The sequence below is a fragment of the Psittacula echo genome (genome assembly GCF_963264785.1).
Source record: "Psittacula echo genome assembly, chromosome: Z".
Lineage (NCBI taxonomy): Eukaryota > Metazoa > Chordata > Aves > Psittaciformes > Psittacidae > Psittacula > Psittacula echo.
In genome coordinates, this window is record NC_137742.1 from 22,478,575 (window position 1) to 22,766,932 (window position 288,358).

The window sequence follows — 288,358 nt, forward strand, 5'->3', positions numbered from 1 at the left end:
AATCCTCAATGCTGGGGTAGCAGTAGAGAAGCTAGCACTCAACCCGATAGCAGTGCCTTCACGTGTCCCTGTGAATTTTGCATTTACTTCAGCTGAATGCTAGGTCTGTGAAAACTGGATTTATGTATGGTCATTGATGCATTGACCTTCATATAAGCATTTGCCAACAACTGCTGAAAAATCTGCACTCTGCTTTTTACCTTGTTTACCTGCACTCAGTTGTTTAGAGGTCTCAAGCCAGACAGGTCCAACATTCACATATCTTTAAAAAAAAAAATCATGCCTTAGAGAAAAAATATTGCAAGTTTTTTTCCCCTTCCTGATGTTTTGTCTTTCAGTTCAGTGAAGAGCAGGGATTCTACTAGCTGGTGGCAGTCATTACCTTCCCTTTGCCATCACTGACTGTTCACAGTCAGTCACCTTCTACACCGGTGTCAGTGCTTTGAGAGCTGAAGTGCTTTTTGATTAAAGGGGCTTTATAAATATATTTAATAACTTATTTATTTTAATACAGTGAGAAAGAGTGTATCTGATCACTTGTTTCACTACAGTGCAAGCCTCAGAACAAACTTAGTCAATGATACGGGATAAGAATATTAGCTTTAGTTTCTAATGAAACTGACAAATCAAGTCTAAATTAATGGGAACAAAAGAGATATTTATCTGATTTTCCTTCTGTACGATTACTTTCTGTAATTGCTGAGGCTTTGTTTCACTCACTTCCTCTGGTAGTGAATACTGTCAAGGATGTGATGATAAAGTGTGAGAACTCTTCCACAGCATGTACCACTGGTGCTTTTTTACATACACCAGGCATATCATTTATTGAATGTAGGTTTTTAGATTAAAATATAAATTCCAGTATTTAAGGCAATGTAAGTAAAAAGCCTTTCAAGGTAATAAAAAGACTCCTTTTTAATTACAGTTTTATTATCACAGGTTTATTAAAATAATTCTCAGCATAGTTCATTTCCTTCTGAGGAACAGAGCATTGAATTAAAGGAAAAGTAATTCTGAATCATGTGCTAAGATACCCAGTAGTAGTTAAATTTAATCAGTAAACATTGCATCTAAAGAGTCCAGTTGCAGATCTACCCAGTTAATACGTCCTTGTTATGGTGGAGTTAGTCTGAATCAAATGCATACTACCAAGAAGGAACTAGCTGTTTAATCAGCTCCATTAATACACTAGGGTTTTTAACCTATAACTACTTAATGCTATTAGGTAAAGATGAAATATATCTGTCAGTAAGGACAAGAACTTGATATCAAAGACAGACACATCTATTTTACTACAAGTATCCAAACAGCAGGTGATTTCTCTCAAATAATAGTAAGTTTTCTTCGGTATTGATTTATCCTAGCTATTTAAAAAAAAACCCCAAAACCAAAAGCATAGAGCAAATGCCTGAATGAGTGACTCTGACAAACTAACACTGAAAAAATCTTATTAATTTAACACTGTTGAATGGGTTGAGTGGCAAAGCAGGCTGGAAACTAGAGTGAGAGAAACAAAATTTGAAAATGCTGTAAGCTTTAAATGAAACATAAAAACATTTTGTGTTTATGTGTGTGTGGGGAGGACCATTATTTGTACGTTGGTGTTTGATATGTGGCACATAATTACAGGAAGTTTGTAGAAGGTGCCATAATACCTGTCAATTATCAGCAGGCAGAAAATGCAGATAACATACATAATTCATCAGCATACTGCCCTTTGTTGTTAAGCTGACTGATTTAGCTCCATAACATAACTGCTTATTCAAAACAAGACATTTAAATTCAAATGAAATACTGTTACCTCTTCAAAATGTGTTCAGTTATGATACTGATTCAGATGTATATATATGCATTGCTAAATGTTAGCAAGGAAGACTACAACTACGCAAATTTATCTTTGCACATAAATCTGTTGCACTATGAGAAAGAAAGGAGGTGTTATCAATATCACTTAGCCCTTATATTCTTGCATAAGCAAAACTATTTGACAATTCTGACTTCCAATAGAAAACACTTGACAATTAAAATTATTTTAATGTTCTTAATGTATTTGTTATTTATTTTGCCTGCCTTACACAAATTATTTTAATTGCAAATGTACTTTAAAATTGATTACAGAAGAAGTGTAGAGGTCAATTCAGCTTGATTTCTCCTGCTACAGCCTTTAACTGTGCCCGCTTGAAGTCAGATAGATCTTAATTAAAAAGTCATCTATCTAGATAAGGGATAGCGTTAAGTAAGCAGATATGATGTGGAGGGTTTTCATGCCTTTTTCTGAGTAGGAGTGCCATCACTTAAGATTTAAAAAAGTGAAAAACAAGATCTATGAAGATTAAAAAAGCCAAAGAGGAATATGGAGGTTCTGGAAATTATTACTATCCATTGCTTGAGTATGAAGTGACAGAGACTAGTTCAGTGTTTGGAGGGAGACAGAGCTGAGATACAATAAGCACTTGTGTAGAGTAGAAAAACCATAAAGAGTAAAGATATTAACTGCTTTTATTTACTATTTCATAATATGAGAAGAACACACATTGTGAAATCAAAATAATATCAAGTAGAAAACTCATCAAGGGAAATGCCTTCTACATAAAAGAAAGGCTTTTGCAGTTGGAGTTGACTCCCACAGGCTGAATGAGAGCAAAAACCTCTTTTATGTAAGTAGTGTTTCTACAAAGTTTGGAGTTTTATGAGTGATGAGTGCATTCACACCCATATATGAAGGAAGCTGTGAATGTTCTCATTGTGCACAAAAGTCCGTGCTACTGTACCAAAGCTGCCATTATCTGATGGATGCATTTCCCTTACGAGGAGGTTGTCTGCATTTGCCTGTGCTGGATCTTAGTCTGGATAGGTGCATGCACTGTGTACCTAGAGTACACTACATCCTGCCCTATGACTAAATAACCATCATAGTATGGTTTGGTTGGAAGGGACCTTAAAGATCATCAAAGATCGTCTAGTTCCACTCCCCTGCCACGGGTAGGGACACCTTCCACTAGATCAGAATAAAAACCTTCCAAGTGGAAAAATAATTTTTCTTAGAAAATTGTTTTCCTAGGAAGCACATCAAAATCTAGTAAATTAGATGACACGTAGAGACACATGGCATGGAAGCGATCTGAAAAGGAGAGAAAGGTGGAAAAATGAGCAAGTGATCTGTTCTCCTGGGCTGCAGTTAATCAAAGACCCTCACTGGCAGCTTGAATTTGGTCTGTAATCCTTTCCAAGCTTCTGTATTTCCAGAATGGGCTGAATGAGGCTTTGAACATGAACAAAATCTCTCACAGCTGAAGGGGAAATCCTACCAGCTCAACTTAATAAAACATTGTGGGTTAAGTTTTCAGAAGACCGTTGGTGGGAATAGCAAAACAAGAAGCAATTGACTACATCCCAGCCTACACAGTTCAAAAAAAGGCAGGACAGGCTGCAAAACTAGCTCTGCGGAGTGGTGCAGGCTGGCTCCCTTTCTGCCTCTGAAGATCCCCCTGGAGCAGAAGTACTTTCATCCCCCTCTGCCAAGGCATTTATCCTTGCTGTGTGGGTTCTGGAGCCAACTGATAACTCGGGACATCCTTTGGCTAGACCTGAGGAGAAGTTGCAAGTACTGCATCTCATTTATATGTTATCATCCAAACTCATCTCTGACATAAGATGCTACCTGTTGTTCTAGCAAATGCAAAATTGAATATTCATAATTAAGATGAGGTTTTGGATATGGTACTTTGGTTAGCTGCAAATAAATTAAAATAAATTTGTCAGCATGTAAAACAATACAATGCGTTGCCATGTTTGTGCCCAACACATAACATACACTATTTATATATCCATAGTAGCAATGCAAAAAGTAAGCAGCATATTTTGAAGCACATGAAGGATAAAGCGGCATTTCATGTAAGCAGGTAGAGCCATACTCAAACATATGTGCTGCATAAGCAAAATATTTATTGCACGCAAAAATTTTCTGTATACCCTGAATGTAAAAACGACTGTAATACTGATTATTTCCCATGAGTACACATAAAATAATGCCAAAGGGCAGAATATTACCAGACTAGTTCAACCACACTTCAGGCTTCCTGCAGGCTCACAGAGACAATGATCTCCATACATTTATTTGTCTTTGTTGCCCTTTCTCTCACCCTTGGTGATTACTCCAAAACACGCCCACTACGTGGGAGCAAGATGGCAGAAAGATGAAGAATGTAAGAGCTGGAAAGCAGCTGCTGTTTGCGATGGACAGAAGACGCTGTCCCTCTGTAGTAAGATGAAGTCATCCAAATATGTGGTCAGACAGCAGTGAGGGTAAAGACACTGAGAGGCTGAGAAAAGGAAGGAAAATGGAAGTCTGGAGAGGTCCTTGCTTAAGTTTTGCAGCCAACTTACAGACAAGGACACTTTGGCTATGCTTGATGATATTTTATTTACCTGGAGTCAGCTGGGTAATTTTTGTTGTGCTTCTGTTTGCACCTCCCAAAGCATTCTGAAGGGCGAATGTGTTCTTTTTGCACGTACTAGGCCCTGCTGGGTGATGCAGCTACAGGTATTGTCCACGGCAACTAACCCAGGATTCCCTTAACAAGTCCCACGACTGTAGTAGTACTCGACAAATAATACTAAAATACCTCTCCCACTTTGGGATTGTAAGCACCTAGTTTCTTTAGGTTTGTGGATCATAACTCATTCTTGTTTACACATTTTAAGAAAATTTGACAATGGAGAAAAAAGCAAAAATATTTCACTTGCCTGCCCCCAACACCACCACCATAATTGGAGGGTTTATGTCTTAGCAGTAGCTGAAATATGTAGTAGGGTATTAAACAAAGGGAGTGATGCAGAGGAAACATGAAATAACCAGCCCTAGATATGTAAAAGATGACCTTCAAGTAGCAGGAAAAAAAGTTTATCTCCAAAACCCAGCATTCTATTATGTATCAATACTTCTACTCATGCATACCAGGAAAAGTTACTCTTAGGTCTAAATGAATGTAAAGTCTTTGCAAGGTGTAAAGATAGTCAGATTATTCTTTTTCTTGCTGACCTATCAAGGATGGCTTTTGAGCATGGACAGAAACTTCTGTCAGGCATTAAAAGCGTCCTCACTGGGTAGCAGTCATGGAGTATACCTCAGCCAGAACTGAATGTGATTTATAGAAAAGGCAATGCTTATAGTTATGCCCTGTTGTTACCAAAAGAAAGAGCACAATTGCATATTAATTTTAAAGTAATAGGGGAAATCTGGTGCTTTATAGCACAAATAGATCTTCATGGGCAAAACTGTATAACATAATCTAGTCATATAAAAATGATGATTTGTTCTGTGTGGAGAGTTAAATCAAGAATTGTAACTAAAGAAGACACATTTTCTTCAAACATGTAGTGATAGGCACTTATTCTTACCACATTCGTGATATAAATAGTTGATATCCGCGTAATCTCGTATTCTTTACAAGTTCAAATTGATACCAAACATCAAGTAATGTTCATATGGCTTCAAGATGAATATAGAAATCAAAACTAAAACACATTAAAGTGACCAATCTATGTTAACTGCTCTAAAATATTACATGTGTATAACATATGTAATGTTCATGGTCCATGTAAAGATATGACTGTATTCTAGCAGAGCCAAGCTCACAGGCTTTGCCGAAGGAGTGCTGGCTTTTAGGTCTCCCAGCAAAGTAGCTGTCAAGGACTATGGCAATCTCTGTTCAGCTGTCATTTAAAAAAAAAATACAGGACACAACCCCAGTTACTCAGATGCAGGACAAAGGACTTTAATTCTCCAGCATACAGTGGTGTGCTGGCAGCTGTGTAACAGGTATTAAGATAGCTAAACTCAGATGCATACTAGGCACTTATCGTTTTCAGATTAGCAGCTGCTTTTTATTACAGAGTTTTCAGATACTTAACCTCAGATGGCATAAATTATCAAATCCATTGAAGTCGACTGGAACTATGATAATTTACACCAGATGAGAATCTAAGCTATCATTGGAAATACAGCCTCACTACAGGAATCTTAAATGAGAAATGCTGCCTATTTGATATAGCAAAAAGTCTGGAAAATGATTTGATCTGATTATGTCAGTCAGCCCATATGTTAAAAGCAAGGTGTGATAGTCTGGGGAATGCCTGCCAGTTTGTGGATATGATTTCATTGTAATTTAAAGCGCAGATTAGACTCACCATTTTGTACCAGAAACAAGATTATGTCTCTGGAGCTGAAAAAGCCTTCAAGAGTACCTCAGCCAGGAATGCTTTCAGCCTGGAAGAGCAATTAGATTGCCGCTACAAACAACTTACCGTTACCACAGCACTTCGACATAAGCCTGGTGTGAATCCCAGGAAAATCTCATCGGAAGTCTAAAACACTTGGGCTCTTCCAGAAGAGAATCTTCCTTCCACCCAAAGATAGAGAGCAAAACTGGGGAAAAGAGGATGGAGAACGTTTTGCCTTCCTCTCCCACAGCCACTGATTAAATGTTTCTTCAGATGCCCATGAGAAAGAGGTAAATGATGGCCAAGTATAGCTGTGCATAGACCAGAAAATGCTGCACTGCTTTGCAAGGTCTCTCCTGTGACTTTGGTACAACATAAACAATAGCATTTGAGACACAAGACTCTGTTAGGAGAAAGCAAAAAACAGTCGTGGAGGTGTGAAGGTACTAAGCCATTGTCTTATGACAGTTGTAGTTTGAAGCCTCCTGTCTCAGTGAGAGTTGCCAGGGAGAGTCTTTACTACAAAGTCTCTACACAAAGTTCCAAAGTTAAACATGATTTTTAAAAAGACTCAATCCAAAACTGGAGTTCCCGAGGCATGGAGACACAGGACCACCCACCCAAGAGTCTTAGGCCTATGACTTACTTTGAAATTTGATGTGTTGCTTACCTGTGGATTTCCAGAGTAGTTTAAATATGAGCAAGCACCTATCTGATGCAAAGACGGATGAGGAAGGAGTGACAGACACATTGTATGTACTCTTCAGTGAATGGTGACCAGTGAAATTACAAAGAACATGCAAGGCAGTCTGATGAAAACATAAAAGAGAATGAAGAACAACCTCACTAGTAAATACTGTTTGGGAGCTCAGTGAGAAAATGGCTTTGTGTGGATAACGGCTGAGCCTCGGAGCTACTGATACCAAGGTCAGCAATTCACACAGCTCTGTCTTAGTCAGTGCTACAATGATGAGGTAACCAGTGCTACCTACTACTACCATGACCCTATTGCGGTTCTTCCTTTTCTTGATTTCTTGTGATAATGCAATTTATTAACTTCTTCAGCAAGGGACAGGAAAGCAGAAGGTCCTTTGTGGCCTTATTTTTTCTTTTTTAAACACATCCCTTCCTTATCAGTATCAAAGTAATTGAAGAAGTTGGGAGACTACAATAGACTACCAAGACCAACTCTGCACCAAAAGCCTGTTAAGAAGGATTGGTATCAGGTATAAGGTTTCAGCTTGGAGAAAGCTTAACAGAAAAATTCAGATGATCAGTCATAAAGAGAAATAAGTGGCAACAGAGATACAAATATCCAATTCTTATTATGGACTGCTTGGAATGCTGATCTCATTGAAACATGCTCCCCAATTTATTTTAAATTTCTCACATAATTATACTTTGTTTTCAAGTTCTTGTCACTGCACAGAGGTCTCTTTTGTATAAGTTCATATTCAGGTCAAGTTCACAGGAGCTTCATAGCCATCAGAGACAAGAAATTATCCTTCTGCCAATGTGGTTTTGCCCCAAGCTGCAAAAAGACTGAAGTAGCCATTGTAACGGATATTTGCACTTTTTATCAATCACTTGCAGAAAGGAAGTTTTCAGCCAAGCAAGGATGTAATTTTAGTTTTCTATGCAGAAAGAGGGAACTGGTTTGCTGTAAATAATGATAAACTAATGTTACTAATTACTTCTGCATTTTTTATTTAAAGGACTAAATATCACTTTACAAAGAAAAGCCCAAAACTCAAGTTGCAAGTTTTGGACAAGCTAAAAAGCCAATTATCAATATGGTGCATTTAAAATCATACATGCAAACAAAAGTTAATAAATGAGCTAAAACTGCTAATCAAATAATATTCCACCTTCTGTATATGACCATAAGCACATATAGTGGCACAGAATCACCAGATACACTGTTAATTCACAACACCGTTGCTCAGAAACTGGAATAAACGTGACGAAGGAGTGATAAAATTCCATGTGTGACTGTACATTTTTAGAACAGGCTTTTATGCAGTCTAGATGCCCTGCCACACTATACCATTTACAGACGATTATGCCCTTCCTTAAACTGCTGCAGCTGCAGGTAAGTTCCAGCACAAATGTTAGCACCCACAGGCAAATAAATGGATAATGAGGTAAACCCATAGTGGAGCTGAAGTAAGAATGAAAACCACGTTAGTCCTCACCAAATATAAGGCTAGAGCATCCAATGTGGCCATCTGGGCTGATCCGTTTTGTTGTAAAAGTCCTTGAGATTTCCTGAACTACTGATGAGTTCAGCTAGAATACATCATTTAAGAAAGACATCTCTTGAGGTTAAAGCTGCTAGAGATGGAAAACCCATTGTAATTTTCATTAAACTGTTCCAGTGGTTAACTTCTCATTGTTTAGGGGAAATTGTGTTACTCAGTTCTAGTCTGATTTTGTTCAGCTTCAACATGCAGTAATCGGATCCTGTTATGTCTTTGTCAGCTAGATAGAAAAGCCAAGTATTAAGTTTCTATTTCATTGCAGATATTTTTGGACTGTACTCGATACACTTTTCTGTTTGATAAACCAAACTGAAAAACTTTCTTGTGTGATGCCACATGATTCAATGATTTTTCTGGCTCTTCTCTCAACCTTTTCTGTCTACCATCAGTCTTCCTGAATCCTAAACTGGACAAAGCAAATTCCAGCAAAAAATTGTTTCAGTGTCAAACATATAACAAGTACTGTCTTTATAGTCCTTAGAGATTTCTCTTTGTATAGCCAAGAATTACATGAGGCGTTTTAACCAAAGCACCATGTTGAAGAGTTCGTTCATTATTACCTTCCTTGACAAATCTCTGCACCTCTGCATTCATCCTCCAAATCCCCAAATAAAAACTCACTAGCAGAAGGAAAATCCCAACCAGCATCTTCTGTTCTTAGCTCCAGCAAAACATAAATTTCTGAAGATGAAAAAGACAACATCAGCATTAGCTTTTCCATAATGTGGCAAATGACCAGATTATGGGAATTATCTGCAAGCATGGGTTTATTCCCGTATTCATTACAGTCGTACCAATACATGTGAAAAGACCATAGAAGGTGGAGAAAGAGTAACAGAAGTAGTGACGCATTTGGGGTATAAGACATATTTAGAAAGGATGGTGCAAGGTTCAAAAGTAAAGTAATTCTATTGCATGAGGATGTTTTGGCATTACTCTCAGATGCCAAAATAAAGCTGTATAAGCTTGTAACATAAGTGAACACTTCAGTGATGGTCAGAGCCATAACATACAAGGAAACAAAGGAAAACAAACTGGAGGCCTAAACGCTCCTGAAACAAAAGGCTGTGTGTGCTAGGGAATTTTATTTTGAGAACACTTTGCTCAACTGCTGCCCCCAGAGGCTCCAAATTTGAGTGTCGTCTCTGTTCTTGAGCTCCAGTATTCGGTGGGCAGATGAAATGTACAGGTAGGAAGGACAGTCTGCTTTCACTGTTCACAGGTGATTTATTTTAATTGCTATCCACAAAACACTTGTCTGCTTGCTCCAACTTATAAAGTCATCTGCTTTGCAAAAATAATTTATTTTTGTTGCTTAATATATCCCAAATTTTTTTGGTCATCTATGAGCATCATTGATTATCTTGTACAATGTTTGATGTAATTTAAACCAAAGATCAAATAACACATATCTAAAAGCAAATCCTATAAAAACTCTGATATGAATATACTTGCTCAGAATTCTCCATTTACTGTTTTGTTTTTGTTTGCTAGTTAACTAATATTCTATTAATTAACAGGTCATTTTGATCAAATTAGCATGACATAAAAGATGTCTCACAGTGCTAAGTCAAAATGCTTGGAAGAAGTCCAAGGGATGTGAAAGATAACAGGGAAGGGATTCTATAGGCACATTGCGAATAAAAGACAGACTAGGGACAATGTGGGCCCTCTCCGGAAGCTCTCAGGAGAACTGGCTACCCGAGATCTGGAGAAGGCTGAGGTTCTTAATGACTTCTTTGCCTCAGTCTTCACTGACAAATGCCCTGACCACAGCACCCAAGTCTTGGAAAGCAGACGCAGGGACTGTGAGAATGAAGACCATAGGCCCACTGTAGGAGAGGATATGCTTTGAGACCATCTTAAGAACCTGAACATGCACAAGTCCATGGGACCTGATGAAATCCATCCGCAGGTCCTGAAGGAGCTGGCAAATGAAGTTGCTAAGCCACTGGCCATCATATTTGAAAAATCATGGCAGTCAGGTGAAGTTTCCGACAACTGGAAAAAGGGAAATATAACCCCCATTTTCAAGAAGGGGAAAATGGATGACCCGGGGAATTACAGACCAGTCAGTCTCACCTGTGTGCCTGGCAAACTCTTGGAGCACATTCTCCTGGAAGGCATGCTAAGGCACATGAAGAACATCAAAGTGCTTGGTGACAGCCAGCATGGCTTCACTAAGGGCAAATCCTGCCTGACCAATTTGGTGGCCTTCTATGATGGGGCTACGAAACTGATGGATGGCGTAGAGCAGTAGACGTCATCTACCTGGACTTGTGCAAAGCCTTTGACACTGTCCCACACAACATCCTTGTCTCTAAATTGGAGAGACATCAATTTGATGGGTGGACCACTCGGTGGATAAAGAACTGGCTGGATGGGCGCACGCAAAGAGTTGTGATCAATGGCTCGATGTCCGGCTGGAGACCAGTAATGAGTGGTGTCCCTCAGTGATCGGTATTGGGACCGGTCTTGTTCAACATCTTTGTCGGTGACACGGACAGTGGGATTGAGTGCGCCCTCAGCAAGTTTGCTGATAACACCAAGCTGTGTGGTTTGATTGATACACTGGAGGGAAGGGATGCCATCCAGAGGGACCTCGACACACTTGTGAGGTGGGCTGATGCCAACCTTGTGAAGTTTAACCATGCCAAGTGCAAGGTCCTACACCTGGGTCGGAGCAATCCCAGGCACAGCTACAGGTTGGGCAGAGAAGAGATTCAGAGCAGCCCTGCAGAGAAGGACCTGGGGGTGTTGGTCAATGAGAAAATGAACATGAGCCGGCTTCAGTGTGCGCTCGCAGCCCAGAAAGCCAACCGTGTGCTGGGCTGCATCAAGAGGAGCGTGACCAGCAGGTTGAAGGAGGTGATCCTGCCCCTCTGCTCTGCTCTTGTGAGACCTCACTTGGAGTATTGTGTGCAGTTCTGGTGTCCTCAAGATCAAAAAGACATGGAAGTGTTGGAACAAGTCCAGAGGAGGGCCACAGGGATGATCAGGGGACTGGAGCACCTCCCGTATGAAGACAGGCTGAGAAAGCAGGGGCTGTTCAGCCTGGAGAAGAGAAGGCTGCGTGGAGACCTCATAGCAGCCTTCCAGTATCTGAAGAGGGCTTATAAGGATGCTGGGAAGGGACTCTTCATCAGGGACTGTAGTGATAGGACAAGGAGTAAGGAGTTAAAACTTAAACAGGGGAAGTTCAGGTTATTTGTAAGGAAGTTCTTTACTGAGATGGTGGTGAGGCACTGGAAGGGGTTGCCCAAGGAAGTTGTGAATGCTTCATCCCTGGCAGTGTTCAAGGCCAGGTTGGACAGAGCCTTGGGTGACATGGTTGTCCCTGCCCATGGCAGGAGGGTTGGAACTGGATGATCTTAAGGTCCTTTCCAACCCTAACTATTCTATGATTCTACAATTCTAAGTATCACATAAACACTACTGTTACGTAAAACCGACACTTTTTTATCGTGTGTTTTTTAATAAAACTGTGGTCAGCTCTGTTGTATGCCCATATTGATCAACATTAGTTCTACTGATTTCCTTTAATATCAGTTATACATTTTTTGCCTACATGGATGCTAGCCAATAATCATCTGGATTGTCCTCTTTATCCTTTTTACTTCCAGTACTTTTAACTTTGTTAAATCCTTTGGGTTGTCTTTCTCAGTTTCAAATTTATTGAAAGCAATGGTAGCGATACAGATAGCTCTTTGGTCAGTTTGAATATTAACACTGAATTACCTGAATGTGTTATTTTAAACCTAGCTTTGATGGGTAACACGCACCTGAGTTACTGCTGGAACAGGATGTGTTTTCTTACCATGCAAAGTGACAGAAGTTTGGGGATTACCCATATGCTTCAAACATGGAAAAATATTTAATTATTCAGTCTTTTGTGTTTTACTAGCAGCATTTCTGTCATTTCTGTAGATCCAGATGATTCTCGGGACTAATATAATCCTCCCTGTATGTATGACCTCTAGCAATGAGGGCAGCAAGGGACATGAATGATGCTGTGTTCTTTGCAGATGTAATTGCCATTTACGGCACTGAGTTACAGGAAGAAGTAACTCTACATAAAATATGTCATCAGACTGGCTGATGTGTTATCCCAAAATGGTGTGTTGAGGCAATAAAGAGCAGTCACTGTTCTGAACATCTGTTGAAAGGGCAGAGTCAGCTTAAAATATAGCTGACTTTGAAAAGTAAGTTAAAAGCAGTTCTGTGTTTTCCTATACATCTAAACAACTTGTGAAGCTTATTTACAGAAACATGTCTTTCTTGCTACATTACAGATGCACATGAAAGAATAGAATGACTTAAGCAAAAACAGCGAAGTTAACCACCGATAAAAGTACAGGCACACTAACCAGGGAATTATTTTTGTTCAGCAGTACTCGTCACAGCTGGCATGACTCAATGAGAAAGGTGTAGTTATGTTGACTGTGCTTTTTTCAGGAAGAAGTGACCTGTAGAGAGATGAAGAAGCAAGCTATAATTCAATCTGCCTTCACTTCGCCAAACCACAAATTCTCGTATAAAAGATTTCTGCAATAACATCACAACATGCAACAACAAAAAGTATTTATTAGACGAAGTTTAGCAACAGTCTAGACCTGTGATAGAAGAGCACTAACTCGGATCTAGAACTTCCTTTTATATTCCCCTCCTTATTCCCATTCACCCCATATCTTTGTTTTATCTATATGCAGACAGTATTTATATTTATATATTTATATCTATCTATCTATCTATCTATCTATTTATTTATATGCAGACAGTAAAACCTTCATATTGTCTAGGAATTGTCATTTATTTGTTTTCCCAAGTAAACTTGGAAAAAAGATTTTAACCATATTTGCACTACAGTTGAGCATAAAAGGCTAGGTGTGTCTGTATTTTTACAGTATACTTCACACAAAATTATGGTTGTTATGGGGCTAGTCAGAATTATGACTGGCTATTAGTAATTACACCATTGCGCTTTCACTCATCAAGGTAAGATCTATATAGAAGACTCCACAAACACTCTTGCCGAGATCAGAGTAAGCCAAAGTAGTAAATTTTGTGTAATTTTCAATCTGCAAATGCTGAAGTGTATTCTCATCTGGACTGTAGCCTGAAACATTATTTTTCAGTTCTAAAGCTACTTTCAAACAGTTGTCTTCTGAATGCTAATTTCAGTGTTGTGTTGGCAGATCCATACAGAGCATGTCATGAATGTTGTCATGGTTATACTCTCAATTTGGAAAACAGCATGAAATAAACTCATATTCAATGGCAATAAGGCAATTTAGATCAATCCCTAGGTACTTTTAAAGTGATTCCTCTTTGTTTACACTTCTTAAAATTTGAGTAAGCGGAGATTGCAGTGTTGTTTCCAAGTTACTAGAATAGGGGACACCATCCCTTTTTAGAAGTGCTCAAACTTAGCAAGCAATTTTTCCCTTTTAGTACTATCACTGCGACAAGGCAAGAGATTCTGAGCAAAGGGAAAAAGTTGCCTTCTTCCTCTTAGCAGATGTGGTGACTGCAACTCATGAGTACCAGATGGAGGTTGTCACCACAGCATCAATTACTGGGAAAGGAAACTGCAACTTTGCAAGGCCCAGAGCTATTTTAGGAGGAGTTTCCTGACGCTAGAATCAGTCCAGGGTGGGTCCAATTTCCCTGGCAGTAAATGCCATTTCGAGGGTGGAGTTGGCAAGGATCTGGGTTTATACGTTCATCCTTCAAATCTTGCATTAGTTCTGCCCTTCTCTTCCTCAGTTCTTCCACTCTTAACTCATACCCTAATGATTTGTTTCATTTTCTTTTTAAAGAGAAGATCTCTAGCTTTTCCAGTGAACTTCAAAAGCTGCCATTCAACTGCATCCAGTTTTAAAAAACAAAAATCAAAGCTTTTATGTTTGCAGAGATAAATTGAAAGGTCAGAGTAGGGTACAAACCAACTTAGTACTGGTTATCCAAGTGTCCATACCCAAGCAGCTTTGATGCTTGTGCTGTTGCCCTGAGCACAGTGAAAATCGTGCCCAGGCTTTGCTGCTGCTGCTCAGAACCACTGAAACCCCAGAAGGAGGTGATTTTTGTGCTCTCTGTAACAAAGCTCTGATAAGCACATGTTAAAGTTATTGAGTGGGAGCATTTCTGAGTTAGGGAACCGGGGAGATTCTTCCATCTTCTTAATATTGGGGGAATGATAACATAGCGTTGGATCACCACTACAACTGGATGAATTCAGAGGCTCCACAGAGACCTGTCCCCTGCCCAGAGGCTCCAGTTTTTGGAAGCTCTAAAAAATGTATTCTACATGAACACACCAGAATAGATTTCTGCCCCTCCTGCACATGGATCACAACATCTGCAGGATGACTGATGGTGACGTCTGCCTAAACTTGTGATCACAGTATCTGACACTATCTCCTGGAGTGTTTGAACCACACCACACACAGTGCCTGTATCTATTCCCTTTGAAGAACCCCAGTACAGCCCAGCAGAGGACAGTGTCTAGCAATAAGACAGCTTTCCTGTGAGTCCTGCCTACTTTATTGAAACAAAGAAGCATGGATATGTATTAAATATCAAGAGGTCCCTTCCCTTTCAGCAGTAAAACTGACAAACTCCTGCAACTCCTAATACCTCCCTGGAAGAGGCTTAAAGCACTAACTTTCTGGAAATATAAGTGTATTGTGCCTCTACTACTTCAAGTGACGAAGTGCAGCAGAGGCGTATCTCCCAGCTCATCTTAATCCCTGGAGCACAAAAGAGGAAAAAGAAGAATGCTCTCCCTTTCTATTCACAGCAACATCAAAAGTTAGATGTTGTTATTCAGAGAAACTTCAAAAGTTGGATGTTATTTAGTGACAGACCACTAGAAAAAAATAGATCCCTGCTCCAAGAAAGGGATTCTAGTGAAACCTTTGAAGCTACTAAAGTAAAAGGAAGTGTTGGTTTCTCAGACAAAATTTTACTGCAGAGGTCTGTCTCTACCTTCTGAATTTGACATTAGCTCTGGTACAATTTCAAAGACTGCAGGATGGGAAGAATAGGAAGAAGGAAGTTAAGAAGATGGAAGGTTTACAGGGCATTAGGTGGGACTGAACAAAGTACAGCGTACAACGAACTGGCAGCATCAAAGTATGGTCAAAGGAAGATGGGAAAGAGAAAGAAGGGGTAGAAACAGGCAGATAGACAATGAAAATGGTTACAGTTGGGGTATAAAATAAAGGTGAAAGTGTATCATCACCTCAGATATAGCATTGGCAAGCTGTGTTTAACTTTGGAATTTGACTGCTCAAAAAAATGCAATTTTCCACAGCTCAGTCACTCAGTGTTGGGGGGGGGGGGGGGTAACTTGGTAAAACAAGCATACATTGGTCTAATTATCACTTGGGCTGCAAAATTTCAAATCCTTTCTAAAAGCCCTGGGTCAAATGCCCAAGTTTTACTTTGTTAAACCCATTCTGTAAAAGTACTTAAGTGGCACTTTGCTTAAAGTGACACAAAATACTGCTATACAGATACAAATAGAAGATTCCTCAGTGCATCTTCTCTTCAAGAAATGAAACTTGACCAGATGGCACAGCACAATTTTTCTATCACAAAGAGAAAAATCTCAGTCTCTCATTTCATAGGATGCCTGAATTATACAGAAGCCCTCGTATTTAGGGCACTATCTTGTAAGTTTGCCTCTGAGACATCTGTATATCCTGACTGGGTGGTTCAGTCCCAGCAAAGCTAGAGGCAGGTTTGCAATATTGGTCAAATACTTATAAACTAAGAATTTAAGTATCAGTAAGAAACGAATTTTAAATTGTCTCTTAAGAAAAAAAATACCTTAAACATCCAGCTCAGTTTCCGCAGCTTGCTAAATGCAATCACTGGTGACCGAGTTAGGGGAAGCTGACATTGTACCCAAGCTTTTTAAAAGAATGCCAGTTGTGTAAACAGGAACCATCTAAGCATTTGTTTGGCTATCTCAGCCTTTTCTCTGCCTCCATACTTTCCATGGGTCCTCACTTATAACAGCACAGAAGTTTGTAAAGACTGGCAAATATCCAAAGCAGTTGCTGGCCAGTCAGCTATACTTCCCTCTTCCTTGCACTGCTGTCTTGGCTGTGCTGGTGGAGACAAGGAGGCACCAGCACAGCAAGGGTCCTACTGATATGCACCACATCTCTATAGCGCATGGGCATGAGCTGCAGTTCTGGGCATTATTTAAACTGCTTCCTTGTAAGAACAGCTGTCTTGCTGTCACAGAAGAATCTGGACTCAGACTTCTTGAAATGGGAGAAAAAGGGGGTTTGGTTTTTATCCTTAAAGTAATTATTAAAGCCATTCTACCAGTACTTACCATGCTGGAAAATGCACTTTAGAGAATTTTAATGTATGTTTCTCTTTCTTTGCCAAAGGTGAAAATCTAGATAAGCAATGCCTTTTGTTCCTGACATTAGAGGACTCAGGTTTGCATGCCCTTCTTCATGATGAGTTTCTGCCCAAGAATTATTATGTTGCCTGCCAAGCAAGGTAGGTATTTGGTGTAATGCAAGGAAGTCTGAAGTAAAGTGCAGTTTAAAGGGAGGAAGTGTTAGTCTAGGACACGTATCCACAAGAAGGCAGTCCAATGATGTTTCCTTTAACCCATCAGTCTACTTTCTGTATATTATACATGCTGAGGTGTACCTACACATGCTGGTAGACTGATCAGAAGCACTTAGCACCTGGTTAACTTCTGAACTGGCCTACTGCATTTTTGGTGGAGGATGTCTGACCAGAACAGGATAAAGCTTTGAGGCATTTTTTAAACCACTTTGGTACAATTAATTGTACGTATTTGCAAGTAAAGAGAGAGAATAAGACAGTCATTCTAAAACCTGGTGTTTTCACCAAATTTGCTTTTATTTTTTTTTAAAACATTTTCTGGGTTTTTTTTGTTTGTTTGTTTTTATTTTTAATAATATTTTTTTAATCAGAAAAATATAATCCATTAAAAAGAAAGTTTACAAAAGTCTGTGAGAGGAATAACACCGTTTTTACTTTGAGCATTCATGAATTTTGCAACTCGAATCCACAGAAAGTCACAACAAACCCAGAGGGATGGTACATCTAGGGTCCTCCTAGAGACAGGATTTTCTGCTTTTGACTTTTTGTAAATAGGAACTTAAAACTCTGAATGAAGGTGAGACACTCTTATATCTCTATTCTAAGACTCTGAAATTCTGAACCCTCTAAATGAGTTCAACATGTTTAATTTTAGGAAGTCATTGCGCATTATCATTTTACTTGAAATAGTGATGCTTTTATCTCTAGTAACTTAGTAGTCAGCTAAACTGTCCCTGCAGATATCCCAACACAAGGCTCCTTATAAGGAAGAAATAATTCATTCCCAGGGTCTATTCTCAACAAATGTAAACTGAATGTGCTCATTCCTTGAGGAAATACAGAGCAGCATTAATTCACACAGCTCTGGGACTGTGGCACACACAATACTCTCCCCTTCAGTCCATCTCAGAATGATTTCATACTTCAAGTATCGAGCCACAAAAAGGCAGAGGACACAGAAACGAGTGTCAAGAGGATTTAGCTCAAATTAAGATGTTTGTCTCTTTTCATTATTCTAGAATACTGGTAAAGCAGGCTTAGTATTTTAAGTACATTTTCCTAAATGTTTTCAGATTCTACCCTCTGACTCCAGTTTTGGAATCATCATGGAATTTAATTAGAATAAAAAGCTGCACTTTGAAAGGGCCCATTCAGTGCTGCTGGGTTTTTTTTACTTTAACAGAGAGACTCTGAAGAGCTAGCAATCTTCATCCTAGAGTATTTAATTTAAAAGGTACTAAAACACAAACGTTTTTTAATCCTTAAATTAAAAGTAGTTTCTGAACATAATGAAGCAAACTATTTTAAGAACACACTACAAAACTGAAGGTATTGACCAACTACACTGTCTTTTTCAACGACCAATTTTAAGATGGTAACTTCATGGACACTCATCACCTACTGTCTGTTTTTCCTGTATTTGAATTTCCACAGTCACTACACTGCAAAGCGCACTGATACTTGCTACCTTGACCTACAGCAGTGTTTTTCAAGCTTTCAAATGATACATGTTAGGGTACATTTGATATCATAAACCTATAACTTTTTTGTAGGAACTGAAGTGACTATTTATCTAAAAATGCTTAAAGAAGCAGGATGAAAAATACTTGGTTTAGCATTGTAAACGCGGCTGTTTCAGAAGACCTGTCAGTCTTTCTTGCATCTGATTATTGTGGTGCTGTCACCACAAGTAATTTTTCTTACTCTTTTTTCTTTAAAGCTCCAGCTCTGAGAGCCCTCTCATCTCCCTTGCTAAGTTTCCATCTCTGACCCCCTACCTCCCAGCATTTAGAAATATTTTATGCAGCACAATAATCCAGATTCTTGTTCAGCTTTACTGCAGGAATGCTGAATTTCATCTCCACAGGTGAGTTTTAGCCACCAGGGTAACTTGTGTTGGCCAGCATTAGGTGCCATCATTTGCTTCATACAAAGACAGCTGTGCAGCTGCACGTGATCTTTCACTTAAACTAGCACAACTGCTAGAATGTTCAAGCCCTGCATGTTTTACTGGAACGAGCAAAAATGACTGCAAGCTGCCTAATGCTTTGAAAGATTACTGAGAAGGAATTTCACTGAGCGGTGGCCAAGGGTACTTTTCCAAGCAGTTCACAGAACAGCCTTTGATTACATACAGGAAGTTCACCAAGTTAAGGTTTCTATTTTGTAGCCATTCCCTCCTCTCTGCATAGCTCTGGAATACAGATCTCGCAAAACTGTGGGGCAGAAAAAGAGGAAATGAGTGCTCAGCTAAGCAAGGTCTTTCCATGAGAAAAACATCCACTGAAAGAAAAGGAAACTAGAAACTAAAATACAGTTCAGGTATGGCTTTAACACATTTTAACTTCTTCCCCGAGGTTAACACACCTTCTCACTTGCATTCAAAAAGTTGAAGGAACTCAAGAGGCAAAACTGGCAGGACAAAGGAACTTCAGCCTCAGATGATAATTTGCAAGCTGTTGTGGTACTGTACCAGTGCAGAGGGAGCTGAGGGAGAAGCATACTTGGTGCTTATGGCGGAATGTCAAAAGCAAAGATGCCATTACCTCTCCATCTGCCCCCTCGCCCAGAAATAAAAAAGCTTCACCAGCATCCTGTGTAGCTATTAATATTCATGGACTTAATGGGAAGTAGCTATTCCTGCTTGGTGGTAGACGGATGAAAGAGGTGCATCTATGGGCTTTTCCACCTGCTTTTCTCAGGGGTTTCTTAAGTGAATTCATTAATTTCTGCTCAGAGCTGAAAAGGCAGAAGAACGACCAAGTTGAGGTAACTGACGCATGGGCTACTTCTGCTTATTATGGATGCTTGGTTGTTCACTCTTTGTATTTCTCAATTTTTACTGTAAAGCTTCTTTACTATAATGGGAAGAATGGCATTAGCATGTTATTTTAATTTCAGCGGGTGGCTAAGACCTGGTAAAGAACAGCCAATACCTAATTTAGAAGAGTATTTTTACTGACTTGCTAGACACTTGTTTAAAACCAAAATAGTGCTAGAACAACAGAGAAGAAAACTGCTTTGAGATGTGAGCAATTATTAGCAATTAATGGGGCAAACAACAAGCAATGAGGCAAAATATAAATTTCTTCTGCCCTCATACACATGCAATCATGAAGTTGTTCTTTCTGTACTCCATTTCTCTGCTTTCAGAAATACTGAAATCAATACCATAGTTATAGTAAAAGAAAGTTCTACATCCTCATCTCTGGCCTGCAGCATCCAGGTTTCCTAATCCCTTCAAAATTTAGTTGTAGTTAAGTTTATAAATCCAATAGATCACTTGTAAAGTACATGCCTAAAATGAGGAAGAAGCCAGTTAATATTCCAGCAAGGTATGTGTGGATCCATGAAACTGGCACCTCGAGAGTAACTGTTTTGTGTCATCTACACTCAGAAACACAAGCATCACTTTAAACTCATTTCTTACCCAGAAGTTAGCTCTCACGATCCCAAAGAAAGAACAACTTGTAGTGTATATATATTAAAGAGCCCCGTAGTTCAAGCCTTCTAGTCTGCAGTTCAAACTGCGGTTAAAAAAAATCAGTCATTTTCTTACTATAAGCAACCGAAAAAAAATCGGACAAAAAAGAAAAAAAAAATCTATACCTAGAAAAATAAAACCCTATCTGTAAAATTTTAAATCACTGCTACAGTCTGAGAGTCTACAAGCACATAAAAAGGTCAATATTTGCATATTCTAGACCATCTTCAGCCTTCTACTGAAAACAGAAAATACAGTTGCTGCAAGGCTCCTTATTCCCCTGTTCAGAGAATAAGCGATTGTTCTAGTCTGGGGTTTTGCTGGAAACAAAAAGTAGATGTCAAGTTTTGAGTCAACGCGATGTTATTTGTACTTCCTAGATCTTACGGCTGGCACACTTGACATTCTTTGGCTGCATTCCCTGATGGAGCCAGCTCCCCACCGCGAACCTCCCAGCTGGAGACTAGTGTTGCATCATGGAAAATGTAGTGTAGCTGGGTGAACTAGACTATGTGAATGAAGCCACCGGGCACTCAAATTACAGCTCCTGCATCACGTACTAGCGAGGGCTGTTCGTTGTTAAACCCCAGCCAGAGGAGTAAGTGTTGTTTTCAACTGTGAGTTGGCAAAAATGCCGTTTCCAAGCTAAGGTGCCATTTATTAAATATTTATTTAATCAAGAATGCTGGTTGCTCTAAAATGATACATCATTGTCCCTCTCCATAAGAAAGACATTACCGGATATATTTGACTGCCCTGATCCTTATTGTATAGTATTTTCATAAAATGTTACATTGCCAGTGTGGCTGCAATTAGGACTGGAACTCCCCGTCACAAGCAAGGGCTGCATGTGGTATTTACTCAGTGCTGTGCAGCACATATATATATATGCTCAAGATATCTATGTATCTATTAATATAGATAGATACGCATCTATAAAACTGTATACCAATCCATACAGATAGGCATATAGATATGTATCTATATCGATATGTATATGGATATATATATGTATATGGATATTTAGGGGTATATATATGTATACAAATACATCACGGCCTGTCACTGTGCCCAGTTTTCTCACTCTTCACTTTCAGGAAGGCCACTTTCTTTGAGTCATTCTGTGCGATCCCGAATGAATGGCGTGTCTTCTGATGACCGCAGGCACCCACTACAGAACCCTTCCGACCGCACGCCCCGCTGCCGCCGCACCGTTCGCTGAGAGTCACCCCTTGCCGGCCGCCTTCCGGAGCTCCCCCGCCGCCGCAGTGACTCACCGCGGGCCGGCGGCGGCGAGCCTGTGCCCTCGGGCTCCAGCACGGACCATCTGGGAAGCGAACGGGCCGCCTGGGACTGGTACTCGGCACCCGCCGGCACCGCACGCGCCGGGTACCCAGCGGCCGGTGCCGTGTTCCATCTAATAGCGGGGAAATGCAGAAACAAAAAGGTCGGGGCGCAGCCCGCTGAGGCACCGCACAGGCTCGTTGAGGGCACGCGCTGGGGCTCACACCGCGGCTACCGCCCCAGAGGCGGGCCGGTACGGCAGGAGCAGAGGCATTTCCAGCATATGTGTTCCCTGCTACCTGCCCCGCCGCGACTCGCCCGCGTCAGCTCTTAGCAACCCGCGGAGCCGCGGCGGAAGGCTGGCGCCGCTCTGCCTCACTTCCCTGTCCCCACTCCCCGGGCAGGCCGCTGGAGCTGTGCCGGCCCCCCACGTCCACAACCGAGCGCGTCCGCGCTCAGCCGGTACCGTATTTTCCTGCGGCGCAGCGCAGCTCTACCCGCCCGCCGGCTTTCCCCGCAGAGGTGACCGGGTTGAGGCCGCGGCGGCCCCGCCCCCGCATTCCATTCCCTATATGGCGGTAGAGAGGGGCGCCGCCGGCCACGCCCCCTTTTCCCACCACGCGAGCGAGGCGCGCCCGGGCTTGCGCGCGTGACATCAGCTCGGGGCGGGTTGGGGTAACCGCGGCGCACCGCCCGCCGGCGCGCGGGGCCAGCCTCGCTCAGGCCGTTCTATTTACGTTCGTGCCGCTGATTTGCATAAGCCCCTCCCCTCCGCCGTTGGGATTTGCCCGGCACCGCCCCCGACACCACATAAGGGCAGAAGGAGGCGTGTCCCGGAGGGGCTCGCGGGTGTCCGCTGCCTTCCTGGAGTCGTTTATAGGGTACAGCCACTTCCGCTGTCTGCTTAGAAGCGGCGCGATCATGGCGGAGCGCGGCCAGCTCCCTCCCCCCGCCAAGCGCCTCTGCTGCAGACCCGGCTATGGCTCGGCGTGCAGGCCGGGACAGCGGGCGGGCGGCGCCGGACCAGGCAGCGGGGCGCTCTGTGCCGGACCTTCCTCTGCAGCTGCCGCCGCCGCCCTGGGGCTGCTGCCGCTCGGCAAGACCCAGAGCCCCGAGTCCCTGCTGGACATCGCGGCTCGTAAGGTGGCGGAGAAGTGGCCATTCCAGCGGGTGGAGGAGCGGTTCGAGCGGATCCCGGAGCCGGTGCAGCGCAGGATCGTCTACTGGTCCTTCCCCCGTAGTGAGAGGGAGATCTGCATGTACTCCTCCTTCAACACCGGCTCAGATGACCCCGCCGCCGCCGGTGGGGTCGCCACCGCGCCCGGCGGGGCCGCAGACTCCGCCGCTGCCGCCGACGAGAATCGCCTGCCCTTCCGCAGGGGCATCGCTCTGCTCGACGGCGGCTGCGTCGATAACGTCCTGCAAGTCGGTGAGTCACCGGCCGGGGCCGCGCTCCGGAGCTGGGCCGCCGCCACCCGGGTAGGGCTCCGCCGGCCTCCCCCGCCGAGGGTCTCCCGCTGCATGTCACTCGCCTGCAGTCCGGAAGCCGCCTCCCGCCTGCCTGCCTTACACGGTCCCGGCTGCGGAGCCTTTCCCCTGCCCCGGCAGACTCTGGCGGCGGGTCCGGCAGCGCGGGCGGGGAGCTGCCCCCTGCGGCCGGCACGTACTAGCCGTTTGCTCTCCGGCTGTAATGGGGACCGGCCACCTTCCTCCGCACCATGCCGGGGGTGGAGTTCTCCGCCTCGCATCCAGGACACCGAGTAACTCCCTCACTCTGTGACAGGGCCGCGGCCCCCGGGCGGGCCGCCCCCCGCCTGTCCCTTTAACTCGCCCCCCCACCCCGTCAGAGCGCCGTGTCCGCTCCCCGTAATCTAGCCCGTGTAATCCCGTTTGGTTCTGCCCTCTTCCAGCGCCCACCCCCGGTAATCCGGGTCATCTCTTTACCCCGAGCCACAATAGCGAGGAGATGCCACCCCCTCCATCCCGGGGGGGACCGCCGGTGGAAATGAATCAGCAGAAGGGCGGCCGGCGGGGGAAGGAGGGGGGGGGCGGGATGCGCCGCCGTCCAAAATAAAGACATAAAAGCGGAGTGAGACCCCAGCAGCGGGTGTGCGGAGGGGATCCGCGAACAAAGGCATTTCTAGGGCAGCCGCCGCGGCGGCGGCGAGCCGGAGGGAGGGGGCGCGATCCACCCCGCCTGGGGGTCTGTGGCGGGGGGGAGTTGCTTTGGGATGAGTGCTTCGTGACCGGGAGAGGGGGGGGAAGCGCCGCTCTTCCTCCTCCTGGAACAATATCCTCCCCTTATTTTCCTCCCCCCTAGCCCCACCGCCTGCCGCTGCTCTTCACCCGGTGCGGGCGCCCCGGGTTAACTCCTCCCTGCCTGTGTTTAGAAGGCTGCAGAGGTCGGTGCCCCCCACTTTTGGGGGTCTGTCTGCCTGGCGAGCCCCCCCATTCGCATCCGGGAGCCACCCCCGGCAGACAGCTCCCCCACCGCCGGTGGGTGATGCTCTTTGTGCGACCCGGCCACTTTGTTCTCATTTGCATGTTTATTTGTGTCTCTTTTCCCCCCTCCAGTTTTCTGTCGCTTCCCCTCCTCCTCCCCCGAAAAGGGGAAGCCAAACAAAAGAGCCTTGCTGCTCGTCTTTTGTTGGCGGCGGCGGCACGGGGTGTGTGTGTGTGTGTCTGTGTTTGTGGGGGACGTCGGGATCCCCCCCTCTGTTTTCCTCAAACCCTCTGTCCTGCCCGCTGCGGGTTGTACTTGGCGGGCAGCTCGCAAGCGTGCCATCAGTTTTTCCCGAAGGGCAGCCGTGTCCCTGCTCCCAGGCTCCGTGCCCTTCCCTTCTGCCTACGGGGACTTTTTTTTTTTTTTTTTTTTTTTTTTAATCTAATTAACTTTCTTAAGTTTCATCTTTTGGCTTTCTCTTTCCAAAGGTCTGAGGCACATCTCTGGTTCCTCAGGACTGGCAAAACCAGAAGTAGGGCTTTTTTAGTTGGGTTGGCAGTGCTGAGATTTTTTTTTTTTTTTTCCTTTGCCTTTAGCTTGCACTTGATTCTGTTTGCAAGCGATGAGGAATGACAGGAGTGCACATAGGGAGGGTTTCTTGGCTGATTGCATTTAAGCCAGGAATTCACTGTGAAAATAAAGCCAAGGAGCGATAAATAAAAGATGCAATCTTCTCTAGGAGACAGACACCCAGCGTGGGCTTTGCCTTGCTTGCTTTCAGTGGTGCAATAGGCCTCAGTGAGTAGTTGTGAAAGGAAAAAAGTAACTTTCTGTATGGTTTCAAAAGGGGGGGTGAGCACTATGAAATGTTGGCAAGGGTCAATGCGAAGGAAGAAAATATGCATAAATACAACTAAAGTGTTGACTGCTGCTTCTGGAGCCCTTAAGCACATTCCGAACAAATGCTATACCTACTGCTGAAAATACATCTGCTTTGATGTCTCCCCATCCTCCCCCCCAACCTTATGTGAGTCTCTTTTGGAAGGCTGCACAAAAATAGTAGTAGGAACTGGCGATATGAAACATGTCAGTTGTTCTGACTGAAGGCTTTGGCTTGCCTGGCGAGGGAGGCATGGAGCACTTGAGAGGCTGGGTCCTGCTATAGGAAAGTTCTTGTGTAATTTGGACAGGTAGCTGTATCATTAGGGCCCCCTCTTGCTGACAGTGTACTCCTTGTGCAGCGGAAAGGTGCAACTGTTAAAGCCAGTTCAACTTCAGTGAATTATATTGGACAGAGAATGGAACTGGTTCCATATAATATGGCTGAATATGTAGCATTGAGGAAAATGTAATGTTGAGTTTATGTGAGTGCATGTTTAGCGACCATATAAATGTGAACTCATGTTCTTTGCAGTATGAGTAATGGAAATTCTGTAAATGTTTACTCTTGTACTATGGAAAAGTGCAGTTATTGGACAAAGTACATTTTATTACATATCAGTTCTAACAGCTTTACTTGTAACTCTTAAGTATTACTATAAATGGGGAATACAGGGATTTGATTTCTGAGGGAAAAGCATGAATTTCAGTTCAGTTGTTGTTAAATGGAACCATTCTGAATTTAGTTTTTCTTTCTTCCAGCCTACCCCTAAATAAACATTCAGGCAATTTTATCATGTCCACTTATTGCAAGCAGGAAAACTTCAAAACCTTGTGTCCACAGCCTGATAAAAATCTTCGTGTGATACTGCCCCCCTCCAACTTCATCTCATGTGTGTGATGAAAAGAAAATCATACATAAAAGGAAGATGACACAGTAGTGATAGTCATAAACAACGTTCTCAGTAATCAAGTAGTAAAGTTGTCTGCTAGCTTATTTTGAAGTTGAATGATATTGTACTAGCATAATAATTAGCATCACTTAATTTTGAAATATTATTTTCTCCAAAGAGTTTGGCTTCAGATTTTCATTTGCATCTAATTTATTGATTTTTTTAATAGTTTTTGATATATTGCAATTAGATATGAAGGACTTTCTTTTTTAGTTAATTAAAAAATAAATAAATAAAAAAACCAAACAGAATGCAGTCTTCTAAAGCAGCCCTTTTTAACTGCATAAACCAGAGCTTTTATACCATACATGTTTTTCATTTATTTCAAACCAAGTATTTTTAGTAAAAATTACAGTCTAAACATGAAAGCACTTTGTGAGTAAATACAACAATCTGGGAGGAAAATTAGAAATTGGCTGTGTTTCATTTGGCCAAATTTGTGAAGATGCCAGGAAATAGCAGACGCTTTTAGATGTTGAAGTGTATATTTGGTTTCTGAGGTTAGTCCTGAATTAGTATACAGTACTGTATTGTCGTCACAGCTGTGGCTGTCAAGGTTAGGAAGAGGTGTGATCCCTCAGTAGCACATTTGACCTGGTGGGAGCCCTTAATGCAGCTATTCTAGGAGAAGAAAAAAGCACTGTGCCTCTGCTGGTGTGACCCTTCTTACTTGGGGAAAGACAGAGACTACCCTCGCTGTATGTAGTGCTGTGAAGCTCAGCTTTACTGATGTAGCTGCATCCACATTAGAAGTACTTGAAGTGTTTTTTAATATGACACAGAAGTACTCCTAGAGTATCCTTGTCTGTCCGTAATTTGAGGTTGGGTATTCTTTGTTGCCTAGACCCTGCTTGCTCACATGGGTCTTCCTTTAAAGCATTACAGTCCTTTCCATGGCAGCATGAGGCTTTATAATCATGGTAGTCATGCCTCTTAGGTATGAATGGCAAGGCAGTGAGTTAGAGGGAAGAGACTCTTAGGGAAGGAAAATAATGTAAAGGATTGGCTGGCACTTAGCACAGCTCTAGAATGTAATGTTGATATTGTGAGCTAGAAACCTGCCTTGCTGTGGGAGACGGTTCAGTCAAACAGCATCATTGGCATGCAGCTGCAGACCTCTTTTTCTAAAGCCCCTCAGTGATAGGTGGTTGGGGGATGTAACCAGAATACTTTTTAGAGAAAAAGTGTAGTTTCTCAAGTGTAGCATAATGGTTGGAGCTCCCTGGACATTACTTGACTTGTAAATGAAGTTAAAGACTTGTGATTTCATTTTTTTTTTTTCTGATTTTCTTTTAAAGAGAAGTATTTATCTTCTGACTCAGAGGTTCTTTTATCAGCTATTGTTACAGCTGATTATGCCCCCACTTTTGCTTTCTTTGTTTTAAAAAAGAGCTGAAAGTTGTTGATTACCTTCAAAACCAGAAGCCATATTTTCATGAGGAAGAAGAGAAAGCTTTACGAGACCATGTTGGTAATTGCTGCATGTAATTCTGGTGGAATGTGATTGTAGTCAGCAAATTTCAGATACTTTTAATAAATGATGATTCCAGTTAATAATTTTTGTTCTTTTTAGTCCTCTTTACTCAAAAGAATATGAAATAGGTGAGCAAGCAAAAGAAGTGTAATTTATCTTCGTGCAGGGTTGAGTGCCAACAGTATGTGAAACACCTTTCTGTTGATAAAACCACACCAAATATTTTATTAGCAAAGTTGGCACAAATGTTTTTATGCCATGAATTGAAATGCACCTTTTAGCAGAGATGATGATCTTTGCTGATCCATGCAATATGTATTTGTTGTTGACAACACCTGTAGGACACATGGATATAGTTACAAAAAAATAATAATGCAGGTAAAGTGGTGTGGCAAAATGAAGTCTCCCTAGGTGTAGGCACAGTGTTTTCCATTAACTTCTTGGTGTCCAGTGATACCAAATCATTCTGGTATGTGTAGTGATCTTTTTCCAAGGGTGAAAGGTTGTATTAAACTCTGCCTGTTTAAGGAGAAGTTGATCTGGTGACATGCTGAAGGAACAAGCATGGTTTCTTCCACAGTCAGCCTGATGTTGGGGTTTGGTTCGGAATGTATGACTAAAGCAAGAAATCCAGAATTTGTTAATACAATATTGTGCTAGGGGGGTAAACAAATGATGTCTGACTTTTTGCTGGACTTATTTTGACTTAGTTCCAAGGCTAGTAGAGTCTTGCAAAAATATCTTCATTGATTTCAGTTTCAGCTCGCTTTAAGAAATAACTACCAATGAATGTTCCCAAGTTCTCGAACAGAAAAAAGTAAACTAATTTTGAAATACTTCTTCCTGAAAGGGAGACATCTGAATGCATTCCAGTTTCCTTGTTAGATTTGGAATGCAATGCATTAATTAGGGGACTGCTCAAGCTATTTTCAGTTTGTGTGCTCTGATGTACTATCTTTGACCTTGAATAATTTCTGTGGATCCCCTGAAAAAAGGGGGAGGGAAAAAAGCTTTCTTTCAAGACTAGATTACTAAATGTGGAAGACTTTGTAAACTGGTTCCTGCCTTTTGCACTCTTTCTAAAAATACCTAATCTGGATTTTGAGAGAAAGTAAACGTTTTAGAGTGATTTCAAGGTACAAAAATAAAACCTTATACTGTCTTTAAATGTAATTATGAAGAGTAGGATAATTGTAATAGGACAGTGTCAATACTGTTCTAGAATTTTAGGTTTTAAGGAGAAAATGAGTTGTGAATCACTTCCCATCACAGTTCTTAAAACAAGGAATCCTCTATGGAATAGTTTTATCTTGTGTTTACATAACAAAATTTTTCATTGTTTAAGGTCAGTGTTCATGTTTCATTTCTCCCCCCCAAGTTCAAGGCTTTACTCACTTCCAAGAAAACAATTTTTGTTTTCAAAGCTTGCTTTCTGTGTTAGAAAGCGATTCCATCTCTGTAGATGATCAGATGTTTTGGTATGTAGCAGTTCTTGAATTTGAGCCAGTTGTCATGCCAGCAACTCACGCCTGTGTGTGCGCACTCTATCCCTGTACTCTGTCAGAGATGAACAATTAACTAAAAGCAAAATCTGTGCATGAAAGTAGGCTGGAACTATTTAAAAGTCAGTATTAGACAAACTAGTTTCCTTAAAATTCAGGAGCCAGTTGCTGCATTTTGCTGTGTCATTTGTTTGTGGGTTTTTTTGGTTTTTTTTTTTTTTTTTTTTTTTTTTTTTTTTTTTTTTGTTTTTTGTTTTTTGTTTTTGTTTTTGTTTTTGTTTTTTTTTTAACAAACTTGTTAAAATTGAACCCTTAGTTAAGACTCTGGTGAAGTTCTAATTTAAGAAATATAACCTGCTTTGAGTTAATAGTGTATTATTAGGTACAGCAGTTTTTACTGGTGGAGGGTAAAGTATATCTTACAGCAGACTGTAAGATATGTCTGCACGGGTTCAATTTTAATGTCACCTCCTGTCTGGGTAATCTAGTTATGTCAAGATTAAATTGTGAAGCTTCGTAGTAGTGTACCAAAATGAGAGCAAAATTATGGTAGTACAGGAATGCAGCTGACATCCCTTTACTTTCTTTCTCTTTAGCTGTTTTTTTTCTTTGGGGATTAGGTTTAATATTTACTCCATTTTTCCTTTTTTTGTTTTTTGAAGGCAAAGCCACAAACAAAAACAAAAGGAAAAAAGGGACCACACTATTTTAACTGACAAAAGCTATCCTAATTTATGAATATGCTATGTGTGACAGCAGCTAATTTGAAATTATAAAAAGCTTTCATGTGCAACAAGAGTATAGATTTAATGTGAATTCTGATTGCGTGGAATGCCATCAGCCTGACAGCACGTGAATACTTGAGTACTGTCCAACAACTGCACTTGTTGTTCTGGGAGATCTGTCCCCTTGAACTTCCAGTTTTTCCTCTCGGTTTGCTATCTAAGACTACCTAGGTAAAATGCTTCTCTCAGCTGGATACGTTTGCAGCCCTTGACTTGGCTTTGTAACCTTCTATGACCTGGATCACTAGGGATGTTGGCTGGTACTGTATGCTGGTTTGCATTCTCCTTCAAGCTACATGCCAATTACCATGATTTACGAGATGCCCTTGTGGTGCATTACCCCGCTGTCCTGCAGTGAAGCACGAATACACATCCAGTCTTTGTTGCCTTGGCCCTGCTACTGAAGACCAGGAAATCTAGAAAACTTGTGATGTAAGACCCTATCTTAAAATAGTTTTTTTTCCTGATTTAATTCTGCAAATCTGCAAACAGACCAGAGGAGCGTAGCCTTCTAATAGTAACTACAGTATAGGGAATTCCTCTGTGGTTAAGTTAGAACTGATAAAAGACCTGCTGTGGGAGCTGAGTGGCTGTACAAAAGACTTTCTGGTTTGACAGAATTCAGTATAGACTGAAGCATCTCCTAGTGTGGGCTTTTACCAATGCTTTATTAAACCCTTCTGAAAAATGGAAAACTCTGAAAGAGTTTTCTTCTTGAAAATCTCTGAAAGATTTTTTTTTTTCTTGAAAATCTCTGAAAGATTTTTCTGAAAGGGAATCTTTGACAGTGTTTAAAGTATATTTTAATGTAATTGAGATGCACACCATCATACACTTTGAAAAGGAACACTTAGTTGTTTTAAATTTTTTAGTTATTTTTTCACTCTAACCCCTATTCCTTGTTGCAAGTGAGTACCTTTGGCAGTCTTGAAATATCTAGAAATTGTTGCTTTGGAAATACATGGGCAATGATTGGGAAGATCTGATGTTAATTGGAAGGATAAAATAAAACCTGTCAGTAAGTTTGAATTCGCAGTAGTGAAGCTGGCTGATTGGGTAAATCGGAAGCTCATTTACTGAATTAATGTGATAAAAATTCAGGTGACTTACCTTTTGTCCTGCTTTATTTAACAGTCTGCCTGTTTACATAAGTCATCTTTCATTGTTAATTGGTGTCAGACCTTTAATACGTTATGGAATTGGAAAACTAGGTGGGGAAAAATGGCACAGTAGGAATAAATTTCACAGAAGTAGGCATTAATATTTACCTTTGTAATTTTTTTTGACAAAAGTTAATTGCATTCGAAGGATTGTTTTAAAAGCTGGGAAAAAACAATGTTGCATAGCTGTATGACTTCTAAGAAATGAGACGCTTTGTTGTACACATGCCAAGTTTAACTGCTAACTGGTTACTGACAGCCGGTAGTATTGGAAATATAGTGCATAAACTGTGCAAGAATTGTGCAGCTGACTACAGTGTTTAATTTATACTGACTATTGAAATAAAGGATATTCGACCATTGAGGCACTTAAAATTGGATAAACTGTTTTATGATGTGTGAGACAAATTTACAATCTGTAACAGAGTATTCTAATTATTTTGGGGTTTTTAAACTTGTGGTAAAAGTGAGGGTTTGGGTTAAAGACCTTTACCAGCACTGGCTCTCTCGGATTTGTTTCCATGTGCATGAAATTTGCCTCCTATTTTGTATTAGAGGCTTGCTTTCTCTCTGCTTAGCAGTATTCAGCTGTGTGTGCAAGGCATAGTGGCAACACAGACTCTTTTCAGCGCATCAGTTTCTAGCTTACCCTTGTCAAGAGCAGCTTCACAGTTATTGTTAGTTTACAATTGTTAGCAGCTTGGTAATTATTGTTAGTATTTAATTTCTACGTTCAGCTTTGATATTTTGACTGCCTAAAGTTCATAGAGCACCAATCCATATTCAGTGATGGGATTGATAGTACATTTATGGAAGATAGATATAAATAAACGAAGGTAATGTCCTCGTCAGAGTTTCATATGCTTAGTGGTTGGTCATTTTTTGCTATTTAGCTGCAGCTTTGGCTATGAAAGGACCATGGATAAAATGTTTGTTTTAAGAACTCATTAACAAATACAACTACAGATAATCTCCCTGGAATCTTCTAGAAAACATGGGCAATTCAGCAAAGTTGAGTGGAGAACCTTACAGTAACCCATCGATTACATACACAGCAGTTGCCTCAGTGAAGTACTTATTTTGCTTCTCCTGTTTGCGGAATACAATGTGCTGCTTTGGGAGGGTGAAAAGTACTCTTAGTTAAACACTCATCCGCATATTTACGAAGTTGGCCTCAGAGACCACATTAAACATGGCTTATGCTTCTTCAAGACAATTTTGCTGAGTCTGCTGATTTTAAAAGTTCAGTAACAGGGAAAAATCAATAGTCTAAATGAATTGTTTCATATATTAGCTAAAACCAGGAAACCTGGAATGCTTTTATTCTGAAATACTGCGTTATGACCATTGACAACTGGGACAGCTGGCTGTGCTACTGCTGTTGTACATGCAAAATGAGTCTCAGTTCCTCCATTGATTTAGGTTGTAAACTGAAACCTTGCAAACTGGCTACAATTAATGTCTTGGGGATGAAATATCAGGTGCATTATATTCTGTGTCTGTGCCTGGATTTAGCTGTATTACACAAAAGCATGAAACTTCAGTTTTGCTTCTTCTAGAGCAGAGGGATAAGGATGAGCTAAAATACGTAGCTGTTATTTAGCTTTGTTACTGCAAGCCATGATTTGTGTGAGAGCCATTGTGCAGCTTTACTGATGACATCTAAATGCATGAATTAAGAGCTGACTTCAGCTAAATTTGCTACTAACACATAAATGGAGGGCAGTGACTAGGAATGAGACTTGATGTAACAGATGCCGTGGCAGTTTGATGGGGTAAGGAAGCTGAGAATAACCGGATTAGTGCTACTTAAAAAATTAAGAAGCAGCATACCAGTTAGTTTTACTGACAAGTTTTCAGTAATCAAACTTTATATTGTCATGTATCCTGGAAATAATTTACAGGCTTGATTTCTGATTAGGTAGATAATAAATACAAGTGGCTACAAGCCCAGAGGAGGGCCACGAGGATGATCAGGGGACTGGAGCACCTCTCATATGAAGAGAGGCTGAGAAAGTTGGGGCTGTTCAGCCTGGAGGAGAGAAGGCTGCATGGAGATCTCGTAGCAGCCTTCTAGTATCTGAAGGGGGCCTACAAGGATGCTGGGGAGGGATTCTTCATCAGGGACTGTAGTGACAGGACAAGGGGTAACGGGTTCAAACTTAACCAGGGGAAGTTTAGATTGGATTTAAGGAAGAAATTCTTTACTGTTAGGGTGGTGAGGCACTAGAATGGGTTGGTGAGGCACTGGAATGGGTTGCCCAGGGAAGTTGTGAATGCGCCATCCCTGGTGGTGTTCAAGGCCAGGTTGGACGAGGCCTTGGGTGTCATGGTTTAGTGTGAGGTGTCCCTGCCCATGGCAGGGGGGTTGGAACATGGTGGTCTTAAGGTCCTTTCCACCCCTGACTATTCTATGATTCTGTGATTTGGTGGCAGGAGTGAAGAAGTGCTTAGGAGTAAACAAGAGTTTGGCTCATTGTATAAGATGTACTTGAAGAGAAGAGAGGTAGCAAATGCTTTGACCTTTATAGATGAGAGGCTAGGGAGGTAAGTGGGGGAGTGGTGGTTTCTGAGTTATGGTAAAGGTCAAAGACCTCAGTAAATCCTGAAGAAGTGTATTTTAGGGAGGATATAGTCTGAATGACTTCTTCCTCTACATGGTCTATCCTGTGAGGGTATTAGTAAAGTCAGGGAAGCTGATATATTCTGTCCTACAACACGAAACAGGTGGGCAAAACTACCTCAGCTGTCTTTTGGCTTTTGAAGTCATATAGTATGTTTAAAGTTACCAAGTGGGTGTTCTCTTGGCCTCTCTTTTCAACTTATGTCCCCATTTCAGCTTTATAAATAAGGTGTCTGACGCATAAAGGAAACACTCTGTTTTTCAGAAAGCGCTTTCTATTTGAAGGGTATTTGTCAGATGGTACTTTATCAGAAGCAGAAGCTCCTGTTCTGTTGAGTCATGGCGGCTCAGTCATTACAGTGGTAAAACAAAACCATTGACTTTGCTTTGTACAAATGTTTGAAATGGATTTATTCATAGTTAAATGTGCATTGATAAGATCATAGGATATAACTGAATTTCTTTTACTGTAAGCCATAGTGAAACCGTGGCTTAATTCTCCTCGACAGGCAATAAATGGCTTAATTTTAAGCACTATATATTGCAAAAAGAGGAGACATGTTTTCTTATATTTTTCTTTTTTTTTTTTTTCCCACAATAGTGAATATTTGTAGTACCCAACCTTGCAAACAACAGATTTTTTTTTTTTTTTTTTTTCCAGGGCTGTATATTGTGCTGACCTGGGAATAAGGATGGGGGGGGGTGCAGTGAGGAAAAACAGGAATCTGATGAAGAGTGATGCATAGCTTTATTAGACAAAGGTAGGAAGAGGAAGGAGGAAGAGATCTGTCTGAGTTGCTACAATGGTGATCAAAAGGACTGGAGAATTTTTTCCTGTGGCTAAGAAGAGGCGATGTGGAAGACAAACTTGTCATTGGTAGCGGTCAAAGATAAATGGTAAAGATTGGAAAGTAGAACAAATGTGAGCATTGTAATCTCAGTAACTAAGAGATCCAAAGTTTAGTTTGGTTCAAGAGGAAGTACTTGTGTATGCATGGGGGGACAAGGAAAAGTGCTGATGTGGTTAGGAATCTGATTATTCCTAGGATGTACAGTAAGCTGAAAAGTAGGAAGATGGGGGTAAGATCAAAGCTGCTACTTCCTGATTACTCAAAGTGTGAAATGGTAGCTAGTGAAAAGTTAGACAGGATGAATGGAAAGATGTGAATCATGGGCATGGACTTCAGTGAATTGTGCCTGTTATGAGGTCCAGCTTCCCCTCCCTCTTTGAATAACAAAAGGAAGTTAAGAAGTAGAGATAAAGTGTTGAGAAATGTCTATTGAAAGGAAGCAGAGGAGGATGACTGCACAATGAGACACTGAACTGTGATTTTTAGGAAGTAAAAGAAAACCACAAAAGCCAGTAAAAGTCTAAAGTTCTGGGAGAGGAATCATAGATTTATAAAAGTGCTGAAAGGTACAGGAATCCAAAACCTGAAACACATCCAGAAGAGATCTCCTCTGAAGACCTTGATGAGAGCTGTCCCAGTATGATACTGCACTGGAACCAGCAAAGGCCCAATGCAGAACCACATTCCAGGCAAGGGCCTTGGCGTGCTCAGTGACTTGACTGCGGGAGCGAGGTGGTGGTGATGTGGGACAGGTAGTGTGATACAACATAAACCCCTCAGGCAAAAGTTAATGGGTGAACAAGGTGGGAGAGTCAGCAGCATAAGAGCGCACAAAGAAGTCTACATATTAGCTTAGCACGCATGTAGCTTGATTGGTAGGCATGGGTGGCTACCTGTAGCTGTGTTTTGGGCCAGCAGCCTGGGAGGGATAGCACTGCGTTCAGCCTTGGTGGGGAAATGAATGTCCTGAGCATGGAGATGGGTGTGAGTGAATAAGGCAGAAAGAGCAGATCCATCACTGCAGTCAGTATTGTAGCTGATGCTGGTTTGAAATGCCAGCAGTGGAGTGGGAAGGGTATGTTTGCAGGGTGGTGTGGAGTGGGACTGCTGTGGAAGTAGCCTGCAATTTAATCTTCATCAGTAGTGCATACAAGTAGTGTTAAGTTGCCAGAAGCATGTTCAGCACAGGCTGGAGAGGCCTTTGATGTGCTTGTCCCCCACAGAGCCCTTGCACCCTGCTCTCAGCTCCGAGCAGCTCCTCCTCCTCAGGCGTAAGCACTGCTGGACCTTTGGTCAGTTTGCTTTCCAGGAGGAACGAATATGTGTTTGTGAGCAGGGGACTGCTCTGGGGTTTGTTAGTAATACGTGTTGTAGGTGTCTTAACAGTGTCTGGTGTGGTGGTTACAACTTACCAGCCTTGACATGGACATGCTGGTACAGTGGTACAGGGCCTCCACTGGCTTGAGCTGTGTGTGTCTTGCTGTTCAGAGGCTCTTGCACAGGCCTGCAAAACCTTGGCTTTGTTATAAAGGTAGTGGGGTGATCAGAGGCCAAGGCCAGTGTTCTGTGTTCTTTGGAAGCGCAGGTTTAAAGCTAAAATACAAGCCTCATGTCTGTCTTCTTTCTAAGGCTAGTAACCTTAGGTTGCCTGACAAAGATTATAAATTACAAAGGCCATAAACCTTTACTGTGAGAGAAGTTGAAACTGTATTTCCAGTTACAATTTAGCAGTGTTATCACTCTTGCCCATCCCTTCTTCTAGGGAGGGGGCACATTCCTGGTTGGCCAAGCCTGCTGCCCTGAGGAAACTCGCTGATAGAGCAGCACAGCAGGACTGTGAGCACAGGGGTCCTCCTCTAAGAGCCCATTCCAGCAGACTTGCTCTCTCTTGTCACTTGGTGAACTCTTTCAAGGACGGACTATGAAACAGGCCTATCAAAATAAATATTTTCCATTATGAAATATTTGTCATGAATATGGTAAATTAAATAACTGACTCATTTACTGTGCCGTGACTCATTTACTGCTCTGTGCCTCATTGTGTAACTCTTAGAAAAGAAAATGTGTGTGTGTGTGCTTACAAACTCGTATTTTGGAAAGGTTATTTTCTTGTGATTGTCATTTACGAACTTCACTCACTGTGAAGACCACTGTGTGTTATTCACCCTGAAGTTACATAGTTGCTTTAGGCTGATTTCAATGCAGGCTGCTGGCAAAGGGATGCTGCAGTTCTCAAGCTTGCAACTTGTGCCAGGGCTTGTGGAGCTGCATGGTGAGCCAGAAAACTGGCCTGGTTATGAAGTCAGATCTTGCTTGGTGAGTTTTACCTGGTTTATTGGCTGAGAAAATGCTAGTGTTGATTCAAGGGAAAGGAGATTGCAAGAGGGGCGCATTGAGAAGGGCAGGGCTTTTTTCTGTGTCAGTCGCACTTGGGCTGGTTTAAAGTGACCATGAAGACCTGACTGCTGCCTGGGGAAAGGAGATGGCTGCTTTATCTTGGAATTCACCTGTGGCAGAAGGTGGCCTATTTGTTCCAGAGGGATCGTCATGGGCCCTTCCTGAGCTCAGCCTGTGTGTAGTGGCCTCTAAGTGTGCAGTCTTTCACATCTCTTCATTCACAGTGTCTTACAAAACCTTGGCCAAGTGATGAGTACCTCTCACACTCTAGTGGTTAAAAGAAGCCAGACAAATCTTTAAGAGTACAGGAAAGGGGAAGTAAATACCTAACTGCTTACTCCAGATGTACATAATCATGTCTCCCTGTCTGCATAGGTGTTACAAAAGGTGCTTTTTGCCTTCAAATTTCATATCTTTGCCCTTCTTTTGAGATGGTGCTGAGCTTCAGCATATTTGTGTATAACACAGATTTTCCAGGCAATTTTTCTGTTTACTATGCAGCAGTCTGGTGACCAAATAATGCGTTTGATGTTTGTTTTCATTCATAGCTGTTGACTTCAGTTGCTAAGCTAAGTGTTCACAGCTTTTTGTCTGGTTATGCCTGCTGAGCCAACATAGCTAAGAACAAGCTGGAGTCTCCCCTTTGCTTCTTGGATCTGTTGCTACTCATCAGTCTCACTAGAGGCTGTAGGGTCGTGGTGATATAGCAGAGATTTCAGTTGCCTTGCATAGTCTTTATTACTGGTAGTAGTGCCTGAGAAGAAAATGATGTAGCATAACTCTGAGATCTCAAGCTAAGTTTGTAGGGCTGGCACATAAAAGGGAAGAACCCTTACTGCTTGTAAACCAACTACTTTTGATATGAACCTCACTAAGAGTCTAAAATAGCTTTGTGAGGTTCCAATATCATTATTGCTTCCCCAAGTAGAACAGCAGTTGAGCAGAATGTTGTTGCTTTTGTAGAACTTGCTTAGTGTGGAAGCTAAATGACAGACAGCTGCTCTGCTAAGTGAGGCGTATTTACTGAAATGATCAGTTTTCAGGAGTCAAAGCCAATGTGTGATCTATTCCAGATGGACCTAACTAATGCAGAACTAAGCTTGCCTATAACTGGTGGAGGGAAAAAGGGTATTGGAAGCACTGTTGCACACTTCACAGTGCAGATGAGTTCATTTTCAGGGCAGAAATGGCTTCACTTTACCATAAAGAGAGATTTCATGGGGCTTTATATGGGTCTGTCTGAGAGAGGATGCTTTGGCTTTCTCAACTGCTTGCTCTGGGGGAGATTAAAGTTTATGACTGGCTTGCTTTCAGCAGTAGCCCGCTTTCATGAAGAAGGACTGATCTGGGTTGCTTACTTGCTAAAGCCCTCCTATGGCTTTGCCTAAACATTGTCGCTGTCATGCATGAGGGAGAGGCCAGGTGCTTAAGTTGTACAGAGCTTAAAGTGAGGTACTCAACCTCTCCTGGTTGTTTCCTGCTGGAAGAGGGCTTGCGTGACCCTGATTCAAGTGTCTAGTTCCTGACCTCTGCCGGTGGTGCTTGCCATACATATTTATCCAGGCTCCTAAACGAAGTATTTCCGTTTGAGGAAGATGAAGTTACCTAGTCTGGTATCTTTCCTGCTGCACTGCTGCGCTGCTGACAGTCTTATGAAGTTAGATGCCTTCTTTCTGTCAAATCATGTGTTAGGCTGATCACAGGTGTTTGATGTGTATATACTCTCATAACCTGGCTATGATTTCTGCAAGCCAGGTTTGTTAAAGAAGTACCAGCTTGGACTCTTGTCCATTAAAGAGAATGATCAGTCTTTCCATTTTTGTGCCAGTTAGTGTGGTTTCATGGCTCTCTGTTTTTTAACCACTCCACTTCTACTCCTGCTTCCTCTTCGCTATTTTGAAGACAGATACAATCAGGGGAAACGGGCTGTTCGAAACAGGGTATTGAGCTATGCACAGTGCTGTTGCTCACATGAAGTGAACAAATAGGAGAGAGAGCGATCCCCATGAGTAATGCAAAAGGTTCTTTAAACACTGTCAAATAAAACAGAAGTGTTTAATTTTGAAGCTTGTGTAAGTTGTATTCAGTGTAATAAGTACTACCCCAGAAAGAATGAAGGCTTACGGGTCCTGAGTGGGGCAAGAGGAGAGGAGCAGTGCTTGTAGGCTTCGTTTTATCTTCATGAAATTCTTAAGTTCTGTCATTTGCTATGCTTGGACGTGTGTACTGTAATTACTATATTTGCACAAATCCAAGATTGTGACACAGTTTCAGGTTAGTCTAGAAAAAGTATTTTAAGTTATAACTGAGTATCATTTGTCTTCAATCTGGGGAAAATTTTTTATGCCTCAGTGAAAAAGCATTGTTTTCTTGGAAAGGCACTTAAGAGGGTGAAACTTGGGATTTTTGTGCACTGCAGTTGAGTGAGCCTCCTCAAACCTGCCAAACTTAAACCTTACTGGGATTGATGTTTGTTAAGTGAGCAGAGAGCTCAGAGTGGATGTTCTCATCAGAGCTCTGGGGTTGAGTGGAAAGGTCTACCACCAAACCCCAGAAGAACGTACTTAGGTGTTTGCACACGATTTGCTCACAGGTTCAGAACTCTGCAGAACTGGTTCAGGAATCCTGGCTTGCACTTGCCATCCTTGCCAAAGCCCTCCAGAGGCATTACGTAAATACCCTTGCACCAGCTGGAGGTGAGAATGCTGCCTGTGGGTGCGCAGCCAAGAGCTGCTGCGCCTCAGCTGCTCGCTGCTACTTCCTCTCTCAGACCTTCATCTCTCACCTCCTCGAGACAGCTGACTGCTTTCCACCGGGGGGGTGAAGTCTTGCGGATTACTTACAGTCACTGCTGGGGGACTGTCCACAGTGCAGTTTCTGCAGAGCAATGAATGTGCCACCAGCTGTGCATTTGCACAGTCTTTGTTGCTGCAGGAGGTGTGAAGTTATACAAGGTTGTTTGACGTAGTAGCGAAGTCTCCGACAACTCTTGGATTTTAGGTTTTGAAGATAGGAGGAAAAGGTCTTACTGGTTCAGATAGCTACTGCTACTGCTGAAATTGTTCATGTAGTTTTAGCCACTTCAGCGCTATCTGAATTCAGGCCAGAGTTCCCGTCAGCTACACTGTGCAGATGGCAGATTTAGTTCATGTGGTAGTCTCTTTAAATGTATCAGTCTTTAAAGATAGAATTGTGTGCAGACTAGGAGCTGGAACTCATGAAATTACTTTTACCACACAATTTCTGCTGAGTGCATCCCAGAAGAGCTTAAGAGTGTGTACAGTGATTTGATAGGTTTCCATCAAGTTGAATCTCTTACAGATTTGGGATGCAAGTACCGGGTCTGTTTTAGCTCACAATAATTGGGCAGAAACAGCAGGCTCAGAATTGGCTGGTCTGAATCTTTAAGAGGTGCTGCCTAATAGTGTTTTTGCAAGAATAGCACTACAGCAGGTAATAAAAAGATGATGTTCTGTGTGTAATGGTTGAAACCTTAGCTATTGGGAGGTCTCAGAAGAACATTGTTCACTGAAATCATGTGTATGAAACTTCGCTTTTAGATAGTAGTGGCTATTTCTCTGCCCATGGCAGGGGGGTTGGAACTAGATGATCTTAAGGTCCTTTCCAACCCTAACCATTCTGTGATTCTATGATTGTTGACTTAGACCAGTGTGAATGCTTAGTAAATTGGGAAATTAAATTTTAAAAAAACCCAACCAAAAACCAAACAACTAAAAGCAATGTGTCAGTTTTGGAAATACTGTCATCCTTAAGAAAAGGAAAAACCTAGATGATGAGTGATGGTGAATATAAAGGGCCATGCTGTGCTTCTCATTGAGCTTCATGATGGTTTCAGTTAATTTGTTTCTGTTCCTCCCTCCTCCTATGTAGTAGTGATGAGAAAGAAAGACAGAGGTAAACCTGACCACCATGCTGTTCATTTTGAAGAGACAGTTGAGATTCAAACTACTTATTTGTAAGCAGAATGCGATGTTGACCTCATTACAATGATTGTGAACTTTTTGAAATCCTTCAACTCTTAATTGCTAAAAACTTGCAGTCTTGATGATTGCAAACTTTTTAATACCTTTTTGTATTATGATTATTCTGAATGCAATTAGGCACATCTCGATTAAGCCTGCTTTAATTTGATGCATATGGAGAGAGTGAACACAACACAAAGGAGAAACCTCAGCGGGAAGTTGGAATAGCTTCACTTAACCTGGTCACTTAGCAAAACGTGTATTTCCTCAGCAGATGGAATAAAGCATGCATGTGCTGTATCTTGGTCGTCATTTGAAGTTTATACCTCGAATAAATTATCAAACCAGGAACTGTACCATAATTGGCAGGCTGTTTTAGGAAGAAAAACCAAAAAATATCACTGAAAGCTGTGAAATTCTTGAGCACACGAGAAAGGTACAGTAACTTTTTTCTTCTGTTGACAGTGTTCAGAGTTGATATACATCTGCCCTGTTAGATTTATATTGGCCCACTTGGTGTTTCACTTAAGAGTGGGAACAGGACCTGTAGAAAAATCTTCATTAGCCCTGTCTGATAGTGATGACTTTGCTGTTCCTCTTGCTAATGGTCTCACATTTCACATTGGCAGTTAGCAGGGGAATAGCCTGTTTTTGGCAATCTGAGGTTAATTACGTTTATTGTGCTGTTTACACAGACTAATTTTGAAGGCTCATACAAGATAGGTATGAAAAGGAGCAGGGGGGGAAAAGAATCCCTCAGAATATATTTAAATACTTGTTGAGACTTTCTTCCATCATAAACACAGAAACTGCTTGCCAGCTTTCATTTTCTGCCAGTGGTAATAGGTTTTGCGTACATCCACAGCTGTTTATTGTGTGAACAGCTGACTAAAGCTCAGTCTTCCAGGGGTAAGGTGAGCTGCCCTCTGGGTAGAATAAAGACCTTTAGTTGTGGGGGCAGGCTTTTTTCTGCAGTAGCACAAGTGTAAAGGCAGCTGACAGCATAAGTGCAAATCTGAAACATATCTGGAAACTTAATTCCCCCAATTGTGGTGTTGCTGAAGTGCACAGATTTATTTTTATCTTATTGTCTTTTAAGGATGTTAATATTGAGCAAATGAAACTGTATGCTTTTGTATGCAGTTTTTTGGATTGTAAGAAATACTGTAATACAGAGAAAATACAGGCAAGGAAGTGCTTGCACAAGTGGTGAGATTTGTCTTGTCGTGAGGAATGGGGGGTCAGTGGGGTTAAACTAGATTAAATAAATAAACCCTGTAGGTCTTGGAGCTCTTGGGTTTTCCTGAATTCTGTTGGGAGTGTTATGGAAATATTTATTCAAAATAAGCAACCCCTAATGTTTGTAAAACAGTATCTTGATGTGCTTGCTTTTTTAGTGCTCCTTCCACAGCCATGGTACCTCTTATTTTGCATATATGTTATTACTTAGATAACCTAAAAGGAATGGTAATAATCTGCTCCTTTTTTTTCCTTTGTATCTAAACCATTACATTAGCCTTGATCTAGCTTTTCTAAGATTTTGGAATGTCACCAGAGGAGGAGGTGATGCGTGCTGAAGAGGCCCCACCATATAATAAACTGTCAGAAAGTGAAAAGCAGTATGCCTTGTTTACTGATGGGTCCTGCCGTATTGTGGGAAAGCATCGGAGATGGAAGGCAGCTGTATGGAGTATGTATATCTTTGCTCGGATAGATCGTCTCTCAACTGTTTGAAATCCTGGGACAGTTTTTCCACAGCTGAAATGATGGAAGGGGTGAGATTGTCTTCAAACTCTCGGAGCTGACGAATCATTTCATCCCCTGTTGGTGGTACTACGTCATTCCAGGTTATTGATGCCAACGAGTGGGCATATGATGACAGTGCACTCCATGTAAATTTCCACCATGTGGGTGGCGTGCATTTGACTTCATCGAGATCTACGGGTGCATTCCCGGCATCCAGCCTGCGATAGATCATCTCTACAATGGCTGATTCCTTCAGAGACTGGATGCCTTTCTCTGTTGTGGTCCAGTTGGCCGAATGACTCATAACATCATCCTTGTATGGAATCCTTTTTTTCACAGCTGCCAAGCACCGCCTCCAAATGCTAAGGGACTGTTTCTCTTTTGCAATTCCTTTGTCAATTCCCCCTTCCCTAGCAAGTGATCCCAGCTGCTTAGCTTCACTACCTTCTAGTTCATGACCGTTGGCCCCATTGTCCCAGCATCGGAGCAACCAGCTGATGATGTGCTCCCCTGGTTGACGGGTAAAATCTTTTTGCATATTCTGTAGCTCGGTTGAGGTCCGGGATTGAGAAGTCACCTCTTCTTCTTCTTCTGCCTCTGATTCATGTAATAATAACTCTTGTTCAGATGCTGTCCTGTGTAGTAAGTGTATTGGTTCTTCGTCCTTCTTCACTGTACAGGTTGCTTTTTGTGCCTCTTGTTTGCTTTTCCCCTTGCGTACAGGGCATGCAATATTGGAACAAGTTGGTCCTCTGGTTTAGCTGCAGTGATTATCACTGTGGTTGGAGTGGCTGCGGTACCTGTTGTCAGTGTTATTGCAGCCGCTGTGCTTGAGGGTTGAGTAGCACCAGCAGCTGTGCTGTCTCTTGCTGTCAGGGTTTGGGTAGCTGCTGTACTTGTCACTGGGGTTGCTGTAGTTGCTGTGCTTGGAGTTGGATTAGCTGTGTTGTCTGTTCTAGTCAGAGTTTTACTTCCTGCTGTACTTTTCAGGGTTGGTACAGTTGCTGTACTTGGAGTTTGAGTAGCTGCATTATCTGTTGCTCTGCCATCAGATCCAGAGACACTTTTTTCCCTTTGAAGGTGGTGGATAGTGTTGAACAGGGCTCTGTAAGCATAGGCCAAGCCCCAGCACGTTGACATGATTTGTCCCTCTCTGGTATGACCAGAATGACAACACACCTCATTTAAGTGTTTTACTAATTTTTCTGGATGTTGCACTTATTCAGTGGTGAAGTTCCAAAGCACTGGAGGGGCCCACTGGCCTAGATACTTGTCCGTACTATCCCACACACCCTGCCACTCATGACTGTCCAGCCTCAAGGAAAATCTCTTGGTCTTCCTATATCGTTGTCTAACCCTAAACAAGGCCCAAACCCGACTCTGCTTAACTTTCAAGATGAGACAAAATGGTCATGGGTAAAACACACTCTGTATGCATGCCAACATGGTGATCCCCATCACAATAAGCAGGCAGGTCTCAAGGGTACTCAAAGGCCATTCAAAACCTTCAGAACTTTCAAATGATGCTGTAAACTGTCTGGTGGGGGGGCTGGGAGTGTAAGGGAAGGTTCACCACCCGAGGAGGGAAAAAAGATGTGTAATTGCTAAACACTTCCATTGTATACCTCCCAAAGTACAGAGGTGATGACCACACTGGGAATGCAAGCCAGATCAGTTTCACGATCAATGAGTCTATTGTATTACAAGTCATTTCCATAAAGTACAGCAAAACAAGAACCTTAGCCCATGCCCCCCAGCCGATAAACAGCAAACACCAGCTGTAAGTAAGGTACGACATGCTGAAATTCTGAGATCAAGAGCAACAACTTTGAGAGCCAATAACTCAGCATTGTGACGAGTGACTATTAATGCAAAACAGTGAATGCTTATCGCAAATACAATTAGACACACTCTGGTCAGATCTGCTGTTATCTCAACCCTTCGTGCTCCATGTTGGGATCCACAAAGAACTGTCGTGGTTTAAGCCCAGCTGGTAGCTCAGAACCACATAGCTGCTCATTTGCTCCCCCCAGCCTTTCCTCCCACCGCTCCTGGAGAGATGAGGAGGAGAATCGAAAGAATGTAACTCCCACGGGTTGAGATAAGAACAGTCCAGTAACCAAGGTATAACACAAACCACTACTGCTACCACCAATAATAATAATGATAAGGAAATAACAAGGGAAGAGAATACAACCACTCAGCACCCGCTGACCGATACCCAGCCTGACCTGAGCAGTGATCTAACCCTTCCGGGTAACTGCCTCCTGTTTATATACTGGGCATGACGTGCTGTGGTATGGAATACCTCTTTGGTTAGTTTGGGTCGGGTGTCCTGTCTCTGTTTCCTCCTGGCTTCCCCTTCTCCCTGGTAGAGCATGAGACTCAGAAAGTCCTTGGTCAGAGTAAACATTACTGAGCAACAACTAAAAAGATCGGTGTTATCAGCGCTGTTCTGATATGAAATAACATTTCTGTCTTTTAACATTTCATTGGGATGTTTAATTGATAGTGAATATTAAAATGCAGATACTTAATTTCACTAATGAAAGTTTTTATACTACATTCATTAAAGTCCATTTTTTATCTTGTTCAGTTCTTTGCCATTCATAAAATCTTAAAAATACCGCTGTTCTAAGTGCCATATCTTTCATGTAACTAAGCTCACTGCCTACTAGCACAGACTTGAATACTTGGGCTGCTTTTGCAGAGGGTAAATCAAGATGCAGTGTGTTCACTGTATAATAAAAAATGATTTACAATTGGACACAGCCACCTTTTACCTAAGCCCTTTACGCTGTTTTAAAATCACTCTGCTTTGCAATTATTCAACTATATTGGCTGTAAAGAGGAAAAGATTGTCATATTTTAGAATTCTTTTCTTAAAGGGCATAGTGCGTATGTGAAAAGTGAAACAGTTCACTTATGAACTGTTAATAATGACTTACGACTTGTGTACAGGGTTATCAAAACACAGTGTTCTCAACACTAAATTATACAGTGAGTTATACTATTCAAAACGTTCTGTATTAGAGACAAAGCTCAGCTGAGTCAGACACAGAATGATCATGCATGGCAGTCACTCTGTTTGCTGCACCAAGCCAAAATGACCTATCTGTACTATATTCTTGACTTTTTTTTTTTTCTCCCTTATACTTGTTCTTTGTCAGCTTTTAAAAGCACCCTTTGGGTTATGTAAATCAGCCTTATGGGAGCTCAAGAAATCATTTTTGGTTCCCTTTGGCTAGACACTGGTATCAACATGTGCCCCTTCCTTCTCTTCTGGCCCCCTCTCCAAATTCTTGTTTTCTGCTGTGTTCTTCATCTGTTGTAAATGAATAGTGGGATGAAGTCTGTTGTCCATGACCCTCATTGCTGTAGTTTTTTTCTGTTGGAGTGAAGGTATGGCCCGGCACAAGCAATCCAGGAGGTTCCTCGATCGTGTGGAAGACAGCTTCCTTCTGCAAGTAATAGAAGAGCTGACAAGGAGAAGTGCCGAGCTTGACCTTGTGCTCATCAACAGGAAAGGGCTCGTTGGAAATGTGACGCTCCAGGACAGCCTTGGATGCAGCGATCACGAGATGGTCGAATTCGAGATCCTCAGGGCAGTGAGCAGAATGTGCAGCAAGCTCACTGCCCTGGACTTCAAGAGAGCAGGCAACGTAGGACCCCTCTGGAAGCTATCGGGAGAACTGGCTACCCGAGATTTGGAGAAGGCTGAGGTTCTTAATGACTTCTTTGCCTCGGTCTTCACTGGCAAAGGCTCTGACCACACCACTCAAGTCTTGGAAAGCAGACGCAGGGACTGTAAGAATGAAGACCATAGGCCCACTGTAGGAGAGGATATGCTTTGAGACCATCTTAAGAACCTGAACATGCACAAGTCCATGGGACCTGATGAAATCCATCCGCGGGTCCTGAAGGAGCTGGCGAATGAAGTTGCTAAGCCACTGGCCATCATATTTGAAAAATCATGGCAATCAGGTGAAGTTCCCAACGACTAGAAAAAGGGAAATATAACCCCCATTTTCAAGAAGGGGAAAATGGATGACCCGGGGAATTACAGACCAGTCAGTCTCACCTGTGTGCCTGGCAAACTCTTGGAGCAGATTCTCCTGGAAGGCATGCTAAGGCACATGAAGAACATCAAAGTGCTTGGTGACAGCCAGCATGGCTTCACTAAGGGCAAATCCTGCCTGACCAATTTGGTGACCTTCTATGATGGGGCTATGGAACTGATGGACAGGGGCAGAGCAGTTGACATCATCTACCTGGACTTGTGCAAAGTGTTCGAAACTGTCCCACACGACATCCTTGTCTCTAAATTGGAGAAACATCAATTTGATGGGTGGACCACTCGGTGGATAAAGAACTGGCTGGATGGGCGCACGCAAAGAGTTGTGGTCAATGGCTCGATGTCCGGCTGGAGACCAGTAACGAGTGGTGTCCTTCAGGGATCGGTGTTGGGACCGGTCTTGTTCAACATCTTTGTCGGTGACACGGACAGTGGGATTGAGTGCGCCCTCAGCAAGTTTGCTGATAACACCAAGCTGTGCGGTTCGGTTGATACACTGGAGGGAAGGGATGCCATCCAGAGGGATCTCAACACACTTGTGAGGTGGGCTGATGCCAACCTTATGAAGTTTAACCATGCCAAGTGCAAGGTCCTACACCTGGGTCGGCGCAATCCCAGGCACAGCTACTGGTTGGGCAGAGAAGAGATTCAGAGCAGCCCTGCAGAGAAGGACTTGGGGGTGTTGGTCAATGAGAAAATGAACATGAGCCAGCCTCAGTGTCTGCTCGCAGCCCAGAAAGCCAACCGTGTGCTGGGCTGCATCAAGAGGAGCGTGACCAGCAGGTTGAAGGAGGTGATCCTGCCACTCTGCTCTGCTCTTGTGAGACCTCACTTGGAGTATTGTGTGTAGTTCTGGTGTCCTCAAGATCAAAAAGACATGGAAGTGTTGGAACAAGTCCAGAGGAGGCCATGAGGATGATCAGGGGACTGGAGCACCTCCTGTATGAAGATAGGCTGAGAAAGTTGGGGCTGTTCATCCTGGAGAAGAGAAGGCTGCGTGGAGACCTCATAGCAGTATCTGAAGGGGGCCTACAAGGATGCAGGGGATGGACTATTCATCAGGGACTGTAGTGACAGGACAAGGGGTAACGGATTAAAACTTAACCAGGGGAAGTTTAGATTGGATCTAAGGAAGAAATTCTTTACTGTTAGGGGGATGAGGCAGTGGAATGGGTTGCCCATGGGGGTTGTGAATGCTCTATCCTTGGCGGTGTTCAAGGCCAGGTTGGATGAGGCCTTGGGTGACATGGTTTACTGTGAGGTGTCCCTGCCCGTGGCAGGGGGGTTGGAACTGGATGATCTTAAGGTCCTTTCCAACCCTAACTATTCTATGATTCTACGTTGGAAGCTTTTGTATTTTTGATACTTACGTAGTTCTTTTCTTTATTGTATTTGTTATGGGTTGTGTTTTTGAAATTTTTTCTAAGAAGTTTTAAGCCCTTTTTCAAGGGCTATCTGCTGTTCTTGAAATGTGGTTTTTCCTGTAAAGAGCTGTATGAAATAAAGCTAATTAAAAGGTATAGTTTAGATTTCCTTTGCTGTTCTAGAAGTTGTTTGCCTCTGTAGAAAGATGGGGCTGAGTTATATTAAGACATGTGCTTGCACCGTATATTGTTGGACATTCCTGGTGCTAACATAGTGTTGACTACATCTGCAGTTGAAGAACATGTACTCCTGCAGTGTTGATGGGCCTTAAATTGAGTTCATGGGAATTACATATCCTTTGAGGCAGGTAATAATAATGTGGAACCTAGTGAAAACTGATTAAGTGATTGCAGAACTTACTTAAACCTCATTTTCACTCAAACCAGAAAAGGTTGGAATTGGATTTTTAGAGTACTTTATGCCTAAATCTTTGCGCAAGTGCTCAACTAAGCTGCTAAGTGCTCAGCTAAGTGCTAAGTGCTAAGTCTGTGCTCAACAGCAGTTATGCAGCTAATCACTTTGGCGCTTTTTTGCGCTAAAATGTCTTAAAAATATCCACAACAAAATCACGTCCCCACTAGCTTATTTCAAGAAAGAACCACTCCATGAAGAATGAGCTTTAGCAAGAGGTTCTTAAACAAAAACAACACTGCCACTTCAGATTTCAGATTTTGTGGCATGCATTAATTGTGTGCTTGCTGGCAGCTGAATTCAAGCTGTAGAATTTTTGGACAGTTATCACTGTACTTGGGGCTGTTGTCTCCTTGGGTTGTGTGATGGTTGGTTTTGGTTGCATTTTTTTTCTTTTTTAAGTGACTGAGAATTGAATGTCTTCAGTCGATTTTTGGCAGAGTTAATCCAGGGAGAAAACTAGTTCTGTTTCTGGGATCTTGACTTCTCAGTCAAGGTCAAAGCATATTGGTGGGCATGCTTATCAAACAAATAGGGCAATAATTGCAGGCTCTTTAGGAATCAACTCTCATCCAACTCCTTCCCAAGGTTTCTGTCTAGCTTAAAGCCATGGCCTTGGAAGACTGGTAAGGAATCACTCACAGTGAAGTTTTTTCTTGTGTTCAGGAAGAATTGCCTGTGTTTTACTTTGTCCTGTTACAGGGCATCATTGGCAAGAGCCTGGGTCAATCATCTCTGTACACTCCCTTTTCAGATAGCAGTGCACATTGGCGAGATCTCCCTGAGCCCTCTCTTCTCCAGGCTGAGCAGTCCCATTTTTCTCAGCCTTTTCTATGTGAGGCGCTCCAGTCCCTGCATTACCTCTGTGGCCCTTTGCTGGACTCTTGCAGTACATCTGTATTTTTCTTATCCTTGAGAGCCCAGTGCTGGACACAGCACTCCAAGCGCGGCTTCAGGGAGAATGACCTCCCTCAACCTGCTGGCAACATTCCTGCAGCCTGGGATGCCACAACAGGGGCTCCTGTTGAACTTGGTGTCCAAAGACCTCCAGGTCCTTTTCTGCAAAGCTGCTTTCCAGTTAGTTGGCCCACAGCACAATACATGGCACAGAACCTGGCCACCAAAACAAAATTTATTTTCTAGGATTGATGGAAGAGAAGGCCACACTTTCCATGCAGCATTAGTGCAGAGCTGAACATCAGCGAGCAGGTAGTGCATCAGATCTTGATTTGTTCTTGGGCACAGGAGGCTTCAAGCAAGGAAGTTCTGACCAAGACAGTGAATTGTGGATCTGAGCCTGCAGTAGCTGTCTTTCTGCTGCTCACAGGATGTACTGGCACATTAGAGTTTGGGTCTCATTCAGTAAGTTCAGTGATATTGTGCAGGTGAAGTTTATCTTAGAGCAAATGACTGCTGGGGCTGAGAAATGTTGTCTTCACACCCAGTGTAACTTTAAGAAGCATTTTGGGTCTTTATTTCAATAACAGTGTGCATCACTTTGGTTGATGGGGGGGTGTGCGTTAAAAACCCTACATTTTGAATCCATTTTACTCAATCCCAGATTTACTCAGCTTTTGCTTGGCAGGGAGATAACTGTTGGAGCAGGAAGAAAAGCTGTGTAAAATGGCTAACCATGTTCTTAATCCAGGATACAGATACCATGGGGAGAGCTGTAAACAGTGGTCATGTGTTGAAGGTTTAAAAAAAATTCTGCTGTATTTAGAAGTGCAAGTTCCACTCACTTTATTCAAACTTGTTTCTCCTCATCAGGAACTGTAGCAATAGGACAAGGCGTAATGATTGTAAACTTAAACAGGGGAAGTTCAGGTTAGATGCAAGACGTTCTTTACTGTGGGGGTGGAAATTCAGAATAGTTAATTGTGATTATGGCTGAAAGTGCAATACACAGTACTTACGAGTATCCTTCTAAGCTTTTAATGAATGAGTGCTTGCACTTGTTTGTGAGATTTGGGTTTTCTTTGTTGTTTTATTGATTATTTTTTTTCCTAATGTAAGTGAAGAGCTTAAGCATTTTTCAACTATCAAAAGAGAGCAATTTAACTTCTTCTGGTTTGAGTTTCAAACTACCTTTACCCAAGTAGCAGTGAAATGAAAACACTTGCTTAAAAAGTAATCACATTTGCCCTGCCTGTGTAATTAGAACAATTTCATTCTTACCTCTAAGAAGGAACAGTTTGCAAGCTTTATTTTGTAACACCACATTAACACCAATCTGTTAGTGGATGAGAATTAGAATTGGTGCGTCTTTTATGTGGGAGGAGTTACAGAGCTACGTCATGAATTGTGGATTTTCTTCTCTGTTAGTATAATGCTTGCTAACCAGTGTTAGTTATGGTAGTTTCTATGACTGGCTTGGATTTCTGCCTAATAGGACTTGGTTGGAGGTGACCTGCAGCTGTTTTAGTACTCACAGAGGTCTCTTGGGGCATGAGGGTACTAATGTAAGGGTCACCTGGATTGCTCCTCTTTCCCCCTTTTCTAATGCCCCCAGATTATCTTGAATAGAACAAATCATGGATAAAGAGGGATTGAGGATATTTCTGAGAGAGATTTGGGTATTACAACATCTCTTCTGCATACAGTAGAAAACTGCTGCAGTTTTAAATAAATTATTTTAATAGGAGGTCATCAGAGAGCTCTACAGTAGATTAACCTTCTGTCTTTGTTACTAGCCTCAGTTGAAAGGGAAAGTGGTGTAGGTGCAGAAGGCTATCTGTCCAGATCTGTTCCTTGCCCTTTCTTTCCTCTCCTTTCCACCACCAAATGTCAAGATAGCTCTTTCTGACTCTTCCAGAATGTAAATAAATGCTACGATGCATTCCTACAACTAGATATTACTTAAACCCCCAAAATTATTGTTACAAAATATAACTGAATGGCTACTCTCTGGTCAAATGGCAAAGATTGTTTCAATGTAAAGCAGAGAATGCTGTGAAAGCGAAGTAATTTTCAAGAAAATGATTATGTCTCCTTAATAAGCATTCTATTTTTATAGGTTGTTTGTCACGGTTAGAGAATGTGACAGGCAAGAAAAATAGCTGCAGAATCACATCTGAGAAGTGAAATTACTTAATGTACTTTTAATAAATCTTTTCCCAAAAGTAGTCCAAGAGGCTCTCAGTTTTCACAGTTATGTGACTCTTCTGTGTACAGTAAGGCTTTCAAAATAAGCACTGTCATGCAAGTGAAGAGGTAACTAAATACAAAGTATGTACTGATGACTTCTTTCCCTTTACTACAGAAAAGTTGGAGTTGTGGTTCAACTCGGAAGATAGCTTTCAAATGGAGTGGTAGACAACTGATCCATGCTCCCCTCTGCCTTACCTTTCATGTTTGAGAGGTCGCTTGTATTTGCAGAAGATAAGTGCAGGAGGAATTTAAGAAAGCAAACAAACAAAAACCTCACAAAAAAACCTCAAACAAAACAATCAGAGAAGAATAACCACATTTTTAAATGTGTTTATTCCCTAAGGCATACAGATAGGGTCTGTTACTGGTTCTGCTGTCATTATAATAAATAATTGTAAGTTCTCTTTGGTTTTTTTATCACATTTGAGAAATATCGGCGGGCTGTGGGTTAGATAGAAGGCTGTGTATGGATGGAAGACTAGAAAGTAGGTAGTCAAATAGATACAGATACCACCTTGCAGTCAAAGATTTAGCCTTCAGTCTCACAGGAAAACTCAGTAATGATACAGCTTTACAGACAATTGCAGATAATTCCTCCGAAAAAGAAGGAAGCAAGAAAATGTTCTAGAAACAAGTAAGCCATACATCTCTGACTTTTAACTTTAGTTTATGTGTTTACCCCATCTCAGTAGACTTTTAGTACATTGTTTTCTTTGCAAATTCTTGTGTTCTAAGATGGTCGTCTTTTGGGGGAATTTAGGCAAACTTGCCTGCTTTTGCCCCTCCTCCCAACCACTTCCCCAGTGGTAAAGATATGCTTATGTCTTTGAACACTTGATGTAAAGCCTAAAGCATTCTCAGCCATTACCTCTGGATACGTAAGGATGAAGTCATAGCCACAGTTTGTCAAATACTTGCTTCTTGTTAGATGTATTCATTTAGGTGGACCTAAGCTGACTTGGAATCTGTAAAGCTGTAGCCTTTCACCATACTCTTGAGGGCATCTTGCAGCCGGTGGAGATAAACATGTGGGAAAAGGTCATGTCAGAGATTATATGGCTGACTCAAAGTGGTTTGTTCAGAATACATTGCAGAAATGCTGCTGCTGCTTTTAAGGAGATGTTAAATAAAAAAACTATAGAAGAAGACATGGAGTTAACTTTGAATGTAATACAGAAGATTTTGTGGTAATTAAAGATAAGTTCATATATTGGATAATGGATCACTGAAGACATGTGACTAATTAAAAATGTAAAATGCTTAGGATCATGCCAGGCACAGGAAAGTATCTCAAGTACAGCCAGAGGGCTTGTAATTATTACATCAGTGACAAGTGAGCTTTGTTCATTCACACATTCCCTCCATGCCATGAGCATGCTTATCAAAAGTATTCATTTCGCCAATCTCATCCCCACTAAAATTTTACCTTGCATCTTATTTAAAATTATTTTAATCCAGTCATTGAAATTGGTAAGAAAATGAGTACAAGGCAGCTAAAGTAAATTAGGTTCCTCCAAGTAAGGATTAATTAGGAAGAATTTGGAGTTTTACAAGTCCACAGTGAAGTGACACAGTAGTGGAATTTAGGGACTGAAGAGCATGTTAATGGATTTGAATTTAAATACTTGACCAAATGAGGCAAGTCCAAAAGGCAAAGTTATTTGGGTCTAAGCAATGTGGTTTGTCAGGGCTGTTGGTGCAGATATGTCGGTGGGGTTTTTGTTTTGGTTTGGGTTTTGTTGTTTTTTCCTGACAGGGAAATTGCTAACTAATATGGGTTGGTAATATTGATCCATATGGGTCCTCTGCCTGCCACTGTCACAGGAGTGAGTGTGACTGAAACAACCCTTGTGTCTTCTTTATAAGTTCTGCACACTTTATTCAGTTTTCTGGTCTGTTTTGTCAAGATGACATGATGAAGAGTCCTCGTCAGCAGAGGATGTATGCAGGCAAACCATGGTCTGTTTGCTCTAGCTGTTTGTCCTTCAGATCCTTTTCTCGGTAATTAAGAGTGGCAGGTTGGGCTAAACTCTGTATTTCCTAAAATTTTTGGAATACAAAATAGAGGTCTGTGAGGTTCAGGCTTTGATGAGCAGATATGCTTCCATTTTGGTAAAGCAGAGACAGTATCTTTAGATTAAGAAGTTATTCTTTGTCCAGAAATCAGATGACGTCTCATGAGGCAACTAGGATGAAGCCATGTATTTCCTTCCCAGTTATCTCATTCTGTGCACAGGCAGTGAAGCAACAGGAGAAACTGGCTTGCTTGCTTGCAAGATTCTACTTAGCCCATTAATCTGGTAGAATATTAATCTGACACTCTTGTGGCCAGTACCATCCTGGAGGAAAAAGATAATGTAATTTAGAGTGGTATTTTCTAGCTCGGAAGTTGACGTTGCTGCCACCAAATCTGTGACAGCAATAGCTTGAATACTTTGGTTTGACCTGTAAATCACCATTCATGTCTTCACCTTCCACAGTAATTACTAAGGTTGTCCCTTCCATCAAAAGAGCTTCCTTGGAACATGAGATGTGGAGCAAATTCTCACTAGGATTTTTGGCATAGCTTTGGCTTACATGTTACAATTTATGTAACATGCATGGTGACTAAGTATGATACCAGATTTGGAGATAAAATCTGAGGTCACCACCGGCACCTAATTAAAAGACTTGAAAGGGTGCTCTTACGATGCTTTTTAATGATGATTTTTAGAAGTTGCATTCCCTGAAATTACAGCAATGAAATAGAAGTGAGTAGAGAATAGAGAACTTTAGTTATGACTTAGTCCTTGAGAAATACAGTAGTTTACCCAAGTAAGGACCTGGCACTTTGCCTTGGTGAACCTCATACCATTGTCCACAGCCATTTATCCACCTGCCCAGCTCCCTCTGCAAAGCCTCCCTACCCTTCAGTGTACTAACACTCCCACACAACTTGGTGTCATTTGCAAATTTACTGAGGGTGCACTGGATCCCCTCATCCAGATCATCAATAAAGACATTAAACAACACTGGTCCTATCACCGAGCCCTGAGGGACACTACTAGGGACTGGTCACCAACAAAATGTGACACCATTTACCACCACCCTTTGGACTCAGCCATCCAGCCAGTTTCCAACTCAGTGAAAAATCCACATATCCAGGCCGTAAGCAGCCAGTTTCTCCACTGCTGTAGGAGGTGGTGTCAAATACTTTACTTAAGTCCAAGTAGACAATGTCCACCGCCTTTCACTCATCAGCCAGGTGGGTCACCTTATTGCAGAAGGAGATCAAGTTGGTTAAGCAGGACCTGCCCTTCATGAGCCTGTGCTGGTAGAGCCTGATCCCCCCGTTTTCCTGCATGTGCTTTATCACCTCACCTAGGATTATCTGCTCCATGACCTTCCCTGGTACCACAGTCAGGCTGACCTGTACTTTCCAGGGTCATCCTTCCAAATACAAAATGATAGATACCGGTGGAACACAGGTACCAACAGATACAAACAGAATGCAAAGCAACAGGTAAGCGTCCGAGATGGTTTTGCCTGGCACAATCAGATTTCTTCATAGTACCTGGTATGGGGCTGTGTCTTTTCTCCTTTTTTTTTTTTCCTTCCTTTTTTTTAATTCCCTCTGCATTTCATGCAATGGTAGCTCTTCTTGGCTACTGAACATGATATTACCTACTTTTTTTGTATTGTTAGGATAGCTTTGAGTCGCTAATGCCTCTGAATTCTGCCCTATAGCTGTTACACTGCAATATTTCAATGCACTTGGCAATCCTGTTTTTTAATTTTATTTTGTTTTGTCTCAGCAATACCACAGTGTTAACAACTGGGTTTTCTGTGTTGGTGCAACGCAGTAATATTTCCAATCTGTTCTTATGCATTAAAATGTCAATAAGAATGGGTGATTTCTCAGAATAGTCTGTTCTGAACAGGTAATTGGCTAGCAGCTTATGAGCTATGTTCACTTTAAGTAGCTGAAGTTCCTTCTTTGCATGACTATTTCTGGTTTTTTATACACAATTGTAAGGACAGTACTGCTGGAGTATCCTAATATACTGCCATTGTATTTTTATGTCTTGTTTTAATCCTGTGGTGATGCACTCCTTCGGTTGCTAGAGTTGCAGTTCTAATTAGCTGATGATGCTTTCTTGCAGATTATTGCTTTTTATCATAAACACTATAATAATGGTAGTAGGTAATATACTTACTATGCAAGAAAAAATGTTGTAGGCAGAAAAAACAAGGAAGTTTTGTAGTTTGAACTAGAACAGCGCTCTGTATGGAAGGTACCATAGTAAACCCCAGTGTGTTGTTTAAGCAGGGCTCATGCCTCTTCTTGTAGGGGCTTGACATTTCAATAAAACAGGTTTAACCCTTGCTAGAGGTTTGCAGAACTGTTCTGAAGTTGCTAGCAATATATCCCCTGAACCCATGAGGGGAGCACAGAGGTTGGAACTTAGTGTCTTATGCATGGGGTACAGTTTCGTGTGTTCAGGGTGCTTGTGAAAGTTTCAGACTGCTTCATGGGTTTACACTGTAGTAGCTTGTTAGCTAAAGTAGTGGTGAGAGTAAAAAAGGTTTGGGGACTGATGCTTTTGTGTCAGGTCAGCAACTTGACTGATGTGTAGATCTGGCTTTTTCTTACAGTTTAGAAGGCAGTGGGGACAGATGTTACTAGTGTGTGTGGCTTTACCTAATGTCTTTGTGTGGAAGCTGTGCATTTTTCGTTTAGCCAGTTTTACTTTGAAATTTACATTTTCAAATATTAAAAGCCTATTAAAATAATTCCTAAGATGGGCTAAATGTTCACAAGTTGATTTTACCATGTGCTGTGGCCAGTGGGGGAATTCAAAGCATACTTAAGTATGTTTTCACATAAATTTTGTGTTTTCACATAAATTTGTATTTTCACATAATTTTCTTTATTTTGGTGTGTTTTCACATAATTTTTTTGCATTGTTTGAGTTGCTCTCTGCTGCTGTTTTTTGTCTTTGCCCTACTCCTTTACTTGTGCCAGCGTAAGTGGGGGTTTTGTTCTGTGTGCGGCATGGTATGGGGAAGTGGGTCAGGGAACTTGACCAGTGAAAGATGATTTTGTGGTTTCCCTTCTAGCTGGGTGTATTCCCTAAATCACTTTGGGACCTAAAACCACAGAGAGGAGTTGTGGTAAAACTTGAGAGGACAGAATAGGGAGCAAAAATGAGTTTCAGTGGCTGGTGCCATCTTCTGCAGCTTCTGCTCCTTTCCTAATGCTGAAATTAACAGATGAGGTCCTGCCTGTAGGTATGTTAGCCTGAGGTGCTGTGGATTTCTCAATCATAAGCCATTAATGAAATACTTTATTACCTTCTTTCTTCTAATCAGCTTATGCTACGGCAGCAAATCTTTGTCCAAGGAGGACTGGAGAGTCCCCTTTGTATCTGGCTTATCTAGTTTCTCCTAGCCAGCTCTTAAATTATATTAGCCTGGCTGCTGAAGAAATGTCCAAAAACCAAGATGGAAGGAGGGAACAAAAACCATCCCTTGCTACCCAAAACTGAGGAGGAAGAAAAATACCTGACAGCAAAGTGCCCCTTTTCCCCAAGTGGCTCTGTCAAGGATTTGGTTTATCTGATGTAGTTCTGCATGTGAAAAAGACAATGTAACAGCTTTAGTGGCCAAACTTCTTTCTACTCCCATCTTTTCTGATTGAAAAAGAGGCATCTATGCTGCCTGGTTTCCTGAAATACATCCAGATTGGCTGAGAAAATGGAGGGAGAGTTCCCTTGCAGAACTGTCATTCCTTAGGTCTTTGCTGTAAAGTTCATGAAAAGCCTGATGCTTAAAGCTTCATGGATAGACCACAATGCAAGGTGGTAATGGCTGCTTGAAATCACTCAGCATCTGTGCACTTAGCTATTCATTGCAGTGCAAACTATAAAGGTAAGTAAGGGACAAGCTAAGGTCACGTGAAACTCCCTTTGTTTTAGGCTTCTTATGAATGAAATATGGGTTTGTAGAGATGACCAAGAACGAGATCTTTTGAAAGTGCAGAGCTCACAGGAGAAAACCATGTCTTGGTCTGCACAAATGAAATAAAAGAGTTTGAGCTTATTCTTAAGTAGAACTTCTGAAGATTTGCCAGCTTTAGAAAGGGTGCAGTTAGTCTTTAAAAAAGTTGCAAGGCTAGAAATTTATATTTAGCTGCAATAAAAATAAAGATGCTTCTTGGTTATAGGAGCCACCTTAGCTTTTCTCTTGAAATGGAGATTTTAACTGTATGATCTTTATGCTGAATTGTCCTTTTGCTTCCCTTTACTTACTCCTTCGTGTGTTAGAGAAATTTCTCCTCTCTGGATTTTTCTCTTCTGTACTATTTATTAATGTTTAGAAGTTTTTATAATCATCCTTATCCACTTTAGAAAGAATGAGTGATTTGTTGAGAGCTTATGAAGTCATCATCTTTGGTGGGTTTGATGAGTAGAGGCCTGTAGACGGATGAAGGATTCCTTCAAAGCTTGTATACACTGCCGCCCCATACTTTCCCATCACCTCTGCCTCTACAGCTCTATACTATACTGCAGAGTGTTCATCATTTGGTGCAAGATCCAGTGTAAACTCATGTTGCCAGTTAGTCGTAGCTCTGAAAAGTTTATTCTTAAATTATGATGCAAAAGGGTGCAGCAAAAAAAAGTGGGAAGAGTGAATGAGAAAAAAGATGTGAACGTGTGGTTTCACTGGCTAAATAGGTACATAATTACCCAGTGTTGTGTAATTGAAGTGTTCAAGATTCATGATTAACTACTTCTGAAGTCAAAAGGCTTAAAAAATAATAATAAAACCTCTAGAAGATAATTTTGAAATTCCATAGTTATTTGCATTTTGTAATGCTTTAGGGGTTTGCAGTTTTCAAGCTGTCTTCTGCATCTAAAAAGAGCAGCTTAGAAGCAATCCAAAAGCCAAAAAGCATACACAAATAAACCCTCACTTTTTTAAATGTGAGAAGCCCAATGACAAGTAGAAAACTCTGAGAAATGTAAGAATGGAATTGTTCTAGGAAGGCTTTTGAAGATAGTGACAGCTGCCCATGCTAGTACTGAGATGTTCAGCTTTTTCAAATGGTAATCTAGTACTGAAACACAAATCTGGTGATGCTGAATGTTGTTAGGATCTTAATGGCCTGTAGACCATCAGTCATTTTCCAGTTTTCAAATCCCTGAGAGGAGCCAGCACATGGTACGTTTGGCTTCTGTGCTGATGACCTCTTTTCTTTCAAGGACTACTGAGATAATTGTGATGGTGATATGGCAAAAACTATCTAAAAGCAATGAGGGTGCAACATGGGATAGCCCTGAAGAAGTGTTATAAACATGGCAGAAAGTTTACATTTAACTTAAAATCTCTGTCCACTTTACATCTGACAGTAATTTTGTAACACTAGTGTCTAAAAAGGAGATTGTACTAAATGTTTCTTAATTTGTCTTGTATCAGCAAAGGTGATTTAGGGGAATTACTGGAACAGGGGACGCAGGGAAGGCTGATGGGGAGCTATTGGAAATAGTCTATGCAAGTACTGCAAATGAAAACTTAAAACTAGGAAGGTGGAAGCTCAGTAACTGAAATCCCCTTACTGCTGTCAGTTACCAGTGAAACAGTTTAGTCAGTTTGTGGAATTGGCATTGTTAAGAGTGTTTCAGGAAGATTAATGTCTTCATATGTCTGTGAGTCGTACATTGCCATGATAGATCAGATGTAGCAGCAGATCCTTTCCAAGACAATTATCTATTAAATGTAAAAGAAATACAGAGCTTGCATGTTAAAGCAGAGACTGAATTTGTAAATGTCAAGAAAACTTAAAAGTTATGGCCCACACAGCAAGTATTAAACCGTCCCCTAGTGCACTTGAGTTTTTTGTGTTGCTGTATAGGCTGATAAAATCTTGCCTTAAATAATGTATGTTGTGGCTGTTATAGTAGCTATGGCGAACTTTTATTCAAATAAGTGCCCTGCTGCTTTAAAGGCATTGAACTGTTTCATTCCATGCATTTAGACGGTGGTGTCAGTTTTGCACTCAGATAAAATGCTTTTACTTTTAGCTAAATCTTCAACTTGTCCAGCTTGCCACCATATGCAATCCATGCAAGATTTGTAAAACTTAACATGAAAGGAGTTAACTATTTGTTAATATTTGAAATCCTTTATGCTGTCAGTTAAAAGTGTATATGCCACATGTGTTGCAGTCTTAGGACATTGTAAAGCTTATGCTCTGCAGAGTCTTGACAACTGGAGCTTCAGCACTTCATAATGGTAGTTAACATTCACGTAAAAGGGCAGAAACTATGTTGTAGAAAAGTATTTTTGTGTAGTGTATGCTCATAAAACTAGAGCTAAACTTCATGGTATAGAATAGGGATCTGTGATGAGAGAGCGTTACAAAATGGCAGACCGAGTATGCTTTGCCTGGGAATCTGTGGCATGCTATGCTGCTGGTGACACTTGCACTTGACAGCGTTAAACTAGTTTTGGGCTCTTGTTTTATCTTTACTCTTAAAACTTTCTTTTGACAAAGAGGTTCAGGGATAGTGAGGCTTTCTTTGACGCTTGTCGTTGTTCTTGGTGCTAGTTGCAAAGCAACTGGCACGTGTTTGGACAGGGAGCAGCAACAATTCTGTGGCTGTAATGGAGCTACAGTCTGGGTGCATAAGTCTAAAAATGGGTCATCTTGAGAGGCACACAACAGTGTGGGTGAGGTGGTGGGAAGGAATTTACTACACTAGTCTGTCCTCACAGCTTTAGAATAGGAAATGTGCAGTCTCAAAGGTCACTGGGCTGTGTGAATGAAATGTGGAAACTAAGGTTACGTGGCCTTCAGAAAGCTTCCTTCATTTTCTTAAGGTTTGTAGAGGTTATTGGAAATTATTTGCATAGCAGATGTAGTGGGCTGTCGCCACAGCTATTCTTAGCCTCCTCCCCATCTCTGGTTTTAGATCTGCTTGTTTTGAGTCTTTCCTTAACATAGCAGCCAGCTCGGCAGGAGGAGGGCTACATCCTCTGCAATCTCGCCAGCCTGAGCCCAGGCCTAGTCCCGTACTGGTGGCAGTCAGTGTGTTTCTCTGCTTGTATGAACCAGTCTGCGCGACCAGTGGCATTTCAAGTATTCACATGCAAGTATGATATAAAAGAACCTGGTTAAAATTGGAGCTGCTGTAAATACGGTCTGTGTGCCTGACTGTCAACATGTGGACTTAGGTAGAACCAGAGGGGATGAATCACAGAATGAACTAGGTTGGAGAAGACCTTTATGATCACCTAGTCCGACCTTGACCCCAGTACTGTCAAGACCACCACCAACCCATGTCATGGAACGCCTCATCTACGAGGTTTGTGAGCACTTCCAGGGTGTTCCACCAGGTGAATCCAGTTCCAGGTGACTCCACCCCTGCCCTGGGCAGCCTGTTCCAATGCCTGACCACCCTCTCTGTGAAGAAATTTTTCCTAATATCCGGGCTAACCTCCCCTGGCGCAGCTTGAGGCCATTTCCTCTTGTGCTGTCGCTTGTTACTTCGTGATCTTGAAGGTGATCTTGTGGCTGTGCGTATTACCGCCCGATGCGCGCCTGCTTTGAGGCACTTGGGGTGAGCTCCTTTTTTCCGATGCGCGGTGCTGGGTAAATGCGGCAGTAACTCCGTGGTGACCGCAGCCTCTGCGTTTGTGCGCTGAAGGAGCCGGTAGAGAAAGCCAGCGGTGCGCCCGATCTGGGGTCGCGGGCGCAGAAGGGGTTAAAGGCGCGCGGTGCGAGCAGTTCAGTGAAGAGGAAGCGCATGGCAGAGCGCTGAGCTCAGCGGCGTGGCGGCGGGCCAGCCCTGCTCTCGCCGCGCCACAGCTGAAGGCTTTTGTCAGTTCCCCACCAGCCGCGCGTGTGCGCTGCCGAGGAATGCTGCCGGCGCCGACGTCACCCTGCCGGGCGGTTCAGCTCAGGGGCAGGCGGCTGCCGCTGGCGGGGGGGCGCGCCGCGGAACGCCACCGCCCCTTCTTGTCCCGTTCCGTCACACAGGGCCTGCGGTGGAGAGGCGAGGTGGATGTTTGACTGGGGGTGATGGTGGCTTTTGTGCTTCGTTTTAGCGCTGCAGACGGGCCCGTTAAGGGGGTGCGACAAATAGCGTTCAGTGTCTTGGGTCTGGAGGTTTTTTGGGAGCTGCTGTGTGTGTTCCTCCATGGAGCTCGTTCACCTGCTCTGTCTCGTTGGGTAACGCAGTGCCATAGCGGTGAGGACACCGCGGCGTCTTAAATTAGGGGCAAACTTCTGTAGAAAAGTACTTTGAGGGTGGCAAGGTGTTCAGCTTTCAGTTAAAAATGAATACAGTTGGCCACGTTTTGGGTTTGATTGCCTTCTGGGTGCTTTTCCTTCAGCTGTGTAACCAAATCCAGTGCAGATCTATGGTTCTGGATTACTGTGAAGCAAATACACCAAATCATCGTATCTGGCCAATATGCAAGGTGAGGAAGAATGGCAGAAAGCCTGTTTCATTATGGAGCATTACCTATATTTCTTTTTTAAAGGATTTTGGGAGAACTGTTGATCGCAGAAGCTTCTGGGCTGCCTGGATAGTTGCTAAGCAGGTCCAGGCAGCTTCTTCGAAGCTGCTCCCTTGGCTTTTTTTATTCTCTTTTTTTCCAGGCTACCTTTCTGCCCATAACCAATCTTGTTGCTCACAGTCTTCACTAGTAAATCTGTAAAACTTCTTGGACAGTGTTTCTCATTACAGGTCTCTGGTCAGTGTGCACTTGTCACTGAGTCTTATGTAAAACAGTGTAATCCTGTTGTAAATTAGAGATACAGGCTTTAGGATTCCACTTGGAGTTTACATATAAATACGTGGTGGAACTGATTTACTAATAGTTCTGTGAAGGAAAGGGGAGATGGAAAAAATCCTCAAGAGAAGCCCATTTCTCTTTGCTCTCCCACTTCCTGTCGTGTGAATAATATTGGAGATGTAGGTGGCATGAGTACAATTACCTGTTCCTAACAATGAAGACCACAAATGAGAGGACAGTCAGCAGGCTGGAGATAACAAACTCTGAAACTGTTAAAAACTTGTTCGTGCAAGGCAGGTCTAGTGCATGGAGTTGTCAGCTGGTATTGAGGTCAAGTCTTAAATGGAGCCAAAAAATGACCAGACATACGAGTATGGAAAGCACCTTTTAAAACTTGTTTTGAGACACAACCTAGTCAGTGGTTGGGGTTTTGTTTAGGAGTCAGGAGTAAATTTATCCTGCACTATTGAGGTGCTGCATGACTCTGAGTGAGTCACCCTGCTTGTGTGTGTTGCTTTCTCCACTGTCCTTTTCCTGTCTTGTCTGTTGGAGATCATTATTAACTTTCATGAGTGCTGCTGGACAGTGCATACCACACCGGTGCCTCAAGTTCTGCCTGGGACAGCTCGTCCGTAGTGATACAATGGTGTGACTACAAGGAAGCCTCTGGGTTGCCTTCATGAATCAGACTAGTTTTACACCTCTCACTCCAGCAAGCACAATCGGGGATTTCCTCTTGAGCTATAAAGTGACTAAGTCTAGTTAAATGCAGCATAGAACAAATAAAACAGGAGTTGGAGCTTTCAAGCTTCCTAAATATTGCTGTGTATTGAGTAGACATTGCATATATTGGGTTTGAGCCATGAGAGACTCATTGAAGTTCTGCATTTCTCCAAAGAAGAGGCACCACATAAAGCTTACATACTGTTTGCTTCTGAAATTCACTGACAGGTTTAATTTGATGTATGGTTATGGATTAAACATCAAGGTTGAGGATTTTACTAATGTCGATGTAAGTATGCTTTTTTTTTTTTTGCTTTTTTTTCTTTTGATTAAATCTGTGAATTAACATGGAGAAGCAATCTTGGTTGTGTAGTGTTTTTTTTACTGGCATTATGATAGATAGTGTTCCTCGTATTTGCTGTTTCACTTCTCTTTGGAGCCTGTTTTTTTATGAGCAGTGCTCCTTGCTGTTGTATCTCAGAGTCCCTTATCCTCATGATTCGTAATGAAAGAAACCTAGAAGCAGTTCAGAGAGTGAGGCTCTTTCCCTGTATTGAGAAACATTCCCAATAATGGATCCACTAAGAAACCCTGTGCAGCATGGCACTTACTGTAGGGTTTTTTTTAATTGGGGGGTGGGAGGAACAACAACCAACCAAATGAAAGAACCCAAACTGGAACAGGAGTACAGAGTGGTGCTGCAGTACTGATACACAAATATCACATTGTTTTACCTTTGTGCTCTCCCACCTGATGGTCCTGTCTTGTCCATCTGAACTGGTGCAGTATTAGCAATTTAGTGTCAAGCAGTACAAGCATCAGTGTAAGTATGCAGGAGCAAAACACCAAAATGCTTCTAAAAAAAGGCAATTATAGGTGGTATTTCCCGCTGTTAATTGGTGGAGTGAGTAGTCAACCTCCTAATAAATGCTGAGTGCACTAGCTGCTTTCCTTGGGTGGTCCTCCTTTCTGTGTATTATGTTATTTGAGCAAAGGGGTACGTGGGCTAAATTGGCATCCTTGTCTTGAGTTTTAGTAACTTAAGAAATTTTGTCCTGGTTTAGCAATAGCAGTCATTTTTTCTCCTACTTAGTAGCTGGTGCAGTGCTGTGTTTTGACTTTCGGCCTGGGAATAATACTGATAAAGCCAATGTTTTCAGTTGCTGGTCAGAATGTTTACCCTGACCAAGGACTTTGTGAGTCTCATGCTCTGCCAGGGAGGAGGGGAAGCCGGGAGGAAGCAGGGATAGGACACCTGACCCAAACTAGCCAAAGAGGTATTCCATACCACAGCACATCATGCCCAGGAGGTAGAACTGAGAGTTCCTGGAAGGGCTAGAGCACTGCGGGGTGAGGGCGAGGTATTGGTTGGTGAGGTGTTGTATTCTCTTCCTTTTTTGTTTCCTTTATCATTATTATTATTGGTGGTAGCAGCAGTGATTTGTGTTATACCTTAGTTACTGGATTGTCCTTATCTCAACCCTTGGAGTTGCTTTCTTTCGATTCTCCTCCCTGTCTGTCCCTCCAGGAGCGGGGGGAAGAAAGAGTTGGGGGGGAAGTAGACTGTGTGGTTCTAATTTACGGCCTGGGCTTAAACCACGACAGTTCTTTTTGTCACCCAGTGTGGGGCATGAAGGGTTGAGATAACAAAAGATCTGACCGAGGCACAATGCTGATTTGTTGGCTCTCAAAGTTGTTTCTCTTGATGTCACAGTTTCAGTATGCTGTAGGTTACTTAGAGCCGGTATTCGCTGTGTTAATGTTTATCAAGTGTGGGCCTTGGGCTAAGGTTCTTGTTTCACTGTACTTTATGGTAATAGCTTGTAATACGGGCGGGCTCCAGCAGCAGGGCGGGATGGACGTGGCCGTGGACTTGTACCTGGCCGTCCCGCTGCTCTTCACTGTCCTGGCCCTTGTCCTCTGTTCCGTCCTCGTGAGGCTGCGGGGAGCCAAGGGGGAGCAGCCCCGGGAGAAGGCGGCGGCCGAAGCGGCCTGGGAGAGCGGCCCCGGGGACCAAGCGGCGGTGGGAGTGGGGCCAGAAGCCGGCAGGGAGCGGCTGCCGGTGGAGGAGGTGGAGGCGGTTGAGGAGGGGAAGGAGACGGCTGCTGAGCAGCGGGAGGAGACGGTGGAGGAGTCGAGCCCCACGGCCGAGCCCAGACCTGCAACGGCCGAGAGCATCCCTCAGCAGCAGCCCACCGAGCCCCGTGAGCCCGAGCCCAAGGAGGATGCGGAAAGCAAGATACCACCTGTGGGAGCCCTGGCTGGGTCCAGCCTCAGCCACCCGGGACAAGTGGAGGACGCAGGAGACCCCGCAGCATTTCCCAGCAAGGCAGAGGAGGAAGATCTGGACTCGGAAAAAGGGAAGCTGGTGGTGAGAGAGCTGGCAAGTACAGCAGCTACAGCCCCAGTGACAAGTACAGCAGCATCATTTGAGAGTTCTGAAGGTTTTGAATGGCCTTTGGGTACCCTTGGGACTTGCCTGCTGATTGTGATGAGGATCATCATGTTGGCACACACACAGAGTGTGTTTTGCCCACGGCCATTTTGTCTGATCCCGAGAGTTAAGCAGAGTCAGGTTTGGGCCTTGTCTAGGATTAAATGACAATATAGGGGGACCAAGAGGTTTTCCCCAAGGTTGGACAGTCATGAGTGGCAGGGTGTGTGGGACAGTATTGGCAAGTATCTGGTCCACTGGGCCCCTCCAGTGCTTTGGAAGCGTCGGAGATGGAAGGCAGCTGTGTGGAGTCCCCGACGACAAGTTGCAGAGACTGCTGCAGGGGAGGGTGAATTATTTTGAGCCTGGTGGGCCCGTGACACTTCAGGCCATCAGAGCAGAGATGCAACATAGAGATGGACTCATGATCGAGGGGTGGACTTGGCAATAGACACTATTGCCCAGGTTATTCACGAGTGTGAACACTGCCCACAGCCTCTTCTGCTCTGAAAGACTGTTACAAGAGATGGAGCCCAACATCATGGACCGAATGGACTCAGCAGCTGTATAGGAATTGGGCCATGCACTAAGATAAGAGTGCACTGAGATGAGAGTGAGGGTATATTGAAAATGTGGGATCTGAGCATGACGTGAATGGTATGGAATAAGGGGTGGATACTGTCCTGGTTCAGCAGTAGCAGTCAGGTTTTCTACTTCTTAGTAGCTGGTGCAGTGCTGTGTTTTTGACTTTTGGCCTGGGAATAATACTGATAAAACCAATGTTTTCAGTTGCTGGTCAGAATGTTTACCCTGACCAAGGACTTTGTGAGTCTCATGCTCTGCCAGAGAGGAGGGGAAGCCGGGAGGAAGCAGAGACAGGACACCTGACCCAGACTAGCCAAAGAGGTATTCCATACCACAGCACGTTATGCCTGGGGATGTAGAACTGAGAGTTCCTGGAAGGGCTAGAGCACTGCGGGGTGAGGGCGAGGTATTGGTTGGTGAGGTGTTGTATTCTCTTCCTTTCTTGTTTCCTTTATTATTATTGGTGGTAGCAGCAGTGATTTGTGTTATACCTTAGTTACTGGATTGTCCTTATCTCAACCCATGGGAGTTGCATTCTTTCGATTCTCCTCCCTGACCCTCCAGGAGCGGGGGGAAGAAAGAGTTGAGGGGGAAGTAGACTGTGTGGTTCTAATTTACGGCCTAGGCTTAAACCACGACAAATTTGAAACTCATGACCTTGCCTCACTTCTTTTCTGGAGGCATTAAATAAAAGGCAGCTTAATCACAGCCCTTGCAAAAGTAGTTTCTCTAGAAGCTGTATGTTAAGACACCTCTTTTTCTTCCCCTGCTTTTCTCCACTATCTTTGGGGATTGCCCATCTGGTGTACTCATGTAGCCAGAGAGCTGAGAGCAGAGCATTCTCACAGCTGGTAGATAAATCAGGAATAATAGATTAGGCAGCTATTTGATTAGGTAAGAAAATAAAGCACAACAGAACTAGTTTCCTGAGAATTATGAGTAGCCAAAAATAATTCTTTAAGTGCAGCAAAAGGTATTTTTAGTGATTCTGAGTAGAACTCCTTGCAGAAGGTGAATGTGACAGTTTACTGAGTGCTTCTCCTGCCCCTCCTTTTTTTTTGCAATGGCACAAAAATAGCTTTATTTTGCAGCTGTTTCTTATTTTTTTTTTTATGAGGTGGGGATGGAAGTGCCCCTCTAGCTTTAAAATGGAAGAGGGAGTTTTTTTGTTATTGTGTTCTCTTAACTCTGGTGAATCAGGAGAATGAAAATCTTGCTTGAAGCTTGCCTTATTTGGATTTGGACGTGGTAGGGGTGCCAGCAACCTTTCTGTCCTGTCTCATTTGCTGCATATCACTTGCTTTTGCCATCTCTCCTTCCCCAGACACTTAGCAGCTTTTCCTTCAGGTCTGTCTGCCCAGTATTCCATATTGTCCCTTCTGCAGGATGTGAGCCATAGTGACAGTGTAATGCGCTTTGCCAGGAGATCCTGAGTGGGCTGCAGGGCTCTCAGCTGAGCAGCAGCGAGGAGAACCTGGATGTTAATGTCTCTGGGAACCCCACACCAATGCAATGTGTGTCTCAGAGAGCTCTTCTGCACAGTGTAGACTTGACTGCTTGTTGCTGGCCTGACTGCTGTAACAGTTATTTAAATTTTTCTTTTAATGCTTCTATAGCAGTAAAATAACTGTATACACAGGGGATTGTAGCTAAATGAGCTAATGAAGCCTTTTCTTAAACTTCTGTTAAAACGTCTTTTCAGTCCCGATAGAAAGCTTTTTGTTAACTTTGAGCCTTGATTTAAATCTTGTATCTTTTTTATTTGAAATTTTATTTGACCATATTCCACTCTTTTACCTTATTCTACCAAATATAAACTGCATTTTATTAACTTTAGGATGTAAATGGCACAGCTCATTGTACTGAGTGTATCTTTTGTTGTCATACTGAAAGCAAGACACCAGTTGGCATGGTTTGGATGTGGCAGGCCTGTGGCAGTAGGAAGCTTAGATTTGGGAAAAGCTGGATCCTGCTTGGTTAGAATCTGGTTCAAGAGTTTGAGTCCTCCTTGTTGTTAACTGCTTCTGATGGATCCCATATGGATGGTTATTTACCATGAGCCATGGTATAGCGTTACTCTAGTCTTGAAATGTATTATAGAGCTCTTTTGTGCTAGCTAACAAATTCATGGAGCAGTGTGGTAGGAACAGACTGGAAGAGCATAGGCTTGGTTTTGGCCAACTTCATTACACTTTGGAAACATCTGAGGCTATTTCAGCGTATGCTCTTTGAAGTGAGAGTTGTTGCACAGGTCCTTACAATCGACATGTTGCTGTAAAGCTAACTGAAATAGAATCATAGAATAGTTGGGGTTGGAAAGGACCTTAAGATCATCCAGCTCCAACCCTCCTGCCTTGGGCGGGGACACATTGCATTAAACCATGTCACCTAAGGCTCCGTCCAACCTGGCCTTGAACACTGCCAGGGATGGAGCATTCACAATTTACCTGGGCAACCCATTCCAGTGCCTCACCACCCTCACAGTAAAGAACCTGAACTTCCCCTCCTGAAGTTTGAACCGGTAAAAAATAATAGGAAAAAGGATGTGTAAGTTCTGATGTAGTTGCTCTAGCCTGTCTGGAATTACATGGCAGTTTTAATAAGCTTATTTAAAACTTTATTATTATATCTAAATTTAGTAATGTTAAAGTACAGTATCTGGCTTTTCAAACTGATAATGACACACACTTTAAGAGCTATTCCTCTGTGTCCGGAAGTAACTTCTGTAGGCAACTCTGTAATAATACTCTTTCTTTTCTGTGCATTGGTGTTTCAACAAATAGCACAAATAACAGTTACAGGAAAATGACAAAGCAGTATTTTTACAAGCAGATTTATGCAGGTTGGGTTTTTTCTTTGCTCTTTTCCCTGTTTTGGCATGAGGCAGTGAGATACTTTTTACATTGACATGTGGAGACATGAAGGAAATTTTGACTTCACTTGCCTCTGTAAGGATCTGTTGTCTAATTTTTTTGCTGCTTTCAAAACAACAGCTGTCTTTGTAGTAGGAATTTACAATTGTATTTACTAAGAACATAGTGCCTAGCAACATCAAGGCAGTGCTTTTGCTGTGACACATTACTGTGTCACAGAGTGTATGCTGTCTAGTTGAGTTTTAGGTGAGTAGAGTCTGGTTAAGATACCATGAAGTGTCTGATTTTTTGCAAGTCTTACCCTGGCTGGAAGTGAATTGCTATATTTGGTAATAGGTATTTGAGCTACCAGTGATGCTGCGTCTGAAATGGTTCCGACTGTGAAAGAACACAGAGGAGATTCTTGAGCTTAAAGTTTTGGACAAGTTTCAAAAGTTTTTACAGTGAATGTGCCTTGTTCTGTATAAATACAAATTTCCCATTGAATGGAGCATTAAAATCCAATCCCTAGTGCATTCTGGGTGATACGTTTCGGCAAGCAGGGACAGTTCCCAGGGAGGTTGCCAACGTAAACATCTTGTGTGCACTACCTTGGGCTCCTCCTGCTGACCCACCTCTTTGAAACAACTTAGTTGGCAGTGGCTTTGCCAGCTGCTGTTGCACAGGCTGCTGGAGTTGAGCTGGTGGTGCTATTGTTTGGGGATCACTGCCGAAAATTAGAGTCTCTTTAGCCAGCAAGACCTCTGTGTGTCAGGGAACATTGTCTGTGGTTTGTCTTCGTGCTTCCGTCTGCTGGGAGGGGGAAACAAATGCAATGCAGCCAAATGGATTCTGGAGAGCTGGAGAAAGCGAATGACCAGGTATGAGCTTTTGCTCAAACTGTACTGGAATAGTTTGAGTTCAGCTTGATGGTTCCCGAAGAATATTTGCAGGTTTGCTAGTGCTTTGCAAGCTTGTGAGGCTTTCACGGAAATGCATTTCTTAGTTTAGCCAATGCTAGTTGTGAAGAGTTGATGAAAACCGCAGGTGCTTTCAGAGATGGGGAGTGGAAGGCTTACTGTTAGAGAACCTACTGTTATCTAGTTTAAAAGCACATGGCTTTGTTTATTTCTTTTGAAAACCCCAACACTTACAAAAGGTTGTATTTGTGTTATGAGTGGAGGTGTAGCCTATTAAAATCAGGACTAGCAAGATGAGCAGTATTTTGTTAATTTTTGCAAGTCAGCGCAAAGCATGCTTGGAAGATGTTGCTGTGGGGATTTCAGATTGTGAGTATTTGAGGTGTTCTGTGTGGAGGGGAGGAAGTTGTGTATGATATGCCAAAAAGTATTTCTTCAGTAATTAAGCAATATTTTTGACACCATCTGAACTACCTGCTTAATTTGTGAGGTTTAATTAAGATATAGTCAGCTTGTGCTGACATGGATATAAAATCAATGCCTAGTTTTGCCTGAGGAAAAGGCTCTTTATCCTTTTGGAGTCGGCTATGTCTTTTTTTTTTCCTTTTTTAAGAAAAAAGTTATTAGCAGCTTAGAGAGCAGAAGCAAATGGCCATTTTTAAAATTCATGTCCTCAAATGTTAATTTGATGCTTTGAGGCATAAATGACCTTTCTAACCAGCCCAAACTTTTCGAACAAAGAGACAATATAAACAAGCTGCTTTGTTCTAATACAACAGGCGGCTTTTCAGGGAGAATTTCAAAACAATTCTGCCTCTTTCTTCTCAACAACATGAAATTAAACTTTGGCCTGTGCTACGTGTGAATCTAGATGTGTATGCATCATTGGAGAGATGGTGATGGAATCAACCTGTGCAAATTCAACTGCAGACTTAAGCTCCTGAAGCCCAGGGCAAGTGCATAATGCTTTCATCCATAGCTGGTATTACTTAGCATTGGAAGAGCAATTAGGTGTGGGTCAGAAGCTGAGGGGGGGGGGAATAAAAGGGGATTTATTCCTGTCACAGAACTGAAGACTGGGTTAAAAAAGGGGGAAGGAGAGAAATAAAATCACCACCACTTCTTAAGCCTTTAATGTAAGTGTTCAGGTTGCTGTATGCACCTTGGAGGTCAGATTTAAAAACTAGATACAATCTTTCCTTTCTCTAGCTCCTAGGGGTTTCATTGAAACTAGAACTGTGTGCAAGTACATGCTATACAAACAGGAAAAACAGCACATCAGTGCCAACTCTGTCATTATCAGATTTACTAGATGAAAGAAACACATAAAAGGTCAGGGTGGAAGATATAAGACAGTATCAAAAATGAATATATCTTTACACTGTAATGCATTGTGTTTTTTCTACCTCTTTCAAAAAAAAAAAAAAAAAAAAAAAAGAAGAAAAGAAAAGTACTGGAATATCCATCTTCCCTGCCAGCAGTGCCTGTAGCATCTGAAATTCATCTCTTGAAAGAGTGACATGTTTCTGGAGCAAGCACTACAGCACTACAGTACTAGACTATTTCGCTAGGAGGTAGGCAGAGTTAGAGTAGTAATTTGGTGCTGCAGTTCTTGTATCTTGTCTACTTTTCTGTGTTTTTTGTCTTTGCTCACTCATTGATCTGCATCTAAAAAGGGAATATCTTAAGTCAGATTTGCTCAGACTTTAGAAAGTGAAAGCCATGCTTTACTTGTTCACTGTTTTTTTTTTTTTTTCATTACTTACCTGTTCAGAGATTGCCCTGGTATGTTCTGCCGTATAACTGGTATTGGCTCTATCTAAAGCACTATCCTGCCATAAGTTTCTCAGCTAGATGGGAGGAGGCAGCATGTTCATTTTCAAATACTCAGTAGCTGAGCAGTGTCAGGATCATGTTATTACTCCTCACTTATGTTTGGTTACTTGAATCTTTTGTGTTAGGGTTTATTTCATCTTAAGGATGAAAACCACAGTATGTTATGAAAAAAATTTGGGAACAATAATGTGGTTCTTTCGTTGCATTTTTCTTTTTATATTCTCAAAGCTGTTTTATATTAAATAGAAGATAAAATACTTACCTTCTTGTTTCCTTTCTTTGGCCTAGTAGATGGTTCATGCATAACTCCTAATGGTAACTTTCCTGACATTTCAGGTTCCATTCATGAAGGTATTTTTCTTTGATAAACTTGCTGAGTTCTGTGTGTATTGCATGATTTTCTGATGTAACTCTGTGGTGCTGGGGTTTTGTGTGTTTTGATTGCATCGGTATCTAATGTATACACATTTTGTTTTTTAAAATTTTGTTTTGATCAGTAGCAAGAGACCTGCTCTTACGGCCTGAAATCTTTCATAAAGCACTCAACTTGGCCAGATGCTGTACCTGTGTTGGTCATGGTGGACCATAACATACTGCTTTTTACAGGGACTGGGGTTATCTCTTTTGAGAGAGAGGAGAAACAAAAGTAAAAGCCTAATTATTGCTTTCAAAAACACAGAATTCTTTCTAAAACATTGATGTGAAAAAACCTGTAGGACACAAAATTCTGCTCTCTGGATGAAAACAAACAGGCCCTTCTTTTCAACTATAGTGCCTGCAAAATGAGCCTGCAGAGCTGTTCTGAACTGTAAATTGCTTTATCAGTCTGCAGCCTTCATTCAGATCTAGGAACGAGCTGTGACTGCTACGGGAAATGCATATGCATGTACCAAACTCAGAAGTTGCTGGTGGAAAACGTGAGCCAACAGCACATAGCTCAACATAGTGACATAAGTACAAACAATGCTTGTTAATTATTCCATAGCTTATGAAGTTTGCAGCTGATTCTGGTAGTTGATCCAAATTGCTGTCAGACTGTACTTTCTTGCACACAGACACGTGCTTTTGCTTAAAATTGGTACAACTTTTTCAAATCTAGTTGTGTTTTCAGCAACCCCTACGTTCTTTTATACTTGGTTATTTGAATACTGAAATGAGTAAGTATCTGGTTGGAGCTTTATGCAAGATTTTAAGAACAGCAGAACTTCAGTGGAAACTCTGCTGTAATTATAGTATTGCTGGCTTTTATCCAGACAAGGTTTATGTGCTCTGCAAGGCCACAGCCTTAAGGTAAAGATTGAAATTCCTCTATATGCTGTACACCTTCAAGATATCCACACAGTAAGCTGCTGAAAAAGCTTCTTCACCTGTTTTGGCTTTGAGTGTGTTTTGTGCTGCCATGACAACTTGGTCACAAAGAACCTTGGGTTTGTGGTTTCCAGGCCTGATTAATACAATGTACTCTAATTAGAAATAGGAAAAACCCCCACAGGCTCTTTTCCAATTTAAATATTCCCACTGCTCCCAGGACTTCCCCAGCTTTCATTGTGCATTGTTTCAGATTGGTCATAATTGAAATATTTGTTTTGTTTAGTGTGGCTGAGACACTGGTAAGAGCCCCTGGAACTTATTAAAGCTTTCAGCCTTTGAACAGCTTGGATGTGAGGTATCTTTGAGAGGGTTGAGTGATTTGCTGTGTACCCTAAGAATGACCTGAGCTACTAGTGTAACAGCATTTCTGAGTCGTACTTTTATAGCACCAGTGCTTATCCAGAAGGGAATTACAGATAATACAATCAAGAGTACTTATTTTGTTCTTGAGACATACTTCAGTTACTGTTACTTCTTCCTGTCTCAGTGTAGATGGGAAATGAGTTGAAAAACATCAAAGCACTGACAAAGAGAGCAAAATACAAGGCCACCTATATTTAATTATTTTAGGCACAATGGTAACTGGTTTGGTAAAAAGTTCCAGAATTTTCCATTTTTTGTTTTTGTGTGGTTTTTTTTTTTTTTTAATGTGAATTGTAGCTTAACCAAATGGCATTACTTAAATTTTTTGACTGCAGCTGCTGTAGAAATGTGTGCACAGCTACTGTTTTGGTAAACAAAGCCTAGTAGCCAGATGGCAGTACTATTCAAAAAGTTGAGTGATATGGGTTGGGAAGCATCCAACCAAATTTGCTATGCTTTGCCCAGGTACCTTAGATTTGATACACAGTGGAAGACTTTAAATGTGTTATCACTGCAGTGGCTTGAAAGCACAAATAGACTATTATGTAGAATACAAATAATGCTTATTAAACTTGTAGTTGATTCTTTCTGATAGATGATCCAAATTGCTGTCAGACTGTATTTACTTACACATAAACAGATGTGCTGCTGCTCTAAATCAGGATAACCATTCCAAACCTAGTTATGCATATTTTAGACAACTGTTAAATACTATGTTTCAAATAATTTCTGGTTTCACCAAGGCTCAGATTTGCTAATTAAGTCTTTTCCTCATCCCTACTCCTTTCCATCCTTCTACTTGAAAGATTAAAACTTGGTACATTTGGCTAGCTGCTGTAGGACTGTTGTTGAGGGGAAAGAAGAAAATAGTTTTCTTGCAGGGTATGGATGCCCAGGGTACGGATGCCCAGGGTACTCTGCTGTTCTTTTTTTACTCTGGAGGCTAGCTGTTTACCTTGCTGCATTAAGATAGTGGTTTTGCCTAGTTACTAAAATTAGGCTGTAGACTAGGCTGGAAGATGCTTAACATCAGCTGAGGCAGTCAAATTTATTGGAAGATAATGAATTGGATCCAGCTCATAATGTTACAGCTATGGCAAAATACGATTCTTGAACTATAAAGTGGCAAAATAACCTTTTGTAAGACTTGAAGTAAGTGTACCAATAAATGGTGGCAGACCTTTTATTTCTTTAAAAATGGGGTAGATATTAAAAATGGGGTAGAAGAGGCAGGCAGCCTCTTGGCTCTTGCCCCGTATGGGAAAAGTCTGCATTGTGAAACAGTTGAAGCAAAAAAAGCCGGACACTCCCCCCTTCCCCCCCATCCTGTCTAGACTGCCTCTTTCTCATGCACTGCTCTTCGTGGAGCAGACGTTAGTCACAGGTTGTGCTGCTTACTCCTCCATGTGCAGCACTGTGAGCTCTTTTCCTGCCTTTGTTTGGAATTCACCCTCAGCTGGTGTTAAGACAACCTTCTCGTCTGAAGGATGAGTTTACCCTGCAAGCTTTTACATGCAAACTTCTTCTTTTCAGAGTGCGGCAAATAGGAAGCATCTTTTGTGAACTGCAGCCTGACTCTTGTCTGGGGCTGGAAGAGGCTGCGTGTCACACAGGCATTCCTCCAGGGGAGCTGTCAGCCTTGCTGTGGCTTAGCCCACTCCCCTGTCATGCCGTGCCTTCACTGTCTTCCTCAACACGACCCTGTGCAATCCATAATAGAGGAAGCAGTAGATCTCCCACCACGCCAGTGTACAGATGATTTTTGAGGATTATGAATATAAATAATATATGATATAAATACAGTGCTGCAAGTACTAGCTAACTGCCTCTGGTGTGCTGGAAGATTTTCTCTCGCCTTTGAAGTGGTGGTGGAGTAGGTCAGTAGTGTGGAGATCCAGGTAGTGGGGTGACTGGCTTCCTTACAGCAAGGCCTTTGGAGTCTTGGGGTGAACAAAGCAAAACTAACTTTATTAGATCATTGGAGGCACAAGCACTTAGTGAGATTACAGTAATTTTCTGATCTTCATTACCCTTAAAGAACAAGAAAGGAGCAAAGTTTTCTCTGCTTTCAGGAAAGGGGTTTTCTTACTGGAAAACTCAAGCCTAAGAGTTCTGAATACAAACAAATGTCGCTCTCTCTAGTTTGTTGTTTTTTTTCTTGCTTAACAGATAGTCAAGTGTGGGGGGGAAATGTTTAAGTAGCTTGTTTGCAGTAAGTTTTACTCCTGATTTCAACTCTGAAAAAATAACTACAAATAATACTTGTTTTGGGCTGGTCAGATTGTAGAGCATCTTTAAAGTAATTATTCCGTCTCTTATTAAACCACGATGTCATTATAGGAATAGGTCCTACAAATGTCCTCAGAAACACTTTGACTATACAAACACGTTCATGTGAATTCCCTGTCCAAATGTAATAAACAATAAGGTTGCAGGGACAACTAGATTAAAAACAAAATCCCTGAAATTCACCTGAAATAGAAATAATGCCTGTGGCTTTTCCATTGTTCATTTATTTAGACGACAGACTGAAGAGAAGATACACCAGCTAATTCTTAATACCCTGGACAAGGTATTGTTTTCTCTTTAGGTATTTCCTGCCCTGAAAGGTAGTTTCTTCAGCTGTCTTTTGTTTTTTGTGGTGTAAAAGGTTTGGAATTTGCATTGCAGTCTCATGCAAAAACCAAACACCTCCTTTCAAAACAAAACGTATGTGTGGACTGTGACATACATTTAAAAAGAAAAGTTATTCTGACAAGTTTTATTTCTGTCAAGAATATTTTAAAAGCATACTAAAATTGCCGAACTAGAATATAGCAGTTCCATTTTCTAATTCATGAACTTCATATAGATGAAAAAAAAAGTAACCTTTTTTAGAAGAGTCTTGGTTCTGCATCATGATTTTGGTTTTCAGGTTGTTTCTCCTCATTTGGACTACAAGTGGGTTGTCTTTGTTAAATATGCCTGTGGTGGAAGAAGTAGATTTGCATGTTCATTCTGAATTTGGTATAATTCAACTCCGCTTGCCCTCATACGCTTCATAGATTCCAATAGTTGTGACAGTCCTTCCTCACTGATAAGGTCACCATTGCCTCATCGTGAGAGTTATTGATTCGTTGTTTGAATAGCTTGCTGCTTTTAAAAGGGAAACTTTGTTTATTCCCAGAACAGCACCAAAAAAAAAGAAAAAAAGAAAAAAAAGAAAAAAAAAATTGTTTCTTTATAGAGTATATTAAAAAGAGACAAACCAGAGAAGATTAGTGAAGAATTTGCCTGTTCTTCTGACTGCACACAAACTATATGTGTGCACCAATACATGTGTAAGATGCACAATGGTGCTATTTCCTTCTGCAGTTCCTCCCTAGTACAGTCTTCTTGGCATCTGCAGTCCATGCTCTCATCATCAGTGCACAGCAGGCAGCAGCCCACTTTAGCCTGCCACTTTCTCTACACTGTAGGGCAATGTGGTGATGCTCTGCTTTACAAAATTCTTAGTGCTGTGTTTAGGCTTCAGAATGGAGCACCTTATGTGTGTGTTAGGTGAGTGGAAAGGCCCAGTGCACTGAAGTCCTTTGGTCCTCAGGAATGAAGCTTGCCTACCGTGTTAATAAAGAAAAGGACAGCAAAGCCTTGGGCATCCTTTCATATTGAAACGATGGGCTACTTGACCATCACATGGTCATAGCAGATAAGAGAAGACAAGATTGAGGTGGCCAACAAGGGCTGTCTCTGATACTTTTAGCTCATCTGTAGATCTCTTTGTAGCTTGGAACATGGAGAACAGGGGACCAGTTAAGATTTTGTTCCTAACAGCCTAGGGGGCAGGGGTGTACTTGAGTGTTGTCACAGCCCTCAAATCTTCCTGTCATCAAAATTATCTGAAAACTAATTCTAGAGCAAATGTTTGATTGCATAATCCTTAGTGTATAGTTGAGATAAAGCTTGTTTTAGCCAAGTATATTGGAATTCCCTTGCACTACTTTCTCACTCCAACAGAGAGTAGATTCTCTCCAAATCAGGTTTAAAATAGTGTTTCCAGAGGGCGTCACTTCAGTAATGCAGAATTCAGTATTAATTCAGTAATGTGGGCTGCTTTGAAAGTATGTAATTCAAGTCAAAATCAGAGTTGGGAACTGTACTTGCTAGTGCTCACTGCCTTCTGCAGTACATGGCAAATCATTTTGCCACCCAGAATAAGGAAGTTTACAATCGGTTTTCTCTGAGGTATAGGGAGGATGGGTGACACTGTCCTAGGAAGACATCTGGCACAAAAGCATACTTGGGTCTTTCCTGAAGGACGTGTGCTTGTCCAGCATTTGTCCAACCAAAGCTCTTGTTTCTCTAGTTTAAAACTTAAATTTATTTCCTCTGAGGTAGTTTCCTATATGAACAAAATTATTAAAAACTGTTATTTTAAGAATCATATATTAAATAGTAAGAACTTAACATTTCTGCTTCGAGTGTCATTTAGCAGAAAGAAAAAAATCTGTTGCAAAGGCCACTGCTCTAATACAAGTATTAATATTTGCGGTGGCAAGAATCGCCTGGAGTAGTATCCCACTAGTTGTCGAGATAAGATTCTCTTTCCACTTCTGTTCATGTCAAAACAATGTAGAACTATAGACTGGGGAGTGAGGCCCAGGAAATAAATTATATTAGTAGTTGCAGGCCAAAAGCCTGTCACATTTTGTTATCTCTCCCTGAGTCCTGGGTTTCTTTGGTCTAGAATAGTCTATGAGCTGCTTGTTTGGGCCTCTGTTACAAAGAACACCAAGGAGAAGACCTTATAGGAATTAAAATGTTTTTCAAAGGGAATAATGCCTCTTAAAGAGTACATGAATATCTGAACAAACAGGCAACGAACAGCATATAATTCTGCACATTATGCTGCAGCATTAAATATATATATTAGTAAGGTAGCAGATGCTGTAGTTGTGAAATTGCCATGTAAAGTAGCAGTCTTTAGCAGCAGGGTGCTGCTCTATGTGAGACTCCTTCACATGTAATGAATAGCTAATTTCAGCTCTATAGTCCACAAGAGACCTGAGGGGATCAGAGAGGGGCAGAGCGTTCCAGCAACCAAAACCAGCAGGATGTGCCAAGATGTGCTTTTAATAGAGCAACATTTCTGAGCTCTTGGGGGTGAAATCATAAAGAGGGATGCTGCCGTGGTTTAACCCCAGCCAACAGCTAAGCCCTACAGAGCTGTTTGCTCACTCCTCCCTGGTGGGATGAGGGAAGAGAATTAGAAGGGTAGAAGTGAGAAGACTCGTGGGTTGAGATAAAGATAGTTTCATAGGGAAAGCAAAAGCTGTGCAAGCAAACAAAGCAAGGAATATATTCACCACTGCCCATGGGCAGGCAGGTGTTCAGCCATACGCTGGAAAGCAGGGCTCCATCACGTGTTATGGTTACCTGGGAAGACAAACCCCCTTATTCTGTCCTACCCTTCCTCCTCCTTCCACCCATTTTATAAGCTGAGCACGATGCCGTGTGGTCTGGAATATCCCTGTGGTCAGTTAGAATCAGCTATCCTGGGTGTGTCCCTCCTAACTAACTCCTTGTGCACCTGCAGCCCACTCACTGGTGTGGGAGTGTGAGAAACAGAAAAGGCCTTTGCTCTCTGTAAGCACTGCTCAGCAATAATGAAAACATCCTTGAATTATGCACAAGGTCTCCAACAGAAATCCAAAACGCAGCCATGTATCAGGTACTGTGAAGAAATTTGTGCCAGGCAAAACCATCTCGGACGCTTACCTGCTGCTTTGCATTCTGTTTGTATCTGTTGGTACCTGTGTTCCACCGGTATCTATCATTTTGTATTTGGAAGGATGACCCTGGAAAGTACAGGTCAGCCTGACTGTGGTACCAGGGAAGGTCATGGAGCAGATAATCCTAGGTGAGGTGATAAAGCACATGCAGGAAAACGGGGGGATCAGGCTCTACCAGCACAGGGTCATGAAGGGCAGGTCCTGCTTAACCAACCTGATCTCCTTCTGCAATAAGGTGACCCACCTGGCTGATGAGTGAAAGGCGGTGGACATTGTCTACTTGGACTTAAGTAAAGTATTTGACACCACCTCCTACAGCAGTGGAGAAACTGGCTGCTTACGGCCTGGATATGTGGATTTTTCACTGAGTTGGAAACTGGCTGGATGGCTGAGTCCAAAGGGTGGTGGTAAATGGTGTCACATTTTGTTGGTGACCAGTCCCTAGTGGTGTCCCTCAGGGCTTGTTGTTAGGGCCAGTGTTGTTTAATATCTTCATTGATAATCTGGATGAGGGGCTGCTATGAGGTCTCCATGCAGCCCTCTCTTCTCCAGGCTGAACAGCCCCAACTTTCTCAGCCTGTCTTCATACGGGAGGTGCTCCAGTCCCCTGATCATCCTCGTGGCCCTCCTCTGGACTTGTTCCAACAGCTCCATGTAATTTTTTATGCCAGGGACACCAGAACTGCACACAATACTCCAAGTGAGGTCTCACAAGAGCAGAGTAGAGGGGCAGGATCACCTCCTTCGACCTGCTGGTCACACTCCTCTTGATGCAGCCCAGGATACGGTTGGTTTCTGGGCTGCGAGCGCACACTGAAACCGGCTCATGTTCATTTTCTCATCAACCAACACCCCCAAGTCCTTCTCTACAGGGCTGCTCTGAATCTCTTCTCTGCCCAACATGTAGCTGTGCCTAGAATTGCCCTGACCCAAGTGTAGGACCTCGCACTTCGCGTTGTGGTTGGCATTGGCCAGCTCTCAATGTTCAGGTCCCTCTGGATGGCATTACTTCCCTCCAGTGTATCAACTGAATCAAAAGCACACATGAGAATTTACATTGAAAAGGTGAGCAGTGTTTTCCCTCATCCCTCTTTTATGTGAGGATACATGTTGATCAAATTAATGGATGTCACAGATGGGAAGAGTCAGCTAGCAGCTGAATCTGGCACCTGCACACCCCATGGGCATTGTCTTGTGAGAGGCTAGAACTAGGGATTTCCTTGCGGAGACAAGGTTTTCTTGCTGAGTAAGCATGGGCCAGCAATCTTTTGGTATTCCATGTTCGTTACCGATATGCGTATGCATTTTAAAAATATTTAGAAGCTAGTTAGTGCGCTATTCAAATATTTGCATAGCAAAGTGACCCTATTTAACCTTAAAACATCAGCATTGCTTATTAGGACCAAGCAGGGTCTGTGCATCTGAACTTAAAAGACTTGCTTGGTAAACTTAAGTGCCAGAGGTATCATATAGACATGTGCATTGAGGTTCAGACTGCAGAGAGGAAAGACAGATTTCTAAGGAAATGGCTGATAACATCTTGTCGTGGTTTAAGCCTAGCCAGTAACTCAGAACCACGCAGCCGCTCGCTGACTCCCCTCCCTCCTTCCCCCGGCTCCCGCAAAGACAGGGAGCAGAATGGAAAGAATATAACTCCCACAGGTTGAGATAACAACAGTCCAGTAACTAAGGTATAACACAAAGCCACTATTGCTACCACCAATAATAATAATGATAAGGGAAATAACAGGGGAAGAGAATACAGCCGTTCACCACCTGCCGACTGATACCCAGCCCGACCCGAGCAGCTCTCTGGGTCTTCTGGGTAACTGCCCCCAGTTTATATGCTGGGCATGAGGCCCTGTGGTATGGAATACCTCTTTGGCTAGTTTAGGTCAGGTGTCCTGTCTCTGCTTTCTCCCGGCTTCCCCTCCTCCCTGGCAGAGCATGAGACTCACAAAGTCCTTGGTCAGGGTAACCATTACTGAGCAACAACTGAAAATATCAGTGTTATCAGCGTCGTTCCCAGGCTGAAAGTCAAAACCACAGCACTGCAGCAGCTACTAAGAAGGAGAAAAATGACTGCTACTGCTGAACCCAGGACAGTATCCACCCTTATTCCATACCATTCATGTCATGCTCAAATCCCACATTTTTCAATATATCGTCACTCTTTGTCTCACACACATATATACACACGCACATCCACCCACAGAGAGAGAGAGAGAGATCATTCCTTAGTGCATGGACCAATCCCTGTAAAGCTGCTCAGTTCATCCAGTCCATGATGTCGGGCTCCATCTCTTGTAACAGTCTTTCAGAGCAGGAGAGATGGTGTGCAGTGTTGGATTGTTGCCTGCTGATGACACCGTGGAACTTGTCTGGTCACTGCTGAGCTCGTCTGGTTTCGTCAAAGTTCATTCTTCGGTGCGATGACGGTTGGAGGGAAGTCAGGGCCAGTAGCTGGTGACCTGAAGACATCTGATTGTTGGGCTATAAAAGTGCTACAATAGCAGGCAACAGCATACAATTGAGTTCATTGGCTAGTTTCCCCTAAAATCAAATCCCCTTGAGGTACACATCAGACTTCCCCATTTTCCTGCATTACCCACCAAGTATATCCGGGTGTCTGAGCAAAAGCAGTCCTACCAGTGGGTTTGCCTTTACCTGAAGCAGGAATAACCCAGACTGTCTTCCCCAGCAAATTCTTCATGTGCACCACAGGAACTTTGTCCCCCTCTACAATATGTAAAAGTTCTGACTGGGCTGGGCCAGCCCTGTTGGCAGATCCTCTGGTGTTGACCAACCAGGTGGCCTTTAGTAACTCTGTGTCCCAATGTTTGAAAGTCCCACCACGCATCGCTCCTCAGTGTAGTTTTTAACAGCCCATTGTACCGTTCGATTTTCCCAGAGGCTGGTGCATGGTAGGGGATGTGATATACCCACTCAATGCCATGCGCTTTGGCCCAAGTGTCTATAAGGTTGTTCCGGAAATGAGTCCCATTGTCTGATTCAATTCTTTCTGGGGTGCCATGTCGCCACAAAATCTGGTTCTCAAGGCCCAGGATAGTGTTCCGGGCAGTGGCGTGGGGCACAGTGAATGTTTCCAGCCATCCGGTGGTTGCTTCCACCATGGTAAGCACATGGTGCTTGCCCTGGTGGGTTGATGGGAGTGTGATATAATTAATGTGCCAGGCCTCCTCATATTTGTACTTCAGCCATCGTCCTCTATACCAAAGAGGCTTTAACCATTTGGCTTGTTTAATTGCAGCACATGTTTCACACTCATGAATAACCTGGGCAATAGTGTCCATTGTTAAATCCACCCCTCGATCACGGGCCCATCTGTATGTTCCATCTCTGCCCTGATGACCTGAAGTGTCATGGGCCCACCGGGCCAAAAATAATTCACCTTTATGTTGCCAATCTAAGTCCACCTGAGCCACTTCAATCTTAGCAGCTTTATCCACTTGTTGGTTGTTCTGGTGTTCCTCAGTGGCTCGACTCTTGGGTACATGGGCGTCTACATGGCGTACCTTCATCACCAGGTTCTGCACTCGGGCAGCGCTATCTTGCCACAGTGCAGCAGCCCAGATGGGTTTACCTCTGCGTTGCCAGTTGCTCTGCTTCCATTGCTGCAACCACCCCCACAGGGCATTTGCCACCATCCATGAGTCAGTATAGAGATAAAGTACTGGCCACTTTTCTCGTTCAGCAATGTCCAGGGCCAGCTGGATGGCTTTCACCTCGGCAAACTGACTCGATTCACCCTCTCCTTCAGCAGTTTCTGCAACTTGTCGTTGAGGACTCCATACAGCTGCCTTCCATCTCCGATGTTTTCCCACAATACGGCAGGACCCATCAGTAAACAAGGCATACTGCTGTTCACTTTCTGACAGTTTATTATATGGTGGGGCCTCTTCAGCACGCATCACCTCCTCCTCTGGTGACATTCCAAAATCTTTGCCCTCTGGCCAGTCCATGATGACTTCTAGAATGCCTGGACGACTGGGATTTCCTATTCGAGCTCGTTGTGTAATTAGTGCAGCCCATTTACTCCATGTAGCATCGGTTGCATGATGTGTAGAGGAGACCCTGCCTTTGAACATCCAGCCCAGAACGGGCAACCGGGGTGCCAGGAGGAGCTGTGCTTCAGTGCCAATCACTTCCGAAGCAGCTCGAACCCCTTCATAGGCTGCCAGTATCTCTTTCTCAGTTGGGGTATAGCCTTGACCTTTGTTCTCCTCTTCAGTTCATGCACCCGTTCCTCCAGAGATCAGGTAGGTTTTCCATTCCACTTCCTCATGCCTTCTTCGTGACCCCGCAGGTAAAACCGTAGGGTGGCCCGTGGCATATACCTCCTGTATCTTCTCTCTCGAGCAGTAGGACTCCTCTTGTTAATAGCTGAGGCGTGGGTTGTTACACGTGGGGACCTGGATAGATCGGATAGATCGTCTCTCAACTGTCTGAAATCCTGGGACAGTTTTTCCACTGCTGAAATGATGGAAGGGGTGAGATTGTCTTGGAACTCTCGGAGCTGACGAATCATTTCATCCCCTGTTGGTGGTACTACGTCATTCCAGGTTATTGATGCCAACGAGTGGGCATATGATGACGGTGCACTCCGTGTAAATTTCCACCATGTGGGTGGCGTGCATTTGACTTCATCGGGATCTACGGGTGCATTCCCGGCATCCAGCTTGCGATAGATCATCTCTACAATGGCTGATTCCTTCAGAGACTGGATGCCTTTCTCTGTTGTGGTCCAGTTGGCGGAACGACTCATCGTCCTTGTACTGAAACCTTTTTTTCACAGCTGCCAAGCACCGCCTCCAAAGGCTGAATGACTGCTTCTCTTTTGCAATTGCTTTGTCAGTTCCCCCTTCCCTAGCAAGTGATCCCAGCTGCTTGGCTTTATTGCCTTCTAGTTCGTGACCATGGGCCCCATTGTCCCAACATCAAAGCAACCAGGTGATGATGTGCTCCCTTGCATGACAGGTAAAAATCTTTTTGCATATTCTGTAGCTCGGTTGAGGTCTGGGGTCTAGAAGTCACCTCTTCTTCTTCTTCTTGTGATCCACATGACAATAACTCTTGTTCAGATGCTGTCCCGTGTAGTAAGTGCATTGGTTCTTCAGCTTTCTTCATTGTACAGGTTGCTTTTTGTGCCTCTTGTTTGCTCTTCCCCTTGCGTACAGGGGCAACCGATATTGGCAGGAATTGGTCCTCTTGGTTTAGCTGCAGTGATTATCACTGTGGTTGGAGTGGCTGCAGTGTCTGTTGTCAGGGTTGGTGCAGCTGCTGTGCTTGGGGGTTGAGTAGCACCAGCAGCTTCGCTGTTTGTTGCTTTGCCATCAGATCCAGAGACTTTTTTTTTCCCTTTGAAGGTGCTGGATAGTGCTGAACAAGGCTCTGTAAGCGTAGGCCAAGCCCAAGCACGTTGCCATGATTTGTCCCTCTCTGGTATGACCAGAATGACAACACACCTCATTTTAAGTGTTTTACTAGTTTTTTGGATGTTGCACTTGTTCAGTGGTGAAGTTCCAAAGCACTGGAGGGGCCCACTGGCCTAGATACTTGTCCGTACTATCCCACACACCCTGCCACTCATGACTGTCCAGCCTTGAGGAAAATCTATTGGTCTTCCTGTATCATCGTCTAACCCTAGACAAGGCCCAAACCCGACTCTGCTTAACTTTCGAGATGAGATGAAATGGTCGTGGGTAAAACACACTCTGTATGCATTCCACCATGGTGATCCCCATCACAATAAGCAGGCAGGTCTCAAGGGTACTCAAAGGCCGTTCAAAACCTTCAGAACTCTCAAAAGATGCTGTAAACCGTCTGGTGGGGGGGCTGGGAGTGTAAGGGAATGTCTCCTTCATAGGTTGACCACCCAAGGAGGGAAAAAGAGGTGTGTAATTGCTAAACACTTCCATTATATACCTCCCAAAGTATAGAGGTGATGACCACACTGGGAATGCAAGCCAGATCAGTTTCATGATCAATGAGTCTATTGTATTACAAGTCATTACCATAAAGTACAGCGAAACAAGAACCTTAGCCCATGCCCCCCAGCCGATAAACAGCAAACACCAGCTGTAAGTAAGGTACGACATGCTGAAACTCTGAGATCAAGAGCAACAACTTTGAGAGCCCATAAATAAGCATTGTGATGACTATTAATGCAAAACAGTGAATGCTTATCACAAATACGATTAGACACACTCTGGTCAGATCTGCTGTTATCTCAACCCTTTGTGCCTCACGTTGCACGCCTCAAAGTATTGGCATGGTTTAAGCCCAGCTGGTAACTCAGAACCACACAGCCATTTGCTTGCTCCCCTCTTTCTTCTTCCTCCCCCTGCTCCTGGAGAGATGGGGAGGAGAATCAAAAGAATGTAACTCCCACAGGCTGAGATAAGAACAGTTTAATAACTAAGGTATAACACAAACCCACTGCTGCTACCACCAAGAAAAATAACAATAAGAGAAATAACTAAGGAAGAGAATACAACCGCTCACCTCTCGCTGACTGATGCCCAGCCTGACCCGAGCAGCTCTCTGGGTCTTCCAGGTAACTGCCCCCAGTTTATATACTGGGCATGACGTGCTGTGGTATGGAATACCTCTTTGGCTAGTTTGGGTCAGGTGTCCTGTCTCTGTTTCCTCCCAGCTTCCCCTTCTCCTTGGTAGTAGAGCATGAGACTCAGAAAGTCCTTGGTCAGAGTAAACATGAGCAACAATTAAAAACATCGGTGTTATCAGCGTTGTTCCCAGGCTGAAAGTCTGCACACAGCACTGCACCAGCTACTAAGAAGGAGAAAAATGACTGCTACTGCTGATCTCAGGACACATTTGCATCTCTTGATGTTTGTCTCACTCCTTAACAGAGGAGGAAATCTGTTTGATTTAGTAAACAGGAAAAATCAGATGTGGATAATAGTAATCTTTGGTATATAGTCTGATCTAGCATGGTATCATGAAAGATCTACTTAAACTATTTCTCACTGTAAATAATAATATAAAAATATAAGGTATAATACAGTATAACATAATATCATAGTATTATATATAAGATGAAAATAAGAATTCATAGCCTTCTAGAAGCATGACATTTGCTAAACAGTTCTTTCCCTTCTCAGTGTACTGAAGGGGGTATGGATTGATATTTTGGGAGATAGGGTGGAGTAATTTTAATTTTAAAAAGCGGACAACTCTGGCTTAGTTAAAGTCCTCTGCTGAGAGATAGCAGGGATGGCTTGCAGAAGGAGGTGGTGATTTTGGAACAAGAGGGTAAGTCTGAGAGTGGTAAGATCTAGATCAGTCTCTCTAGATACTTCAAATTTCTTGTGAATCATTTGAAGTATAAAGAAAATAGCTTTATATAAGGGGCCTGACTTTGAAGCATTTCAGTTTATTTTGATGAGACCTGGGATATTAACAGCTTTTAAATTTTAGGGCTCAGTTTTCGTTTTATGGTTCTTCATTATACTGTGCAAACTAATTCATATGTAATCTTGTCTCTGTCTTGCTATTTAATTGCAGTGTGACAACACAGCCTCAGGCAGGTGACAGTGACATGATGTAATAGTCCAGTATGTCACTGAATTTAATCTTAATTTAATCTTAAAACAGCAAACAGTCTTTAACCATAAGTAATAATAACAACTGATGTTGGAGGCATGATTCCTTCTCAGCTTTTCTGTCAGCAAAGAGCACCCTCCATCTTTACCTGCATCTCTTCCAGAGTTTGTATAAACATCTGGGTTTTTATTTCAAGAACTTGGAATGTTCTTTTCCTTTTCCCACCCTTCAAATTATGTTTATGTAGGTTATGGTAGAATTTAAGAGCATAGACAGAGAACATTTCCTTATCGCTAAAGGTAGACCTGTAGGCATGAGACCGGCATCAAAAGGGCAGTTTAGTACCACAAGATCAGTGTTTAGTTGGAGATAAGTAAAATCACCAGACAACTTTGAGTCACGGAAGTCAGCAGTGGGCTTAGTCTTGTGGGTTGGGTTTCATGTTCATCAGCAAGCCTTGACTATTTCAGTAGGCAGCCAGAGCCTTACTTCATCATTGCTGGAAAGCAGCTTGTTGTTTGGCTCACTGGTAGATAGAGAAACTTGCCATCCTTGGGGTTTTTGTCTTCTGTCTTCCTGTTGTGTCTCCCCTCAGTGTGCTGTAAAAATGAAATATATGATAGTGGTTTTGTAGTTGTTTCCTTTTCCTCTGTTAAAAGGTAATTGTAAGGTGTTCCTTATCTTGACAGTGAAAGTTAGAAATGTATGTTACCAGATGTGTTTTTTGTTGAGGTCCTCAGTCTAATAACTTACGTACTGTAAAACCTGGTCTGGAGGCCAAACCACAGCATGATGAATTCCAGTAACTTGCTTAATAAATCTAAATGACCAATTGGGTTGTGTTTGGCTGTGTAATTTGTCCTCCTTCCTTAGACTGCTTGTTTTCTTTATCCTTGGAAGCTTTGCTTCTTTGATTACGCAGTTCTGTTCTTCCCTTCTTCTCCCTGCCTTTCCAAACCTTTCACTATCTCACTGTCTGGAAAGTTTGGGTTTGTGTGTGTGAGGCATGAATTTAAAGAAAAATCTCATGTTACATTTTAATGTTCAACCCTGTGCGTGTTAATAGAGGCTTGGATAACATGTTATGTGCTGATGTACTATCTAGAACCTGGTTAATAGTCAGTAGCTTGTTAAACTTCTGGGTGGTACAGGTTAGAGGTAAATACTCCTAAAAATTTCTTGGCTCTGGTCTTGCTCATTCAAGGAAAATTAGTGTATGGCTTTAGAGGAAGGAGTGGGCTCCTCAATAAAATCTTCAGGGAAATTGCATGTTAAACTTAACCTGCATTGTTTGAGGAGCAGCCATGCATGCTGAACATGCTAGCATTGGCTTTCTGTGTTTGGAAAGAGGTGGTGCATGTCTGTGTGGCAAGCCTTATCAGCCAGTTTTGACAATGGGGTGCACCAGCCATGACTACTGTGTATTGATTTCATTTCATCAAGTCATAATTGAACAGCAAGAGGTGAATTAGTGTAGCAACAGTATGGAAAAACTTGTGAACCACAAGAACCTAGTTTCATGCCATATGATCGCTTGTATGGGTTTAGGCTGTGTGCCAGTGTTATCAAGGATATCTTGCTGTGTAATGTAAGTGATCTTTGCATGACTTTTTATAACACTTTTATTGTTGTAACAGTAGTTTCTTGGAATTTCAGTCTGTGTTTGGAGCTCCACTGCAGTTGGTCCTGGACAGGTAGAAAAAAGGTACTTTCCCCAGTGCTGACTTCAGCCATGCAAGCGTGATTCAGTTGTGATGGTGTTTTTTTCGACTTTCATTCTGGAACTCTGTCAACAGTATGGTTTTGGTGGCTTTATCTCTCTTACTTTGTCAGGAAATACTGCGTCATACTTCATTATTTTTGCTGGAATCCCTTGTGCTCTGGTGACCAGAGGAAGTTGCTGAAAACATTTATCTTGTAAGATTTACTATGTAAAATGAACCGAACCCTTCCCAAAGTCCTGTGTGGTGCTAGTTTTTTCTGCAGTTAAAAGCCTCTTTTTCTCTTTTTAATTCCGCTTTGATTGCAAAGAAAACAGTTCAGTGAACATCCTGACTCTTGCAGTAATACAGAAACACTTGCAAAAAAAATAAAGCAATAAAACCATTTTATAAATGCTAAGAATTAAGTCTTTGTGAATATTTAGTATACAAGTGGAACAATAGAATCATGGCCATAAAGAAAGGTCTCTCTTACTTTCTGTGAAATGTAATGCCATTTTTCATTTGGCAGAAGTGCAGCATTGATCTCTTCTTCCTCTTCTCTCTCCCTCCCCCCCACCCCCACCCCCACCCCCCTGCCAAAGGAAAATTATTTATCCCGCAACTAGTAATGGAAATGGGAGTGGAAGTTTCCTCTTTTAGATCAAGTGTAGCATTTTCTGATGGAAGGGCAGTTTAGTTTCAAAATTATATTGGCTTGTGCTTTTGCATAGTTTAAACTTGAACTGTTTGAGTGCAATCTTAAATTGCCCAATCAGTTAAATGTTTTCTGTTGCTGGAATGACTTAAACACCTTTTACTATGAGATGTCTGATGTGTTGGGTTTTCTCAAACTGTAAGTATGGCTGTGGAAATACACACACACTCTTTCCAGGAAGTTGTCATTTTCTAATCTTTTTAAAATCTCGTCCTGAGTTTATATTGGTGATTGCCGTTGTCTTCCTTTTTAGGATTTTACCCATTTCCCATTAAAAAAACACAGTGGGATTTGATCAAGCCCTTATCATGACGATGAGAAAGCAGTTTTTTCCTGATGATAAAGCAGTGTTATGAGTCCAGCAGGATGTAATTTTGAAAGGTTTTTCCTTCTTGCTTTCAGACGTCTTCTGCTGTTCTGATGGCTATGTTAGTTCAATTCAGTTTGTCTTTGAAAAGCCATATAGACAACTGCTGTTAAATCATGCTTTATTTGTTAAAGAGGAACAATGTTGGAGTCTTACAAAGGCATTGTACTAATTAAATTGAAGATGAACCCTCACAGCGATAAAGTGATGCAGCCTGTGTAACATAAGCAAAGGACACATGGTAGCAGCAATAGAGGGTGTGAAAAGAGCAGAAATCTGGTTGGACTGGCAGAGGGAAATTTTGAAAGGAAAAAAAGGTTAAAATATGGTTAAAAAATATTCTTCTCTCCCTTAAGAATGAGCAGGTGTTGCTGGAGGTTTTTTTCAGCCTCGGATAATTTAATTTCTGTTACTTCCTTTTGGTAGGAACAGATGATTCTTAGTTGAAGGTAAGCTCTGTGTAATTGCATGTAGACATGCAATTTCTCGTCTTAGCAGTAAGTATGTAAATGGTAGCTCGAAGTTGACCATATTCTATCTGTTTGACAGTCAAGGCATTTTCTAAGTTGCTTAAAACAACTGCTAGTCTCTAAATATTTACTTTCATGACTATAAGAGGAGCCTGTTTCTTGTTGTATTGCTTTAAAGATATTTTAATGAAAGTAGAAGGTTTAATCTGAGTTTGGTTTTGTTGCTCTTCCTCATTTGCAGTCATTTTCCCAGTTGTGATATTTATACTTGTGCCACAGCAAGTAAGCATAGTGTGCGCTGCAAAAGTGATGTGAAAATGAAGTAACAGTAAAGGCTGAAATGGCATTGGCTTGGGAGATAGATACCCTGAGCTATGGGATGAATGTCTGCTGCCTGCTCTCTGCAGGAGGAAATGCCAGCTTCTGCTCACTGTAGTAGAGAGAATTCCTCCTGAAAAGCTAGCAACAAGTGTCTTTGCACTGATACCTGAAGACTGCTTGTAATCAGTCATTGTTCTTGAGCACCCTCAGCATGTTCATGGGATGCATGTTCATAGGATGCATGTTCATAGGATGCATGTTCATGGGATGCAGATCCTTGCAGGCAGTTTGCACATCCTGCTGTCTCAGTCTGTTCCCTTTGCAAAAAAACAAGAGCCTGTGAAGTTCACCAGCAGAGTGAAGGTTTGTTTATCAAAATTTAAATATGGATTAGTAATCTGTCTGAACCTTTTGGTTCCAGCCTCTGTTATGGTTCATTGTAAACTTGAGCCTGATGCACGCCTGCATTTGCATTCTATTACAACTCACTTAAACATTTCAGTTTATAGGTGAAATGGACAGTCTCAGCAGCATGGTTATTTAAAAGTTCAATTATTTTGGAGTGGCTCCACTTCTAGCAACACTCCTGGGTATTAATTACCCTTTTTAACTTACCCTTCACTTTGAATTTACTTAGAATTTCTCTTCAGCACCAGTGTAGATTTCATAGAATCACAGAATGGTTTGGGCTGGAAAAGACCTTAAGATCATCTGGTGTCAGCACCCTGCTATAGGTAGGGACATCTCAAACTACACCATGTTGCAAAGGCTCTGTGCTTCTTTCACCTTGAAGGTCAAATCATAAAGGGGGATGCCATAGTATTTTAACCCCAAACAGCAAGTAAGCCCCACAGATCTGCTTACTCATTCCTCCCTGGTGAGGAGAGGAGGAGAGAGAATCAGAAGAATAAAAGTGAGAAGATTTGTATGTTGAGATAATGATAGTTTAATAGGGCTCTATCACGTGTGATGGTGACCTGGGAAGGCAGACCCCCTCATTTTGTACAACCCTTCTTCCTCCTTCCACCTATTTTATAAGCTGAGCATGATGCCATATGGTCTGGAATATCCCTGTGGTCAGTTAGAATCGGCTGTCCAGGCTGTGTCCCTCCTAACTCCTTGTGCACCTGCAGCCCACTCGTTGATGGGGGAGTGTAAGAAGCGGAAAAGGCCTTGGCTCTGTGCTCAGCAATAATGAAAACATCCTTGAATTATGCACAAGGTCTCCAACAGAAATCCAAAACACAGCCCAGTATCAGGTACCCTGAAGAAATTTGACTATGCCAGGCAAAACCAGCTCAGACGTTTACCTGCTGCTTTGCATTCTGTTTGTATCTGTTGGTATCTGTGTTCCACTGTGTGTTGAGTTCGGCAGTAGCAGTCATTTTTCTCCTTCTTAGTAGCTGGTGCAGTGCTGTGTTTTTGACTTTCAGCCTGGGAACAACGCTGATAACACCGATGTTTTTAATTGTTGCTCAGTAATGTTTACTCTGACCAAGGACTTTGTGAGTCTCATGCTCTGCCAGGGAGGAGGGGAAGCTGGGAGGAAACAGAGACAGGACACCTGACCCAAACTAGCCAAAGAGGTATTCCATACCACAGCACGTCATGCCCAGTATATAAACTGGGGGCAGTTACCTGGAAGACCCAGAGAGCTGCACGGGTCAGGCTGGGCATCAGTCAGCGAGAGGTGAGCGGTTGTATTCTCTTCCTTAGTTATTTCTCTTATTGTTATTTTTCTTGGTGGTAGCAGCAGTGGTTTTGTGTTATACCTTAGTTATTAAACTGTTCTTATCTCAGCCTGTGGGAGTTACATTCTTTTGATTCTCCTCCCCATCTCTCCAGGAGCAGGGGGAGGAAGAAGAAAGAGGGGAGCAAGCAAATGCGTGGTTCTGAGTTACCAGCTGGGCTTAAACCATGCCAATACTTTGAGGCGTGCAACGTGAGGCACAAAGGGTTGAGATAACAGCAGATCTGACCAGAGTGTGTCTAATCGTATTTGTGATAAGCATTCACTGTTTTGCATTAATAGTCATCACAATGCTTATTTATGGGCTCTCAAAGTTGTTGCTCTTGATCTCAGAGTTTCAGCATGTCGTACCTTACTTACAGCTGGTGTTTGCTGTTTATCGGCTGGGGGGCATGGGCTAAGGTTCTTGTTTCGCTGTACTTTATGGTAATGACTTGTAATACAATAGACTCATTGATCATGAAACTGATCTGGCTTGCATTCCCAGTGTGGTCATCACCTCTATACTTTGGGAGGTATATAATGGAAGTGTTTAGCAATTACACACCTCTTTTTCCCTCCTTGGGTGGTCAACCTATGAAGGAGACATTCCCTTACACTCCCAGCCCCCCCACCAGACGGTTTACAGCATCTTTTGAGAGTTCTGAAGGTTTTGAACGGCCTTTGAGTACCCTTGAGACCTGCCTGCTTATTGTGATGGGGATCACCATGGTGGAATGCATACAGAGTGTGTTTTACCCACGACCATTTCATCTCATCTCGAAAGTTAAGCAGAGTCGGGTTTGGGCCTTGTCTAGGGTTAGACGATGATACAGGAAGACCAATAGATTTTCCTCAAGGCTGGACAGTCATGAGTGGCAGGGTGTGTGGGATAGTACGGACAAGTATCTAGGCCAGTGGGCCCCTCCAGTGCTTTGGAACTTCACCACTGAACAAGTGCAACATCCAAAAAACTAGTAAAACACTTAAAATGAGGTGTGTTGTCATTCTGGTCATACCAGAGAGGGACAAATCATGGCAACGTGCTTGGGCTTGGCCTACGCTTACAGAGCCTTGTTCAGCACTATCCAGCACCTTCAAAGGGAAAAAAAAAGTCTCTGGATCTGATGGCAAAGCAACAAACAGCGAAGCTGCTGGTGCTACTCAACCCCCAAGCACAGCAGCTGCACCAACCCTGACAACAGACACTGCAGCCACTCCAACCACAGTGATAATCACTGCAGCTAAACCAAGAGGACCAATTCCTGCCAATATCGGTTGCCCCTGTACGCAAGGGGAAGAGCAAACAAGAGGCACAAAAAGCAACCTGTACAATGAAGAAAGCTGAAGAACCAATGCACTTACTACACGGGACAGCATCTGAACAAGAGTTATTGTCATGTGGATCACAAGAAGAAGAAGAAGAAGAAGAGGTGACTTCTAGACCCCAGACCTCAACCGAGCTACAGAATATGCAAAAAGATTTTTACCTGTCATGCAAGGGAGCACATCATCACCTGGTTGCTTTGATGCTGGGACAATGGGGCCGATGGTCACGAACTAGAAGGCAATAAAGCCAAGCAGCTGGGATCACTTGCTAGGGAAGGGGGAACTGACAAAGCAATTGCAAAAGAGAAGCAGTCATTCAGCCTTTGGAGGCGGTGCTTGGCAGCTGTGAAAAAAAGGTTTCAGTACAAGGACGATGAGTCATTCGGCCAACTGGACCACAACAGAGAAAGGCATCCAGTCTCTGAAGGAATCAGCCATTGTAGAGATGATCTATCACAGGCTGGATGCCAGGAATGCACCCGTAGATCCCGATGAAGTCGAATGCACGCCACCCACATGGTGGAAATTTACACGGAGTGCACCGTCATCATATGCCCACTCGTTGGCATCAATAACCTGGAATGACGTAGTACCACCAACAGGGGATGAAATGATTCGTCAGCTCCGAGAGTTTGAAGACAATCTCACCCCTTCCATCATTTCAGCTGTGGAAAAACTGTCCCAGGATTTCAGACAGTTGAGAGACGATCTATCCGATCTATCCAGGTCCCCACGTGTAACAACCCACGTCTCAGCTGTTAACAACATATTTGTGGAGTGACAAGAGGACCCTAAGAGTTGACTGTACTGAAGGCTGAAACCAGCCTGACTCGGAGGAAATAGCAACAGCACCCCATTGTCACTGGTCCAGAGGCTCCATGCATCCTTGGCACATTGGAGTTAACATTCTTTCAATTCTCCTCCGTATTCCTGCAGGAGCAGGGGGAAGAAGGAGGGAGGGGAGTGAGAGAGCGGCTGCATGGTTCTGAGTTACCAGCTGTGTTTAAACCACGACACAACACTGGTATCTGTCATTTTGTATTTGGAAGGATGATTCTGGAATGTACTGGTCAGTCAGTCTGACTGTGGTGCCTTGAAGGTTATGGACCACATTATCCTAAATGAGATGATAATCAGAGATGATAAAGCACATGCAGGAAAACCAGGGGGGATTTGGCACATTGAGCAAAGTTTCATGAAGGGCAAGTCCTGCTTGACCAACCTGATCTCCTTCTACAATAAGGTGACCCGTCTGGTTAATGAGGAAGTGGCTGAATATAATCCTGCTTGTGCCCAGGCAGCCAGGAGGCCAACAGCATCCTGGCCTGTATCAGCAATAGTGTGGCCAGCAGGGCCAGGGGAGTGATCATCCACCTGTACTGGGCACTGGTGAGGCCACACCTTGAATTTCTGGGCCCCTGACTACAAGAGACATTGAGGTCTACTACTATCACCTGCTGCTTTTTCTTGGATTCACTAGTAGCAATCTTCTTAATTGGTGTGGCACTGGTTGTTCCTCTGATGTCGTGGGTTGTTCCTTGTTAGCCCCCGGCAGAGCTGTGCAGGGGTTCTGTGTGGGGATGCTGGGCTTTGGAGGAAGCACCTTGCTTTTATTTGTCCTGTTCCTCCTCTTTTTGTTGTTCACGATCTCCTGGATTAATGTCTTCCTTCCTTTTTCCTTGTGCTGGGGGAATGCCTGCGGCCCCTGCTCAGTTCAGGCTTGGAGCCAGCAGTCGAGGTACCTCTCAGCTTCCTTGATGTCTCTTAGTCTACTGATAGTGTCCGGCAGCTCAGACGCTTGCTGCAGGTGGTCTGGCACCGTGGTGCACTGTGTAGAATCTGGTCCACTGTTCACCCTTGCCTCGAGAGACATGTTGAGGCACTTTCTGCAATCTGAGATCTTGAGTTTTAACGACTCCCATTTTGTACTGTTGCTGCAGCAAGCTGCTGTATGACAGATCCAGCCAGCTTTCTTCAGCTGAGACAGCCTATTAAGTCTTTCTCCGAAGTCTGAGGCTTGCTATATTCCTTGTGTCATAAATCATAAAATGTTATTTTGCCCACATTCTGCAAAGCTTCAGATTTATGCAGCATGCTTGATTTTTGTTTTAAATAGCTGTCATGATCTCTGTAGGGTATATTATTTAAAAAATTGTCATATATAAAAATAGATCTCCTGTCTGCTGGTGTCTCACAGTAAATTTACTTTTCTACCCATGAGCATCAGGGTTTTCAGGCTCACACTGAGACTTCTGTTTTTTTGTTTACTGGTGCTCTTATGGTATTGAGCTCTTACAATATGTTGTAGTCTCTTATCATAGAAGAGCAAGGTTTGTTTTAAACTGATGCCCTTTAGTCCCACCTCCCTTAAATTCTCCCCCTCCCAAAACCACAAAGCAAACCAATCCAAAACTAAAAAAAATAAAAAATAAAAAATAAAAAATAAAAATAAAAAAGTACAAGACACAAGCCTAAACCTAAAACAAATAAGAGGACCAAGAAGGCTTGGAAGGGTTGTATACCTGGTAGAGGGTGGCTTGCAGACGTGGATTACTAGCCTTCTTGAACTGACAGGAGTCAGTCAGCATTCACATTTCTAGCAAATGTTTGGGATTATGCTGAACCTTTAATTGAAGAGACTTATCTGTTTCTGCTTTGTGAGACATAAGAATCCTTTACCATAGCACCCTAGATCACAATTGAGCATCACTGTGCTAGAGATAAGAGTTCTATGTTACTGCTGTCCAGAAGGTATTTTTTAAAACATACCTGTTACTTACACCTAGATTTTGCTGGTTTTGCATTGCCCACAAAGGCAGTAATACAAACAGCTAAGATCGTAGTGATTATACACAATTGAGTCGGAATGCTGATGACTTTCAGGTTTTATAGAGATGCGATTTGAAACTGAGCAGTGCTGGTGATAATGTCATTCTGTAGTACATATGGGGTTCTTGTGTGGTGGATTGCAGGTTCTTTAAGCACAGGAATAGCAGTGAAACACTGAGGGTCCCTTGAGGCTATGCTCATGGTGTGCATGTTTTGTTCAGTGCCTCCACCTCCAGACAGCATGAGCTCCTGCAGTCTGCATCTGTCTTAAAACAGTCTGGATCTTATATGGCTGTTTAGCAGGGGAACACATTTTGCTGTGGTGTTTAGTGTTTGAGCAGCCTTTCCTTCTCTTTAGGGAAGAGCAGTCTGGATATATCCCATCAATAGTCATCCATGACCCCTGCTTGGACGACAGTCATAAGTGGCTGCTTTTAAACAGCAGAGATGTGATCAAGCTTGGCTGGAGGGATCAGTGGAGGCCTTTGTCTAATTAATGTAATTAATTGAACAGTTCTCAGATTTGAAGGTTTGGGCTGCTGAAGGAAGTCCTGGAAGACTCTTGTTTTTAAAGGCAACTGTTGGATTCAGAGTGTTGGGACACATAAACCTTGCTGTTGAAGTCTCAAGTGCTGTCACTGTTACAGCATGCATGTTCTTGGACTTGCTCCAGCAGCAGTGAACTCTCTATTTGGCCGTGGAGTGTGTGTGTGGAGTTAGTTAATTCCACTTACACTCTGAGTCTGGCTTGCAGAAGTCCCAAAATATCAAATTCTGACTATTGTCTTTACGAAAGGGAGTCATGAAATCCAGGCAGTTGTTTGTGATGAGTTCTCTGCTAGTGTTTGTTTTGGTGCAATGGTAATGCCAATTTGCTTCTAGGTGGTACTGCTCTCAAAACAAGCTCTTCTATAACCTGTACATTCATTACATACAGTAAACATCTTACATGCTACTCTTGCTAATTTATTTTTTTTTTCCCCACTCCTCATTACCTTTGTACTGGCATGTTTAGGGTACTGTAGGTAAGTATTTTCCATTTTAAATCAGTGTTTTCTTTAGTTTATAAATAGGCTGTTAACATTAGCTTCAGGCTGAGTGGTGGCATGCAAAGTTTTGACTTCATAATAATTTCAAAGTGTGTTGTTGATCTGTTTTTAGAGTGTTCCAAAGTTCAGACAGAAATTAATGTAGGATACTACTTTGCCATCTTAAAGGAAAACCACTTCTTAGAAGGCAAAATTTGAATGTGGTAAACATGGTTTAGACTTTTGCTTGTCTTGGGAAAAAATGCAACCACTGATCTAAGTTATGAAAAAATAGCTAATGGGCATAGCTGAAAACTACTTTCTGTAAGCATTTCTTGTTCCTGTTTGGTAGGCAGGATGAAGCAGAGGTGTTTCTCATTGTACACAGTGATTAGGTGTTTGCCAAGTAGTATAGTAATCTGAATTGGCCTGATAGGCCTGCAAGTCAGTTTAAGTGACTGTTAAAGGCAGAGGGTATGATTCTGAGTTCCAGCATAAAGTTATGTAGTGAGAGGTTATCTACATAGGTCTTGCATGCTGAAGACTCTGCAGCTTCCACAACAAGCTCTTCCGTTTCTTTCTCTGTAAGTAACTTCATCTGCTGGTCTCTTTTGTAAATGTCAAACAGCTCATGCATTTTCCTGACTAGGGGTGTATTACTCTGTGTGCGTGTGTGTGTGTACATACAGATATATATACACATATATATTTACAATGTATACATAGTTCTTGCAAACTACTTGAAAGAAGGGTCAATGAATCAGTGAGAAGGAACACAGCCGTTTTCCAAATAGTTTTTAGGATATTTCCTAATTTTGGTATAATTTGTGCATAGTGGATGAGGCATGCATGGTGTTCTCAAAAGATACATGGCAGAAAGCTATCGAAAAGCACAGAGTTTCAAGCTTTAGGGTATTTCTGCAATCCAGTTCTGACATTTTTGTATTTGCTGTAAAGGATAAACAAGACCCAGTGGTGATGTATGGTGTATGGTTGCATTTTAATCAAAGCTTTCAATTTCAAGTCTGAACTTTTTTTTTTTTTTTTTTTTTTTTTTAACTTCTGGAATTCTTGACAACACAGATATATTTTAAATGTGTGCAATGCAGGTTTGCATTTTAAAATACATTTTATCAAATTATTGTATGTTCATAAGGATAGCCTGCTATTTAAGCTGGTGATGTGTTTATTTTGATGTCATGTTATTTTTGGTATTTTTGAATAGGCAGCTAAAAAGTTTGACAGGGGGTTGGTTTGGTTTGGTTTCTTATTATTACTCTTTTCAGGCAAAGTTCATTCCATACTAGCTTGCTGTGCTGTTGAATGAATCACAAATTAATGTGGATCCCCTTGAAGAGAGGCTTTTTTTAAATATTTTTTTTTCCTGTGTCTACAGGAATATTTTAGAATTTTGAATTCTAAATTAATGAGATAAAAGAAACCACCAGTCTAAAATTTTAGATTTAATTACTATTTATGGTTAATTTAAAAGTTGTATTGTACTCTTATTTCCTTGAACCACAACACTATGATCTTGGCATAATATCCCCATGGAGCCCCATCTCCCATACCCCCCAGCATTTTACATGGCTTGTTCTGATAGTTTTTGTTCATTTTGCTCTGTATCTTCTTAAAACGTGTCTTTGGGCTTGGATGCGCAGAAGATGCTTTCTAGCACCGACTGACAGTAGAAACGAAAAGCCTGTGAGGTTTCATTGGTAATGCTTATCCCATTGGATTAGTGGAATTTGCTCTTTTAAAATTTGTTTTTAACTTGAATAACTAAAAGCTGACCTGCTGTTTCTTCCTTGCATGCCAGTGTTATTTCTCCTTTTTAGTGCCTTAGTTTGAAGCCTTTGCTTTATTCTGAAGTTTTTTGGTTTTCTTCTGTAACAAGCACGTATACTTGTGCTGTCAAATACTACTTTGTAGTAATGTGAATTTTCATTTATCGGGCAGCTTTACAGTCCCAGACTGTTTTTAGTTAATAGATTGGATGCTGTCAAACAGATTTTGGCAAAAATCACTTTGTAAAATTCACTGACTTCTTAATGCTTTCCTCCTGATGGCAGCTTGGCACAGCTCTCTTCCAAGAGCCTAGTAGCTGAAAACACTTGTACTTTTCTTATGGCTATTAAATAATCTTTATGGTGTGTTTGAGGTGTCGAACAGAAGCACAATCACTTTGTGAAAGAGCTTCATCTGGTACATTGTCTTAATGCTCCAAACGCTTTTCCAAAGACATTTCTGCAGAACACAAAGCCTGTCCGCGTGCATTGGAAATGTCAGCAGAGCTTGAATTACTGGTCACGTGCTGGTTTGAAAACAGTAAAACATTTCGATCTGCAGCAGCTGAAGTGAAAAGGTGAAACATGCCTGCTCTATAAATAGCTTCCGTAGTGAACACACGCTTTTCTAACTGCAATTCTTTTGTTGTCTTTAGATAATGGTGAACGAGGTTTTTGTTGGAAAGTGAAGCATTAGTGTTCTTGGGGTCTTTTGGAATGGATAAATATTTCCAGCAAAGATTTATAATTGAGTAAAAGAGGAATTTTGCCTTTGAAGGGAAGGACCTATTTAGAGTGAGAGCTTGAAGGTTTTACCTGGAGACTTTTTGCTCCTTTGGATCTGTTAGTGAAATGTCATCATCTTTGAGACCCTTTGAGACTCTGGGCAGGTGATTCCTTTTGCCTTCTTCCAGAAGCATATAACATCACCCTTTTCAGGAGGCTATAAATTACCACTGGTGAAAGCTTTCTAACGAATCACAGTGTGTCAGTGTTTTTTCCTGCTACTAGTTTTGTTCTTTTATATGGAGAACATTAGGTGATTAGGTTAAAAAAGATTAAGACTATGTCTGCAAGAGGGCAATAGACCTCCCTGTGGAGTACTCTGCAGTGTTGGTGGCCATGGAGAAGGTGGCATTTGACATCCGGTAGGTTAAATTATGGGAACCCTGCCAGGCCTTCTGAATTGAAACTTCCTGGATTGTTTTCTCTGGTGTGGTAAAATCTTCTTAGAGGTCGTATGTACTAACAACAATTTCTTTATTTAAAAACACAAACAGAAAAGAGGAGGAAAATAGTGTTTCGTAATTACCAGGCATAGTACATCATTGCAGTTTAGTTAATACAGAGCTTCCACATGTTAGCCCGCAAGGGCAGCTGATGGTTTTTGTTTTAAATCTCTGTACATTAAGGATAGGTGAGGTACTTGTCTATATTTGTGCTGTCATTGTTTAGACCAGGATCTGTATTTATAAATGTTGCTGCTTATAGCATGAATTCTCAAGTCGTCTCAGTGGAGAAGGATGGGGAGCAGTGAGCTGTGTTTGTGTCTGAACAATGTCAGGACTCAAAGGCAGGCTTGCTGTAAACACTAAATATTTCTGGAGACATTTGTCTTCCCAGGAAGATTAGATCTTTTTTGAATGCTTGAATTATATGCTGGCAAATTAAAAAGTGAAGGTATTTTTTGAGTAGCAGGTTGTGGGGTTTTTTTGTTGATGTTTTTTTGGGTTTCTTAGTCATTTTAGTAAATAATTTTTACTGGGCCTTTTTCTGGTGGAATTAATAGGAGTTCAGGTACTTATTGACAGTTGGAAAGAGTGGGATCAGGCTCTTTCAGTGTTTGTGTTAGGCTTTTCCTCAGCTCATAGACGAGACAGTTTTACATGTGCTTCATAGGAAAGGGATATTAAAAAGAGAAATCTCCTATGCAGTTTCTCTGTGACCACCAATGCAGTTTTCACTTACTGGGAATTTACCTGACATAAATAGAGCTGGCTATGTTTTAACGAAGCCTATTGTTTCTGTAGAAGACACTTACAGGAGCATGCAGTGACTACTTAAAACCAAAGGGAAAGACAGAGAGAGAAGCTCATGATGTGTGGGGCAATTCTACTCTCCTCTGTGAAAGTGTTAAGTGGAAGCAAGAGCAAGAGTAGTGTATGCTCAGGCTTCTTCCTCCACCCCTTGTCCTCCCTGTGCACTTTGCAGCCTACTGCCTCTTCAGCCTTGACTCTTAGCTACTTTGTTTGGTAAACATCGTCTTGCAAAGTTGAGGTTAGTGTGTGCATATGACCTTCTTCAGGATAGAGTATCAGAGTACTGCAGCTGAATGTAATCCAAACAGTGATGCTGACTGGACAGCCTGCTCTGAAATGTAGTGTGAACAGATGGGAAAAAATGAGATTTTTCTCTTTGTTTCCTGCAACTTGAAAAGCTTTTTTAAAACAACTGGAGACAAGATTTTGGACTAGACTTAGGGCTTGGGGGTGAGGCTTTTTTTGGAGGGGTGCATTGGACCTCCCCCTCCCCCTGAATTTTCATGTGATACTGCTTCCTACTGTACACTTTTCTGGTATTTTAGGAATACTAAATCAGTTTTCTGCTCTGAGGGGCTGTGGTTTTGTATTATTTCCATTATAAATAGTTAATGTAACTCCTTACTTGTAGTGTCAATCCCTGATTGTATATGCAGTGTTTGTTTAATACTGATATTGCTTATGAAATTTGGTTGTATTGCCTTGCATATATGCCTCTGACTTAATGCTTGAGCCAAAATCAATGTCATGCTTACATAAAATTCAAAAGAAACCCCCAAATTCTGCCATTCAATGATGAAGTGCTGAGAACCAAACCTGGGCCTTCATGTTGTGCAAACGAATGCAAGTTTAGGTCTGATCTTCAGAGTCTGAGGCCTTGGTTCAACAGGATGCTGTGTCAACTAGTGGTATCTTGCTGAAACAAACATTTTTCTTATGATATACCATACATTCTTACAATGCAAGAAAACCTAGAGCTTCTGCCTTGTGCTTTATTATGCTGAATCGAAAACAGGACCGTAATGCAGACTTCTGAAACAGTGCATGCATATATCATTCAGTATTATAAATCTGATATCCTGTGTGTTGGCAACTGGCAACTGCAACACAAACATAGCTGTCCTACTGGGTTGCTTGGGTGGAGGTGAGCTTTAACATGAACTCAGTGGTGAGAGAGGTGAAAGCAAAGAGGTTACTCCTGACTTGTGTCTTGAGTCATGGCTGAGTTGAGACTAAGCCCTGGGTTCGTGCCACTAGGGTGCACTGCCTCCCTCTTACTTACTGGGAGAATGGTTAAAACTGCTGGTAGGTGTTGCAGGTTGCCTGGTGAGGGCTTTGGATATCTACTGCCAACTTGCTGAGGTACTGAGAGTTTCACATTGGTCTTGAATCACATGAAGCATTTGCAGCTGTAATTTACCGAATAAATGTTTTTCTTCCTATAAAACTTTTATCAATGTTGGGATGGAATGGCAAAGAGGGCTTGTAAACTAGCTTCTGATTCCCCTTTTGGTTTTATTTAAGATGAAAGAGGTGCATACAAAAGAAAAAGTTAATAATATTTATAATTAAAGCAAGTTCTTTAAGATATACAATTTCTCAGAAACACATGATGACCTTTACTTTATAAGTGAAAGGTTCTTGATAATGAGATCTAGTATTTCACTTACCTAATTACGTTTTCTATTCTTTTCCCCACATAGGTTTCCACTTGAGTGGCACAGTGACAGAGCCTGCAATGCAATCGGAGCCAGAAACTGTTTGCAATGTAGCTATCAGCTTTGATCGTTGCAAGATTACCTCAGTGACCTGTAGCTGTGGAAACAAGGACATATTTTACTGTGCTCATGTTGTGGCACTCTCTTTATACCGGATCCGCAAGCCAGATCAAGTCAAACTGCATCTTCCCATTTCAGAGACACTCTTTCAAATGAACAGAGACCAACTACAAAAATTTGTACAGTATCTGATCACAGTGCACCACACAGAAGTTTTGCCAACTGCTCAAAAACTAGCGGATGAAATTCTTTCTCAGAATTCAGAAATCAATCAAGTCCATGGTGAGTTTGATACTACTTCCTTCTTTTGCTTCATTTTCTCTTTGGTTTTGAGCTTTTTTTGCGGCCTTCAGGAGTGTGACCTGCTGTGGTCCTCTCCAAACTGAATTATTCTGTGATTCTGTGGTGTGTAATAAAGAGGATTCTGTTACTGACCCTTTGCTTTAAAATATTTTGAAAGCAGTACTTTTTGGAGAAGAGAGAAGAATTCCTAAGCAATGAGCTTGATGTTTCCAGCGGTGTTAATATGTGTCCTGATCTGCTTCACGCTTGTATTTTCCAGCTATGAAAAACTGAGTAGTGATATTCTTTGTATAGCCACATTGCTTAAAGGAACTATCCTACCAACTTAACCAATGGTATCTCTCTGTTATTTTGTTCTTCTTGAACTAATCTTTTGACATTTTGATTGTGTAATTGTGTTTTAACTGTAAAGCATAAAAGCAAGTAGATGTTACTGGTTTCTTCATCCATCAAATATACTTTTATTATCCTTTGGGATTTGGTTTCTATATGAGGTCAGGAGAAACATGCCTTTATTTCAGTGCCATTGTCCTCTTAGTGCTGCAGCAGCCTACAGCATCAGGAAAGGTCTTGATCTTTCCCGCTCTTTCTGCTGCACATGGTTTTAATAGCTCTCAGTTTCTTGTACTGAACATCTTACGTTTCTTAAAGGGTGCTGGGTGTGACTTGAAGCTTTTGAGGTGGCTTTTCTATGGATCCTGCTGAACTGAAAGCAGGTAATTGAGTTTGAGGTGACCCAGCTAGTTTATTAAGAGTCCTGTGTTCCTGTAAGGTCACCTGGTAGAAATACCCTTTCAGGTGAGCAGAGCTGTTGGCATAAAGGCAGCTTAGACAGGTGAAGTAAGTTACCTAAATACCTAAAAATATCTTTTTGGTTTGTTCACTGATAGGGACTGCTTCTTGTGTGTTAGATATTGAAGAGGGATGAGCACTCTTCCAAAGAATTTGCCGTGCAAACACAACCAAGCTGCTTAATACTGGAGAAAGAAAACTGCATGTGAGTTAGATACAGTGTAGGCAGAGCAAAAGAAGGGAATCCTTCCAATAACAGGACTCACATGTAGCCTAGCTCCTCTCCTCAGGGTCCAGTGATGCTGGCAGGTCCAGGCAGGTGGTGCTGCAATAAGGTCAATTTGGGGAGCAGTTCCCTCTTGGCTTTGAGGGCTATGGGGACCTGGCCAGAGGCAAGGTGACTGATCTGGTTGTTACAGAACATAATGAGAAGGTGATTGGCAGAGGTGCCTGATGGTGGTGGAAGGCAAGGGAAACTAAAGCGGATGCAGGATATTAAGCAATAGAGGAAGATATTCAGGTGTTGTAAGCTGAAGGTGTGTATCCCATGAGTTGATAATAGCCCGAACAGGAAAGGAATAAATGTTGAGTATGAATGGTAAAGAAGACTCAGTCAAGGGTGATTAGAAAAAAAGAAGGCAGGGTGGGAAAGGAAGGACAGATGATGCCTATATATGGCTGTATTAGCTGTACTATGGCTAATGTAAGAGAAATGACAAGCTGTTGCAGAGTGCTTAAATTTGATCAGTGTTAAGTCTGTAATTATTCGAATCATAGGCATGTTAGTCTTTGTCAGCTTATTGCCAAAATATCTCATTACTCATTAGTATTCAAAGTATTTTTTTAGAGAGGTATTTGATGTTTATATCACATTCTAAATAGCAAAAGGAATAAGAAACAAAAAACTAAGTTGATGATCAATTATGAAATTTCACAGTGAACATGAGTAGGGTAGGTTAAAATTGCCCACAAAACTAAAATGTTTTTTGCACATGTTGTTGTTTTCCTAGTTAATGAGATTGCAGTATGTCGTCACTGACTGTTGGTATTTCTTAATAAATACCAAAAAATTAAGCAGAAGATTCAGGCAGCAGAAGAAAATAAACTGCTGTTATGAAAGAAAGCTGCATTATAAAGCAGGATCTGTAGTCTCCTGCTTTACCTATCAGACTCCCATAAAACCATGGCCTGATTTTTTTTTTTTCTTAATATGTTTACAATGTTAAAAAATTACAAGAGCCTTTTAAGGAAGAAGTGAGTTCCTTTGATTATATAGCAAGTAAGCAGTCATCTGGGATTTGTACTGTATTTGACCTTTAATCAAATTCCCTAAATCAGAAATAATAAAATTAGCCAAAAGAAATCTAAAAAAAAAAAAAAAAAAAATCTGTTTCTGGTTCTAATAGCATAACCTGGTGAACATAAGGTCACTATTCACTCCGTCACATCTGCTGTGCTGATGTTCAGCTTGTAATACAAAACTGTCTTGTAGACCTGTCTTGCTTTGAACAGCTTAACCTTACTGAACAGTGTTTGTAGACTAATTATTTCGAGCACTGCTTGAAGGTACAGGTAAGTAAGAGGAAGAACTTACATAAACTTGCTTATAAAAGCAAGAGTAAACATGGCACAGAAACACCAGAAACAGCTTTAATTTAAGGCAAGTGCTGAATCTGGAGTTGGAAATTCTTTTCACTATTACATAGAGGTGTTCCAATTTCAAGTGTTTATATGCAACTTCTTATCTTACTTTTCTTTACTCTCACAGTAGCTGTACTAGTTCTATTTATCATATATTTTCAGCAATTGGCAAAAGAAATCAGGCCTTGAATGCTATTTATTTGTACATAATAATGATCCGGGACTTGGAAGAGTTCTGAGCACAGCAGTTTTGTTGACTTGCTTATGAGCTGGCTAGGGAGATGGACCAACTCTGCAGCACTTTGCTTTCACAAAAGGTGAATTGGTAATTGTTCATTTGCTCTAAATTCTACCTTATGCAGCAGCCTACAATTGGCTTTGGTGAGTTCCCATGTGAAGGAGGTTACTGGGGGAACCGGTGAAGTGGCTTACACTGATGACATCAGTTTTGAAGCAGCAAATTCCTTTGAGTTCCTCTGTGAATGCAAATGATGCTATATAATTTCTTGCTTTATGACTGAGCCTTACTGCAGGAAAAAATAAGGGAATGCTGTTAGAAGCACAGGAATGTGTTGTCTATTCAATAACTTCAGGAGAGATGAATGATTTATTTGGAATCCTGTATTTGCCATGCTAATTTTCTGTTGGTGGTGATTACATTATGAGAGGGCTTTGAATATTTTTAAAGCACGAAAGCACCTCTTGCATTTTAGAAGGTTTGTTGTGTTTTGATTTTCTCATGTTACACTGTGACAGCAACATCTTGCTGTTGATTTCAAAACTGAAGATCTGTGGGGTCTAACCTTCTGTACTGATGACAGCTGTAGATGTTCCTACTGATACCCGGATGTCTGCACTGCTTAACTTTTGGCTTCACATTGTTTTTCATTTTGGGGATGCTGACTAAGGAAGCTGGAGGAAGATTAGGACCCCACTTAGCTGAGGTGTTTTTTTCCCCTCTTGGTTTTTGTGCAGTTTTAGCAGAGGGAGCTGTGAGGTGGGTTAAGTGAGGAAGAGAGCAATCAGAATGATGGACTAACAACCAGGTTTGTCATCTTGGATTTCTCTTTTCTTAGATATGATACTTAAGTAAATTGGTTGGAAGGTCATGAGCATGTTCTGGAGAATTTGAGTGGAAATAGGAAAGTAACTGCAAGATGTGAAGTGGGAGAAGGTCTGTTTGCATATTAATCTTATGTTAACATTGATTTGTTATTATGTGCATAGGGTAAAATGGTCTGTCTTTATTGGTGTAAGGGCAGCCTAGCAAACCAATTTCATTTTTATGTTTTAAGCTGTACTGTTTCTTTCCTGCATGTTTGGTGCTGCTGTTGCAGTCTCTGCTCTTACAAGAACTGTGTGGATTTCTCCAAACTTTCTTCTATTCTCTGATTCTCTGACTCACAATACGAGTCACTGGTATGAAACCACAGGAAGATAAATTTAAGAGGGAAGACCTGGGAGAGAGCAGTTTAAGTACATTTGTCTTCTTGGAAGCAGAGGTACCTGGGTAGTTGTTTCTGTATGTGTCCAGGCAGGTCTAGGTGCATCCTCTGGAAACACTGATCTGTAATGTATATTAGGAACGTAATAGTAAAGGCCTTCTGCAAGGAAATATCTATCCAAAAAATTGCTTTAAAATAATATTTTAGAATATCTAGCATGGTTGCTCTATGTTTTAAGTTCCAAAGAGCAATTTTGAGGTACAGGTGGATATTTGTTAAAATGAACTTCATGTTTTTAACTGAAATTATGGGGATCTTAGTGGAAAGTTGTAGAGTAGAATGAGGCTGAACAACAGGATACAGCGTGTTGCGGATCTACTAGAAAAGACTTTGAAACTTTCTGCTTTGTGTTCGTGAGGCGTGAATTTTAGGAGGAGGAGTTAGATGTTGTCATCAGAGCAGATAAATTGATGTATTTTTCTGTATGTGCAGATGGAAAGGAAAGAGGGTTTTTGAAGTTAAAGATTTGTTGTGATTTTATTAACTTTCCTCAGCAATTTAGCATTACTTGTCGGGTCTCCAGATTTTCCGCTGATAGCATTGGCTGCTTCTCAGCTTCTCAGTTGCTGTTTGCTGTGTGCTAACTGAACAGGGGTTATATTCCACCAAAGAGTTCTCAAATTAAGTATAAGATGAAGTGATTTACGTCTAAACTTTGAATCATTTGGGGAATCAGAGGCGTAATCATATTTTTGAGTCATTAATTTTATGATCTTTTGCTTATATAAATATTGTTCAGAATAATTCTGAGCACATGAAGTTTATGAAATCAGTTACTGTTCTGTTGTGAATCAGCATATAGCAGTATTGGTTTCTGGCTGAGACCATTCAATCTTTGCATTGTACTAAGTCATGCTTTTTACTTGTAATAATTTTTTCCATATCCTCTTCCTAGTGCTGCCATGAGACGATATTTAATAAAATCTAACTGATGTACAGTTCACCTGTATAATGAAATTAATAAACTTTTTATAAAATTAAGTTCAAAGAGGTTTCAGTATGGCTATGAGTGAGCAATTTGGCATGATTTCGTTTGAAGACAACTCTTGTGATACTTACGAAGTAGGGATCAGGAGAACAGTTTGTCTTAAAAACTACTTTCTGTTGTTTTAACCAGATTTCACTGTTGATCTGCTCTTAAGTTGTTTGCCATATATGCAGTTCTTAGCTTATTTCAGTCAGTGCTCCTTGCTTTGCTTCTACTTACTTTCCAAGGTTAAGTTCTCAATATACAACACCAGTTCTTGAATATGGCTGCTCATTTTTAAAGTGGTTGCTCTTAAAATTGCTATATAAATATTCAAAGTGTTCATTTTTTTTAAATGTTACTGCTTCTTACGACCTGGGAGTTGATTATATATATTTTACATGTAACCTGCTATGACCGTAAATATAAAGGGTTGTTACCCTGTTTTCAGATTTTATTTAGGTGTTGCAGAATTGCGCACAATATTCCTGCTTTGATTGCCAAGATTGCAATTTAGTATTTTTAGCTAGAGCATGTGTAACTATGTATAGCTGTATCTATATACTGTATTTATTGTATTTAGCTGTAAGTACATGACAAAAAACCTATTTTGAAGACCAGTCATGACAGAAGTTAAAGCCAGGGGTTGGAAGGAGGAGGTTAGTGTGTTAGTATCTATAAACTGACACAGTTTAATTACAGGTTTTATTATTTAGCATAATTATTCAGTGCTTTTCACTTTCATAGGTCAAATGAGAACTAATTTACCCTCACAACATCTCTCTGAAGCACATAAGTGATACTTTTCCCCAGTTTACAAGTGGGGAACAGGATTTGATCTTGGTACCAAACTGTGATGCAGAGATTAAATTCAGGTCTGCCCATATTCATTTTGCAGCCAAACTGTTTGTCTGCTGATGCCTTGTGGTGCCCATTTGGGGCTGCACCCCAAGCAAAGCCACTGCCCTTGAGCGGAACCTTCAGCTGTGCCTGAGCTTTCCTGATGGCTATTCTTAGGTCATCATCTCGCATATCCAAAGGCAGCTTTCTCCTTTTGCTTGTTCAGAAAGCTTCTTGCTTATTCGCCTGGTCCCTTGTCTTCAGAATGAAAGTGGCAATGTAGAAATCCTGTCCATTGCTCCAGAGAGAATCTGTGTTTCAGTGGGAAAGGAGACAGGCTAGATCAATCAGTGTTTAACTGTCTGTGAGTGAACGTAGTAATCTTGGAAAGACATATCTGTAGAACTGTGCTGAACAGCATCAGAGAGCTCAGACCCTTGGCTTCATGTCTTCAGTCTTAGAATCATAGAAATTATAGAATAGTTAGGGTTGGAAAGGACCTTAAGATCATCTAGTTCCAACCTTCCTGCCATGCGCAGGGACACCTCACACTAAACCATGCCACCCAGGGCCTCATCCAACCTGGCCTTGAACACCGCCAAGGATGGAGCGTTCACAGCCTCCCTGGGCAACCCATTCCACTGCCTCATCACCCTAACAGTAAAGAATTTCTTCCTTAGATCCAATCTAAACTTCCCCTGGTTAAGTTTTAATCCGTTACCCCTTGTCCTGTCACTACAGTCCCTGATGAATAGTCCCTCCCCAGCATCCTTGTAGGCCCCCTTCAGATACTGGAAGGCTGCTATGAGGTCTCCACGCAGCCTTCTCTTCTCCAGGCTGAACAGCACCAACTTTCTCAGCCTGTCTTCATACAGGAGGTGCTCCAGTCCCCTGATCATCCTCATGGCCTCCTCTGCACTTTTTCCAACAGTTCCATGTCCTTTTGATGTTGAGGACACCAGAACTGCACACAATACTCCAAGTGAGGTCTCACAAGAGCAGAGCAGAGGGGCAGGATCACCTCCTTCGACCTGCTGGTCACGCTCCTCTTGATGCAGCCCAGGATACAGTTGCTTTCTGGGCTGCGAGCACACACTGAAGCCGGCTCATGTTCATTTTCTCATTGACCAACACCCCCAAGTCCTTCTCTGCAGGGCTGCTCTGAATCTCTTCTTTGCCCAACCTGTAGCCATGCCTGGGATTGCTCCAACCCAGGTGTAGGATCTTGCACTTGGCATGGTTAAACTTCATAAGGTTGGCATCAGCCCACCTCACAAGTGTGTTGAGGTCCCGCTGGATGGCATCCCTTCCCTCCGGCGTATCAACCGAACCACACAGCTTGGTGTCATCGGCAAACTTGCTGAGGGCGCACTCAATCCCACTGTCCATGTCACCGACAAAGATGTTGAACAAGACCGGTCCCAACATCGACCCCTGAGGGACACCACTCATTACTGGTCTCCAGCCGGACATTGAGCCATTGACCACAACTCTTTGCATGCAGTTCTTTATCCACCGAGTGGTCCACCCATCAAATTGATGTCTCTCCAATTTAGAGACAAGGATGTCATGTGGGACAGTGTCGAACGCTTTGCACAAATCTAGGTAGATGACGTCAACTGCTCTACCCGTCCATCAGTTTCGTAGCCCCATCATAGAAGGCCACCAAATTGGTCAGGCAGGATTTCCCCTTACTGAAGCCATGCCGGCTGTCACCAGCCACCTCCTTGTTTTTCATGTGCCTTAGCATGTCTTCCAGGAGAATCTGCTCCAAGAGTTTGCCAGGCACAGAGGTGAGACTGACTGGTCTGTAAGCCCCTGGGTCATCCATTTTCCCCTTCTTGAAAATGGGGATTATATTTCCCTTTTTCCAGTCGTCGGGAACTTCACCTGACTGCCATGATTTTTCAAATATGATGGCCAGTGGCTTAGCAACTTCATTCACCAGCTCCTTCAGGACCCGCGGATGGATTCCGTCAGGTCCCATGGACTTGTGTACGTTCAGGTTTTTAAGATGCTCTCGAACCAGATCCTCTCCTGCAGTGGGCCTGTGGTCTTCATTCTCACAGTCCCTGCGTCTGCTTTCCAAGACTTGGATGGTGCAGTCAGAGCCTTTGCCAGTGAAGACTGAGGCAAAGAAGTCATTAAGAACCTCAGCCTTCTCCAAATCTCGGGTAGCCAGTTCTCCTGATAGCTTCTGGAGCAGGCCCACGTTGTCCCTAGTCTGTCTTTTTCTCGCTACATACCTATAGAATCCCTTCCTATTATCTTTCACATCCCTAGCCAAGTTCAATTCTTAACTGGGCCTTAGCCTTCCTCACCTGGTCCCTAGCTTCCCGGACAGCATCCCTGTATTCTTCCCAGACCACCTGTCCCTGCTTCCACCCTTTATAAGCCTCTTTTTTCCCTCCAAGTTTCCTCAGCAGCTCCTTATCCACCCAAGGAGGTCTCCTGGCCCTCCTGCTGCACTTCCTTCTAGTTGGGATGCAACACTCCTGAGCTTGTAGCAGGTGATCCTTGAATAACAACCAACAGTCTTGGGCCCCCCTGCCCTCTAGGACTATATCCCATGGAACCTTACTAAGCAGGTGCCTGAAGAGGCCAAAGTCTGCTCTCTTGAAGTCCAGGGCAGTGAGCTTGCTGCACGCTCTTCTCACTGTCCTGAGGATCTCAAATTTGACCATCTCATGATCGCTACAACCAAGGCTGCCCTGGAGCGTCACATTTCCAACCAGCCCTTCCCTGTTGGTGAGCACGAGGTCAAGCATGGCACCTCTCCTTGTCGGCTCCTCTATTACTTGCCGAAGGAAGTTGTCTTCCACATCATCAAGGAACCTCCTGGATTGCTTGTGCCCGGGCCGTACCATCGCTCCAACAGATGTCAGGGTGGTTGAAGTCCCCTATGAGAACAAGGGCCTGTGAGCGTGAGGCTGTTCCTACCTGTCTGTAGAGTGCCTCATCCACAGATTCCTCTTGATTACTGTTTTAGCCTACTAGCGTGAAAATAATGCAGGTGTAAGTATAGTGATGCAGGGCCCCTGGGGAAGGTATATTTGGGATTGTGGTGCGATAAAAGGCTTTGGGTGGGGGCAGCACTGGTGGCCAAGGGTAGCAGGTGCCCTTGTTCCTGTAAAGGAACACTGTTGTTAAAGAATCTGTGGTAGCTGTGTTGAAATTTAACCTTCTAGCACAAATTGACTGATGAGCTTTTGATAAAAATATAAACAGTTACAGAAGGAATTGGTTTTCCCCTCAATAGGGAAGCTTAGCTGAGGAGTCTGGGGCTATTTTTAATTCAATTTAAAACTGGCCATACTAAAATTATTTAAAAATAGATCTCCATTGAAGTGAGCGGTACATGTAAGTGTATTTTGTATATTGGTGCTTTTATATACTTCCTTTTCACAGATCAGTCCTCTGTGTTTTGAAGCAATGAAATATTTAAACTGTTTGGAAGGTGATACTGCAAACCTGGGTCTGTGGAACGGTTGCGCTGCTTATTCTTGTATGGCTTGATTTCCCTTTTCATCTCGGTGCATTTCATATAGCTGAGTGAAAGCACCTTAAAGCTAATGCACTAAAGACAGAAGGAGGATGCTTTTCATTTCTTGGTTGCTGTACTATCTTGGGCTTGATTCCTGTCTTGTGAGACACTGTTATTATTCCTGTGGAAGGCGGGAGAGTTCATTCGCATCTTCAAAGACACAATTCCTTATTAATTTAAATTAATCTAAATATGTGTGTGTGCTGATATATACACTGTATTGCTATGCAGCATTTCCAGCTTTAGGCTCTGAAGTTGGAGGAAGTTGCTCTGCAGCCAGTAGACAAGACATCCCTCTGACCCTTTGTATCTTCTGGTTGTATTTTCATTGAACAAAGATTCCAGGATTCTGTGTGGCTGCTTAGAAGCTTCACCTACATGGCAGAGCTGCAGTTGTGAAATGAAGGTTTGAATCAATGTTTCATCCCTGAACATCTGAAGAGTTGCAGCTATCTTTGCTTTCAGGTTCTCGGGGCTCCTCTGAAAAAGGAAGTTTTTACAAATCTGACTGTGTAAATTTCCCTCCCTGACAGTTTTTGGTTTTTTTTTTTTTTTCCTGCAGAGGCAACATGGACTTGGATTTAAGAGTAATAGATTGTGTAACATGATTCGGTTTTTAACCTCTTCTGAAAACCTAGATAGAGATAGAGATTACACAGTTGTGACAAGCCCAAAATCAAAAAGTCAAGTTAGCTTATATCTTGGGCATGCCTAAGATACCTGATGTGGTGATGTGCTACCTTGAGTTGTTTCTCTGACAGACTAGACAAGGGCACAGCCTTTTCAATTTGAATACCTTTAAAAAAAATAGTCAGTAAAAGTACAGGATTCTTCAGAAAAATACAGATTATTAGGTGATGCAAGAACTTGGTTTAGTTTTGTCAGCCTTTAGTAGAGGCCACCAGGGGGAAATCACTGATCTCGACTGCAAAATTTGAGTTAAAGCAACCTGTGGCCAAAGCACTGCCGGATGTAAACCTAGTCACTTCAGTGCACACTCTGCTAATAAGGAACTGACTCTGTGCTGATGACATTACCTATGGAAAAATGCTCCTTTGAAAGCACCACAGTCTTACATGGCGGTAACTCTTATTTATGGTGGAAATGCATTTAGTACTTTAAGACTTTGGATTTGTTTGGGGTTTTGTTTTTACTCTTTGTTTAGCTTTGCAGAGCCATCACAGCTCAGAGGCACCGAAGTGATGATTTTCCTCATGTTCATCAATAGCAGTGCTCACTAGCAGTCAGTTAAATCTGAGCAAGATTGCTGAAGGTACAGGAATTACACAGGTTTTTTGGGGAAAATGGTTTTAAGATCATGCTTGTAGAAATACTATATGAAGTCTGATTTTCTTGTAAAAGCATTCTAGTATAGCTGCTGAGCCTGGGAGGAAGAAAATTCACCTTAATTTTAATGTTTTGTTATAATTTTTTTTTCAAGTACCTTTCCATAGGCTGTATTTTCCAAGTGCTTACGACTACTGAGAAGAACTTAAGTCTATTTTAAAGAATATTTATATTAAAGTCAAGACATAAAAAAAAAATTCCAAAAACCTCTGCAGTAGTCCTCTCCCCTGGACTCATTAACCTCTCTTCTTTATATAGAATATAATGATTTCTTTTCATTCTCTTTGCAGGTGCTCCTGACCCAACAGCGGGCGCTAGCATAGATGATGAAAACTGCTGGCATTTGGATGAGGAACAAGTCCAAGAACAGGTTAAACTCTTCCTCTCCCAGGGCGGATACCATGGATCAGGGAAGCAGCTCAATTTGCTTTTTGCAAAGGTGTGTTGAGTACTCTAAACCTTCCCTTTTTTAACTCCCCCATTCCCCAAGCCAGTCCGCACTTGTTTGAGTCTTGCTCAAAGTCCTGTTGTTCTAAAAAAAGACAAAGCCTTGGGAACATGATCACAACTTAATAATGTGTTGTACAGTAATGGACTGTAATCTGATGTGTCTTGAGCAGTGTAAGGACATGAAGTAACATTTCAACCATCTGCAGCTCTGCTGTGCTGTTCCTTCCCACTCTCAAAATGTTGGAGAAGCCTGCAGGAATTAGTCTTGCAGCAATTTGCATAATGCATCTGTGGATTACTTGTGGAAGAAGTATCTTTGATTATTGCAGTAGGCTACTGAAACGAAAAATTGTTATATTTGGGAAGGCAGACTATATTTTCTTAAACACTTCACATCGCATATATAAATTACATTTCCTATTTAATAGAGGTGGAATATTTTACTCTGCAGCATATTGTCTGTACTGTGATTTTTTTGTCTTTTCAAGTTTGTATTAAAAGACTTGTTTCCTAGGTGCGAGAGATGCTAAAGATGAGAGATTCAAATGGAGCCCGCATGTTGACGTTGATAACAGAACAGTTCATGGCTGACCCTCGTCTGTCACTTTGGAGACAACAAGGAACTGCAATGACTGACAAGTATAGGCAGCTCTGGGATGAACTGGGTAAATGCACAGACTTCAAAATCGTTTAGTTGTTCATATGTATAATGAAGAAACAATTGCATACTTGGGGAGGAGAGAAACTTTATTGTGGTACCAGGTAAAGCAGGTTAGAGTTTTCTGCAGTTCTCCTTGTTCAGTTAAGGTTGGGTGAAATTGAATTTCTGGTCTACAGTGTGAGACGATTGCAGTTGGAGGAGAGGAAGCATAATATGAAACAGGTACAATTGCAACGGGCTGTAAGTACCTTAGGATCTAAAAAGAATAAAGCAAAAGGTGGAAATGTAGCTACCCAACTGAGGGTAAGTATGTAAGCCACTAGTGCTGCACTCAAAAGTTTAAAGAAGAAATCAATTCACAACTAGAGAGAAATAGAAAGCAAAAAGAGAAGATTCATTAAGACTGTGAGAAGATAGCAACAAAGGAAAGTAGAAGTCCTTTACTGAGTAGGAAAGGAGATCAATTAAGAGGGCTGGAACAATTAACATTGCTTTGCAGGAAAGGTCAGTTGTGACCAGCTACATGACCTGTCTGTACAATGGGGAGAGGAACACAGGCTGAAATGGGAAAGGAATATTTAAACTGGTACAGTCTGAGGACACTTGCTCTCGATTCTTCCAGAAACTCACTAATACAGTTTTTAACTACTGTTTCAGAAGTTCTGAAAACCTATAGGAATTTTTGGTAAAGAGAGGAAATTAAAAACAACTTGAATGTAAATGTCAGCAAGATTTTTAAAGGTGGGTAGGTGAGTGGAAAGAATATTAAGTAACCACAAGAATTGTGTTTCTAGGAATAAGGTACTGGAACAAACTACTAGCTAGTTGGAGTGTAAGTGTGTAGGAGATAGAAGTGATAAAAGGCAACCTGAATTATTTAAAATACAGTGGTAAATAATTTGTTTCTCTAAAAGGCGTCAGACACTGAGTGTATGAGTGAAGGGATTAATGTGTGTATCTTAGCTGCAGTAAGCTTTTGGATGCTGCCTTGGAGGCTTTCTCAAAAAATGCTGAAGACACACAGCCGAAATCGGCTTGTCGCGGAACTTGGAGTGTTACTTGTATTCTCTTACTCATTCTGGAAAGTCATTTCAAGTTTAGACTTAAAGGATTTTATCTTCAGATGTGTTCTGGTCAATATTGCTGTGCCTGGCTTATGTGGCATGGAACATTAAATAACAAACAAAACTTTACAGATGATCCCCTGTGGGACATTATCTAAACACTACAGAGAAGAGAGCCAAAGAGCATAATGCTCTTGGTATATTCTAAAGGTCTAAAATTAACTAAATTAAATTAAATCCAAGCAAGAATAACATTACTCATTTAGAAAGGACGTGTCAAAAGCAAAGCCTAAATTTTCTACTGTTGAAGGTAAAAGTTGACCATGATTGTTTGTGTACTGACTAGTGGGACTAAGTCTGGATATAACCTATTAACATAAATGATGTTCACTCTAAACAAAGTGTTAGATAGCTAGTGCTTTATTAGGCTAGTTAAGATTATAGACTTCTGTGGTAGAAAGTCTTTATATCAGAACAGGTAAAGCTCTGTCAGAGACAGTGTAGATCTAACTATTTGTGTTCAAGTGTAACAACTCTTTTAAGAAGTCATTTCTATGATGCCTTGACTTGTTGAGGAATAACAGTTTTGCCAAGCAAGGGCATGCGCTTAGCTGGGCATGTATGCGGCAAAACTGTATCCTGCCATACTGAAAACTGGAGGGTCTCATGCTTCGTTGCTTATGTGGGTTGAACCGGTAGGTGGTGGGAGAGACAGAAGTGTGTTCTCCATCTGTTACCTGTAGCAGTCTTACCACAAATCTGCCAATAAACATAAAAGGTTTTGTTAAATTTTCTTGGTAGCTCCTCTTCATGTTTCATCAATTTCATATTAACATCACTTTCTTGACAGCACCTGTCTGAAGGTAGAGGAGATGGAATCTCTCTGCCTGCAGCATCAAATATATTTTAAGTAATTGAATTGATTAGATTAGTTTAATCAGAATTACAGGTGCCACTCCCAAAGAGTATCAGTGCAACCTCCAGCCTCACCACTACCTACGGCTACTGTATTTGCAGTCTGAGGCAAATCTGCTGCCTCTGACAGTATCAAAATATGTTGATTGTGTACCATGGTTTAAATTGCAAATACATTCCAATCTTTTCAGATAGGCAGTAGGCTAAGAGTTGATCTTGGTTTTTCAACCTCCAGCTACTGTTTATGTTGCTGAACTGTCTGCTTCTTCTGGCAGACCAGTAGGATTCCCTCCACTGGTACTTAGCAAGTTCCCTCAGAATTGCTGCTAACTGGATGAATCTCTCCAGCTTGACTCCTACCTTGTGTGAAAGTCACAAGCTGCTGTCAGTTTTTTTTTCTAGAATTTCACCTTGAGCATCACTCACTTCCTTTTTTCCAGGTGATGTGCACCTCTTACAGGGGAAAAAAAATAAATGTACAAAAGTTGAAGGAGATTTTAAGGGAGACCAGAGTTAAACAGCAAGCTCCAGAAGGAAAGCCATGCTGGCTCTGGCAACATATAATCTGTGCTAGTAGTGACAGAGATAACTCAGACATTAGGTTTAAGGAGGTGATGTTTTTATGTTCTAAAATAATGTTGGCTTCCTGTCTTGCCATCTTCTGTGATGTCAGAGAACTAAAATACGAATAAGGAGAGTGAGACAGGCCTGTGCATACTTAACTTTTCGTATTATGTGTTCAGAGTAATCTGAGAGTGGCATATATGCATGTCTTTGAAAAAAATGTTTTATTATTTATTTCACAGGTAGGTAGCAATTTAAGATTGTAGTTATGGAGGGTTTTAGAATATTAAAACCATGTAACTATAGACTGCTTAATAAAGGCTGGCTTGCTTGCTGTGATACGCTGTCTGCCAACTGCTAGGCATATGGCCACTTTGTCAATTCTATCTTGGCATAGGTTTTTAAGCGTACTTCAGTAACTTAGCTTTGCTCTTGACTGGGTCACTTGAGCCTTTCATTAGAACTTAACTGATGCTTCCTGCCTGGCATTGGCAAAAGGTACTGGAAGGACACACTGGGCTCTGCTCAGAGTTCCTGCTGAAGTTTACGGTGAATGGTTGACTTCAGTACAAGTCAGATTGGGTTTCATGTTTGAAGGTGCTGATTTAAAATGCAAAATTCCCCAAAACCCCAACAACAACAAAAACATACAAAAAAAAAACAAGCAAAAAAATCCACACCCACCCAAACCCCATATATTTATCACATCTAAGTATGAACCTGGCAGTTTTCTAATACAAACTCCTAATTCTGTAAGCAATTTATGATTCAAAAGCCTCGGGTTAACAAAAAAGCCTTACATATAACTAGCTAGTTGTTCTTAAAGATGATGAAGAAGAATATAATAATTATGTTCAGTAGGTTGCCCTGTTGTACATCAAAGAATTGGTTGAGCTAAATGCTACTTGCAAAATTCCAGAGGTGTATTACTGGAAAGATCAAGGTTAGAGGTCAAAGCTATAGGGCTTGGTCATAGAGTTTTAATACTAGAAGAATATAGATGCAATTTCAGTGATATGCTGGTGAACACTTCCAGCTTGCCAACGTAATACATGAACACGCTTTCCAGAGTTCAGAGCAGTTGGAATTCTTCATGTAGTTACTGTTTAAATGGTGTCTCTAGGTAAATTTCACATACTGGTCTTCAGGTATTTAACTCTTGGTGACCATGGTTGGAGACTTGAGTATATCAAAATGATTAATTATCTAAGGTCCCTTGGTTTGCCTTTTTAATTAAGTTGCATTGGTGAAATGGAGGAACATGGAAATGCATGGTAAATATCTGCAGATGCCTGTTGAGCCAATATCTCTGAATTGAGTAAAAGGTCAGTTAACCTTCTTTGTAGTCTAGAGGGAAAAAATGAATCATGCAATCTTACTACAATAGCAGTCACTTGTTAATATTCATCTATGAAAAAATTAAGTAAAAGTTTCTTGTTCTTTATAAAAGTGAAAATATTTCCTTAAGAAAAGGGGAAATTTTGACGTTGTCCACCAGTCCAGGGATCATGATGGCTGCAAGGCTCTGCTTTGGAATTAAATGTCGAGCGCTGCCAGATGCCAGATTCTGGGAAGAGGCTGAGTTTTGTTGGCAAATGGGATCTGAAAGTTAATTGGTGTTTTCTGCAGACTTCTGGCTGTGAAATGAAATTGGAAGCCCTTTAGCCACATGGATAATACAGGACCTGAATACAAATGTCACATGTCACCATCAGGGCCCACTGTGAAACAATAGTGTTCCCACTCAAACACTGCGCCATTACAGATCATTTAAATATGGGGATTACATTTAAACTAAAAGCCCCATTTGCCTTTTACTGCAATTTAAATGTCCTCTTAGCAAAAGCTAAGTGACAAATTAAATGAAAAAAGTGCCCACATTTTTAAAGCTGTAATGCAAAACAACCTTTTATTGCTTCTCATGTGCCACGAATGAATCATTATACTTGTCAACCCTAAACCAAGCCATAATTGGAGCAGCTACTGTTATCAAAGTGGGGCTGCTCTTGTGACAGCTTAATAAAGCTGAAACTGTTAAATTAAATCCCAGATGCTTAATCTGATGAAAGCAGTCAAGTAGAAGAATCCAAGACAAGTATCTACTGCTTGGTGGAGTGATGGACCCCAACAGCTTGTCAACACGTAGATTACAGGATCATATTTTTTTTTTTGGCGAACTACCATTTTCAGTATCTTTATATCCTTCTGCTTGCCTTTCTGGTGAAGAAACTTCACGTAATTTGCATGTTTCAAAACAAACATTCTAGTAGATTTTCTCCATTTTGATAATTTAAGAAGTGTTTAAGGGGGAAAGCTAGATTTTGTTGAAGATTAATTTCTTGTGGAATAAAAATGCGATGGGGAGGAGGGCATGTCCAAATAGCTCTTGCAAGGCAGCGGAGAAAACTAGTCAGTATGTTCTCAGTTTGCGTCATGCTGATTCTGATCGCTGTTAGTCCTCTTATTTTATGATTTTGATGAGAACTTAAAAGATATTCTGTACTTAGGGCTGGGTGGTCTCCACATTTTTATGCCTAAGCGTCTCTAGTCTACCTCAACCACTTGTTGGTATCAGAAGTTTTCAAGTGTCGGAACCTCTCATGACTCATTTGCCAGAGCCTCATTCGTGAGATAAAGCTTTCTTGAGTGACATCTGTAGAATCCTTTCTGTTATGCATACTAAATGGGTTGTTGTTATAAAGGTATTTTCCTGAGCAGAATAATATGTCTTTACCTTCGTAGTTCTAGTGGCTTAGACTTGGTAGTTTTTCACTGGCATTTTGCCCTGTTGTGAGCTGCTTTTAAATGTTGAAACAGCCTGAAGGTCTACTTTGAGTTCACATTTGCTGATTATTTTTTCCACTTTCTAGATTAGTGATAGATTTCTGAGTTCAATTCTAAAGCTAAAATACTATGTTAAAAGATCATGTCATGCAGAGAAGTACTACAATATATTTCCTGAATATCATGTCTACATTTTTATTAGTAACACGTTGCTCTTCATCTTAATTCTAAATGTTGAGTTTAGGCAAGGAATAATTATAGATTAATTAAGAGAGATTTAATTACCATTTTGCTATGAGCAAACTAATGATTGAGTGTTAAATAATGCTATTTTTTATTTGGACACCACTCTGAATTTTTGTGATAAAACGATTTGTATTCATTTCTAGAAAATGTTAGATTCTTTTAACCTTAACTGAATGAAGCTATTCTCCAGCTCTATTTCTATGTCAGGCATTCCTTCCCTTTACAGTCAGAGAAACAAACTTGTATGAATGGGACATGCCAGCTGTTTTAAACTGATTATCACTGCGTAGTACTTAAGTAGAGGGAGGGGGGGAAGAACAAAAGCAGCTAGGGTTTTTGCCAATATGCCCCTAGAGGAATTCCTTCCGAGTGCCTTCAGGGCTGCCATGAAGATGAAGCACTAAAGTTAAGCATTCATTACACTTTTTGTGCTCTAATACCATTTTTCTGGAGCTGTGTACTTTGTGCAATTCGGTTTTACGATCAACTATGCAGTAGAAACATTCACTTTGCCCCACATTCTATGATACAGCAATGCTCGAAGTTTCAACTTTGAGTGCCACGCTCCTATCCGTATTTGCATTACTTCTTTGAGTATCCCAGGTTCTGGCTCCATGTTCTGTCTTAAAGCTAAGGAGAGTACCAGTGCACGGCACTTACAGAAAATTAGCTTCAAATTTCTAAGTTTAGATTAGTCAGTTGCATGTAATATATGAAGTGAAAGCTGTAAGAGGACTTATGTTTCATAGGAGGTGGGATGCACCATGGCTTGCACCATTTCCCTTGGTCTTTCATTGTGGAACCTTTAGGTAAAGTGGTATCTTACACATACTTGAACTATATCATATCCAGTAGTTTGTCTTTGCTGATAATCCTGCTGTTTCTTTCGTTTAGCCTTAGCTGCCATGGTCTGGTTGCCATACAGTTACAGCACACGTGCACCTTCAACTCATGCGCTTAAGGTTACATCTGTTCTTTCACAGAATAAACTGTCAGTATGTCAGTGTATTTGGATGATTTATGCTATTGGAGGCACTAAATTAACGGTACTTCTGAGTTTCTGAGCATCACAAGACAGGCTCTGAGGCCTGAGTTGTGGATGACAACTTGAAGAAATTTCTGTCATGGCCCCAGAGTCTCAGTTGTTGCTGTCACCTTCATTTCTCTGGTGAATGAAGCCAAACTCCAGTTCTGCAGAGATGGGTTCTGTCTATCTTCTCTGAAGTTTATTTCCTTCCTCCGTCATTACCAGCATGTGCCATAATGGTATTTGAAATGAGGTTATATGAGACCAGAGTATGGCAGTAAGTGGAAGCTACTTCCAGAGAGGGTGTTCTTTCCTGTTACGTGTATCAGATTTGAGGAATAATGGTGAAAGTAAGTAACTTTAGTCTATAAGCATAGCTTGAATGGTTTATTTTTAATGCCACGCAGAAAGGTTGCGTTTTTACTTAGGTCAGTTGGATGGAAAGTACTTTAACAGTGGGAGCCAAATTTCTTGAAGTTACCCACATTAAAACAGTTTTTGAAGTTTTTATTCCTAAGCTGTTGAACTGAATTACTTATAAATGTCTTAAAAATTGTTCTGTGTTAGAACTGGTAAAAAATTAGTTGTGGCCCTAACTGTGGAATTGTGACAGCTAAGATTTAAGGGCAGTTTTACTATGAGCCCAAGCTGATAACTAGCAGTACTTTCCTTCCTCTATTTATTTTTAATTCTTTAGTAACATAAAGCTTCCATTTAATTTTCCAAAACCACTTCTAGTGAATACCAGAGCTAGAGAAAGGTAATACGTTTATGGAGAACAATTACTAAATCTTTAGTGATTTCTCTGAGTTTTACTGTCGTCCAGCAGTCCAGCATTGTGATATTTTTCTGGTTTTTGTCTTGATAGTGGGAAAATAATTGAAAAGTTTGGAAAGCAATTTAAAGTGAGAGGTGCAAGAATCTCAGTCTTCACAGGTCTGTCAAAGCAAGACAAAGGAAATCCTTTGTAATCTAAGATAGCTGCATAGACTAAAAAATGGATAGGGAGCACTCTTCTGCTAAACAAACAAAATGTATCTGAAAATTGTAATCGTAGCTGGGCAAATTTAACTAGAATACTAGAAATAAGGTTAGAATTTTGAGTTGTGGTAGGCATACAGAAGATCAGCTAACCAGGAGCTATGATAGAGTCTTGTATTAGGAATCTGAATTGAAGTATGCTGTTTTTGTAAAACTCAACAATCACTTTTGGACTGAAACATGAAAGTAATTCAGGAAATCTTAAAGTGGGTAGGAATTCAGGCTAGACAATCAGATTGGGTTCTTCTGGCCAGTTAATGTGCATTAGTTACATTCTGAGAGCTTAGGTGTGGCAATTACACTTTTTTCTGAATTTCTCCCTATGCAAGGGAGTGTTTGCACTTTGTCCACTTTTCTAGAAAAAAAAAAAAGCTATTTTTATCTCTTTATGAACATCTTGTTTTGTGTGAACTTCTCAAACTTTACAGTTTTGCATCATGATAGAAAGACATGAGAGGAATTCATCACAATGATAAATTTAAATAGAGGTAGGTTAGTGTATTTATAGTTTCTAGTCACACATTAACTTTTCTTCTTGAAATTGTTAACAGTCTCTGAAAATAGACTGTGACTACTCAGTGTGTTACCAGTTAAAATATCTGATCTCTATTTTGGGCATGAACACACTTTGTTCACCACCTAGCTGAATATTGCCAACTGCTTAAAACTCTGAATAGTCATGTTAAGATGCTCTTAAAGGAGGATTTTTGGACTATTTGTGGTAGTATTAGCAATACTTTTACCTTCAGTTGATGGTTTGTGAACAAATGAATGGTTTTGTGAATATTAGGGAAGTTAATCAGGGAGATTTATTTGCAGGTGTTTTATACTTCTTTCTAGCTTTGTAAACCAATAGCCCATGACTTGCTACAGTGGTTAGGTGCATAGGGTGCTATAGGTGCATAGAAGGGCATTTAATGAACATGTTACAGATCCTGAGTAACTCTTTGAGAGACTGTAGTCTTAGGCTATGATACTGTAATAGGCTATGATACTGTGAACTGTACCTTTCAAGCAAATTTCTGGTTTTGCATGAAACTCTTCTATCAAATGGCAGAGTGTCTGCAAAGATTCAAGTTTTTAAAACAAACTTAAAGCATAACTGGAACAACAGGCTTATGCAAAATGATAGAAGCGCTTGGTTAGTTCCTTTTTCCATGGTGCTGAAAGTTGAAAACATAGAAAGATGAGGTTTTTGTTAGTTGGCACATAGAGATCAGAACTAGTAGCTAATGATAGTTTAGAGTAGAATCGCAGTATGTAAACACCCGTTTCCTTTCAGCCAAATACATGGGTGCCTTTAACCCTTGGATCAGCAGTATGCAGCAAGAGAGAAAGGGGAAACTAAGAAGTTGGTCACTTTTTTGCCCCTGGGTTACACCTCCACTCTAATGCACATCTGGATTTCAGTGTGCAGAAGAGCAGTGATTCCCTCTTGCCATCAGTACTGCAGGTAATCTATTGCCTTAATCAGCCAGCTAGTGTGAAATGCATGGGGAGTGATTATACTATCATACACAATACAATCAGTATGAAGCACTTGTCAAGACCAATACATCAAAGTTTAATTCAGTAATAGAATGAATTAGAGCAAAATGCAACATTCTGTTCTCCAAGAAACACAGCACCCATAGAAAGCATTTTTTCTTTTTTTCTTTTTTAAGGCTGCACAGAGAAACCAGAATTCATTAAGGAATTGTTTTTATGAATAAAATTGCAACTTGGATCCAACTGAATGCTGAGAGCACTTTTCCTTGGGGTTCTTACTGAGGAGGGAACAGCACTGAAGTGCTTCGCCTGTCTTTACTATTCCATAAAAGCAACTGTTTAATTGGAGTGTTCTCCAGTGGGACTCCTGATTATGCTTTGTTCTGGCGGAGCTCTCTCTCTGCCTGCAGGAAGGAGGTGGCATTGCCAGTCATTCTGAAGGCACTTGTCCTTCTCATTGAGAAGCAACAAATACCACACACTGCCTTCTTTGAGGTTCCCAAATGGCTGTCCCAGTGTTTAAAAAACAGATGTAAACCACTTAAATTCTTTGCTGACGCATCTAGTTAAAGGAGTCATAGGTTCTGCCTCCTAGCATTTTTTCTATTCTGGCACTACCAATGCTGGAAAATGATGCTTTTGTAATAGAATTGATTAGGCTCAAATGGGGTGCAGTGGCAAGTGTGTAGCAGTTGCCAAAGCTGATTTGTCTGTTTCACAAGAATGATCTTGATTACCTGGCTCTGTTTTTCTTTGAAATAATCAAATGCTACTAACCAGGTAGCTTAATGGGTTTTATTTTTTTGAGGGAGATGTGCATTAATGGAAGGGGCAAAGAAGTATCACTGTATGCATCTGGTTTTTGCATATTTTAATTTTGCGAATTAATGGATTGATCTTAAATATATTAAATACAAAATTCTAAAGTAAAGGGCAAGTCTCAGCCATTACACAGGTATTACCTGTGAGGAAATGCTGACCCAAGCTTAACTACACAGCAGCCATGTCAGGGTAGCATAATATTTCTAGGAAAAGCAGATTTCTTGGGAAGACTGTAATCAAGCAGGCAAAATTGTACACTGGATTTTCAGTCATGGTCAGTGTCCTAGCACCCCACTTAAACTGTTTCCATCACCACCTTCTCACTTACTGTGGCAAAAGCAAAATATAATGGGGTTTGTGAAAACTAAGCAGTGCTGCTTATTCTCTGGGGAGAGTCTGTATACATTCCTTGCACTTCCTTTGGCTTTATGAATACATGCATAGACAAGATGTGTAATTACGACACCATATACTTTTAAAGTGACTGAATGCTTTTTAATGTTTTTCAATTTGTATATTTAAATCCTAATAAATGTAAACGCACACTGTCCCTTTCTTCGCCATGAATTCAAAGGTAGCGGTGTCTACTAAGAAACATTGATGTTCTCTTGTAGGTACCAGGACGGCATGCATTGTGTAAAACAGTACTGTAACCTATTTTTTCATAGTGTGAGGCACACTAAAGATGAGAGGCAACCGTGCATTTTCAAGAGGAGGGCTGTCTGAATCACAGATCTGTTTTGCAAAGCTGGCTTTTTCCAGGTTGAGAGGATTAGTGTTGAATCAAAATAGGCAATTTCTCACTATGATGTGACAATTCTAATATTCATTCCTTTGTGAAATTAATATCAAATTGCATTCACAGCATGTCTTATTTTCCAATTACCTTCTGTGGGAAGAATTTTTGTATATTGGGTTATGATAACTTTGTCACTGTGCTGTGAGGAGTTTTGTATTGGAAAGATGTTAGGTCACAGTCAAGGGATTAAAATTGGAAGTTTACTTTTGGTTTAGCAGCAAGTAGCTAGGGAGAGAAGATGTGTCAGCCTGCTGAGAACCAGTATGAAAAGATACCTGATGCCAGAGGAAAAGAGCAGGAAGACTCTCTCCTTGCTTGGGTAGAGCTACAGAGTATGTAAACACAAACACGTTCTCTGGTTGGTTGGTTGGTTGGGGTTTGGGTTTTATTAGTCTTTGGGCGTTTTTCGTTGGTTTGGTTTTGGTTTGGTTTTTTTTTCCATTTAATGAGGCATTTGTTCATATTGCAGGTGGCATTGGTGATATCATTAAATCTAGTCAAACAGGTAAACTTGAGAATGCCAGCAGTCTATTTTGGGAAACTTCTTTTGAGCATAGACTGTTGCTAACAGCAATTAACAGTTCAGCGTTTCCAGGCTGAAGACACTGGAAATGGATTTAGATACCTTCCCCACAAGTCACAAGTAGCTGCCCTTCATTATTCCTTAAGCCTATCTGTAGTAACGGATAAGCATGGCCAGCAGTTTCCCCATATGTGAGCCATTAGGCAGAAAATAGAGAATCTCTTGTTGGAGGCCAGTGTAAGCTTTCAGGTTGTTAGTGACATTTAAAGGGCCAGTTCAGGGGGACTTCCACTGAGCGGCTTAGAATAGGAAGTATTCTCCAGGCTCCTTCCAGTTGGCATGTGGTAAAAATCTGAGCACAAGTGAACATTTTTCTCAGTTTTTCAGTGCTCGGAGCAGGACAGGAACCAGTGAATTGAAAGAGCCAGAATGAAGCAGATGTCAGGGGAGGGAGCAGGCACTGAGGGAGCAGGAGGGGGAAGAAATATGAATGCAGGCAAATGCACACACTCTAGGGGAGAGGAAAAAAGAAAAGGAAAAAAATCACCACCACCTCCAAAGGAAAAAAAAAAAGGCAACAAAGTATACAACCCCCACACCTCCTAAAAAAACCTCAAACCACAAAAAAAAACCACCAGAAAAAACACACAAACCAAAAAAACCCATACTGAAGAGTGTGGGGTCATTGACATTATGCATCCTTCTCCCAGATGGTAGCCTTTGTAGCACTACAGGAGCTGAGCCCGAGGCTCTTTCCATTCCCTTCGCTTCTTGTGGGGGAGTTCTGTCTCACCCTGCTCTTCCTGCAGGGAATCGAGCAGCCATGAAAGCTGTGTGAGATCTCATATGTGCAAGCCCTGAAGTCACTGAGACCAGGGTGCAGTTGGGCCCCATTGAAATTTCAAGTGGGTTTTGTGAGGTTTATTAGAAATACACTTGTCCTTGAGCTTCATTTGCATAAAAATAGCCTGGTTTTCTGAAACAATGGCTGCTAACAATGTAGTTATGTGTGAGGTGGTCTCCCTGTTTAAGCCAAAGAAGTCGTTAAAGGATTCTGGTACTTTGGTGTATTTCTTCCCCTCTCATGCTGCTTAGATGTACCACATCCATAGCGCAGCTTCTGAAGAAAAGTGAATTCCTTTGCCTCTAGTGGTGTTTCTGAGATGTGGAAAAAGAAAAGGCCGTTCATTCTGTAGGGACATGATGTAATTAGTACTATGTGTTCTGCCTTGCTGGATGATTGAAATACTTACCAAATGCAGTTAAATTATTCCACTTTGCTTTTGCTTCAGTCTGAAAACACTGGGAATCTGGTTACAAAGTATTAAATGGGATGTTTTTTGTTGGATGCTGAGAGGTGCAGTGTCTCCTTAGTGCTCTCAAGTGATACTTGAATTTGAAAATAAATAATTATGCCCAAGTTAACTGTTCTCTGGGGCTTTCCAGTGTGCCCCATCTTGTGTTTTGTTTTGAATATTGTAAGGAATACAGTTGCCCTGTCTTCAGCAGTGCTGAAGTTGATGCTTAATAACAAGAACCAGTTGTAATTTGATTGGAGAATGAGGTATGTTGGCAAGTGCATCTAAAGAAAGTTGTATGATTTGATTTTAAAAGGAGTTTTTAAGAATAGTATTGGCCTTATTCACTCCTATGGCAAGTTTCAGACACTTCAAAACAAAACCCACTTGCTGTACTAAACTTGCTGTATTTAACTACTGTACAGTAATAATCTGCAGTGTAGTGTCCCTCTGATGTTCTGTACTGTACCATATCATATTTTGCTGTGGTTAGAACTCTTTGATATTACTTCCCATTCCATTGGTCTAAATAGCAGGGAGCTTACAACCTTAAAAATCAAGCTGTGTTTCCCCTGGCTCCTGTGCTGTGACATACCGACATGCTGAATTACTGTAGGAATGAATGTAATGTGATGGCCTGTGTTCTGCATATCCATTTTGCATTCTTAGCTAGCAAAAGAATACTTGAATGTGAGAATTATTATTCTGGAAGAACCAGCTGCGTTTTTATTCATGTTTTTTTCAGCCTGCCATGAAGATTGCATAGTTTAAGCAAATTCTCTAAATCTCTTATAGTATATTAGGAACGTTCTTAATGAACAAATGAATTGTTGCTAAAAAGCACTTTCAGATGTCTTCATACTTATGTCAAAAGTTCATGCTGATGAAGGGACAGCTGATTTAGAGAAAAATCTTTCCACTTGAAAATTGTCACTAGAGACCTTGATGTATTTGTGCCTGCCCTGTTATATAGTTTCAGGGAGCAGGTTCTGAAGTGATGGTATGTGTGAAATGTCAGTGCAAATTAGCTTTCTCTTTGAGCTCCATAAACAGAAAATGTAAAACAAATTTTCTAGTGTAACCAAATTACTGAAGTAGTTGCAGTAAAAATACCTTATTAGACTGCACAAAACCAATGTTCAGTGGATCTCTGAGACCTAGATGTGTTTGGGAATGAGTTATTCTATCAGCAGTACTTACTTCTGCTAGGTTCCAAGTGTAGAAGTGTATGTTTACAAAATACATGTCTTACTAAGGCACTTCTTTGGTTCCTGTAAGGTGAAGCTGGAAAATACATAGGCCTTGTTCATAGAAAACAACATTATGCCTCCAGTACAAAAATTAGAAGAAGAACATGGATAATTTCCTGCTGCAACTTTATGTGAATTCTTGTTTGGTTTTGACTGATGTTCCTGTCTGATGAGCCATACATTGCAAAGTCTGATTTTCTCATACAAAAGACCTCTTCATGCCCTTTAATTGAGAAAGTTGGCTTGGTACCATCTTTCAACTGCTTCAGATGGGCCATGCCAGCTCCAAGATCCTGTGTCAGGAGTTCACTCTGCTGGGTGTTAGGTGTAGCTGGGAAGCAAGCACAGTAGCCTTTGAGGGGAGAAAAAGTGTTACAGTATAGAAGTTTGCAATTAGTCATCAGCTGTTGCATTTTTAATAGAAAACATAATTTAGCAATTTTTTTAAAATCAGGTGCTCTGTGGATGTGTATAGTCTTAAATCCCCACTGCAAGTTGGAGCAGAAGTCCAGTTGGCTAAAACAGCTGAAAAAATGGAACAGTGTGGATGTTTGTCCCTGGGAAGATGGAAACCATGGAAACGAACTGCCCAATTTAACCAATGCTTTGCCTCAGGGTGCAAATGCTAACCAAGGTGAGCCTAAACATATGCACTGACTGCAACATATAATATAACCTCTATCTTATACACTCTAGCCTTGCAGAATTCAGCACTCTTTCCTGGAACAAGTAACTTTCTTGTTGAGGATTGACCAGCCAAAATTATTTTCACTAATACTATCCTTGCAGAAGGGAGAAATAGGTGGGGATTTTTGTGCTGGGGCTGCAATGTTTTCACAGCAAGTATTTGCATTTAGTTAGTTCTTCTAACTTTTCACTTAGTGCTTCTAAATACGTGTTGCATGAAGATTGGATGTCCTTGAAGTATGTCATGTAAAAGCCTGTTGTTTCTTTGCTTGACTATAATCTTGCATTCTTTCTGGTGTTGGGCCTTTCATTTTGTTTGAAGTTACAAGGCCTTTGATACCTATTTAAAGAAGGATCTGTTGCAACTGCATTAAAGTTGAGTGTGTGAGAAACTAAAGCAGCAATCTGTGGGATGTGCTCTATGTGTGCAGTGTGCATTGCCAGGTGTAGGGAAGTTGTAGAAGCAATACTGCCCTGAGAGGAGGTGCCTTTTCTTACTCGTTATCAGGCTTTCTAATCTAAAATGCAATTATCAAATCTGACAGTAGCCTTGTGCAGTCCTCCTCAAGCAAAGATGGCTACTTTGCTAATAACTGGGGAAGGTGCAGGATACTTACCTGGGAAAAAACCCGCGTAGTCCTCAAAAACCTCAGTGCTTTGATACCTATTTCATATAATCACTATAAAGTTAACAATCTGTGCTCGGGAGATGGCAAGTTTGAACTTAGATGGGTTTTTCCTTGTTTCTTTTTCTTGAAAGATGACTTCTGAAGGAAGTAGACATGGTTCATTTTTAAATCTCTCAGCTAGCCAGGGACGGAAGTTAGTTCCGCATATGACGCCCTATAGAGGTGTTTTGCTTTCTGTATCTTGTGATGTTCAGCCCAACTTGGGCAGTCCAGTGGTAAATCTGACACAGCATCTCAATGGTCACAGGCATAGTGCCATGTCAACAGAGTGATTTTGCTGTAGGAATATGTCAGGTAAGGATTATGTCAGTCCCAAGGCCTCAGTGCCTCACTTTCTTGACAGTATTTATATATTTATGACAAGAATTATACAAGTGCTCAAAGTTAATGTCACTTCTGAAAAATCTTTCATGCATTGTTTATCCATTCCTCATCCTGGCAGTTCTGGATCTGAGGAGGAAAGCTGGGGATGCTTGAGTAGTTGTGTACCATATACTTTCTAGTGTGTTTTTATGGGAGTTTATATATGCTGTTGAGTGTCCTTAATCTCTAATGTTTCCTCTGTAAAGTCATGTTTAGCATCAGCCATGCTAGTTTGTAGAACTCTCTGAATGCAAAGTGAATAGCACACACTTTGAGTTGTTGGGTAGTGGTAGGATGTGAAATGTCATCTGCGGGCTGCTCAGTTCAGAGTGGGGCAAGGCAGGCTGCTGTCAGTTGGGGGTGGTGAATAGGCAGAAGACAAGAATACTGTGAATGACTGATTCACATATGAATGAGTAAAGCTGATGCAGCTTTCTAAACTTGTGCAAATGACAGATTCATCGAACAGGCCACATCGGACGGTGTTCACTCGAGCCATTGAGGCATGCGATCTGCACTGGCAGGACAGCCACTTACAGCACATTATCAGCAGCGACCTATACGCCAACTACTGTTACCATGACGACACTGAAAACTTACTCTTTGACTCTCAGGGGTGGCCCCTCTGGCATGGTAAGTGGCTAAACCGGAAAGACGTTTCCATTACTTGCTTCTTTGTTCATTTTCTATGGCATTATTTTGGGGGGGGGAGGGGGGAGCTGGTGGGGAGATGAATGAAGAGCCTGGCAAAAAGAACAGAGGGTCCCTTGAAATACTGGCTCAGAAGTAACCGTTTAAGTCTCTCTTGCATAGCTTTTAAAACAACAACAAAAAATACCAAACAAAAAAGCCCTTTTAAGTAACCTAGCAAAACAGGCCATTGCAGACATGGAAGCATTGCTATTCTTCAATTATTTTCTCCATTTTAGAACATGTTCCTACAGCCTGTGCGAGGGTGGATGCATTACGATCTCATGGATACCCACGAGAAGCACTGAGACTAGCAATAGCTATTGTTAATACACTAAGAAGGCAGCAGCAGAAACAGCTGGAAATGTTCCGGGCTCAGAAAAAAGGTAAATGTGGGGAAGAGAGAAGGGCAAAGGACGTGTGGGGTGACAATAACATCAGACTGGAACTTTGCATGAGAAAACCAGTTTTGAAACTAAAGCAAAAGAAGTGACTTGAACTCTTGATGATGACAGTGGTAATGTCACATTCTGGGTGTCAGAGGTTTTGTGTAAGATGAATTGTGAGCTGTGCAGGAGAAAGGCTCTATTCCGCCCTCTCCAGTGTCTTGTATGATGGAGCTTTTATCCCAATCATGGTTACATAGTGGAAATATTCACTGGCTTCTAAACAGAGCTTTACATTTGGCGTGTCAGGTGTTCAATATTTTTTTCATATGTAATGACATATAATAATGACATATAATTTAGCTGAACTGTATGTTTCTGAGTTGGCATTAAGGGTAACAAGGAAGCAAAGTCAGCACTTCATCAAATTTGGCAGTTTATTCGGGAAGAGTCTCTTAACAATGCTTGAAATTTTAGTGTTTTTCCTCAGAGGTGGATTTTTCTTTTTGAAACACTGTTTTTTTATAGACCATTCTGTGGTGTTCCTTTGATGAGCACTACCCTTGGGTTTGTTGTCTTTTTTTTTTGAAGGAACATCCTCCTTCGCATACCATTTCTATGCCATTTGATCTTTCCTACCCAAAGTAAACCTGCACTCAACTTTGTCGTTAGTTTGAAAAGTTTAAGAAAGGGATGGCTTTATGGTTAAAGAATGCACGTGGAAAGACTGGAATTGCTTTCTCTGCTGATACAAGAATCCCTTAATTCAGATTTTATTTTAGATGTTCGTTGCTGCTCTTAACTACATGTGTCCTCATGCATTGTACTCAACTTTTTTTTTGGAGCACTATTACGGATCCTAGATTTGAACAAAACCTAAAAGCACTTCTGTTATTACTTAGGAGAATTTGCAAAGTGGTTTTGTCATATAACGTAATTTTCCTTAACAAGTGTTCCTTTAAAAGCTTTGCGGCTTTTCTAGCTTGTCAGACTGGGGGGGTAAGAAGGTAGAGAGCAATGTCAGTATGTGTGAACTCGTGCCTTCACACACTGGGAGGTGTGAAGGGTCTCCTGCAAGTGTGCTGGTCATAGTACTGCTCCATTTCATTCCCAGTCACTAATGCAGCATCTAGATATTGGGTACTTCTGTTAAGTTACTTTGCCTAGGAGCAGTTTCTGTAGCAGTCAACTACCTGGTATTTTAAGTAAAAAACAAAGTGTATGGAATGTAATCCATCCTATCCTGAAACAAAGAAGTTTGTTGTTTGTATGTTGTCACTGCTTTTTTATTCTATTTCTTTTATGTGCGGGATTTTTCAAAGATGCTCTTTTAATACCACAAAACGTGCTGGTCTTCTCTATGAGCAGATGAATTCTGCAGCTCCAGCTCTGCTTTAGGTTAGTTTAGCAAACACCACATGCTTCTACTTAACTTTTATTCACGTGGCTGATCTGATGTCCATGGAACCACTTGCATGATTTTAAAGTTAAAAGTCTATATGGCTGAAGGACTGAAGTTCAGCATGACACAAGTGAAGCTCGTAAGTAGGCACAGTAGAATAAATAGAACATACATGAGTCAGTAGGAAGTCACTGTCGTTAATCATTTTGGTAATATTGCTCACTTCTTTCTATCATCTTTAGCACATGCTATTTGCTAGCAAGACAGTGATTTACTTGTTTGCTTTTCATGTTAGGTATCAGTGAATTCTTTAAAAAACCCCACCCTCTAGTCAGTGTAGCTGTGTTTCATTTGGTAGCTCCACACATTTAAATAGGCAAGAAGCAGATTTTAAAAGCTCTTTGATAATGGTTACTTGGAAAGATGGCACTTCATGAACAAGAGAGAGTGAAGGCAAGTATAAGTTAATGTGTAACAGGCAGAGAAACAAAGCATCCCTAACATCTTTTATATAGTTTTTAAATGGTCACCTGTAATGTGTCGTCTGTGTCACATCTCAGTCCTGTGTGTAGGAGGAAAAAAGCTGGGAGCTGTGGTCAAAGGGAAGCTGTTGCTATAAGACTCTTAATAAAAAAAAGGATTTGGGGGATCTGTAACATCTGTTACCACAACCACACTTCCTTCAATTCACTGTGCTAAACTATTTTTTCATACTGTAACTGAATGATCAGTGGGGGCTGCAAGACAAAGTGTCTGTGAAGGGGGCTGCTGACTGGAATTTTAGAATGACAAACAATGCACTTGATCCACTTAAAGAATGATTCCTTTGTTTTGCATCTCATTTAAACATTTTGTTATTTTTTTTTTCTTTCTTTCTTTTTAAAGGAGCTATCATCATGAGTTTATTACTTCAATAAATGTTTAGATGCAGGATAAGCTTATATTTTATTTATGGAATTGGGACATGTTTTAGAATATTTTCATTTATTTCAGTGTCATCAGATTAACTTAAAATGTAAAAATTTTACTGTGTCTTTTGAGTGAGGAAATTGTTGTGAATGTTTTAGAAAAGAGTTTTGTTGTAGTGTTTCAGCAAACATTTTCAGAAGAGCTACTGATATCAAGTAAGAGATTTCAATAGACATTGCGTTTGAAAATTTTGACCCATAATGCACTTTGTTAGTGCTCAAAATATCTGGCCTTTGTTCTTTTTCTTTTCCTCTTCTAACATACTCATAAAGGGTGATGAATTCACTCTCAAATACACTATTTTGTCCTTCTAAGCAGAACCTAATGGAAATACTTTGAATTCTGTACCAAGAGCATTTTAATCAGTTCTACTTTTATAATTGTTTTGAGGGGCTGACATGACTTTCTTTCTCTCCCTCCTCCCTCCATCTTTTCTGTCACAGAACTTCTCCACAGAGGAGTAACCTCAATAACAAATCTTGAAGGTTGGGTGGGACACCCTTTGGACCCCATTGGCACGCTATTCAGTAGCCTGATGGAAGCCTGCAGGGTGGATGATGAGAGCTTCCATGGATTCTCAGACTTCACGGGTAAGGCCAAGCTTATTTTCTGTACATCTTCATTTACTGGAGGCAATTTTCTGTCCTGCCTTTCTGACTCAGCATCAAAGTCAGTGTTACTCTAGTATAAGAACCACATTTGCATTCTTTAAGAAAACACAAAGGGGAGAAAATGTTTAAAATGTGAAAGCACTCAAAATATTACCAGTTGCTCCTTCTTAAGGACAATGCCGTATTTCACCCTTGAAATAAAATGGGTGAGACATCACTGCAGAAGCTCTCTCCACATATATTGCTCTGTCATCTTTATCTGAGAAACTGCAGGGAATCTTAGAATCACAGAATTGCTGAGGTTGGAAGGCACCTCTGGAGATCATCCAGTTCACCTGCTCCGCTCAGAGCAGCATTACCTAGAGCAGATTGCCCAGGACTGTGTGTAGTAGGGTTTTGAATAACTCCAAGAATGAACACTGTCCGAATTCTATGGGCAACCTCTTCCGGTGTTCAACCACCCTCACAGTGAAAAAGGTATTTTCTTATGCTTGGATGAAGTTTCCTGTATTTCAGTTTGTGCCCATTGCCTCTTGTCCTGTCACAGGATACCACTGAGAAGAGTTTGGCACAGTCTTATTTTACATTCTCCAATCAGATATTTATACATTTTGGTAAGATTCTCCTGAGCCTTTTCTTTTCCAGGTTAAATAATCCCACTTATCTCACTCTCATTGCATGAGAGATGCTGCAGTCCTTTAATCATTTTTATGGCCCCTTGGTGGATCTGCTCCAGTATGTCCATGCACTGGGGAGCCTGCAACTGGACACACCACTCCAGGTGTGGGCTCACTAGTGCTGAGGACAGGGGAAGGATCACCTCCCTCAACCTGCTGGCAACACTTCTGCTAATGCAGCCCAGGATGTTACTGGACTTCTTAGCAACAAGTACACACAATGCTTTAAATTGATGACAGAAAGTTTTAATTGATTACATGCATGAACTGTGGATGATATAAATTGGAAAGCAGTTTTGCAGTATTGATATATAATTTAGGAAAGGATGTGTACGCCCATTTTAATTTCAGTATTTGCTTCCCAGGAGCTTAACTGATTAATTTCTTGTTCTCAGTCTTTTCAATTCTGTAGTAGCTTCTTATCACCACTTCTGTGGACAGAAACTGGATTCATCCCTCTACCTGCAGCTTTTTTATATGCGTATCTGCAGTCTTCTTGGGGCTTTGCCTCAAAACTATTTTTATTCAATTAGATTTTCTTCAATAAATTTCTAATCCCATATCCATCAATTCTGGAAGAACTTTTAATTAGAAAATAAATTAGAAATCGGGTTCCTTGCAATTACAAAAAACCCACAACAACTCCATGAAATAAAAACAGTGTGTGTTGAAAAGTAACTTCCACCTACACATGCATATGCAGTTTACCAAAGGCATTCAGCCTTCCCATTTGCTGCAGTTGTTAATCTCCTCATAACTGGCCATTATAACTTTTTGTTCCCAAATCAGACTGTGAACTGCTACAGATTGGAATAGCATTTTGTTATATGGTGTGTCTGTGAAGTGCCAGATGAATCAGTAGTACTCTTCATAAAATGTTTGCTAAAAGTAGGACTTCTAGTGTTAATAAGTGTTTCTATCATAAATACAACTGAAACAAGTAATAAAGAGCTTGAAAAGAGCTCTAGCAAACAGAGGATGTCTTAAACTTGTGGAGTTCCCTGATCTATTGTATTTGCACAATAGTAATAGCTTCAACTGAAATCAATGCAGGTATATAAGCACCTTTCCCTTCCTCTTACACATCAAGGCTTTAATGAGATAAAGGAGTGGGTGGATTGTCCAATTTTTGGCCTCATTAATGCAAAGCTGGAGAAACTGCCTTTCTGTAAATCATGCCGTTTAAAAATAAAATGTATAGTTTTACTTGAGTGGGTTATTTAAAATCTAATTGTTCTGTGTATTGCTATCATGTAGAATTGGGTGGGATGTTTTAAATTGGATCACTGGATTTTGAGATTGCACTAGTAATTTAAATAATTAAAAATAATAATACTAACAGAAGAAGCATTTGTATATATAACATTATAGGCAGATAATGGGTTGGAATGATTTGCTGATGTGTTTTTTTTCTGTGTCACCCTTTACAGACCACATGGGGCAATGCAAATCTCTGGAGTACCACCACCTGCCTGCTCACAAGTTATTTGAAGAAGGGGAATCTTATTTGACGCTGGCTGTGGAAGTAGCATTGATAGGTCTGGGACAGCAACGAATAATGCCAGATGGCTTGTATGCACAAGAGAAGGTTTGTCGAAATGAGGAGCAGCTCATTTCTAAGCTACAAGAAATTGAATTGGATGATACTCTGGTGAAGATTTTTCGAAAGCAAGCAGTCTTCCTATTAGAAGGTAGCTCAATATAGATGCTAACTGCTTCTTTAAACTGTCTTCACTTACACAAGCACACAGCTAGTATTCCCGTGGAAACTGCCTTATATACTTAGGTGGTTTTTTGACACACCACTGCAGCAAAATTTTGTTTCCAATCTCTTACAAAAATCAAACATTCTTTAGATATCACATAACTGTAAGAATTAGGCATCTATTGACCTATAAGCCTTTTGTTGGATGTCATAATCTCAGTATTGTGATTATACAACCCAAGCTCACACTCAAATACAGACATCAGTTATCAGTAGTTCTCAGGTAGCAAAATTCTAAGTGTTCTTTGTGTCATAAAAAAAGGGACTGGCAGCATTCTAAATGTATGAAGGTCTGTACTTCTGTTCCCAAGTCAAAGGCTCAGAAAATTCTTAAGGTTGCTGGGACAGAAATGTAACTTTTTTTTTTGTGGCAGTTAAGAAAATGACTTGCCTTTGAAGTTTGTATCATACAACTGATATGCAGTCAAATATTGAGGCTTAATGCCTGGTCTGATGACTGAATTTTGACCAAGACGATTTGTGTTTGGGAAGTAGCTCATGTGTTCCAATAAAATTTGTACAAAAAAGTCCATACTTTTAACTTAGCTTTTTTAAAAAGGCATGTAGCACTTAGGCCTTATGTTCAGAGAGTAATCTCATGAGTTCTGAGGTTGTCTTTCTGATTTGAAGGTTTTTAAATGGAAGAAAAACTTCAGAGGAACCAATTATTCAAAGGCAGGGTCCAAGTTTTGAGTTTTTGCTCAGGGTATGCTGGGGAGTATGTTATTGCTCTAAGTAAGTTGTGAAGACTACTACACAGTCAAGTTTTGTATCCTTTTTGTGAGACATTTGTCTTTTGAAACTTCCTCTTATTGGAAGGTGATTTGGACATTTGAAACTGCCTAGAAGCCGCACTATGGGGAGAGTTTCCTTTGTGGTGTGTCTGTACTGCTGCTTTACGGCCTTTGGATAAGAACAGCTGCTTGCTGGATCCAGCTAGTAGCCACCAGATAGTGATCCTATGAATTATAAAATCAGTTTGCTGCATCTATTTGCTGGTAAGGATGCTTTATGAGAAAAAGGCAGGATTTCTCTAAAGTGTTCTCTGATAGTTCTAGTTTACTACTTTGATCACTGAAATTCTTTTTATGTTTTCTTAGAGTAGTAAATAAGTGAGCATAGCAGGAACTCTGCTAATATAGCTGTCTACAGAATTGCTATGGTGAGCAGTATGCAATGATGGTCTTGTACTATAGTGTGCTGAGAAATCTGACTTTCATGCAATAATTTCCGTTTACTCCAGGTTAGGCAGAAACTGCCAGCTCACATGGAAATAAAACTGTGCAGTGATTGAATATGCTAATCATATAAATTGCATTTTTATAGTTAGTCCTGTAGATATAATAAAGAAAACTTAATCCAATATTAAGCTTATTTCTATGCTGTTAAAGCAGATTAATGCATGCTGTATGTATCTGCCATTTGAATGCGTGAGAAAGCAGAATGTAAGACTGTTTTCCAAGACCTGTTCTAATTTTTTGCTTCACTGCTAAGTTAATGATGGAATATATTTTCATATAAATGCTTGTCATGTATTCTTCGTGTCCTAATTGAGTTTCTGATTGGACCACCAACTGGCAAGCCTACATGAAATGGCTTCTTTCACTGAAGCAATGCCAGCCAGCTTTGAATGGCTTTCAACTTCATTTTAAATGATTGAGATACACTGTCACCTGCCAATTGTTCATTGACATTTCTTTTTAATCAGCCTCAGTCTTCAGAAATGCCCAGCTATGGAGCTCAGATTTTTTTCATGCCTAGTGATTTTTATCTTTTTCTGTTGTGCTAGGGCACTAGTCAGAAAAATGTTGATGAAACAGCTTGGCTGTTTCTCCTCATCTGCTTCAGGGTAGTCTTGGCCATGTTTGAATTGCTTTGAGAGCAGTTTAAATGACACATGACTGCAGCAAAGAAGTGTGCTCACAAGGTCATCCATCCGTCCATCCATCCATCCATCCATCCATCCATCCATCCATCCATCCAAGTGTGTAGGGTCAGAGTCTCTAGAAGTAGTAGTAACTTCTAGGATTACTGACTGCTACCTGTGCAATAATAGTCCAATAATACTTAATATAAGATTCTTATTCTGTATCTTGCAGCATCAACTGCCTGAACCTCTAGTTGCTGAAGTCAAAAGCTCACATTGTTTTCCTATTAATAGGAATAAAAATCTTAAGGTTGCAGGAAATGGGATTCATAATGCACCATGAACATTCAGAACTTGGCAAGGAAAGAGTTGCATTTAATGTTTTTGTTGTCGTCAGTCTTGCTGCTGCTGCTGTGAAGTTGAAATACTGCACTGGCTGCGCTGAGTGTGAGCAAAATCCGTTGCTCCAACAGTGGATATAGTTTTCCTACAACAAATAAAATTTTTAAGATCATGTGGCTATAATGGACTCACAAAACCAGCTTTGGTGCAAGATCTGACCTGGTCTTCTCTGGAGACCAAGTCCAGACTAAAAGGTTATTTAAATGCCTAATGTCAGGTGAGACATCAATAGGGATTAGGTGCTGCTGTGGTGATTGTCCATGTAACTTCAATTAAAGGTACACATTTATTCACTGTAACCACTCTTTAGATTTGTTTTTTTTTTCTGGTGTTTTTTTGATAAAGCAGTCATGCACCAACAGGATACATAGGGATTCATGTGCACAATGTAGCTATGTGAAGGCAAGGCTAGGGTTATCACTTTCTACTTTTGCATACTATAGGCTTGCTGAATGAGCCCCATGGAGACTGGAATCATTCTGTCATTTGTATGCACACTGGTATGCTTAGTACTACACATTTTGCAGTCTGTCTGGTTGTCTCAAAGAATATGGTATTTAATATACTTGTAATACACTGTATGTGATATATTTGTAACATGTTTCACAGAAATAGCAGTATAACTTTTTGTACAGCAAACTCTGCTCTGAATATCAATTGTAACTGAAGGTATAGTGAATATTTTTAAGGGTCTGTATGTTGGTTTTTAGCAGTAAGTAAAGATATACATTCTCTTTCTTTCTACTGCAGCTGGACCATATAGTGGTTTAGGTGAAGTCATCCATCGAGAGAGTGTTCCAATGCACACATTTGCCAAGTATCTCTTCACCTCTCTCCTACCTCATGATGCTGAATTGGCATACAAAACTGCACTGAGAGCCATGCGGTACGTATTTGCAAGTCATCTAGAAAGGAGCACAAGTAGTGGTAGCAGTTAGGAAAGGGGGAAAAGCTTGTTAATCAAGATCTAGTCTTTTTTTCTAAAAGAAGCATGCTTCCCTTTAAGGAAAATCTACTTCGGTTGTCGTCTGTAAAAGCAGTTGGTGTCTCTAGTAACTACAGTATAATCTTTATAAATGTACAATTAGTGCTTATCTACAACCACAAAAAAAGCATTCTTTGTTATAAATCCTTCTAGAATCCTCCTCTTGGGGCACATGGGTTTGTGTTAAACAATGGCAGCTTTAGCATGTGTGTTCTCTCACCCATGCAGTTGTGTATGTGTGTGTGATGGTATTGTCTAGGAAATGAGAAGGAGGCACTGCAGCAGCAGTCTCAGAATCATCATCTGCTTAGCCTGTTCGGTAGGGCTATTTGTTCCACTGGCATTCTTTATAAATTAACCCTCAATGATTTGAAACCATAAGGTGAGGTCTGAGCCAGCATTCTTTTCTTGTGTTTCATAACAAAGCAGTTTTGTCCACATCTGGGTGAATGTTGGGGTTTATATAGAGTATGTCATCTGACAACAAAATGTCTGACTTGCATCCAATGCATCTTCAGTAATCAGGAAAAAGATGATTCTCAGGGAGTGCTCACTGTGTGCTAGCTTTATCTTGAGGCAGGCCGGAACGGTAATGGTAACTAAGAAACTTCTTTTGAAAGAAGTTTCAAGAGCCTCAATGCTCAGCAATAAAATTGTCCATCTACAATGCAAGGAAGAAGCTGTTCCTGTCTGAGTTGCGTGGTCACTGTCAAGAACCTTGTAGCTGATGGCTGACAAAGAATATCCACAATTGAATACTCAGAGCAATCAAGTTCCAGATAAAAAAGAAAAAAGAAGTGTTGGGTTTTCCTGGTCATTATTTTCAAGAATGGTTGCACAGTGATTGAAGGACACACTATCCACATAAGTAGTATTTAGCTTCATCAGAAAAGTTGTGTCCTAATGGTTTGAAGGTGTGTATTCTGGAGCTAGTTTCTCAAAAAAAAAAAACACAACTGTGATCAAAGGAATAAACAGGAGGGAATGCGTAAGAACAAAACATAGCTACTGTCAGGTGAGGCTAAAAGTCTGCTTAGCCTGTCTTTTTATGCCTCCAAGAGCATCTAGTAACATGTTAACGAAGAAATCTGAGAAATATGAAGACTGACCTTTCATACTTGCTGCTTCTGATAAGCATTTTAGGAACTGGAATCATAGAATCATAGAATAGTTAGGGTTGGAAAGGTCCTTGAGATCATCTAGTTCCAACCCCCCTGCCATGAGCAGGGACACCTCACACTAAACCATGCCACCCAAGGCCTCATCCAACCTGGCCTTGAACACCGCCAAGGATGGAACATTCACAACCTCCCTGAGCAACCCATTCCAGTGCCTCACCACCCTCTCAGTAAAGAATTTCTTCCTTATATCCAATCTAAACTTACCCTGTTTAAGTTTTAACCCGTTACCCCTTGTCCTGTCACTGCAGTCCCTGATGAACAGTCTATTCCCAGCATCCTTGGAGGCCCCCTTCAGATACTGGAAGGCTGCTATGAGGTCTCCACGCAGCCTTCTCTTCTCCAGGCTGAACAGCCCCAACTTTCTCAGCCTGTCTTCATACGGGAGGTGCTCCAGTCCCCTGATCATCCTCGTGGCCCTCCTCTGGACTTGTTCCAACAGTTCCATGTCCTTTTTATGTTGAGGACACCAGAACTGCACACAATACTCCAAGTGAGGTCTCACGAGAGCAGAGTAGAGGGGCAGGATCACCTCCTTCAACCTGCTGGTCACGCTCCTCTTGATGCAGCCCAGCACACGGTTGGCTTTCTGGGCTGCGAGCGCACACTGAAGCCGGCTCATGTTCATTTTCTCATTGACCAACACCCCCAAGTCCTTCTCTGCAGGGGTGCTCTGAATCTCTTCTCTGCCCAACCTGTAGCTGTGCCTGGGGTTGCGCCGACCCAGGTGTAGGACCTTGCACTGGGCATGGTTAAACTTCACAAGGTTGGCATCAGCCCACCTCACAAGCGTGTCGAGGTCCCTCTGGATGGCATCCCTTCCCTCCGGCGTATCAACGGAACCACACAGCTTGGTGTCACCGGCAAACTTGCTGAGGGCGCACTCAATCCCACTGTCCATGTCACCGACAAAGATGTTGAACAAGACCGGTCCCAACATCCATCCCTGAGGAACACCACTCATTACCGGTCTCCAGCCGGACATCGAGCCATTGACCACAACTCTTTGTGTGTGGCCATCCAGCCAGTTCTTTATCCACCGAGTGGTCCACCCATCAAATTGATGTCTCTCCAATTTAGAGACAAGGATGTCGTGGGACAGTGTCAAACGCTTTGCACAAATCTAGGTAGATGACGTCAACTGCTCTACCCCTGTCCATCAGTTTCGTAGCCCCATCATAGAAGGCCACCAAATTGGTCAGGCAGGATTTCCCCTTAGTGAAGCCATGCCGGCTGTCACCAACCACCTTTTTGTTTTTCATGTGCCTTAGTGTGCTTTCCATGAGAATCTGCTCCAAGATTTTGCCAGTCACAGAGGTGAGACTGACTGGTCTGTAAGCCCCTGGGTCATCCATTTTCCCCTTCTTGAAAATGGGGGTTATATTTCCCTTTTTCCAGTCATCAGGAACTTCACCTGACTGCCAAGGTTTTTCAAATATGATGGCCAGTGGCTTAGCAACTTCATTCACCAGCTCCTTCAGGACCCGCGGATGGATTTCATCAGGTCCCATGGACTTGTGTGCGTTTAGGTTTTTAAGATGGTCTTGAACCAGGTCCTCTCCTACAGAGGGCCTAGGGTCTTCATTCTCACAGTCCCTGCGTCCGCCTTCCAAGACTTGGGTGGTGCGGTCAGAGCCTTTGCCAGTGAAGACTGAGGCAAAGAAGTCATTAAGAACCTCAGCCTTCTCCAAATCCATGGTAGCCAGTTCTCCTGATATCTTCTGGAGGGGGCCCACGTTGTCCCTAGTCTGTCTTTTATTTGCTGCATACCTGTAGAATCCCTTCCTATTATCCTTCACATCCCTAGCCAAGTTCAGTTCTAACTGGGCCTTAGCCTTCCTCACCTGGTCCCTAGCTTCCCGGACAGCATCCCTGTATTCTTCCCAGGCGACCTGTCCCTGCTTCCACCTTTTATAAGCCTCTTTTTTCCCTCCAAGTTTCCTCAGCAGCTCCTTATCCACCCAAGGAGGTCTCCTGGCCCTCCTGCTGCACTTCCTTCTAGTTGGGATGCAACACTCCTGAGCTTGTAGCAGGTGATCCTTGAATAACAACCAACAGTCTTGGGCCACCCTGCCCTCTAGGGCTGTATCCCATGGAACCTTACTGAGCAAATACATCAAGACGACAAAATGCATTAGTAATGAAAACATTCAAATGTATCAGTAAGCTGTCTGGGCCATCAGAGTACGTCCCTCTTTATTTTTTCACAAGTTGAATGCATTAATAACCCTGGTCATGTCAGATAGTAAAATAGTACAAATTGTGGTGAGGAGGGTTTTTGGTTGGTTGTTTCTTGGGGGTTTGGTTTTTGTTGGTTATTTGTTGGTTGTTTTATGGGGTTTATTTTTAGATGAAAGGTTAATTTTATGAAGTAGACTGTGCCCTTGTATTTATTTTCAGTTACTACCTTTAAGTGTTCCTCAGAGATTGTGTGGAGTTTTCCTCCTTAAGCTACTGAAACCATGATGCTGAAAGTAGGTTTTATGCTGGAGTAGGCATCCATCAGCAGCTTTGCACAGTGCACTGAATGCTTCTGTGAATGTGACAGCAGCATGCCATTCCTTTTGAACAAGGATTAGGGCTTTCCTCAGAAACCAGTCATAACTGAAAACTTCTTTTCTGGAAGTTTCCTTTCTCAACTGAAAAAACAAGCAAGGCACTGAAAGATCCAAATGTTGAAATCTCCGGTTAGTCATGGGCCGTTCCACCTATCTTTTGGTATGAAGCTGTCATCTCAGCCAATGAAGTCACTTTTCAAACAGACTACTATAAGAATGTCTGTTTATAAGATGTCTGTTTCCGTCTGGTAAAGTTACAGGAGACATCATAATTGGCACTGTTCTCCAAGCCCTTTTGTCATCACTTCATAAGCCTGATGAGAGTTCAGCACTAGACAATAATCAGTCCTTCTGTATTTTGATATTTGGCACTCTTCAGAAATGTGGACTTCTGTCTTGAATGGTGGTAATGGCAGATTTAGAAACCTTCTATTTGTCTGCATTCCTTAGCACTTTTCAAATTCTGCTGAAGAAGATTGGTTTCTCTTTCTATTTGTGCTAAAGTGATAGTTCAGTGTATAAAGGAGTCCAAATACAAACCAAATGAAAAAGTAACTTAATACTACCTTGAGGGGGGAAAAAGAAAGCAGACATGAAGATTGAATGTCTGTCTCATAGTTGTGAGGTTGAATAAGTCAGAAGAGGAAAACTCAAGCATCTTTCTTCTGTGGCAGGGAGGAAATGGCAAAAGGAAAAGGACAAAAATCTCATGTGGAAATTAGTAAATGTGCTGCAGTTTACATTAGTAAATGTGTGCAGTTACTCATGCTGTTAGAAGAGGAGCATATTTCTTTCTTCACTTCAACAGTTATTAAAGAAGTTAACTTTCTAAGACCCTTGCTAGTTGCTTTCCAGACCTCTTTAGTGTCAGTTGACACGAGTCAATGACCTGTGATGGCAGCACATAGTACTTCTCTATATTCAAAATACATCTGTTGCTGTTCTGGTTTCTGAATCCTGTTTTAGTGTGTGGAATACTCAGTATGAAATCAGTGAAAGATGAGACCATAAAACTGGTCATGCATACACCTCAGATCTGCAAGGATAGGGTTGTGCTGTCCTTGATGGTCACTTGTGTCTGCAGTTCTCTGCTTGCAGTGCTGAAATATACAGAGCAGAGTCATGGAGAATGTGGATCTGCAGTGACCTAGTTGACTGCTCACTTGGAATCTGAACATGAATGTTTGGCTTAGTTTGGCTGATATCTTGTTAAGCCTGAATTTCACCCAGGCTTTGGGAGCCAGACTTTAATGGTGATGTTTAATCACAAGATAGCTTTGCTAAAACCTAGCTAAATTATTGGTATTTGAAAGGGGAGGAGGGAGGAAGTGAGGAATGCTAAATCTGCTTGTACTTGTTCTGATTTTCCCTAATCTTGCCAAAATTGCATGAAAGCCACCAATTCACAACAGCATTTCTTTTCACAGCAAAAGAACATAAAAGCTGGCAATGAAATTCAAAGTGACAAAAGATTTCCCAAAAACAGCCTCTTTCTTTCATGCTTTTAGTCTATTTACTGTTACTCATAACCTAATAATCCCTTTTTGCTTTAGGTAGGGAGATTTTTACTGTTTACTGAAGCCATCTAATAGTGCATCTCTCTCCCCACTGTCTCTCTGTGCTTGGAAAAAAGTCAGCTGAAGAGTTTATATGTATTTTATTTTTGTGTTTATAAAGCTACATACATAAGTGTCTCAATACACTGAATATAAAGAGATTTGACTCAATACAAATTGCAAGTGGAGTCTCTTTTTTGATATTAGCATGCATTACATGTGTCTGAAAATGTTTATATAACCTGCTGATAGTTACTTATATGGTATGTTTTATTTATATGTGCCTGCTAGATACCCTCCCATATATTTAATTTTACTTTTCTCAGGGAATTCTTAAAGATACTCTCATATACTTCAGGAACCTACAGAAAACTGATGGAACTTCAAAATATCTTACTGAGAAAAAAAGACTTGCATTTCCAGTTACTTAAAGAACTTAGATATATTCATCTGAGTGCGAGCAATTGTAACTTACATTTAAATGAGCTTATTCCGTAAGAAATATTCTATCATGGAAAGTCACAATGCATTGGATTTTCAATAATCAGGAGTTACAATTTTATTGATAGAGGAGATCCAATTTCCTCTTCCTGCAGGAAAATCACTTGCACATGAAAGCTGGTAGAAACAGAACTCAGATGGTAATTCTCTTCAGAAACCTAAGCACTGGAAAAGCTTTTCTTCTGGATGTTGTCTTATTTCATTTGATGTCTCATTAACCATTTGTATTTTGGAATTATGCTGAATTCTGTTGAATAAAAATGCCTATTTTTGTACACTCTTACTTTTTTATGTTGGCATTTATATAGTATCTGGTATACTGGCTGTATCTAGCGTATTGTAACATTGAGTCTCTGTTGTGGGCTGTCACTTGTGTTGCAGTAGTCAACAGCAAACACATTAATTTTAATTTTCTAAGTATGAGTTCTCTGTGGTGGGTAAGACTGTTGTAGGTTCACACATGCTCAAAGAAATTTTTGTTTCAGGATTAGGAAATAGAGTCTGAAAAGTAACTTCAACGGAAATTATGTCATTGATGTTTGGGGCTCTAACATCAGATTATGGTGCATTATAAAATGTTGGTAGGCTGAAATTTAACGTTTCAAAGAGTAGTCATAGTTGAACTGTAAAATGCCCTTTTTGGACATAAATACACATCTGAATTTATTGCAAATTGAAAATCCAAATGATTTGTTGACTATTCCTCTCCCTTACTTTGAAGAAAAAATGTTCCAAATACTGAAAAATACTCACATGTTCTCAGTACAGCGGAGAACTATTCTACTTTCCTTCGTGAGGGCTGTGGTTCAGTGACAAAAAAGGGAGAAAAGCTTCAGCTCTATGCAGGATGCAGAAAGTCTCTGCTGCCTTGGTTAATAGGTGGGTTAATTATCGCGTAAATTGCTGCAGATGCCCACTGATGTAGGCAGGTTTGGCAAATGGACTTTTAAGATTCCCCAAGAAGAGGTTTTCCTTTTTTTTTTTTTTTAATAACCAAAAAGGCCCATTTTGTAAACAAGGTTAAGTGTTGTTGCAGCTTTAGTTTTGCTCATGAATAACCTAATGTAATAATGATTTAATGAAAGAGGATTTCTTCCTTATTTCAGGTTGTTAGTATTGGAATCTACTGCTCCTTCGGGAGACATGTCCCGCCCGCACCATATTGCATCAGTTGTTCCAAACCGGTATCCCCGCTGGTTCACCCTAAGTCACATTGAATCCCAGCAGTGTGAACTGGCATCAACCATGCTAACAGCAGCCAAAGGTACATTGCTGTCAGTTACGTAGTCAACTAACTGTTTGCTTTTAATATTGCATGGAGTAAACAAATCATAAAACTTGTGTTTAGGAGTCCAAATTGCAGTCTGACAGGAGCTTGAAATGGGTGCAACAAACTGAACTGGCTTAAACCTGCCACTTAATTTTCTAGCAAAGGAGTTTTAAGCTGGCTATATGGTGACCTTGATCTGAAGCTGATGAGACAGCTTTTTATTCTTCTGACACGTGACATAGACAGCGAGACCCAAGAGTGGACAAATCTCTTCTAATATTCACAAATCAGGATGATTTTTGGCCATGTACTGCACTACATCATCAGGCACTAGAGCAGTTTGTGCTGTCTTGTATCTTTTGTTCACATGTGATTTAATTGTGGAAGGTTTTAAAAAAAAAGTATGTAAAACTGAAACATTGTACTATTGCATAGCAACGGCAGGCTCAATTATAATGCATCTCTGGATGTTTTGGGAGCTTGTTCCATTTTGGTGACAGTGTTTATGCCTTGCAGGTGATGTTCGAAGACTGGAAACAGTGTTAGAATCCATCCAGAAAAACATCCACTCATCATCACACATCTTCAAACTTGCCCAGGATGCATTTAAAATAGCAACACTCATGGACAGCTTGCCAGATATCACTCTTCTGAAAGTTTCTCTGGAGTTGGGCCTTCAGGTATTTCCCTCATTCGTTATTATTACAGTAGAAGAAAGAAATTTGACAGTGTTGGTGGGTGTAGCTTTTAAGCACGGAGGACCATACCCTCTTTGGGATCTGTCTGGAGTTTTTTGATTCTGTTTTCTGTTACAAAGCTCAATGATGTGGTAAACACAGATGTTTGTCACATCTGCATGCAGATGTGTGCAGCCCCTTTGCGCTGTTCAGATGGGGGAGCTGGGAGCAGCTGGCTGCAGGGCACTCTCCTGTTCAGGGGTGAGAGGGGACCAGTGCAATGGGCTCAAGAGTATTTGACTGGAAGAAAGCAAAATTATTCTGTTTGCCAGAAATGCTGTATATGTTCTGCATGGCCTTGAGGAGTTTCTTACCATTCATTCCCTTCCTTTCCCCTCAATGAGGTTCGGTAAGTGCTTGTTGAATTAATAGAAAATGCCAAGGTCAACCATAATTACCTGTTTCTAAGGCAAATGGTGCTAAGAGAGAGGAAGATCCTGTCATGTTTTAAGCCCAGCCGGCAACTCAAAACCACGCAGCTGCTCACTTACTCCCCCCAACCCTTCCTGCCGCCGCTCCTGGAGGGATGGGGAGGAGGATCAAAAGAATGTAACTCCCACGGGTTGAGATAAGAACAGTCCAGTAACTAAGGTATAACACAAATCACTACTGCTACAACCAATAATAATAACAGTAATGATAAGGGAAATAACAAGGGAAGAGAATACAGCCGCTCACCACCCGCTGACCAATACCCAGCCTGACCTGAGCAGTGATCTAACCCTTCCGGGTAACTGACCCCTGTTCATATACTGGGCATGATGTGCTGTGGTATGGAATACCCCTTTGGTTAGTTTGGGCCAGGTGTCCTATCTCTGCTTCCTCCTTGCTTCCCCTCCTCCCTGGCAGAGCATGAGACTCAGAAAGTCTTCTTGGTCAGAGGAAACATGACTTAGCAACAACTAAAAACATCGGTGTTATCAGCATTGTTCCCAGGTTGAAAGTCAAAAATGCAGCACTGCAGCAGCTACTAAGAAGGAGAAAAATGACTGCTACTGCTCAACCCAGGACAGATCCTTATGATTGACCTGTGTGTCACCTCAAGCATTCACCAAGAAATCTTTCAGTGGCACCAGCACACTTTGGATATCATTGTATTCATGGATACTCCTTTGTGGTTGATGGTATCACCAGAATGACTTCAATGAGATCTAGTTAGAGAAAGAAATACTGTAAGCCCATACTTTCTCCTCAGTGTCTGGAACAAACTCATGTAGAACTTGTCCACTGTTGTGTCCCAAGCTTATGAAGGTGCTTTAATAATCTTAAAGGTAGTTTGCTTTCCAGAAAGAAGATGTATAGCAGTTTTCTGGTAGTAACTCACAGCTGTGTAGATTTCTGCGGTGACACTTCTGCAAAACGTTAGTGTCAGCAGTGTCTTGCAGCCTACAGATGCTTCCCCCTTCCTGCCCCTCTCCCTGACTTCATGGCAATTAGATTGTCTGTATTCATTATCTAGTATCTCACTATTTACATATTTATGTGTCCTAGAAAACTCTTCCATCATGTGGTAACCTAAACAGCGGCGTCCTTGCAGGTATATTGTTCTGCCACAGCCAGTGCAATGGCAAGTTGGCCTGGTTGGGTTACGAGGATGATGCCAACAATTTCACAACTCTGTCACTGTGATCTCTGTGACAGAAAAGCCTCTTCTATTGTTCCAGATTTGGGAGTACTCCTAGGTTCTTTTTCTGTATTTCCAATGGCAGCATGTGTTCTGTGATTCAGCAGGAGGAAGGCTTTTGAACTGGCTACGTAAAGAGGTCATCAGCATGGCCAAAGGGGGACAAAGCATCTCGGTTATATTCTGTTCTTCAGAACCTTACTAGCACAGATGCTGTAACATCAGCAGGTACAGGAGAGGTTCTGTTCCTCTGTTTGCTTGTTGTATGCTGTGTCAGTGCAAGGGAGTATTACTGCACATGTGCAAACAGGTACTGTTTGTGGGACTGGTGTATTTGGGAAGTGGTGTCCTTTGCACCCTGAAACCTGTGACTGAATAAGTAAACCTCCTTCCAAGGTGCATAATGAAGAGGTCTTGCATTGGAGTGGAAGCTAATGGTTGGTTGTCCATTTCTTCTGTCTCTTACGGGAGGGTGAGATCTTCTGTTAGTTTGTAAAAAATTCTTGTAAAGATCCATTTAGACAGAGGCAAAGTTACTCTGTGTGGAAGAGGGCTTAGTTTTCAGATAAGCTGTGCAATTCACAGGAGCCTCTTGTCATTACAGACTTCCTGACTTGTTGAGAAGTTCTCTTCAACTGATAGCGTAGATCTAACTTGATAGATGTGCAGCTCCCTTTCAGGAAGAAGTAGCTCTAGAATATATTCAGCAAAAATGAAATAGTTCTTCAGCAACTTGTGCTGCAGTATAAATTAACTTCAGATCCTCCATGGTCAGGACATCAATATGTACTTTATTTGAAATCTTTGGGGGTCTTATCAGTAAAGGGTCCCTGTCTTTCTGTTCTTAGCTTGTCAGGTTAATCAAATGAAAGGAACCTAATTCCAGAATAGTTTGTCAAGAAACTTTTCCCGTGTCAAGAAATTAGATATGGTATTGAGTTTTGCTTCCAAGTTAAGACTGTCTACACTGGAGTTACCGTTACGGCAACACTACATGTGCTGAAAGTTCTTATAACTGCTGATCCTTCTACGGAGCATCACAGTGAGGAAAGTAATCAGAGAAGATTTTCAGAGAAGTCATCATTCACACTGTTGTTTGGTTTTGGTTTTTACCTTCTTTCCTCCCTCACCAGTAGCAGAATTCAGTTCATAACCCTGTATTTTCTCTTGGATTCACTCTACTTGTAGGAAGCTGAAAATTCATCATGGATATTGGAGGAGTGCTAGCTTTCAATGTGTGTGCATTCATATAGGAAGTCACCTAGACTCCTTACCTTTGATGTATGTAATGGGACAGATAGTTACACTCCAAAGCATTTTAACTTGGGGCTGCCTGTTTTTCTTCCAGAAGGACTTCAAGCAAAGGCTGGTTCCATTGTTTACCTTAGCTATATTTTCACAGTTTAAAATAGGTTGGGTTGCTCCTTGCAGATCAGTTTTCTTTCTTTCCAAATGCTGTTCTCCAATCTAGCACTTACATTAGTGTTTAGTTAAAATGATACCCCAGTATCTGAGGCCAACAAAGCTGGCCTTGTCATGTAACTTTGGGTGATGTGTACAGCCAGTCACCAGGGTCTCAATGTGGGAATTTTTGGAGGCCAACTTGGAACCACTCATGGTTGCTTATAACCAGACTTCTTAAAGATCATCTGTGTATTTGTGCTCCTCAGCAATTTTGCTGTCTTCTTAATTATCCTATCTACAGCATTGGACGGAAGGAGGTGGCAAGTGACATACATGAGAGGGCTACATGCCGCTTTGAAGTAACCTTAGGATTGAGAGGGGATATGTGTTGAGAACCCTCTTACAAATGGTGCTGACTCCAAGCTGTTTTGTGAGTGCATTATTGAGTTTAATGTGTAAAGATCATGGCCAAGAGCTCTAGGATTGACCTATTATGCTGTTTATTTAAATGCTGCCAACAGTAATACCATAGTATGATCACTGACATTTTAAGGGGAAAACTACTTGATTTCTGCATCTAGGTGTCTGTGGGATCTGTCCAGGTAGCTTTACATGCAATTTCCATGCAGTGTTTGTTTTCCTGAATAAACAAATCTTCCCATGTTTGAAGAAAGAGTATAGGCAATAACCACAAGTGATGTAAAATATGGGCACTACGATCAAAGTCCATTTTCTAAGATTCTGATGGTTTTAAGATAGAATTTCTTTGCAGGGACTCCTTGTTCAGAGAGAGAAATCACTGTGGAAGACTTCTTAATACTGTCTGGATGTACGTTCAATTGTGTATATACATCTTTGCTGAATAAGCAGCCAGTCAAACCACAGTACACTTAACTCCTGTCCGTACTGTTGGAGTCAATGACAAGAAATGCAGATGAAGGAAAAATTAAAGGGGTTACTTTGCCCAACAAGAGTTGAGCATTGAGCACACATTCCCACTTTAAAGACTATTGTGCATAGAGGGAGTAGACATGATATAATTAATTTGACTAATCAGTAATTTATTGTGATTTTTATTGTTGGATTGGGTCTCTTTTATGGGGTGAGTTTTTTTCTTGACCACAGAAGTGGTGTCTCCTGTAACCTCAAAGGATCTACAGTTGGAATTACTTACTCTCTGCATGCTGTTTTAAGTTAGCTGAGCAGTATTTTTCAAATCTTTTGACATACCTGCTAAAAAAGAGGTGACAGAGTAGGGAGCGCAAGGGGCTGACGCTTTGAACCTTAGTGTATTCGAGTAACTTAAAATCTCTAATTGTTGGTATATTGCCATGGTTTGCAATAGGATTAATTTGTGTTTTGTTTGTGTTGCTTTGATAGGTGATGCGGATGACACTGTCCACACTTAATTGGCGACGGCGGGAAATGGTGAGGTGGTTGGTGACATGTGCAACAGAAGTAGGTATGTTCTCAGATGCTTCTCTTGTCAGCTAATCTTAGAGGGCTTGATTTGCTTGCCAACACCCAAGTTCTGCGTATGTCTTCCACTTTCTGTTCATTTATAAAATTCCTTTGGTGGAAGACATTATGGCAGTGATGAGTGATTTTTTTAGGCACAGACCAATTGAGACAGTGGTTGAGTAGTGTAGGGTAACTTCTTAAATCCTGCAAGATGGGGGTGTGCGTAGCCTTTGGGAAATACCCCAGATTTTCTCTTGTTCTTTCCATGATGGATTTGAGGCTGCAGTAGAGAAAAGGCTCATGGTTCTACGCTCTTGTTCTGTGCTACAACTTCGCTTGCTCTGAAAGGCAAGTTGAGAGAGCTATCTGGTCAGCTGTGGGAAGAGAAACCAGAAAACAGATAAATAAAATGCTGAGGATGCCTCCTACCATGTGGCAGACAGGATCTCATGAAGAGGTTCTCATTCTTAGGGGCTGGGGTTTTTTAAGCCCCTGAGTAAATCCAAAGTTTTAAGTGTAATTCATCTTTGTTATGTGGCTATGATACTGTGCAGGACTCATCTGCCCTGTAAAGCTAACCAGATACCAATGATATACCCATTTTTAACCACATAAGGTGAAAATAAGGTGAGAGGAAAAGTAGTCTTACAGGATAGCAGTGGGAGAGCAGTGCACTCAGAAGGACATTCTATTCATTTCTGGGCTTTGCTGTAGATTTCCTGTGTCCCGATGAGGCATCCCTCAGCTTCTGTATTTACCATCTGCAAGATGAGGATATAGGATCTGAAGATGAGTGCATTAAAAACTGTAGCTGTAAAAAATAAAATAAATAAATGAGCAGTTGTGGAAGTGGGAACAATATAAGTACTTACAATAAGGAAGCAGTTTTAATTGTCACTAACGGTATTTCTGAAAAGCAGGTTTCCCTGCTGTATTTATTCTTTTTCATACATCTGATTGATTGGATTTTATCACATAGTGCTTCTTGAGTTTCAGAACTTCAGAGGATTGCTGCTGCTTATTCCCGGGATTATTTATTCTTTTTGTTATGCTTAACTGGGAAATTAATGTTGTCAATAGCATGGGAAAATACAGCTTGCCTTTGTATGCCCTCAGCCAGAAAGTGGTTTGTGTCTGCAAAATTCCATGTAATGCTCTTGTTTTATTGCTTTGATATCTTTGCTAAGATAATGATTGCTGAGGCTGCCTTACAGATATTAGTGCCTGGGTATTATTTTGTGTAGCTGCCTATTGACAAATAAAATGCTGGTTATAATACTGCTTTAAATTAGTTTACATATTCTAATAGAAGTATCCCATAAAGAACCTTACAATGTTATGCAAAATACTCTTGAGACTCAATCAAGTTGGTAAAGCAAGGAATCTGTTTATTTACATGAAGATCTGCTATGCTCTGGCTGTGCTGACTTGTTGCACGTGAGTGAAGGTGTGCATGGGAAGCACCAGAGTCCTACAGAGAAAATGAGGACCTCTGGGTGTGGTTTAGATGTGCTCACAGTTGTGCGTAAACTACCTCTAGCAATGACAAGCACTCTAGTTGGCTATAAGGTTCAATTTATGAAACCCATTATCACGGTTTCCCTCTTCCAGCCCCTGCCAAACACACATACAAACATACACTGGGAGTAAAGTGACGCTAAGGAAAACACCTATTTCAGATAATATTCAGTAGTTCGTATTGCTCAAAGTACTTATCTAAGAAGGATCTGCATGTTCAGGTGCATTTGAATTTGACAGAAGATGTATCTCAAAAGCCTGTTAGGAGGAGGTGGGGGTTAGGATGTTTCGGTATTTCAAGGTGTGCTTGGTGTGTTCCACTAATGTGTGCCATGGTGTTCTGTTAAAAAGGCCATTTAGCATACCTGGAGATTCTTTTGTTCACGTGCTGTGCCTTGAGATACACAGTAAGAAAATAAGTTAAAATCAACTTTCAAAAGTATTCAAAAGTATTCAGTATACAGTATTTGGTCAGATGAGACCAAATGAGCCAGTATTTGTTACCCAGATTGTCTGAAATAACAAGTAAAACAGCTCAGTTGTTGCACCAGGAGGTTAAAGCTTACAATGCAGGCTTTTATTTGTTTATTTATTTATTCTTTTGTTCTCTATATTTTAGTAGTTGCTACAGAGTTTGCACTGTAGCCTTTGTTTTAATGTCCTTTTTCAGCTGTGCTATCTGGTTTAGCAATTTTTGCTGAAGCACATCCCCTTGGATGTAGTGGCAACCTCTTAAACTTTGCTGCAGATGCAGTCTGTTGCTAAACATCGGTATCTGTCAGATTTTATCAGTTTTGGCTAATCCTTCCTTTCTTTCCTCAGGTGTTTATGCACTGGATAGTATCATGCAAAACTGGTTTACACTTTTCACTCCGACAGAAGCCACTAGTATTGTTGCTACAACAGTGATGTCCAACAGCACCATTGTTCGTCTGCATCTGGACTGCCATCAGCAGGAGAAGCTGGCCAGCAGTGCTAGGACGCTTGCTCTACAGTGTGCCATGAAGGATCCTCAGAATTGTGCTCTCTCTGCACTGACCTTATGTGAAAAAGATCACATAGCTTTCGAGACTGCGTACCAAATTGTTCTAGATGCTGCTACAACAGGCATGAGCTACTCGCAGCTTTTTACTATAGCACGATACATGGAGCACCGGGGTTACCCCATGCGGGCCTACAAGCTGGCCACTTTGGCCATGACACATCTCAACCTGAGTTACAATCAGGACACACACCCTGCCATTAATGACGTTCTGTGGGCATGTGCACTCAGCCACTCCCTTGGGAAAAATGAGCTAGCAGCTATAATACCTCTGGTGGTCAAAAGTGTCAAATGTGCAACAGTACTGTCAGACATTCTGCGTAGATGTACTTTGACCACTCCTGGCATGGTGGGACTTCATGGAAGGAGGAACTCTGGAAAGCTCATGTCACTGGACAAAGCCCCTTTACGGCAACTCTTGGATGCCACGATCGGAGCCTACATTAATACAACTCATTCACGTCTCACTCACATCAGCCCACGACACTATAGTGAGTTTATAGAGTTCCTCAGCAAGGCTCGAGAGACCTTTTTAATGGCTCATGATGGTCACATCCAGTTTACACAGTTTATTGACAACCTAAAACAAATCTACAAAGGCAAAAAGAAACTGATGATGCTGGTTCGTGAGCGGTTTGGTTGACAAAAATGTGTGAATGGAGATCAGGGGATGGGAGGGGTGGTTTGTTTTTACTTGAGCCTGCCTTTGTATCCTTTTTAACTTAAAGAAACAGAGCCACACCGGTATTATATGTGTATAGTTATATTGAGTTTGCAAACTAAACTGTCATGTTGTGAAAGTTTGTGTGTTTAATTTTTATTTTTTTTCCTTTTTCCTGTTTTGTGTGAGAGAGAGGTTAAAAAGGTTTGGTTTACACTGAGTATATGTTGTCAAGTGGCAAAAGCCCACATCGCTCTCCTGTTCTTTCTGTATATGTTCACAGCCTCAAAAACAAACATATATTGTAATGGCTTTAAAAACCAAACAAAACACCTCCATCCTGTGATAAGTACCTCGAATGGATTCAGCTTTACTCCTTTGTAACTCATCCTTACATTTCAGCATATTTAAACAAACCAACAAATGAAATACTAGTAGTTAAAAGGCTGACCACGTGGCTTTGCAGTGCTGTTCATCCAGAAGCATGGCACACAATGCTTGTGCATGTGGAAACTTAGCGACTGTCAACATACATTCTCAGGGATTTATCAAAAAAATTAAAAAAAGAATGAGAGCATTTATTGTACTGTATATATATAATAGTATATGTCTGAATATTGAAAAATATAACATTAACTAATTTATAAAAAAAATCTATGTAATGCAAAATACTTGAAGCTGCAGTAGCTTGGTTTTAAACAAAAAAGAAAACCTATCAGAAGGACTAAAGTGCGCCTTGCTTCAGGGTTGGCTCAGGTGGTGAACTATATGCTGGGCATCTATGCAGAGCCACCTTTTGAATTGCATGGTTGGACTGATACCTAATGGGGAAATTTTATATATATATATATTTATACAACTTGTGTATACATATATATGTATACACACGTACACACATGCTTGTAACAGGCACTATAGTAAAGAGGGACAACAAAACATACACAGCCAGAGCAGCAAGCCTTAGCATTAAGAATACAGTATGCCAGATTTGGGGTTTGTGCCTCCTAGCCTAGAAGACTTAAAGAAATATCCTTTTTGACACAAAACGCAAAATGTTTTCCAAAATGATTGACCCGATACATTACGCCTTTGCAGTGAGCTAATAATAAGCTAACCTTTGTGCACAAATAACATATATATATATTATATATATATATTCTGCATAGGTATTTTGACTTTGTGCAGGACAGAAAGTTGTGTAGGTATGACTGTTCTACTTTTCAGTTTGTTTTTTTAATATATTTTATTTTCTCTAGAGTTACTCAAACAAAAGCAGCCTTCTATCTTGCCTTGTCTTAATGCTTTAAAATAACCAAACTGGAGATCTAACTACCAAACTGTTCATTATATTATTAAATACCAACTTTGGTTACAGTATAGTGTCTTCACTTTAGCTGATGGTTCTGTATCCTTGTGCTTTTTAAAGCAGTTTTTATGTTTTGGTGCAAAAGTTGTCCAGTGTCTCTTGTTCCCTTCATTAGAGAACATGCTAGAGGTATGTTTGTAGGTATTTTTGTTTAGAAAAACTATTTCATGCTCTCCATTTTATTTATTATAATAGGTAAAAAGGTTGTACTTCATCACCCATGTAAACATGCTCATGAAGTTGAAAGTAATTAAGATTTGATACACTGATATCAATTTATTTATGTAACTAAATCACTGTTTTATAAACTTGTTAATGATCAACAATTTTTTTGTTTTGATTAAAATTAGTTTTTTGAAAGTTGATTCTATCTCCTTTATGGTGTCTGTTTCTGGAGTTGAATTGTGTATGGGTAGTTCATACACCTAGCTTGCAACTTTGGTACATTATGGTGGTAAGCAGTGTGACCACCAAGCCCAGGGAAGAAATGTCCTGTTCCTCAAACATCTGCTCGTAAATGGCAATGTTCACAGTTGCTGGTTGAAGAAGACTGGTGCATCAGAGGAGAGAACAAATGCTGTCTGTGATTGAAGATGTGTGGTCTGTACAATGAACAGTAAGGCTTGACATACTGCCCTCGTAGGATGGTAGAGCACAGGGATATGTTCCCACTCAGGGGAGTTTTTGGTGCCTGTGAGAATTGAGATGTGCTGCGAATATATGCAAGGGCAGTTCTTGTTATTCTTGGATTGGCTTTTTAAGTATTTTCACTCCACCCAGCATGGAGATGTTGCTCACCAGCTGACAGCCAACATCTCTGCTTTTTGGGGCACTTGCTCTGTAGAAGTTAACGTGAGTTTTTTAGCCCTTGGTGAAGAACGGGACACAGCATGGTTGAATATTGAAGCCTTCTGGTTTACCAGCATCTTTATCATCTTAGGAATGTTACACAATGTCATATTTGACATCATGATCTGAACACTTACTCTTTTTTTTGGTATCCAGCTGAAAACAGAATTACGATGTGGCAAGCAGCTATCAGAAATGGTAGTGTTACCATGAGTTCTGATAACGGGGCTTGTGTCCCTGGAAGATTAAAGAGGAAAAGATATGAATCTCATACAACCTCTAATGTAAATAATGAGTACATCATGCTTTGCTAACAGCTGAGTTGTCCTGACCTAATAGTTCTAACTGTAGCTTCTGTGAGTTCTATCCCTTCCAAATACTAAATCCACATTGCATTTTTGCTTTATTGTTTTATCCTAGATGAATTTTTTGCATCAGACAGTAAGGAACAAACCGTATTTACAGAACTTCAGTCTGTAATACAGTTTACATGGTTGTTTTTTTTTTTGTTTGGTTTGGGTTTTATCCCTCTTACAAATAATTCAGTGATAAGGAGTGATACACACTGCAAAACTAAAACCTATCTGAAGACCAGGCTTTAGAATTCAATGCAGTTGTGATGGTTGCCACCTGGTTTTGAGGAGCACAATGGTTTATTCTTTCAGAACTCATGGAAGTTCATTTGGCTTGTTTTCATGACTGTAAAATCTCTTGGGTCCAGTGAGGCTGGGCAGTGCAGTTCACACATCCCATGTTGAAAGTCCTCAACGACCAACAGAGGCTTAGCCAATCTCTTATTCTTTCAGAACTCATGGAAGTTCATTTGGCTTGTTTTCATGACTGTAAAATCTCTTGGGTCCAGTGAGGCTGGGCAGTGCAGTTCACACATCCCATGTTGAAAGTCCTCAACGACCAACAGAGGCTTAGCCAATCTCTCTAGAAATATACCTAGATACGTACTGCTTTTGTTTTGTGGAGGTAGGAAGAACCCAGGAATGAGATTCCACAAAAAACCAGAAACAAACAAAAGAAACCCACAACAACCAAAAAACCACACCAAAAAAACCCAAACAAACAAAACCACCACCAACCCCAAAATAAACAAACAAACAAAACCCATGCCTGAGAGTTCTTCTGGTGAAACAAATATTTTTGTAATTCCGAGAGCTGAAGCATAGAGAAGCCTGGTCAAAATACTTCTCTTCAGACATATGTATGTGAGACACACATACTGAAACCACTGCTATGTTGTCTTAAAATGTTTGAGTTCTTTTTTAACACTTCTTACATGAGAACTTTTTTTTAAGCCAGGATTATTAGGCAGTAATGAAGGGAATTGAGCATGATAGCACGGTTCAATGCTACCACTGAATCCTCAGTCTTGATGAGTTGAGAGAAATCCTGAAAGATGTGATATTATTTCTGTATTACAAGACTCTTGCAGCCCAATAAACCAGTTTTTGCCCATTAAGTTTGTTCATAGATTTCCTTTATTGATTCTGCCAGAACAGAGGCCAGATAGATTTTCCTCACCCAAATTACATTCTCTGAGCTTTATATTGTTTCAACACTTCCTTCATTTCCACATCCAGCTTTCCTACTCGAGAAAGCTGCACAACTTTTCAGCATGATAAAGGAAGGCACATATGGGAGGCTCACTTTAGGGTGCAGCTGAAATCCAAAACTGCTTCCCTTGGAGTACTTCACGCCTTATTCTCAAAATCAGTTGGTTTTAAAACTGTGGCAGTGGAACTAAACCTGGATTGCATGTACACAACAAGGAATTCAAGACTATTTGAGAGAAATTGCAGGTAATGTTCTGAGGCTGAGCTGCAACAAGAAGACTGGGACTATATTTCACTGTGGTTGTCCAGTAGAAGAGATGAAACTCTTTTCAAGATGGTGTGTCTAATAGAACCATAGTATGAACTAGGTTGGAAGGGAATGAATCTAAACCTCCCCTGGCGCAGCTTGAGACCATAACCTCTTGTCCTGTCACTTGTTACTTGGAATGTAGGTGTAATCAGTGCTTGGATGACCAGTCAAGTGTTCTTGCAGTACAAGTGAAATTCTGGAGGATTTTTTTTGTTTTACTACCAAAAAGTGAAAATGGCTTCCTAGTATTTTTAGGGATAGAAAACACTGTGAGTGCTTTACATTAGTAAATCTCATTTCTATAAAAACGCGGTCTATAATTTTCTTTCTATATCCATACAAAGTTTCATGCTGCGAGCTTTCAAAAATCTTATGTGAAAGTCACTTTTCAATAGTGATTTAGCGTTCTGTCAAATTCGTTTGGGCTACACATTTCTTTCACATTTGTTTAGTAGCAATTAAGTTTTTCATGTAAGTGGATATAAGTAACGTAAGTGCATCAAAAGAGGTGCTGCGTCTCTGAAGGAGAAATTTTGCTTTCTGAGTTGTGACAATTTAGATTTGTAGTTCTATAGAGCGCATTTCTGCTAGACATTAATTAATTTCACTGAGATGCCTTCAATTTGATTGAAATACAGATTTTCACTGAAAAACCATTCAGTCTCCACTTCTGCTTTAAAAACAGAAGTCCTGGTAATTCGTTTACTTTTAATGCAGGATATAATTTGGAAAAAAGGCAATGACACCTTTGCAGAATTGGGAAGTATGATACCCTTAGGTATTCTCTTGCTTTGCAGCTCAGGCTAGAGATAAAGTGTTCATTTACAAACATTTTCCATCCTTTTGAGTGTTTATTCCCTTGAAAGTATACTTTTTCAAGGCAAGTGGGGAAGCAAGGAACAGAAACCACAAAGTGTTACATTCACCCCTTGCCTCATGACAACGCAATGGAGTACAGAGATTGAGGGGTTTTCAGCCTGTTACAAACTACACTAAGTATGAGATGAATAGCTTTGTAAAATTCATAATTGGAGAGATAAAAAAGTGTCAGGAATAGTTTTACTTGAGCGAAAAGGTTGCTAGGATCTGCCTCTTGTATGGAAGTGCACACTTCATACTGCACATGCAAGGACAAGAGTCTTCTTACCTTTGCTAACACCCTGGGCTGTCAACATCAAGTAGCACCTAGCTCTCAGCTGAGATGTTTGCAATCCATCCTTACAGGTAGGATCAGTATCCCTTAAGTAGTAGAAGCAGAAGTATCCCTTAAATTAGTAGTAGAGCATTGTATGCCTTGAGAAATGAACCTGGCTAAAAAAGAGAATGACGTCAGCTGCTATATTTGCAGACATCTACAAGGTCATAGGATCAAAGATTTCTATTAACATGTATTGGCCACAGAGCACAAGTTATTTCTGAAATAAACATGATGGACGTCTGTAGCTCTTGTTTAGAGAGTAATTATGACTAGAAAGTATTATAATCATGAACTGCCCCAGGAGCCATGCAATGAGTAGTCTTTTACTGAGTTTTGTACCAACCGCATTTCATTGGTATAACTTTCCTTTTCTTCCTCTTTAGCCTTTGTTTCTTTGTATATGTAATTTCAAGAGCATCGTATTTGGAAAAATTCTTACCTGGAAGGTGATGTGCCTGTGGTCTGATGATATAAAATCAGCAGCAGAGCCACTGCTTAGTAACCAATGTCCATGGTGATGGAAGTGTCTGGAGCAGCGAATGAGAAGGTTGTGCTGTTCAGTCATGCTTGCTGCAGGGCCAGTGAGCTGAGACCTCAGGCAGCAGCCACAGCTGGCATTCAGAACCAGCACTGTCTGCCTCTCCACCGTCTGACCTTGGAATTGCTTGTCTGACCTGACCACACAAAAGTCTTGGTTTGGCGTCTCAAAAATCACAGGCAAATCACTGCTCATAGAAGGATTCTGGAAAGTCGGGAAAAGGATGAGGGTGATTAAGGACAGAGCTAAATATTCCTCTGGTGAAGTTGCTGGAATTATATCAAGGCTAATCTTGGCAGACACTTTTGGGAAGCCTGTTAGTTACAAGAACAACAGTGATGAGAGAAGTAGTGCCAAATTCTGCCTGGTCAGTGGGCAGGAAAAATCATTTGGAGTTTTCGGACTCCAATTCCAGATGACCTGAATCTTGTTAAACAGCACAATGACTATTTGTAATGCTTTCTTTATCACCCAGCTTTTCCAGTGTGCAGGGAATTGAGTCAGGCTGGCTAAAACTCGTCACTGTTCAGATGCATTACATACAGTATCACTGAAGCCTCTCTGCCCCCTATGAAAATGAGGCATCTGGGGCAAAAGTTAGCCATCCTAGGGCCTTCTTGCCTATATGTTAAGGAACCCTCAGCAGCACAACCAAACAATTCAAGAAGCTAAGGCTGCAACAGGGAAAATTGCATGAAAAGCTTTCCCAGCAAGATCCTATTTGTATAATGCTTAGCAGCAGTTGTTCACTTACATGACTGGAAATCATGATTTCTGAACAAAACATGACTTCTTTTGTGCCTCTAATTGACACTTTAAACATTTAGTAGATCAGTATGGTAACTCAAAGTACCCCAGAATAACCACCAAAGTGGAAGACATGATTGTCCTGCTAACTTGTTGCTGAAAGGGACAAATGTACTTGAAGAAGGATTATTTCAGTCATGCTCTGCTGCATCACTGTGAAGATGGAGCTGTGACAACCATACCCCTGTCTGGCTGGTTTCGGTAGGAGAGGATAAGGAGGTATGTTTGGAAGGTGTTTTGTTTCCTGAGTTTAAAAGCCTTTTTTCTCTATCCACCTGATGGCTGATTTCTGGGTATGGTATGGATGCAGCAGTAACCATGGGAAGTCTGCCCAGTGCCAATACAACGCCTTCTCAGGATTTCAGGGTCTAAATTAAAAACACTACAAGACTTTGGATACTCTGTTGTAAGAAGTATTCCTTGGCTGCTTCTTGTTATCTACGAGATTTTTATTTATATGCTATGTCTAAGTTGTGTAATGGGCAACTGAAAGTCTAATAAGCATGTTGGGAAATTTTAGTGTAGGAGAATACCTAAATACTGAAAAAGAAACTTCAGCATTGCCTTATGTAGACGGAGACTGTACTCAGTTTTCAAGCTACTCTGGACCTTTTAGCCTTTTAAGAGAAGGTTATTCCATATTAGAAAGACTAATTCTGCACTACCACAGTGGCTTTGGTTTTGCAGCCTGCATTTTCCCAGCTGTCACTGGGTTCTCCATCTGGAAAGATTCAGGACTTTTTTAATACCTCAGCATTTCTCTTTTTCCATCTTGCCACTCACAAGGCATATACAGCATTATACTGTCTTCCTCATGCTGGGCTGCATTACCTTACTCTGTAGTAAACAGAGTTTAGTTTGGTTTTTATGGAAACCTCGAGCCTTACACCAGTCAGTTCCTGGCTCTTAGAGATAATTAGGGACTACATGTGCTGTTCTTAGTTGAGGAAGAAGTGGCCAACCCTCACATGGAAACAGTATGACACTATTTGGAGTTTGATGTCGTTTACTTTGTGAGCATATTGACTTCCCAACAGGAAATGTAGGCCGTTAAAGCCAGAAGATAACAAGAAGCATTTTTTTTTTTCTTAAAAGGCAAAGTTTTTCCAACATTTGGTTGTTCACCAGAAAGAATCGAATCAGGAAAACAGTAATTACGGACTAGAGTTTGGAGCACATCACTGAGCATATACACTGCAGATACACAAGTTCTTTGCTGCTAGAAAAGTCCAGACAAGCCAGGCAGGATGATTTGGTCTTTTAGTTGTAGGTTGTTTAGTAGCCAGATGGTCTGTTTAGTTTGGGGTTGTGTGTGGGAGATCTAATTGGATGCACTCAAATGGCACTAACTCTATTTAGCCCAGTGTGAAAATGCTACTTTATGCACCTGCTTGTCCTGTTGAACAGAGAATAACATGTATTTCTGGCACGTTTGCCATATTGGCAATCTCCCTGTGCTATCTTGTTGCTCACCCTGCATTACTTACCATACATCTAGGTTATCTGCTACCAGCAGCAATCCCGAGCCTCTGTTCTCTACTGATGGGAAATTAAATGAAAGACATTTCTAGCATTTGGACTGGTGCTTGAGAAGCGGAGCTGCAGCTGATAGCTCTGAGCCGAAGCCTCAGCTTCAGCAGCTGCTGAGTCCAGGGTCTCAAAGCCACAGTAGTTTTGCAGGGTTTTGTCTTTGCTGCTATCCAAGCATGTACGAGCATGTTCAACAGGGGCAAACATAGACTGACCCCATGGTGTGGGGAGGAGGGGGGTGTACAATCCCTAACATGGCTACTAACTACAGGCCTAAGCTTTTCTTCAGGTGTTGCAGTTGGGTGAAGCATTTGTGGACTGATGCATGGAACAGGCTGGCTCGCTAGATGATGTCCCCATAGCCTGTGTCTTAGCAGCATGTACATCCTGCAAGTACATGCTATGGCAGGGCCAGAGGACAGCAAAGGGGACAAACCAACCAGGCAACATGTTTATTTCTGTCCACAACTAACGTGTCTTGATAAACTGTGGGCATAGGCACCATTCCTTGAGCGTGAGTGACTGCTGCCTCTCTGCCTTTGTTTGAAGTGAACACTCTTGTGCAGCTCTTGGCTTTCTGTAGATGTTTCAACTTGCCAGTAGTTCTGGTAGTTTTCTACATGTAAGAACTGTCAGGAATTAACCTCCCTATTGAACTGCTGTACTGCATATTTGTGATTAAATTCAGAAATGACAGAGTTTTGGAATTATCCTATGAAGAATATTCTTTGGCTTGCCCAGCCAAAGATGTCTGGCTTTCCAGACAGTGATGGTTTCCATCTTGCTGCATTTATTTCATGATTGACAGCATGACTGCAGAGCATTCTTGATGCTACAGAAAGCACATACAAGGTACAGGCCACTGGAAGCTGTAATTCCAAAGGACTAATATGTCTGGCTCCTGATTTTTTTCCACAAGTTCCTATGCTATGTACTGGGCAAGTAGCAGTGCCCTCAAGGCAGACCTCAGGAATCACTAACATGAAGACCAGATGTAAGTCTGGAACAGTCTTAATGATTTAGGTCTCTGGATAAGCAAGACACAGGAGCAGACGGCTGAGTTTGTGTGCATGAATAGTTCCTGTGAGGTCCGTGGTGCTTCTCACTTCCTTAAAGTACCTCACTAAAAAGGGGACATGGAAGCACACTGGAGTGCACAGCCTGCTCCTTCAGCAGCTACCGGGAGCCACGCTGTCAACACAAAGTACGTCATCCTTGGGGGCATCTGCCCAGAGCTGCTCGAGGCGATTCCCACTTCCACCCCTCACTGCCAAGATCCAGTGACAGGTCCCAGGAGGAGCCTAACTTGCTCGGCCTGGAGACACCCGTGTGAGATCCCTCAGGAGCCCAGAAATGCACATGAGGGAGAATGTGAGGGAGGCAGGGAAAGAACAGTCAGGCTTCCTTATATGGAGAAGCTTTTAATATCATTTCCTTTGTTTTCTTTTTCACAGTTTGAAATAACAAGTGGAACAGGAGTGAAAAATAAAACTGAAATGAATTGGTTGGTCCATGAGAAGCTCAACCCAAGCCAGCAGTGTGAGCTCACACCCCACAGAACCAGCTGTATCTTGGGCCGCATCAAAGGGAGAGTGACCAACAGGTTGAGGGAGGTGATCCTGCCCCTCTACTCTGCTCTTGTGACACCCCACCTGCAGTCCTATGTGCAGCTCTGGGGCCCCCACCATGACAGGGAGATGGAGCTGTTGGAGCAAGTCCAGAGTAGGCCACAAAGATGCTCAGAGAGTTGGAGCACCTCTCCTATGGAGACAGGCTGAAAGTTGGGCTTGTTCAGCCTGGAGAAGAGAAGGCTCTGAGGAGAACTTAGAGCAGCTTCCAGTGCCTAAAGGGCCAACAAGAAATTTAGAGAGGGGCTTTCTACAAGGGCCTGTAGGAACAGGACAAGGGGGAATGGGTTTGAACTGAGAGAGGTGAGATTTAGATGAGATTTTAGGCTGAAGTTCTTCCTGTGAGGGTGCTGAGGCCCTGGCACAAGTTGCCCAGAGAAGCTGTGGCTGCCCCATCCCTGGCAGTGTTCAAGGCCAGGTTGGCCGGGGCTTGGAGCAGCCTGATTTAGTGGAAGGTGTCCCTGTCCATGGCAGGGAGTTGGAATGAGATGACCCTTCCAACCCAAACCATTCCATGATTCTATGGAGCTGTTCCTTGGCAGCTGTGTTTCACTGTTTTTCAAATGTATCAAAGCTCTTTACAGCCTTGTGTTTAAAAAAGGTTTTCCTACTTGCAAGTAGCCTCTGTAAGCAGCTGCTAAAGAAGGTTTTCAGACTGCTGCTTGTTTACCAAATATCTCATTACAGGCCTGCTGCAGAAATGTGTCTGGAGAGGATGAGAGAGGCTCCATGCTTAGGTGAAACTCCCGTGACAGTAACATTACAGCCCTCAGGACAAGTGGGTATGGTGTAACAGCAGTTGCTTTTAAGGATTGTAAAGCAAATTGTAAGTGGTTACAACAGGAGACCAGTGAAAGTAAAGAGCTATGTCAGGGGCTGAAGACAAATTATTCTTTTGATTTAGATCATTTTGTGCCATGTAACTGCACTGAAGACTAAGATCCCACAATTGCTTTTATATATGGGTGTGTGTACATGCACACTCCTTAAAGTCCTGGTGTAGAAACAGATGAATTGTGTCTGTCTCTGCCAAGTGCCATATGTTTACAGCTGAGTTATAAAACACTTTAAGGTTTTATAATGGAAACACTGAAACACTGACACATCCTTAAACATGTTGATGCTAATAGGCACCACCATAATAAATCCCATAGAGGTTTTAAAGGATACATCTGTTGTTCTGGAAGAGGATACCCTGTCTTCTGCCTAAAGTGAAACCTGTTATTTCTGTTCTTCAAACCATTTGAATCTTCAGTAGCATCTAAGAAGCCCTGGATTGCATATAACACTTCAGATGGTGCCAGTATGTAGCAAAATAATGTGTTTGATATCTGAAAGTTTTTCCAATTGCAGTATAAGAACATTGTTTTGCAGAACACACAATTTTACCTGTGTATGTGATACAGTGCATAAAGGCATTCCAGTTTGTTCCCTAATTTTTACTTCCTGAAATAAATCCCAATATAGAGCAACTGTTCTGGGTTTTTTTTGCATACTGGGTGTAATCACCAAACTCTTGCCTTTGTTAAAATTCCTCCCAGGAGAAACCTGCGTGAAAAACTAGCTTTAGTCTTAATGATTTTACAGATTTTATAGTATTCTACCTTCCCTGAAGACAGAAATAGGCAGAAACACACTGCAACATTCAGCAATAGCTGTGGCTAAACCCTTTGCCCCAGGCTTTTGTGACCACTCTTGTAGGGCATCTTTCCCTCTTGCTAGTGAGAGGCAGCCAGCCGGGGGCTGGAGCAGGGCAGCTGTGGAGCACAGCTGTGCAGCATCCTGCAGCGCTCAGGGGCACAGAGCCTGCAGCTTTGGAGACTGCAAAGCAGAGCTCTGCCCCCCAGACAGTGGCACGGTTTGGACTTGAGCTGTGATCCCAGGGTGACATCCTCCCTCTGGGAACCAGTGCAAGCAGGGAATAGAGGTGTTAAACACAGGAGTACTTCTGCTCCATCAGACATCGGTGAAGCCTGTCCGGGGGCTCACTGCCACAGACAGCCCTTTCATCTCGCATGAGGTCTGGTGACTGCACATTTCTTCTGTGGTGGTTTTGGGGTTTTTTGTTGTGCTTCTTTGTTTTTCCCCACAGAACAAAATGTCCCCTGGCACAGGGTCTCCCGGTGTGTGCCAGCAGCCCGCTGCAGCCTCCTGCCCCAAGTGAACCATGTGGGATGAAACTATGCTGGCCGTAGGGTGAAAAATTGCTCAGTATGTCTGAGGAGGCTCGAAGACAAAGCAGGGAGTGTTGCACGATCAGACTCTGGGGCCATGCTTTCAAAGGGCGCCAGGTTGCTTTGGGCTGAAATGCTGAACTGGGCGCTGATGGGAAGATGCTGAAAAATCCTTGTGACAGAGAAAACAAGGTGCCTCACACTGTTTGTGACTCCTTGATCTACAGTGTGACCAGTGGTTATTACAGCTGGGGCTGTAGGAAACAGTCTGATAGAAGCAGATGACTGATGGCTTTCCCTGGTGCTGGAGGTGTAGTATTCACACAATTCCTTCTGCATCTTGAGCAAATTGCTCCTGCAAGCGCTTCAGAATCTCCTAATTTCTGTAATTTCTGTGTACCAGAAAGCTCAGGGGAGGCAGGCGCCGTGTCAGTTGACAAGCAGAGTGAGGAGCAAAGCAACCTTTAAAACCTCATGCCAGACACATGAGCTGCGGGCTGGTATGGTACAGGGCAGGATAGGATGAACAAGGTGCCCTCAGCTCATGACGGTGGCAGCTCTGTCCTATCAACAAGCCAGGCAGGGGCTCACCTACAGTATGTCCAGTCATGCTTTCGCATCTATGTGCATGAAGAACCTTGTTGCAAATGTTAGATAAGAGCAAGTGGTCTGTGAAGCAACCTGCACAGCCACCCAAAGGCACCGGCTCCCTGAAAGTCTGTGATTCCTGCATGTGGCTCTCGTATTGCTTCGTCTGCCAAAGAGCAGCAGAACGTTTAATTCACTATACTGAAGCTTCTTAAGTTTATTTATCAGGTTTCTTCCAAAGACTCAGTTTTCCCTTTAACCTGCCATCCTTCTGCATCTGTCCCAGACAGAGATGACTTTCTCAGGTTAGAGTCCTCAGGCTTTAAACAAGGCTGTACTTTTGTGAATGGAGGGAGTTTACTTTAGAACTGCAAATAACAACAAGAAACATACTGGTTGCATTAGACTAATCATAACTACAGCAGTAGCTATGTTACCTGAATAAATCACTCACTGTTAGCTCTTTTGTGGCTTCCTGTGATAGTTAATATTTCCTGAATTGAAGTTGTCAGACAAAGTTAAATGCTTGTATTATGCTACTATCTAAAGACCCCAGTATGGACCCATATCTCCTTGCATCACCTAAGCCTCCAGAGTAAGCATGGGAATCAGCACAGAAGGAATCCTTCCATTCAAAACTATATGGCGCCTCCCTGGTGGCTCCTTTCCTTCCCAAGCCTGGTACCTTTCCAAGAACAAAGAATGGCTGCTGCCACACAGTGTATTTTGGCTAATCTATCTATGTCTCCCTTGAGCAGATCGTATCAATGTGGTAACATATGTACCTCAACTATAAATTGCAATAACATAATTTATGTAGTGGTTGGAAGAAAAATCAAGTTACAAGTTCGTAATGCCCATGGGATTGTTTACTCTCTTCCACAAAGCAGAACAAGATTGGAGGGATCAGGAATAGCTCTTTAGCTTTCTGACACAGCTGGATAAAAACAGCTTTATCTGAATAGCATTGCCGTTAGCACCAGGTTTCTCATCCATGCGTTTTTGTTCCCAATAGTGGGACAGTGGATGAGTTGGATCCTATTATTAATTTGTTTCAAAGTACCACACAAAATTAATAAGTACAGAGAAAGAGTGGTTTCAGATCTTAAGAGAATTAAAGAGTGTCAGAGACAAAGTGGACTTAAATATGTAATGGGAAGTAAGCTGCACTCGGGGATTTCTGTAATAAAGATAATGGAATATTTAAATGCAAGAGGGTCAATGAGCTTTTGTTTTGATCTTATCTGCTCTGTAGAAACTGCTCTACTGATGGATGTAGTTACACAACATTGGTATCCCATCACGTTTACAGCATGACTTGGGTAATATTGATAGCAACAACCTGCACTGTAACCACATTCCCAGACTGCACCCCTTTGAGGTCTACAGTTAAAATGCAGATGGGGATTTCAGTTTATATGCAGTCTAGGATTGGCAAAACTAAGTGATGCTTATGACCAAGTTGTATTTAGTGACTAGTTGGTCTTCTAAACCATTCCTTATGGGATCACATTAAAATCAGTTGTGTCATGTAGGGCTTACTTAGTTGAGGTGATTTCTTTAGGTGATCTTCACCAGTCTTTCTTCTTCTATGTACCTTTCCAGAAAGCCCAAACTTAATCTCTTCTTCCTAAACCATAGCGAGTTGCATGCTCCTCTTGGCTTATGCCAAACCATACGCTGATAGTGAGAAGTAACTGCTATTGAGCAGCCTTGTCTGAAAATGATGGTTATCACATGCATTGCTTTGCTTGGTAGGGACTTTCTAATTAGCAAAAAAAGGAAGGTGTTTTGTTTTGGTTTTAGAGTAGTCTTCTGTAATCTACGGGACATAGCAGCCAGCCTGGGCAGTGGCCTGCTCAGGTTTAAGCTTTGGGAATCTCCCAGGCTTTGGGAATTTCCCAGGTGTGTTCCAGATAGCAGGAAATTTGTGACATATGAGAAAAGCACCTCACTATGGCTCCTGAACAGATTGGCTGGAAAGGAAACTCTTTTTTGTCATAGGCTCTCTTGGCAGATTTCTTACAGGTAAAGCTGGCTATATTCAGTACTAAATATGACATTCTAAACAAGAGACCTAAGGGGAGCTGAGACTTCTGTCCTGAACATGTATTGTTATTCCTAATTCAAAGGTTTTCTGGTTAAAGTTATGCACAGAAGACACTGTTCCCAACAGTTATCCTCACGGGTGCCTCTACTCTTCCCCTAAGAGCACTGCAAGGGGAGTGTTACAAGTCTCTTCTCAGCGTGCAGACGTTGGCTTTAGTGATACGTACTGAACCGAGTAATGACAGACTGGAGGATGTCTGTGGGTTATTTCATGCTTTTTTTGCTGCAGTGTGTTCAGTTCTTAGATGATATTTTAAGAGAGCCCATTTTAAAATAGAGAACCATCAACATGACATTCAGCTCATAAGAGTTTCCAGGATGGGACAGAGGAGTGTCTCTGTCACCCACAGGGGTTATGCCTACTCCATACATGACACAGCAGCCAAGGGTCTTGCCAGGAAAGGAGGCTGATTTCACCTAAGGGATTTTTCCCACAGCAGGAAGTTGACAAAGCCATCTCCCAAGACACCCAAGGCTGTGTGGCTGGAAGAACATGTGGGTGCACTTTGTTACACTAGTTCACAAATGACGTAAAGTATGCCCAGGACAACCAAAGTCAACACAGGCTGCTGAAACTCGTATTAGGGCTGCGGTAGTCTAGCTGGCTTCATAACTCCTTTTTGCATCGTGGCCAGTGTTGAGTGCAACAGAATGAACAACTTCTCTCTTCCACTCTCTTGACATATGTCTCCTGTATTCTAGTCAGTCCTCTCCAAAATCCAAGCACCTCCTCCACTAATGTTCTTCAAGCAAAAATATTTCATTTATAGCCACCAGAAACATAGGTTGTAATTTTTTTGAAGGTGTGATTACAGCTTTTAAGGGTGAATTTGCACTAGCTTTATTTAACTTGTCTAGCAAGAATGAAGTCGTGCTCTTTAGCACAGACTACACAATTTGGGCTTGCTTATTCAGATGATTACTTTGGTGCTGAAATTCAGTAGTACAATAAAACAATTGTTTCCATATAATATTTCCTTTATTTTCACATATATTGAACATTTCTGTATGTTCAAGTGGGAAGGAAGAGCTGCTAAATTCATACTTACAGTGAATTAACAGAATACAATGCATACATATTTGTGGCACTGAAACAGAGTGATCTTCATACATGAAATCTGAGAGACTTACAGTCATTGTGCAGGACACATCCACAAAACCAGAACGATTGCAACAGTTGGAGTCACTGGAGAGCTGGATGGGGGAGGGGGAAAGTCAATAATGTGTATTATTTATCATTTGTCATTTTCAGTTGAGGAAATGGAATGCCCTCTGACACATCTGAAGAAGTTCATGATTTATTGGAAGTAGTGAAAGAAGTATAAAACCAAATAGTAATATAAACCCCTGGGGATGTCTCGCTACAGTCTTTTACGTAGCGTTAGAGCCACTGTAAATAGTTGGACTAAGACAAAAGTCCTGGCAAATGTTTGGCATGATATTGAGATATGAAACTATTCGTTCTTTGGAGTTGAGAGATTTTAATCTTGTCCAGCATCATAATACTAAAACTGCTACCTCTGTTTAAAAATCAGTCAAACTCTCTCTCATGCTACACTTATCCTGTTTTTACTGGAGGTGCTCTGGAGGTGCCCGGGATAATGAATAGCGTTAGCTACAGCACCTCAGCTTGGTGGACCTCTTTCACAGCAGGAGAGCCCTATTAATTCACAGTAATCACAGTGGGCATTGCATGAGGTTTGCTTTTGACCTGGGAGAATATTGCCATCATTCACTTTCAGTAGCCAGTACAAACAGAACCATTCCGTAGAAAGTGGCCAGATGGAACAAAATATTTGATAGCTTAAAAAAACAGTGATTACGTCTATGCAGCAGTCATTATGAAAATGCAGAGGTTCAATCTGAGTAACTGTTTTCCAGATATTACCTATAAACTTTATTTCTGCATGCCTAAATGAGCAGTACTGTAACTTCCTAAGCTGGAAATCTGTAAATACTCCTGAGAGGCAGCAACACTTTAACAGATGAAATGTATGCAGCCATTTGTGCCTGGACTGGATCCTACACAACCCAACATTTGCAGCATGAACGCTGACTGTTTTCTTCCTCTGATGCATTGCAGGTTACTTGCTTTGTTTTGTATTCCAGGAATTCCAGGCATTAGAGCATGGATAGAAACAGGTGGAAGAGGATATAGGGAAAACCAAACCAAGAATTCACCTGTCGTGGGTCTAAGCACCAGAAAGTGCATGCTTTCAAAGTATGCTTGCTATGGCCTTTTAAATAGCAGTCAAATAACTGTAAATGGTTGGGCTCAGACAAAAATAAATTATGCTGGAGAGGTAGTTTGTGGCTGTATGTTATGTAACAACTCCAAAATTAAACTAAATTCTTGTGTTTAGTCATTGGACAGTGCTTTAACTCTAAATTATTACAGATGTGAATTGTCTTGAAAATTATCAGGAACACACACACAAAAAGGCACAGACCAGGCTCTCTGCACGGTAAGCAGGGAAAAAACTAAAGCTGATAAGTTACCAGTGTAAGTGCAACTCAGTTCAGTGATATGGACATCAAGAACATGCACATAGCAAATAATACTGTAAGCACAATACAAATTGTGCTGTAGGTGACAGCCTAAGTCTGGACAACAAGAACCACATGTCAGTGTCAGGTAGCTGCATGCAGCTATAAAATGGTTCTGTCAAACAGACCAGGGCTAAACTCAGCTTTTGTGAGTTGAAGTGGCATCCTCTTGCAGTTTAAACACAAAGTTCCTATATTTTTTAAATGTCTCATGTTCGTATGTGCAAGAACGTATAATTAATTATATTAGATCTTGCCATCACACCCCTGCCATTATTGTTTTTTAACGATACCAGATGATTTTAGCAGCCAGCTTCAAGAATGTTGGTGAAGGCTTCAGCCTGCTTTAAACAAAACAGTCACAAATCCCTACATAGGACAAAGCACTGAGTTCATGCTCTGGCAGTTTGGCCTTAGAAATCATCAACTGTTTAAGCAGAGCTCAAACACAGCTTGGCAGTGCTGCTTGTAGCCTGAGGTAGGCACAGCTGAAGATCAGGAATGCCTACTGAGTTTTTTCATAAGCGTGCTGCAGGGCAGACACATCTGTGTTTCGCGATGTGTGCAGCTGACTAGCCCAAAGAGTTCATATAATTTCCCTCTTGTGTCCATTGCCATTGAAGTCTCTGGCACCCTTCACGAGTACCTCAGCACCTACTGACACCTCTTTCCTGTCAGAAGAGTATAATGATTTGGTCTGTCTTGTCTGTTCTCATTTGCATCTTTGATCATTTTTCTCCCCAAAATGATAGGTACTTGTTGTGCAGTGTGATGACTTCCCAGCTGCATATCTCCTTTACACAGACTGTTACGTGATCCATGTGAAGCTAAATTGTCCATTATGTTCTTAGTCTTTCAAAAGTGAAGGTACCTTTCATTATGCATTGCTGTCAGTAGGCTGGCCAGTAGCCTTCCTGCTAATGGAGTTAATGTTCCTGAATCAGTCCAAGCTTCCTCTTTCTTGCCCAGCTGCTTTTTCTGCTGATGAGCTGGAGTTAGCAATTGTGATGCAGTTGCCTGCAAATTCCACTACCCCAGTGCCTTACAGGGCTATATGCCACATACATAGCCTTTCAGTGCATGTACACTAAAGATTTCCTAGGACAGAAAAGCACTAGAAGGGTTCTGCAGAGACTGAGGGAATACATAGATGGAAGTGTAAAAGCAGGATTGAAAGCAGTGGTTCAATCTCATTGAAATAAACATTTACAGCTTTTCTGACCTTTTCCTGTAGATCATGTCAAGCCCTTCATCAAGTTCAGTGTGATTTAAAATTTAGAGCAATGCTTCCTTTAGGCTGTTACATTAAAGTCCAGATGCAAGTGAACGTTCAGGCTCAATCTGAAGTTTTCCACCAATTTCCAAGCCCATAACCTGCAGGCAATTGCAAGCAGGTTGACTGCACATGCTTATTCATTGATCCCAAACAGGAACTCTCTGTATGCAATGGCAGAGGGATGATGTAGCTTCCCCCTTAATGCTTCGAAATAAAGATAATTTACTAACATTGCCAGTTTTTGAGAACCTGCTTTTGGCACATTTTACTCTAATCTTTAGTTTGGAGGCTGTTTTCTTATTTACTCTTCTGATATATTGCCAACACCTCAGATAAAAAAATGTTTCTTATTACCTAAAATTTATACTTCTGCAAAATCAAATATTCCACAGCTGTTCTTCACTTAAGGCCATAGATCTGTATCATGATGACATGCACAGAATCTCTTAACACGAGTGATGCAAATAAGACTTTGGGAAACCAGCTTTGACTTTGGTCAAGGAGGTAGGACAGAATTCAGGAATGTGTTTTGGAGGAACAGCTCATACCGCTGCAGGCCCAGGGATGGGAATGGACATGTTTCAGCCACCTACTCTGTTCCTGCTAGCAGTAACAGAGTCTTCCCCAGCCTGAACTGCAACTGTCCAGCCTGACTAGCAGCACTTTTTGGCATTACTGTGTTCCTATTGATGTGTAGCCCCAGCTCCGACTTCATCCTCTGTTTTTGCCCTGTAATTTTCTTGAGGTCCTACGTGGGGGGAGAACGTTGCCCCAGGCTCAGAAGGTACTTCTTGCCTAGTCAGCAAGAAGCTTTTTCCCACTGTGTTGTGTTGCTAAAGCAGCTTTTGAGGAACTGGAAGATAGAAACACTCTTTCTCTAGATTGATGCAGTTATTCAACTTCCTGATGAAATTTTGTTCAAATACTCACATTTCTAACACCCCAGTGATTTAATTCTTGTGCTTTCAGTGTCATTTATGGTCTAGACAGCCATGGCGCACATTTGTCAGCCAGCCTCAGGCCTGTCTCAGGCATCTTGGTTGTTTCAGCTAAGCCTGTGAACCCCCCTGCTGCTCTTAGCTCATATCCAGGGGTGAGGCAAGTATCATGAACTCATTCCTTGCTTGTGTGTATGCCATTGTAAGGATTGCAATAATGTAGTGTGTTCATTATTGTTAATCATTAGCTATAACAGGTTTAGATTTATTATTTTTCAGCCTACCTTTTTATTAGATATCCAAACACATATGGTTGAGCATCTCCTTTTAAAAGGGGAGAAAAATGGGTGCTTGAGACAGCAAGGCAGGAAAAGGGTACATGAATTCTTCAAATGGCCATGCTGCTTAGGCATAACAACTCAACCCCAAATGTGTGATCTGAGCCCCACCACCCTTCTCCTGCCTAAAGGTTTCAGGAGTTTGAAGTTTGCATGTGGGTGTTGCCCCTTGGACTCTCTTGTAACCCCATGGTTACCAGAAAATCACAGTGACTCACTCTGCTGCTGCCTCTTGCACATCCTGTGTTTCTTCAGACTTCCCCATTCTCTCTCCTCCACTTTCCACCTCCTCACCCCCATCCAGCACTGCACTCACTATTATATTATTGCTAGGTTGCAAACCATGCTGTGTGAGGCCACCTTGCACCCTGGGATTTCTTGCCCAGGTCAGAAGTTTTTACAGGAGCTGGGCTTTTTTACTGAGCATCATACCTGAGCTATAAAGCTATGGAGCAACATAGGAAACTTTCCGAATTCAGGCATATTTTTAAACCTTTTGAATTGCATATGAGAATGAATCATAGAAAGAATAATTTTCTTCTCATGTGGAAATAGGAACTGAATTAAAATCAGGAAGTAAAATCATTTGTAAGGCAACTTTGTTTGCTTCATGTTAAGACAGCCACCCTAAGCTTTCACAACTCACCCTCTGCCTCTTTTTTTTTTAATTTTGAGCAAAATACACAGTTCTCCTCCCCCCATCCAAAGAATAAAATGAAACATGTTGTTTTGGGGGTCATTTTAATCCACTGTGAGTTCTCCCTTTCCAAAAAGCAGGTAACTTACTTTAAGTTGACTCATAACAAAAAATGTGTTCTCGGAGTCACCGACAAACTGAATTCACCCATTATACACAAAGCTTGTGGGAAAGGCCTGCTTTGAGTCCAGGGCTGGAAAGTGAACTTGATGTTGCATTTGACTTTGCCAATCCTCAGAAAGGGAGGATGCTTTAGTCAGCTACTAACTGGTGACGTCCTCAAGCGCCAAGCTTCATCTGATAGGGTCAGAAAGTGTGAGGAGGTAACCTTAGTCATTGGCCTGGTACGGACAGTACTGGAACACCCTTTCACACCATTGTCCTTAAGGTAAACCTCTTTGTCCGCCTGAGTGCAGGGGAGCCATGCATGTGATGCTTTTCCCTGGACGTGACGAACTCTACCTCAGCGATGCTCCCAGCCCCAGTAATTCTGAGCAAATGACTCGCGGTAGCTCATCCCAACCAAGTCTGCCATTCAGCAGTGTTGTGTTCAGTTATCAGGAGTGAGCCTGCTGCTTTGCTTTCCAGGTTTTGTTCCTTTCAGTGCGTATTTCTGTTGGCTGTGCTTCTCAATAGTTGGTGGGGTTTGTGCTACAGATGAAAAAAAAGGCACACACAGGTAGCTGTCTTCAAATGCAAGCCTGGAGGGGCCTGAACTTGAGAACATTAGCGGGCACTTCTGTTGTGCCACCAAGCACAGGAGGCAATTTAAAACCGTCTGCCCCTCTGTTTACAGGGGCTGTGTTCAAGAACTTTCCTAGGTGATGTGAAGCAAAGTAGACATGGCAGAAAACTGTGCTGCTCAAGCAGCTCCTCGGCACTGACGTCCCTGACTGAGCAGGAGAGAATCTAGGCCACCTAGATGGCCTTGATGGACATTTGTGTCTTTGTGCTGACACACAAGACGTTTCACTGTCAGCAAAGCAGGAGGAATGTGCTCAAGCTAATACAGGTGAGGAGGATGAGAGGTTGCTGGGTGGGATTCCTCTACCTAAAGGGAATCTGAGCTGTGTGTTGTCAAAAAGAGCTTGAAATGCATTGTAACATCACAGCGGCTTGTAACATCACAGCAGAAGTTGTGATTGTCCTAGTGTTCCCAGCCCCTGGGGAAGGGATTTCTTCTTCTGTTCCTCTGGCAGGATGAGGAATGTCTGGGGATGCTTCTTTTGCCCTTGGCTCCCTGGTTGTACTGGGACACTTGCCTAGGCTAGGTCCTCAGCTATGCTCATGTCCCTGAGGAATCTGCTGCCTCCCCTGGCTCCTTGCTCAGTGACACCTATGGAAAGTGGATCAGTTATTACCACGTTTATGTCACACAGTGCTTTTAGGGCCTGTACCAATATCTGTTAGCCCTCATAGCACCTGAATGATGTTATTAAGTCATTAACTTAGTCATTCCTCATTAACTGAGGAAACCCGATTTATCTCTAGGCTCTTGGAATATAAAGGAGGATTGAGTCCTGGGAGGGTAACATGGTCTGAGAGTGACTCATCTCATCATCTTTGAGGAGGAAATGAGACAAATTGAGCCTTTCCTTTCATGAGACTTCCTTTTCTTTTAAACAACAATAAAAGAGAAACATGAAGTGCAAAAGGAAGGATGTAAACCAAGAGGAAGTAGGAAAAAAGGATAGAGTAAGACAGAGAGGCAGAAAGAAGGACTAACTGCCACAAAGCAGATGTGACTGTGAAAACAAACCCACCAAATGACAGAGGGAGACACACTGAGACATCTCTGCGGATGCAGATTTGCTGCAAGGGCTGTTCACTCTGTAGATCCATTCCTCTGACAGCATCTTCTATTGCACAGTGGTGTCCTCATGTTCAATATTTCTTGTTTAATGAACACTGCAAGTGAAGGCAGGCAATGGCAAATGTGTATGAGTTCAGTTATTCAAGACACAAAAATCTTGCACCATGTTGTACCTTAGAGTTCAAATGAGCCAAGCACTAGGTGAAAAATGCAAGTGCTCTCTTTCTCTGTTACTGTCTCTTACAGTTGGATGTTTTGAGTAACAAAGCACAGGATGTAGTGCATAAACCACCATAACTTTTTTAGGTTAAACCCTTGGCACCTACAAAATCAGTAACAATTATTAGAAATGCAGGGTCTTGCACAGAGCTTCTTTTTTGACCCATTTCACTAGTTTGTTGCTTTTATATTAAAACTGTACCCATTAAATATTGTTTTTATTCCTTCCTCCCTGTAAAACTTCTTTCCTTCACAGCTTCTGCGTGGTCTTCACCTCTGACACTTTCGTTTTTATGGCAGTTCACCTTTTGTGTAGGTATCTTTAAAAAGCTAAACTTACTTTTTCATTGAAACATGAAAGACCATCTCATGCTTTTCCTTCAGTCTGGACTTAGAGGTCCTCCTCTGTCTCCTGCCCTGTCCCTGTGCTTTCAATGCACTCAGGGCCATGGCAAACAGAAAGCTGGAAGGAAGTGACATGTCTGCCAGAGGCCCTGAAATGTACTCCACCTCCACTGTGCTGGTGAGAATAATTTCCAGGGTTAGTGGAAAAGAAATAACTGAAAATACGAAGAAGGGCCCAGATTCAGAGCATCTACACAGGACTTCCAGTGTGTACCATGGACTGTCTAAAAATCCAAGTGTCCAACACAAGCAGGGTGCTTCAGAGGTCATAACAGCACCTATGCAATTAATGGGACGGGTAACACAGCTCCAGAGGGTCACTCCCAAATTCCCTAAACTGGCTAGGCAGTAACCCAGAGCCAGCCAACAGGAGACATGAAGCCAGATGTCCTCTTTCGTTCCTGCTCCTCCCTGGTGCTTGACTCAGATTTGAGTGATGTCCATCCCCTCAGGACTCAGAGTGTAGCGACTGCCTTGGTGCTGGGCATGCAGGCGTTGCTACTTGGAAGATATTTTTCATGGTACCAGTGCTACCTCTGCCATCGCCCTTGCTGTGGTTCAGAGGGTTTCCCCAGGAAAGGGACTTGGGTCTGGGCTACCTTCTCCCACCATCCAGGTTACGAGGTTACAAAATCAGATTTTCCTGGGATTTTTACCCTGCAGCTCCCAAGTCCCCCATTTCACTAAACTCATCATTATTACTGGTCAAAGGGAGAGGGGTGTCTTTGTAGAGCACTCAGGTGGAGAATAATGAAGCCACAGGAGCTGCAGGGACCTCGACTGCATGCCTTCAGGCTGAGAAGAAAGGTGAACACAGATCTCCCATTTCCTAGGTAAGTATTTTGCCCACTAGGCTAAGAGCTGACTTTATTAATTCACAACTGCAGTTTTGTTTAACTTTTTTTTGACTGCACACATGACCACACAAAATCCATTCTCTTAGGAATGTGCAAAGGAATTGGAAATTTTACAGATATTGGTGAAAAAGTGCACATGACTGATTGTTCTCATTTTTAAAACATGCAATCTGAAACAATTCTTGGTCTGGGGAGAAAAAATACTGTTTGGCTTTGATGACCAGCCACACAGTCCAGCTAGTAAGCAAGAAACAGTTGTGGCACAGCATTAACAAGTATGTACACGGTCTGCAAGATGTTCCCATACATTATTTAGTGAATAATTCCAAATAATGAAAAAATTGAAATCTGTGGGTGGATGTAATATGAGGGACCGAATTAGGTGCATTGTTCAATGGGAGAAGCTGACGCCGCTTAGTGAAGAGCAGCAGCAGCTGTTCAGAAAACCTGTGGATCTATGCAACATGGATTTACTGTGTGCTACTAAAAGTAATTCAAGTCCAGCAACCTGCAGTGGATAGTTGGCATCATTCACAGTGACGAAGTAGCTGCCAGACCACGCGAGCTTCACCCAGAGGCTACACCTTGACCATGAGTTGCCTGCTGAGTCATTTTTGTTTTCCACATTGGCTCCTCTGGAGCTGACTGTGGTTGGAGAGCCAGCTGTGGTGTTGGGTACTGCGGCGCAGCACCCATCTGGGGCTTGCAGCGTTCAGTGGCATCAGCCGCGGCTTATGAGCTATGAGTACTCAGACTCTAGCTTACCCCCCCACTTCATGTTAAGTATGTGTTAAGACCTTTGTGTGTAGATTAGCTTTGAATTAAAAGGTTATAATATGAATCAATTCTTCCAGGTGGTTTATATCAACCTGGGGATGTTACGATTTTACATACTTTTGATGGCTTGATTCCGTGCTGTACCACATATTCGAATGGAGGAGAACGATAACTCTTTCTTCCCATAAGGTGCCCATCAAAGAAATCATATGAATAAAAACCCCAGGGCAATTGAGATGAAAATATCTCACGACCAACACCTTGTTGAACTCTACTTCCCATGTTATGATCTAGATGAGAGGGGCTAAAGCTCGTATTTGTTGCAGCAAATTTCCTTGCTGTTTTCGAAATGTTCCTACTTGATGCAAGGCAAAACATTAGGAAAGTTACTGAAGGGCGCTGGGGAATAAGAGCAGATTTATATTTAAACAATAAAAACTAGACCATGGTAAGATGTTTTGCCAAGCCACGTAAAGACAAACACAGGTAAGTAAATTGCAGTAAAAAGTTACAGGTGCTTATATTGATATTGATTGCATTTTTAATTTTGTCCACATAGCCAATGCGTTGCTGGCTTGCAATTAAGACCTGACAGTAGAAGAAAGAACAGTAACAAGAAATTGAAGCAGTCATTCGTTTGAAAGTAAGCCAAAACCAACAGTGTGGAAAGAAAGGCAGGAACTCATGAAAGATCTACTTGCTTCTTTATTTCTAACATTCAGCTCCTTAGCTTTAATGATGCTTAAAATACCAGTCACAAGTCATGGTTCTGAAAGAAAATACGTGATGTGTTTTGATTATTAGGTGGTTTATTTTAGAGGCACCACAGGAGAAAAATGTCTTGGGGCTTCAGCAGGTTTGAAATGTTGTACAAGAAGTCAGAGAGAAATTGATTTAAAGGATGCAGTAAATGGGTTTACAAGTCTTATTGACTACCCTGCTGAATTACCGCTTCCAAAAAGCTGCAAAGTTCAGGTCTGTACAAAAGGCTTCCCTTTCAGATATTCAGATTGCACAATCTGCAGGCATTCAGCACTGATACGCACTTTTATTTTTATTGGAAAAATACAAGGGGCAGGTTGATGAAGTTTTGTTTTTCTCAGGTTTTGGTGATCTGAAATCTTAAGAATTTTGGAGTATCCAGGTTCCGTTTGTGCAAACCCTCAAATTTTGGAATGTTGTGATGGATCTACACTTTATTTTAGTGTTACAGTGTTCCAAAGTACTGTGGCTGTAGAGCTGTTAGGTTTTATTCAACACACTTCAGAAATATGGACCAAGTTGTGTTTTACTACAACATCTAAGTTGAATGGAAAAGCTGGATGATTTTGCCTTCCCCTTCAACCCTCTGACTTTTTACTGCTGCAAGAGAGCACGGCTGTTATCTGAACATGTGTTGTTACGGGCTGCAGTGCCATGCGGTCATGATGCAATCTTTTACATCCATGCCTGTAAGAGGCATGTCAAAATGAAGAACTGGCTGCCAAGTGGCCTGATGAAGAAGCTGTGTCTGTAAACTGCATTCTGATTTGGTGTTATAGAGCATGCATGATGTCCACCTTTGGAGTTTGGTAATGAAACAGTTCTGGCCAGTATTACCTTGTCTGAGGAGCTATAGCTGTGGGAAGGGAGTTCAGATTACTATGGAGGGAGAAAGAGGTCTGAGCGGAACAGCCTGGGAGTTTAGAAAAACCTATACCTCTGCCTATAATCATAGGGCTTTAAGATTATTGCTGTCCCAGGAATCTGGGCTAGAGCCCCCGTGGCCAATTCTGGAGAGTTCTCAGCTGCTCTGTCACTAAAACTGAAGACAGCATGTCCTCTCCGAAGGTATTCTGAGCAGCTCTGGCAGTCGTCCTTGCTTGGAGCAGCTCAGCCTAGGACTGAGCAGAACTACAACAGCATTATTTGAGAAAGCCACAGAAAAACAGAAGGGAGCTATGAGTTCTCTAGAAAGGTGCAGAAAAATATCTCAACCCTCTAAGCCCGAAGTTCGTTTTGTAACCGAAAGTGGTTTTTTTGCAGCATCTCTGTATCAGGTTCCTCTTTGGAAGAGATGAATAATTGTAAGCTTGAGGAAAGAAAAGGTAAAAAAAAAAAAAAAAAAAAGAATTTTGCAGTTATTCCAGTTTCTCATGGAGAATAACGAGGGCATGGTCTATCCTTTCTTTGTACGTTCAACATGGAGAGAGACTGGCAGAGTTCAACGCTAAGCAAAATTTTACCTGAATTTTCATTCTAGCTTGTTGAAGAACAGACATTAATGAAACTTTGAAGGTCATTCTCTCAAAGTTAACAACCATTGAAATGTGAGACTAGACAGGGAATCCTTAATATCAACCCTCCAAAAGTCTACTTTCATGTTCGAAAACATTTTAAAAAATCAACTAGACATCAAAATGAGGTGTATAAAGGATAGACAAATACTGCTTTCTAAAAGGCAAAAGTTGTTAAGAATTTTTTTCTCTGTTTTTCTCTGCCCTATCCTTTTTTGCTCTAGAAAAGTATCACTGTCAGATTTGGAACAGGATCCCCTCCTTCCTAAGGGCATTCCTTCAGTGCATCTCTAGCTTTGAACATATCTGTGTTGCCTTTGTATTTAAATTAGAATGAAACAAGTGGAGTGACTGCGAATAACAGCAACTCTTAACCACATTAGCTGTGAGCCTCACCATTTACCCATGCACTTGGTTAGGCTTTCTGCCTATGTTCAACTTCATGTTCCTGTAACGTCCTACCGGCTATACCCAAGCCAAACTACTATCAAACTGCTGTGCCCATTTACATCTGCATGAGCAGCCGGTCTCAGAACTGATCACAACAGTAATGTCCCTGCAGTTCTGGCACACTTCTAAGGCAGGATCTTTCACACAATCCAGGCCTGCAGATTGGAGGGGGAAATCTGTAAAGCGGTTGTTGCAGAGCACTTGTTTCCAAAGATTTGTTATATAGCAGTGGGAACAGCAGCTCGAGCAAATTCAGATGAAGATTAGAAAAGTATTTCCTGCCTGTGAAAGTAGAACAATATGCCAAGAATGTGTGCAAAGCCCACAGTTTGGTGCTTTTCAGCTCCAAACTGTAAGGAACAGCCCTGTAATGCCAGGGAAGGATGTGACTGCTCTAAGTGATTTATCTTAATCTCTTCTTTTTAGAATCTATACTCTGTATTGTTAGATGCCTATAGACACACTGCAACTAACATAACTCTGTGGATAGATTGTGAAGATACGTGGGTTGATGCAAGCACACCTTGTTTTGGGGGGTGTCATTTCATTATGGTTCATGTGAGGGGAAAGTCTGGTAGCACACACCTTCAGCCAGGAAGAAGTGTCAGTACCTTCATTTTCCACCTCTTCCTCCCCAGCAACTGCATGGGCCTTATATGTCACCAGTACTGTCCTCACTTTCCATGCGTGTCTGAAGCTGGGGAATTAGAAAGAAGATACAGTCTTTTACTGGAAACACCAGTACACTGATGAGGGAGAGGGCAGGAGGAAGGGGCAGTAGTCAGGGAACAAAAGGAAAAATCAAATCCCCTGTGGCACCAGGGTAAATATTTGCCTGGAATACGGTTCCAGTGCAAAGTTCTTGTGAAGTAATTTTGGGCATGCAGATAGACCATGTCAGCTGTTTCTTGATTACAAACTAAGAGTATGCTCTTGCCCATGGTGTATATGGAGCAACTTTTTCCGTGAGTGGGGAGAGAGACACTGGTGTACATCTGCCCTGGAGCAAGAGCATCCCCATGGGTAGCTACCAAGAGCAGCCAACAGGATCCTCTTTGTTCACTCAGCCTGTGGTAAGCTGTTTGTGTACTGTATGCAAAGATCTTAGGAAGAAAACAGCTTGTCTAAGACTTAAATATCAGCTTTCTTTTTCTAAAAGAGAGAGAATTTCCTGGCATATTTTAATCTGGAATTTATTTGTATTATTTACTTCTGAATTCAGTAAAAGTTATCAACACTGACAACAAAAACCTCAGTAGCTCTACAGCAGTGTCACAGATGGTGTCAGCAGGTCCTTTGGCATCAATTGAAATTAGTAATATGAATATCTTTCCTGCTGCAGTGTGTCACTACAGTGTTTAACATCTTTTTCTCCATGGATGCTGAAGGTGAGCATAGGTATTTTATGCTATCAGAAAATTCATTATTCCAGGCACGAAATCCTCTGCTACAAACCACAATACACCATCATTCAAATGAGACACACATACGGGAGAAAAATACCCAGAAAAACCTCATTTTTTCCTCTTTCCTTCTGCAACATTTTTTTCCTCCAAGCATTGTAATTATAAGCAGGCAGATACTCTGGATATTGGAGCTTTTGGGGTACAGGGGTGTCCTGTCTATTTTACTTTGTATATAGCTACTCTGCAATTATGTTAACAACAGGTGCTGTAGTTGGATTTGCTAAACAAAAGCTCTTTTTTTTTATAGTACTTTTTTTTTCAGATTTTCATGCTAAAAATATATCAATGATATAAAGTTTTTGTCTAAATTTTTCTTTCAGTTCTAACTTTCAGGATTTTTTTTCTTTTTGGCCACTATCCATCCCTTACATTTTGTTTTAGCATTGCTCAGCAGGTGTTTTTAAAAAATTCTTCTTTTCTATGCCATTAACTTTCATTTAAGTCATAGTACCATGGGAATATATTTTCCTGTAGTATTTTCAGTGGCACATGTAATGGAAAACACAGTGCACTTCATGTCCTTTTTGTTGAGTCTTTTGTTGGGTGTGTACATGTGGACATGGAGATAATATATATATTTTAGTGGTTAATTATAGATTAAGTCATTTTTGTCTGATGGAAATCTAATCTATTCTATGAAGATAACTATTGTATAGCACAAGAAAATAATACAAGCACTAGACAAAGAATGCTGAACAATTAAACTTCAAATGCACAAATCTCATTACTGGATCCTTTTGTCAGACCTGCTATATTCTGCTCTGGTGTTGATTGCTGGGGGTCCCACTGACCCAGCTGTCCCACAGTTATGAAAAACAGGACATGCACAACAATAACTACAAGGGACCAGAAAGGAAATTACAGCATCACGACCATTTGCCACATATACAAAGACTTGCTCCAAGATGACAGATGTATGGCTTGGGAATGGCAGGTGCTGCCATGGGACTCAGAGAAGCTCATCCACTGCCTGAGAATATCAGGCTGTCTCACAAGGTCAGGTCCATGCTGATCACAAGAGATGGACATTCAGGTACAAAGGGATGACTTGATTGGCAATAGAAGCCAGAGAGTGTGGCCTTCCCACTAGGAGCTGCTCAGCTTCTTGTCCCCTGGCCATAGGGCAGAGCAGACAGCGGGAACCCACTGTTCTAGGTACCAGGCACCCTGTGCTTGGCTGTATCAGCCCAGGCTCCAGACTTGAAAAAACATCTGGAGGAAACACAACAGTCTATGTTATTCAGATGAGCAGACCAGACAACTCAAAAGCTCTTCTGCTCTTGCAGTGTATGACAATTTCCTCTTTGATTTTTTTCATGTTAGGCTTCGAGACACATCAAAGCAAGAAAGAAGCAAAGAAACTGCTGTGGAGAGCACTGATGCTGACATGTTTTGCAACACTAATCCCTTGTAAACTAATGAAGGCCTCACTTGGCACCTCAGGATACATGGCAGGAGGTGCACTGCTGTGTACAGTCATACAGCTATACCTAACAGCACCAAGCCCCCAGCCTGTATGCCTGTCTACCCCACAACAGCAAGCATGCAGCTGGTGGGTCCCTGGGGAGATGAGCTTCCTGCCTGGAGCCCACTTTGGTGGCTTGTTCAACAAAGAGACAGCACGCATCCACCACCATCATCTGGGAGGGAAAAACAGATCCTGAAGGGAAGCTCTGACTCCCAGCAAGCGAGGTACAGCTAGTAGAGTAGTGCCTGTCTGGGAGGATATAGTGCTAAAAGAGCAACAACTGTTTTCAGACTGATTTTCATGCATGATGAAGGTGTTTGTGCATTGTCACTGAAGAGGTAGCCGTGGGTCCCATAAGGCATCAGAGAATGTCTGTGTATTTGAGGCTATCAGGCTGAACATAAGTCCATGTTTGCAAAGGCCTCATAGACAGACAATGTGAGCCTCTGTAACCTCTGTTTGATTGGATTACTGTGTGCTGTGTTGCCCAAGGTGTCAAGGTGTGATGTTGACATGCAACCCCTTCCTGCAAGTGCAAAACGGGGAAAAGGCAACAGTTTGGGCACTCCGCCTTGGATACAGTGACTGCTGTGAGGATGCAGCTAATGGCAAAACCTGATGTAACTCCTGGCCTGAGAGAGCATGACGAATGATGCACAAATGGGGTTTGCTGGCAGATAGTGAAAGTCTGGGTACTGCAAGCAGGGCTGAATCAAATGCAGACGGTGCAGGTAGGACTTTCCTGTGTTTCCTTGCTGACAGTTCCCTGTTCTCCCAGTGCTGCAGGGCTCTACCTTGTCCTTCACAGGCTGCTGTTTGAAGGATACAATGATACCATCAAGAAAATGATGTGCAGAAGAAGGCCATAGGAGAGCTGATCCTGGACTCATTTTATGGTATCTGTAGAAGTTTCCAGATATTGATCTTTCTTCACTTCACCTTTGCTTTACTATTGCAAGGAGCTCCATCCTCCCCCTTGTCATTCTGCTCTGAGCAGGAAGGATTATCCACTGACCTGGCATGGATGAGAAATGCCAGCTTTGGTGAGATTCTAGCCTCACCTTTCCCAGGGCTACTTTACTCCTATTGGGCTCATGCTTTTGATGAACTCGACTTTCCAGCTGAATGTGTCTCAATGTCGTCAGCGGCAGACATTCTTCAGCTGTTGTATTTAAAATACACATTTGAAATATAAATCTGAAGAGGCAGAGAGGCCGGATATAGATTTTTGGGATTTTTCTTTCTGTTGAATACAAGGAAGATTCCCCACGCCCCACCACCCCTCCCCCCCTTCTTAGATCTGGTTATATACAAAATGGTTTATGTGAGATTGCTTATCTCACATAAGTACTTTGATTACACAGTAAAAATACGAATTCCAAGCTGTGGTAATAGCCATCACTTTGGTGACAAAAGTATGCTTGGGTGGGGGACGTGGGGAGGAATGGAATGCATGTTAATGTGGCAGAGGAGGAGGAGGAAATAGGGGAGCTATGTGCTGGTGGAAAGGCTGCAAATGGGAACACAAAGGAGTGTAAAAATGCAGTCAGACATCTAGGCTTCCCCTTGCCATTTTTGTAAAGACATTCTTTGTCCGGATGAAGAATGAGAAATTACAATGGACTGGGTGGTGGCTACTGGAGGTGTAGGAAGCGCTGCTGGCACTGAAGAGGATGGGAGGATCTCGGGGGAAGGACCAGATGAAATTGTGAATAGAACCAACAGATGTGGTGTGTGATTTGCTGCTGCATGCACAGGGTTACTCACTCACCAGTGAACAAACATTTTGCTATAAGGTTGCTGGTTGGCAACAAGAAGAAGTCCTGAGACCCTCTGTTGAGCATAAAGTAGCTATAAACATAACAGATCTGTGAAAAGAAAAACATACGGAACTCTAGGTGATATCATTAGAGATACAGGAAATGTCTTGTACATGACACAGTGTTCAATGATGAAGAGGTCCCACCTGGAAATGTCTATGTAGGTCTGGTCTCCTACAGATGGGAGCTGAGCAGAGAGAGGCTCCTAGGGCTGCCACAACAATGGTGGCAATGGTGCTCTCAGGGATAGGTTCCCAGCTTCTCGCCTTCATTGGCAGAGAAAGGGACATGGCAACTCTCAGCAGTTAGCATACGACCATTGTTGCAAAAGTGGTTAGAGCACATGATCACAGTTGCCCTTCTCTGCCTTATATGATGTATTTAGTTTTATATACTCATGGTGGGATTTAGCTCAATCTTATAAGGAACTATAACCCCAGTAAGTACCTCTCAGTGTGGGCATGCAAGGTCCCCGAGGAGGAACTGCCTGTTAGAGATGTGTCCCTCAGCCAGCCCAGCTCCTCTAAACCTGAACCAAAACTCTGCTCCATTGTGTTGCTCCATGCGTAAAGGGCTGTCGATTATTAATGAGCCTTCACTGCCAACACTGCTTGCCAGAACTGTCATCCACAAGGAGATAAAGACAGAAAGGAGGCAGGCAAGCCTTGTCGCTAACGTCAGGTTTTACACTGATGTAAACACACAAAATCAAATGGAATTGGTATCTACACGGAGTCTCCAATTTTGTACTGCCGAATTCTCATTTTCTATGAGAAAATTCTTATGGAAATCAATCAGTTCCCATATCCCATGTCCAGCATTGAAACTATTACTTTTTAGTGCTGTTCTGATGAACGTGTTTGGAAAAGGAGTTTGGAATTGCAGAGAAAATAATAACTTTCCCACCAAGTTTTTTCCAACAGCCATGTAGAATATGTTAGAAATATACAGTGTTGTTGCAGAATTTCATAGGACTTCTTAAATACATAGAAGGAGATTACTCTTCATGAAACCTACTGGGTTTTGGAATTATTTCTTTGAATTCCTACTGACCTCTGCCCTATTACTTACATTACTTCCATACAGAGACAGGTATTAGGCCTTTCAGAAGCACATAGCTGAGGTATGCTGTAACCTTGCTGAACTAAACAAAGAAGTCTCAACTTACTATAGGATAAGCTCTCTTTGTCCACATTTGGGTAATGTGGAAAAAAATTAGTAAATTTTCACAGCCAAAAAATGGGACAGAATTAAGTTGAATGTAATCAGACCTTGCACTGTGTAGATAAATGCGTGCAGAGTCATCCGTTAATCAACCCTAATAGATGGTGAAGAAAGTAATATTCTTATTACAGTAATATTCCTGTGCAAGGTCCTACACCTGGGTCACAGCAATCCCAGGCACAGCTACAGGTTGGGCAGAGAAGAGATGCAGAGCAGCCCTGCAGAGAAGGACTTGGGGGTGTTGGTCAATGAGAAAATGAACATGAGCCGGCAGTGTGCATCAAGAGGAGCGTGACCAGCAGGTCGAAGAAGGTAACCCTGCCTCTCTACTCTGCTCTCGTGAGACCTCTGGACTGGAGTATTGTGTGCAGTTCTGGTGTCCTCAACATCAAAAAGACATGGAACTGTTGGAACAAGTCCAGAGGAGGGCCATGAGGATGATCAGGGGACTGGAGCACCTCCCGTGTGAAGATAGGCTGAGAGAGTTGGGGCTGTTCAGCCTGGAGAAGAGAAGGCTGCGTGGAGACCTCATAGCAGCCTTCCAGTATCTGAAGGGTGGCTATGGGGATGCTGGGGAAGGACTATTCATTAGGGACTGTAGTGACAGGACAAGGGGTAATGGGTTAAAGCTTAAACAGGGGAAGTTTAGATTGGATATGAAGAAGAAATTCTTTACTGAGAGGGTGGTGAGGCACTGGAATGGGTTGCTCAAGGAAGTTGTGAATGCTCCATTCCTGGTGGTGTTCGAGACCAGGTTGAACAGAGCCTTGGGTGACATGGTTTAGTGTGAGGTGTCCCTGCCCATGGCAGGGGGGTTGGAACTAGATGATCTTAAGGTCCTTTCCAACCCTAACTATTCTATGATTCTATGATTCTATTCTATAGATGAAAAAACTTCGTAAACTGAGTTCAGAATAATATTTAGGAAAGTAAGGGGTTCCTAGCTCTTCTTTAATAAATAATTCTTCAAAATGAAGGAGAGTATCCAGGCCCAGATCACCTATTAGGAGAGAAGCCCAGAGCACGACACCTTGGAAGTTTACACAAAATTAGAAAGTGCAAAGAGTGTTGCTGAAGCCTATTTCTATTTAATGTGGTTTAGAAAAGCTTTATTTGTCTTCAAAGGACTGATATTTTGCTCTCTCATTTCTCACTAATGAGCCCTTCAGAAATGTAAAATACTTCCGTTGGGAATCTACTTCAGGAAATCTCTTCTTTCCAAGCTGGCTGCTTCTACCAACAGAGGCAGTAATCGTCTACACCTTCTATGGCACTGTCAGCACAGGTCTGGCTACTGATGACTCCACCATGAACATACCTTGACATAGTGGTTGACCACATATCAATGCAGTGATTTTAAACACATGCAGTACCAAAGTCCCCCCCTACAGTGGTGGGTGTGGGGAGGGACTGTAGTCAAGCAGGGCTCCTGGCTCACCCTTGGCACATGGTGCTGCCCACAGTGTGTCAGAGCCCCCTTCCCATGCACATGTGGTCAGTGGAGATTACTGGGCTGCTGGGTGGCGATCTTTGCTCCCTCCCTGCAGCTCCCTGAGCCTCCACTCAGGTGCTGGAAGCAGGCTTAACATAATCCCTCTGTCTTATCCTCAAATCATACACCCAAATAGCCCCCAGAAGTATTCCAAATCAGGTATTTTCACCCAGGGTGTCACCACTCACTTGCAGTGCTTTCCTCTGTTTTGTCTTCCCTCGCTGTATGCTGCAGAATGCAGTGGTACAGAAAGGAACAGGAGCCTGAAATTCATCTCGACTTGTTGATGTAGACTCCCCTCCTCTCTCTGTGCATGCTCAGGGACTAGTAGCAAATGCAAGGGCTCATACAGAAAAGGATTATTCAAAAATAAAACTGAAAAAATCTAAGGAAAATTACATATATAAAAAGAGAGCAGTTTGGCTAAAAAGAACCTTGGAGTATTGGTGGATGACAAGTTGACTATCAGCTGGCAGTGTGCCCTTGCAGCCAGGACGGCCCATAATATCTTGGGTGCATTGGGAGGAGTGTTACCAGCAGGTCGAGGGAGGTGATCCTCCCCCTCTACTGAACCTAGTGAGGCCGCATTTGGAGCAGTGTCCGGTTCTGGGCTCCTCAGTACAAGAAAGACAAGGAGCTACTGAAGAGGATACAGCGGAGGCCACAGAGATGATCAGGGGTCTGCAGCATCTCTCTGAAAAGAGATCGTGGGAGCTGGGCCTGTTCAGTTGTTGTGGATTCAGCAGTAGCAGTCATTTTTCTCCTTCTTAGTAGCTGCTGCAGTGCTGTGGTTTTGACTTTCAGCCTGGGAACAACTGATGTTTTCAGTCGCTGCTCAGTAATGTTTACTCTGACCAAGGACTTTGTGAGTCTCATGCTCTGCCAGGGAGGAGGGGAAGTAAGGAGGAAGCAGAGACAGGACACCTGACCCAAACTAACCAAAGAGGTATTCCATACCACAGGGCCTCATGCCCGGTATAGAAACTGGGGGCAGTTACCTGGAAGAGTTAGATCACTGCTCGAGTTGGGCTGCGTATCGGTCGATGGCTGGTGAGCCGTTGTATTCTCTTCCCTTGTTATTTCCCTTATTGTTATTATTCTTGGTGTTAGCAGCAGTGGTTTGTGTTATACCTTAGTTACTGGACTGTTATCTCAACCTGTGGGAGTTATATTCTTTCAACTCTCCTCTCCATCCCTCTGGGAGCGGGGGGGATGAAGGGAGGAGAGTGAGCAAGGGGCTATGTGGTTCTAGGTTGCTGGCTGGGCTTAAACCACAACATTAGTCGAGAGAAGAAAGGACTGAGAGGAGATACCATTAATGCATACTAATACCTCAAAGGAGGGTGCCAGGAGAATGGTGCCACGCTCTTTTCAGTGGTGCTCAGTGGCAGGATGAGGAGCAATGGCCTAACCTAATACATGAGAAGTTTCAGCTCAACATGAGGAAGAACTTTACATTGAGGGTGGCAGAGCACTGGAACAGGCTGCCCAGGGGTGTTGTGGAGTCTCCCTCTCTGGAGACGCTCAAAACCTGACTGGACACGTTCCTGTGTAACCTGCTGGTGGTGGCACTGCCTTGGTGGGGGGGTCGACTGGATGACCTGCAATAGTACCTTCCAACCTAATGATTATGTGATTCTGAGAAAAAGCTCAGCACACCTTTTAACACGATAATGGGAAGATACTTAATAGCAGCAAACTATCAAAGCAAGCTGAGATTTGTTACTCCGTGGCAGCAATTCCTTCTCGCTATGCTCTTCTCCAACCTTCAAACAGTGTTCAGTGTGTTCACAGCACATGTGTTAATCAGACCAGGCAAAGCCAGTAAACATACACAATAGTGACTGGTATTATGTCACTTTAGCCCATGACTACATATACAATTAATAATGGAGAGATAAGGGCTGTGACATATACAGACATATGCGGGTGTCTATATCTTATGGAGTACACTTATGGAGTAAGAAGGCATGTAACCGGGCACACAAAGCCTCTAGATGTGTAGTAAAGTCCTGCCACATCCACGCCTGCTGTCAACCTCTCCCCCTTCCATGGAGCCATGTGTGCAGACTTTGCCTTCTGCTTATTGCTGAGAAGCGCTATGCAAGTACACCAGTTTAAACCTGGAAAATACAAAAATATTAATGACAGGAGCTGAAACAGTTAATTTTCATTATTTCAACTTCGCCAGCATCACAGTGCAGACGGATGCCCCTCCTGATGTAAACAGCCCATGTCACAGCTGCACTGGGCTGTGCTCAGTGATGTTTCCACTTTCCTCCTGAAGGCCTGGAGATCACTGTATCAGATCTTCTGCCTGTTAAAGTTAATGAGCCCTTCTTAACTTAAACTTCAGAGCAACTGCAGAAAAACAGGTTTGGTTTGGTTTTGTATCCAGATGTGGCTCCATCACTTACCTGAACATAAGCGCAGGACTCGAGAGACTACCTTAGTTCTTGCTTTACCTTTTTTTTGAGTATTCCAGATTTTGCTTTCATCCTCCCATGCCCATGAACATCAAACTTAAACACATCAAAGCAGGCACTAACAAATGAAAAGGAAGAACATCCATTTTCATATGCAATTACATGCCTTGTACATGAGGTGTTTGCTTTTCAATACAATTTTAAAGCCATGGAAGCTTGCCAAATTCCAGTGTATATGAAATGCTTTCTGGAACTAGAGAGGTAATTATAATTTTTTGGCTGGCCATAAGTGCAAGGTACATAAAGCTCAGGAAAGGTATAATTTATTTGTCTGTATAAATTTTTTTCATATTGTAATTAGAGCTGTTCTGATAACATAAATCCATAAGCACATAGGACTGGGAGGTACTTGCTGTGCTATTATGTTCAGTTCTATACTTTTGAAGGCAACTGTATCATATAATGCCTGCTGCAAACTGCCTGAGTAGTAACCTGAAGATAGCTTAACGCTCTGTTTTCATTTTACTTCTTTTCCCTGTGTTGTTGGACAGACATAAGCTGTGCACTCCCGGTTTGATAATGAGTGCTTCACAAAAAATTAAATAGGCATAGATTTGTTAAGCACCTAATTCTTGCAGCTAATTTGAGAAGACACAATGAAATGTTACATGGACAATCATTGCTCTTATTAAGAGCAATCTGAGGTTCTACTGCTCAGAAATACAGATCCCCTAAAAGTGTGGTGCTTATGCACAGACCTTGAATCTTGGAGTCTCTCTAGCTGAGAGTATTATAAAGAAAATATCCAGAGCAAGTGCTTGGATATATGATTTGATAAAAGTTGTAAGTATTGCATTGTGTTTATGTGGTGTGTTCTGTGTAATACTCAGAGCTTATGCTGCTCTGTAGAAAAGCTTATCTATCTGCTTTACTATCAAGACAAATAGTGTGCCTGCGGTTTTCCTATATATTGGCCTCTGCTAACATGACATAAAACCCCCTTGCAAGAGTTCATGCTTTTTACTTGCACAGATATAATTTCTGTCCTAATTATTTTTCATCAAGCACTATTGACTAGGTACAATTTGTAAGGGCTGGCCTGAGCTTTTGAGGTTTCCTTCCTTCATCAACAGAGAGAAGTAGGTTTCTCCAGACATTGTTCATGATAATGCAGTTGTGTTACCTGTTGGCGTAACCCCGTACTATGTCTACAAACAGCTACTACCAGTGAAGCACACCTACTCTTGTCTGTTGCAGCCCAACACCCTCAGGGGTATTTGGGCCCGAGTAAAGTGCATGCAGATTCTCATTCAATCTCATTTCTGCTGCCTACACTGTATTAATTTCTATTTGGTTACATTGAAGACAAACTAAGGTTAGGTAGGAACGTGTGGAAGGCTGCCAAGGCTTGCCTCAAAAGAGAGCTAGGCAGACCAGATCTTTTCCTCTTACCTGTGGTTTTTTTTCTCCTCCAGAGCAATACAGATTGTGCATTCACTGGCAGGAAAAGGTGGGAACTGAAGCAGATGAGAGTCATGGTGAGCACTTGCACATCTCCAGTCTCTGTGGACATGCTGCCCAGGGAGGACCAGCCAGGGCTGCAAGACACCCAAGCAGAGCAGCACCTGCAACCAAAAAAAGTTATTATGGAACATGTTATCCTCTCTACTGGGTTCACAGGACATTTAAGAAATACTGAAATTACCACAAGACCAGCCAACATACAGCCTATGGTCCACACAGCAGGTTTGGCCTCCTACTTTCAGGTTTGTAATGGAAGGTAATAAATTCGGTTTTGTGGGTTGAGTGACAAGTAGATAGTAGATGGGAAACAAGAGGCAGAGGTAAGAAAACCCTTTCTTATTACTAAAATATGCAGACCTATCTCTAACCAGAAAAAATAAATACATGTTCACATGCAACTTCAGGGGCTTGTTAATTAAGGGATTGAGGAAGGGAAATATGTAAAAGTTCTGTGTCTTAATGCTTGAAGGTACCAAATTTCTTTTGAGTCTTCAGTGACTACTGCTGAGCTCCTTACTTCTGAAATTTCGGTAAAATATCTCATTAAATTCCAAAGTTGACATGTATTACTGAGCAGAAGCATGTGGTAATCTTGAAGGAATATCTGTGTTAACTACTGTGTTTGGTGGAGAAGAAATGTATTCAGGAATTCAGTTTCTTATATTGGCAGTGGGAATTGGGAATCACTGAAATTACTGAAAGAGCTGCCTTTTACTCATTTCTCAGGTTTAATTTTATTAATAGATGCAAATGATTTGTTAAACAAATATAAAACAGAAAAAAAATGAACTCTGTGTCATCACTGGGCTCTTCAGTCTAAACATCCCACTAAAAAATAACCAAAAAACCCTAGGTACCAGGTGAATTTTATCTTGGTTTTACACTACACCATGATGAAAGGCCTTGGAAAGAAATGGCTAAAGAAACTACCTCAAAGCTTCAGCATTTTCATGTCAGTCACACATTTCCTTGAAGGCCAGGTCCCTGTTTAAGGTCTAATGTGTTTGGAGAGCAAAAAGAGCTATGTGCTATTAGGTAGAATCCTTTTTATACACAAGGAATTGGATCAATTTGACCCTAATTGTCTCTCCACTTTATTGTCCCACAACTTCAAACAGCTGGCCCTTGGCATTATCTTAAGGAAGGTGCTGATTGAACTGTAGGTCTGGCACTTGTCAGTTGTGGATAATGTTGGCTTCAGTCAGTCATGTTCACACATAAATGAGCCATGACAAAGATAGACTGGTGAATAGAAAAAGCACTTCTACTGTGGGTAACCTTCTTGTGTAAATGCAACAAATAATAAAGTCTGCTCCTCAGGAAGACAGCCTGAAAAGCACAACGGAGAGCTATATTATCTCTTTCACTAGCAGGAGCTGTCTGTTTTGAAATGGGCATCTCGTGGAGAGAAGCAACAAAAGGGCTTTAATTATAAATGCCGCTTCTGTTCTGTAATGTGAGATAACAAACAAGTCTCCTTCTCGTGAACAGAAGACATTGCTGCATACAGAGAATTGCAGCGGCATCACTGTGACATCAATTCTTCCTTAGAGAAAAGTGATGCACATCTCGTGTAAAATGCAGAAATAGAAATCCTCTGCCTTCTGTCTTCGTGTTTCTGTTCTTTTTTTCTGCCTTCTGCCTGTCTAGAAATAAGGAATCTAAAATTAAAAAAAAAAAAAAAAAGTAAAATAAAATCTTCCATATAAGCCAGAGTGAGAAGCACAACTGAAGTGCAAGGCCCCTAATCAGAAAAAATTAAAACCAACATCAGTTCATTTCTATCCATGTGATGTCACTGCAACTCTGTTACGTACGGTGTGGAAAGGAATTAAAAAGTGAAAGGAAAGAAATTTGGAAGGAAGGAAGGAAGGGAGGGTATTTTTTAAAGCAAATACAACTCCAACACACTTTCAAAGCAGTTTGCATAAACGTCTCTCCAGTGATTCTTTTATTTATGGCCCCTAAGTTTCTAATTAAATACTAATTAATACTATCACCAGAATTGTCTCCCATCCTCAGCTCTTCATAGCTTTGTCACTTTGATTAATGCATAGTCATTTATTAACTTATTTAACAAGCTGAGGTGCTTCATGACAAACCAGATTAAATTATCCCCATAACAGTCTCATTACTGCAAAAAAGGAGTTTTAAACTTAATAAAAATTATCCTCAATAATATTAAAGATTTTTCATTGCAACCTTAGAAGGTGGAAATAGGTTTCTTGTTTGATTTATAATATATGGAGTTGTATAAAGCATCCATTAATAAAATTTATATGTTCATTTAAGCTTGATCACTGCAGTGCTTCAGTCGCCCTTGGTGCTTATTATTTAACTTTTGCTGTATTTATGAAGGTAATTAATGTTCTGACCAGACAGGGACTAAAATACCCACCAGAATGAGATAATTAGGGGCATAAATAACATTTAGGTCTTGTGTTTTGCTTTCTTAATTAATTGTTTTGTTTTCCAGCTAAAACTGAGAAAGAAGAAATCAGAGTTTACCTGGAGATTATGATAACTTTGCATGAAGCAATTTGACAATGCTGCAGCAACTGGAGGCTGTGTCGGAGACTGCTGGGCTTTGCTCAGTGTACAGTGGTGCAGCATCACAGGACCCTGCCCCTCCCATGTCACCAGGGCAAGTCTCTCCCTGGGAAGCCCAAATCCCACCCTCTTCCCTCCTGTCCCTGCCAAGTGGAAAGCAGAGAGGAGATCTCACATCCTACAAGAAAGCCCTCCTGCCATGGAGGGAAGGAGGATGGAAGTGCCAAGTTTGTGGGTAATGACAATATTTATAACGAAGCCATGCTGAAAGCTGCAGGATGGGGAACTGCCACCACATACAGGAGCCCCCTGACACAGGTTGCTGGGCTCCCTGAGGACGCAGGGGTTTTTGAGTTACACTCCTTCTGTTATTTGTCTTCCACAGATGAAAGGGTTGAATCAGGCTGGCAGGCAGCAGTTTACTGCGTGTGCTCCTAAAGCTTCTTTCTTCCCCTGGATTATTTTCATAATGTTGTATTTATTATTTATTCCAGCTTCCTTTAACCAGGAGCTCCCCGTCATTCTACCTATATGCACTTTAAACAACATGCATATGTCCTATAAAAATTAATAGTAATGCAGTAATTTGATTGGGAAAGCAAAGCCACCCCTCCTTAGCACCCAGTTTCTCTTTATTCCTTTATATTCCCCAAAAGGGGCAAAGGCAATGGGAAACAGTCTCAGTCAGTAGTGAGCACATCACAGTGAAGGCAAAGATATGCTCCTCAGACGAGGAGATGTGTGAAGACACTCGCTGGTCATTATTGTGCTGATAAATAAATCCACCATGCACTGATAATCTGAAGTATGTTGTTTCAAATCCCCAGTGACTGCATGCAAAAAGCAGTTGCACATATAAATAGTTTTTCAGATCGGATATTAAGCAACAATTTTATCATCTACCAGATTAATCCCTGTTCAGGTAAATAAAGGTCACCTTTCAGGGTGTTTTGTCCCCAGTGACCTGGGTTTTACTATATAGCTTAACCCAATAAAGCTAATTAGTGTGATGGTCTTTTCACCAACATCTGATGAATATTTGCAGCAAAATGACACTTCCTAGCTGCAGAGCCTCAGGACATACAAAGCGAAAGTGTGTGGCGGGTTAAAATTAAAAGCCACTGACAGCAGTTTGTAAGCACTACTTGACAGCCTGTATTAGTCTTGCATTTCCTGTGAGGTAAATCAGCTTTACCATATTCTCATTTAGGGCCTCCTCTTTCTTTTTCTCTTGCCTCTTCTTATCATCCCCTACTATGCTTTTATTTTGTGAAAGCTAAAGTTGGGCAATGGCCATCTTCATCTACCTGTTGTGCAAGTAGAGATCAAGCTTGATGGGACACAACACCCAAAGGCCTTCTCCTAGGTTTATTTAAAACTTTGGTAATGACTGCAGAGTCTGGGCTAAGCCTAAGTTAAATAAGCACATCTTCTTGATTCCTATTAAATAAATCAAAACACGATTCTTCAGAGAAGAAAGAAGCACAGAAAAACACAGCAGTGAGGAAGAATGAGACAGGGCTTTGTAGGATCTTTATGCCATAATGAAAGCTTGCCAAGCTCCCTGATTTCATGAGAAGCCATGCGGTGGCTGTGTAAATCAGCCAGTGAGCTCAGCTTCTCCTCCTGCACGTGGGAATGGAAGATTTCCATCCTGTTACCTCTCCCTGCTGCTCATAGGGATTCCACTGAGACCTTTTGTCCCTCTGTGAAATTTGTGGGTTGCTATGACAGCAAGAGTATCTTGAAGAACCTTTACCAGTTCAGGGTCCCTTTCAAAACCTTGAAGTTCAGGGCCAAAAAACATGGCTGTGGAAGTGTTCAATGACTTTGAACCTGTGCTTAATTAGTTAGCTTGAAGCAAAAGGTTGCTACAAATGACAAGGAAGTTATGCTAGATTCAGAAGAAAGCGGAAGAAAAAAGGACAGAAGGGGTCTAAGCCAGTTAGGACATGCAAAGTTGTGGAATAAGTTCCTAACACTGAAATGTCATTAGATATACTATTAGGAAAAAGGAGGATTAAAATTAATAATATTTGGTTTTAAAATCTGATACATACATTATGAAAAGCTATTTTCAGGTTGATATTAAAAAATAATAATAAAAAATTATGCAGCTTAGCTGCTGAATTCCAATTGCTAATTCTCCTGTTCCATCTGGACAAAAGAGTGACCAGAAGCTAGAAAAGTAAAATATTTTTATTGATAAAACAACCAGCCCCTAAAAGACACCAATAGACATTACAGAGGATACTCAATAGAAGTTATAATCATGAGAAAGTCCCATCTATCTTTTTTCAACTTAAAGCTCAAGATTAAACCTCTAGGTGACCTTCCTCGTGTTAGAATAATAAACAGTCTTATTTCTTCACTCACAGAACTTTATGGCTTCTTTCTTCATGTACTATACCTTTATTATACCAGTCTTAGTATAGCAGTTGCCTTGAATAACAGTTGTCAGCGTTGCATAATTTTATTGACTTCTCCTGTGGTTGATCTTTCTGTATAATAGCTTCATCTTGAAATATTCGGTTTCTTGCCCCCATTATTCTTACGAGGAGGTTGTTTAACCACCTTGCTCCTCTGAGGAAGATTACAACTTATGTCTCATGAGACCTCACTCTTTCATGAGACCTCACATGGAATATTGTGTCCAGTTCTGGTGTCCCCAACATAAAAAGGACATGGAACTGTTGGAACAAGTCCAGAGGAGGGCCACGAGGATGATCAGGGGACTGGAGCACCTCCCATATGAAGATAGGCTGAGAGAGTTGGGGCTGTTCAGCCTGGAGAAGAGAAGGCTGCGTGGAGACCTCATAGCAGCCTTCCAGTATCTGAAGGGTGGTTATAGGGATGCTGGGGAAGGACTATTCATTAGGGACTGTAGTGACAGGACAAGGGGTAACGGGTTCAAACTTAACCGGGGGAAGTTTAGATTGGCTATAAGGAAGAAATTCTTTACTGAGAGGGTGGTGAGGCAGTGGAATGGGTTGCCCAAGGAAGTTGTGAATGCTCCATCCCTGGTGGTGTTCAAGGCCAGATTGAACAGAGCCTTGGGTGACATGGTTATTGGGAGGTGTCCCTGCCCATGGCAGGAGGGTTGGAACTGGATGATCTTAAGGTCCTTTCCAACCCTAACTATTCTATGATTCTATGGTTATTTCCATCTTACATCTATTCCCACATACATAGATGTATGTTCTTGCTTCATCATTGCCCCTTTGCTTCAATAGCATTTAACTATCACCCTGTTTGTAAACATGGGTGACAATCTCCCATAGTCTTCATTTGCTCTGCTTGTTTAGTTCTTTTCTGCCACATTTCACAAGATCTTTCTGGGATGGTTCAGATTCAACCCCTGCTTTCCTGATGCCAAAGGACGTTTCAGGTTTCTTTATCTCTAGTGTTTTGTTGTCAGTTAACAAGACCTTATGTTTCCTGCCAAAGTTCCTTTCATTGATGTCTCAGCAGATGACCTTCATCCTGACTATAAATCTAATCATAGTTTTACTGCAGTCATTCCCAAGAACATCCAGTGCTTCTGATATGACATTGTGATCCTCACCTGTACTAATGATGCCTCACATCTTAGTGATACCAATGGATTTAATTAACACAATAATAAATAGTGCCATTTGTGTCTGCCTCTGTGTGTGCATGCCTGTGAATGTGTAAATAAGCTCACCTTTCTACATACATATAGAAAAATAATAAGACTTTTATTTTTAAATACAATAATTTCCAGTGTACAAATCCAGAGTGGGATTTTTCAGTGGGTTCATAAATTTAGTAGCTTAGTGTTATGGAATTTCATCATGAGGTTCCTGACTTCCTTACTACTTCTTGAAAATCTCAAACTTAAAGAAAAGAAAATGACTGGTGCAATTTATATTTATAAGTATAAGCCATTATTTGTAAGGACTAAATCTGTCTGGACCAATTTAACTAGAGGTGATTTTGGATCGTTAAATGAAGTATTATTTAATTTTCTCATATTTTCTTGGTGAGAGTGACCTGTGAAATTTCACAGGGCGACAGAATGTACAGCATCTAACTGCTGAAAGAATTGCATTCCTACCAGCAAAACTGGTGCACGGTTACCTTGGAGAGCAGGGAACGATTTCATTTTTCACTCAGTTGATGGATAAGATGTAAATCTAAATTTCCAGGTGGAGAAGCACCCAAGAGGTTGCTCAGACTTACTTAATACATGAGATGTCTTTGACACCACTGCACAGGTTCTTCTGTCCTTTTCATACAGCAGAGTTGAAAAATGCATTAAATGCTTAAAATATTTATTAGTTCTGGGACAGGATACAACATTATGAGAAATAAGATCTTTTCCTACAGTGCTAAAACATATGAAAACCGAAACTGTATTTTTTCCCACACTCAGGAATATTATGCAAATGAGAATTTTGATTTGAAGAATTGAAGTACAGAAGTGCTCTGTCAATTGATAGTTGCATGTTTACAGAATCAGTTAATACTTATTCTGTTTTTAAATAGGTCATTGTGCAAATCCAGGAAATAATACTTCTAGCCATTATCTCTTTATTGCATTCCAATTTAATGTCAGCCACTAGGTAAGATTTGACAAAATACGTCAATTTAACTACATCAAGCTGGATGACAAGCGTCTTCCCTATTAGGAGAGGAATAAAAGTTTTGTGTATGTGGAAAGGGGGTGGTGGAGTCATTCTCACTGAGTGCTGTGTGAGGTGAGGAAAGGTGCTGAATGTATAGCTGTAGACAGCTCTTCTAGTTGCAGAGTAGGTGCAAGGTGACCTCTGCAAGTGCAGCTGCAGCACACTTCCTTCAGCAGTTATCTGGGACACTCTTGCCTACTGGTGGTTCAATCTCCACATCCACTTAACCCTCCGTCTCTGCTAATGTGTCACTGAAAGTGCACATGGACTGTCATGTTGTCACCATGTGCAGGAATCACATCCAACCCCAGCTGAGCTTCAGCTGTGGAAGAGGCATTACCTGTTTTCTGAGCCATCACTGTCCCCATCCTGGGCTGGAAGAAGCACATAGCCTTGTATCATGGCTGTACAGCCGAGCTGCAGCACAGCAATGGGGGAGCCATGCTGGCTGACCAAAAGTGGATACCTTAGAGTTGAGGGCCAGGTCAGGATGCCCTAGGCTTTAAATAGGAAAGCATCAAGAGACCAGCATGAACTGCTGTAAAGTTTGCATCCACACCAAACTGTGATTTAGTTGAAGCAGTTTAGTTTTTCCAGAGCAGAAAATTATAGGGTTTGTGTGTTTGCATGCATGTATGTGTAAACACAATCACAAAGGATCATCAAGGTCTCTGGGAAGGTATAAATTAGAAAAAAAATATTACTGACTCTTAATCAGCCTCTGTAATATGCTCTGTAACACCACAAAGAAATTAATTCTAAATGGAAAATGGAAATTCCTTCTATCAGCATGTACTCTGTCGGTTAGAAGTTGCACTCTGCCAAATTGCAGGTATCAGTTCATGGGGAGTTAATAGCACGGGCATCTGGCAGGACCTTGCTCTGCTCTCTGCATCTCCATCTCCATCACGATAGAAGATAGAAAGCAGTGTGGGACAACCTAAGACTGATAATTTAGGCAGCTTCTTTCATGACTTTATCCTGATCCATTCTAAAGCCAGTTAGATTTCTTGCTCCCAGTATTTCTACAAGAAGTTCGTTGTAGATCATTTCTCAGATGGCTGGAAGCCTTCTGATTTTCAGCCTGTGAGTATTTATGGTCATTTGATGTCCTTTGCTCTCCTTCTAACACATCATTTAGCTTAAATAACACCTCTCCTTCTCCAGTACTTCTACGTACTTCTAAGTACTTCTTGTCCATTTTAGCCTTTATTTGCTAAACTAGATAAGCAGTATTTGCCTCCGCTCCCCAAATGGTTTCCAGTCCCCTAGCTTGGCCAGTTGTCTTTCCTTATATCTGTTTCTGGTTTAACTCATGTTCCTTGAAACACAGCAGCTAGAACTGTGTGTGGATGTGTCTCCCCAAGGCTTCCTCTCATGGCATCACTGCTCCTTATACATCCTTGGTCAATATTTGATTTTCCTGTGGGGCCACACAGTAGTAGTAGCAGCATATTATCATGCTCATAGAGATCATGGTATCTAAACTTTATCCTGTTATACCATTTCAGCTGATTGTCACCCTGGTTTTAGCAGAAATTTGTATACCTTCCAAGTTCCTGATCCTGCATTCGGACAGCTAAATTTAATCCTGTTTTTTAGTCTCAATTTCACTTCCAGAGTATTTCCAATATGGTACTCTAATTGCCATTCATTCCACAGTCCTGTTTTCTGTGCCACGGTAAAAGAATGAAGTAATATCTGCTCTGAAATGTATTGATAAGAGGCTGCGTTGGCAAATCTTTGTGCCTGTAGTTTTCTTTCATGGCTATATGTTGTTTTATCTCTCTTCTGGATAGTTTAATGCATATCTTAAAATTATAATCACTCTTATTTTCACCATTCTAACTAATAGTTTCTCATATGGCACAATATTAAATAATAGGTAAATAATACATTTTACTGAAATACAGTTTAGACTTAACCTTCTTTTTAGAAAAATCTAGTATTTTAGTAAAACAGGACTAGAAGTTTCTCTGTTGCGATTCACCTTTGCAAAGTTTCAGTCTAAAGCCTTTCATAATATGGAAGTCAGTCTAACAGTCTTTTTAAGTCCTTTCTCTTCTATCTCCAGATACAGAGTCTATGTATGCTAGTCTGCAGCCATGCAGCTTTACTTTAACTGTAAAGATTTATACAAAAGTCCTTGCTTCCATACCTGCAATTTCATGTACCAGGTCTTACTGCCCTTGGTGGTGAATAACTGCCCTCTACTCCCCTTCTTGAATTGAATACATTAAGTGATTTAAATTTCAATTAAATCTCAGCTGTGATGAGCTCTGTTCCCAAAACTTCATTTCCATTAGTCATCCTGTTCTTACCTCCCTGCTCATAATTTTCTTTCTATTGAAACTACAGCAAACTATTTAAATTTGAAGTCACACTTCCCTGGTCTCTTCCTTCTCTAACTGCAAAGCAAGCCCACTATCCTACCCTGTTTTCATTGCTATTTATATGACTAATTCGTTTTTCTTAATTTGTTCCAAATTTTCTCCTTAAGGTGTGGTTAAACCTGAATTTCGAGCTCTAAGATGTACTTTTCATAGTAGTTTTTTCCACTTTGTCTTTTCTTTGCACACATCTAATAGCTTTTGGAAAACAGCAGATTATCCAGTCTTTTCTAAAGTCTGTCAAGGACTTTTCCCCTCTTTTCTCAGTTCCAATAGTTTTGCATCTTTTATTTAAGAGTATTCCTGGATTCCACAGCTTCAATACCTTCAGCAGTTCATACTTTATTAACAGCTAATTTATTTTATTTTGAAGTTTTCATTTTTAAATAATGTTCTAGACCTATTTTTGCTTAACCATCCATTTTATTTAAATTAAATATTCTCATGTTCAGTCAATCCGAGTTTATCTTCTGTGATCAATTTTTCTATACTTTTCTGAGTACACGCCAAACCCAAGTCTGACATAGTATTAGCTCTAGTAGGTTTAGTGGTTATTTGGCAAGATATTTGCCAGCTATCGTGTCCAAAAATAAGTGAGCTGTACCATTAGTTGTTGCATTTACTTCTTAATCTACATCTGGGAGCCTCTGTATAAATAAATAAATAAATTACTAGCATAATAATGACTCCTGATGTCACTGCGTATCAGGAAGCACTGCATTGGGTGCTCAATAAGGTAAGACCTGTTCATCTTCATCTTACATTCTTACATTCCTTTTCTCTTGTTTAAATGTCTACACTACTAACACAAAAAGAGATGTGAGAAGTTGTTATAATTAGATAACATTAGGCAAATTTAAATAGGGACTGTAGTGATAGGACAAGGGGTAACGGGTTAAAACTTAAACAAGGGAAGTTTAGATTGGATATAAGGAGGAAATCCTTTACTGTGAGGGTGGTGAGGCACTGGAATGGGTTGCCCAGGGAGGTTGTGAATGCTCCATCCTTGGCGGTGTTCAAGGCCAGGTTGGACCAGAGCCTTGGGTGACATGGTTTAGTGTGGGATGTCCCTGCCCATGGCAGGGGGATAGGAACTTGATGATCTTAAGGTCCTTTCCAACCCTATTCTATGATTCTATGAAATATTTCTATTTAAAATGCTCTTGCGTAATGCCAGCTCCAATCCACCTCAGAATAGACTGCCTTTCTGCGTTACATGGCAGATAACATGAAATATATAGTCATCATTATACCATGCCACATTCAAAAAATACTGTCATCAAAATGGCAAATAAATGATAATTTTACTATTTTATTGTACCAATTGTGCAAATAAAATATAACCTTTTCAGCTTTCTGGTGATCTTTTTGACTTTTGAAATCACATAATCTTGACATAAATAATGGTTCATTATCCTCTAACAAAGGCACCTAGGAAATTAATCTACAACATTAAGACTCTGAAAGACAAGCTCAGGAAAATATTGTTGCAGAGGTCTAGGAAGTTACTACCACAGTTATTTTTTTCACTTTCTTGCTGGAAGTTAGCTTCTCAGTAGCAGAGAATAAGAAAGAGCATCCTCCTACCTTGGCTGCTTCAGGACACGTACTTGTGTGTTTGCCTAACCTGCTGAAAGAAGTGCATGAAGTCACTTCTCTTTGTGCCAGCACTGCTATGCAAGGTGCGTTGCTCAGTAGAGAGTGACAGCAAAAGTCTGATCAACTCATAACATTGTCAGCTGCTGCAGTTGACAGCTGAGTGCCTGTATCAGGTCCTCAACGCTCATAGATGCTAGACAAAGACCTACATTTAAAGCCTGGAAGTCTGGAAATATTCACAATTTGCAGACCTGCTGGGTATGTTTTTGATTTTGAAGACAGCTAATATTTTGGTTTTTTACATGAATGGTTTAATTTCATTTTGAAACCCATTAAGACTAAAGCTCTTTTTGTGCATTATTGGTACTGTCCTCATACTATTTATTTGATGATGAAGGCTGAGCAGACAAAGGTGTTCCTTGCTTCTTGGAATCTAAGGGAAACAGAAAACAGGCAGAGCCTTGGGAAAGACAGATACAGCTCTTAAATATGTCTCGTTATCTTTCTAGAAAGTATTATTATGGAAAGAAATGTGTGCATAACTGCCAAATGTAAGAGAACTGCCTTTTTTTTCTGTATAAAGTATTTTTTTACATTCAGACCTAAAAATTCAGTCGTCATCTTCTGAATACATCCTGTCTCACATTTCTTTCTGAATCTATTCATGTTCAAATCCTGTATCGAGGACAAACGCTACTTGTCACCAACCACATTTTTTTGACACATATGCTTGTGCCAAAGAACAGAAAAGCAGCCTCTGTGTAGCTTCTGATGGAGAATATTAATTCAGAAGGTGAACAGCTACTGCTTCATTATTTCTGAATGAGTACCTTTCTTTACTATTGGTCTTTGGGGTTAAAGCACTCACAAACTTCTCAACATGGGTGTATTTATCAGGCTATTTTAATTAATTTGCTGGCAGCTACCAGCTTATCATTATGTCACATGTATCACACACCCACCTCACTATTCTAAGTTGTTGCTGAGAGCATCTCTGCATCTAACACCTATTCCTTACAAAGAAATGCATGACTGAGACAATCTGAAAAAGCATCCCTAGGACTGGAGTTGTGCTTTGGAGTTGGGCATTAGAAGTGCATGAAAGCTTTCAGAAGGCGAAGGTGGGAGAGCAGCCCGCTCCCTTCCTCTCGCAGAAGAAGAGCTGAAAACGCAGCCTGAGAAGAGACAAGTGGGCTGCTCTCCCACCTTGCATACCTCCAGATATGCAGGATAAAAAATAATACCTCAGGGCTGTGGCTTAAGCCAGGATCAAGTTGTTTTAATACTGGTGTGTAATTGTAGGTCAGCCACTTTCATACTTTTTAATTTCTGAGCTGAGAAATGTGGACAATGAGAGCAGAGATGTTTGATGGTCACACTGTGGTCATGGGGAGGTGGGACACAACCCCTAAGTGGCTGACTGCTAATGCTTTATGCAACATAGTCACAATAGCACAACTTTTTATAGGGATGAGATCAGATAAAGATTGGGTAAATTAAATGCTTTTGTGTTTCCAAAATCTTCCTATCATCCATTTCAAAACGCCTTGCAAAAACTTGTGTTAAAAGTGAAAGGGGGAACTTGAATCAGATTTCATCTCTCCAGTATCTCTCTCCCTTCTGCAGTTCTCTTTTTTCACTTTGTCACTGAAAATGAATGAAGAAAAAAAACATGTCTTTCCAACCTAAAGTTCTTTAAAAAACCCAGCAGTTTGCGTGTGTAGTAATCATGGATAATAGCCAAGAAGCGGAAGGAACAGATCCTTTCATTCCCTGCTGATTACCTCCTCCACTGCTGCAAGCAGAGATGGGGCCCCACTGGTCCAGCCTGTAGCATCATTAGTCAAATACCAGCTTAAGGGTAGCCTGACCCTGCCAGCTGCCTGAAAACAGAGTCACCCATTTCATCTCCTGGCCTAGATGTGGGGTGGGCTACTTTCTGTCTGTAGAGATGGGGAGGGTGAGGAAGGAAGTCACTCTCATGTTCCCTCCTCCTCAAGTTGCACCATGCCATGGCCCTTCTCCAAATCCCAGTCAACCTGGGGAAAGCACATCTGCAGGGGGTGCAGCCAGTGCCCCAACATCCTCCATGCAGCGGAGAAGGGTGTGAGGAATCTGTTCAGGGATGATACCAGGGACCTGCCTCTGACTGGGACCTCAGGTGAGTGACAGGTGCAGAGAGCTGCCTAAAACAGCCTCCAGGTCGACCTTAAGAGAGGAGCTCTAAGTGTGAGTGAACAGCATAGATAACCTGATACTAGGAATGAACAAATAGTTTGTAATGAATAATGTATTGATGATTTTCATCTCTTACCGATTATAAATTGTCTGCAAACAAGTCACAGTTTTTAGAATATTCGCTTTTCAAAACACCAAATTATTGTGAATAATTCATGAGGTACAACTTATTCTTGAGTTACTTGTTTTAAATATTTAATTCTCAAAATATGAGCTGTTTTAATTGAACATGTATGCCATGTGGTGCAGCTCTGTTAGCCCATGCATGGTCTCAAAGCCAGGAGTCAGATATGTTGGCAGTGCACTCAGGCAGCTTTCTGGAGGATTTTCTCACCAGCCTGTCCTCCAGTGTAGTGGCTTACCTGTATGTACTCAGAGAAGAGCACAGACGGAATGGAAACAAATCCAGGCAGCCATGAACCAAGTCACACCAGAATTACCAGCATCTTTCCTTGATGTAGAAGTTGGGGACACATTTAGCTTTCTTCTGTCAATGTCTTTTCTGGTCTTTGTGAGAACATTCAAAGACTTCTTCAATGCTAGATCAAACCAGCTTGAATCACTCCCCACCTCCTCTATAAACCTGGATTTCCAGTGTTTTCCACAGGTGCTGAAATCAAGCAGACCTGTCTCTCCTCCCCTTTCCCCCTTATTCAACAATCGCATTATTTTGGGCTTTTGTTTCCTCACATATCTCTCAGGAGCCCCAGGGATAACACCAATGACTCAACCCATCTCCTGAGCACCTTAAGCTGGTGTTCATCACGCCAAACGATTTGAAGACATTTAACTTTTCCTTGTACTTATCAAAGGTGAGTATTTTTCTCCCTTTCTTGCTAGTGTCATTTGTGCTATTTACCTGCTCACAATTACTATTTTTGTAACACTTTCCCAGATCTCTGATGCTGCTTCAGAAATACTGTTATCTCAGTTTCTCGTGCTGGAGCTATTTCACTCCTATAAATAAGGAAAAGTTTACCAGAGCAGGACCTTGTACAAGAACCTAGCAAACAGTTAGAGACTGCACAAATCAGCAGATCACGGGGTCCCTCCTGGATCCTGATGAGATTATTTTTTGTTGGAATATTCCCAATTTATCTTTCATACTAGGTACTTCACTTTCTACAGACTGGCTTCCAGAGAACACCATGCCTCCTTTCATAGAATCACAGAACAGTTTGGGTTGGAAGGAACCTAAAAGACCACCTCGTTCCAATCCCCTTGCCTGTAATTTTGGCTAAACCTGGGAAAAATTACAGCCCTTTGCACATGTTGCATTAGCACAGAGTGGAAAAAGGGAATTGGACAGGCAAATTCTACAAAAGCTAAGCTAAATATATGTCTTCATGTGCCTGCAAAAGCAAATCATATGGCAGGTAAATGAGGTTTTTCAGAAAACCTTGCTGTAACTGGATTTCTCAACTGCAGGATGAATCAGTCCATGGAGATCTTTTTCTTTCCTAAATTCTGGAGAATTTTGCTCTATCTTGTGTGTTGTAGTACCATGTCCTTCATATGCTTCAGCAGAGCATGTGAAATGGGACTCATTCATCTGGGTTCCATATGTGTGTCCATCTTGATATGTTCTGTTGTGTGAAGATGAGGACTTATTCCAACCAGAAGACGTGGGAGTGTGGGGGTTTTCTGGTGAGCTTCATCACTGCTCTCATTGGTTAAAGAATGCAGGGATGGGAAAAACTCCCAGGCCAGCAAGTCTAGTTATTCCAGACAGCAATATTGTATAGCTTGTTTGTAGCCCTGTAAAAGGATTAGGTAGGGTATTTGCTTCTGCAATGCATGCTATACAGCAGCCATTACTCCTTATATTATCCCTGTTTTGCAGGTAGGAAGACGGAGGTATGCAATTCCACATCAGCAAATGTAAGCTATTTGTATAAATCTATGCTCAACCTTCTGAATGAACAATCTAATGTATATCAATATTCTGCTTCTTGGATGCCACAGGTTTAACAAAACTTTAAAAATAAACACATAACCCTTAGCCCCTGTGTTTAGGACACCAGGACATTGATCCCAGCCACCCTTCCCTTTGGATGAAACTGATGTAAAGAACTTGTCAAAAGCTGTGAGCAGAAAGTGCCAACTATGAACAGAGCTGAGAAGAGAAAAAAGCCTTCTAGCTTGGTGCCTGATTCATCCGATTTCATTTGGAGTTATATAAGGAAGCCAAGTGAGTTGTTGGTGCCTTAGCATTCTGCAACTCCAGGAAGCACTGGTCTCATCTAAGGTAGCACCAAAACTACTGTACTTTTTTGCCTTACACATGTGCAAAATGAACTACAACTGTTTTCTAGGGGAAAAATAAGAAATTCTTTTTTATTTAAGCATCTTCTTTACTTTCATGTCTCTGCTGGTTTCTAAGAGCTAGAAATTCAACAACTTTTTGTTACAAAATGAAACTATCAATAACAGTCTCTGCTGTGATATGAAACTCCATGACTATATAGTTTGAGTGAGAGCCAAATGGTTTCAGCTCTCTATTTTTTTATCTTAATTTATTTTCCACACAATCTGATAAAAAAATCAAAAAAAGTTGCTGTCGCAGTCTCACATGCTGGTTTTACCCCATTATTATCATTTTCTCTAATATACTTTTGTCTTGAAACTTCTGTACACAAGTTTGCTAGTATACACAATGACTTAGGTATGTAATTCAACAATGCTTTCCCATGTGCTATCTATTCGCTTCAAACAACTTGTTTTTGTTTCAGACGGCACTGCTGTTCAGCCTCCAGGAGCAACTAATTTTAACCTAATCACTAAAATTTACAAGCAAAGTACATATTGCAATTAGAATATCCAATATTGTCAAAGGAGAAAGGCTTTCAGGTCTGGGGGTTTGGGATATTTCAAAGAAGACATGAAAATAAATGTCTTAATCCTGACTTCCTCAGGGCAAAGACTGGTGGAAGGGGGAGAGAGGAGAAATAGATTCTCATGTAAAATGAGGGGAGTAGGAGCGGTGTGACTTTGGTGAGGGGTGTTTAGTGAGACAGATGCCATACGTGAACAGCTCTCTCACAGTAACATTTTACATTGGAAAATCAAACCTAATAGACTTTTCCCACTTCAGTCTCTTTACAGATATGATAAAAATGTTATCACACTTGTGCTCAGGATATTGCCAGCCTACTGTTCCTGAATATCTCTGCACATCAGCTGCCATGTAAGAAGTAGCAGGACCCTCATTCTTCACTGTCCAAGAGGCAGGAACACCATAACAGAGCTACAACTGGGGAAAAAAGCTGAGATTTCAAATACTTTTTTTTTTTTTTTACTTGGCTTCAAAACTCGAATTTAAGAAAAAAGGAAGGAACATTTTATTTCAACTTCATTCTATATAGCTTGATTTCAAAAAGACTGAATGAAATGGTGAGAGTTCTCTCTTTTTGTTTGATTTTTCCACTGCATTGTCTTTTGGGCGGCACACACGCAGCCTTGCTGAGGACTTGGGTTCCAATTGCTCTGTGTTTTCCAGTGAAAAACAATCCTACAGCAGTGATTTGGATAAATCTTGCTACAAAGGAAAGGCATGTCCAAATTTAAACTCATAACTGAACTAAGAAGTTGGTATCCAAGACTCAGTTTGAATGAGTGATTTTAACCTTTAACCTTGCCAGGAGACTAGTAGAAGCAAAACAAATGGGCAGAAAAGCAATGGAAAAAGTACTGTTAGTGTGTCTCCTACCCATGGAGCTAACAGTAAGGAAATTATTTGTTGGGGAATATTCAGTACAGCTTGTAGCTTGTCTCCTGACCACTAGCTAAGAGGACATCAAGTTGTTAAAGCTGCTATTTTTGAGGAGATCCAGGGTGCAGCGGTTGGCAGTAACTGGGCATGAAGCTTGGAGAAAGAGTTAAAACGTTACTGCAGGTGATAGGGTAAAACCAGCCGTGCATGGGAACTGGAACAGGACCATACCCATGATGAAGTCCTCACAATGGCTCTAGCCCAGGGCAGCTGACAGGGGCCAGACCCCAAGCACTGTTCAGGGACCATTCCCTACAGGTGGTTTGCAGCCATCCACCCAGTTCTGGTGTGTCAAAGTGTTTGCTCAGGTAGATGTTGCCTGTTGCAAACCTGGTGTTCTCCATGCAGAGTTTGCTCACCAACATGAGCCCTTTCAAGACACTCACAGGGAGTTACAGAGCTGTGAACCCTTTCTGCAGTGCTGGAGGGAGGAGTACAATACCCCTTAGTCTGCCTTCTTGCAACAGATGGGTTTTCTGGCCGCACGCTATTTTATATCTTGCAGATTATTGAGTTACAATAATATCCTGGAAATTAAAGTTAAAAAACCCTGGAAAAGACAGATCAGTACTCAGAGAGATCCTTCTGGGACACCAGCACAAGGCTTTCTGTCAGGTAGACCATCATCTTGGAAGCACCTTCGTCAGAGATGGGTTTCATCTCAGAAGTCATCAGTCCATCAACCCCACATCTGCTTTAGGATATGTGTGCTCCTGCATTGGCAATGCTGATTTCTCTCCTTTCTCTGCTAAGGTTTCTTAGGGTAGCTAATCCATCTACATGTATCTGTGTTTGGCCAAATTAATATCACCCCATACCTCTGACCTCACAGAAACTTGTACAATGCTTACTTCTACAAGTTAATAGAGAAGAAGAAAGAAAATGGCTACTGAAATTTTCACCTATAAGTACAGAAGAAAGCAGTGTGTGCAACGGCTGTGGCAGAGGACTTATTTAAGTAGGGCAGTCCTCAGCACCCTAAAAATAGTTGACATAGACCTGATTCAAAGCCTGTTTAAGGAAAAGGTTATGTTCCTAATGAAAGAAGAGGGAGATGTATGGAAAGCTGCTCCAGAGCACCAGAGCATCCAGGGTACGAGGCTCAAATTTGAAGCTTGTGAAAGCAATAGATCAGAGGGAATGGAGTAGCAAAGCTTCAGGAGCAGAGCTCAGCCATGGTGCTTCATTGGAAGGTCTTCTTGTGGCCAGCCTTGGCACTAATGGGATCACTCACCATCTCCTTCCCTAGAAAGATTAGTGAAAGTCTGGAAGGCTTTGGTTAGCAACTACTTTCCTTCAGATTCCCTCAATCCCATCTAACCTCATTGAGCTGTGCAGGTGAGCTGGACCCAGGGGAAGTGGGGAAAGCAGAACTTCTGGCAGCCTGTTTTTCCTGAATCTGTGCTGGTTTTCATGGGATGAACAGGTGCTCGTGCTCACACCCCCTTCATATGACACCTTCACCTGAACATTGCTGCCCAACCACAGACTGCATGGCTTACAGGATTTTAAGGGATGGGGCTGGCTGCATGAGAGTCAAAAAAGTATGACCTCCATAACCTGAAAGGCTGAATGAGGTGGCTTGTCTGCAAATCAGTCCTTCACTTGTATCCTCTTCTTATCTCATTTTCTTGAGTTCTAGTTCAGGCAGGATGAAACAAACCTTGTCAGGAAAACTTACAGTTTGTGCCCTGTGGACTGACAGCAGATGATGCTTTTTAATGGATTCAGTCTTCCTTCACAGCAGGGTCATAGTAAAATATTCACCTGTATAATGAATTATATATAAACCTTTAGTTTATACCAGATTTTTTAGAGCAGGCTGCTGGACAGAGAATTGCAAATTTGCCCAGCCTGAAGAAGGCAGGTTTGTAACTATTAGGACAGCTGTCCCTAGAGCCTGCTTCTGTGTGCATGAAGGGAAATGACTGTCTCATTTTAAGGAAAAGAGCATGAGGGAATAGGAGGATTTAATAATTTTGTGCTGAGTCTTAAAGCAGGAGTGAGACAGAAAGAGGCTGATAGTGATGTTTTGATTTCACAGGGAGCTGGAAGCTTCCTTGGTCTCCTAACCCAAAATATTGAGGTTTCATCCAGTTAAGGTGGTAACTACCCCTTTAAAAAAACTGTGACTCAGAGAGCAGGTGATGGCTGTTTCTTTCTGTGTATAGAACTATAATCCTTCTCAATTATCAAAGACATAAATTACTATTATTTCCTTACCAGATTGAACATCTTCCTTAAATATGTGAAAGAAAAATTGTAGGTTGTCTCATGAATTTTCCTCTTGGAAAAACTGCCTTTTCTTAATATACAAGTTCAATGAAAGTTCAAAAGTTTATCAGTGCAAAGGCTGTATTCTAATAATTTATCTGCCATTTTCTCAGATCATATTTTGATACTTTGAATTAAGAGACTTTTTTGTACTGCCTTCATGTAAAAGCAATCAAACAGCACTTTTCACAGGCCTATCACAATATCTATTGATCATAATCAAACTACAGATAGTGTTAGTATTAGAGGGTTCCTGTGTAGGCCAATTTGTCAATCGTTAGAGCAAATCGATGCTGACTGTTGCAGGACATTGTTTTCCTCACTCGGTATAACTCCATCAGGTTTCACCCTGTGAAGAGCTCGCATGAGGCAAAGCTCAAGGAGTTTGCAAGTGAATCAGATATTTTTTGCAGGTAAATCAGAAGTTTTACACTTCCTGGGATCAGTGACACTCATTCACAAGGACTATTGAATATATAGTATCAGTGCTATCGGTAGTATCATTAACAGCCAGCTCTGGAAAAGTGAGATGTCAGAGAGCAGGAAAGAATAAAGTACCTATCTCTATGAAGTAGGGTAAAATAAAAAGTAATTCAGAGCTATTGAGTTTCCAGGTTATTTTTAGCTCCTGGAAAATGTTGAAATAATTAACATAAACTTATTTTAACATCCAAGAGAAAACAAGGTGAGCAGGAGCAAGCATAGATTTGCTAAAAATAAGCAACATCAGTCATTCCAACAACACCTGATAAACAGTTTTTTTATGCAGAGAAACAGAAGACATCTAATATTTTTATTTTGGGGAGGTTTTCATGCCACTTCATATGACTTCTTCCTAACATGACTCTGTAAGAATGGTCTGGGTGGTGCAGCTTCCAAGATGGGGATAATATTGTCTGGGTGATTGTCGTGGTTTAAGCCCAGGCCGTAAATTGGAACCACGCAGTCTACTCCCCACCCCCACCCCGCCCAGAGGGACGGGGAGGAGAATCGAAAGAATGTAACTCCCACGGGTTGAGATAAAAACAGTCCAGTAACTCAGGTATAACACAAACCACTACTGCTACCACTAATAGTAATAATGATAAAGGAAATAACAAGGAAGAGAATACGATACCGCCCGCCGGAAATGAGCCCGACAGAAAAGAGCACGTGCCCTTCCGGGTAGCTCCCAGTTACATCCCCGGGCATGACGTGCTGTGGTATGGAATACCTCTTTGGCTAGTTTGGGTCAGGTGTCCTGTCCCTGCTTCCTCCCAGCTTCCCCTCCTCCCTGGCAGTGCATGAGACTCACAAAGTCCTTGGTCAGGGTAAACATTCTGACCAGCAACTCAAAACATCGGCTTTATCAGTATTATTCCCAGGCCGAAAGTCAAAACCACAGCACTGCACCAGCTACTAAGAAGGAGAAAAAGTGACTGCTGCTGCTGAACCCAGGATAGTGATGAGAAACAGCCAGGATATACTACTGAAACAAGCTGCAGGTGATGACATTATTCAAGAATCAGTCCTTGGTCCAGCTCTCTTCAATATTTTCAATATCAAGCTACAAGGGGGAAAATAAAGTATACTTTTACGTTTTCAAAAGGCACCACATTAGCACTGACCACAGATAATTTGGAAGATAAAGCTAAAATTAAAAATTACCCTGATGGCTGGGAAAGATGCTTTAAAAAAGTAGAATGACTGTCACTGTAAAAGGCAAAGTACTATTCCTTAGAAGGCTTCATAAAATAAACATAGAATAGAAACCAGCTGGCAAAATATAGGTTCTTCATGAAACCATTGGAGGACCATTAAGAATCATGAGCTGAAGAACAGGAAATACCTGCAAAACCATCAAAAGCCATGGTAGTATAAACAGAAAGTTAAGACATGAAAAATCCTTCTACTCCATTCAGCCCCAGTGAGCCCGAACCACTTGTGCAGCTGCAGGGCTGAGTCCCATGTTGGGTGATGTCTTTAGAAAAACATGTGGATTTGCAGCAGAAAGTCCAGAGGAGACCAATAAAACTGACCAGGAGTCTAGAAAGGAAATGAACCAACCGTCTGTGGTTATGTTGGCCTATGTTACAGAGGACAGAGGGAGGAATCAACCCTCAAAAACATAGCAGTGCAAAATTGCGGAAAGGGGTGGCTTGTTTTTCACATCCATAGTGACCAAGACAAATCTTAGGCATAAGCTGGAGCAATTTAAATTCAGATGAGACACCAGGAAGAGCCTGGGAAAGAAAAGGACTGGAAGAGGAAGAATGAGCTATAAGGAAGGTCATCCCAGAAAAGGATGCATACCTGTGTGCCCTGTGGACCCCCTATGGGCAGCTCTCTGCTGGACTTGCGTGCTTAGAAAGAGGAGAATGATGTCACATAGTGCCAGAGGTTATGTCATAAACAAAACCCATCAGCATTTCTATTTTAACCCTAAATGTATTACTCCCTACCCAGGCCTTACTGATTTCAACTTTGATAGGATTTTGCAACACCACATCTAGCCTATCTACAAAATCTGTGAAAAATCAAACAAAATATCATGGAATGGAATTAAGAAAAAAAAAAAAATCTGATTGAAAGCCATACTTAGAGAAGAAGTAAAAAACTTACTGGATGAAACATGCATTGGACAGACCTGTGATTTAACACCTGGGACCAAAATTTATTTGCTTACAAAGGGGTTTTTTTTGCTGAAAAAGGCATTGGCATGTGGATGATGCTTACAACAGGATGGATGGCTGAAGGAAGCTTAAATTTTGGGCTATTATTGAGAAGGAATTGATCTTGTTTGGTTGTTTTTGAGTAAACCTCTAGGGTTTTATCCTGTAAAAACAAAGCTTAGAGTACAAGTTTTTCTGTCTCGAGGGACATCTGTAGTTTTAGGAGGAGACTTTTTAAACTCTCTCAAGATACTCTTTCACAGCTCATCTATAACCAACACCTTTTCTCTGGGCAGATGTCTTGGAGTGAACTCAGCAGAGTCATGCTGAAGCAGACTTTGGGTGAGAGGTGTGTGACTTGCATTTCTTTATCTGACTCATAAGTCAATGGAAAAGGTTTTAATGTCCTTGCAGTATATTGCTACCCCAAACGGAGTGTTAATTATGTTGCTTTCTATATGGCCACCCAACTGTGGAATGTTCTTCAAAGTGACAATTATAAATTAAAAAGAAATGCATTTTTAAATATGTTTCTCAGTTTGAAGCATGGTAACTTGTCTCACCTTCCAGAATAGAGCTAGAAACGTGAACAAAGTAGGCGCCATTCCCTGGTTCAGTGTTGGAATATGGTGTAATACATACTGTGGAAAAAAGTCCATTCATTTTTATCACATGCGGTAACATGGAACAACATCATGGAGCAAGTTCATTGCCTCTGATCTCATGCTTACAAAATGGCATCCATAAATACTGAAGATGCCTGTGACATATTTTTTGTATCTCAGATTACACATTTCTAGAGTTTAGGGAATGCCTGACCAGGGGTGAACTTCCCTGGTGCATCATCTTTTTTTCAGAACATATTGTTCTTGGATCTATCCCAAAACATACACAGGGATGGTCCAACGTTTCTATGGACAGTCTTTTTCTTGGACAATATGATCATCTAAGCCTGTTTATTGTTTAGTATTCATCCCTCAAGAAAAATAAAGAATGTTCTAGAAAAATCCGATCAATTCTAGTAGAATCACCAATGTTAAACCAACTGATTTGTTTTGGATAGTTCTTTATCCTTTCTATTCATTGTTACTCAGTTTTTTCATGAAATGCCAAAATGCACTGAAGAACACTCCTTTTTGTGCTCCTTACTAATTTATTGCCATTTTCTGAAGGCATTGTGCTGTTATGCTTGAATATAATGAAAAACTCCCCTTGGCTTCAACATTAGTAGAAAATTACCCAAACTGAGCAGTTTTGTTGGTTGGAAACTATTTATTGCTGAAAGGGCTTAGTCCTGTGAGTTACTGAATGTCTGCTAGCGACTACTGATGACATTTAGCTTCCACAGATGTCCACAGGGGCTGAGAGCACTCAGTAACTTGCAGTACTCCACCAAAAGTAACAGAGAGAATTAATTTCAAATAAAGTGTAAAACACAAAGTAACATCCTCTCTGGCATCTGTATCTTTTTATCACAGCATATAACCTGAATGCCATGTGGAAATTATACCTTTTCAGCTATAACAACTTTTTCCAAAGTTTAGACATGTTCTCACACTGAGAAATGTTTGCCACATTCTGTTCATGCTCATAAGGTCGTGACTAAGATAAATAGATTTTAAAGAAACATTAGAGTGGGAGTATGTAGGAGGAATTTTATATTGCTAGCTCATTTTTAGCAGATAGAATTTTAAAAGCTTGTTGGATTTTATGCTTGACTCCATTAGAAGGGAATATGACAATGGTTCCTATGGAATATAGATCCTTGTAGAATAGCACATTTTAGTTTGGTGTGAAATGGAATATATCATGGAAAGCTACTGAATAATATCTAAGGAAAACAACTTTAAGTCCTGACATTTAGAAGCATGGCAAATGGATGTCGACGGCAACAAGACTTTAAATAACTTCAAAAGGGTGTAAAATTTGGCCCAGTTTCTCTCTGAGCTAGTGACAGGACTCCCAGGCATGTTAATGAGAACTGGATGAGACACCAAATCCCGAAGTCTTTATTTGGCAAGCCATATATCCCTGCTCTGGCACAACTCAGCCGGAGCTGTGCCGTGAGCTGTCTGTGCCTTTGCCGAGACTCTGACACTCCCACTGACCTCTGCCAGGCTGCTTCAGAGACTTGTAGCTCAGCCAAAGCAAGACTATTTTATGTGTGTTTCAGCTGCAATAATAGATTTCTTTCGGAGAAGACTAAGATCATTTTGAAGCCATGAGTAAGACCATGTGAGTTTTCCAGAGTAGGGAGGATGGGGAGCGACGAATAGTGTGAATGGATCAGAGGAAAAACAGGGCATCTGTCTGATGAGTTTAGGGCTTTTTCCAAGTTTTATCAGTTATACATGTATAATGTGATCCACAGACCTGCATATCTTTTGGTAACAGAGGACTGACTACAAGCATAGGAACAAAGAGTTCAGAGTGTGGGCCTTTGAGATACAGCAAGAGATGAACTTCAGAAAATGACAACAAGGGAAACAGGACAGCCTTAGTGTGGGAACCAGAGAGGAGTCAAGGAAGCCAAGGAGACAAGAAGTCCAAGACTGAGGAAGGCTGGAAGTGTTACCAACAGCTACAGAAATCAAAATATAAGAAAGGGCTTGACAATAAAGATCAGGGGGTTTTATGTATCACCATTCTCCTTTGGTTTCATCCCACCTTCCCCTCTCACTGTATCCTGTTGTGAAATAATAAAGGTGAATTTGTGACATGATTGTAATATTCAATAGACTGAATATTACAGCCACAGGATAATGACTTTACTGGAGAATGAACTCAGGAAGAAAGCTCCTTATTCTAGGCTAATGAGAATTGCTGAGGTGAGTAGCTCGAGAGAAGACGCCTTCAACACTGGAGCAGGGAGGAGATCAGCGTCCAGGAGCCTCATCTCAGAGCGGCCAGAGCCACCGAGGGAGCCTCAGGACCTCGACAGGCCTAGCCCAGGAGCCGGCAGCTCAGCTGACGAGAGCAGGGACTCACAGGGGGGGAGCCAGGAGGGGCGGCACCAGCTCTGACTGGGTAAAAACCTGCCCCTGGGAGCGCGAGCGACCAGGAGTGCGGCGAACAGGCGAGCGGGATGGTGAGCACTCGCCGTATGACCAAGGCCCGATCTGGGAGCTCTGCTCTGGCTGCCCCGGCGGTGGCCAGCGTAGGCACCCAGGCAGAGCCGATGAGAGGGGAGGCTGCGGTGCAGAGCTCGGAGTGTAGAGAGTGCCTGCACCGGTATCCTGAGGGAACGGTGCCCAACGGGCAGGGCTGCACTCGGTGCTCCCTGGTGGAGGCCCTCCTGCAGCAGGTGGCTGAGCTGTGAGATGCTGTTAATAGGCTGCAAGATATCAGGGAAGCTGAGAGGAAGCACGACTGCTTGCTCCAGGCCCAAACTGTGCAGGGGCCTCAAGCATCCCCTGCAGCTCATGGAGGAGAGGAGGAGGCCGTCAACCCAGGAAGCTGGGAAATAGTAACAACAAAAAACAACAAAAAAAGGAGGAAGAGGACAATTAAAAGCAAGGGGCTTCCTCCTAAATCTGTTGTCCCCACCCAGAACCACTTTGCTGTCCTCCAGGAGGCTAAGAAGGAAGGGCACTCGCACCAGAAACAACCGGCTGGTGCACCGGTAAAGAAGATCACTACTAGTGCTGCCAGGAAAATGAGGCGGGTCATAGTGGTAGAGGACTGTACTTTGAAAGGGACAGAGTCACTCATCTGCCGGCCTGACCCGGTCTCGAGGGAGGTGTGTTGCCTACCTGGGGCACGGATCAGAGATGTTGCAGAGAGGCTGCCTGCTCTAGTGAGTCCCACTGACTATTACCCACTTCTAGTGATCCATGTGGGTGCTAGTGATGTTGATAGAAGTAGCCTGGAGAACATAAAGAAGGACTGCAGAGCCCTGGGAGAGGTGGTTAGGGGCTCTGGAGCTCAGATTGTCTTTTCATCAATTCTCCAGGATACAGGGGAGAACCTTAAAAAAGCTAGGAGGATTGGCCAGGTTAAATGGTTAAAAGAGTGGTGTCATAGTCAGGGGTTTGGGTGTCTTGAACACGGGACCCAAGTTAGTAGGCCAGGTCTAATGGGGGCTGGTGGGGCTGATCTGACAAAGAAGAGGAAGAATGGTTTTGGTAGGAGGCTTGCCAGGCTGGTCAAGGTTTCTTTAAACTAGATGTGTTGGGGGAGGGGGGCATTGTTCCATCCCAACACACCCAGTCAGTTGCCAGCACCTACAATAAATGCTCGGAGCGATGCAGAGATATTCCAGCCGCTTCAGCCAATGAGCCGGCTTCATTTGGAGCTCGGCTCAGATGCCTCTATACAAACGCCCGTAGCATGGGGAACAAACAAGAGGAATTAGAGATGTGTGCACGACTGCAGGAGTATGATATAGTAGGCATCACAGAAACATGGTGGGATGGCTCCTACGGCTGGAGTGTTGGAATGGAAGGTGTAGTGGTTTAAGCCCAGGCCGTAAATCAGAACCGCGCAGTCTACTTCCCCCCCACACCTTTCTTCCCTCCGCTTCTGGAGGGACAGGGAGGAGAATCAAAAGAATGCAGCTCCCACGGGTTGAGATAAGAACAGTTTAATAACTAAGATATGACACAAATCACTGCTGCTACCACCAATAATAATAATGATAAAGGAAATAACAAGGAAGAGAATACAACCGCTCACCAACCGGTACCTCGCCTCCACCCCTCAGTGTTCCAGCCCTTCCGGGAACTCTCAGTTCTACATCCTGGGCATGATGTGCTGTGGTATGGAATACCTCTTTGGCTAGTTTGGGTCAGGTGTCCTGTCCCTGCTTCCTCCCAGCTTCTCCTCCTCCCTGGCAGAGCATGAGACTCACAAAATCCTTGGTCAGGGTAAATATTCTGACCAGCAACTGAAAACATTGGTTTTATCAGTATTATTCCCAGGCCAAAAGTCAAAACACAGCACTGCACCAGTAGAAAAAAAATTACTGCTACTGCTAAACCAGGACAGAAGGTTACAGGCTCTTTAGAAAAGACAGGCCTGGCAGGCGGGGAGGGGAAGTTGCTATTTATGTTAGGGATAGGCTGGAGAGTATGAAACTCTGTCTGAGGACGGGTGATCAGTTAACAGAGAACTTGTGGGTCAGGGTTAAAGAGAGAACAGCTATGGAGGACATGACTGTGGGGATCTGTTCCAGACCGCCTGATCAAGAGGAATCTGTGGATGAGGCACTCTACATACAGATAGGAACAACCTCACACTCACAGGCCCTTGTTCTCATGGGGGACTTCAACCACCCTGACATCTCTTGGAGCAACGGTACGGCCCAGCACAAGCAATCCAGGAGGTTCCTTGATGATGTGGAAGACAACTTCCTTTGGCAAGTAATAGAGGAGCCGACAAGGAGAGGTGCCAAGCTTGACCCCGTGCTCATCAACAGGGAAGGGCTCGTTGGAAATGTGACGCTCCAGGGCAGCCTTGGATGCAGCGATCACGAGATGGTCAAAGTCGAGATTCTCAGGACAGTGAGAAGAGCGTGCAGCAAGCTCACTGCCCTGGCCTTCAAGAGAGCAGACTTTGGCCTCTTCAGGCACCTGCTTCGTAAGGTTCCATGGGATATAGTCATAGAGGCCAGGAGAGCCCAAGACTGTTGGTTGTTATTCAAGGATCACCTGCTACAACCTCAGGAGAGTTGCATCCGAACTAGAAGAAAGTGCAGCAGGAGGGCCAGGAGACCTCCTTGGATGGATAAGGAGCTGCTGAGGAAACTTGGAGGGAAAAAAGAGGCTTATAGAAGGTGAAAGCAGAGACAGGCAGCCTGGGAAGAATACAGGGATGTTGTCAAAAAAAAGGACGTGGAACTGTTGGAACAAGTCCAGAGGAGAGCCATGAGGATGATCAGGGGACTGGAGCACCTCCCCTATGAAGATAGGCTGAGAAAATTGGGGCTGTTCAGCCTGGAGAAGAGAAGGCTGCGTGGAGACCTCATAGCAGCCTTCCAGTATCTGAAGGGGGCCTACAAGGATGCGGGGGATGGACTATTCACCAGGGACTGTAGTGAAAAGAGGTTAAAACTTAACCAGGGGAAGTTTAGATTGGTTATAAGGAAGAAATTCTTTACTGTTAGGGTAGTGAGGCACTGGAATGGGTTGCCCAGGGAGGTTGTGAATGCTCCATCCTTGGCAGTGTTCAAGGCCAGGTTGGATGAGGCCTTGGGTGGCATGGTTTAGTGTGAGGTGTCCCTGCCCATGGCAGGAGGGTTGGAACTAGATGATCTTAAGGACCTTTCCAACCCTAACTATTCTATGATTATAAGATTTTAAATATTTATCTTAATCACAAAAGCAGTAGAAACTGATCTGCAAATAAATAGCATTATTTTAACATGTGATCAGTCTTGCCTGCACAAGACTTTTTCTAACTCTTTAAATTGTATGATTTGGTTTCCTTAGAAGCCCTTGGGACAAAAAATGCAGTGCAGGATTTGAGGGACAGAATCAAAACTTGTGTTTTTCCCATGGCTGCTGATGGGGTCCTTTGCAAACCAAGCCCCATCTGCAATGTATTCCACATTCATCTCTATTTCTCAGTTGAGCTGTTGTGTTAACCTTACTCTTCCCTGTCATGTGCTTGGTAACAGCTCCATCCTTCCTCAGGATGGGACTTTTTCCTGACAGCAGAAGTTGCAAAGGGAACTCCAGATGCTCCTTTGCAGCCATCTGGAGGGGCTGGGTGCTCTTGGGTGAAGGCCTGTCGTGCCATGCATAGGGACTAGTTGTACATAGAAGCCCGTCCACTGGGCCTCTACAATGGCCAGTGTGGGTTGGGCACTGCACTGCTGTTTGCACTGGGAAGCTGAAAAGAGGGAGAGTTTCCAGAGGTACCATGAAATTGAGGTGACTTTTCCAAGCATGGTGCCTAGTCCTTCTCTTCCCTCAGGCATGAGGAGGACAAGCAGGGTTGTAATGTTGGGCCTTGAACAACACCAAGGATGGAGCATTCACAACTTCCCTGGGCAACCCATTCCAGTGCCTCACCACCCTCTCAGTAAAGAATTTCTTCCTTATGTCCAATCTAAACTTCCCCTGTTTAAGTCTGAACCCATTACCCCTTGTCCTGTCACTACAGTCCCTGGTGAATAGTCCATCCCCCGCATCCTTGTAGGCCCCCTTCAGATACTGGAAGGCTGCTATGAGGTCTCCACGCAGCCTTCTCTTCTCCAGGCTGAACAGCCCCGACTTTCTCAGCCTGTCTCCATACGGGAGGTGCTCCTGTCCCCTGATCATCCTCGTGGCCCTCCTCTGGACTTGTTCCAACAGTTGCATGTCCTTTTTATGTTGGGGACACCAGAACTGCACACAATACCCCAATTCTATAGACCTAGTGAATAACAAGAAAAAAATATTTTGCTGCCTAGTGCTAGTTACATGATATTGCCAAGTCCTATTCACCAGCTGTGGTTAAAGGTTTGCCCATGCAACTGGAGGTGCACCCAACCTGGTTTTACTGCAGCACTTGAGGGTGCTGAAGCCACCCATGCAGTTTCTGCTTTCAACTTCGCGTACCTTTAACTGGAATGCTTTCATACACTCTAAGATCACTAAGCAAGAATACTTGTCAAGAACTAATGAATATTTGCCAAGCAACCATGTTAATCACCTCATTTCAGCCTGCTTGTATACTTACAGCAACGTGACTGCACGATGTGCGTATACTGGTATTTATGGGAAAAGTCGCATGAGCCATGGGAAGAATGGAAAACCCTCCCAGGAAGACCTGTAAATGCTGCAGCATGGGAAGGACAGTGTGCCATCACCCCCGGGAACAGGCTGCAGGGACTGCCAGGAAGTGGGTTTCCTCTCTGGAGGGGGTATGTTGGCTTTGTTTGGTTAGTTAGACAGATCCTGCATCTCCATGCTCATAGGCGATGGTGACTCACTTTAAAGGATGGGATAAAAAATCAGGAAAGGCACCGAATGAAGAAAATCCACAGCAGGCTGTTTGCTATGCTCCAGCTCCTCTGCATTTAACCAAAATTTTTTAATCCTCGTGCTGAGTTTTTCCATCACACATCTATTTCAGATGCAGCCTCACTCCTTTTGAAGGGCACTTTGTAATGGTTTTATCCAGATTCAGATTATTTGCAATCCAGAGGGAAAGCATGCATTCTTTGCAAGGCAAGTAGAAAACATATCTGAACACAAATCAAAAGAATGTTTACGGCATGCACACTCTGTACCCGTTACTGAATCCCCAGGGCTCTTTCTGTTTGTTTAGGGTTTTTTTGTTTCTGCTGCCTCTGGTTGGACTGGGTGTAAACTCAGCAATGAATAACAATGGTTAAAATGGATAACATAAAAAGATATGACATTCTTGAAACACTCTATGTTTCAAACTTAGGTTCAAGTGAATGCTACCAAAGGAACACCTCCCAGTAGTCTCAAAAAGATCTTTCTTCAGCACATCAGAGGTTTGCTATCTATCTGTCATAGGATGCTCTTCATTTCAATCCCAAGCAAACTCAAATTCACTGTTTAATGAAAAATGGCATTTGCACAAAGTGAAGAGAAAACACATTTTTTCTACAGCACATTATGTTTTACACTGCTCATGAGACAGCGTTTCATACCCCATAAAAAAACATTATCTGTAACTTACCGTGCATGGTAGGAAAAACAACATTGTGCCTTAAAAGAGATGTCTTGTTTCTGAAAACACTTTATCTCTCACATTTCCCTACTCACAAAGTAAGCTGTGTTTACAAGCAAATCCACTCAACCCCCTAATAATGACCTAGAGTAAACATCTGACATGTACTGCTTTCAAGCTCCTCTTTGTTTAGGCATGAATTGTTCATTTTTATGTCTTTTGTATACTGCCTAAAGGAAAGACAAATGATACAAGAGATGTTTTACATTATCAGTTGTGACAGAGGTTATGCCTGTGTTTATCTGATCCTCTTTTATTGCATTACAAATGGTAAGATAAACTGCCGGGCATATAATGGTCATTAATTTCAGGGCACATTTTCACTTTGGATTTTTAATTTAAAATGTATTAGATGCAAGATATCCAGTTGTCAAGGATCCTGGTTCTTTGCAGAACCTGTGGCAATCATGTGGAATAAAAAATTTCTTCCCAGTATCAGTGCCCAACTGATTTTAAAATATGACTGCCATTTTTTTTGCATTAAGAAGTACCTATTTTTCTGCCTGTCAGTCAAATATGACAGTTTTGGAGTGTCCCATCTTGCTGAGCACACCCTCTGCTGCCATCCGTGGAAGGGAGGGAGGAAGTGAAGAAAAGAGAAGAAGATAGTGATGAGCATGGTCCTGTGAAATACCTGTTTATCTGAGTGCCCCTTCTGTCTCTGCTGTGATTTTCTGTCTTGGGAGAATTTAAAAAAATCAATGCAAAACTTTGAAGGGAAAAAAATAACACAGGGAGTATGTGCTTTTTTTGTTCTGGTCTTAAGATTTCTTTGCGACTTGACAGGACTCGCTGTCATACACACTACTTGCTTTATCTGAAAGTAGCTGAAGCTCCAAACAGAAATCTATCAGTGATGCAACCTTCTGCCTTGCTTTACAGGCCTGGATCTTGCAAACACCCCATTTTCACAGTTTTCTGAGGGGGAAGAAAAGCCACTAGAAAAGTGTTTACAGCAGAAGGCTGTGCCTTAGCCTAGCATCATGCCAAAAGATGAAGCACCAGCACAGCTGAGGGTGCCTAATATTTACTAGCAAAGGGACCAATTTTTAGCCTCATAGCTTTGCCATGGCTTTGACGTTCCTGTGCTTCTTCCTGCAAGAAGAAAAGAAGCAAGTTTTGAAATGTCAGGAAAAAGCATTCAATGAGATCTGAGATTAAGGCTAATAAGCAAGAGGCAGTTTTGTTAACAGCTCTGGGTTTTGTTTATTTTGTGTCTTCAATGGCCTCCGGTAGTCTGAACATTGGCAAAGGAGTCATCCGGAGAATAGGCTGTTGTCTTTCACTGTCCTCTTGGAGGACCACTAGGATGTGGCTAAAAGATAAGACTGGAGGCTGATCTGCTGCATGCTGAAAGAATTAAGTGAGCTCCAGTCCAAACTCTCTCCTTGCAGTCTTTGTTTTTTTGAGAGCTGTTTTATACGTAACTGGGAAGAAGATAGTTCAGGTAAGTACTGCCCTCCTGATCACACAGAGGTGAGACACAGCTTCTTGGGGTGCCTTTATGTGCTCTGTTGCTAGCATGTGAAGAGCAATCTTTGAAGATGTTGTCTTTTTTTCCAACAGGGTCTTTGCAGTAAGCTTAACCCATAAATTTCAAACCTCACAAAACCCGTGACTGTGTGGCATCTCCAGGGGACATCTTCAAAAGTATGAGAAGATATTTTTCTCCTCTCTGGGATCACCTCACTCCTTCCCACTAGGATAGAGGGGAGGGATTACCCCATTTCTGACTACAGAAGAAAAATGGTAGTTTATTTTCCACAGAAACTTTCACTGAAATAATCTGAGCATCTGAGATGCTCTGAGCATCTCTCCTACCACTCCCCATGTGGACTCTTCATCTGGTCCCTGGGGTGGCAAAGGGTGGGTAGTGGTAGGGACCCCAGTGCTTAGGGCTTGATGCTGCACAGCCACACTATGTGCACTTTACATGGGCTAGAGGATGTAGCTGAGGTTGGCTAGGGGCTCTGCTGGGAGGGGGAGGGGAGAGGGGAGGGTGTTTGAATGATTTCACAGGTTATTTTCTTGTTCCTTATAATTTGTGCAGTGCAAGTTCTCTCCCTTTCCCAATAGAAGGAAGATCTACTGGTTCTGTCCTGAGACTGTAGAAGGACCCTGGAGTTCAATGAGGACACTGGAGTTACGTGGGTTGTAGACTCCACAACACCTCAAGACATTGTGTATTTAGCTTTTCTGTCTCTTTCTGTGTCTGCACCCCTTCTCACAAGCCCAGCTGCACAGCTCCGTAAGAAGGGCAATGACAGCAGGTTATTTGCCCGGCTGTATAGCCTTATCTTTAACTCCAATTCAGAATTATGTTTTCCTGAGCATTATATATCCCATTTCCAAGTCCCTGTCTCCCTTTTCTCACATCTTTGTTTCCTGTTGGCGGGAATGTGTCAGCACTAGCACACTGCTATGTGGCACCTACATTACAACATAATATTGCTGTACACTAGCTGTCTGTCTGGGGCTAAAGAAAGGCCATGACAGCAGTCTAATCACAGCAGTATGAAGTACAGTGCATGTTAACTGCCCAGATATTTGACTTTTTCCCTGGATCAGTTTGGCATCTTGCACTGAACTTTGTGCTGTCTCATCTTGACTTTCCCAATAGCTGCCTGCACTTGTTGGGAGCCATGCCTGAGTCCCACAACAGGCCCAGCACCTAATGTAGGCACAGCACACCATGCTTGCCTCTAGAGAAAAAATCTGTGGCAAGCCCAAAGAAAATAAATGTCTAAAATAAGGTTGCTACCATAGCCACTTCATCACAGCCCTTACCACTTCACTGTCCTCCAGGATCCTATGTTTTTCTTGTGAACTGAAGGACCTCTGTGAGATGTGTCTGAAGGATCTGTCTGTGAGAGGAGTTGTACTAAATTTGGTTACTGGTATTGGTTCCCTGTGGTCCCTCTACTGACGTTCAGGCAGTGCAGTGACAGCTGGGCTAGTATTATCTGTCAGGCATCTAGAAAGCAGCAATTTTCCATCCGGAAAATTCACTCCTTCCCTGAACATTAACGTGAAACTTCTTCAGCTTTAGGTGCCAGCACACACTAAACAACTGCGCTACTTTCCAGATCAAAGCTGAGCAAATGTATGGTAGTGAGTAATTTATTTGATCATTGTTGCTTCCTTCCCACCCCTCCTCCCTAGAAAAAAAAAAAAATAATGTGAGTCGTGTTGTTGCTAGCAGTGTAACCCAGACTAACTCAGCATCTCATGGTGGCAAGCGCAGAGGCAAGTCATTAATTTATAGAGGCAGATCCCCCGTCCCTTTCCAGAGCTGAGTCACACCATATTTATTTGCGAAGTAATGTTGGTTCATGTGAGACCTAACCTGAGTCCTTTTGACAGCAAGAAGTAAACTCCACATCCACCTTCCCCATCTTCTGCCCTACAGCTTGTGTTTCTAGCTGAATGAAGCAGGCTGTGTTTTCTGTCCTAGAGGGCCAGGCTGTAAAGCCTGTTCCGTTCATTGCAAAGATGACTATGCTTTGATAGGAAAGCCATCCCTGCGTAGAGTTGGTGTGTCGTTGTGGATTTATAAAACAAGCTGACGTCCTTTGGGAGGAGAGGCACCATGGAAATGTTAAGATCATAATAATTATCACCATTAAACACAGAAAGAAAGAAAATATTTCCCCCCATATAATGAAATCACTGCTTTGTGCAGAGTATTGCAGCACATCTCACAAAGAACACCACACTAATCCGGTTATTAGACAGCTACAGAAGCAAGCAGGACACAAAGGAGCAAAGAGGGAGACTATTTTGTCTCTTGCTTTGTTGGGAGAGTGGAAAGGTGAAGGTAGGGGAAAGGGAGATAAGCAAGAGCTGTCCTCTTACTGCAGTACCTCTCCATTTATTAAAAAGAAGATGCTTGGGATCTGTGGTGAAAAGGCGGCTGTGCCCCTATTTATCTTAAAGTACAGAGGGGCTGACTGTAGCTGTCTTCTGTGTCTCCCCAGGACAATAAAAGAAAGAAAGTTTCCTCCCAGCTGCCTGCATTGACTGGCAAAACACAGAAAAGGTGAGAGCACAGAGGAGAGCTGTGGTGTTTTCCCTGGCTAGTATCTCCTCAGCCCCACATGCAGCAAGTGGGAGCTGAGGGAATTGGACTCTTTCTGCCAGCTTTAAGCAGGCTTTATGGCAGGCCCTACAAAAACACTTCAGAGCATCAGATCCTAATTGTCTTGGGGCTTATTAGGCAAATGCATAGCTGAAAGTTAAAAAAAAAAGAAAAGAAAGAAGAGAAAAGAGAAAAAATGGAAAAAATGTTTCTCATCCTCCCTACTGTTTCTCTTTCCACTTTCAAATTTCTGAACCTACGTATTTTTTTAACCTTATATTGTAAATTATGACTGACAACACCATGTAAAAAACATCAGGAAAATAAATAAAAATAAAAGAATCACCCTAGCGTCAGAACTTGCTGATAAAATTGCATGCTAAAAATCTTTTTTTTCATGTGTATGGACTAGCACACCAAGGAAATGGCAGATATTAGCTGACGATAAATGTGTATGAACATATCAGTGTATGTGACTGGGTAGCTGTTGAGTCATCTCTAAAGGGATTGCTCACCGCTAGCATGGAAAATTGTTCTGGTGATCTCTCACTTCCAGTCTTTTCTTGTTAGCAGTGGGCAATTTTTCCATTTTATGTTTTCTCTAACAGTAATCAGTACTCAGAATAGTTTTAAGTTGGTTAAGTTATCCCCTAGATAAAGGGTGCTTCAGTAATTCTTATCACACAGAAATAAATTCTAAACATTCCCTGTGAACACAGGAAAAGTAGTCTCGGTGCCCTGAATTACCATTTTGACAAGCAGAAAGCTGGCTTTTAATTTCTTCTTTGTTATTCTCCTAGTTTCTTTCGTGTGATATGCGGAATGCAAGGAGCTAGGTCCAGTCAAACACCTAGTCATGTGCTCAAATGCCTGATCCTGTGCATGTCAAAAGCCTTGGTGATGATCCCAGTAGGAAGGATTGGTTTCACTGGTGGCTGCATAAGGACAAGAGGATTTAGTCTGTACATGTCAGGGTATAACCTGAGACATGTAATTTGTGCACATTCCTTTAATACTGTTAAAAGTTGCCATTTACAGCCTTTCTTGCTAAGCTTTCTTAGATTGCTTGTTTATAAAGTGATCATCATGATACAGGGGATGCAAGTCTGCAGTCACTCTTCTCTCAGGGTCCTCTCAGTCAGTGGATCAGGGGGGTGGGCAGAAACAAATCCTCAAGGTGAGAGTGTGCAGACCACAAACTCTGCCAGCCTCCTTGATATTGCATCTACTCTTCCACCGTAACAATTACTCTCTGATTTGGCCAGTGCCCAGAAGAATCCCCTGACAGAAATACTGAAAGGTCTATCACAAAATTGAGTGACACCCAGGTACATCTTTCCTTTAATTCATTAGTTTCAGTACTCATGATCCCCCCAGAAAAGCAACATAGGTGGAGAACAAAAAGCTTTTTTTGAGTAAGGCAAAGGAGCAATAAGTCAGAGTGACAGTGCATGTCATTTCTCTGCCTCTTTGGAGGAAGGACTGCTCTCCAGTCTTCTGCTCCTCACCAGCTGATGCAGACTTTGTTCTTAGGAGATTGCCAAAACTCAGTCCCAGTGTTTCTAATATGTACATGGACAGGGAGGCAATTAACATGGATCTGCTTCTGCCCTTGCTATGTATTGTCTTATTTACCATAAAAGCTGTGTAACTGGTTTCCACCTGACATCAGGATCTTAACTGGTGGTTCATCTTACCTCTAAACCCCTTCTGAGGGTTGCAGCTATATAGGTATTAGGCATTTCGAAGTGTTTTTCTTACTTACCTGCATACTCTTCTGCTTTCAGATTCTAAGTCCTTTCCTTCACTGGATCACAGTTTTGTCTGCCGTATTTTTCTGCAAATGTTCAGTTTACGCAAATTCTTTTTAACTCAGTTGCTGCTGAAGGGAGAAATGGTTGGCTCATACAGCCCTGCAAAATGTGGGACTTGCTGTCATGTCCCGTATTTTAAACACTTGGTGATTCAGAAGGAGGCTGAGTGTGCAGGGAGACCTGAATTTTGTGGGAGGCTTTCTTGTTTTGCAGGCTACAGGCACTATGGGATTACAAAACTGGATCAGTTCTTGAAATAAAATTGATTTAAGCCACCTTTGACTCTGTCTATGCAACAAAAAGTCAAGAAAATCATAGATAAAAGCAATTGGTGCCTGAAATCTGCACAAAAGGCATTTAAAGGTTTTATTGGGTGCTGCTGCACCAAGCTTATATGCACACTGCCACTACCCCATGTCATACTGGGGCAGGCATAAGTGGTCTGCAGTGTCTTTAAACTCAGTGTCCAGTGTGAACTTGTTCAGGTGATGTAATGTGTAGAGAGGTGTTGACACTTCTTCATTTAGATGTTCCTATCTGCTATTGGCTCCCTCCTTGACCTAACCTGATGGGCCTTTGCTGCTTCTCAAAGGATGCTTCTTCCCATGGAAGCTCAATTCTGCTCTCAAAGAAATGTTAATGAATAGGTAGGAATATGCATATTTTAAAGTTCTAAAATAATGAAATTAATTAAAAAGTAAAAAAGTTACATGTAGCGTACATGCAATTGCCTCTCCCACCTCCCCATGTGATCCCTATGTGATTGCCCCGGCACTTACACAGGCACAAAGTAAGACACACTGTCAGGTTACTGCACTAGTTTTGGAAGTGACAGGGCTATATGATTTCCCACCTTAACTAATTATAATTCTGTGCTATTCATTCTAGTAGCTGATTAATACATATATTTTTTACTGCCAGGTTTTCCATAACACTCTAAGAAAGCTTCCTGTAAATTTCTGCAAGACCCTGTCATTGTTATCCTCATGTCTCATTTACCTCTCCTTTTCCACGTGTCTCTAAATGCCCAGCAATGCTCAGGATGCTGACTTGCTACAAATGTTCCTACTCTGCTGGAAAACAGTGCTTACTGGACAAGATGGCAACAGAGCTCAGTCATTGTTTCTATGAAAACTGGAGGTATCTGAGATTTGGATAAGCAGAATATTCTAACAAATTTTCTTCATTACAGCTTCCACAAAAATAATAATAATAATAAAATCATGGTTTTCTTGCTCAGAAAACGTATTTGATTCTAAGAATGGGTTGCTGTTGGAGGTAGAGCTGTCCCAGAAAGCTTGACACTGAAGCAAATTGATCAATTGTAAAGGATCAAACCACCTGGTTCAGTGGAAGGCACCCAGCAGAAGTCTTAAATATGAAATGGCTGAGATAAAGCAAACACAACTTTACTGAAACTACAAAATTTATCTGAAAATTTATGCATGAAAAAAATATGTATTTACCATCAAAAGTGAATGAACTGGAAAATCTAGCATGCTATTCTTTTAAATGTTGGAATTATAATTAAAACATCTTAAAAAACATTAAAGAGCACAGTGGAGTCTAATTAGTGCAGTTTCTTTGAAGGAAAATGGTGACTCTACAGTCTCCTAGAACACGCCAATAAATTAATAGGGGATAAAAATTGTTTGGACTTTTGATAGAATAGTCCACCAGGAGAACCTACAAAAGAAACAAAGTAGGCAAGTACACAGAGGAAAAATTTTCTGCTTCAGAAACTGGCTAAGAGACAGAGAAGAAGAATAGGCTGTTAATTGCTAAAATGGCAAAGGTTAACAACCAAAACTTCTGAATTCATTTTTAATAGAACAGGTTTCTGCTTTTTTTAAAAAAAGCAAATTTATTTAAAATCACATTGTCTCATAGGAACATATAAATTTCAGTGAAATTTGCTATGGAAAAGATCGAAAAGAGTCATCTGAACTATACATTTTTAATTACTTTGCAATATTTTGTTATAACTAAAATTTCATTTCATTACATGAACATATAACATTACTACTTTGGTTTTACTTACAATTTACTATTAAAGTCAATATGATATAGCAAAAATATTGTTGAATTTAAACATATCAAGATATAGAGAAAAAAGATCTCAGTTGTCTGAAATAACATTTTCCTCAGAACTTTTGTTCTCCATGAAATTGAAATCTTGTTTCTGGACAAGAATTAAAAGAGAAAAAAAAAAAGGAATCAAACTTTCAAGGTACTGACATTTTGTTTAAGATGATGCTTCATTTCATTTACTAATAAAAGAGATGGACCACATCCCACTCCAGAATTGGCATTCCCTATTTGTTAGAATCAAAAGAAGATGTGAAGTTGAGTTAGAGTTCTTGCAATAACCCCTACATTAGCACTAAACACTGAAAAGATTTAGAGGAAATTCGCAGGACGAAACAAGCAAGATGAACATGGGACAGCAATTTTGCAGGTGAGGCTCAATGTTGCTATCTGAGCTGTAAGGTGAGAACTGTCTGTACAATGCATACATTGGTTTTCTGATGTTAAGGTCATGTCTGCAGGGCATATCCGCAATGAATTTACCGATTCAGTACCCAGCAGAGCTCATTCACTGTGCTTACGAATAGTGCTGTGTGGCGATACCAATAATTAAGTGCAGATATTCAGAAAATAGATCCAAAGTATAATTTTCCAAAGCATGTAAAGATCACCTGGGAGTCATCACTGGGGACAAATGTATGAAGACCTTAGCTCAGCAACAGCATGTCAGCAACCTACCAGGGCATAAGGATCCATAATGAATAGCTTCAAGATTAACACACAAAAGACCACAATGCAATTTTATAAATCAAGCATACACTCTCACCTGGAGGGCTGTGTTCAGTTCTCAACACTCTGTCCTGCAGATGTGACAGAAACAGTAAGAAGTCAGGAACAATTTCAAACACAAGAAAGATTTAGAAAAGCTTCTGCGCATGAGATGTGGAAAAGATCAGGCAGCACACATGTACATGTTTTGCTCTGCAAGGAGCATCCCAAAGTAAATAGGATGCCCACCTCTGCCCTCTGAGTGAGCACTGGCATTGAGGTACATGTGAACCTGAGCCTGTACAAAGAATGTGTGTGAGTCCAGCCTCCAGAAACACCTTCACTGTAGATTTCTAGAGCAGGCTGATCCTTGAGGCAAAATACCAAAAAGAAAGGGACACATTGAAAGTACATCAAAAAATAAATGGTACAGAAAAAGTGCTTGAAGGATTAATAAAGCTGTACGTAATTAAGACATGGGTGTCATGTTAAGAATGAAATAGTTGCTTTTTCACACAGCACATGAATCAGATTACAGAACTCTCTGCTGCCATGTAGAACTGAAGCACATTTAGCAGAATTCAGAACATAATTAGGAGCAGAGGTAGAGTGCAGGAACATTCTGTGGTGAAGTGGTAAATAGTTTTCAGCAGTGCTTTGTAACCATAAATGATCTTGCATTTGGGTTTAGACTTCTGTAAGGGGGTGGACAAAAAAATTTAGTTAATCATCTTTAAGATGCATTTTTGAGGGTTTTTTATATATACTGAAAGTCTTTAGAGTTTGTGTAATTCTGGAAATCGTGGGAAACACCTAGTTCGTAGAGAATATTATACTCAATGTATAACCATTAAATCAGTTTAGGGAATGCCCTTGAGAGAATGATACCAGCTGAAGAACTCTGCAAACAGACTAAATTATATAATAAAGTCTTGGTTGGTTTGTTTGTGGGTTTGTTTGTTGTTGTTTTTTGTTTATTTGTTTAATTAAATCTCAGTAGCTGAGTATTTTCAGTACAGGTATACATAAAGGTGGATAGTTTCTCTTTGAAACCAGTTCAACTGATACAATCACTCCACAGAGAGGACTTTATCCCACACACAGGTTCTGTGGGCAAGTCCTTGTCCCAGCTGTAGCTCTCTTCCATTATAGAAGGAAAGGTTCCTATAGTCTTGGGGTTGTGCCAAAAGCATTTTCCCTGCAGAAGCACAAGGGAACCATATTCCAGCTTGGCTGCAGAGGTCAGGAGTGGGCAGCAGCCCTTGCAGGCATGGGACTCTTTAGATGTTGCTGCTGTGGGAGGAGAGGTGATGTCATCACCCGGCCTACGCCTGGCAAGGTGTGGGGCTAATCCCCTCTTGCTGGCTCAGGTCAGCACCATGACACCTCACCCTCTAGACCTCTAGACAAGCGCTGTCATTCCACTCATTAGACACATCTTATTGGTTTCTTTGTAAGCATGATTTTAAAAAAACCCTTTGCATGACTTGAAACCACCACCAGAACCACAGTGGTTTTGTGCAATCAACTCAAAGCCAAGTTGAAAGGAGCTGGGCCAGAATAATACCCATGGGTTGCTGGGAGGCTTTTTGCTTAGTTCAGTGACATTGCTTTAGGTTCACCTTTGACCCAATGCCTGGGCATCTCTGTTTCTGAAAAAACACCTTCTGCTTCATGAAAATCTTTTTAGATAGTTGAAAGTGTCCCCATGTTTGTTTAGGTGAAATCAGCTGGTCTGGAAATGACTGTGCATGCCTTTTGCAAATTTAGACTCTGCTTTCTGTCCTACAGGCATCCCGAGTCACTGCTTAACCATTTCAATTTTTCCTTATGAATTAGAAAAACTCCTCAGCCTCTTTCTATGACAAAAAAGAAAAAAAGAATTGCATAATTTCTACTGCACTGCTGCATACAGTGGTTTGGTTTTTTTTTTTTTTTGAGCATACAGTTGATATCTGCATGATTTAAATGAAGCTGCCTATTTTTAGCACAATATGAAATCTATCTGAATTAAAATACATTCCATGTTGCACTTTGTGATAGTGCCTTGAAAATATTGTAATAATTAGTGGGGAGCCACAACAGAAAATCTCTTAATTCTCTGCTGCTATCCTCCCGTTTCTGGTACCACAGAAGAAACAGAATGGGTCACATCTGCGGTATTATGTAGGGGTTTGTTTGATATACAGTACTGCATTATACCCATATTCAAAAATGTAATAACACTAAAGCGTGAAATAGCTTACTCCTGAAAATGTTCATGGCAGGATGTAGATGCAGCCTCTTGCGCATGAGCCAGCATATACGTCTGGATCAATGACCAGAACTGGCAGGGGTCTGCTGGAAGAAATGCATTACCAGGGTCTGCCACACTGCAGTTTTGTGCAAATAAGCTGAACACTGGGATAGGAGCAATCTAAATAGATACACGATAAATCACTGGCAAAATTTTGCTATGTTCATTATCCGTAACATTTTACCTCTGTTGTCACCTTGTATTACAACTGACTTTTTTATAAGCAGAACAATGATAAGGAAAATGTTTGGCTGGAGCCTAGGCCTTTTCCACTGTGCTGCTGCCCTTGGAATCAATTTCTTTATTCTTAGCCTGAACTTGATATCCATTTTCCTCAGTCTTCAATTCAGCTGTAAAATCTTGAACTTCTTTAGACCTACTCCCATCCCCCAGATACCCGATGCAAGGGACATTTGTACCAGGAAAGTGGAGACTGAATGGCTCTTGCAAAGTAAAATCATAAGTAGATAAACAGAACCAGAATGCACTCAATCCAACATGTGCCTCATTTACACAAAACACCATTAGCTTGATCCTGTTTGCTCAGAGTACAGCAGAGGCAACTTAGCTTGAGTGTCTGAATAGGGTGCTTTAGATAATACCGTGTGTCTTCAGACATGCAAGAACTATTTCCATAACATATAAGGAAAAACGTTATCTTTAATACATCACCAGTAGGTTCATGGAGCTTAAGGATTTGATTTCTTTTTTCATATTCTTACCTTGCTGCCTGCATTAATATTAGGCTGGGATTGAAGTGAAGAATGAAGTGCCAATTTCAGCATACAAGCTAGGGAAGACAAGTGACAAATAAAGTGGAAAAGAAACCATCTTACCAGCCAAAGATATAAAAACACATTTAAAAAGAATAATCTGCATTGCGGAAGATGTTGCTGTCTCTCTGTGCCCCATGGAAGCCCTGCTTGGAAGCCATTGGTGAGGAGCAGCTTGCTGCTCCTCAGGGCACTGTTCATTGGCAGAGAGGAATGAGGAGGGCCAAGGTGGGCTGCTCTGGGGTGGCCAATGAACCCACCAGAGGGGTTCATGGCAAATGTATAGCAGTCAGCAGAGCAGCCACAGCCCACAAGGTGTATGCAGCAAATCCTTCTCCAGAGGGTCTTCATGCTGCAAATGGTGTGGCTCCCAAGATAGCCATGCATGCTAGGAGCTAAGCAAAACGAGTGAAAAACAATTAGACATGGAAGAAGTCCAGGGAAGGTGCTGGTTGTCCCTTGTGGGCTCTGCTGTGTCACAGCAGAAAGTCTGGCTGACAGATTGTCAGCAAATGCCTCAAGCAGTCCAGTCCCAACAGAAGCCATCTAAGAAGGGCTGTGGGACTTTATTCAAGGCACCTGTTGGCCTTCAGAGGACACAGCATGATGTACAAGCATGGGATGCTTTGCCACCCTCCTAGCCTTCAGCTTTCCTCATGGGCAGCTTTCTGTTGGGGTGCATCCCATGAGTGAGGGGCAGGTGCAGAAGACACCTGGGACCCCTGTCTGAGTAAGGGAGGTATAGTTGTAGGACTGAAAAGTTTCTTGTGCATGTGCTTGGGTCTCAGCAATAACAGCACTCACTCTTGTTCAGGATGCCTCCTCTCCGCACAGCTTCAAATCAGGTCTGGCTGGCCTCCACCACCATGGACATGGCTTCCCTGACTCTGGAGCAACTGTGGGTGGGAAAAAGAAGGAGCAAGCCTTTAGAAGTGTTACCAACTGTATTAGCATGAGACTTTGAAATAAATATCTCTGGTGTGACAGGGAAAGCAGCTGTAGTGGTGGTATAGAAAAACCTCATGCCCAGACCAGGGGTTGTGGATGTTTCATTCCCATTACCACAGTCAAGCAAGCTGTCAGCAAACTCACTGTGCTTTAGCTAACAATTAAGACAAACTTTGCAGAGGGGATGCTCTCACTTACAAGCTGCTCTTGCCCACTGCCACTGCTGAGGCATCCCTGACCACTCAGGCAATGGTCTGTGCCTTGGTGATGGTGTTGCTTTCCTCAGGGAAACAGCGATTTTGGGGGCCAGAGCTGGAGGGTGGTCACCTTGGGGCTGCCAGGCTACCCTCGGCCCACCACAGCTGCTCATGTCCCACTGCCACCCATGACAGCAGAGTGAATTAATAACCAGCAAATGAGACAGAAATGGGGTCTGGAAGGGTCTCGGCATTTGAATGTCACCACAAGCATGGAGCGCGGGAGACTAGAGGTTCCTTCCTGTCCCTGTGTTTACTGCTGTCTGCTCAGTGACTTGTTTCCTGACACATGAGCCATGACTTGAAAGGAATTCAGGCTCCAGCAAATTTTGCATCGCGCTTCAATGTGGCCTTTGGGATTGAATAAGGGCAAATCTATTACCCTGTTGCTATGGTGACCCTGGCACAGCTGCAATGAAGAAAGCTGATGCCGGCGGCCCCACACAGGGTGATGGCACAGGCGGCACAGCCGGATGTGGGAACACCCCGAGGGGTGTGTGCCCGCGCACACCGCCTTGTCTGCGCTTGTGCAGTATGCCCATCAGACCTGGCTGCTGCGGGAGGATGGGGCAGCAGAAGATGTGAAGTCCTGTCCCAGGCTTTGGCAAAATTAACCTGTAACTTATTCTGATGGAAATCAGGCTTCTACAGAAAAAGTGAGGAGAGTGTCCTTTGCGTCAGTTGGTACAAGCAGTGCAAATCCCAGTGACTGGCTGCTCAGGGATCAATGGCTAGCTGGGAAGGACAGTCTGTGCTTACTAAGGAGGGCGATTGCGGTGATAGATTTTAATCATGAAAATGATTTTATAATAAAGAAAGAAAGGAAGCTGATCTTTCTTTTCCTTGTGAGCAATCTCAGCTTTGTGGATATTGATTCTTTTTGCTTGGATGCACTTTATTTATTTTACATCACGGACATGAATGTTTATTTTTTGTAAATTCTGTCTTAGCCTTTTTGCCTTCATCTTTTTCCCTTTTGAATGGCCAGTGATGGAAGTTCGTATTTTCCCCTTTTGCTCAAGCAACGAAGGTACAGTTTGTCATGAGCTGCAATCATGACAATAGTTAAATTCAAAGCATTGCAGCTTCAGCATACAGTAACTAAGCCCAGGATTGAAAAGCACTAACAATGGGAGTCTAAAACCTGCCTCCGACACTTGATAAGATTATTATTATATAGCACAAAAAGCTTCTGCTTTCTTTTCTGTTGCTTTGCAGACCTCATAAGGCCCTGCTCAGATTTCTGCATAGTTAATTTGTCAGTTTATAAATTACCACATTAGGTTAACGCTGAATGCTTCAAAACACAAATATATGCACAGAGGGTTTGAATATTTGAAATGTTTTAGTACTATAGGGAAATAATTTTGTTGTCAAGCTGTGGCAGATATAGAAGTGCTAGGGGATACGTGACCATTTCATCAGGACGGTGTCAATGATGGCCTATGAACATCCAAGGGGGAAAATCATCTTTTATCACTATTGTGTACCATGCAGGTCCAGATGGAGGATAAAACATGCATGAGTTGCCCGCAGCTCTGAAAATAATTATACTCATTTGCCAGAAATGTAGAAAGTGCATCCAACCAAGTTACCACCCATCATAGTGACACTCCGTTTGCATACTGATGAAGTTTAAAGCCAGAGACAATGGTGTTGGTATCAATAGCAGAGGGGGCTGGGAATCACTAGTGCTATAGGATTAATAGTGCCATCATTTCACATTATGCAGCATTTCACTTATGTTGCAGATCAAAAGACTCCTGGTTCTGATGCTTACCTACCTGCTTACAAGATTGGTTTGGTTTAAGACTCCAAACATTACAAGAGATTCTGGGGAGTAAGGAAAGAAGACTATTATATTCACCCCCTGCAAAAGGTTTCTCAGCAATTACGTGCGATGCGCTCTGAATATGTACACAGATCTATGTGTGTGTGTCTGTATAGCAGGGGAGTCACCCATGTTATGCACACTCACAGTGTCTGTTTTCCTCCCCAGAAGACTGCGCTGGAATATGAACGAAAGATAATATGCACATGCTAAGCTCTGGTGCCACTGCAGAGTAATTGATGAATGAGTTTTTAAAGTGTAGCATGAGACTGAATACAAGTAGGACCCAGGAGAATAATTCTTTATATTGCAGTCAGCACTGCTTATATGTAGTTGGTTTAATAGTAGAAATCAGCAATAAAGAGCACAGACTTCGTTATTTAATCCTTACAAACTGAAAAAAGAAAAAATGTTTTTTATTACTTTTTCCACAATTAGATTTATTATTTTAAAATTGAATTATTTTTGGGCATTATTCAGTTTTGAATGACCATTAAGTAGAATAATCAATGAATGCTACCATAAAGTGAGATGATTTTCACAATCTTTTTAAATAATTAAATCCAGTTATATATACATATATAGACACTATGATATATGTGTAATATGCATGTATGACATTTTGGCTATTCCAGTACTCCTCGAATTTCTTAAAATATTCATGGTAAAGTACTGTCTTAATATGCTTTCACATATGTGCTTGTTATCACATTGCTAGTTAAAGTAACCCTTAAAAAATAAAATGAACCCTGAATTGGTTATTTTATTCACTGATTTACGTAGGACCTTTTCCTATTCTAATGAAGAACCTTAGGTACAGCTATAGATATGTTGGCAAATACGAAGAAAAGAATGTTAACACAGCACATAACCAGGTGTAGGCAGAAAATCTTGCTTATCTACAAAATGACTACTCTATAGTGTACTGCAAGTTAGAGGACACATCTAATAAAGATGAGTAAAGTAGTTAAGTTTTATAAAAACAGAGTTTAGGCTTCTAATTTTAATTTAGTTCTGGTAAAACTAGTACGTAATCACTGTACTGACATAAGGACCCAAGATGATCTCTGACTCAATTCCACAGATCATTTATGTGACACCAGCAATGAAACAGGTCCATGTGTTTTATCATTTGATAAAATCTCAGCAGTTTGATACTTTATGCTTTCCAGGATTTAAAAATATCTTTGGAAGGAAAATGGATGATGGAGTAATGGAAGTATGCTCACTCAAAACTGTAGCAGATTGATCTGGATCTAAGTATGCCACTAGTTAATTAATTCTTGTCTTATCTAAACAAAAAAGTGCAGAGGAACTATGGACTTGGCAGTTTCACGGCTTGTGGGCCCATTTAGTTTTCTTGGTGGCACATTTCACTGAATGATAACACAATTTTTCTAAAGTCTAGTTGTCATCAGAGGTTGCAGAACAGTGTCTTATTAACATGCACTGTATGTTAGTTCCAGGGACACTCCTGGCATTCAACTGAGTAATGAATCAGAAGAAATGTCTTGCGGTTATTTCACCAGCAGAAAGCAAAGATGGTGATTTGAATAAGGAAAACTCCAGGAACTGAGGTGCACCAAGATCAGACCTGTAGAGTAAATTCCAGGGCCAAAAAGATTTAAAAAATATTTTATAGGAATAAAGATAACATAAAGCAATTAAAACTTTATTACTAAGTCATATTTCTACCAGAAAACCCAAACAAGGCCATGATATTATTTTCAGACCTAATTTGATAACATAATCCAACATATAAGTAGGAAAAAATACCCCAAACCCTGTGGCAACAAAAAGTTTAAATCACCTCAAACATAAAACATGACTTTACACAATATTTCTGCAGCCATAGTAAGGGAGGTGCTCGAATAAGTAGGTAAGCATAAGGGCAAGGCAAAGGTAGTTGAAGTCAGGTTTCATAAGGGCAACTTCTGAGGCAAAGGGGATGTGCAAATCTTGTCCCTGCCGGCTTCCTTCTTGCCTCAGGAGCCTGGTTGTCTGTGGACCTTACCAGTCATCAGCTTGCTCCTAACCTCCTTTACATGAGAAAAGCCATTGTGAAGCTGGTGAAAGGGTAAGCTCAGCTAACATCTGACTGGCTGGGGTACTTCCCTGTGGAAAGCTGAATGTCCCAGGGGCTCTGAAATGCACCGGTGGGACCAGCTCCTGCATCATGCACTAGGCCAAATGAAGAAGAAGTCTGCAGATGGGTTGATTATGGCCAGTTTCTGAACAATACCTGCCACTACCTATAAAGCAAATGTCAGAAAAATTACCAAGTGTCAGAAGGGATCAGTTAAAAACTGCATCATGAAATTGGTGGATGTGTCAAGGACAACTGGAGATGGTTTAAAAAGGACTTTTCCAGAGAGCTGACAACAGGAAAATGGTTTGGACGTGAGCAGAAGGTTACCACTATGGAGTTACTAGCATTTCCAGTTATTTAGTTAAAACATGGGTTATAAGAATTTGAAATGTTGCATCAGAATTATTGTTAACTATTACTAACTATGTATTTAATTAGAAGGGGCAAATATGGAAAGTTGAATCTTGTAAGTCTCCTATAGCATATGGCTGAAATGGGGTGGAAACATTTGTGTTGCAAAGATTTCGTTATCTAGGGCTGAGGCAGTGAGTAGGCAAGCTTAGTCAGGTTCTTGATCCTGAGCAATTAATGAATAATGCAGTGATTTAAATAGTGCATAGATAAAAGCTGAGTTTCCTGGGAGATCTGATACTTGTGACTATAGGACAACATGGTTAATAACTCTCCAGAGGTCAAAATCAACAACAAGAACTGGTGTCAGTCAATTTATCTAAAAGGCCCTGGTAGTAAAACCCAAATCTCTATACAAAAGCATATGCTAGCACTGCTTCTCACAACTAATCAAAGAGTTTTGACAATGACCCATTTCTTCCCACTCAGAAATAGGATTGAAACCCTGGGAATGTGAAACTAAATATAATTTAGCTGGAGAAAAAAAAAACAAAACAGAAAAGACTTAACTAAATATATGTCTTATATAATAAAATCATTAAAGAAAACATACGTCAGCAAAGAGCAGAGTGTTGGCTTGCTTTTGAAGGAGTAAAATATTATAATCTCCCAGTCTAAAGAAAACATACATGACTTATAATCTAAAACTATTACTAAATGTGGTAAAATATATACCAGTGTTGCAAGTTACTCAGCCTTAGGAATTACAGGAAAAGGGTTAAAAGATGAAGCTGACTGTAACAAGGGAGGTGTCTTAGGTGGGATTGCAGGATTGGGGTTCATTTTGTCCTTCTTCCTCAGTAATAATGTGTGTGGGGGGGGGTTGTTGTAATAATGAGGCTATGAGGTATCAGTGTATTGCAGGTTTTTATGATTCTAGTTCAGTGCAAATAAATCATTGCATAACTGATGAGCCAAAACCTCTGTTTTCTAAACCATATCTTTTTTCATATGCATTCAATGAACGATAAACCAAAGAAATCAGAGACCACTGGGCAGAAAATTCTCAAGGAACACTACAAAGTGTGCTATGTCTAGACCTTAATCTGCATTTTTTACAGTTTTGTGCAAGCAGATAAACTGTTCACTTGAAAAATATTCACCCAAAATAGGGCACATATTGAGAAAGTGAGACCCAAATTTTAAAGCAATGCATCCAAGCCTATGTCAGTCCAATTTACTTCAAAGAATTTCCAAGCAAGCCTGCACACAGACAAAAAATAAAGTCCATCTGTGCAGACCTCATTCATCTCAATAACTTGATCATTCATTTCAATCATTTACAAACACTTTTCAAACATCATTCAACTGTCCAAACCCGCTAGATACTCAACAACCAGGAAAATGGAGCATAAAGAGAAGAGGTATGCCACCCGCACCACCACCCATCAGCAACAGTGGGTGTACAGCAGGGGAGCGACATCTTCCATTGACCCTGGTGTGTCTGAATGCCCAGGGAGTAATTTCAACAGAAGCAAATCAATATTGCTGCCAGGCATAAATATATCTTGTAGCAATCCTTTCCCTGGGTGAGATGTAAATAATCGTGGCTGTTTCCACACTGACTGAGCAGCCCACACCCAAATGCTGGAAAAGGTTTTAACAAACCTTAGGTCTTAACAAACCTTTAAGCTCCTCATTTATTTTCACAGCTAGAGCTTTGGCTCTCTGGGTACAAGGAACAAGTGATTAGAGCACCCTGCTAATCCACATTGTGCCAGAAGGGTGCAAAAGTGGAAGCACCTCCTAAACACACAAAGATCATATGAACACCTATTCCAGCAGAAGAATCTTTCATTCACTCCCCAGTCCTCCTTCATGTTACTATCTTGCCCAGCTTTAGAGATGAATCAGATTTCCAGCTCAAACTGAAGCAGTCTTTGTTCTGCCCAGATCTAGCTTCACCTCTACTGAGAAGTGTTTTCTTCACAGCTACCTATTTAAAGCAGAACCTAAAAATACAAAGGAATGCATCAGAACTTTGACAGCAAACAGCAGGTCCTCATACAGTCTCAGTGTACCAGCGTGTGAGGAGGAGCCAGGAAACCTTCCTTCCTGGGGAACTTGCCAAGGCACATATGCTTTGTAGTATCTGTGAGCTGAGTATCTCTTATAGGAGAAAAATATAAATTAGGTGGAAGGATTACTTCACTTTGATTTAGTCCAAAAGTCTTCTGAATTAACTGCTTGAAGCCATTAGGAAAGCTTATTGAGTATAATAGTTGAAGAGTCATTTTCATTCGTCTTGATGGAGATTTGATTAGGTTTCATATAGCACTCCATGTCAACAATCTACAACACTGCTGTTAGCATCAGAGAAATCTCTTGCCACGTGTCTGGGCTTAACATGGAAAAAGCCATGTGGTCTGGATGAAAATATAGCATACCTGAAAGCAAAAAATACTATGATCAGGTTTATACAGCATGTCCACATAGACAAACCTGGCATCTCTGCTGTGAAAGAAAAACCTAAGAGTCACCCTAGCAATTAGGCATTTCTGATAAAAATTTCTTCAAAAAGCAAAGGATCTCTGGCCTTGGAAACTCTGCTTTTGTAGCCCTACTGTCCACTCAAGATCCCCACCTCACTCTGATCAGTAGGAATTTCAGGAAGAGGAAAAAATAATATATATTGTTACTTATTTCCAAGTAGATGGTAAAAAGAATGCTGTGAAACTGAGAAATCTGTGTGATTTGGAGTATTATGGAAGAGCAAATAAAACTATGATTCTGTTCTTTTCTAGGTGCTCAGCAGAAACAAGTCAGAGAAAAGTAAAGCCTCTAGATTACTCGCATGGAGTGAAGCAGCAAGGCAATGCAGAGTTGCAGGGAACAGGGCGGCAGGAAGGACCATTATTCACATCAGGTGTGATTATGTTGTGCTGCGCTGTTGAGACTCCTGGAAAGCATTATTTCTCTATTGTTTTCCTGCACCCTGTTTTTGTGAGGTCAGGCTGTTTGGAGCCCCTTGCTTTACATCTAGATAGAGAAATATACATGACTAATTTTAAATTGGTTAACTGTTCCTAATATCCTTTTGTTTTAATATACTCCTGGCATATAAACAGTTTGTATAAACATGCTATAATATCACACACTGCTAGTCTTGCACTATTTGCTTTTCATACTGTGGCTGGTAAATCAGTTTGCATTTGATCTGTGTTATTTCTTGTGCAGAGCTAAGAAAAAAGTTTTTGTTGGAAAGTGTTCTGTCTTTTATTTGCAAATTGAGATCTTCCTGGGTTTTGTTTTCCTCAAAATAAAAGTAAAAAGATCGATAGGCCCATTCTTTTCTTCATATGAGGCCATCCTGTGCAAGTGCATTGGGGAGCATTTGTGGGTCTCATAGCAGGTCCTGTTCCCTCCATGATGGTGGTGTACACTGCCAGGAATACTCTGAGTGCTGAGTCCTGCTGATGGGCCTCCCAGCCTGCTGGCCACATTGCCCATCTGCCCTGGATCTTATACTCATTTCATCTTATGCCTTGGTAAGCATGGCTGTCTCTTATTTTCTCATACCAGACCAGTTTTTCAAATCAAAAATCAAAAGAATCATGAAACAGTCGATCAAAAGGACCACTGGAAAGCACAGGATGGGGTGATATGTGGCTTTGGGTGTTCTTTGCTAATTCCTGTGGTTGTTGCCTGTTGTGTGTGTGTAGTGCTGTACAGCTATAAGAACAAATCCTTGCCTGGACGAGTTTACAGTCTAAATATGGAAACCAGATAAGGGTGTAAGGGGAAAAAGAGATGGGAGGTGTCACACAAAGTGTTGTGTTTTGTTAATTGCTGATTTAACATAAAACTCCATCTGCTCAGTCTTCATGCTGCCACTCGCACTCAGTCTTTTGTATTTTTACAGCACTGTTTGAGTCAAACCCAGGGAGTTACTGAGAATACCACCCCTTTGTGTCAGCAAGACTCTGGATCACGTTTGTCCTTAGTGTGATTGCACTGATCCAAATGAAACTTCAACTGCAGCAGAGCAGATAGGAACTTGGCCGGTTGTTTCATGGATGGTGTTTTATTTGTCATAAGGTTTTGTTCACATTCATGCCTTTTTTCTGTTTCTAGTTGTGGCAGTGTTGTCTCAGACAGGCTTACAACCTGCCTCGGATGCTGAGCCCACTTGCTCTTAGCTCTGCACAAGCACAGGACGAAAAGGCAGTCCTTATCCATTGAAGCCAAATATATAAGCAGGTAAAGATGGTGGGTGAGGACAGACAGGTAAGGAAATATGACAGAACCCCTATCAAAGTCAGAGCAAGCCCTGATCTGGTCTGGAGAGACTGGGGAGCACCACGACCTCTGTTGCCCCACAGGAGATGGGCATGCATGGAGAAAAGGGCAGTGTCAATGGGAGGATTTCAGTTCTGGGCTCTCCCTTGTTACTCCTGATCAGCCAGCATGGCTTTTCACAGACATTCATAGTGTGACCTTCAGCAAGTACGAGTCACAGCAAAGGAGATGAGGGAGGTGAGACTCCAAGAAGAAAAATGGATATTTAATGGGAATTTCTTTCCAGCAGCACTAGGGATGGAATGACAGGAAATACCCGGCCGTTTGCTTTAAAATAAAGAGAGGTGATTACAGCTGGCAGGTCTGGCAGAGACAAGGTCAACACTACTGCCTTTGTAGAGTAGACAGGGAGAGAGACGAAGGTCTGATATGATGGAGGATGATCAGGCAGTGGATGCATATGAAGTGGCCCTGGAAGGTAGTACTTTAACTGTACAATATGTGCCAGAAAAAAATGCAGGGTCATCTCTGCTACCCACGCTGAGGATGGGATTCAGCAGGACCTAAACAAGCTGGATTTTTGAGGGGGGTTGATGGTCAATACACACTGGAAAACAACAGGCAGCTTTAGTAGCATGCATTCAGTAACACTGAAAATCTCCAATAGTGGGAGTGCTGAAAAGACCTGAGTTTTCTGAACTGAGAAAGGGAACTAAGAACGGACAAGATAACAGCGTAGGAGTCAGTGACTGGTTTGCTTAAGGGAAACAAGAGCACCTGTGCTATTTGCAGCCTCCAAGGAGAAGAAGAAAACATTCAGCTAGAGGAAAGCTGGAAACAGGACTAAGGGAAACTCTAAGGGCAGTGCCTTTGAAAGGACCAGTATTTCTGCAGATATCAAGAATTTCCCTGAAAAATAAAGTTATCTAAAATAAGCAGCAAGTAGCTTGTAAGAAACACTTGATTCAAGAGAAATGTTCTAATTACACCTTGTCCTGGGTTCAGCAGCAGCAGTCACTTTTTCTCCTTCTTAGTAGCTGTTGCAGCACTGTATTTTTGACTTTCAGCCTGGGAACAGAGCTGATAACACGGATGTTTAGACTGACCAAGGACTTTGTGAGTCTCATGCTCTGCCAGGGAGGAGGAGAAGCCAGGAGGAAGCAGGGACAGGACACCTGACCCAAACTAGCCAAAGAGGTATTCCATACCACAGCACGTCATGCCGGGGGATGTAACTGGGAGCTACCTGGAAGGGCATGTCCTCTTTCTGTCAGGCTCTTTTCCGGCGGGCGGTATCGTATTCTCTTCCCTTGTTATATCTCTTATCATTATTATTATTGGTGGCAGCAGTAGTGATTTGTGTTATGCCTTAGTTACTGGACTGTTTTTATCTCAACCCGTGGGAGTTACATTCTTTTGATTCTCCTCCCCATCCCTCTGGGGTGGTGGTGGGGAGGAAGTAGACTGCGTGGTTCTAATTTACAGCCAGGGCTTAAACCACGACACACCTTTATAGACATCACATCAGAGAAAGGGTAGGAGGTGAAATGAAATTCTGCTTGACTCTGCACGACAGCTCATGGGTGACAGGGCTCTCTCGTCTCCTTTTTGAGCTCTTAGCCTTGCTGGTTTCCAAATTTCATTGACTTCCCATAGGTCACTGATACCTTCCAGGGAGAATTTTTGTCATCCCTTCCAGTGTTAAAGCTGGTAAAATGTCACATTTGTTAATTTATTTTTAACATGGAGACTTTTTTCATGTTTTTCTTGTATTTGGTTACCTCATTTGTTTTTTCTGAAGCACATGTCCACCAAAATAGTCAAGACAGTAACTGATCCCAATTGCAGTAAACTTTTCCCAGTGTAAAAAAATTTAAAGTACTAACACTGACACTAACACTAATACTAAGACTAAAAACCCAAACTCTGAAACTAAAAAATAGCATATAATTTGAACATAAAATGTTTTAAGTGCACTTAAAGTGGCTGAGAAGCTGTTAGAGAGCTGGACAATATGGCCAGTACTGAAGAATCCACCTAAGTCATCCATAGGTGACTGGAGATCAACAATTGCAATAAAATTTTTAGACTGCCTTTTGAAATTATGGCCATTAGTAGGCCAGAGCAATTAAACCATTTTTAAAGACTGAGAAGTCTGTCAAGATATATGTATTTACATTTGCTGATACTATATATAAGGTTGGCTTGGATATAATAATTTTCTTTCAACAATATACAGATACACACTTCCTACATTCATTTATGAAAATGTCTTTGAAATGTATTCATTTAAGCTAATTATAGAGGTCTAACACTTCTCTTCATTTAATGCTATAAAATTAATGGCCCTTCATTTTCACTTCCAATGCAAATGATCATGTCATCTTCAACAGCATGTAGCTCTTTTTCTCATATGCTGAATATGATTAGTTTTCCTTAAGCAGAATTACAGCACGTGATGGTCTGAGGTTAGGCAAGAGCAATGTCTCCTGGTTCTGTTTCTGAGCTTTTGTCATGATTTAGCATTCTTAACGAACAGAATTTCAGAAATGCACACTGAAAAATGTTAGACAACTGAACCCTACAGGCTGTGGCCTTCAGAGAGCAGAGACAGAAACAGCAATGGCAACTCATAAATCTCCAACATATTTATGTGAGTTCAGCCAGACATTATAGCAAACATTTGCAAGAAAAGAGGGATACAGGTACTTCTGAAAGAATATGCCATATGGCTTAAAAATTCTTCCACGGAGCTGCACCCAGCTCCAACTGAAGAGAATGGCTTGAGTGATTTTAATGGGAGCCAGGTAGTGCCTGTCTTTTTAATCAGTATTGTATATTTGAAAGAATTTCTCAAAAACCAGACAGGCATCACCGAATTTTCTAGAAGTTAGACATCTAAGTCAAAGCACAGAGCTATGCATTTTCACAGTGTACATTCATTTTCCTCCATTTTGGTTGTCAATCAACTGCTTGTGCATGAGGGTGACAGAGTAGACATTTACCATTCAAGAGTGAAAACCAGACATAGTTTTTAACATGTGTTTCTAGCTGTGAGGTCTCCTGCTTGCAAACATGGCAGACAAATGCTGCAGTCATAAAAAATAATTTGTGATGGAATGATTTTGAGATATATCCTCTGTAGGAGTGAACTCAGAGTAATCGTCTGCCTCCTTTAGTTAGAAAGGATATTGATGGAAGCAGTGTTGCTCCAGAGGGTCTCAAAGCAAAGAGAAGTAGAGCTGAAATGATAAAATGGATAAATTCTAATCTAAAAAAAGTTTTTGTGGTTGCTATTTTTGTGCTCATTATACTATCATGGAGCTTCTACTTGACAATGGATATGATAACCTGGGAAAGCTGGCATGCAAGCAAAGACAAGCTTGTTCCACAGCCTGGAGCTGCAGCTAGGTCTAGCCCAAACCACTAGCCCCAGATGAGCGGGAGAGAACCTTGAGTTAGGGCAGTGGTTGAGGTGGTCAGGGTGTTTCGCTGGCAGGGAAGAACTGGGACACCACCTCTGGCTCTCTGGAACAGCAACAAAATGTACATTAGCCTTTTACTAAGATTTCACCAAACAACTCCTGACCATCTCAACAGGAGTATGAAAATGTGAGCAAAATATCCTAGGAAATTATCCTAAATTTTCTGCCATGCTGTGGCTAATAGATTTAACAGCCTCTGTCAATGGTGTTTTAACAAGTTAAAAGTACAATGAGGCAAACCATCACTGCAGAATAATTTGTGACCAATCTGTGGGTGTGTGCCAGCTACTCTAGCTAGCTACTCTAGCAGCTGTCTCTCCAGAAATTCACTGCACCTTTCTAATGCAGAGTGAAAGGAAAGGTCTTTTATTGTGCTCAGTGAAAAAGTCTGAGCAATTACTGGAGAAATACAAGCACAGCAAGTTCCCACAAACAAGCAGTTTGTATAAGCAATGGCAATCACAAAGCGTAATTTTTCCTTGTTCAAGCTAGACAGAGAAACTTCAGACCACCCATTTAAAACACAATAAAATACGAGAAAAAGCGAGACTTGTAAATTGTGCCTTGCAAGTATTACTTAACAATTTTTTACTTCTTTATCAAGCTGGCATGACAAACATAAGTAGTTTGGGAACAAAGTATGCCCATTTGCTACTGATGGAGAAGTGATATGTGTCTGAAGCATTATGCAAGGGAAGTTGATTTTCTGTCCTTACTCTCCAGCATACCTGACTGTCCTGTTGTTGTCAGCTCTGAGCTGGGCACAAGTGACTGTCCACGCACCTGAAGCACTGAAAATCCTGAGGAAAAGCTCCCATCATGGGTCTATAGATAGATATACTTCTCGTGGAGGGTAGGCATTTGTCTGGAGACGCCAGGCAACTGCACATCGCTGAGTACAGAGGACATCCTCTGTGAGTAGACAGGTGTCCTGGGTTCAGCAGTAGCAGTCATTTTTCCTCCTTCTTAGTAGCTGTTGCAGCACTGTGTTTTTGACTTTCGGCCTGAGAACAGAGCTGATAACACCGATGTTTAGACTGACCAAGGACTTTGTGAGTCTCATGCTCTGCCAGGGAGGAGGAGAAGCCGGGAGGAAGCAGGGACAGGACACCTGACCCAAACTAGCCAAAGAGGTATTCCATACCACAGCACGTCATGCCCAGGATGTAGAACTGAGAGTCCCCGGAAGGGCTGGATCACTGCAGGGTGGGGGTGAGGTACCAGTTGGTGAGCGGTTGTATTCTCTTGCTTGTTATTTCCTTTATCATTATTACTATTAGTGGTAGCAGTAGTGATTTGTGTTATACCTTAGTTATTAAACTGTTCTTATCTCAACCCGTGGGAGCTGCATTCTTTTGATTCTCCTCCCCGTCCCTCCAGAAGCAGAGGGAAGAAAGGTGGGGGGGGGAAGTGGACTTCGTGGTTCTGATTTACGGCCTGGGCTTCAAACCACGACAACAGGAGATTTTAAATTTCAGCCCTCCACATTATCTCTGAGGTAGGGTCCACAGGCAATCAAATTCACTTTGTCTTTTTCCGTGTCTTCAGGGAAAGATGCTACAACTTCACTTGCACTCAGTCATTTCAGATACTGCTGCAGTGCCTGTATCTGAGGTTTCTGGTGAATGTGCTAGGAATATTCCTGCGACTTAAAAATAGGTGTTGCTGCTTACTTCGTGTTCCACGACAGATGGGCTTGAGGTCCAAGATCTCCTCCCAAGGACAGTTAAAATGTTGCCCTTCTGTGTGAACAGGCTACAGTCCTTCTCCTAGTAGGGTAACTAAATTGCAACTGTAGCAGCTGGTGACTTTTCCTAATTGTTTGAGTGATGGCTGAAATGGCTTCATCTATGACCCTTTCTCTAAGCATTCAAAACTCTCAGTCTCAGAGTCGCTAATTTTGCAGCTCCACAAGCTGCAAGAAATAGGAGACTCTGCAGCCTAAATCTCTGCACCACGTTCCCTGAGTAGTTTTTAATTGTCCTTTTTGATAAAATTAAAGATACATCAGCTCATCAACATCAACTTTTGCATTCCTGGCTCTATACAAGTTGTATAACCTGCGTTTTCTCAGGAACATTGCAGTCTCCCGTGCATTAGATCGAGACTTCTAGAAATTGAGTTAAGTCATCCTAACTAGCTCTTGTTTGGATACACTACAAAATTTTTCCCTTGTCTTTTCCTTTCTGCTCCTCAGATGTGTTTTAAAATACATATTTACATGTATGTATATATGGCAATCTTGCTAGTAATTATTATGGTCCTAGAGAATAAATTAAATACTGTAAATACCTGTGTAGAATCAGAAGTCAGTTCTCATTGATATATGTAAAAGTGAAAAAGCCTGTTAAATCAGAAGCTGACCAGAGCTGAGAGATAATCTAAGGCAGATACCTACTTTGGGTGTGGTTTTAATTATCATAAAGAAGCAAACCTTTGAACCTCAGCACCTCTGTACTTTTGTGTAGATAAGATGCAGATATGTCCTCTGTAAAGCCTTCTGCAGTGCCACACCATTGGCAAGGAATATGTACTTTTCTAAGGCAGTCATGGTTTGTACTACCTACTTCTGCATTTTCAGTCTGTGGTGTGTACTGGAGAGCTGAGCTTCACTTTAAATTGCAGATTAAAAAAAAATCAGTACTGCTAAAAGCTGAACCAAAACCATCAAGGCCAGCTGATTTCATATGAGTTATGCGCAGCTGAGGTGTTTTCCTAGGTTCCAGAGAGAGTCGCAGATCTGCCAGTGGTCACTTGGAAAGGCTGTAGACCATCAGTGAGTTAGAGAACAACTCTGCAGTATGTGCAGTGTGTAACCAAAACAAGCTCAGGGAAGCAGGAGAATGGAGGTGGAAATGTTGCTACACATGCACCATGCTCCTTGTTAGGGGAATATACTCAGAGGAATGTAGCAGCTGCTGCACCAGTGTGGTTGTCTTAACAAAAAAGGAGATCTTACAAAAAGCAAGCTCCTGAGAATAACAATAACATCCTATGTAGGATGGCTCCACACCTTGATTTCAGGGCCACACATTTGTCTAGGATGCACCGTAAGGAAAGAAGTTCGGATAATTTCCGGATTTCTTCAGGATGTCCAAATAAAACAGAAGGGAGAAATAAAGGTGGTGGTGGGAGAACAAGGGAAAAAAACAGGGAAGCCTTTCCAGCTTAATTTCAAAATCAACTGGGAGCTGCCTTTTTCTGTTAACATTAGGCAAACCTATCTCTCTGATGCCTTTGTCCTTTCTGTTCCCCATGGAACAGTCTCCAGTAAATTGCTAGGACTCAAATCCCAGATGATGCCATTCTTATTTCTATTCTTATTTGACTACACTGATGGTTACATACAAAACCCCACAGATTCTGAATCCTCTGTGACTGCCTCAGTCGTCTTCCAGCTTGTCTACTGCTTGATAGTTGCTACACTCTCCACTAGAGACAAAGAGTTATCCCATGGGCTTAGAAATGTTTCAGAAGTAACAACAGTGAGGTGCTACCCTGAGTAAATCTCTGTGCAGCAGCCTGTAATGCTGCACATTTCATCCTTTGGAAGAGGAATGATAAAGCTAGAATATGGGGTGGCAATGTCATTATTGTTATTGCTGGCATTCAGTGTCTTCGGAACTGCATCCATCCAACAGCATGGTTGATCATTTGACAGGATGTGGATGATTTTATTCTATCTTGTTCCCTAATAATTTCAGAGAAAGCTGTTATGGAGAGAATTCCAGTCTGTGGAGCATGTCACTATACAGTGTTGCGAGAGCAACTCTGGCCTTGCTCTGCACCACTGCGCTTCTCTCTGGGCAGCTGTAGCAAAGCCTGGGAGACTCACGGTACCATGGGACAGCCCTTGAGTCAGGGTGCTGATGGGCTTACATCTTCCTTTTTCTCCTTGAGACTTCAGTGGAGGATTTGACTAAAGCAAGGTGGTTATGGCTGGGGTTAATTTGTGTAGCTGCTTTCGCTCATGCTGCATTTTGAGGGTCAACATGTTGGAATCTGTAATAAATATCCCCTGCCTGTCAGCTTGCATGTTCAGTGTCCCAGGGAGCTGCCCATGCATGGGGAGCAAGCACCAGGAGGCAAAGTTGGGCAGCAGAGCCCTGTCAGGTGACAAACCAGCAGTCAAAGACAACTTCATAAGTGAAACGCAGTGTTTGGCTCTGTGTCAGAGTGACCCCTGGCAGCATCCCTTTGCCACTTGCAGCCATTCCTCCCATGGCCTCTTACTGATTTTGTAGAGAAATTACAGTGATTTTGACAACATCTTATAGAGCTATTGAGGTGGGTGAGCTAAAAGTAAATGAAACAGGTATTTCTGAAACTATTTTAAAAATTATTCTTCTCTCTGAGGTGAGTTCTGCAAAGACCTGTTTCCACTGAAATCAGGGAGAATTAACTGTCACTATATCAAAGAGCTGGTTTAACGATAAGATGTCTGTGTCGGTCCTTCTTATCTTGCCACCTGCCAGACTTCCCACTGGTGCCAAAAGACATGTCTGACTCCAGGTAGTGTCTTACCTCTTGCAAGGTTGGTCCTTGCGCAGTAATGCAGGTGGCGAGTCAGGAGCAAGAAGTCTCTTCTGAGCAGGACCTGCCCATTTCTGTTAATAGGAAAGGTTTTGAGCAAGTCTGCATTCACGTACATACCTTCCAGCAGCTGCCACCATCATGTCATTCTATAGTTATGCAGTAACCAAACAGGGAGTTTAAATGGAGTTAATTTCTGAAGTGCCTTATTTGCAAAATCAAAGAATCTCTAGTTTCATTTTGGTGGTCATAAATTCCTTGGATGGGGGTGAGAGATGCCTCCTGCCCATTTACTAGTGGCTGCTTGTCAATCATCTAAAGGTAACTGGAAAGGGAAATAGTTTTCAACTTTAGCTTTTGCAGTGCAGGTGTTCTTTTTCTTATTTTTTTTCGTGAAAAAGCTGCAGGGCTGACTTCAGCTCCCAGATGCCTCACATCTACTTGAACATCTGTACGAGCTGAGTGCTGGTCACAAGACTTGACTCTTAATGCTGAATGCTACTGAACTATCTGACCTGATGCAGGAAAATATTTAACAGAATTACTCAATTGTTTGAGCACATATGGATAGCTTGCATTACTAAATCTTCACAGGAAGACCTTCCTTAGTTTCTAGACATATCATTATTCAATAAAACGAAAGTTTGGGTTTACTGGAACTTTATTGAAACTGTTCACTTGCACTCAGGACCAAAAAGTACACTTGAAAAGTGAACAGTCTTGTTTCTTTTCCAACTTGAAAAAAATAACCATATTTTGGCCATCTAAGAAAAATCATGTGCTGAGGAGATTGACATAATCTCTGTGTTACACTGGAAAAAATGTAACACTTCCTGTCTTGCTCTGATCAACATTTATTTCAGCCAATAGATATAGGAAGGCAATAAAAGAAAATGGGTTACAATGTGAAGTAAAAGCAAGCGAAGAGCCTTACAGCTGTTAGATTTGTGAATTTCATTTATTCATAGCAGTAAATGTTACAGTATTTTCCTAGCCCGCATCCGTAGCACTGTTTCCTTGAAGACAAAGTATTGAGATTATTTTGCTGTTGGAGTTCTCTTACTTCCTGCTGCTACTCAAATAGCGGACAGCTGCCACTCTCTTCATGTACGTTGTTTTTGGCCTGATTACTAGTTGAGGGTCTTTCTAGAAAGGCTTTTAACTCCTCCTCCTCTCTCTCTCCCCCCCCCCCCCCCCAATAGCTCTTTTAAAAGTTTGATTACTGCTTGCACTTCTGAATGTGGAAGCATCTCATGAAGCATAGAGATATATATCTGTGTAATGTGATCTGTTTTTATCTCCTACCTAAGGCTGTGCATACATTCATTTTACTTAACTGTTCTTCTGGTCTTGTAGAGTCCCTTACCTCTTCCAGGAGTAAAACTGTTAGTGAGAGCTTTCATATGTAACTCCCCAGCTTGAAAACAAAGCGACACAGAGAGCTGGGGTTTTTCTGTGTGGGTTTTCAGGAGGAGAGGAACAGATGGAAGTGTGTTCAACAGTCAACCCAAGGAGGGCTGCTGCCAGCAGGGTCACTTTTCAGCCTGCACAAGAGGCATAGTAAGCATGGGACTTCCTTGCTGTGCCCACCCAACCTCCAGCTTCTCCCAGCTTTACATCTAACCCAAGACAGACTGTCCCTGGGACAAACATTAATTTTAAACAACATGGATAAAAACAGATTTTTTTTTTTTTTTTTTTTTTTCATTTTAATGTTTATTCTCTGAATTGGTCTGTAACTGACAAGTTGTTCATACTGCAGTCTAAAAAGTGCTTTAGGTCAAAATGACAGAGAAGTCCAGAGAAGAACTAGTCACGATGGTATAAAACCTACTTCCTGTAATGTCAGGATTCAAGTTACTTGAGGAAGTTAAAAATATGTAGCAAAGAAGTATCACCTAGGGATCAGTTTACAACCTCATTTACACCGTCAGCATCCCACCAGGTGCCAGCTTTCTGAGATATGTACCTTTTCAAGGCAAGAGCATTCCTCCATATGTGTGCTGTGCAGCTGTGAGGTCTCTCGATGTTGACGGTGGCCTGCTCCTGGCCCTGGGGTTCACAGGTGGACCACACAGAGACCCATTCACCTTCATCCCTCAGTGCTGGCTGCTTGTTACTGTTTGGACTGATGGCTTTGCCAGATCCATCACTGCTCAAACAGTTCAAAGACTAGGCACTCCACTTCTTGGTTGGTTCTTGGTGCTGACCAACAACACAGGTATCTTTATACCAGTGGCCGCAAGTTAAGCAACACGTGGATCTTTTTTGAGTTGACTGACCTAGCCACCCACACGCCGAAAGACTCATTTGTGATATGCTTTTCTGCCACATTTTTCTTATTGCTAACCCTATTTATCTGCATGTCCTTTCTCAGCTGTCGATCAGACTCCCCTGATGACACCTCCCTTGTCTGATGAGCAGCTCTCCCAGGATTTCTTTCAAAGCACCTTACACAACATTCTGTGGAAAGGTGAAGCTGCTATCACCAGAGATAGGTTTCTACTGCAAAATTCTGACATCCAAATGAGTTTAAAATTTCTTCTTTCTCTGCTGCTGTCTCAGTGACTGTGCAAGTTGTGACTGAAGCAATAATTGACAGGTTTTGGCAAGAGCAGCTTTAAGTAACTGTTAAGGACTCTGATGCCCAGAATAACTATATAAAACAGTAAATATAAAATAAAGAGGGATCGAATGAGTCACACTTTTCCCTGAAGAGATAAAAAATGTCAATTTTTGCAGATTTTTTCCATCTTGTGGATTTGTAGATGTCATATTCTGCCATCAGTTTGTAGGGAAATCAGCTGTCCTCAGTGGGGATATGTGGGTATAATTGAGGGAAGTATTTAGGCCTGTATCTCCCATCTCAATGAAAAATGCATTAATTTAGAAATAAAACAAGGTTATGGGATTTTTTCAGGATCCTATTAATTAATTACAAAAGTTCCATTAGCTTGATGGAAGCATGGCCATGCACTATAAACATCTGCCAGATGGTGACTTCTGATTTTGAAGATTTAGGGATTCAGCATCAGCCTCTGGCTCCTTTGCTTTCCTAACCACCAAAGAGTTTAAAGCGGCCTCCAAAGACGTTCACAAGTATCAATCTGGATGTTCTCCACTAGCTTCCCTCTTGTGTCCTCAACTCTTGGTGAAAAGGGCACACCAGATCTCCCTGTTGAGTAGTCCAGCACTGAGTCAGCATGGCAAAACATATTTTTTGGGACAGTCATGTAAAACATGTCATCCTGCTTTGGCTCCAGAAAAGGTCAATTACGGGGGGAAAGAGGACATGAGATCTTCTGTGTTGGCTCAGCTGCATTGAGCCCACCTTCATTCTGCTAGGACCCAGTCCTACATGGATTTCTTCCAAAGCAACACTTTGGGAATAGCATCACTGGCTGCCGGGGTTTGTCACATCCCATTGGCTCCCAGATGTGATTTGCTCAGTGTACAAATAAACACTGTCTTCCCTCAGTCCTAACTTAGAAGATGCAAGTGAATTTGACAGCCAGTCTGGGTTCCTTTTTTCTTTGCTCTGATAATGACATGTGAAAGTGGAAGTTCAAGTTTCCACAGAAATATGGTCTTACATATTTCACTTTTCTTCTTTATTTAGAGACTTAGCCAAACATGGGAGTTTACTGAGAAGCTAACTTTACACCAGGAGTCACCAGCACGAGGGACCAGGACTATGTAGACGTATGAGCAAGGAAGAGCTGTGACCAATGCTGCTCCTGGTCCTACTCCTGCTGAATCCAATAGCCAAACAACTGCTGTGCCAGGATCATCAGTGGGAGGACAGTGGGACAGTTGGAATAGGGAGTTGAGATGAAATGGCAATGATGGCAAGATATGAGACATGAAGCAGCAGACAGTAGTAGCAGAAAAGGATAGGATCCTCTCACAGCTGTAGAGGAGGGAGTCCTGCAGCTGTGTGGACCTTAAAATCATGGAATAGCTTGGGTTGGAAAGGACCATTAAAAGTGACCTAGTCCACTCCCCTTGCAATGTGCAGGGACATCTTCAACTAGATCACGTTGCTCAGAGCTCCATCCAACCTGACCTTTAATGTCTTCAGGGTTGGGGCATCAACCACCTCTCTAGGCAATATGTTCTAGAATTTCACCACCCACATCATAAAAAATTTCTTCCTTATACCTAGTCTGAACCTATCTTTTTTTAGTTTAAAGCCATTGCCTGTTGTCCTATCACTACAGCCTCTACTAAAAAGTCTGGCCCCATCTTCCTTATAATCTTCTTTGAAGTACTGAAAGGCCACAACAAGGTTTCCTCTCAGCCTCCAGGCTGAAGAAGCCCAACTGTCTCAGCCTTTTCCTATAGGAGAGATGTTCTGTCTCTCTGATCATTCCTGTGACCCTCCTCTGGACCCTCTCCAACACCAAACACTGTCTCACCAAAGCAGTGGTGGAGAATCACCACCTGCTGGTCATGGTTATTTTGATGAAGGCTAGGATACAGTTGGGTTGCTGGGCTGTGAGCACACAATATCAGCTCCTGTCCATCTTTTCATCAACAAACACCCCAAAGTCCTTCTCTGCGAATCTGCCCAATCACTTCATCCACCAGCTGGTATTGATTCGGGGGGTTGCCCTTACCCAAGTGCAGGATCTTGCACTTGGCCTTGTTGGACCTCGTGAGGTTCACATGAGCTCACTTTCTGAGTTTGTCCAGGTCCCTCTGGATGGCATCCCATCCTTCAGGCATGTCAGCTGCATCATGCAGCTCAATGTTTTAGTCGAACTTGTTGCGGGTGGACTTGATCCTGCTGTCTATGGCATTAATGAAGATATTGGACACTAGTGGTCGCAGTACAGCCCCCTTAAGGACACCACTCATCACAGATTTCCACCTGGACATTAAGCCACTAACCACTTCTCATTGGATGTGATCATTCAGCCAATTTCTCATTCACCAAACAATGCATCCATCAAATCCAAATCTCTCCAATTTAGAGAAGGAATTTGTGGGGTACCATTTCAAAGACCTTCAGATCATCTAGTACCAGGGCCCCTGCCATGGGCAGGGGCACCTGACACTAAACTATGTCACCCAAGGCTCTGTCCAACCTGGCCTTGAGCACTGCCAACAATGGAGCATTTACCACTTCTTTGGGCAACCCATTCCAGTGCCTCACCACCCTCACAGTAAAGAACTTCCTCCTTATATCTAACCGGGTTCATTATCGTAAGACTATTTTATCCTAAACTGGGCGTATGTGGAGCATCTTTACTGAAGTGTCACTGTTATCTGTGATACATCAGACACATCTTGGCAAATATTTGCAATTAAGAGGTTAAGAGTTGTACCCTTAAAAATTAGGAATGGATTAGATGTATCTCAGCTTTCCAGACAAAGAGAACTTCTGGCTGCCAGCCATGAACTCGCAACATTTACCTCTAGATTCAGGAGTTTTCCAGTCACCAGCTATACAGTGTCTGCTTAGTTTAATGAGTTATAGAGAGGGCACAGAGCCAGTTTAGTGACATGCCACCACTGTTCTATAAATAAAATAAAAAAATAATAAAATAAAAATATTTTCTTCACATTTATCTTCAAAATATCCACTTAATCAGTAACAATGAACATAGTGAGTACCTAAAGAATTACATTGGAGTCCATTCATTTTAGCCCTTGTCAGCTAACTCTGAAACAGTATCACCAAAGCCAATTCATTAACGGTATGGGTACACCTCACTTAGGAAGCTTGGTAAAAGAGTGGAGAGAACAGAATCATGTGCACCAATTTCAATAAGTAAGGCCCATTGAATAATGAAAATGCCTACTGTACTGCCCTTCTCCTCTTGCAGACTTTGAAAGAGGCATGTCACTACCTTCCAAGACAACACTGCCTAAATAAAATCACTATGTCCTTGTCTCTTACTTTAGGCAACAGTATCTAGGCACTTTAAGTTACATTTCTTCCTTGTGAAAGTACAGGGACACTGAATAAAGGAAAATCAGCCCCTAAAATAGTGAAAACATAAAACATAAGGGGTATCCTGATCTAGAAAGGACAAAAGAACATTTCAGCTTCCCCCAGTCTGGACCAAGTCCATCACTTTTCTCTATCTTTGTGCCATTCCCCTTTCCATAAATCCCTGGAGCCACAGGCTGAGCATCAGAGTTAGAAGAGATCAGCACAGAGGACGAGTGGCTTCTGAACAAGATAATTGGCTCCATCTGGCTCAGGTCAAAGCCTCTTAAAAGTATAGCTCCATCTATCTTCTTTCTTCAGTAATAATTAGTAGAGACCTTATGGGCAGTGCCTCATTCGAGACCTTTACCAGCCACTATACCTGATTTGCTGTGTCTCCTGCACTATTGCATTGGTCTACAGTGATGAGATGCTGGGTGCAGTCACCTGCTCTGCCACTGTGGCTTGCCTGAGTACTTCTGAATCTCCCTTCCCCTTTGGGGTCCAGATTTGCTGCTAAGTTTGGTGTGATATATTTTCCTTGGGGTCATAAACTCAAATTGCCTACAAGATTACCTGTTGTTATACTACTGCCGTCTGCAAACCTTGTTTCCCATTCTAGGTGCTGACAGAGTAATTTTGTAAAGTGGAGAGAAATACTGGATTCTCAATGTACATGTTGAGGCTTTTAATATTGCCTTACATACTTACTGTTCCCAAGGGCTCTCACATGAGTTTCAAAGCATGCCAACATTCCAGCTTTGGGTGCTCAGTGAGGTAAAATGTTAGCACTTGGCATCCACGCTTCATTATACCCAGGCAATGCCGCATGCAGACTAGACTCCTGCTCCACAGCCTGGTGTGGTCCATTGGAGAGCACTGAGGATAGAAGTCCTGTGCTTACTGTGGTTGAAGTCATTGCATTGCTCCCCCAAAGACTTCCCTATGCCCTGAATTTACCTCATCCTCTAAGCACTGTTGTGTGATTAGAAGGATTTCTTTCCCCAGGAAGACAGCTGAGAGCAGTAAACAGAAAGTACAGGGAAAGCTCCTGTTGTGTTCAGCTAAATTAGTAAATTGAAGTACAGAAGGTCAAGGAATTTCTTGATTACTTGGTTAATTCAAAAGCCTGTGCATTTGGGAATTTTCTTATCCTGAATAAATGTAACATATTTTAAATATTTCTCTTTCTTTTACACTTTCAAGCAAGCAGCATCTCTACTGTTCAGACACATTTGTTGTTGTCTCCTGTATTACTGAGGACACAGGACTTATCAAGAAAAGACAACTATTCCTGTTCACTATTATTACTAATAAGTCAAGAGAAATCTCCATCCCTCTGTTGATTTAGATTGGTCCCTTCGTTTCAATACTATAAATTACACGAATTACTGTACACCAGTTTGGTGGCAGCTCTTTCTCTCTGATTCTTTGAGTTAACTCTTTCATTTGCAATTTCCCTCTGGACATGCAAAGTCAAGTTACTGATTCTGAATGCAAATAGTCAGCATGTGTAGTTTCTGCAAATCAGAATAAAATTATTAAAAGGAGCTAGTGGCTTTGTTTTTATCTGCTTTTACATCTCTTCTCTGGAAGGAAATCAGAAGACATTTAAGATTTCATTTACATAACGCCCGAAACTAGGGTTCTGATTTGTGCATATTGCATGGAAGATTTAAGGGTTAATTTAGTCCTCTAATCTATTGTTATAAGCCTAATTATTTTACATGTCTTCATTTCATTAATGAATCGCTGCTTTTTACACGAGTCTTCTTCCCCATTGCTTTTGTTTAAACCTCCTGGTGGGGAGGGATAGATTAATTTTGTTGTGCCTTAATGAAACTGTATGCTACATTAGATTTAACCATTTAGCATGCACTGCCAACATCACCATTATGCATAATGAATTACTTTTTGTGAGTCCCAAACTAACACAGACTTTCGATGTTCCTCTGTAGATGCTGCAACAACACAGCCGGCAGGCATATCAAATTCAATCATTAACTTGAACTCACATGAAGGCAGAGGTTGACACAAGAACACAGCTTTTGAAAATTTTTCATAAAGAAATGGGAAGTTGACTTAAAAAATGGAAATGCTTTCAAGAGAAGATGTGGAAAACTCGTTAAGCTTTGCTGTTACCTACCATTAACTGCATTTGATATGCAGGTAGGGGTAGATGGATACGTATGCTGGGTTTGTAGCCACATGCAGAACCCCCGATGAGGAAGTGCATGCTTCATGCTGGGACCAGCCAACCCTTCTGCTCTCTGTGGAGTTTACCTGTGGGTAACATCTGTTTCAGCTGCTGAAGGTCTTCACATGTGAACTCAGCCTCAGCAGTCAATCTGATGACCCTGATAGGATTTCCCTTGCCTAGCTTGTTGCTGGTGAAATGACAGAGAAACAATTGTCTAAACATGCAAATCCTTCTCTGATGTCTGGTGTCCAGTGTCTTGTTGCCTTTGGTTTTGTTGTTCATTGGGGTACTCAGCCTGTTCATTACCAGGGCACCATATGCAGTTCCTCAAGAGTTAGACACTTGGTAGTTCCTCCAGACACCTGGCTACATCTGAGAACATGGTGTAGCAGCAGGACCCTTTCCCAGGAACATGGCGATTTAGTTAACTTAATGTGGTCTCATACACCTACTACTACACCTTGTGCCAGACCCAGTTAATATCTGGCCATTGCAGCTCAACCTCTATCACACTCACATCTGTTTTCCCATCCATTTGGGACATCTCACTGGCAGGACAGTTACACAAGTTGTTTGTCAGGGAGTGACCTAAGTCAAGAGGCAAAAAATGATGTAGCCCAACATGTGTCTGTTAAATACTAATTGGCCAAAATGCACTGAGCAGCCTGTACTGGTGACACCTTCCTCATTGTCTTGTCCACCACCACCCACCTTTAGCCTCCATATGACCAGCTCTGGGCCCTCAGCTCTGTCTCTTTCACATATGTCTCCTCTGAGCTCTTCTCACCACCCTGTCCTTGCTGGAAAGAACAAGGTTAAACTCAAAAGCAACACTGAACCCTCAGGTAGGGAGCAGCAAGTCTGTGGGAACTACTTTATTTACTATATTCTCACTAAACCCATGAAGAATTTAATGTACCTATGAGATGAGTTCACATGCTTAAGCAAGATAAGGAGCATGTGGACCATTGTGTCTGGAGCAGATTAAACATAATGATGGTGATAATGAATTTATAATACAAAGAGATTTTCTTTTCTCCTGGTAACAGGAGGTGCTCTCAGATAGATTTCCCCAACCTATCTTTTTTTTTTTTTTTTTTTTTTAACCTTAGAATCTTCCTAGAAATTCTACATGTGCAGGAAATAACCTATATGGTGACTGGGTTTAGTTAATTGGATCTGACTTTGAAGCGGACCCAACTCTGAGCAAGGCATGGTGGTTTTCAGAGGGTTCTTGCAGTTGCACAACCCCTCTGATCTCCAGGGACAATATCTAGTAGATTTTCTCCAAACTACTGACCCAAACCTGTAGAGGTGGCTTCCACATACACACAAAAGCAGATTCTACTTCATAAAACAGCTGGAGGAAAAAGTTGCTGCTTTATCTCCTCTGTCCTAGCAGAGTAATTAGTTCTTTCCCCCGGACGCAGTTACAATTTCCACTTCTGCCTTAGAGGATTCATATCCTTTTGAGAAGTGAGCCTTGCTACCGCAGCCTAGGTTCTTTCTTGCTGCAGGTATGTAAACATATGGTACCTACAGAGAAGGGGGTGCCATAATGCATATATACTTACAGGGAAGGCATGGTCTGTAATAAGAGCACCTTGCACACATAATCATCTTCTAGCACTGCTCATTCTCTGTAGCCAGTTCATAAAATGCATGAACAACCTTTAGAGGAGGACTAGGCACCACCCTTTCCTCTCTCTCCACAACTTCTACCTGTGTCATCCATTCTGTCCATAGACCTTCATGACATTTGCTCCCCTTCTCCTGCCAGGCATGCTGAGCCTCACCAGGCCTGCCTGTTTCTCCTCATGACCCAATGCAGACAGATTGGGTGCCTCTTCTGGGTGCTGGATATCTAAAACAAAGACGGTGCCTCACTTTTCTGTATCAACAAAGCCTTCTTGAAACATATAATTTCATATATTTAAATATATGAACATGTATAAATACACACATATAAGTGTATATGTGTGCTTATCTATCTATCTATCTGTCTGCCTGTCTATCTATCTATGCAAATGTGACCATGAATAGCATTTCTGAAGTTTTTCCCTTGTAACCAGTGATGGTACCTTTCTAATTGGGGGATATTTTTCTCATTTTTGAGCAGATGTGTGCTGGCTCAGACTGCAGATGCCATCCATAGTTTCTGAGCATGCATGTAGAAGACAGCCTTTTTAATCTTATCCTGTAATCAGCTCCCAGGAGCCCAGACTCTGAATTTGTGAGAGGCACAAATATTGTACACTGAACCAGCGCAGACACAGAACTCTGAAATGCTGCCTGTTTCTTTTCTGTGCCAATATAATTGTTATAAACACCAATGTGTGTGATAAGCTCAACTAGGTTGTCAGACAAAATCTGGCAGTAGGCAAAACAAAGCTTAAATAGGAAAAGCTGATTCTGTGAACCTTTTACTGATCAGTGTTTAAAACTCATCAATGAAAACCAGGAGCTATTAATCCTGCATACATTCCCTGCAGTTTTTAATTACACATATTGAAACTAATGGGTGCAGTTCAAGACTGCAAGCAGGGACACTGGCTATAAAATTAAATTTGCAGGGATATGCTTTTGTTTGTTCAAATGTCCTTGCTTGAAAGAATACAAATAAAATTCCTTGGCAACACCAAGGCGATTCAAACATTTTCCTCAGTTGGCAAGGTTCTCTTCTAAGAAATCCTTCTTTGTTTGCCAAAAGACAATATTAACGGCAAGGACTGGACCTGAAGGGAATTAAAACACAAAAACTGCATTAAAGTTACATTAAGGGGTACATTGTAAAGTCTGATTTATTTTAGATACATGAAAGCAAGGAAATTTATTGTCAAGGCTGAGTCTTTCAGCTGACACTCTTTATTTAACTCACACTGGACTGCTCTGTCACTGAGGATTTGAAGATATGTAACTTCAGCCCTTTTCCTCAGTGCCTCATGTGCTCAGGCCCAAACAGGCAGCTGCATGCTGCCTTCACTGATCTGAAGGAAGGTCTGCCAGCCTTCTTGTGGCTCCATGCGTGGTGTCTGGTGTGAATGACAAGAAGCTAACTCATGCATTTGCATACACTTTGCACCATGGTTACATCTGCTTATTCTTTTTTTACCTTCAACTTTAAGAAACAGCTGGTGCCAGTTGCAGAGCAGTGAAAGACATGAATCTCTGTGAGCCCAGTGCCAGCTTTGCAGAGTGTGCTGCTTAGCACCCTTCATCCTGAGAAGCTGCAGAAGAAATAGGTGAGCATCTGTTGAGACTGTCCATGTAGATGCATCAGGACAAAGAGATTTTGGTGAAAGATGCTTGTGTAACAGCCCTGCTGATTGAAGTTCTCAGCCTATATACGGAAATGAAGAGGTTTTATTCCAAGTTAGGGACTATTCCTCTAGTGAAAAAAGTAATAGCCTAATTTCTAAGGGCCATGCAGTTCTGCTCCATTTGATAGCAGCAATGAAGCCTTCAGAAACCCTACAGATAGCACATGAAGGAGCACCTATGCAGCACACAGAGCAGTCCTTAGAGGCCCACAGAACATATGCTGCATCCTAGAGGTAAAGCAGCAGTGGGGGAGCCATGTGTAATGCTGGGTGTCAGGATACCTTGGTTGTATTCTCAGTCAAGGGATTAGATTTGGGGTTGCAGATTGTGTAATAAGGAATCTCAATCTGGTGTGCAGGGGGAATTGACTTAGATATGTCACTTTAGAGACCTGGTCTCTCTTCCCTGGCAGAAGAACATAAAACCTATCTCAGTAATGACAGTGATGTCTTGTGGAAATAGCAACAGTCTTTGGAAGATATATTCTTAGAACTTCTGGCCTGCAGCCCAATACTACTTTCTTTTGGTAAAAGGGTGTCTTAAACAGGGACCACAAAAGCATCCTGGCCACATCTGAAAGCAAAAGCTTCAGAACTGCCCAACTCCCAGAACTTTGCTCAGAACAATGAGCTGTGACATCATTTTTGAGTTTCCTAATTTAATGGCAGAAACAGTTTTTTAAAGATCCTCTATAGTCATGGGAGATTTTTCTTGTGGTGTAATGTTCCTCTTAACTAGCATAAAATTTAGGAAAGGCCCTTAATAAATGTCTTTCAGAACATATAAACATTGACACTTCTGTATTCAGCAGACCATAGCCAGAGCATGCTTTTATACTCACATGTCAACTGCATAAATACTGTAGATAATTCTTAAGCTGATATAATACACTCAACAGACTGCAATGCTTCTTTTTCTTTACCAATGTTTGGTATATGAAGGCAAAACATGCTAGGACTTAGTCCAAAGAGTGAAAAAAGAAAATCCTGGAAGTGAACCAGTAAGAGGGGCACAAAACCCATGTGGAAACGGCCATCTCCACCTACAGACCTGGGTTTCCTCTGTCAGTTTTGGTTCCATTTACAGGAACCAGCAACATATTTTCACTATAGTCCACCAGTTGCTGCTTCCACCAAACTAATTCCATTTCTATTTCATATTTCTATACACAATTGTGATCCTGAACATCTTTTTTCAGGTCCTACACTAAGTTTTTATCGGGCTGTAATTGTTCAGCAGGAGAGAACACACTATGAACATCCCTCCAAGCTCCAATCTGGGAGTGGGAATTGGGGCTCCTCAGGTCTGCCCGAAGTACTGAGTTCCCCAACTTTTGGATCCAGAACTTTATAGAAACATGAGAAATCACTGCTATGTGCTTTTCCACCTCTTTGCTTCTAGGCCTAACTTCATGCCCACCAAAGCCGGTATAATTTAGAAATTAATTTCTGTAGGATCCTTCCTGAGACTTTCCTGCTCATGGCTGAGAAAAGATGATGGAGCTGAAGCAATGCTCTATAAAACAGATATGGGGATATGAAGGAAGAGAATAAAAAAGAGCCCTGGTTCATTTGGATCCCAGGCCATAGATTCCCATGTGTTCAATATAGCTCTCCAGCATTTGCTTCTTCTGATGTGACTCTGAACACCCAAGGAAGCAGCACTCTTCAGGTACTCATGGTTTTGATGCAGGAGCTGGTGTACATACATTGCTAACAGCTTTTTGCAATGAGTAAGAGTGGACAGAAAATTAAACCTTGAGCCAATTTTTCCTCTTTGATGGTGTTCAGTGCCTGCCACACAAATTGGCATTTTGTATAGATGTTAACCAAAACTTGCCTCTTTGTCAAGTGTGTTATTGTAAATACTGTTCAGGGAACCAGTAATGGTTCCTGTAGGGTCTCATGGCTTCCCAGCCAGCCATAAATCACAGCAGGTGTACAGGTGAGAAAGACATAAATTTTCCTTCATTTCTTCTGTATTTCTTCTGTTTCTAAGAACCACCTGTTCTTCATCAATGTTGTGATGTTGATTTTTGATCCTGGCCTGCCTGGGGTCAGACTCTTTGTATATCTATATTGCTAATTTCTATTTATATAATATATTTGTATTCAAATTCATGTTTATATTTATTTCTAAATAATTCTATTCAAGATATGTTAATTTAAATTTTCTGAGGTTGCTTTTTTACTAGGTGTGTGCTGGCAAGTCAAGTCAAAAAAACCAAACAACTCCTCTACATTTTAAACATAGTGGAAAAAGTATTATTAAAATCAAATGAGAAACCATGTTGCCAGAACTGAAACGTTTGCTAATAAGCTGAACATTTTTTCCTGTAGCCCAAGTAACTTACTATGATTTTTCAAATTACTGGATTCAGTCTCTGACAAATATACTTATTTTCTATATCTATTCTAAATGTATTATTGCAAAGAAAGAAATTTCTGCAATTTTGCTGCTAAATTACAGGTACCAGAACAGGGAAAATGGGGGTTGTATTTATTTGGACATGATATAATAGGTATTGTAGAAACATGGTGGGATGGCTCCTATGACTGGAGTGTTGGAATGGAAGGTTACAGGCTCTTTAGAAAAGACAGGCCGGGCAGGTGGGGAGGGGGAGTTGCTATTTATGTTAGGGATAGGCTGGAGAGTATGGAACTCTGTCTGGGGACGGGTGAGCAGTCAAGAGAGAGTTTGTGGGTCAGGGTTAGAGGGAGAACAGCGATGGGGGACATTACTGTGGGGATCTGTTACAAACCGCCTGATCCAGAGGAATCTGTGGATCAAGCACTCTACAGACAGATAGGAACAACCTCACGCTCGCACGCCTTTGCTCTCATGGGGTACTTCAACCACCCTGACATCTGTTGGAGCAACGGTACGGCCCGGCACAAGCAATCCAGGAGGTTCCTCGATTGTGTGGAAGACAACTTCCTTCTGCAAGTAATAGAGGAGCCGACAAGGAGAGGTGCCAAGCTTGACCTCGTGCTCACCAACAGGGAAGGGCTCGTTGGAAACAGGATGCTCCAGGGCAGCCTTGGTAGCAGCGATCATGAGATGGTTGAGTTTGAGATCCTCAGGACAGTGAGAAGAGTGTGCAGCAAGCTCACTGCCCTGGACTTCAAGAGAGCAGACTTTGGCCTCTTCAGGAACCTGCTTAGTAAGGTTCCATGAGATACAGCCCTAGAGGGCAGGGGGGCCCAAGACTGTTGGCTGATATTCAAAGATCACCTACTGCAAGCTCAGGAGTGTTGCATTCCAACTAGAAGGAAGTGCAGCAGGAGGGCCAGGAGACCTCCTTGGATGGATAAGGAGCTGCTGAGGAAACTTGGAGGGAAAAAAGAGGCTTATAAAGGGTGGAAGCAAGGACAGGTCACCTGGGAATAATAACAACAGGCACGTTGTCCGGGAATCTAGGGACCAGGTGAGGAAAGCTAAGGCCCAGTTAGAATTAAACTTGGCTAGGGATGTGAAAGATAACAGGAAGGGATTCTATAGGTACATTGTGAATAAAAGACAGACCAGGGAAAATGTGGGCCTGCTCCAGAACCTACCAGGAGAACTGGCTACCCTGGATTTAGAGAAGGCTGAGGTTCTTAATGACTTCTTTGCCTCAGTCTTCACTGGCAAAGGCTCTGACCACACCACTCAAGTCTTGAAAGGCGGACGGAGGGACCGTGAGAATGAAGACCTTGGGCCCGCTGTAGGAGAAGATCTGGTTTGAGACCATCTTAAGAACCTAAATGTGCATAAGTCCATGGGACCTAATGAAATCCATCCGCGGGTCCTGAAGGAGCTTCCAAATGAAGTTGCTAAGTCCATCCGCGGGTCCTGAAGGAGCTTCCAAATGAAGTTGCTAAGCCACTGGCCATCATATTTGAAAAATCATGGCAGTCAGGTGAAGTTCCCGATGACTGGAAAAAGGGAAATATAACCCCCATTTTCAAGAAGGGGAAAATGGATGACCCGGGGAATTACAGACCAGTCAGTCTCACCTCTGTGCCTGGCAAAATCTTGGAGCAGATTCTCCTGGAAGGCATGCTAAGGCACATGAAAATCAAGGAGGTGGTTGGTGACAGCCAGCATGGCTTCACTAAGGGGAAATCCTGCCTGACCAATCTGGTGGCCTTCTATGATGGGGCTATGGAACTGGTGGACAGGGGTGGAGCAGTTGAGGTCATCTACCTGGACTTGTGCAAAGCTTCTCTAAATTGGAGAGACATCAATTTGATGGGTGGACCACTCGGTGGATAAAGAACTGGCTGCATGGGCGCATGCAAGGAGTTGTGGTCAATGGCTCGATGTCCGGCTGCAGACCCGTAAGGAGTGGTGTCCCTCAGGGATTGGTGTTGGGACCGGCCCTATTCATAATCTTTGTCAGTGACATGGACAGTGGGATTGAGTGCACCCTCAGCAAGTTTGCTGATGACACCAAGCTGTGTGGTTCAGTTGATACGCCGGAGGGAAGGGATGCCATCCAAAGGGACCTTGACACGTTTGTGAGGTGGCCAATGCCAACCTTGTGAAGTTTAACCAAGCCAAGTGCAAGGTCCTACACCTGGGTCGGAGCAATCCCAGGCACAGCTCCAGGTTGGGCGGAGAAGAGATTCAGAGCAGCCCTGCAGAGAAGGAGTTGGGGGTGTTGGCTGATGAAAAAACGAACATGAGCAGGCTTCAGTGTGTGCTCGCAGCCCAGAAAGCCAACTGTATCCTGGGCTGCATCAAAAGGAGCATGACCAGCAGGTCGAAGGAGGTGATCCTGCCCCTCTACTCTGCTCTCGTGAGACCTCACCTGGAGTATTGTGTGCAGTTCTGGTGTCCTCAACAGAAAAAGGACATGGAACTGTTGGAACAAGTCCAGAGGAGGGCCACGAGGATGATCAGGGGACTGGAGCACCTCCCGTATGAAGACAGGCTGAGAGAGTTGGGGCTGTTCAGCCTGGAGAAGAGAAGGCTGCGTGGAGACCTCATAGCAGCCTTCCAGTATCTGAAGGGGGCCTACAAGGATGCTGAGGATGGACTATTCAATATCTTTTCTCACTGTAGTGACAGGACAAGGGGTAACGGTTTAAAACCTAAACAGGGGAAGTTTAGATTGGATATAAAGAAGAAATTCTTTACTGTTAGGGTGGTGAGGCACTGGTGGGTCCAAGGCCAGGTTGGACAGAACCCTTGGGTGACATGGTTTAGTGTGGGGTGTCCCTGCCCATGGCAGGGGGTTGGAACTAGATGATCTGAAGGTCCTTTCCAACCCTAACTATTCTATGATTCTATGTAGAGAGCTTTTAAGACAGCCATTTCAAAGTTTTCTTGGCAAGAAATGGAATTTTCTAACTTGAGCTTGTTATTTCAAAGTCGATGCAATATGTGTTCGTTGAAGACTTAGATGTTTTGGAGTATCTTATCAAAGACAAAAATTAGGAACTTTTTGTAGTCACAGATTTTGTTAGTGTTTTATAGTCATTGACCTATTGCAGCATGTTAAATGGATTTGTACAGTTTGTACAAGGTGAAATGTTTTTGAAACACTGTATGAAACAGCTTCATATTAGCAACTATTTATGAACTAGGACACTAATAATTAAAGCATATGTATGAGATTAAGAATGGAAATTGGTGTGAGTCACAAGCTCTTCTGATGTGGAGAAGGACAGCATTTAAATGAGACACCTCTTAGGTGGATCAGAAAAATTCCCATTAGCTTTAATTTGGCACTGACCCAACTGGCTTACAATATATTTTGTTTTACTATGAGTTTGTGGCTTAACTAATTCTGCTTCCATTCCATTGTATGATATGTAAAAAAACCCCACTCAAATTATTTCTCTTCCCCAGCAGTGCAATGCTATTGATGCACAATTTCACAGCTGGAAGGAAAATGGGACACATTAACTTAACTTTTAAATGGTTTTCAAAGTTTTATTAGTCATTCTGAATTTTTTGCTGTACTTACCGAGGAATTTTCTATGTGGTCCTTTGGCTGAAGCATTGTACATACCAGAATGGCCTTTGATAACAACTATATTGACTCAACTTTTCTAAATAAAATTTTCTGTCTATCTGGAATGGCATGAAGAGTGCTGTTCTAATGATAGATATTAGTCTTCATCTACATTTCCGGTATGAAAGGCAGACTTTTGGAGCAGTATCCTCATTTCTTTCTGTGCATTTTTATTATGGTATCTTTTGCCAACCAGGATGTAGAATAACTGCCATTGTGTGAAAGAAACAGTAAGAAACTGCTTTTGTTTTTCTGTCCAAAGCATAATAGGTCCTCACTTTCTGTCTTTTACCATCCAGTGAGAGCCTCTCCCAGTTCCAATAGTTTTATTGCTGACTTTGCTGGGTGCGAGACTAAACTCTTTGTGGGCACTACTGCACAGATAGTTCATTACTATTGCAGGGTACTCCTCAGGAGACAACCATGTGGCTGAGGTTCCAGAGGGGTGTTACACCATGTATTTGCAGAGGCTGGGTGCTATCACTCGTGATCCTAAACTTGGCATTGCCACCCGAGCAATGTTTTCCCATAGCCATGGACATGACTGCAACCACCACAGAGCAGCAAACCCTCTGGTGAAGGTCCTTACTGCAGAGGTGCTCTGCCAAAAGCACAGAACAACTGATGGATGGCGGGGCTGCAATGCTGCTGGAGAAGGCTGTGCCCCCACAGAACTGGGTGATGCTCAAGGGAGTCAGCAGTCAAGCTGTGGGGGGCAAGAAATGTTAGAAGTACAAGGACAGCCAGAGAGGCCTTTTCAGACTGAACAGTAAAAGAGGATGAAAAGAAAATGAGCAAAGAGACTTGATTTCAGCTGCAATCTCACCTCTTTGGAAAGAGGTTTTTCCTGAACTTGTGAAATACAGGATGAGCTTGCACATACTGTTTTTCACATTTTCAACCAATTCAACATTGGTACCATGACACAAGAAAGCTTGCATCCTTGCACTGGGTGATGCAGTGAAGCAGCAGCAAGTTCAATGACAACAGAAGCTTAACTTCTGATTTTGAGGAGGGGCTGGTGACACAGAGAGGAGTAATGCTGCAGCACCCCATGGCCATCTTTCTGTGAGAACCTGAGGCAGAGTTAGGCTATGACCCTGAAGGTAGCTGCAAAGCTATTAAGTTCTGAATTAGGATGGTGGGCAGCACTTTTGGGAGCAGACAGAGGGTTATTGCGTGCAGGTTAGGACGAGGAGAAAGCTAGGAATAAAAATAAGAGAGATAGTAGAGAAGAGACAGTAAAAGAGAGCTTCAGCAGCAGAAAACAGGACTGTATTCCTTAAAAACATGGAGTGGTGGCTGAAAGAGACATAGGTCACGTAATTTTCCTAGAAACGGTATCATTTTACACAGAAACTGCTATGTAAACCCCTATGGAGACCAAGCAGGGATTTGGTGAGTGCTGCAGCTTGTCAGTCAGCCCAAAGGGAGGGTGCAGTGTCAACCGCAGCTAGCTACTTGAACATAAAATCCACACTATGGAAAAAAAGGTCTTTTTACAATCAGATTCCTCTTTAGATCAAATAACCTCATTTGAAATGGCCTTTAGAACCAAACACTTTAGAGGATGCTTAACATGGCATTGGCTAACCAGAATGTCTTTCCTTTATCTTACAAACTCTCCAGATTGACACACAGGACAGGAAAGAAATTCATGGAGCAGGTTTCTGGGGAATGTTCTCTGATCCTTCTTTTTCCTCTGTTTAGAATGGCTACGTGGGATGTTTTGCAGCTACAAATTTGCAAGATAGATTCTATGGGAAATCTGCATAATCAGTGAACACGTTCCCTTTGCCTTTCTTCAAAGTTAGAAAAAAAATCCCAGCAACAAACAAACCTGAAAACTGTTTCACTGTGGAGAAACAGACACAATGAAGTAAATTACTTTTACAACATCTTCTTAAAACTGTTAAATTATTAACAAGAATAGAAATTGGAAAGTAGCACCTTTAAACAAAAAGGCTTTGGTGTGTTAAAATAATAGCAACTGCAATTTTCAAAGCTGTGTATAGTACAGTATGTACAGAAAAGTAATAGCTCTCTCCATTAATTTTTAAATCATTCTCCTTTAGTCTAGGTGCTGTTTTTCAGACTGTATTCTTTGTATGGGAGCTATAACATTGCCTTCTGTGCAAAAGAAAGAGATGAGAAAAGAGAGAAATAAAGTCAATAGGGGCCAAATCTTGCTCCCACAAAATTAATGGAAGTTTGCTCCATTGTCTTCAATTGAATAAAAACACTGAAACACACAATCTAGTAATTTTACCTTCTGTAAATGCTGAGAAAATAAAGCATGACACATGATTTGGGGATGGGAGGCTGCTTGCTCATATGTCTGTATTCATATAACAGATTTTCTTTCATGTAAAAAGTATTTCAAAACAGTAGATGTAACCTTCTGATCATTCCCTTCTCTGTCTGTAATGGTACAGCCTGATCAAAAAAGAATTGGCATAGCAAGTTCCAGGCAGAACTTCAGGTTCCTGCCTTCAAGCTCTCTGGAGTGGTACGAGTGAGAAAAAGGCGTGTTTTACCAACGACAAAGATTTTCTCTCTGTATTTTTTTGTTTATTATTTACAGTGAAACAGCTTGATTTGCTAATGCTAAACCTTTAAGAACATAGTTCTCAACAGAAAAAAAAATTTTTTATAAAAATGCTAATGGTTGAATAGCAGATATGTAAACATGTTTGCATATAATGTATAAGTGGGAGACAGCAGGGATCTTTTAATTGACCTCAGTAGCAAGTATCAGACTTAAACCGTGAAGTTCCAACCACTAGAAAATTCACCTGTCATACACATCTTCAAACATACGGGTCATCCCAGTGGTTTAGATGGGATTACTCTTACACCCAAAGCTCAGCTGGATGTGGCTGTGTCATGGCTTCTCTGCCTAGAGCTGCTGCAGAAGCACGGTTGCAGTGAGGACCGCACAGTGCAGTTCCCTTTTCACCCAGCCCAGGCCCTCACTGCGTGGGCTGTGAATCTCTGCGAAAGCACCATCCACACACACTTTAAGCCAGAGTTTTAGTCCAAGCAAGTTAAAAAGAGGCTACTGAGTGAACCAGCTTTGATGCTGTAGTTAAAATCTGTCAACAAAAAAGAAGCTGACCCAGTTAACATTTCAAAACCATCATTGCTACAACAGACATTGCAGCAGTTAGTAGTGAAACTCTCAATGATTAGAAAGAATCAGTTTTTATAATTATGCTGTGTCAAATAAACATGAAATGATCAAATTTTGCATCTCAGCTACAAAACCCAGGCAAAAGTGGTGACCCACATTTGCAAACACTTCTGTAAACTGGCGTGATTCTTTCTTCCCCTCAATCAGCATTCCTTACATAAGCAGAGTCAAAGGATATTTAAATAGCACACAAAATAGGCAAACCTGAGATAGGTAAGGTCATGAAATACATATGCGGGCAACAGTGGTACCCAAAAAATACTGAGTAGCACCACTGGCATTCAAAAGGCTCTTCAGTTTTAAATTACAGAGAGGTACAAAATTTACATTTGTTAACCACAAATGCCTTTGATCATCAAGTGAGCATCCTACACAAGAGTAATATTTAGAGCTGTGTCCCACATATGGCTCCTTAGCAGCCACTCCTCAGAGAGAATCTCCCCCACACTCCAAGGAACAACAGTCTGCATAGGTTTAGAAAAGCTTTCTTGAATATAAATCATAATTTGATTCTGATTTTTTACCTCTAAAAGCATTTGGAAAGGCTAATATTATTCTTCTATACAAGTCAGGCAACATGGCCTGTAATTCCAGCAGATATCTCTGGCGAGTATAGAGGGGGAGTTAAATATCATGTAGGACCAATGAATAGTCTATGGATAGCCAAGTATCAGCCTCCAGATGAAGCTGCTTGTCAGATGAGAACAGTCAGAGCTGATTAAATCATGCTTGGTTTATTGGCATTGTCTCAGCCTCCCACAGTTTAAAGCAGAAACTAGTTTAATAGGACACATGAACAAGATTTTACTTTTTTGTGTGTGTGTTAAACTGATAAAATTGGACATTTGCAAACAGGTGCAATTAACCAGGCCTGCCTGCACTTGCCAAACATAATGGTATTTTAGGATTTCTAGCAAGGTTCTCAGGGTTTTCAATGTATTTTTGTAGTCACTTGTCTGTGAAGTTCTACTGAAAGTGATGGCAACGTCTTTCCAGAGCAAATGTTTGCCTCTAATCTGCTAACAATCTGGACCAAATAAAACTACCAGTGAAGTCAGTGGTGAATGTCAGGGTACACATCTAAGTTAGCTTCAGAATCACAGACCTTATAAACAAAACAGCAAGAATAAACATCAACAAGGTCCGTTTGGGGGCGGAATACATTTGACAAAACCTTAATGTCAGGCAGGAGGTCCTGGAGTGGCAGTGTCTTCTTTGCATCCCCAATACATCCCTCTCAGAACTGCCCCATCTCTCCCTATGGGCGTTTGCATCTCTCCAGGAATGCCTGGCACAAAGTTACTGAGTGGAGAAGATAAAGAGTTTCAAAGAAAATCCAGCAATATAACAATGGGGAAATAAAGCCCCCATAGTCTGCAGAAGCATCATACCCTTTGTTTGAGTTATGAGTCATGGTTCCTTGTCCACAGCACAAAGTTATTCAAGAACCCTGTTCCACCAGATATCTAAACCCTTTCTAGATAGTTCAGTGGGCTATGTGTGGAAGACAGATCCTCTTATCTCAAAACTATAGAGTGAATTCAACTCAGGTCAACTAGCTGAAAGCATCTGAAAACACACGGAGAGTATAAGGTGTGTTTCATACAACGTCTGAAACAGAAGATGCCAACAATTTAACAGCAGTGCTGCAGCTGGTCTGAAGATGGAATACCAACACTTTTGAAGGAAGAAGTAGTATCACAGACAAGCCGATGGCGTTTGGTAACATCGGTAAGTTTTAGAGTTTACCGTTCCTTTACCTGGTCTGACAAAGCAGTAATAAGTCCTCAGAGATGAATTCTTTGTGAAAATAAGCTCTACAATCCTACCAAGCATAGAAGTGAGACTGCTGGTCTGTAGTTCCCTGGGTCATCCATTTTCCCCTTCTTTAAAATAGGGGTTATATTTCCCTTTTCTCAGTCATCGGGAACTTCACCTGACTGCCATGATTTTTCAAATATGATGGCCAGTGGCTTAGCAACTTCATTTGGAAGCTCCTTCAGGACCCGCAGATGGATTTCATCAGGTCCCATGGACTTGTGCACATTTAGGTTCCTAGGATGCTCTTGAACCTGATCCTCTCCTACAGTGGGCCTAGGGTCTTCATTCTCATAGTCTTGCATCTGCCTTCCAAAACATGAGTAGCATGGTTAGGGCATTTACTGGTAAAGATTGAGACAAAGAAGTCATTAAGAACCTCAACCTTCTCCAAATCCAAGGTATCCAGTTCTGCTGTTTCCTTCTGGGGGGGGGCTCAAATGATCCCTAATCTGTCTTTTGTTTGCAACATACCGATAGAAGTCCTTTCTATTATCTTTGACATCCCTGGCCACACTCAATTCTGATTGGGCCTTAGCTTTCCTAACCTGGTCCCTAGCTTCCTAGACAACATCCCTGCATTCTTCCCAGGCCACCTGTCCTTGTTTCCACCCTTTATAACCCTCTTTTTTCCCTCTAAGTTTCCTCAGCAGCTCCTTATCCATCCAAGGAGGTCTCCTGGCCCTCCTGCTGCACTTCCTTCAGTCGGGAGGCAACACTCCTGAGCTTGTAGCAGGTGATCCTTGAATATCAACCAGCATTCTAAGGCCCCCCTGCCCTCTAGACGTTATTTACCGGTGTTATAAGGTTGTAAGTAGACAAAACTCAATGTATGCATTGGCAAAACCTGAATAATTAATGTTTGGAAGCTCTATGTTTATGTGAAGTACAGCTAATGGTATTTAAATATATTTTGGTTGGGTGGTGAGGGCCAGCTTTGTGATTTGAACAGTCCTTTCATGTTGTTATTCTCAGAGGCTGTGTGTAGCATGGTGTTACTCTGTTATGTCTTTCACACAAATTACATCATCTTTAATTTGTTGCGCTTTCCTTGCCCTGAGGGCACTGGGAGATCCCTTTGTTGTGCTTTGTTGCTACTTAAAAAATTCAAGGGCTCAATTCCTGCCCTGGCTCCTAAGGGGCTGCCAGACACCTGGCTGCCCCAGCTCTGCAAAGCCTGGCCCATTGCTTCTCTATGCCAGGGAGCTACAAACCCTTCCAGAGAAGAGCAGCCCCTTCTCTCCTATTTGGAGAAAAACTGAGAGTGAATGGCTTAGTGAGCCTCCAGAAGGAGATCTCACAAGCCCAGTCTGCAAAACAGAAGGAAAGAGTGAAGTTTTAAGTCCAGCAGCCCACTATACAGGCTGTTTGGTGGGATTTACAAGGAAGCTAATTGTTGTCCCAGAAAAAAAGATAGCAGAGGTTCCTCTGTATCTTTGGTTGCTGCTACAGTTGGAGATTTGAGGTACATCTGTTAAGCTTATGTTCAGCTAGAGAGGCTGGGTGCAGATTGACAGTGTACTATGGGATAGACTTCCATTTATCATGGTATAGAAGGATATGGACATGTTGAGGGTCCGAGATACATTTTTAGGAGGTGATTCTCACCATATTCTGAGTGTTACTGGAACAGTTGAAGCCACAGATTATCACCTAGGAGTACAGAGTTCTCTATTTGCTCTTTCCTGACAGGAACCAAATATATGGCAGGGCTGGTTAGATAGAGATACAGTGAGATGGTTCTCATGGAAACCAAGTGAAAAAAATAGCATAGCAAATAGCAGAAGGGGACACTGGAGGAAACTGAATAATAGTGACAGGTAGATGCTAATTGCCAATCAAAATTTAATTGAGATAAACAGCTGTTTTTCCACCACAGTTACTAGGAATGAGTCAGGAAAAGTATGAAGATCAATCAGGATGCACAACAGCTTTTCTGGCATATTTGAAGTGAGACAAAGTTAGCATACCAGCTGCAGGCAGCAATACCAAAAGAAGGTGGATAGTCGGACAAGCCTGGAAGACCAGAAGAGGGCAGGAAAGCTGGCATGCTGAAGAGGTCTGGTTACAAAGAATCAACTGTGAAGAATATGGGGGACCAAAGACAAAAAGACGGAATAACTGGAGAGACACAAGTAACACGCCCCACAGACACAAAGGGAGCTGAGCAGTGCAGAAAGGTTTAATACAGTGATAAGCAAACCAGCTTAGACCACTAAAGTCATTGGACCCTCAAACAATATCTGAAACCTGCCTGGGACAGTGCTTGCATTAAAGATTAGCTATGGAAAGGAGTTTGACCTAGTCTCTTGAGGATTTATGTTTCCTCAGCACCTACCAGTATCGAGAAGTGCCTGGTAAATAGCAAGCACCATGAATGAAGAAGGTCTCATGGTGAACTCCAGAGATTCTTGCAATGAGGGGTCATGGAAGAAGGAGCAAGTCAAGTATGCCAACCCAGAAAAATTGGGACCATGGTAGAGAAATCAGAAGAAGTGGCAGTGCATTTGGCAGCATGTGGATGGAAAATGGGCCTTGAAGACAACTCAAAGCTGGACACTATTCAGAAGAGGCCTCTGCTTCTTGCTTTAAGAAAGAGGCTTTCCAGCACCCCTGAGAAAGAACAGGACTGTGTTTAAAGCCACCACTGTTTTGAAACTTATGCTCAGGCTGGATTCCTTTTTATGCCACAAGATGCCTTCTCATCTTTCACGATCACTCAAGGTTTATTTCTGATCTACCCACAGCAGATCTTCCCAGAGGCACACCACTCAGACTCTGTTTCTCCAAGAAAAGAGCTCTGCTGGTGAGGTTAAACCACAGAGGACTGGAAGTGCCTTAGTTGTGTAACTCCATTCCTCAGCAAAATTACTTATTCCATCTTGACCTCTTTTGAAGGTCCAATCGCCTCTAAGCTAGAGCTTTGGCTGCTATAGCAATGTAATTTCAAGAAACCACTTTCCTAACCCACTCAGTGATACCAGTCAGTGTTTAGGGTTAACTGGGACTTGTGCAATATGTTTACAGTGTTTCTGGCTTCCTTCAAAGGGAGCAAAATGAAGGGGATCTCCATGTCCCTATCTCCCCTGACGTCTCTAGCAGCTGCAGCAGCATGTGGGACTGTGGAACTTTGCACAAGTACTCCGTATCAATGGGCCATCTCACATCCCTCTTTCTGTTCCCTTACACCCAGGCAAAGCTAACCCATACATGTCCTCAAGTTATAAAATATTACTAAGGCAAAAGTGAATGTCATTTCTTGGACAAAGTAATTAGATTTCAGCATCCTCAGCCCACAGGACAGTACTGTCTACTTAGCATAATATTAAGTCCAATAACTGGAATTAACAAACAACCGGAAAAAGTCTTGCTTGAAGTAATACATATTAATACAGTAGCATAATAACAAATACTGTTAATACTGCTGTAAATAATGTATCATGGTAGATTTGTGTAATAAATAATACATAAATATGTAATCATCCTTTGAAATAATATAAAATTAACTACTGTGAAGTGAACTTAACCTATTAACACGCTTTAGGAGAAGAAGCCTACAAGTTAGTTAGTCTGAATCACTGCAGGATTGCAATAGCTTAACCGAGAGTAACAGCAGCAGCATCACATGAGAATGCAAAGGAGCGGATAGCTGCCTGTTGTCTCACAAAGCAAATAGTAATGCACTTCTCAATTTTATGTTAAGGGCTAAAGGTCAGTTGTTCTATTGGGTGTGCCATGCTTTTTGTTTAAAAAAGTTAATTTATTGCTGACTCAGGGCCTTGAGTAAGTTGTTTTCCAACAACTAAGATGAAATAAAGCAACACAGGCAGCCAGCAGATTTAAGAGAATATAAGGATCATTCCTGTGGTGGAGCAACACAGAAATACCCCATGCTCTGGCAGGGAGTCATGTTTTGTTTCCATTCCCAGAGTCATTGTAACACTTTTTATCAGCAAGGACCTTACAAACCTGGGCCAGTTAATAAGAATACAGTCCCTTCGGGGTCAGCCTGCCCTATCTTTTCTGGTTTTCAAAGGGACAAACTATTACACAGATTTTGGAGGCAGATTGCCGAACATTTTCACTCTGCTTCAGAATGTGTCAGTATAGACTAGTTAGTGATGCCATCATACCTGTGGCCAGACTTTCTGAAGATCAGCATCAAAACACTTCGTACTTTCCAGAAAGTTTTGCCACACATTTTGGGATTAAATGACAGTAGAATACTAACAGGAATAGTCTCTGAATGAGTCATTCAAAACCACAGTGAGGCACTGGTTACTAGAAGAAAAGTATTTATGCAGCTTACAGCTGCCTTGGGTAGCTTTCAAAACCGACCTATGAATTTTAAAAGGCATTTGGGCTCTAAAAACTGCAGATGTGTACCTGGCACTATTTTCACAAGCACCTAAGCTAGGGAAGTAGCTAATTCCTATCCTTCAGGCATAGCTGTTGATTGCGGATAGTACCTGTGAGAAGTTCAGCAACCAACCTTCTGAAAATGCCACTTGTCATCAAAATCTGGGTCTAAAACACATGCTACTCTCTTAAAAGAGCAGTGGAGTGTATGACTTCCAGCTCTCCTAAGTAACAAAGAGAATGAAAATCTTCAATACTGCTTCAAGATGTTTTCTTTGCAGTTATAGAAAGAAGAAAAGTTCTTTACAATATTGTGCAGGTGGTGATGAGGTGACTTCAGGATTGTTACATCCCGTAACACTAGAACAAGAGAGCACTTGGCATAGATCAGTTTAAAGCAAAGGAAAGAAAACATTTCTCTACATGGTTGGCAGTGTGATTCGTTGGTACAAGAGGTGACAGAGGTGGACAGGGCCAGTGGATCCCATGTGGGGTTGGGCAAATTATTGGACAACAGATCTTTAAAAAGCTGCTGGAAGAGCTGTGTAGGAAGGTACCCTTCAGTGTCCTTACCACAACAGCTCCTGCTTGCTGGGGCAGGGGGCGCAAATATGCATGTAGATACATATATTGGGTGGGCAGGTCATGATCAGGCTCACAAGCTCTCACAGGGTGACATGTATGTTTGCACCACAAAAGACAGAATAAGCGGAGGGGTGAATTGACTCTTGGATCCAGGAGAACATTTCTTATGTCTTTGTGTCTTGATGCAAGGGAGGTCAGGTGAGGAAGCACAAGAACATCCACCTGAAAGAAGGAAGCAGTTATGTGTGGGTACATGTGATATAGCCCCTCACTCAGTCAGATTGGCAGGCAGCATTTGATGCCAAAATCAGTGATGAGAAACCAAGGATGGATAGAGGAGGTGGCTGGTCTCTTCTGTCAAGTAACAAGTGCTATGACAAGAGGTAACAGCCTCAAGCTGCACCAGGGGAGGTTTAGATTAGGTATCAAGGACAATTCCTTCACAGAGAGGGTGGTCAGGCATTGGAATAGGCTTCCCAGGGCACTGGTGGAGTCTCCATCCCTGGAAGTGTTCAAAACAATGTGTAGATGAGGCCCTCAGTGACATGGGTTAGTGGTGGTCTTGGCAGTGCTGGGGTAAAGGTTGGGCCTGATGACCTTAAAGGTCTTCTCCAACCTAGTTCATTTTATGATTCTATAAAATACAGCAGTACTGGAGTAGACTGCAGTGTCAGAAGGCAAGCCTTGCTGGCTGGCAAGGAAATGTGAGCACTGCCAGGGATGGGCCGAGCCCTTGTGCCAATGGCAGCTGCTGGAGTGGCTCACCACCAGGCCAATCTTTTGGGAAGCCCTCACCACAAAGCAGTTACCCAGCTCTAATTCCTGTGTCTGAGCAGAAAAGGTAGCACTGCTCTGCCCCAGTGGAGGATGCATTTCACCTTACTCATGAGGAACTTTGCTAGTCCATAGTCAGGGCTCTTTCTGAAGGGAGCCATATGCTCAAACTCTCCCCACCAAAGATTCAACTCTGACTTCCATGAGCTGAAACACTTTAAGTTGGCTAGAATGGAGCCAGCTGTGGTTGGCTTTAATCAGCTTTGTCTGCCTGACATAAATCAGCAAGTTACCAAACAAAGAGCATTACTCACATTTCTTTGTTTTGCCTATAGGCAGCACTCAATTAACTCTGGTGAGGTTTTATTTCATATGAGGCAAACCTAGGCCCCTAATACCAAGGTTCAGTGACAATTATATCATGAATCAATGTTGTCCCATCCAAAGAAACCTGTGATCCAAAGACTGATTTCTTGGAAGTTCCTCTTAGGTATGATTGAGACAACCATTCCTGCAGAGAATGACGTTTTTCCCTCTGTAACTATTCCAAATAGGACTTGAGATTGCTGAGTCTCTTACTGTTGGATTATGTAATTCCTGACTAGTCACTTACCATTTCATCAGCTCCAGAGAGCAGAAACAAACCCCAACAATTTGTCTTCCTCTCATTCTAGTGTCTAAAGCAGCACAGCATCTCAGAAGGCTGCAGCAAGCAGAAGGCTCAGTGTGACCACCGCTGCTGCTGTCTCAGCAAGAACCTGGCTTCTCATCACAAACCCAAATGTCCTGACTGTCAGGAGATAAATTGCCTCCTGGGAAGACTCCTTCAGAAAAGTTCATCAGGCAGAAAGCCGGCAGTGGGGTGAAGTGCTAAGTGTCATGGTATGACATTCATTGAGAGCTGGTCTGGTGGCTGGGGTACCACTCAGAGACAGTGGCAGGAGTCACTGGCAAACAGCCCTGAAAAAGCATGCACCTCTGGATGCCAGGTGTGCCTGAGGATTTGGGGAAGAAGCAACAGGAAGAGAAGACCCTTGAAGATCTTGAGAGGAGGGAATGAAGCACAGAGTTTTGCAGAGAGATGCCAGAAAAATTGGAGTTTTTAAACTGAGTGGTCAAACCTTCAGAAATTTGAACCAGCTCCACCTGAATCAGCTTTTGCTAAGTTAAGTACTGATTCCCCGAGGGAAACAGTCAGCAAGCTGCTGATTCCCAGCAACTCCAATTCCTCTCTAAATCAGACCCCATGCACAATGAAGGAGGTCAGACGGGGATATGTACAGTTGCTGTGAGTAAACATACACTGTATCTGGCTTTCTTCCATCCCCTGCTACCCAAGAGCATGATCATTGATACTGTCCCTATGAAAAGCAAAGTCTGTGGCCCTGGGCTGCCAGTAGCACTTGTTACAGCCAAACATCGAGGATGCAGGTATGCTGTAGCCATCATGCTCCGACGGGTATAACCGTGACTTCCCTGAGGGCTGGCACACAGTGCAGGCAAGGCCCAGGAGCCCTGTTTTTCAGGCTTTCAGATTTCAGTTATAAATTAACTTAGTTGCTTAAGGTAAACCCTAACCTGCTGAAGTCAGTGAGAGCTTTGCCACTGGGCCGAGATACCACTTAATGAACGCGTATGTTTTGCAAGGTAAATCAATGCTCTTTTTACTGAGCTTCTGAGTGTATTTTGAAAGGGAATCATCTTTGCAGGAAGGAGGTGAGAGAGGAAGAAAAAGAAAACCTTGATACTTGTTTCAATCAGGTCTCTGTGCAAATTCATAATTAACGTTCAAGAATTCCATAGAAACTAACTCAGTTGTGAAACACCTTGGGAGATACATTAAAACCCAGTTTGAATTTTTGCTTTCAGTTATGATTGATTTTTCCAGGCTAGCTTGCTTCCACTAGGTTTGTAAAAACTTGGGAGCAAAACCGTAATGGTATTGTCCTTGTTGTCCTTGCATTGCAGTTTTGCTCCTTTGTTAATTCTGGACTGATTCCTACAGTGTAGTGAAATTATTGAACTTGGTTTTGCTTAGGTCTCTAATTCCTGTAGCTCCTCTATTACCATGTGGCAGGACACCCCTGTAGGCACAATAAATAAATAATACAACACCGAGAGCTGTAACAAATCACAAAGTACATTATTAAAAAATTAAGATATAAATATCCCCCTCTTACTTAGAGATTGATTTTGTAATGTGGAATGCTGAGGAGAGCCGCTGGAAAGCGTATGTGGGCCTGGGGACGCAGAGAACACACTGTAATGGGCAATTTGCTCCCCCAGTTAAAAAAAATAGAAAAACCCTAGTGAATGGATGTACTTGTCAAATGGAAATTGAGCTCCTTTGTTTGTTCACAGCCCAGGTAGGATGCAGTGCTTGCTTCAGCTCCTTGATTAGTATGCTAGGATAGTAGGATGCTGTACTTGCGCAGTGAAAACCCCCAAAAGACGCAAGCTGGCACCCAAACTTTACTCTTTATGTCTTAAAATGTGCAGTGGGATACAAAAAAAGGTTTTGGAAATGAGGAGTAAGTGATGCCCTCCCTGTGTCACTGAGACATCTTTCAGTGATGCTCCTCCAACCCTGGGAGAAGGCCCTGCATGGATTGCTGACCTGCCTGGGAAAAGATGTGCTATGGACCTGGTATGGGTTCCTGGTTCCTCTGCTTCCTGCATCCCAGGCAGACGTCTGATCACTGTGAGGCACAGATACAGTGCCCCACAGAGATCACATTACTGCTCAGATTGCAACAAGATGGTGGAAACACGGAGCCCTGCTTAAATGGCCAGCAAGTCTTTCTTGTTTCTCAGTGGAAGGAGGGAACCATATGCTCTGTGTCTCATTAAAACCTCGAGTCAAGCCCTAATCTCATTAAAGATGCCCTTTCCTCCTTGCCTCAAGCACCTTTTTACCCATCCCCATAAGCAGGAGGAGAAGAGGCAAGCAGGGAGGTGGCAATTCAATTCTTCAGAGCACAGGGTGCTGTGACAGGCCCTCACCTTCTCATCATGGCATGCTTCACTGTGGACATGCTTTTCCCAGAGTACAGCATCCCTGCTGTGCCCTTACAGAGGCAAATCATTTTTAGTACAGCTGTTTTCCATAGCTGAATTTTAAGAACTCTAATACCTTACTCTTATGCTTTTTTGTCAGTAGACCTGCTTTTTATGGCATTTTACTCAGCCATTATCTCTGAGTCCTTCCAGTCCTGAAAACTTCCAAGGAGGATTTCCAGCCTGTGCTGAACAATTCACCCAGCAAAATATTCCGAATATCCACTTCCCAAGGTGCAGTTTGCAGCCATTGCCCTTTTCTGTATCATCTTCCACTTCTAGGAAGACTTTAGTTCTGTGATCTTTCTAAGTCCCCTTTGTGTAATTGTAAGAGATCATCTCCTTTCCCCATTTTCATGTGATTGAGCATCAGTTCCTCAAGCCTATCCTTGGTGGTCATGTCTATCCTGGTGGTGTTCCCACATTTCCAAATCTCTCCTTGGCCAGGCGCTATTCTGGTTGAGATCTCACCAGTTCTGAGTAAAGGGGAGTGAAAGCATCCACTGATTGAAAGCCTTGCTCTTTCTATTGCAGCTCAGCACCATATGGCCTTGTTCAGAGAAGCACGCCTGGTCACCTGAGCCTGCAGCCCACTGCAAGTCCCTGGGTTCCCTTCAGCAGGCTGGTGACCCAGTCTATCACTCCCCAGCTGTGCCATGCTTCCAGCTGTCCTTCCCAACGGCTGAACTCTGTGCACCTCTTGGCTAAGCCTTACAGGGTGACAGATGCCTTGAGTCTCCCGTGTCTTCTGGATTGACACCCTCAGGCATTGGAACCCCAGGGTGTTCCTGGACTGAAATGCTGTCATTCCCTGCATAGGTCACTCTTACTCATTTAGCGTCATCTTCAAGTTTGATGAGAGAGGGGCTTTCTGAGGCATCATCCAGGCCACTGGTGAACATACTGAACAGCTTCAGCCCGGTATCACAGGAATTAGACTCTTTCATGCCTGGGCTTTGAGAGGCCATATTTCACCCTGTTGCCTACATCAGAGGCTGAAGAACAGCAGCACAGCCTCACTATCCCACTAGAACATTGCCCAGTTTTACCAAACACAGCCCTCTATTTCCCTGTTTCCCTCCTGCTCTCACTCAGCTCTCACCGTCTGCACAGTCTTTCTCATTGTGAGTCAAGATTGGGAGTTGTGTCCAGCCTTACCAAGTTGTCTGCTGAGAGTGCTGCAGAAAGAATGTAGCGTGACAGTGCGTGATCTTCTGTGAGATGGACTAGTGTCTCAAGAAAAAGACAGACAGTATTCAGCCCTAGATGGTAAGGGCTACTGAGCTGCTTTGCACAACTGTTCAAAAAACAGCAATTACCTCTCTTACATATCATCAGCTTGTACCTCTGTTTGATCTTCATGTCAAAGTTGTCTCTTCAGTTAACAACATGAAGTAGAGCCCACTTGTAATGCACATAACTGACATGGGGGACACTTATCTAGGTGTTCCTGCTCTGGCAGGGGGATTGGACTAGATGATCTTTTGAGGTCCCTTCCAATCTCTATCATACTGTGTGTGATACTGTGATGTGGAGGACCATTTAGCCAGCCCAGCAGATCTCACTCTGCTGTATGAGCTGGAAAACCCCGACAGATAAATACCTTAAAGTAGAGCTGCCTGCAGGCCATTTCTGTTCAGAAGCTCACACAGACATGCCTGAGCTAGCTTTAGAATAGCCAGCTTGGCTATTGCGAACGTTGCAGCTTTGAGTGTATGTGGCTTGACACAGATTAGTCCCACAGATATTCCTTCACCTCCTGCATGGGTCTCACAAACCACACCAGCTCCTCTAGTGCCCCAGCTACACCACTGGCCGTGCTTTGAGCTGAGCTGGCTGGTGGCTCCATGTCCGCACAGCATGGCGCAGCAGCAAGTACCTTCTGCTTCTAAAAAGGAAGGATATATTGTCCCTGCAATGCCTTTCAACTTTTTTTTTTGCCTGGGAATGTGCTTTGTAGAGGTGGCCACAAGGCAGCAACTTGGACTGTGGGTTTTATGAACAGGCACCACCACTGACCTCACTGGACTCTCCTGGAGACGTGGAGAGCCAGGATGCACAGCTCCTTCCCATTCCCTCCTTTTTGCAGTTCCATTTTTATCCCTTCTTGCAAACATCCTTTTGGAGAAGCTACGCTTCTTCCTGGTGGCACACGCATTTTTGAAGTTGCTTATGCA

At 41.8% G+C, this 288,358-nt stretch overlaps 1 protein-coding gene across 1 annotated transcript; it reads left to right on the forward strand.

Annotated features, from left to right (window-relative positions):
- Positions 1-22,755: 22,755 nt before the first annotated feature.
- ZSWIM6 (zinc finger SWIM-type containing 6) lies at positions 22,756-157,477 on the forward strand. The gene is made up of 14 exons (XM_080636515.1): positions 22,756-23,278; positions 102,951-103,307; positions 114,255-114,403; positions 114,929-115,079; positions 129,351-129,530; positions 131,092-131,268; positions 131,565-131,711; positions 134,526-134,672; positions 136,801-137,061; positions 140,155-140,290; positions 147,289-147,446; positions 147,969-148,132; positions 152,598-152,679; positions 155,019-157,477. Exons 1-14 carry the CDS (start codon positions 22,771-22,773, stop codon positions 155,879-155,881), a joined length of 3,480 nt encoding a protein of 1,159 aa, XP_080492641.1. The 5' UTR covers positions 22,756-22,770; the 3' UTR covers positions 155,882-157,477.
- The last annotated feature ends 130,881 nt before the right edge of the window (positions 157,478-288,358 follow it).

What these genes read in the sequence shown, in the direction of transcription:
- ZSWIM6 (XM_080636515.1), top strand. Translation starts at nt 22,771, where the DNA reads ATGGCGGAGCGCGGCCAGCTCCCTCCCCCCGCCAAGCGCCTCTGCTGC. An exon ending in GCAGCTCTGGGATGAACTGG is followed by an intron (nt 115,080 to 129,350) that starts GTAAATGCACAG and finishes TTTTAAAATCAG; the next exon opens with GTGCTCTGTGGATGTGTATA. An exon ending in GGGGTGGCCCCTCTGGCATG is followed by an intron (nt 131,269 to 131,564) that starts GTAAGTGGCTAA and finishes TCTCCATTTTAG; the next exon opens with AACATGTTCCTACAGCCTGT.